Here is a 288358-nt window from a genome sequence, read left to right on the forward strand (position 1 = left end):
GTTCTCTTTCTGCCTCAATTTTACACATCTCCAACTGGAGAGTCTCTCACCTAATTTGGGCTCTCTCTTCCGCCTCCAGTTGGAACTGTGCTAAATGGACATCCGTCCTGGCATCACCGTTTGACAGTGGGGAGAGTGGATCAAAACGGGAGAATGTGGCTGGTGTTTTAGCCTCGCCCTCATTATCAGACACCAATGGGCTTACAGGAGCAGCAACATCCCCTACAGGGGTAGTAGACTCAGGCAGCGGTAACACAAGCACCTGCTCTTCCAACAATACATTTAACACTAGCTGTTTAACCTCCGCCTTAACTAAACTCTGCGGAATCGATACTGAATAATGGTCAGCCAAGGTCATTAAATCAACTCTACGACATTTGTCAACAACCTCCCACAAAGGGTTATCCAAAAAGGATTTCAAATCAAAAGTAGCCATCTTAACTACTTCACAAGAGCCAAAGAAAATAGCAAACACTAATGCTACTTCAGCTATAACGTTCAACACTGAACTATACCACTACAACAATCTACATGAGCGGTATGGGTGTCAGTAAAGACAGATCCCGGATGAGGCCCCACTTATGTTACGAATCCCTTATGGCCCGACAGTCTAGGTGGGATGGGAATGAGACCTGTAACATAACTCATGTAAATTATAATAGTGACAAAGTAAGAGTGTGAACGAAATAACCAGGACAACTGAAATCTACCGTCAAACTCAAGGTTTATTTATAAACACACGGTAATGGGGGGGAGCAGGAAAAGGGGCTGAGCTGGACCCAAGGAAAGAAACAATAAGTATACAAAAACACCCCTAAGCTAGACTAGCCTACTTTAACAACAGCTAACTAACTAACCAAAAATACAGTGGGTGGTCCGCCCAGTTCTAACTAGTGTATTTAACAAAGTTCACCTACGGGTAGTGTATGCCCATGGGCGACTTGTCTTGTTTTCCCCCTTTTCCCACCAGCAATCAAATACAAACACCACACAGTTGCTGTGCGTTTTGTTGCCAACCTGTTTTGCTACCTGACAAATTTACGGTTTTTACTTTTTAATTACCGTTTATATTTTTGTTTTTTCCTACTCAACTTTTTCACTCCGGACGCTTTATCTGGACACGGTTCGTCAGGACCTCCAACAGCCGAAGCTAAGTAGTAACATTAACATGATGCCTTCTAATTGCAGTCGCTGTACTCGCCTTACGGCGAGGATGGCTGTGCTACAAGCCCAGCTTCAGACGCAATCGCTAGGCAAGGGTAATTTCAGTGTAGGAAAGGATGAAACCGCGTCTGTGCTAGTGATAGTAGTATAAATCCCCTGGCACAGTCCCCGCAGCCGGACAACTTTCTCACGGTTTCTGGAAGGAAATGCTGTAGGAACGCTCAACCGGTGTCGCTCATTCAGCCGACAAACTTTCAACCGGTTTTCCCCATTAAGCAGCTGGTCGGAGTCAGAGGCCGAGTCTTCTCTGGTCTCTACTCCTCCCGTTACGGGGTCTGAGACGCCGAAGCTTCCCACCATTAGCTCTGACAAATTGAAAACTCTAGTCATTGGCGACTCCATTACCCGCAGTATTAGACTTAAAACGAATCATCCAGCGATCATACACTGTTTACCGGGGGGCAGGGCTACCGACGTTAAGGCTAATCTGAAGATGGTGCTGGCTAAAGCTAAAACTGGCGAGTGTAGAGAGTATAGAGATATTGTTATCCACGTCGGCACCAACGATGTTAGGATGAAACAGTCAGAGATCACCAAGCGCAACATAGCTTCTGCGTGTAAATCAGCTAGAGAGATGTGTTGGCATCGAGTAATTGTCTCTGGCCCCCTCCCAGTTAGGGGGAGTGATGAGCTCTACAGCAGAGTCTCACAACTCAATCGCTGGTTGAAAACTGTTTTCTGCCCCTCCCAAAAGATAGAATTTGTAGATAATTGGCCCTCTTTCTGGGACTCACCCACAAACAGGACCAAGCCTGACCTGCTGAGGAGTGACGGACTCCATCCTAGCTGGAGGGGTGCTCTCATTTTATCTACCAACATAGACAGGGCTCTAACTCCTCTAGCTCCACAATGAAATAGGGTGCAGGCCAGGCAGCAGGCTGTTAGCCAGCCTGCCAGCATAGTGGAGTCTGCCACTAGCACAGTCAGTGTAGTCAGCTCAATTATCACCATTGAGACCGTGTCTGTGCCTCGACCTAGGTTGGGCAAAACTAAACATGGCGGTGTTCGCCTTAGCAATCTCACTAGGATAAAGACCACCTCCATTCCTGTCATTATTGAAAGAGATCATGATACCTCACATCTCAAAATAGGGCTACTTAATGTTAGATCCCTTACTTCAAAGGCAATTATAGTCAATGAACTAATCACTGATCATAATCTTGATGTGATTGGCCTGACTGAAACATGGCTTAAGCCTGATGAATTTACTGTGTTAAATGAGGCCTCACCTCCTGGCTACACTAGTGACCATATCCCCCTTGCATCCCGCAAAGACGGGGGTGTTGCTAACATTTACGATAGCAAATTTCAATTTACAAAAAAAAAAATGACGTTTTCGTCTTTTGAGCTTCTAGTCATGAAATCTATGCAGCCAACTCAATCACTTTTTATAGCTACTGTTTACAGGCCTCCTGGGCCATATACAGCGTTCCTCACTGAGTTCCCTGAATTCCTATCGGACCTTGTAGTCATAGCGGATAATATTCTAATCTTTGGAGACTTTAATATTCACATGGAAAAGTCCACAGACCCACTCCAAAAGGCTTTCGGAGCCATCATCGACTCAGTGGGTTTTGTCCAACATGTCTCTGGACCCACTCACTGTCACAGTCATACGCTGGACCTAGTTTTGTCCCATGGAATAAATGTTGTGGATCTTAATGTTTTTCCTCATAATCCTGGACTATCGGACCACCATTTTATTACGTTTGCAATTGCAACAAATAATCTGCTCAGACCCCAACCAAGGATCATCAAAAGTCGTGCTATAAATTCACAGATAACACAAAGATTCCTTGATGTCCTTCCAGATTCCCTCTGTCTACCCAAGGACGCCAGAGGACAAAAATCAGTTAACCACCTAACTGAGGAACTCAACTTAACCTTGCGCAATACCCTAGATGCAGTTGCACCCCTAAAAACTAAAAACATTTCTCATAAGAAACTAGCTCCTTGGTACACAGAAAATACCCGAGCTCTGAAGCAAGCTTCCAGAAAATTGGAACGGAAATGGCGCCACACCAAACTGGAAGTCTTCTGACTAGCTTGGAAAGACAGTACTGTGCAGTACCGAAGAGCCCTTACTGCTGCTCGATCATCCTATTTTTCTAACTTAATTGAGGAAAATAAGAACAATCCGAAATTCCTTTTTGATACTGTCGCAAAGCTAACTAAAAAGCAGCATTCCCCAAGAGAGGATGACTTTCACTTTAGCAGTGATAAATTCATGAACTTCTTTGAGGAAAAGATTATGATTATTAGAAAGCAAATTACGGACTCCTCCTTAAATCTGCGTATTCCTTCAAAGCTCAGTTGTCCTGAGTCTGCACAACTCTGCCAGGACCTAGGATCAAGAGAGACGCTCAAGTGTTTTAGTACTATATCTCTTGACACAATGATGAAAATAATCATGGCCTCTAAACCTTCAAGCTGCGTACTGGACCCTATTCCAACTAAACTACTGAAATAGCTGCTTCCTGTGCTTGGCCCTCCTATGTTGAACATAATAAACGGCTCTCTATCCACCGGATGTGTACCAAACTCACTAAAAGTGGCAGTAATAAAGCCTCTCTTGAAAAAGACAAACCTTGACCCAGAAAATATAAAAAACTATCGGCCTATATCGAATCTTCCATTCCTCTCAAAAATTTTAGAAAAGGCTGTTGCGCAACAACTCACTGCCTTCCTGAAGACAAACAATGTATACGAAATGCTTCAGTCTGGTTTTAGACCCCATCATAGCACTGAGACGGCACTTGTGAAGGTGGTAAATTACATTTTAATGGCATCGGACCGAGGCTCTGCATCTGTCCTCGTGCTCCTAGACCTTAGTGCTGCTTTTGATACCATCGATCACCACATTCTTTTGGAGAGATTGGAAACCCAAATTGGTCTACACGGACAAGTTCTGGCCTGGTTTAGATCTTATCTGTCGGAAAGATATCAGTTTGTCTCTGTGAATGGTTTGTCCTCTGACAAATCAACTGTAAATTTCGGTGTTCCTCAAGGTTCCATTTTAGGACCACTATTGTTTTCACTATATATTTTACCTCTTGGGGATGTTATTCGAAAACATAATGTTAACTTTCACTGCTATGCGGATGACACACAGCTGTACATTTCAATTAAACATGGTGAAGCCCCAAAATTGCCCTTGCTAGAAGAATGTGTTTCAGACATAAGGAAGTGGATGGCTGCAAACTTTCTACTTTTAAACTCGGACAAAACAGAGATGCTTGTTCTAGGTCCCAAGAAACAAAGAGATCTTCTGTTGAATCTGACAATTAATCTTAATGGTTGTACAGTCGTCTCAAATAAAACTGTGAAGGACCTCGGCGTTACTCTGGACCCTGATCTCTCTTTTGAAGAACATATCAAGACCATTTCAAGGACAGCTTTTTTCCATCTACGTAACATTGCAAAAATCAGAAACTTTCTGTCCAAAAATGATGCAGTAAAATTAATCCATGCTTTTGTCACTTCTAGGTTAGACTACTGCAATGCTCTACTTTCCGGCTACCCGGATAAAGCACTAAATAAACTTCAGTTAGTGCTAAATATGGCTGCTAGAATCCTGACTAGAACCCAAAAATTTGATCATATTACTCCAGTGCTAGCCTCTCTACACTGGTTTCCTGTCAAAGCAAGGGCTGATTTCAAGGTTTTACTGCTAACCTACAAAGCATTACATGGGCTTGCTCCTACCTATCTCTCTGATTTGGTCCTGCCGTACATACCTACACGTACGCTACGGTCACAAGACGCAGGCCTCCTAATTGTCCCAAGAATTTTTAAGCAAACAGCTGGAGGCAGGGCTTTCTCCTATAGAGCTCCATTTTTATGGAACGGTCTGCCTACCCATGTCAGAGACGCAAACTCGGTCTCAACCTTTAAGTCTCTACTGAAGACTCATCTCTTCAGTGGGTCATATGATTGAGTGTAGTCTGGCCCAGGAGTGGGAGGGTGAACGTAAAGGCTCTGGAGCAACGAATCGCCCTTGCTGTCTCTGCCTGGCCGGTTCCCCTCTTTCCACTGGGATTCTCTGCCTCTAACCCTATTACAGGGGCTGGGTCACTGGCTTTACTGGGGCTCTCTCATGCCGTCCCTGGAGGGGGTGCGTCACCTGAGTGGGTTGAGTCACTGATGTGGTCATCCTGTCTGGGTTGCCCCCCCCCCCCCCCTTGGGTTGTGCCGTGGCGGAGGTCTTTGTGGGCTATACTCAGCCTTGTCTCAGGATGGTAAGTTGGTGGTTGAAGATATCTCTCTAGTGGTGTGGGGGCTGTGCTTTGGCAAAGTGGGTGGGGTTATATCCTTCCTGTTTGGCCCTGTCCGGGGGTGTCCTCGGAGTGGGCCACAGTGTCTCCTGACCCCTCCTGTCTCAGCCTCCAGTATTTATGCTGCAGTAGTTTGTGTCGGGGGGCTAGGGTCAGTTTGTTATATCTGGACTACTTCTCCTGTCCTATTCTATTCCTATTCCTGTGTGAATCTAAGTGTGCGTTCTCTAATTCTCTCCTTCTCTCTTTCTCTCTCTCGGAGGACCTGAGCCTTAGGACCATGCCCCAGGACTACCTGACATGATGACTCCTTGCTGTCCCCAGTCCACCTGGCTGTGCTGCTGCTCCAGTTTCAACTGTTCTGCCTTATTATTATTCGACCATGCTGGTCATTTATGAACATTTGAACATCTTGACCATGTTTTGTTATAATCTCCACCCGGCACAGCCAGAAGAGGACTGGCCACCCCACATAGCCTGGTTCCTCTCTAGGTTTCTTCCTAGGTTTTGGCCTTTCTAGGGAGTTTTTCCTAGCCACCGTGCTTCTACACCTGCATTGCTTGCTGTTTGGGGTTTTAGGCTGGGTTTCTGTACAGCACTTTGAGATATCAGCTGATGTACGAAGGGCTATATAAATAAATTTGATTTGATTTGATAACCAAAAACAATACTCACAGGTGATGACAAAGTGCTATGGAGGTGCTCAAACAAAAGGAGAGGTTAAGACACAAAGAGAGAGTGAAACAGAGAGATCTACATACATGGCATTTACAAAGAGATTGAGCTCCAGAGCAAACAAATGATGGGGTTTTTAAACCATGGGGAAGGAACTGTGATAGGGTAGGAAACAGGAGGAGGTGTGTCTTCTGATTGTTGATTGATTGGGGAGTGATGATTTTCACCTGTGAGGGGAGAAGGAGAGAAAAGAAAAGAAACACACACACACAGGATACACACACACACAGGATAACTGTATCCGTAACACCCACCCAGACCTCCCCTATAGGTTAAGGTTTTGCGGCCAGAGTCCGCACCTTTGGGGAGGTACTGTCACGTTCTGACCTTTTATTTCCTTGGTTTTGTATTTATTTAGTATGGTCAGGGCGTGAGTTGGGTGGGCAGTCTGTTTGATTTTCTATGATTTGGGATTTCTATGTTTCGGCCTAGTATGGTTCTCAATCAGAGGCAGGTGTCATTAGTTGTCTCTGATTGAGAATCATACTTAGGTAGCCTGGGTTGCACTGTTTGTTTGTGGGTGATTGTCTAGGTTAGTGGCTTGTGTCAGCACAGGTCTAATTTGTAGCTTCACGGTCGTTATTTGTTTATTGTTTTGTATGCAGTGTTCAGTACTTTCTTAATTAAATATTCACTATAAACACATTCCACGCCGCGTTTTGGTCCTCTGATCCTTCTCGCCTCTCCTCTTCAGATGAGGAGGACGACCGTGACAAGGTGCTTTTTCATAAGTACTACTTTACAACTGCCTTGTGTTCGACAACAGATGTCTATTCATGACTTGTCTACCGCAGGTATGAGGAGAGGACAGGATTCCCTAAAGACCAATTCTACTCCCCTGTATGTTCAGCTGTTCCATGAAGGAACCATAGAGGAAGAGAACCAAAGAACCCTACGGGAGAGGGAAATTATCATTGATTTTTGTCATCCTCTCTCCCTAATGAGGTATGATGTTCCAGCTGGAACCCAGTAGAGAGGGGTTGCCAGGGGAGAGGGTTTGCAGGGGTGAGGGGTTGCCAGGAAGATGTTGGGGACATCTGGGGGAAACTAACAACCACTCCTAGGGGAAACTGAGAGACAATTGCTATTAAAAGCTTTATGGACTAAGTCTACCTTTCATTTTTCTCACAACCTTTCATTTAAATGAAACACCTTATAATTATGTCTCTGATAATAACTTACTTGTGTGTCTAGGTGTTATTACATATGTGTGACTTACTGACGTACATTTCCATGTAAAGACTCTTGATAAGGTTACTTATCATTTAGCAACGTGCTTTGAGATCCTTGACATACAGCTATGCAGTTCACGTATAGCTATGCAGATGATTCATTATAAACATTATAGGCCCTAGCGGTGAACAAATTGGGCCTGTTATTTTGGAATTGACAGAATCCAGAATTTATTTATTTATTTATTTAATATTTTTTTATTTCACCTTTATTTAACCAGGTAGAGTAGGTAGGTTGAGAACAAGTTCTCATTTACAACTGCAACCTGGCCAAGATAAAGCAAAGCAGTGCGACAAAAACAACAACAGAGTTACACATAAACAAACGTACAGTCAATAACACATTACAAAATACAATTTGAAAAATCTATGTACAGTGTGTGCAAATGTAGAAGAGTAGTGAGGTAGGCCATAGAGGCGAAATAATTACAATTCAGCATTAATACTGGAGTGATTGATGTGCAAGTAGAGATACTTTGGTGCAAAAGAGCAATAGGGTAAGTAATAATATGGGGATGAGGTAGTTGGGTGTGCTATTTACAGATTGGCTGTGTACAGGTACAGTGATCGGTAAGCTGCTCTGACAGCTGATGCTTAAAGTTAGAGAGGGAGATGTAAGACTCCAGCTTCAGCGATTTTGTCACGACTTCTGCCGAAGTTGGCTCCCCTGCCTGTTCGGGCGGTGCTCGGCGGTCGTCTTCACCGTCCTACTAGCCACTACCGATCCCTTTTTCGTTTGTCTGTTGGTTTTGTCTTATTAGTTTCACCTGTGTGTATTTTAGTTTAATTAGCGTCCTTATATATAGTAGGTTGTCCCGCCCTTGTTTTGTGCGGGATTGTTTTTGTTACTCTGTTGTATGGTGGTTTTCGTGTATGTATTCTCCGGACTATTTTGGTCCTGTGTTTTGGGCTCGTCAATTGTATATGCGCCCTGTGTGTTGGCGTGACCGTTTTGTGCGCCGGATAATAAATTGACACTCTACTGAACCCTGCTCTCTGCGCCTGATTCCACCCACCACTCCTAGTATCTCGTGACAGATTTTTGCAATTCGTTCCAGTCATTGGCAGCAGAGAACTGGAAGGAAAGGTGGCCAAAGGAAGTGTTGGCTTTGGGGATGACCAGTGCAATATACCTGCTGGAGCGCTGCTACGGGTGGGTGTTGCTACTGTGATCAGTGAGCTGAGATAAGGAGGGGCTTTACCTAGCAACGACTTATAGGTGAGCTGGAGCCAGTGGGTTTGGCCACGGATATCTAGTGAGGGCCAGCCAACGAAAGCATTCAGGTCGCAGTGGTGGGTAGTATATGGGGCTTTGGTGACAAAGCGGATGGTACTGTGATAGACTACATCCAATTTGCTGAGTAGAGTGTTGGGGGCTATTTTGTAAATGACATCGCCGAAGTCAAGGATCGGTAGGATAGTCAGTTTTACGAGGGTTTGTTTGGCAGCATCAGTGAAGGAGGCTTTGTTGCGAAATAGTTAGCCGATTATAGATTTAATTTTGGATTGGAGATGCTTAATGTGAGTCTGGAAGGAGAGTTTACAGTCTAACCAGACACCTAGGTATTTGTAGTTGTCCACATATTCCAGGCCAGAACCGTCCAGAGTAGTGATGCTAGTCGGGCGGGAGGTTGCGGCAGCAATCGGTTGAAGAGCATGCACTTAGTTTTACTAGCATTTAAAAGCAGTTGAAGGCCACGGAAGGAGTGTTGTATGGCATTGAAGCTCGTTTGGAGGTTTATTAGCACAGTGTCCAAAGAAGGGCCAGATGCATCCAGAATGGTGTCGTCTGCGTAGAGGTAGATCAGAGAATCACCAGCAGTAAGAGCAACATCATTGATATATACAGAAAAAAGAGTAGGCCCTAGAATTGAGCCCTGTGGCACCCCCACGAGACTGTCCGGACAACAGGCCCTCCGATTTGACACACTGAACTCTATCTGAGAAGTAGTTGGTGAACCAGGTGAGGCAGTCATTTGAGAAGCCAAGGCTATTGAGTCTGCCGATAAGAATGCGGTGATTGGCAGAGTCGAAAGCCTTGGCCAGGTCGATGAAAACGGCTACACCACTGTCTTTTATCAATGGCGGTTATGATATCGTTTAGGACCTTGAGCGTGGTTGAGGTGCACCCATGACCAGCTCGGAAACCAGATTGCATAGCGGAGAAGGTACGGTGGGATTCGAAATGGTCAGTGATCTGTTTATTAACTTGGCTTTCAAAGATTTTGGAAAGGCAGGGCAGGATGTATATAGGTCTATAACAGTGTGGGTCTAGAGTGTCTCCCCTTTGAAGAGGGGGATGACCACGGCAGCTTTCAAATCTTTGGGGATCTTAGACGATACGAAAGCGAGGTTGAATAGGCTAGTAATAGGTATTGCAACAATTTTGGCAGATAATTTTAGAAAGAGAGGGTCCAGATTGTCTAGCCCAGCTGATTTGTAGGGATCCAGATTTTGCAGCTCTTTCAGAACCACAGCTGTCTGGTAGTGGGTGAAGGAGAAGTGGGAGGAGGGCTTGGGCAAGTTGCTGCAGGGGGTGCTGAGATGTTGGCCGTGGTAGGGTTAGCCAGGTGGAAAGCATGGCCAGCCGTAGAAAAATGTTTATTGAAATGATTGATTATCATAGATTTATCGGTGGTGACAGTGTTTCCTATCATCAGTGCAGTGGGCAGCTGAGAGGAGGTGCTCTTATTCTCCATGGACCTTACAGTGTCCCAAAACTTTTTGAAATTAGTGCTACAGTGTCACGTTCTGACCTCCCGCCTGTCCAGCGCTGCGAGAACCTTCCTCCTCTCCGGCACTGCCAGAGCCTCCCATCTGTCCTGAGCCGCCGGAGTCTCCCGTCTCTCCTGAGCCGCCGGAGCCGTCAGTCAGCCAGGAGCTGCCAGAGCCGTCAATCAGCCAGGAGCTGCCAGAGCTGCCTGTCACGCCGGCGATACCAGAATCGCCCTTCACTCCGGCGCCGCCGGAGTCTCCCGCCTGTCCCGCGCTGCCGGAGTCTCCCGCCTGTCCCGCGCTGCCAGAGTCTCCTGTCGATTCAGGACCCATGGCTAGGGTCCCCAGTCGGAGGTCGGCGGCGAGGGTCGCCGCTCGTAAGAGGCCACGGGGGCGGTTGAGGAGGCGGACAAAAACTGTGGTGAAGTGGGGTCCACGTCCCGCGCCAGAGCCGCCACCGCGGACAGACACTCACCAAGACCCTCCCCTATAGGTTTAGGTTTTGCGGCCTGAGTCAGTACCTTTTGCGTCGGGGGTACTGTCACGTTCTGACCTTAGTTCCTTTGTTTTGTCTTTTGTTTTAGTATGGTCAGGGTGTTAGTTGGGTGGGTTGTCTATGTTAGTTTTTCTATGATTTTCTATTTCTGTGTTTGGCCTGATATGGTTCTCAATCAGAGGCAGCTGTCAATCATTGTCCCTGATTGAAAACCATATTTAGGTAGCCTGTTTTCCTTTGTGTTTTGTGGGTGGTTATTTTCAGTCTTTGTGTGTCTGCACCCGATAGAACTGTTGTGGTTGTTTTATATTTTTGAAGTGTTCAATTGTTTATTAAAAAGATGAACACTAACCACGCTGCGCTTTGGTCCTCTCCTTCTTCCACCTCTGAATGTCGTTACATACAGGTAGGAAATTTCTGTTTGAAAAGCTAGCCTTAGCTTTCCTAACTGACTGAGTATATTGGTTCCTGACTTCCCTGAAAAGTGGCATATTGTGGGGGCTATTCGGTGCTAATGCAGAACGCCACAAGATGTTTTTGTGCTGGTCAAGGGCAGTCAAGTCTGGGGTGAACCAAGGGCTATATCTGTTCTTAGTTCTACATTTTTTAAATGGGGCATGCTTATTTAAAATGGTGAGGAAAGCACTTTTGAAGAGCAACCAGGCATCCTCTACTGATGGGATGAGGTCAAAATCCTTCCAGGACACCCGGGCCAGGTCGATTAGAAAGGCCTGCTCGCTGAAGTGTTTTGGGGTGCGTTTGATGAGGGGTGGTCATTTGACCGCGGATCCTTTACGCACGCAGGCAATAAGGCAACGATCACTGAGTTGAATGATCCTGGTTGAAGACAGCAGAGGTGTATTTAGAGGGCAAGTTGGTCAGGATAATATCTAAGAGAGTGCCCATGCTTACGGATTTAGGGTTGTACCTGGTAAATTCCTTGATAATTTGTGTGAGATTGAGGGCATCTATCTTAGATTGTAGGATGGCCGGGGTGTTACGCATGTCCCAGTTTAGGTCACCTAACAGTACGAAGTCTGAAGATGAGGCACAGCTGGGGGCTGAAGGGGGTCTATAACAAATGACAACGGTGAGAGACTTGTTTCTGGAAAGGTGGATTTTTAACATTAGAAGCTTGAATTGTTTGGGCACAGACCTGGATAGTATGACAGAACTCTGCAGGCTATTGCTGCAGTAGATTGCATCTCCGCCCCTTTGGCAGTTCTATCTTGTCAGAAAATGTTATAGTTATTTCAGGATTTTTGGTGTCCTTCCTAAGCCAGGATTCAGACATGGCTAGGACATTCGGGTTGGCGGAGTGTGCTAAAGCAGTGAATTAAACAAACTTAGGGAGGAGGCTTCTGATGTTAACATGCATGAAACCAAAGCTTTTACGGTTACAGAAGTCAACAAATGAGAGCGCCTGGAGAATGGGAGTGATGCTGGGGGCTGCAGGGCCTGGGCTAACCTCTACATCACCAGAGGAACAGAGGAGAAATAAGATAAGAGTACGGTAAAGGCTTAAAGAACTGGTCGTCTAGTGCGTTCGGAACAAAGAGTAAAAGGAGCAGATTTCTGGGCGCGGAATAATAGATTCAAGGCATAATGTACATGCAAGGGTATGGTAGGTGGAGGTAAGCCTTGGCATTGAGTGACGATGAGAGAGGTTTTGTCTCTAGAGGCACCATTTAAGCCAGGTGAGGTCACCGCATGTGTGGGGCGTGGAACAAAAGGGCTAGCTAAGTCATATTGAGCAGGGCTGGAGGCTCTACAGTGAAATAAGAGAAAAATCACTTACCAAAACAGCAATAGACAAGGCATATTGACATTAGGGAGAGGCATGTGTAGCTGAGTGATCATAGGGTTCAGTGAGTAGCTTGGCGAGCTGGAGGCACGGCGATTCAGACATTTAGCAGGCCGGGGCTAGCAGGCTAGCAGATCGGCCTCAGGGAGACGTCGCAACTGAAGAGTCTGTTGAAACCCCCTCGCACGGTTATGTCAGCAGACCAGACGTGATGGATCGGCGGGGCTCCGTGTCGGCAGCAAAGGGTCCAGGCCAATTGGCAAAAGAGGTACTGAAGCCCAGGAAATGTCTGATGGATCTCTTCGGCTAGCCAGTAGATGGGCCTAGGCTAACTGATTCTTGTTCGGGCCAGAGACGTTAGCCAGGAGTAGCCACTCAGATAGCAGCTAGCTAGCTGCGATGATCTGGAGTAAAGGTTCAGAGCTTGCGGTAGGAATCTGGAGATGTTGTAGAGAAAAAGCAGTCTGATATGCTCTGGGTTGATATCGCGTTGTGCAGACTGGTAGGAATTGACTGGGCTGAGGCTGGCTGGTGTCCGAGTTAACGGTGATGACCGCTAGCAGTGGCTAACTGACTGCTAGCTAGTAGCGTGTTAGCTGGCTAGCTTCTGAAAGGGTTTCCGGTTATAAAGTATAAAAAATAGCAGGTCCATACCACATTGGGTGAGGCGAGTTGCAGGAGAGTATGTTCAGTCGGTAGATGGAAATTGAGATTAAAAATATATACGAAATATATACGAAGAAAAACAATATATACACGGGACGGGAAAAGACAAACAAAACAGACATCCGACTGCTACACCATCTTGGAAGATGACAACGTCTTGGATACACTACAAAGTGCATCATGACTTTTTTGGACAAAAACCCATCAACTCAATATTTCCACTGGAGAGTAACATGTTTAGGGGGCATATCTCCCTCTCTCTCTCTCTCCCTTTTTTTCACTCTCTCCTACTCTCTCCTTCCTTCCCTCCCTCCCTGCCTATCTCTTCCTCCCTCTCCCTGTGTAATATTCTATTAAAATAAGTCAAATGGGGGCCTCAAGGACAGTTGGCCACAACAGACAACCTGCTGTGAGAGAAATTAATTGTATTTTCTCCAACGATCAATATCACACTGTGGGGCAGTGAGAGGAGCCATAAGGAGAGGGCCGTGGGGTGAAACACACACACAGTGGGATGAAGAGACACTTTGCCTCTTATCTGACATGAAACTGTCCTCACAGCCAGCCAAGGGTCACTTTTGTGTGTGTGTGTGTTTGACCATTTTTTTTGCTAACTTTGGCTAAATAAATGGAACTTTGCTAAATCAGCCCTTCTCACATCTGTCTCTGAGTGACCTACAACAAAGTCATCTGTCCACGAGAGAGGAAAATAAATGTATGTTTTCTTGCTCGATGTGCAAACTCATTAATTCACTAACGGCCATCAAGGATTTTCAAGGGCGTCCTTGTCAACAAACAATGACAAGTCCACAGGAGCAAACATTTTATAACTAATCATTATGTAATTTATACATTTAATGAATAATTAATTCATTAATGCTGGTGGCATGCTATCCTCAAATATTATTTCTGTGGTGTCACACTAACAAGTAATGGAAATTGCAACAATGTGTGTGTTGCATTCTTATAAACACAGCAGCTTAACTCCTTAACTAGAGCCCATTCAGAGCAGAGAAAAATGCAAATTTGACTAAATCATCACCATGCTACTCCAGGTGTGTGTAACGGCTGTTGTAAGGAGTGGAGGACCAAGGTGCAACGTGGTACTTGTTCATCTTTATTATTTGAACTGACCACTGATTAACAAAAATAACAACGTGAATGAACAAAAACCGAAACAGGTCTGTCTGGTGCAGAAAGACACAAAACAACTACCCACAAAAACCCTGTGGGGAAAAGCTACCTAAGTATGGTTCTCAATCAGAGACAACGATAGACAGCTGTCCCTGATTGAGAACCATACCCGGTCAAAACAAAGAAATACAAACACATAGAAAAAGAACATAGAATGCCCACCCAAATCACACCCTGACCAACTCAAAATGAAAGACATAAAAAGCTACAGTCAGTGCGTGACAGTGTGATTGGAAAACATTGAAATGTGTAGCTTATTAAAGCATGGTTTAGCACCTTGATTGAAGTGAGTGCTATTGGTATGTAAGCTTATGTGTATTGTCTGAAGTTTATATTATTATTTATATTTTCATTCAATGATGTTCTTGCTAATTTATGCCTAATGGTGCCTAATGGTGCCTAATGGTGAAATGCATTATGGGTCAAATGCATTACTGAGGCCTGGATTAAGTCCGTGCTATGACTTGTTGCTCTTCATCCTGTTTATCATTTTGTAAATATTGTAAGTAGTAGCCTATGTTTGGATGTTTGGTGCCTATTTATTTTTCCACTTTTGTTAATAACCGCCTCGACTAGAGCAGATTTTTTGTAAAATATGTCTGCCTCTTCACTGCTACATCCAATGTGACGGCCTACCAAACATTGTATTGATGCAGCCTTAAATAACAAATGGGTATTCTAATACTAAGGCTCATCCTCCTGAACATTCATGAGCCTTAGTATTAGAATACCCATTTGTTATTTAAGACTGCATCAATACAATGTTTGGTGGATCTCACAAACACAGTTCGGGAAAATATACCGAAGGGGTAAAGGTTTTTGGGGCGGTAGGAGACTTTGAGAAGTTTTAAATGGAGATACTAACAGTGGAACTCAAGAAACTGCTCGACCTGAATATGAAACATTCCTCATACTGTGCCTAAAGATAGAAAACTGCTCCCAACTCCCTAATCAGGCCCTCTTTTTCCCAAATGTCACCATATTCCCTATGGGCCCTGATCAAAAGTAGTGCGCTATATAAGGAATAGGTTACCATTTGGGACACATACTCACTACTGAGTTCCTGGGAACCAATCGGAATTTGTCGTCATTAAAGCTACAATCTGGGATTCGTATTTCAGCCAAATTGCAGCGCCGGCACTTATTTTGGTATTCATCTGAGAGAAGGGGTTTAGGTGGGAAATGTAACCCTTCTCAAATACAAAGACATCACTCTAGATCCAAGGACTGTGCTAATATCATGAGTCATGAGGCATATATTTTGTTATAGTATTCAAGAATCAATGGGTTTTGGCTAAGAACTGTAAAGATTCCCAGATCCCAGACTGTAGCTTTAAGATATTTTAAGCTGGTGTGTGAGATAGTGTCTGCCTCACAAATGTCACCCTATTCCCTACAAAGTGCACTACTTGACGAGAGGGCTAAGTAGTGCACTTTGTTGGGAATAGGGTGCCATTTAGGAGACAGAAGTGATTAATTACAGAGAAGAGAGAAAGTGACCGACTCCACTGAGAATCACTGTGATAGAAGCATGTTAAGGTTACTACAAGCTCCACTCTGTTGATCTACGTGCATGCTTGCACGTGGGAGGAGTGGGATTTTTGGAGTAGCGAACACCTTTTGGTAACATGATATCCTCGCCGGTCCCGTTCACAAAGGGGTGATAGCAATGTTTTTTTATTTTTTTATTTTCATTCTGTAAACAACAAGGAAGCGTTTCCTTCCTTTGCTAGTAGTATCCAGCCAGTGAGTCATTAATAAAGAGGGAGGAAGGAAGGAGGGAGGAAGGGGATAGAAGGAGAGAGGGGTTGTTCCCATAATCTCTATTTTCTCCTGAAGTATGCACTTGTTCGCTTACCTTCATGGATTTTAAAGTAAATGACTGGTATGACTGGAGATCTTTGTGGGCTATACTCGGCCTTGTCTCAGGATAGTAAGTTGGTGGTTGAAGTTATCCCTCTAGTGGTGTGGGGGCTGTGCTTTGGCAAAGTGGGTGGGGTTATATCCTTCCTGTTTGGCCCTGTCTGGGGGTATCATTTGATGGGGCCACAGTGTCTCCTGACCCCTCCTGTCTCAGCCTCCAGTATTTATGCTGCAGTAGTTTATGTGTCGGGGGGCTAGGGTCAGTTTGTCATATCTGGAGTACTTCTCCTGTCTTATCCGGTGTCCTGTGTGAATTTAAGTATGCTCTCTCTAATTCTCTCTTTCTCTCTTTTTTTCTCTCTCAGAGGACCTGAGCCCTAGGACCATGCCTCAGGACTACCTGGCATGATGACTCATTGCTGTCCCCAGTCCACCTGGCTGTGCTGCTGCTCCAGTTTCAACTGTTCTGCTTGCGGCTATGGAATCCTGACCTGTTCACCGGACGTGCTACCTGTCCCAGACCTATTATTTGACCATGCTGGTTATTTATGAACATTTGAACATCTTGGCCATGTTCTGTTATAATCTCCACCCGGCACAGCCAGAAGAGGACTAGCCACACCTCATAGCCTGCTTCCTCTCTAGGTTTTTTCCTAGGTTTTGGCCTTTCTAGGGAGTTTTTCCTAGCCAACATGCTTCAACACCTGCATTGCTTGCTGTTTGGGGTCTTAGGCTGGGTTTCTGTACAGCACTTTGAGATATCAGCTGATGTACGAAGGGCTATATAAATAAATTTGATTTGATTTGTATGGGAAGTCCCCCAAGTCTAGACCATGCCTACACCAATCAAATACTTCTAAATGTGTGCAGAGTAGTGAACAAGTGTTCACGTCACAAAGAAGGAGAGATTATTGGGATGCACCCAGAGAGAAAGACAAGCAGACAGACATTAAGAAATAGCTGAAAGAAACTAAATGAGACTAGAAGAATCAGTATTTTGAACATGAGGTGAAACTGCACCTGAGGAAGAGAGTGTGGTGAGAAGATGGAGTAAGAAAAACAGAGGAGATATGAGGAAAGGTGGGAAGAGAGGGAAGTGAGAAGAGCTGGAGGAGAGATAGAAAGAGAGAGGGGTGAAAAAGGGTGAGAAAAGAGAGGAAGGGGAGAGGTGAGGAGAGGGGAGGAGAGGGGAGCGGATGAGAAGAAAATAAGATATGTTTTATGTTTGCATATAGCACCATCTTGTGGCATTTGAAACAACTGCAGATACAAAATATGTATAGTATAAAAATCTAATCAAATCAAATGTATTTGTCACATACACATGGTTATCAGATGTTAAACGTGAGTCTAGCGAAATGCTTGTGTTTCTAGTTCCGACCATGCAGTAATATCTAACAAGTAATATAACCTAACAATTTCACAACAACTACCTTATACACACACAAGTGTAAAGGAATGAATACGAATATGTACATAAAAATATATGAATGAGTAATGCCCGAACGGCATAGGCAAGATGCAGTAGATGGTATAGAGTACAGTGTATACATATGAGATGAGTAATGTAGGGTATGAAAACATTACATAAAGTGGCATTGTTTAAAGTGGCTAGTGATACATTACATCAAGATGGCAAGATGCAGTAGATGGTATAGAGTACAGTATATACATATGAGATGAGTAATGTAGTATTCTTCTACTGTACCTTCAACAACCTAGAGTAAATGCATGGAACATAATAGACATTACATATTTCCATTTTTTTATGAATTATAAAAATCAAGGATTGACCATTACTTTCTATTAGGCTACTATTACTACTTTGAATTGCACTGAATGTATAATTGTATAATGTTTGACCCTGCAGCTTTGTTGGAATAAAAGTGGAGTCAATTTATCATACTATTATGATTATTTACTTTTTAACTTGAGGTGTTGTGATGTGCTTTTCACATTGAAGAAGGTGTAATTATTACAAAATATAATTAGCCACAATATTTCTTAAAATGTAAGTACATCGTGCACTCTTCCATGGGGCAGAAGTCAGCGTGTTGTTGTTGTGATTCTGCATGATAGCAGCAGGTAGCAACAATTACAAAAATCTGCAATGTGGGGAATCGTAGGTGGCTCGTTTCAGACCGTTTTATCTTGTTATTGATATCTACCATGTCTTGTTTTGAGGTGTTTTGACTGGTGTCAAGTCTATGCTAATATGGCAAAACATTTTTTAGCTAGCTAACCAACAACTTTAACGATCTATTTGAGAGTCAACAAGTGCTCATCGTGCCAATTTATTTATGTTTTCAATAAACATTGGGAGACAAAATATAGCATACACGTTGTCAACAACCCAAGCCAACGCCATACATTTTACACCATAAGTTGTGCATGCTAAACAGTCAACCCCTCTGTGGATATCATTTGTAAAATCATACTATAATTAAATTAGGCCTCCCTGTTTAATGTCTCATCTGTCCATATCAATTAAATCTGAATAAAAAATGGTTTGTAGTGTAATATCAGGAGGAGCTGTTACATAAGCTAACATAGTCCTTACAGTCATTGGTCAACTTTGAGAGTTAGGCTATGTTCTTTTACTGTTCCTTTAAAATAAAAAGCTGACGGAGGTGGAGAGGAAGGGGTGCTAGAGACCGTGCACTGTTTGCTTGTGTCAGTTCTGTGTGTGAATACTGCTGAAATCTATAGAATTAGCTAATAGCTACTAGGAAAACCAGCGAAACTGGTGGACATTTAAAGCGTACGAGCGATTCAACCATAACCAGGTAAGTTGATGTCCTGATATATCTTGTGCCGACAACGACAGTTCCGTGTGACTACAGAGGTTGTTGAGGAGCACAATACAAAGGTTTTCTTCGCAGAAAAATGCCGGTTGTTCAGAAGAGGCCCGCAAGTATCTTATTTCTCAAGACAACGAATAGGTTCAATGAGATTTCCCAATCCCGCCTGTTTTATACATTTTTAAATGAATATCGTTGTTAGTGAGAAAGCATATTGTCGAGTAACCCGTGTCCGTTGAGAAGATGACAACGTAAAGTGAATGTTTGGAAGATCAGTGGCCGGGTAGCGAAGGAACATTGGTTGGTCTGCGGTGTCTCCTAGTGATACACACCGGCCATAAGTGCAGCCTGGGCCGCTAGAGGGATACGGGGACTGCCGGGGGTGGCGTTGCGACAACCGATGTATTGAGGTACGGAGAGAATGCCCTCGACGTACGTGAATGATTTTGTTGGAAAGAAAACCGTCCTATTTATCAGGTATAGCCTTATGCAGACTAAGTTAATGTTGTCACAGGTAAAGTTCAATTTTAACAAATCATTTTTGGATCCAGTGTGAAGTCGTGTTAAATTATGTATGATGATATTGATGGCCATCATAATTTGGACAGATTGTCGTCTATTTTGACTTTCTACCGTCATACACTGGCTGTACATTGACTCATATCCCAGTTCTATTCGTGTATCCCATGATATTGGCGTTTTTGTGAAGTGTTATTTAATTAAACAGTAGCCTAGGCTTGGTCTTCTCCGAGCTTGCGGCCCTTCCTCGGCGGTTTACTGCAGCCTTGGAAGTCGGCAACGTTGTTTATCATTCATTGGTAGGCTTCAGACAGTGGGTGATACAGTATGGCGGGTTTGAGTATCGCGCTACACATTACCGCCCCTCCACCTGCTGCTAGTTTAATACAGTGTATTTGTGCATGCCATAGTCTGTAGAATAACCCTAATTGGTTGAGTTAAATTATAAGCAATTCATATTCTGGCAGATTTGGGTGTTTTTTTTTTGTTGCCAATTTAGGCCTATGCCCTTACTGCATTGCTGTAGCTCTAAAAAGCATTGTAATAATCATGATCTTCAATAAAGGAGCATTTCAGCATAAATGTGATGTAGTCCTTTTTATAGGTCCATAGTCAAAATACAATGATGATAGCCTATAGCTTACAGTGACTATCTGAACAATATACAGTTGAAGTCGGAAGGTTACATACATGTAGGTTAGAGTCATTAAAACTCGTTTTTTAACCACTCCACAAATGTCTTGTTAACAAACTATAGTTTGATCGGTTAGGACATCTACTTTGTACATGACACAAGTCATTTTTCCAACAATTGTTTACAGACCGGTTATTCCATTTATTATTCACTATCACAATTCCAGTGGGTCAGAAGTTTACATACACTAAGTTGACTGACTTTAAACCGCTTGGAAAATTCCAGAAAATGATGTCATGGCTTTAGAAGCTTCTGATAGGCTAATTCACATAATTTGAGTCAATTGGAGGTGTACCTGTGGATGTATGTCTAGGCCTACCTTCAAACTCCGTGCCTCTTTGCTTGACATCATGGGCATATCAAAAGAAATCAGCCAATACCTCAGGAAAAAAATTGTAGACCTCCACAAGTCTGGTTCATCCTTGGGAGCAATTTCCAAACGCCTGAAGGTACCACGTTCATCTGCACAAACAATAGTACGCAAGTATAAACACAATGGGACCACGCAGCCGTCATACCGCTCAAGAAGGAGACGCGTTCTGTCTCCTTGAGATGAATGTACTTTGGTGCGACAAGTGCAAATCAATCCCAGAAGAACAGCAAAGGACCTTGTGAAGATGCTGGAGGAAACGGGTAGAAAATATCTATATCCACAGTAAAACGAGTCCTATATCGACAACCTGAAAGGCCGCTCAGCAAGGAAGAAGCCACTGCTCCAAAACCGCCATAAAAAAGCCAGACTACGGTTTGCAACTGCACATCAAGACGAAGTTCATACTTTTTGGAGAAATGTCCTCTGGTCTGATGAAACAAAAATATAACTGTTTGGCCATAATGACCATTGTTATGTTTGGAGGAAAAAGGGGGAGGATTGCAAGTCGGAGAACACCATCTCAACTGTGAAGCACGGGGGTGGCAGCTTAATGTTGTGGTGGTGCTTTGCTACAGGAGGGACTGGTGCACTTCACAAAATAGATGGCATCAGGAGTCAGGAAAATTATGTGGATATATTGAAGCAACATCTCAAGATATCAGTCAGGAAGTTAAAGCTTGGTCGCAAATGGGTCTTCCAAATGGACAATAACCCTAAGCATACTTCCAAAGTTGTGGCAAAATTACTTAAGGACAACAAAGTCAAGGTATTGGAGTGGCCTTCACAAAGTCCTGACCTCAATCCCTTAGAACATTTGTGGGCAGATCTGAAAAAGCATGTGTGAGCAAGGAGGCCTACAATCCTGACTCAGTTACACCAGCTCTGTCAGGAGGAATGGGCCAAAATTCACCCACTTCCCACTTATTGTGGGAAGCTTGTGACAGGCTACCCAAAACGTTTGACCCAAGTTAAACAATGTAAAGGCAATGCTACCAAATACTAATTGAGTGTATGTAAACTTCTGACCCACTGGGACTGTGATGAAAGAAATAAAAGCTGAAATAAATCATTCTCTCTACTATTATTCTGACATTTCACATGCTTAAAATAAAGTGGTGATCCTAACTGACCTAAAGACAGGACCTTCTTACTAGGATTAAATGTAAGGAATTGTGAAACTGTGTTTTAAATGTATTTGGCTAAGGTGTATGTAAACTTCTGACCTCAACTGTATATAAAGAATGTTGTATGACATGCATACAAAAGCTGTATTTTGAGCCCCTCTCGTTTCTCTCTTTGTTTCAGATGTAAAAATGTGAGTATTGTCAGAGGCAGATGTGCTCCCATGCTCCCACCCACCCCAGCACCACACTAGAATGTACTTGATGAACGTGCCTCCAGTTGCGGCTATTCACACAGAATGGAAGTCATCATGCGGCGGTCCACCCGGAGGCTTTAGCGGTCTGCCCATCTGCTTCAATGACTCTGACAGCGACTTGTCCACCACTGGAACACCCATCCCAGAGAAGGTCCAGATGATCATAGAGAGCCTAAGGAGCACCCATTCCTCACTCGACATGGGCAATGAGACGGAGGGGAACCAGGTGCTGTCAGGACAACCAGGACAGGATGTCGGAGCCCGCGGCTCCCAGGGCCAGGGCTTCAAGGCCCGGAGGGGGCTTCCTGTGGTGGTGGGGCCCAAATTCAGAGGACTTCTTCCTGCCACTGACATTAATAACTTGCTGGCAGTGCCAGAAGTTTCCTCAAATGTTGATTCGGAGAGTCAGAGTTCTGACAGCGATGACTCTGTGGATAGAGGGATCGAGGAGGCCATACAGGAGTACCTGAAGGAAAAGGACGACCACAAACGCAAGGCCGAGCCAGAGCCATCCACTAATATTCTACAGCCACCCAAGATGCCGCGGAGGGAGCCTCCTCCAACCGTTCCAGAACCTCCCAAACCACAATCTGACAGCAATAAGGTTTTAACTGCCAGCAACCAGGTCCCAAAAAGTGTCAAAACAGAAACGCAGGACACCACACCCCCAGCCATGAAAAAACGTGTAAAAAGTAAGACACCCACCTGCAAAGAGAATCCCTTTAAGAAATTGGGCACAACAAGCAAAGCAGCGGTGGTCCAAAAACTGTCCTCTTTCGAACGGAAGAGAGGCCCCTCTATTTCGAACCCTCTTTCTGGCAAACTGAAGTGTCCCTTGGTGAAAGCAGTGGAGGAACACTTGTCTGACAGTGACAGCAGTAGTGATGACGGTATAGAGGAGGCTATTCAACGCTACCAGCAGGAGAAGAAAAGAGAGAGACATGAAGGAGGAGGCAGACAGTCCTCCAAGCCCCTTCTTCTCCTCAAAGAGGAGTCCGACTCCAGCAGCAGCGATGACGGAATTGAGGAGGCTATCCGCCACTACCAGCTGGAGAAGCAGAAAGAGAAAAAGAGTCTCCCCAAACTCTCTCTATCTCTACCCCCTAAACATAAGCAAGTCAGTAAAGCAGCCGCTTCCCTGTACTGTCCAGAGAGCATCAGCTCTCCAGCAGGGGCCATGAAAAAACACAAACTGTCTAAAAATAAAAAGAAGAAACCTGAGACTAGGGATGTAAAATCCTATCTACCCTCCCAAACTCCAGGTTCCTCACTATCTCTTATCAAGACAAGATTAGCAGCTAGCTGTCCCCAGGGGAACGGCCTCCTCCTGTTGACTCATGTGGAGCCCCTGCGAGAGAGGGAGCAGGAGCAGCACACCACCCCAGGCCCAGCCACCCTGAAGGTGAACACCATCACTACCACCACAGCTGAGCTGATGTGTGCTGAAGCCATTCTGGATATCTCTAAAGCTGTCATTAAAATTCCAGAGGCCTTTAACCCTAACGCAGCGGACCTTATCAATATCAACAGCAGTTCCACAGAGTCCACCACTTCCCTCCTCATCTCCACAAACTGTCCTGATGATGATAATAATAAAAGTGATGATGAGAGCTCCGTTGACAGTGAGGAGGGGATCGAACAGGAAATCCGGAAGTTTCTCGAGCAGAAGGCCCAAATGCACAAACTGTTGCCTGGTTCAGCTGTTGGTACTACAAGTCAGGGTGGAACTAACACTACGACTGAACCAGAGAAAAACACCAAACTGAGTCTGGCCCAGAAGAAAACACTGAGGCTGTCTTTGACGCAGAGAAGAAAGAGCAAAGAGGAAGGCGGCAGCAGGAACGGTTCCAAGGAGGAACGAGAGACTGATCTCGGAATGAAAGAAGAGGCCGTCACAAAACCCTTGACTGAGCATGACAGAGGGTCAGGCTCATCCTTGTCGTCCCTGAAGAAAGCCCCACTGAAATCAGTGAAGGGCTCAGAGAGGAGGAGGGAACAGAGTGGAGAGAAGAGTAGCTCACTGGACAGTGACGAAGACCTGGACACTGCAATAAAAGATTTGCTCAAGACCAAGAAGAAGTTGAAAAAGAAGACTAGAGATATGAAGTTGAAGTCAAGGAAGGGCCTCAAGGATGATGAGTATTTGTCTAGAAAAACAGCATCACCGCTAAAGAAGCTCAGAACGGAGTCTGAGCCCAAGACCAGCAGTCTTTTGAAAACGACCCTTAAAGTCACTACTACTACTACAGCCCAAAGTGGCAACGACAACAGAGAGAAGTGCAAAGTGAGTAAGAATGTGTCAAAGCATCCACAGAGCAATAAGAAGAAAGAGCCCCTTAACCAGGCATATGAGACAGACCGGTCTGAAGGGACAAAATGTGTAGAATGCTTGTCGGGAGTTAATGACTCAGGGGTGTTTCAGATAAAGGAAGATAGTAGTTCAGTGGACAGCGACGACAGCATTGAACAGGAGATCAGAAAGTTCCTGGCGGAAAAGGCTAAAGTTTCTACTACCGCAGGGACCACGGGAGATGGAAAGGAGATTGGGAACGGCAAGGGCAAAACTACAATCCCTCTCACAGAGAAAAGCATCAAAACGGAAAACCAGCTGGCTGATATTCCAAGAATGGATGTTACCCAATTCCCTGACCCGCCTCGTCAGAGCAGTTCTGAGCAGAGAGGAGTTCTGGACAGAGGAGTCTTTCCCAACACACCCCCAGGAAACCCCACCTCCGTCCTAGGAACAGCCAGGGGATCGTGCCTCCTTTCAGCCCTCACCCCCAGCTCCTATCCTACAGCCCTGGAGCCTGCTGATGGCGCTGGGGCTGCCAGAGCTGACAAGAGGAGTTTGGGTTCAGGAAGCGGTAATGCCCACCAGTATGCCAGCTCAGAGATGGCAAGGGGTCACAGCCACAGGTCATCTCCAAGCCCCAGCACCCACTTGCCCAGGACTGACTCAGAGCAGTGGCTTAAGAGCCAAGCGTTCCCCCCCACTGAGACAAAAGAGAAGATCCATAACCGGAACCCATTCCAGTACAGCTCACCTAGTTTTGGTGAGAAGACAGCCACCACGCATGCGTATCAGTGTGGAGTACCAGCCAGTATCTATCAACATAGAAGGAGAGCTGAGCCTGCACCTGCATTGGACACACCTGTCTCCACCTGTCCTGATGTTGTACGGATTGGGAGGATCATCAAATCACCACTGGTTCCTTTCCACTGCCCCTCATCCTCAGAGACAGCCGTCTTCAGCTCTCCATTCCCAAGCCTAACCAGGAGACCTGTGGAGACGGGGCCGTCTGGGAGGTACTTCCTCCAGGGTCATGGGTCAGGGCCGGGCAGCCGCTGGGGTCAACCTCCAACCCTGACCCCAGGGCCGTCGGAGAGCAGCGTGGTACACGTGGCCAAGAACCAGACCACGTTTGTCGAACTGTCTGAGAACGAGACCAATCATGTACAAGTCAGGAGCAGGGAGGTGACAGTGATTGAGGGAAAGAAGGAAAGGAGAAGTGACTTGCCAGCAGGAGAGAAGGAAAAAGAAAGGGAGGGCAGAAAGCCAGAGGAGAGAGGAGGAGAGCAGATAGAAAGACAAGGAGAGGAGGAGTGTGTAGATGAGACCGATGTCAGCGAGTCAGACGAGAGGACGAGCCCAGAGAAGAAGCAGGGCTTTCCTACTTTGTAAGTTCAGGCTTTTTCCTTAACTTCACATAGTAGCATCACATAGCCTTTTTTTGTCTTTTTTTTTAACCTATTGCGTGTGCCCTCCTTCCTAGTGGAAATCATGTGCATTCGTTCATTTGACGGTTCCAAGGGATAGTTTGTTTGTTGATACACAAAATGAGCATAGTGCAAAGCTTATTTTTATATGTTTGTACATTTTATACATCTATTTAAAATACTATAACACAATGTCATCAAGGATTTAAGACAAACCTACCTTTTTTTTTTTTCATTTGTTCTGTGAGATTCCATTTTCTGTTACGTTCTTATCATTCAAGCTCTTAAAAGCAATATCAATCACCACCCTGAAACAACGAGCCCCGTGCATGAAGGCTCATACCACCAATGCACAGCACTCCACTGGATGTCTGATTTCTGATTGTCACCACCCCTAATATGCTGAGCTTCTCAGTCCGTTTTTCTTCACCTCACACAGTAAGTCAACGAAGTCAGTTAAAAAAAAAATCCATTGTGAATGATATTGCCTCACAGTTGTGTGTGTCTGGTCATTTAATACAGGAACTGGTTATTTTTGTCTCCCTTGACATTTAAAAAAACTTTCAAACCCTATCAAATATATAGACCTAACCACTAAAATACTACACTAGTACTATAAAATGTTAGGTCAAATACAGAATTATAAAGACAACAGGGAGCAAGTGAGGTAGAAGTGTTTTGTAGCTCCATGGATGAATGGCTTACTTCATACTCTGCATTCAACTAGCCTAATATTCCCGTGTGTGTGTCTGTGTTCCCTTTCCCTCTTTGTAATGTTTTAATAGACTAAAATCTTCCCTGTGCATTCTAACAGTCTTCCCCATTTTAATGACACAAATGCACGGAAACAAAAAGTATCATTCTCATAACAAGCCCTTACCATAAGCTACGTTTCTGTTCTGAAGGATCCTGTCAGCAGCGGTTAAATTGGCAAAAGTGATATTTGCTCTGTTTTGTGTCTGAAAATATACAAATGCTTTCTGAATTTGTGGCCTATCATGAAGAGATTGTAAAGAGGACAATCATAGGCACATTGCCCATATCAATGGTTCATCTCCCGCTCACAAGCTGTCAACAGCACACACAAACTCATCGGGCTCTTCGGATTTCTCCACTTGCCATTTGGTGTGGTTTTTCTTTCTTTCTTTTCTTTCTTTGTTTGCTTGTTTTATGTTCCAGTAGTTTTCTTGAATTTTCATATGTGAAAAGAATGTTATTTATTTTTGTTTATGGGGAAAAAAGGAGGAAAAAATACTTACTGAACATGCTGTGCATCGCCAGTTTTCATAAATATTTTGCAAAAATTGAACTTTCACCGGTTTTCCCTGTCAGAAGGATACTTTGACTGTATCTTTAAAGTGCAACTGTATAATAAAGAGTGAATTTCAACAACAGTGGTGCCTCTATCTGATTTAACAATTCAAGATTGATATGGTCAATATGAGTGTGTGCGTGCGCATGTAATTGTGAACCAATGAGAAAATGTCAAAAGACAATCATATGGTATTTTTTTAATATATAGTTTAAAATGAAAATGTAGCCTCAACAATATAAGAATCATAATTTGATTATTGCTCAACCGAGATGGACCATGCATACGTCACAGAAGAGCTCTTCAAGATGTACCTACCTACCAGCTGTTACTCCTCAGGACACTTGCCCCTCAAGGAATGTGGATTGCTGTTAAACAGCCATGTCTACAGTGCCTTCAGAAAGTATTCATACCCTGTGACTTATTCCACATGTTGTGTTACAGCCTGAATTCAAACACAAAATACCCCATAATGGTTTTAGACATTTTTGCAAATTTATTGAAATATCACTTAAGTATTCACACCCCTGAGTCAATACTTTGTCGAAGCACCTTTGGCAGCGACTACAGCTGTGAGTCTTCCTGGGTAAAGGCATGCTTCCCAGCCAAAACAGTTCGAAAGAGTTCATGCATATATTATGATGACATTTTGTGACTTTTTTTGGGGGGGGGGCTGCTGTTCAAGCCCACAATTTTTTGGGTGGAGGCAAGACAAAGTTTGGGGCTGAAGTCTACGGTCCTGCACCAAACATTTTAGATGTACAATTGCGCAACTAAAATCTCCTGGGCAAAAACATTGAAAGTAATGACAGATTTCTTGAGTTATCTTAGATTAATACATACTATTTTGAGGAAGTGTGTACTGTTTACCGCTTCTCAAAATCGACAAACAGTACTATTGCCACTTTTTTCTCATTATACAAGCAAAGGTCTTTAAAGGGAGTATGCGAGCAGACTCGTTCCGTTCGGCTAGGCACAACCCGAACTGAAGCATGCTGACGTCTTAAGTCTAAGACCTTTCCACACCAGGATTGTGCAATATTTGCCCATTATTCTTTTCAAAATTCTTCAACCTCAGTCAAATTGGTGGTTGATCATTACTAGACAACCATTTGCAGGTCTTGCCATAGATTGTCAAGCAGATTAAAGTCAAAACTAACACGGTCACTCAGTAACACTGTCTTCTTGGTAAGCAACTTGAATGTAGATTTGGCCTTGTGTTTTAGGTTATTGTCCTGCTGAAAGGGGAATTAATCTCCCAGTGTCTGGTGGAAAGCAGACTCAAGCAGGTTTTCCTCTGGGATTTTGCCTGTTCTTAGCTCCATTCTGTTTTTTTTTGTATCCTGAAAAACATCACAGTCCTTAACAATTGCAAGTATACCCATAACATGATACAGCCACCATGGTTGAAAATATGGAGTGGTAATCAGTAATGTGTTGTATTGGATTTTATAACATTTTATATTCAGGACAAAAAGTTAATTGCTTTGCCACATTTGTTTCTGTATTAATTTAGTGCCTTGTTGCAAACAGGATGCATGTTTTGGAATATTTTTATTCGGTACAGGCTTCCTTCTTTTCAATCTATCAATTAGGTTAGTATTGTGGAGTAACTACAATGTTGTTGATCCGTCCTCAGTTTTTTCCGATCACAGCCATTAAACGCCATAACTTTTTTAAAGTCACCATTGACCTCATGGTGAAATCCTTGAGTAGTTTCCTTCCTCTCCGGCAACTGAGTTAGGAAGGATGCCTGTATCTTTGTAATGACTGGGTGTATTGATATACCATTCAAAGTGTAATTAATAACTTCACCATGCTCGAAGGGATATATTCAATGTGTGCTTTATTTACCCAGCTACCAATAGGTGCCCTTCTTTGCGAGGCATAGGAAAAGCTTGCTGGTGTTTGTGATCGAATCTGTGTTTGAAATTCACTGCTTGACTGAGGGACCTTACAGATCATTTTATGTGTGGGGTACAGAGATGAGGTAGTAATCATGTTAAACACTATTATTGCACACAGAGTCAGTCCATGCATCTTATTATGTGACTTGTTAAGCACATTTTTACTCCTGAACTTATTTAGGCTTGCGATATGAAAGGGGTTGAATACCTATTGACCCAAGACATTTCAGGTTTTTAATTTTAGTTACTGTGTAGACATTAAAACATAATTCCACTTTGACATTATGGGGCATTGTGTGTAGGCCAGTGCCAGACAATACAAAGTATTGCTAATACTTTCTGAAGGCACTGTATGTAACCCTTGCTATATTGTCCATGTACATGACTCGTTTAGCTAATGTTAAAGGCCTCAGTCTCCTCCTACATCTCCTTTCATTATCGTATCAAATCAAAGTTACTCAGCGGTGATTAGTACAGCAGTACCTTGGGCCCAGAAACATTTTCATCAGACAGACCGATTGGAAGACATGATTGAGAAACTCCAAGGTCTCTGCTTGATCTCTTATCATTTCCCTCTGGCAAACTGCATGCAATTCTGTTCTGCGGCCTGACTATTTCGATTTCTCTAATGTTGAGATTGAGAAGGATATGATCATACTTTTCATAATGTGTAGTGCATAAGCAGTCACTGTTTTAAAGAGTGTGGAAATTAGGCTGTGTTTGATTATTCTTGAGCAGATTGTCTGATCTCCAAATTCTAATGAGTAGTCATTGAAGATGTAGGGTGATGTGTAGGTCAGTCAGTCTGCTGTTGCCGGCTGCAATGTAGCCAGTCTTAAACATGCACTGATGCTACTTCCCCTACCTTGCCCCAGGTCTCTATACAGCGCCATTGACCCTGGTGTCGAGCTCAGCCCTTACATAGCACTGAACACAGAGGAGAGGAGCAAGAGGAGAGGATTGACGTATAAAGCAGTCGCTATAAAGCAGCCAAAGGTACAGTGACATACAGGAACAGTTAAGCCTGTTGCACACTGCCCATACAATGCCAAACAAACACCAACAGAAACTGAGTTGGCTAGGTGTGTCTATGTGTTGGGTATTGCATGGGCATTGTGCAAGGGGCTTTAGTGTGTGTTCTGATTTATCTGGAATAGGTTTGTGATGCATTGGGGTTTGTTGGCTTGGTTTGTTGACAATGGAATCTTTCGGTTGCTTTTTTTCATTAGACCAAGATTAAAAAACCCGTCAAGAGAGTGCTCCAATTTCTACCACTATCCAGGTACATTTTGTCAGTCTCATCTTGTCATATTTACCATAGTTGATAACACAATAGTACAATAAGGAGATAAATAAAGGAGTAGGAAATTACATGATTATAATCTAAGGGGTTCCTTGAGTCCAATCAAATTTTATTTGTCACCTGCTTCGTTAACAACAGGTAGACTAACAGTGAAATGATTACTTATGGGCATTTCCCAACAATGCAGAGAGAAAAAATGAGTGTAATGATAAAGGATTCTGCTTTGCAGGAACAATGAAACAACTTGAAAGTGAAGCACACTTCAAGAATTCTTATCAAATATTGAAATGTTGAACTTTTATTGTTGGTTGAATTGTTTGATTGGGAAGTATGTTAGTTGTGTTGAAATTGCACTTCAACTCTTTGTTGGTTTGTTCAACAATATTTGTATTATTCATATTTGTTTCATATTTGCATAGTAGGCTATTTTGATTAGGCCATTGATCTTCAATATTAACATTTTGAGAGTTGTTGAATGTTTTAAATGTCAATAAATGTTCTTCTACATCATGTTCATATTAATGTTGACATATAATTTCTTGGCACTTTTGGTAAAAACAAGGTTATGAAATCAACAGATCCAGAAAATCTGGCTAGAATTTGACAAGAAAGAGGAATGTACAGGTAACTGTCAAAGTAAAGGAAACACTTGAGTAAACGAGAGCCACCAAGTATATTGAATGCAGGTGCTTTGACACATGTGTGGTTCCTGAGTTAATTAAGTATATTAATATACATCATGCTTAGGGTCATGTATAAAAATGCAAGGCTAGAACAAGAGATCTCAATGACTTTGAACGAGAGGTCTCAAAGGAGCATAGGGGTTTTAAAGTACGTGTATTTTACTATACTGCTGAGTACCAGAAGTCCTCACAATTGTACACCAAGGAAGATCCTGACAAGTGAGGACATTTTGCAGGGCCTCACAAGGAAAACAGCTACTTTAGGCTCAGGGTTTGGGGTTAAGGTTAGGGGAAATCATTTTTAATGGGAATCAATTGTTGGTCCTCAAAGTATAGTAAAACAAATGTATGTCAGTCACCAGATCTCAACCCAATTGGACACTTATGGGAGGTTCTGGAGCAGCACCTGAGACAGCATTTTCCACCACCATCAACAAAATATCGAGTGGATGGGATTTCTTGTGGATGAATGGTGTCGCATCCCCAGTGGTGTGTATTCATGGATGTCAAGGAAAGCCAGGCTTCCTCAAATATTAGACCAATTAACAAAATATATACAGTACCAGTCAAAAGTTTGGGCACAACTCTTTATTTGTAATATTTTCTACATTGTAGAATAATAGTGTAGAGCAAAGGAAACTGCGCCCCTCTGTCTCAGTGTGTGTAGCCCATTTATCTGATGCTGTCTGGACTAAAAAGGTATGACATGTTGCCGCCGTAGCATTTCATTGATTGAACAAGCGTTTGACCTCCGATTGATAAAATTGGCTAATTATTTTATATAAACTATCAGCTTTCAGCTGAGCTCAACTGTGGGTTGTCCTGCTGCAGCATCCCCCCTCCCCCCAAGGGAGGCCAGTATGGATTTGGCTTCACAACAATCAAATCACATCCGTCAAAAACGTGTCTGTTTCTGGTCTGCTTGTGTTGATGTCCTGCAGTAGCTAGCTTGCTAAATCAACCCTTTTCTAAGCCATCGATGGAGATGTGGATTTGGACTTGTGGTTTTGAGGTTTTGACTTAATTATCTGTACAGGAAAATGATTATGATGGCGATTCTGATTTAACCATGGATTAATATTGGCTTGAGACGATTGAAGTTCTATATGTAGCATAGATGTAGACTCACATAACTAGCTAGTTAACATAGCTGAATAATAATTGCCCATGCGAAGAAGTTAGGCTAGCAAGAATTTTAGCTTCGTAGCCTATGACAACAAAAACTAAAAGTGTACTGTATGACAGAGCCATAGACCGTTTTGCCAACATGAAAGAGGAGGATGGCATTGGCGTTCAACTAGTCTAGAAGTAGAGTGAGTCGGCTTCCTATTTCGCAACATAGCATCCTTCATTCATGCTGCCAAACATACCCTCGTAAAACTGACCATCCTACTGATCCTTGACTTTGGCGATGTCATCTATAAAATAGCCTCCAACACTCTACTCAACAAATTGGATGTTTTGTCACCAAAGCCCCATATATCACCCATCACTGCGACCTGTACGCTATTGTTGGCTGGCCATCGCTTCATACTCGTATGTTTGTTTATTCCATGTGTAACTGTGTTGTTGTATGTGTCGAACTGCTGTGCTTTATCTTGGCCAGGTCGCAGTTGTAAATTAGAACTTGTTCTCAACTAGCCTACCTGGTTAAATAAAGGTGAAGTAAAAAATGTAATAAAAGTCAACTTGTTTTTGTTTTTTATTACTTGAGCACGAAACAATTCATTACCGTGGACAGCCACATGATATTTAGCAACAATAATTGGACTAAATTATTTTTGGTATCTTTAAGTTTGTTTTCACGTTATTAAGCTAATTATATATAGCCTAGTTGATTTGATGATGATGAAATGATGCTGGAATAGCGGAGGCAGTGCTCCTGTTGTCTTTGTGCTGACTTGCTGGTAACTCTGGTTCTATACTGAACAAAAATCTAAATGCAACATGCAACAATTTCAATGATTTTATACATTTAAATATATTATTATTTACAGTTCAAAAATATATTTACAGTTCATATTGACTGACTTTGTTGTCAGTCAATTGAAATAAATAAATTAGGCCCTAATCTATGGATTTCACATGACTGGGCAGGGGCACACCCATGGGTGGGCCTGGGAGGGCATAGGCCCCCACCCACTGGGGAAGCCAGGCCCAGCCAATCAGAATGAGTTTTTCTTCAAAAAAGGGCTTTATTACTGACAGAAATACTCATCAGTTTCATCAGCTGTCCGAGTGGCTGGTCTCAGACATCCCGTAGGTGAAGAAGTTGGATGTGGAGGTCCTGGGCTGGCGTGGTTACACGTGGTCTGCGGATGTAAGGCCGGTTGAAAGTATTACCACATTTTTGTAAACCACGTTGGAGGCAGCTTATGGTAGAGAAATTAACATTACATTTTCTGACAACAGCTCTGGTGGACATTTGTGCAGTCAGCATGCCAATAGCAAAACTTGAGACATCTGTGCTATTGTGTTGTGTGGCAAAACTGCACATTTTCAAGTGGCCTTTTATTGTCCCCAGCACAAGGTGCACCTGTGTAATGATCATGCTGTTTAATCAGCTTCTTGATATCCCACACCTGTCAGGTGGATGGATTATCTTGGCAAAGGGGAAATGCTCACCAACAGGGATGTAAACATATTTGTGCACAACATTTGAGAGAAATTTCTGGGATCTTTTATTTCAGCTCATGAAATCAACACTTTACATGTTGCGTTTATGTTTTTGTTCAGTATGGTTGTTTAGGAAACGGTTAAAACATTAACTTGTTTGATCACGCTGTAGGTCTAACTGTTTTTACATGCAATATTTGTTTTTTGGACTTCACCTGACAGATTGCTCTCCTGTTATGTGATTAAACAAAGGTTTGTGTCATTCAATGTATTCCGCCACTGTGTGACAGTTGTCTTTTTGTTGTCTCCCGTGGCTTAAGAAGGAATGCAAACAACACAATTATCACAAACTAACTTGTAATATGTATTTTTTACTAGCTTGACTTCCCCAGTGATTTTACACAGGCACCGCTACTGCACATCTCACAAATGGAGTTCAAAACACTTGTAGAATATACGCCAATGCGCATTGATTTTATTTATTTATTTTTTATTTCACCTTTATTTAACCATGTAGGCAAGTTGAGAACACGTTCTCATTTACAATTGCGACCTGGCCAAGATAAAGCAAAGCAGTTCGACACATACAACGACACAGAGTTACACATGGAGTAAAACAAACATACAGTCAATAATACATTATAAACAAGTCTATATATGATGTGAGCAAATGAGGTGAGATAAGGGAGGTAAAGGCAAAAAGGCCATGGTGGCAAAGTAAATACAATATAGCAAGTAAAACACTGGAATTGATGCTGTTCTGGCGGCTCGTGGTGGCCCTTCGCGCAATTTAAGATGCTTTATGTAGGTGTTTCCATTATTTTTGGAAGTGGTGGCGGCAAGGTAGCCTAGTGGTTAGAGCGTTGGAAGTTCAAATCCCTGAGCTGACAAGGTACAAATCTGTCGTTCTGCCCCTGAACAGGCAGTTAATCCACTGTTCCTAGGCCATTGAAAATAAGAATTTGTTCTTAACTGACCTGCCTAGTTAAGTAAAGGTAAAATAAGTTTAAACAATTGTGGAAGTTACCTGTACATTGATTTTGTAACACATTTCAATAAAGTGTTTATTCAAATGAATGAGTGTTCGTGGGAGTTGTGGTCCAATAGAAATGATTGTCGCTTGATCTAGCGCGCACGAAACATCCAATGGACTACAACTACTCAGTCACATTTTTATTTGACCTTCAGTGGGAGGGTACAGAGCCGAATCAAGCAGGGCAGCCGGAGTTTTTAACCAAAGGTACAGTTTATTTACATTATACAATACATGTATGTACGTTGGTTATGCTTCTAAAGAAAATAGGCGTGGGCCTGATTTCTTTGTCTCGCTTCCTCTCCTCTGGCTTTCTGTTCGACTCCCACCCACTACCGCAAGGATTGTCCAAAACCCGACCCAGTCCCAACAATTTTACACCCTACAGGCAGTAACAAATGCGCAAAAATAATTTAAGAAATTGGTTAAATTACCCGAGATTCTCAGGTGGCCCATTATTTTAGGCTATCTGTATTACTGGGCTACAGTATACTAGTATTTGACATGCACAAGTACGGTGAAATGACTTAATTGCAATCTCAAAACACAACAATCCAATAATCAATAACAATGTATTACTAGAAAAAAAGACGAGGAATAGAAAATATGAAATACACAAAGCAAGTAAGTAAGCAAGCATACAATATACAGGAAATATTTAAAAAGTCAGTTCCAATACCATATTTACATGTGTAGGGATACTGTGATGGAGTGATGGATATAAGAACAGTAGCAGCAGCTTGTATGTGAGTGGGTGTGTAGAGTCAGTATAAATGTACGTGCATATTATGTGTGAGTGAGCAAATTATGCAGTGAGTGTTGGAGTGACAGTGAGTGTGTAGGGCCCTGTGAGTGTGCATAGAGACAGCGCAAATATTGAAATAAAAGGCCAATAAAGATACATGGCAAAGAGTCCGTGCAGCTCTTTTCTTATAGCTATTTATCAGTTGTATTGCTTGGGGATAGAAGCTATTCAGTAGCATTTTGGTGTCAGACTTGATGCACCGGTACCTCTTGCCATGCTGCAGTAGAGAAAATAGTCTATGGCTTGGGGTCTTTGACAGTTTTCCAGGCGTACTTTTCACACCGCTTGATGTAGAGGTCCTGGATGGCAGGGAGCTCTGTCTGCACACAAACTCAAAAAAATAAATAAACGTCCCTTTTTCAGGACCCTTTCTTTCAAAGATAACTCATAAAAATCCAGATAACTCCTTCATTGTAAAGGGTTTAATCATTGTTTCCCATGCTTGTTTAATGAACCATAAACAATTAATGAGCATGCACCTGTGGAACTGTCGTTAAGACACTAAGAGCTTACAGACGATAGGCAATTAAGGTCACAGTTATGAAAACCTAGGACACTAAAGAGGCCTTTCTACTGACTCTGAAAACACCAAAAGAAAGATTCCCAGGGTCCCTGCTCATCTGCATGAACATGCCTTAGGCATGCTGCAAGGAGGCATGAGGACTAAAGATGTGGCCAGGGCAATAAATTGCAATGTCCGTACTGTGAGACGCCTAAGACAGAGCTACATGGAGACAGGATTGATCGTCCTCAAAGTGGCAGACCACGTGTAACAACACCTGCACAGGATCAGTACATCCGAACATCACACCTGCGGGACAGGTACAGGATGGCAACAACAACTGCCCGAGTTACACCAGGAATGCACAATCTCTCCATCAGTGCTCAGACTGTCCACAATAGCCTGAGAGAGGCTGGACTGTGGGCTTGTAAGCCTGTTGTAAAGGCAGGTCCTCACCAGACATCACCGGCAACAACGTCGCCTATGGGCACAAACCCACCGTCGCTGGACCAGACAGGACTGGCAAAAAGTGCTCTTCACTAACGAGTCACGGTTTTGTCTCACCAAGGGTGATGGTCAGATTCATGTTTATCGTCGAAGGAATGAGCGTTACACCGAGGCCTGTACTCTCCCTCCATCGATTTGGAGGTGGAGGGTCCGTCATGGTCTGGGACGGCGTGTCACAGCATCATCGGACTGAGCTTGTTGTCATTGCAGGCAATCTCAACACTGTGCGTTACAGGGAAGACATCCTCCTCCCTCATCTGGTACCCTTCCTGCAGGCTCAGCCATACTGCTCGTTCTGTACGTGATTTCCTGCAAGACCGGAATGTCAGTGTTCTGCCATGGCCAGCGAAGAACCCAGATCTCAATCCCATTGAGTGAGGGCTAGGGCCATTCCCAACAGAAATGTCCGGGAACTTGCAGGTGCCTTGGTGGAAGAGTGGGGTAACATCTCACAGCAAGAACTTGCAAATCTTGTGCAGTCCATGAGGAGGAGATGCACTGCAGTACTTAATGCAGCTGGTGGCCACACCAGACTGTTACCTTTGTTCAGGGACACATTCAATTTCTGTTAGTCCCATGTCTGTGGAACTTGTTCAGTTTATGTCTCAGTTGTTGAATCTTGTTATGTTCATACAAATATTTACACATGTTAAGTTTGCTGAAAATAAACGCAGTTGACAGTGAGAGAACGTTTATTTTTTTGCTGAGTTTATATCAGCCAATATGCAAGATGTAGTTTGAAGAGCAAAACATTTTCAGACGGAGTAAACTATAGCCTAATCGTATTTAGGAAGTACATTTCCTTGGAAAGATGACTGCCCCGTGCTTCTCCGCCCATGCATAGGCTATATCTTTCTCTATTTAATTGAGACCACACACGCACCTAAACTCTCACGTATGGCTACTGAACTTAAAGCAACAAGAATGATGACAGCAACACTTGCTACGTTTTGCAAATAAGATATAATTTAAATTTGGGAAAATATTCAGACTCCTTCCCCTTTTCCACATTTTATTACATGACAGCCTTATTGTACAATTGATTACATTCTCTTTTTTTCTCCTCAATCTATACACAATTTACCCCAAAATTACAGATACATTATTTACATAGGTATTCAGACCCTTTGCAATAAGACTCGAAATTGAGCTCTGGTACATCCTGTTTCCATTGATCATCCTTGATGTTTCTACAACTTGATTGGAGTCACCTGTGGTAAATTAAATTGATTGGACATGATTTGGAAATGCACACACCTGTCTATATAAGGTCCCACAGTTGACAGTGAATGCCAGAGCAAACCAAGCCATGAGGTCGAAGGAATTGTCCGTAGAGCGTAGAGACAGGATTGTGTTGATGCACAGATCTGCGGAAGGGTACCAAAATATTTCTGCAGCATTGAAGGTCCCCTAGAACACAGTGGCCTCCATCATTCTTAAATGGAAGAAGTTTAGAACCCCCCCCCCCCCCCCAAGACACTTCCTAGAGCTGGCCGCCCCGCTAAACTGACCATTCGGGGGAGAAGGGCCTTCCTGAAGGACAACCATCACTGCAGCACTCCACCAATCAGGCCTTTATGGTAGAGTGGCCAGATGGAAGCCACTCCTCAGTAGGACTGGGTAATATGGCCCAAATATATCACGGTATTTAAAAAAATTGGATTATATTTTTTGTTTTTGAATAATAAAAGTTCTACATTTGCTTTGAGTAGTGAGTGATCCTAGAGTGGCAACACATACAATTTAAGTGATTTCAGTGAGTCTTCTTTCTGAGTGTTTTACACTGTTCAATTCCACAAACAAATTATGTGAATTGGACAATTTTCCTGTCCTGCTGAGCATTCAAAATGTAACAAGTACTTTTAGGTGTCAGGGAAAATGTTTGGAGTAAAAAGTACACTTATCTTTAGGAATGTAGTTTAGTAAAAGTTGTCAAAAATAGGAAAGTGCAGATACAAAAAAAAAAACAGACTTAAGTAGTACTTGAAAGTATTTCTACTCAATTGAGAGAATTTCCACACTGCCACGTAGCGCTCCACGATATGGACAAATAATCAAGGACTTATTTTTAACCGACTGTTGCAATTGTGATTTGACTTACGAATTAGAGCAAAACTGTTGGAATCATGGAAATAGAATGACTATTCTAATTCTACTGTTATAATAGTGAACACTTTAAATACAGTGTTTGAGATGACAATTAATTAAAATGCCAGGGAGAAGTTATTGTGACATGGTAGGAACTAAAGTGTTGATAAGTGTTTCCTAGGGGACCATATAAGCTTTGGCTACATTGCATGTTTTCTCTTAGCTACTTAATGTAGCCAACATATTCTTGCTTTGCATATTACTCTTTGATTTAGAAGATACTGTTGCACAAACAACATGCAGATTTAGGTCTACACCATCACTGGTATTATCAGGCTGTATTAGCTAGCTAAGTTTGCGCTTACTCAGTACATTTTATTTGCTAGCTGTTAGCGGCTAACAATTAGCATCTCACAAGATTTAGGGCAACTTGCTAAGAACCTGTGTTTGCTTTGTCATTATGGGCCATTGTGTGTAGATTGAGGGGAGAAAACAATTTAATCAATTTTAGAACAAGGCTGTAACAAAATGTGGAAAAAATCAAGGGTTCTAATACTTCTGGATGCACTGTAGCCTAAATTTTTAGGAGGACGAGTGGCAGGCAGAGGTGTAATTAATACTTATTGAAAATGAAAACACTTGCTCACCATTGTAGCCTAATCAATGCGCGTGGTCTGCCTTTTTTTACTGCACCTTGACTGATGTTGGTTGAGCTCCCTACACTTTCTGTTATCAATATTTATTTACAGGCACTGTAGTAAACAAGTCTAATCATATGTAGTTAATTTCATATTTAACTGCCACTTGATTCTCCGCCCATGTAGGCAGCCTATTCTATTGAAATGAGACCAGACATACTAGGCACACTTGAACTGACCAACTATAGAGGAGAGGTAGGCTACTGAAGTTGAACCAGTAAATTCTGAGTGTTTGAATAATGCAATAACAAAAAAGTGCTTTTAATACAATAGGTAGGCTTAAAATAATGCATGCAAAGCAGCAAGACAAACATTTTCAAATAATCTGCGGGACAATAAATATTTTAATGTCAAAGTCATCTGACTGCCCGCTCCTGGCGCACCGCAATGATCTCTGTCAGGTCCATCGGAATGCAGCCCTCTACGTCACACATTCAAATCAAGTGGGATGGTCAGCGTTACAATGTAATCGCTTATATGTTGTAGTTTAGCTACTGTCGTAATTTTATGACTGCTAGCTAACTTTATGCCGGTGTGTTCCTTAGGTTTGTGCGGGCTCCATCACCCCTGGCTTGTTGCAGCCGGATATTCCTGTAGTGGACCGCTCTGTGCGACTGCTGTGGCCGTCAAAACACTCCCCTTGCAAACTGACAGCACAAGTAGGCAGTTGTCAGTGACATGTACATTTAGCTGTCTTACAGTAGTTATAGGTATAGATATTAAGTTTCACACTCATTCACAAACATTCTCTACTTCACCATCACAAGGAGATCTCTTCTCTCTTTTTTTTTTGTAGATGTCACTGACAAGATCCTGAACCTTCCCCTTGAAATGCCAGATTTCTTCCGCTTGTCAGAACTGTTCTCCTTGAAAGATCTATTCGATGCCAGAGTTCACCTCGGCCACAAGAAAGGCTGCAGACACAGGTGTGTTGAATATGATTTCCATATTTCATCTAACAGTTGCACTATGATTTTTTGTCAACTTGACATTGTGCTTCACATTAGACTTATGACTGATCTACCATCTTGGATCAGACAAGTAGAATAAAAAATCTCCATTGGACAAAATGTTTGTCAGCTTTCAGATATTAGAGACAACATGTAAGTATAAACAGACTGACGTTCTCACACAAACAATCTCTGGTTTCTCTCTCTCCTTTGCTCCCACTCTTTCTCCCTCCCTCTCTTGTAGGCTGATGGAGCCCTACCTATTCGGCAGTCGTCTGGACCAAGACATCATCGACCTAGACCAGACAGTGGAGCACCTCCAGAGCGCCCTAAACTTTACCGCCCACATCGCCTACCGTGGCAGTGTCATCCTCTTCGTCTCACGCCGCCGCCAGTTTGGTCACCTGGTGGAGAGCACGGCGCAAGACTGCGGAGAATATGCCCACACACGCTACTGGCAGGGCGGCCTGCTCACCAATGCACCCATCCAGTATGGCCCGGGGGTTCGGCTGCCTGACCTCATAGTCTTCTTCTCAACGCTCAACAACGTCTTCCAGCAGCACATGGGGGTCCGCGATGCGGCCAAGATGAATATACCCACAGTGGGGCTGGTGGACTCTAACTGCAACCCCAGCCTGGTGACTTACCCGGTGCCTGGGAATGACGACACACCAGCCGCTATGGAGTTGTACTGCCGCCTGTTCAAGATGACCATCAACCGAGCCAAGGACAAGAGGAGACAGATGGAGCTGCTGCAGGGTCGATCAGCAGCGGGCCTCACAACAAGCTCCTAGTGAGCGGCAACAAGTGGGAATGAAGGGCCCCTGTTTGAGTTCTTTGAAAATGCATTCTTCTTTACTCCCTTGAAGTAAAACCTGATCTGAAGTAACAGGATAGGTGAAATCTTTACCTTTTGGCTAAGAGAGTAGTATCTGGAGGCAAGTGTTCCACTTCTTAGTTTGCCCCAACATATGGATATCAGATTATGGATTTATGACAAAGAAGAGAAGATAGAGGATTCATTTTCAGTATTTGAACAAGGACATGGACATTACTGCTAAAATACTCTGAATACTCTGAAGCATCATGTTTCAGCAACAGATTTGGTGAATTTGTACAGAATTGTTGCTCTTTTTCTAGATGTATCTGGAGAAACTGGTGTACAAAATGTGTAATTCCAATGTTTGTTCCATCATCAACTGATCCAGGTTTGATCAGCATGTTTCCATAATATTGCTAAATCTCAGCTTGTTTTTCATTGTCTGGTCAAATTCAATGAAAAAAATAGCATTTCTGTATCAAATGACATGATTGCACTACACTCATTCTATATATCAAGCAAACTTTATTTTCACAAAATTTGTTTGGTCTCTTTTGTATGTATTTTTCTACACGCACACTTAGTGGATTTTAATACTGGGCTAAAATCTTAGTGTACAAGTCATGTCCAACTAGTGCAAAAAAAAACTATTACTTTGGCAATGACTAAATTCATCTAATTCTTGTGCCAATAAAATGTATAGCTATGGCATGTTTATTATTACATATGAAAACATGAAACTTACACCAAGCAGAGTGATCATGGTGACTCCAGTGGAAGGGTTATTGCACCCACTGTATAGCAATCAACATATCAGATGTCTTCATCGTAGCTTCTATTTTTGATCAACTTAAACCATGTTTCCATCCAGTTTTTATGTGAGTTAAGTCCTGTCGTATTTAAAAACCAGGACAGCTGTTTTGGAAACAGGAAATGTAAGTAGAATTTTATGAGGACAGATCATTTGTTTGTTGAACATGGTGGGATCTTTTTGCGTCTAAAGTTAATTATGTGTAATGGCAGTGGAAACACCTTTATGCGCAAATATTGAAATGATAACCCTCCTATCGTAGTAAATTTGGAGTGGTGATAATATGGTGTGTGTTTCTCCCACTACGACTCGCAAGACTATTAAGTTTTATTAGGCTACAGATTAAATATTGTAAATAATGATGAACTTCACCGGATGGTGAAGGTGCACTGTGATATTGATGCTCCTTTCCAATAAATATTGTGGGTCTTATTCTGGTGACATGATTGATGCTTGACTGCCGTTTGACAAACACAAATATTCTTTCTCTTATCCATAATCTCATGTAGATCAGGAATGTGAAACTTTAGTGGGGGTGGGGGCCACAAAAAAACTGAACTCATCATGGGGGCTGCAGTGGCTCTGCGTACCCCACCCCTGCCCTCCCCTCTGTGAGCAAAACATTTTATAGCCCCCCTCGTGCCAGCGAAGAGAAAATAATTCCTACAATTTTGCCATGGGAGGTAGAGAAAATGTTGCCATTTTAAAGCAAGTTTGCTGCAATTCTACTCATTTCGCCATGGAGAGGATAGAAAGAATTGCAGTTTTACCGGTAATTTCCTACAATTCTATAATTAAAAACAGTTTGCGATCAATGGGCCACACCCTGGTCGGTAATTCGACCACGCTTACTACAAGTTTAGATAGCTGGCCTCTAGACTAATTTACCAATCTAAATACATTTAGCGGCTGCTGATGCGCAACCAAATTTCGAAATTGCACCTTGTGTATTCTATTATGCTGACTCTCGAAAGTAGGTTGAGACCCAGACAGTTCCTAAAAAAATAAATACATTGGGGCCACAGCGTCAACAGCCTATCAGCACTGTGACCTGTTGGTTAGAGCAGGGTTTCCCAAAGTCGGTCCTGGGGCTCCCCTCCCCTGTGTGCACGTTTTGTTTTTTGCCCAAGCACTGCAAAGCGGATTCAAACAATCAAAGATTGATGCGTTGGTAAATTGAATCAGCTGTGTAGTGCTAGGGAAAAACACCAAACATTCACCTGGGGGCCCAGGACCGACTATGGGAAACGTTGGGCTAGAGTGCACATGACAAGGCCAGAGTAGGCATATTTGCTATTTAATTAATGCAACAGTTTTAGTGAAAAAACTATCGGTAGAGTTGAAAATGCGATGGAAACATATTGAACTATAAGCTTTTTTTTAGCTCACTGATTTTGATCCGCAAAAAGTACATTTGGTTGAAACCCCACTGGTGTGGAAAGGCGCATATTTACTTTTTGCTTATTCTGCTGTTTTCACTTAAATCTGCCGCCAATTGGACGGAAACCTAGCTAGTCGACCTGTATGCGATTGAATGAAACCACTCGAATGCATATTTTGCTTGCCTTAAATTGTCCTTCAAAGATTCCGTAGGTGATCCTTATAAATAGACACCACCCCGTTTTTCGTTCTCTTGTTCTCACTCAGAAGCATGGTGAGTAGCACATTTTGGTTTACGTGTTTTAGTTTCAGGCCAACCTACTGTAATACATGAGTATTTGAGTACTTGTTGTCTAGTGCAGCAGCGTGTGTGTGTATTTATTTTTATTTCCACTCTAAAATTGAGTTGTAACCATTCGCACGTGGTTCCGTACTACTGTACAGACCGTTTCTGATACGGTTGGCAACGATGTTTCGGGAACGTCCTGAGAAATATTCGAAGTAACATGTTGCTGATTCAATTAACGCATGTAACTTACTTAGCCGCAATTGCCAACAGCCAATGTCAGACTAACAAAAGTAGCTCACTGACTGCCAATCACTCACGTCCTATACGTTTAATGTCTAGCGGGATATGCATGCTTTTTATGCATTTTCTTTAAAATGTCCTCTTGTTAATTAGAGGCGTTGCAGGCTCTTCGATTGTGGCGTTTCCGTCTATTCGATTGCGGCGGCCACGTGGGCGCGCACATATTTTGTGTCTCTACATTTTATGTAGGTGTACATGTAAACTACTAAAGGGCAACTCCTCCACTTTTCAACCTCATTCATTATCTCCAGCACCAAACCAGTGTCTACATATGCGAAAACGTTACGTTTCTGTGGTTAAAAGATAAAGGTCCTAAATGCTTCTAACATCACGGTAGGCTTAGAAGTAAGAAGCTGTTTATTATATATGTGAGTAGATTTTAACCAGAGGGAGTGTATTTTCTTCCTCCCCATGATGACCTGCGAATATCAGTGTTTGAAAATCAGTCTAGACTTTTTTATTTTTTTTACCTTTGTCATCTGCTAAAACCTAGCTGCCGTTTTCACATGTCGACTGTTTTAGTGCTGGAGATCGTGAATTTATTTGTGGCAGTTGCTCTTTTTTAAGTGTTAAGAATCATTAATGTCCTGTTGTCTCTTTTATAGTCTCCGAGGTGAAGAGTACAATGAGGAACATTAGATGCCACCATGACCTATTGGTGTCACTGTCCAAGCAGATGGCACATGAACGTAGCAGTAAGGCCTGCCTTTTCTCCCTGAAAGAATATAGTGGTAAGCTACACCAGGTGGCATTTGGAACTCTGTCCAGTCTTTAAAAAGTTGTGTAATTGGTCTGTGATGAGAAATCATGCACCACGCTGAACTTGTGATGGATAACCTCTACCACATTATCTGAGACCTGCACAGACATGGTTACAAATAAATACTGGTTCATAAGGCTGGGTTGTGAATGCTTGGTTCTGGTTTCCCTGACATGGATTAAGCCTACTTCTGGGCTAAAGCTATTTTTATGGCAAATCCATATAGGCCCCTACTAACAGTTTAATGGGCTTGTTTCTCAGAAGACCAGTTTTACCAGTGGTCCTTCTTGGTGGTTCTTTCCCTTTGTGATGTAACGGTCTACAATGCCACTTACAATGAGCGGGCAGACAAACGAACCAATGATGGCACGGCTGCCCTCAGTGGGCATATAGAACCAGCCTGATATGCCCAGGTATCATATCCTGTCCTCTCGGTGAGGGGGATATGACCTATTAATCGAGCACATTTGATCTTGGTGTGACTGATGCTTTAGAACAGGTGTATTGAACACTTGCTATAGGACAGGGTTTCCCCAAAATGTCTGGTTGACCCCAAGGGGTGCACATTTTGGGTTTTGTCTAAGCACTACACAGCTGATTTTAAATAATCAACTAATCATCAAGCTTTAATAATTTCAATCAGTTGTTGGTGCAAAAACCAAAACGATACCCTTCAAGGTCTGGAGCCTGCTGGTGTTCTGCTCTACCTGATAATTGCACCCGCCTGGGGTCCCAGTGATTTAGAGGAAACCAACTCAGTGGAACTGGCTTTGAGGTCCAGACTAACTACCTACTTGGACTAACTACTTATTATATCTACACTTTGACTATTTGTTGGCTTTTTTTTAAATTTTTTTATTTTTTTTACTTTGCTCTGTTTCCTTAACTTTTACCATCCTGTTAATTTCAGATAAAGGGTGGTCTGGGGGTGCAGCACTGCTTGCTGACTTACTGGTTAGTGGGTCATGACGTGACGCCACAAGCCACGGTAAGTCCTTGCCTCAATTGGTTATGCACTGGCTAAATGTCTTGTTCTCCTAGCAATCTGCCCCTTGAGGTGTTGCAGTCCGACTGTACGTGTTGAGCCTGTGTCATGAGGGGCGGAGAGCGACAGGGCTATGTCTACGCCAAGGACCCAGAACAGTGGGTACTTGGAGTGATCATAGCGGCAACAGTGTATGAAATGTAATGCTGGTAAATGACGGGTTCATATCATACATTTAACGTTCCGTTTTCTCTGGTTGTCCTTAGGATGTGAAGCTGCCAATGCGAAACTGGTATACCGCTGGTTGGTGTCCTAGCGGCTGTGACCTGGAAGTAGCAGAATGATTGCCGCCTTTCCTCCCTGAAAGAATGCTGTGCAGTGTGCACATAACAGCGGTAAGCAGCATCCATGGCATTTAAACTTTAGGTCTTAAAATAAATGTGTTATAGGTCTGTGATGAGAAATCATGCACCACGCTGAACTTGTGATGGATAACCTCTACCACATAATCTGAGACCTGCAGAGACATGGTTACAAATAAATACTGGTTCATAAGGCTTGGTTCTGGTTTCCCCGACATGGATTAAGCCTACTTCTGGGCTAAAGCAATTTCATTGGAGAATCCATATTCCATACCCCTAACAGTTTAATTGGCTTGCTTTTCAGAAGACCAGTTACTAATGGTACTTCTTGGTGGTTCTTGCCCTTTGCAATGCCACTGTGAAAATGAGCGGGCAGACTGAAACTAACCAATGATGTTACGGCTGTCCTGTTCAGTGGGCATGGAACCGGGCCTAATTGGCCCAGGTATCCATCCCCCTCACCGGGAGGAAAGGGCATGTCTATGATCTATTAATCAAGCACATTTGCGCTTGATATGACTGATGCTTTAGAACAGGGGCATTCAACCCTTGCCCTACGACAGGGTTTCCCAAAATGTCCTCTTGACCCAGAGGGCTGCACGTTTTGCTTTTGTCGAAGCACTGCACAGCTGACTTAAATTAACTAATCAAGCTTTGATCACTTTAATCAGTTGTGTTGGTGCAAAATCCAAAACGCTACCCTTTGAGGTCTGGAGCCTGCTGGGGTTCTGTCCTACCTGATAATTGCATCCACCTTGGGTCCCAGTTTTAAATCAGTCCCCGGTTTAGAGTAAAACTCAGTGGAACTGGCTTTGAGGTCCAGACTTTGAGGGCTGTTGCACTAGCAGCGATCTACTTGGACTAACTTAATAGATCTACACTGACTATTTGTTGGTTTGTTTTGTAACCGTTACCATCTTGTTATTTTCAGATAAAGGATGGTCTGGGGGTGCAGCAGTGCTGACCTACTGGTTATAGTGGGTCATGAGGCGCCACAAGCCACGGTAAGTCCTTGCATAGTTTGGTTACGCACTGGCTAAATGTATTGTTCTCTTAGCAATCTGCCCCTTGAGGTGTTGCAGTCCGACTGTACGTGTTGAGCCTGTGTCATGAGGGGCGGAGAGTGACAGGGCTATGTCTACGCCAAGGACCCAGAACAGTGGGTACTTGGAGTGATCATAGCGCCAACATTGGCAGCAGTATATGAAATGTAATGCGGGTAAATGACCGGGGTTCATATCATACATGTAACGTTCAGTTTTCTCTGGTTGTCCTTCAGATGTGAAGCTGCCAATGAGAAATTGGTATATTGGTGTCCTAGCAGATGTAACCTGGAAGTAGCAGAATGATTGCCGCCTTTCCTCCCTGAAAGAATGCTGTGCACAGAACGGTAAGCAACATCCATAGCATTTTAACTTTTTAAGTCTTAAAAGAAAATGTTTAATAGGTCTGTGATGAGAAACCATGCACCACGCTGAACTTGTGATGGATAACCTCTATACCACATTATCTGAGACCTGCAGAGACATAGTTACAAATTCACACAAGCCCTGTTAATGCTACACTGAGCAAATGAACGGGTTGGTTTCATGAGCTGAAATAAAAGCTCGCAGAAATCTTCCATGCGCACAAGAACCTTATTTCTCAAATGTTTTGCACAAACTTGTTTATACCTGTTAGTGAGCATTTTCCTTTTCCAAGATGATCCATCCACCTGATATGTGACATAAGCTTCTTTATTAAACAGCATGATCATTACACAGGTAATAAAATAAGCCGTTTTGTCAACACAATGTCACAGATCTCTCATGTTGAAGGAGCGCAATTAGCATGCCGACTGCAGGAATGTCAACCAGAGCTGTTGCCAGATTTGGATATTAATTTCTCTACCATAAGCAGCCTCCCAACATTTTAGAATTTGTCAGGACTTCCATATTTTCACCTATAGGATCTGAGACCGCTACCCAGACAGCTGAAACTGGATTTGCTCAACATTCAGTTCTGCATGGACTGTCAAACAGTCTCAGGACACTTGGGTGTCTTGACCTGACTATGCTTACCTTTGCTGGGGGAGTTGGTGTGCGAGGAGTTGGCGTGTGCCCTTCACAGGTGTATCCCAGTTTCAACTGTACCGGTTAGATGGCAGGTTGTGTGGGTGCGCAGTTTGCTGATGTCAAAGTTACAAAGAGTGCCCTATGGTGGCAGTGGTGTTACGATATGGGCAACTACATACAAATTGCTGTCGATAACATGTAATTGTGTTCGAGGTTCCGTGATGAGATCCTGAAGCCTGTTGTGCCGCCATCTGTCTCACCTCGTGTTTCAGCGCTAATCCATGGCCCTATGTTGTAATCATCTGTACACAATTCCTGTGAGCTGAAATGTCCCGTTTCTTCCATGGCTTACATACACAGAGCATGTTTATGATGCTTTGTATGATTACGTGTTCCTGCAATATCATCAACTTCGAACAGGCCACACTCTATGCGAAGGAGATGTTGTGATGCCTGAGGTAAATGGTTGTTGCACAAGCCTTTATCTGTGACAAATTTATTCCCTGTCATGTGAAATCTACAGATTAGGGCCTACTGGATTTAGTACCATAGCCTGATTTCCTTGACTTAACTCTGAAAGTGAAATTGGTTCGGTATAGATTAAACCTACTAATGGACTAAAGCTCTTTCAATGGAGAATCCATGTAGGCACCAATGTTTTATTAGGTTTGTTTTTCAGCACATGTATTAATTGTGTTTCCGACCTCTTGATGTACTTGTGGCTCCAATTGCGTGACAAACTGACCCACAATGACTTGACTGCCTGCTTTAGTGGGAAGCAGGTACGGCACAGTCTCAGGTACCCAGACCCTCACCAGGAGGGCAGAGTGTCCTAACCTATTAATCACGCACGTTTGGTGCAATACTCAAGAACTAGCATCAATGTATTTGGACCCACTACTTAATGTGTATGCTGTTGCCTTGATATGTTGCTCTTAAAACTTACCTGTTACATCTTTATTTTCAGAGTCTGGCAGTGTGGGGTTGACATGGAGCCACAGGTCATTGTAAGTCTGCCTCATTTGGTTATACACTGGCTAAATGTATATTGGGCTCATTGAAATCTGCCCCTTGAGGTGTTGCAGTCCGACTATGTGTTGATCCTGTGTCATGAGGGGCGGAGAGTAACCGGGCTACGTCTACGCCAAGGACCCAGGACAGTGGGTACTTGGAGTGACTATGGCGCCGATATTGGGACCCATTTTAAAGGGTTGCCAGGTTTTTAAAAAAAAAATATTCTCACCAACTTCCTCTTTGTTGCTAGATGGGACAGGTGCTGAAGAACGACTGAAGATGAAAGGTGGCAGTACCTTAAAAAAAAGCAGATTGTTCAGTTGCTGGTCCAAGACTAGGGTGCCATCTGACTTTGTGTATGCAGCTGCCACTATTATAGCCATTAGATGCTGTTAATCACAGCGAGCTCAGTTTAAGTTTCTGGTTATCACACAGAAACCCTTCACTCGGTGACTTAGGTGAAATTGGCTCAACAAATAAATAAACGATGTACCTGCCCTGTTTGATTTGAATAAATGTATTGCTTTCAAGATAATTCAAATAAACTCAAACTGATCTGTGGCTTTTTTTTAAGCATTTCTTCAGATGCCCTTTACTATGACAACTACAGAACTGAATGTTGATGTGTGAAGTCACAGGTCTGCTGGAATGGATGGACAAACTACACAATGGTAACAGGATTAAAGGTCGGCAGATTAATCGGAATGGCAGACTTAAGTTTTCATAACAATCGGCATTTTTGGACACCGATCATGGCCGATGCGATTGCAGCAAAGAGCTAGCATTAAACGCGCCTGTTTTATAAATCTTAACCATGTAGTTAACTAGTGAATGTTATTTCCAGCGTGTCCTGCGTTGCCTTTTAAATTATTGAAATTTAGCCTACTTTACCAAATGGGTGATTTTAAAAGTATTTGTGAAAAGCACTTGTGTACCTAACCTTAAACCGATACAAGTATTTAACATCAATATTTGGTTACTATTGCCTGCAAACATGAATTTCTTAACTAGGGAAATTGTCACGTGTGTGTAACGCAGTCAAGGTATATGCAGCAGTTGCAAACTGAAGACTTTCTTCCTAACAAAGATAGCAAACTTCGCCAAACGGGATGATTTAATAAAAGCGCATTTGCGAAAATAAGCACAATCATACCTATAAACACACTTTTAAACCTGCATATCTAGTTAAAAGTTCATGTTAGCAGGCAATATTAAACTAGGGAAATTGTCACTTGCATTCAGGGTATTTGCAACAGTTCGAGCTAATAGTGATTCAATCGTTCACGTCACTCGCTTTGAAACCCTAGCGCTGCTTCGAGGGTGGCTGTGTTCCTGGTTCGAGCCCAGGAAGCTATGCTGTTACACTGACAAAGTGCCTATAAGAACATCCAATAGTATAAGAGTCCTATAACCTAAAACTTCTTACCTGGGAATATTGAAGACTCATGTTAAAAGAACCACCAGCTTTCTCATGTTCTGAGCAAGGAACTTAAACATTAGCTTTTTTTACATGGGACTACATTATTTAAAGTAAATTGAACATGTTTCATTAGAGGCTAAATGGATTGGTGTAATTGTCATTACAAAAACTCTTAAATTGGCAAATCTAAACAGGATGGCTTTCAAAGTTCCCCATAAGTGGCTGTATATTGGCCATTGTTTGGAGTGCAGTCTACTTGTTCCAGATTGGTTATGGGATCTTCCCATGAGAAATCTTTTATGCCCCTAGCTGTCTGAGTGGATCATTACGGACAGGAAATGTATTAAAAAAAAAAACTCACCATACAGTTACATCAGGTTTATTCAGTACGACTTCTCTTAAAAGTAGAGTAGTTTAAAATTACCATCGCAAGGCCCAGAGCATACATCAACCTTCCAATTTAAGTTTTCAGCATGGCTCTAAGTACAAGTACCTCTAGAGTATGGACATGCTTCCCTTATCGTCAGGTCCTGTAGTTTTGCCCTGGTTGAAGTTCTATTGGGGGAACTTGAGGGTTGTATTCATCAGAGCACACTATCAACATTAAGAATTTGACTTATGTACAATGACAGCTGACACGGGCCAATTGTGCACTGTCCTATGGGACTCCAACCAGGTTGCCTAGTGACCCTCCCCTCCAGCACAGATGCTGCGCCACTCAGGAGCACAGCGTACCTGACTAGATGTAACAGTAAACAAATCCAGGACATGCCAGGCAAAAACAAGGTGGCTGGCTGTGCGTATAATGCTAATGTCCAACTACTTAGCATAACTGCCACCTAGCTAACATTGGACTCAAATTGAAATTTGTAACATGAAATAGATGGACATCCACAAATTAATGTTAGGTCTACCCAAGTCAAGTTCTCTAATGAATATGACCCAGGTCTGAGCCAGGATCCTAGTATCTCTGTGGTCCTCAGGAGTACTGTGTGTTGGAGATGGTCTTCCACAGCAGGGTCTTGAGGTTGTTGAGGACCAGTGAGTGGTGCACCTCCATCTGGCTGGCCAGGCTGCTGAGCGTCACACAGGTGCTGAGCTGCTTCTCCAGGTCTGTACGGAGGTCCTGGGGCGCCCCGAACAGCAGGTAGTCTTGTAGCAGCACACACACCTTGGCCAGGTTGGGCTGGACCACTTCCGTGTTACACTGCTTCACCAACCGATCGCAGGTGGCCGTGCAGTCACTCCCGAAGGTGCAGTCAGCGTTGGTCTCGCAGTGACGCCCCCGCAGGAACTCCCGGACTGCCGTCTCAGACGCCACACTGCGCAGGTCGGCCATCTTGCAGTCGTACTTGAAGTTGTAGCCCACATGGCGCGGGCTGGCATCACACATCAGGAAGCTGCCATATGCCCCGTGGAACACCTGTTGATAATGTATATAATTAGTTAACTATGAATCACACATTAACTGACCTTTTTCTAATCCCAATGATTGTATTTGGTCCCTGTAATTGTCTGTCCTTTGTCTATGTTTTATGCATGCACACAGCTGCAAAACAAAATGTCATGGGGATAATAGAGTGGTCGCATCCGAATACCTATTCTAAATAGTAGACCGTTTGAGTATGTGAAAATCGAGTATACTTTAAAATGCCAGATGTCATACTGATTTCGGCTATGACAACGGTTGATCAATAAGATATGGGGATGCGCTACTGAAATCATCGAATAACGGGAAACAACGCAATTGCGCAATACCAGTATGCGAAAATAGAAAGCTTCATAGTATGTGAATTTTTGAAAATGGAGTATGGTTTAAATGCCCGGATGTATACTCATTTCGGCTCTTCATCTGGTAAAATAAACTCAGCAAAACAAGAAACGTCTCATTCAGGACCCTGTCTTTCAAAGATAATTTGTAAAAATCCAAATAACTTCACAGATCTTCATTGGAAAGGGTTTAAACACTTCCCTTGCTTGTTCGATGAACCATAAACAATGAACATGCACCTGTGGAAAAGTCGTTAAGACATTAACAGCTTATGGAAGGTAGGCAAATAAGGTCACAGTTATGACAATTTAGGACACTAAAGAGGCCTTTCTACTGACTGTCTGGGGTGGTGTGTCACAGCATCATCGTACTGAGCTTGTTGTCATTGCATGCAATCTCAACGCTGTGCGTTACAGGGAAGACATCCTCCTCCCTCATGTGGTACCCTTCCTGCAGGCTCATCCTGACATGACCCTCCGGCATGACAATGCCACCAGCCATACCGCTCGTTCTGTGCGTGATTCCCTGCAAGACCGGAATGTCAGTGTTCTGCCATGGCCACCGATGAGCCCAGATCTCAATCCCATTGAGCATGTCTGGGACCTGTTGGATCGGAGGGTGAGGGCTAGGGCCATTCCTCCCAGAAATGTCCGGGAACTTGCAGGTGCCTTGGTGGAAGAGTGGGGTAACATCTCACATCAAGAACTGGCAAATCTGGTGCAGTCCATGAGGAGGAGCACTGCAGTACTTAGTATCTGGTGTGGCCACCAGTTGCATTGACTGTTACCCCCCCTTGTTCAGGGACACATTATTCAATTTCTGTTAGTCACATGTCTGTGGAACTTGTTCAGTTTGTCTCAGTTGTTCAATCTTATGTTCCTACAAATATTTACACATGTTAAGTTTGCTGAAAATAAACGCAGTTGACAGTGAGAGAACGGCTCTTTTTTGCTGAGTTTATGATGCATTGGAAGAGGTGGACTGTGAATTATTGGCGCTGATTCTCTTCAAGTAGCCAAACAACAAAACTAGGCTACTTAATTGGGAAGCTTCTACGGTGGTGTTCAAATGTAAGTGAAGTCGTTTTTGTTCTGCTTTAAAAAATCATCATGAGTATTGCATCCTAGGCAACATCTTTGAAAAGTCTTTAAAAATGTTTCATCCATAGTGGATTCTGTCCTCTCATTTAAGTGTTTCTTGGCCTTTGTCATAGCTTTTAAACTAAACACTAAACCATCTTTTGATTTCTGAATGTGTTGGCACTGGGCACTCAGGATGTGGCTTCCTTATTGATGTCATGTTAATCAGGCCTTTTGATTTGAACATATGGATTGTTTTTGCTTTGTAGGCTACTTATACTGAACAAAAATATAAAAACGCAGCATGCAACAATTTCAAAGACTTTACTTACTTAGTCATATAAGGAAATGTCAATTTAAATAAGTTCATTAGGCCCTAATCTATGGATTTCACATGACTGGGATTACAGATATGTGACCCGTTTCAGGAAAGTAGAGGGTCACTTGTATGCCATCTGTAAATACAATTGTCAAATTAAGCCACAGAAAAAGTGAGCAACCTTCCCGCTAACCATGATTGGCTGAGATAATGAGTGGGCTGGACATGCTGAGAGAGGAGTTTGGATTGGTCTGCCATTATAGCACACTTCTTTTTGAGCTGGTCAGTATGTGTAGGTAATCATGTCTTAAAGAGTCTTTTTATGAAATGTATCGGGTAGTAAAACAAAAGACTCCATGCAAGTATCAATTTCAATAAAATGTCACTGCAACAACTATTTCAGAGCACTCTCGTCAGTGTGCCAGAGCGCAGAAAAAATGATGAATTTACGAAGACTATCGCTGGTGTCAGTAAATGTTGGCAAAAAAAAGCGTAATTCAATTGTTGCCAGGAGCACAGTTAGTCACCAACGCTTTGGATGACATGAAAATAGCCTAACCAGCTCTGCTAGGGCGAGTAAAATGGTCAGAGTTTGGATGGGGGCTAAAGCTTAATATGATTCTTATGGCATTGCACACGGTCAGTGTGAACCAGAGTGACTTGACACAACGGGCCATTGATCACAGATATCTTAAAAACAAAAAAAAGTAGGGGCGCGGATCAGAAAACCAGTCAGTATCTGGTGTGACCGCCATTTGCCTCATGCAGCGCGACATCTCCTTAGCATTGAGTTCATCAGGCTGTTGTTTGAGGCCTGTGGAATGTTGTCCCACTCCACTCCAATGGCTGTGCGAAGTTGCTGGATATTGTCAGGAACTGGAACACGCTGTCGTACACGTCGATCCAGAGCATCCCAAACGTGCTCAATGAGTGACATGTCTGGTGAGTATGCAGGCCATGGAAGAACTGCCATTTTCTATGCGACATGGGGCCATGATTTTATCAGGCTGAAACATGATGGCAGCGGATGAATGGCACGACAATAGGGCTCGTCACTTTATCTCTGTGCATTCAAATTGCCATTGATAAAATGCAATTGTGTTAGATGTCCGTAACTTATGCCTGCCCATACTGTAACCCCACCGTTACCAAGGGTCACTCTGTTCATAATGTTCACATCAGCAAATCGCTCGCCCACATGACACCATACACGTTGTCTGCGGTTGTGAGGCTGGTTGGACGTACTGCCACATTTTCTAAAACGACGGAGGCGGATTATGGTAGAGAAATGAACAATCAATTCTCTAGCAACAGCTCTGGTGGACATTCCTGCAGTCAGCATGCCAAGTGCACACTCCTTCAAAACTTGAGACATTTATGGCATTGTGTTGTGACACAACTTCACATTTTAGAGTGGCCTTTTAATTGTCCCTAGCACAAGGTGCACCTGTGTAATGATCATGCTCTTTATTCAGCCGTGGCATACCTTTTACTAAATGGTACGTGCTAAATAGTATGCAACGTTGAGTACATGGTATGTAATACAGTATATGGGCATTCAGACACGGTCAGTATCTTATCTTTACCTCTTCTATGAACTCCAGCAGGCCGATGGTGATGCGGGCCCTCCGGGGCCACGCCGGGGCCAGCCACTGGTTCATGCTGGAGCTTAGGGCCTCCGGGACTAACGCTTGCAGGTAGCTGGGGACCTCCAGCCTGTAGAGGGAGCTGTGAATTGAATGTTATTTTGGGTAAAAAAAAAAAATTATTGACACACACACACACACACACACACAGACACACTACCAGTCAAAAGTTTGGACACACCAACTCATTCAAGGGTTTTTCTTTATTTTTACCATTTTCATAATTGTAGAATACTGAAGACATCAAAACTATGAAATAACACATATGGAATCATGTGGTAACCCCCCCAAATAAGTGTTAAATCAAAATATATTTTATATTTGAGAAACTTCAAAGTAGCCACCCTTGGACTGACGGCCTTGCACACTTTTCGAATTATCTCAAACAGTTTCATGAGGTAGTCACCTGAAATGCACTTGAAATAAGATAACATATTTACAATGACAGCCTAGGAACAGGGGGTTAACTGCCTTGTTCAGGGGCACAACGGATTTTTACCTTGTCAGCTCGGGATTCGATCCAACAACCTTTCGGTTGCTGGCCCAACGCTCAAACTACTAGGCTACCTACCGGGTGGTATACAGAAGATAGCCCTATTTGGTAAAATACCAAGTCCATATTATGGCAAGAACAGCTCAAATAAGCAAAGATAAACAACAGTCCATTACTTTAAGACATGAAGGTCAGTCAATACGGAACATTTCAAGAACTTTGAAGGTTTCCTCAAGTGCAGTTGCAAAAACCATCAAGCGCTATGATGAAAGTGGCTCTCATGAGGACCGCTACAGGAAAGGAAGACCCAGTGTTACCTCTGCTGCTGAGGATAAGTTCATTAGAGTTACCAGCCTCAGAAATCAGCAATTAACTGCACCTCAGATTGCAGCCCAAATGCTTCATAGAGTTCAAGTAAAAGACACATCAACATCAACTCTTCAGGGGAGACTGCGTGAAATCAGGCCTTCACGGTCAAATTTCTGCAAAGAAACCACTACTAAAGGACACCAATAATAAGAAGAGACTTGCTTGGGCCAAGAAACACAAGCAATGGACATTAGACAGGTGGAAATCTGTCCTTTGGTCTGATGAGTCCAAATTTGAGATTTTTGGTTCCAACCGCCGTGTCTCTGTGAGACGCAGAGTTGGTGAACGGATGATCTCTGCTACACTCGCAATAACATCTGCTAACCATGTGTATGTGAACAATAACATCTGCTAACCATGTGTATGTGAACAATAACATCTGCTAACCATGTGTATGTGAGCAATAACATCTGCTAACCATGTGTATGTGACCAATAACATCTGCTAACCATGTGTATGTGACCAATAACATCTGCTAACCATGTGTATGTGACCAATAACATCTGCTATCCATGTGTATGTGACCAATAACATCTGCTAACCATGTGTATGTGAACAATAACATCTGCTAACCATGTGTATGTGACCAATAACATCTGCTAACCATGTGTATGTGACCAATAACATCTGCTAACCATGTGTATGTGAACAATAACATCTGCTAACCATGTGTATGTGAACAATAACATCTGATTTTATTTGTGTGGTTCCCACCGTGAAGCATTGGGGAGGTGGTGTGATGTTGTGGGGGTGCTTTGCTGGTGACACTTATTTAGAATTCAAAGCACACTTAACCAGCATGGCTACCACAGCATTCTGCAGCGATGCGGCATCCCATCTGGTTTGCACTTAGTGGGACTATCATTTGTTTTTCGTTTACAAGCAAATGTCAAGTTGGAGGGATGCATGCACATCCTTACACCAAAGCTCTAGCAAGGTAGCTAACTGATGTCGGGACCTTGATAAACTTAGCAGTGAGTTAGTGATGACCATGAAAACACGCAAGTCTGATGGCTATGTTCAACGGGTATATTATTCTTCAGGCTTTATCTAGCTCTATTTGTGATATTGCACCTTGCTAATTTGCTCAGTAATCCATCCTCCGATGACATCGGTGATGTATGTAGACAATAACCATCAGATGACCGTCTGATTACGTGTTTGTTAACTTGCGCGAGCTGCATTTGAAGTCAGAGGATTCTGTATCCACTCCCATGAATGTAAACTAAACCCTTTCTGATTCGAAACGGCGAGTGCAATTTTTTGATGATGCGGCCGGGAAATGGGTCTACATAAACAAGACATGCACTTGATCCCAGAGGATATCACTTGAAAGCATAAATTAAAACATAACATTGGACTGACTTGTTGGTCACAAAGCCAAGAGAAAACCGGAACAATATTTGTTGCATTGTAATAAAGCATTCTGATTCCAAAGTGGTCCTCACCTGTGGCTCACGCGCTCAGTAACATACAGGTCCCCGCAGAAGCCCAACAGTTTAGGGGTATGCTCCTTCTCCTGCAGAGCCACCATCAGCAAGAACTCGTTAATCTGGAGGAGAGCCCACACAGACTTGGCCTCGGCCAGGGACACCTTGCCGTCCTTGTTGACGTCAGCCAGGGTGATGACACGCCCTACCAAGGTGGTGAGAGAGGGCTGCTCCCCTAGGTTAGACTGCAGGGAGGATGGAGAGAAGAAAATATGAAGTGAGTAAATGTTTACAGGTGACAGTAAAATTTCAAACCTTGCATAGCTAATGTTATACTTTCCGTCAACTACGCAAGCGGGGTAAGTATCAGCCAGTTAAGACTAGAAAACAAGTTTAAATATACACTGAATGTACAAAAATTACAAACACCTTCCTAATATTGAGTTGTACCCCGTTTTGCCCTCAGAACAGCCTCAATTCATCGGGGCATGGACTCGACAAGGTGTCGAAAGCGTTCCACAAGGATGCTGGCCCATGTTGACTCCAATGCTTCCCACAGTTGTGTCAAGTTGGCTGGATATCTTTTGGGTGGTGAACCATTCTTGATACACACGGGAAACTTTTTAGTGTGAAAAACCCGGCAGCATTGCAGTTCTTAACACAAAACGGTAGCCTGGCACCTACTACCATACCCCGTTCTAAGGCACTTAAATATTTTGTCTTTCCCATTCACTCTCTGAATGACACATATACAATCCTTGTCTCAACTGTCTCAAGGCTTAAAAATCATTGAGCCTGTCTCCTCCCCTTCATCTACACTGACTGAAGTGGATTAAACAAGTGACATCAATAAAGGGATCAGAGCTTTCACCTGGCCAGTCTGTCATAGAAAGAGCAGGTGTTCCTAATGTTTATACACTCATTGTATATAATGCTATGTAAAGAGAGAAACTAAACATGTCACTTTTTAGTTCATTAAGTCATACACACTATAATAAAAACAAGACTGTGGCATGATTGAAATGTGCTGGATTTCTTTCATGTGACTTCCATTAGATAATTGGCAGGGGGTGACACAAATATGATTCGATCTCACTACAGTTGGGTGGAGCCATTGTGCTGAAAATGACTGCTATTTCAGCACCTTGTCTTGTGCTATATTTGACACAGGACTTTAACCCCTAGCTTCTTGCTCTCTCACGTCCCCCTACCACCTCCTTCCATCACGCACACTCCATGGGAGAATATCAATTGCATACTCCTCGTGTCCTCTTTCCTCGCCTCCTTCTCAAAACCCATTGGACGAGAAAGCCAGAGGTCCCTATCCTCTGACATTCTCCTCCAATGGGGTTTGAGAATGAGGTGAGAAGAGAGGACACGAGTATGCAATTGAGATTCTCCCTCTACGTCTACTGCCTCCTTCCATCGCACACTAACCCCTCCTCCATCTTTCTTTTCCCATCTCTCTCTCTGGGGAGCCAGCAGTATTCTGACAGCACACACACTAGTAACAAGGTCACTCTGCCTTGCCTTTGTTCATTTCCAGCACCAGCTACATGAAGCCTGTCTACAGAGGAACCGTCCCTCAGAGAGACTCAGCGTCACAGTGATTATCAGTTACCATGTTATGTTAGTTTCCGACTCAATATACTGTATCAACATGCCCTAATTTCCCTCCGCCACAAGGTCAAACTAATTTCCAATTATGGTCCTCACCTCACTTTTCTATTATAGCAATGCGTAAGTTACAGTACATTTTTAAAATCTGTAAAATGACTCATAATACTACAAGTAGCATTATTTTGTGTGATAGTATTGTATTGAAATGTGCCTGTCTGTAATACTTCCTGTACTGCCTGACCAAAAAACACCAGTTCTGTTGTGGAAAGTTATATCTAATCAAACTGTGAGGACTGAGATGAAGGGAAATGAAGGGAAATGAGCAGCCAGACCTTCAGAAAGCTGTGCAGCATCTCTCTGAACTCGTCCATGGAAGTCCCGCGGGTGGGCTTGTCAAACAGGGTCATTTCCTGTCTCAGTACAGAGTCAGGAGCACCGTCTCCCTTCAGAGGCTCCTCCAGACCACACTTAATGACCACAGGCCTCTCCTTCCACACACCACTGTACACCTACAAACACAGATTTTTTTCTTCATTTTTAAATGTAATCTTTATTTAACCAGGCAAGTCAGTTAATGAACAAATTCTTATTTTCAATTACAGCCTAGGGGTTAACTGCCTTGTTCAGGGGCAGAACGAGATTTTTACCCTGTCAGCTTGGGGATTCGATCGGTTACAAGTCCAATGCGCTAACCACTAGGCTACCTGCCGCCCCAGATAGACAGTCATTAGGTAGAGTAGGTAGTGTGTGTGGTTTTGTCAAGTGGTATGCGTGCATGTGTATGTTTACTGAAATATACTCCAGCTACCTTTACATCAGCTGTCAAGTCTGGCGAGCAAGATTAGCCGGTGTAAGGTGGTTGTACCTTGTGAGGTGTGGTTGGCAGCTGGTAGGGCTGTGTGTGCATATTACCTGATGTGTGTGTGTTACCTACCTGGTGTGTGGAGGAGGTGGACATACATCGCTGCAGGGTCAGAGTCCTTTCCTCACATAGGGCCTTGCAGGACGACCCTGAGACAATGCCGCTTCTGTAGTGGTCACACTGTCACAGACAGACATGAAACCAGAAATACATTTATCATCAGGAAGAGGACCCAAGGATCCTACAATCTCGTGCTCATATGTACTATGGCCCAAATCCCAACCGCATGCAAATCATGTATACTGTAGATGTCAATTGGGAATTTCAAGATTCCCACATGGATGTAAAGTTAGGATTTTTTTATTTTCACCCCGTGAGATTCTCTGTTCTAGTGAGTTATGGATGGGTTAGCTGTGCTTCCATGGGGCAGAAGCCAGTGTGCTTTTGTGATTCTGAATGGCCTGATTGCTAGCAAGAATGACAACTGGGGGAATCGTAAGTGGCTCGTTTCAGCTAATTTCTTCTTGTTCTTGATACCATGTCTATTTACTATTTACCAAGGCTGTTTATCTGTATTTTTTGCAGCTGTCCATTTACCACCACAAACCGATGCTGACACTAAGACCACACTCAATGAGCTGTATAGGGCCATAAGCAAACAAGAAAATGCTCATCCAGAGGCGGCGCGCCTAGCGCCCGGTGATTTTAATGAAGGGAAACTGAAATCTGTTTTACCTCATTTTACCAGCATGTCACCTGTGCAACTAAAAAGGGATAAAAACTGTAGATCACCTTTACTCCACAGACAGAGACCCATACAGAGGGCCATAACTCTATCCTCCAGTGACGCGCTCAATACGGAAGTGGTCCAATGAAGTGGACGCTGAGCTACAGGACTGGAATATGTTCAGGGATTAATCCGATGGCATTGAGGAGTTCACATCAGTTACCGGCTTCATTAATAAGTGCATTGACGATGTTGTCCCCACAGTGACCATGTACAGTGGCTTGCAAAAGTATCCACCACCCTTGGCATTTTTCCTATTTTGTTGCCTTACACCCTGGAATTAAAATTGATTTTGGGGGGGGGGTTGTATCATTTGATTTACCCAACATGCAACATATTTTTTAGAATAAATAAGACAAAAAAAGCTCAACTTCAAGTTGGTTGGGTTCCGCTGATGTACAGCAATCTTTAAGTCATACCACAGATGCTCAATTGGATTGAGGTCTGACCTTTGACTAGGCCATTCCAAGACATTTAAAATGTTTCCCCTTAAAGCACTCGAGGGTTGCTTCATCAGTATGCTTAGGGTCATTGTCCTGCTAGAAGGTGAACCTCCGTCCCAGTCTCAAATCTATGAAAGACAAACATATTTCCCTCAAGAATTTCCCTGTATTTAGCTTCATCCATCATTCCTTCAATTATGACCCGTTTCCATGTCCTTGCTGATGAAAAACATCCCCACAGCATGATGCTGCCACCACTATGCTTCACGGATGATCGTCTCAGGGTGATGAGAAGTGTTGGGTTTGCACCAGACATAGCGTTTTCCTTGATGGCCAAAAAGCTCAATTCGAGTCTCATCTGACCAGAGTACATTCTTCCATTTGTTTGAGGAGTCTCCCACAGGCGAACAACAAACAGGTTTGCTTCTTTTTTTTCTGGCCACTCTTCTGTAAAGCCCAGCTCTGTGGAGTGTACGGCTTAAAGTGGTCCTGTGGACAGATACTCCGATCTCCACTGTGGAGCTTTGCAGATCCTTCAGGGTTATCTTTGGTCTCTTTGTTGACTCTGAGTAATGCCCTCCTTGACTGGTCCGTGAGTTTTGGTGGGCAGCCCTCTTGGCAGGTTTGTTGTGGTGCCATATATTTTTTTTATAACCCAACCCAGATCTGTACTTCTCCACAACTTTGTCCCTGACCTGTTTGGAGAGCTCCTTGGTCTTCATAGTGCCATTTGCTTGGTGGTGGCTCTTGCTTAGTGATGTTGCAGACTCTGGTGCCTTTCAGAACAAGTGTATATAGACACAGATCATGTGACAGATCATGTGACACTTAAAGTCCACTTGTGTGCAATCTAATTAATTGTGACTTCTGAAGATAATTGGTTGCACCAGATCTTATTTAGGGGCTTCATAGCAAAGGGGGTGAATACATATGCACGCACCACTTTTCCATTTAATTTGTCTTTTACATTTTTAAACAAGCTATTTTTTTCCCACTTACTTGGGGTCCAACATGTACACTGCGGCATACATGGGCTTCAGGCAGAAGTCTTCATGCTTTTTGATGCATTTCAGAACTGCAGTTTCCTCTGCTTGGAGCAACAGTGAAGTGGGCAGGGCAGTACGGATTTCTTCTCTTTCATCTACAAACAGAGTCTGAACATCAGACAGGATGGCATTGTCTCCATCAATCCATGCAATGGCTACAGGTTTCAGGAGTTTCAGGCTGCTAACCACTCTCTCCCAAATTGCATCAGGAGGATCCTCTTGATGGGGCTGTCCATATCGGCAGACTGTGATCTAGCCATATCTTGGAGAGACTCCTTCCCTCCAGGATACTGTCAAACATGATGACAACACCACCCCAATGGGTGTTGCTGGGCAGCTTCAATGTGGTGCTCTTATTCTTCTCACTTTGCTTGGTGAGGTAGATTGCTGGTATAACTTGATGACCCTTCACATACCTAACCATATCCTTGGCTCTCTTGTAGAGTGTATCTATTGTTTTCAGTACCATGATGTCCTTGAGCAGCAGATTCAATGCATGTGATGTGAGGGTAGGACTCCTCCACTTTAGACCAAGCAGCCTTCATGTTCACAGCATTGTCTGTCACCAGTGCAAATACCTTCTGTGGTTCAAGGTCATTGATGACTGCCTTCAGCTCATCTGCAATGTAGACCAGTGTGTCTGTCCCTTGTGTCTGTGCTCTTGTAGAATACTGGTTGAGGGTGGAGATGATGTAGTTAATTATTCCTTGCCCACGAACATTTCGACCACCCATCAGAGATGATTGCAGTACAGTCTGCTTTCTCTATGATTTGCTTGACCTTACCTTGAACTCTGTTGAACTTTGCATCCAGCAAATGAGTAGATAAATGTCATGTCTGGTTGGAGGGGTGTATGCTGGGTGAAGAACATTCAGAAATCTCTTCCAATATACATTGCCTGTGAGCATCAGAGGTTAACCAGTTGCATACACAGCTCGAGCAAGACATTCATCAGCATTTCTGACTACGTTCCTCCATTGAGTCAAAACAAATTCTGATTCCAGGAGGACCATGAGCTGTTGCCATCGATAAGGTGTCTGATTAATCATTTTCACCTCATAATAGAGGTAGAAGGACTTATCAGACTGCTTGTTGTGAGCTGTGAGGGAATTTTATGCACATGGCCAGATGATTCTTCATCTTTGTTGCATTCTTCACATATGATTTGGCACAGTATTTGCAAATGTACACAGCTTTTCCTTCTACATTAGCTGCAGTAAAATATCTCCACACATCCGATAGTTCCTGTGACATTTTCCTGTAAAGATTAGAAGAAAAAAAAAGAAATACAATTCCATGTACAGATAAATAGTTAGATTAAAAACTCATTTGTAAGAAATGTTTTAAAATGAAACATGTATGGAAACAGGTGAACTAACACTCAGTTAGCAGGCTCAAGCAAGTTAAAACCCACATGGAAGCAAAAACTAACTTGCAGAAATTGTTAACATGTTAGAAATGATTTAAAACACACTTTGCTGTAGGCTACTATTTACTAGTTAACAAAAAACAAACAGTGTAGTAGTGTGGGTTCAATAGCATCTCATTAGTGTGCAAGATCTTGAGAATCAGCTGTACATATGATGGAAGAATGCACTGTGCATGCAGAGGGTTGCAATGCCATTGAATTGGGGATAGTTTAACCAAAATATGCCACAAGACCTAGAATTGCCTTGTGTATCTCACAAAAAAAGGTTCACAGTTATACGCTAACTTTTTGGATGATTTAAGAAAAATTCCCCAAATTCCCAGGCTTAAAACCCCATGGAAAATGTCCAGAAATTTACCGGAACCTTTCTGACCCTTTGCAACCCTAACCACAGCATAACATAGCTGTGGGGTGTGAGATATTCTTGTTTGGGAAACATCCAGGCACCCTGCCAGCCTGGAGCTAACTCCACTGTTCTAAGAGCTAGCTCCAGTAAAAGGAGATCCACCCAAACAGCATGAATCATACCAAACAAAAATAAAGACTAAAGACCATAGGCTGTGACCTCCTCCACTGTATGGTGGTTGCTATGGTAATATGACTTCATTTTGCACACTTTGGACTGCGAGCAAACCAATTAAACGAATACTTTAAAAAAAAGTCCTTTATCTTCCTTTTTTGGAGGGGGGGGGGGGGGGTATTTAGGCAGGCCCAGCTACTGTAGTTGTCCTTAATGTCGCAGTAATGTGCAGATTACACTGTGAGTACGCACAAGATTGCCAACACTCTTACACACACACACACTGAATCCCAAATTACCCCCTTATCCTCGGCCCTCGCCTCCGCCATATGCACAAGTGTCCACAAAGCTAGGGGAGTCAAAATTAGGGAGGGTGTAGGGGATAATTAGACCCTCCAATAACAACTCAGACCGAGCCAGCAAATCTGCCGGCTCCAGAACAAAATGGAATCCCAGCACTGTGTTATTTTTGAGTTTGCGCAATTTCACACAAAATAAAATGGGAGAAGCGTGCACTTGTTTGTCAGATTGAGACTTCCCATATGTAAAACATGAAACACCTCCCAAATTGTCATGTTATATTTTTTGAAAGTGGAATATGAATTGCATCATTCAAGTCAAGTAGCCCAACCTGCCGGACGATGGCGCTATTATTCCTTCTACGTCGTTTGTCATCTGCATCTAACCGGAATGTATGCAGCCAGCTATACATGTGTCCCCTGGTGACAGGCTCGTGCATAAAACATCTTGCATTCAGGCTGCAAGGGTGTCAATTTCCTCCTTAACTAGCTTTATTGGCAAGCCACCGAACAAAAAAACATGTGTACTGTCTTAATAAAAAAATAGAAATCCACCACCATGCTAAAGTGGCTAATGCTACTTCCCGATGTTGCACACGGGGTTGAGCCAGGGGTAAACAATAAGACTGCTGCAACCGGATTGGTTGAACATCCGGAAGTACCATTATCCACTCTAGCATTTTGGTGGAAAATTGTGCTTTTATGAAGACCGTATGCTTATTTTTCCTTATTTAAAAAAATGCCCGCTTGCCATATTCGCGGAGGATGTTTTATGTACAAGACAGTATTTGATAGCTGGAAAATTAAGCTTATTGATCACACCCAAACTGGCCCTTTTCATTTATAGGATTCACATAATATTCAACAAATATAGTACCCAGGTGAGAAAGGCACTTAAACCCTAATTGCTCCAGTAAGTCGCTCTACATAAGAGCATCTGCTTAATGATTCAAATGTAAATGTACTTACAACTGCTGTAGCCTAATGGTTTGCTTGTTCACCAGGGATGGTCTAACTAACTGATTTGCTTTCACGAGGACTGGCTTGAATGAGGATGACCCCAACTTATTTTCATCATGAGAAAAAGCTATTGGTTTTCTGCTCAATGTTGGGTAGAGGTGTCCATTTAATAAAACACAAGAGACCAGCAAAATGGAAAAGGACGTGGCAAAAGCAGAAACAGCGGCATATAGTGAGCAAAACCTAGTACTTCCACACTAATATATGGTAAATAATGCATGTGACTTCAATGGCTAATTTCTCTGAACAGTGAAAAAACTACATATTCACAGGGAATACATTACAAAGGATGAAGAAGAAATACTCCTTGCCACTGCACCACACTACTTTGTGTAATGTTCCCTTGTGTAAACTTCGATCTAATATCATTTGGGGTGGGATTAGAGTGGGGTATGGAGGGTCCGTGGTTGGCTTTTGAGCATTTTATTGGATTCCGCATGTCTTACTCATTGATAGGAAGAATTATGTTCCAAATCGGATGTCAGGTACTATATTTATTGAAGATTATATTAACCTTATAAATTAAAATGGCCAATTTGGGTGCAATTAGATTTATTTCGCAGAGATCAAATTACATTGTATTCTAACACTATTTTGTTGCAGTCAGAATACTAATGTCAATGTTTCTAACTACAGAAACAAACTCAGCACAATCTGAGATGGTGGGGGTCGAAATCTTTTTTGTGCTTTGAGGCAGAACAATCCTCCTTCCCTTCCTCTCATCTCTCCTTGTTTCTTCTCTCAGACGCGGTTTTCAATGTCTTGTATGTCCCGAGAGAGCCGGCCTTCCTCTCGCGGCACAAAGAAGAATTGGGCACAACAGTGCTGCTGTATTCATCACAATACAAAGATAGAGAAACCAAAACAGGACCACCCTCAGGCTGTCCATTAATCTTCACACTTAGTCTCTTTTTCTCTCATGATCCTTTACTACTTCAATATGTGTGCGCTGACAGCTGAGCAACAAACACAAGCACTCCCAACCACTTCTGAGAGCCTTCAGAAAGAATTCACACCCCTTGACTTTCCATAATTCGTTGTATTACAGAGTGATTTTTTGGGGGTCACTGGCCGACACAATACCCCATATAACAAGGTGGAATTATGTTAACCAAAGATTTTTTTTATATGAAAAATTAAATGCTGAAATGTCTTGAGTCAATAAGTATTCAACCCCTTTGTTATGGCCTAAATAAGTCATTATTTGCTTAAAAATGACATATGTTGCATGGACTCACTGTGTGCAATAAGTGTTTAACATGATTTTTGAACAACTCTCTCATCTCTGTACCCCACACATACAATTATCTGTAATTATCTGATTCAACCACAAAGACCAGGGAGGTTTTCCAATGCCTCATACAAAAAGGGCACCTATTGGTAGATAGGTAAAATAAAATAAAATAGCAGACATTGAATATCCATTTGAGCATAGTGAAGTAATTAATGGATGGCGTATCAATACACCCAGTCACTACCACAATACAGGCGTCCTTCCAAACTCAGTTGCCGGAGTGGAAGGAAACCACTTAGGGATTTCACGATGAGGCCCATGGTGACTTTAAAACAGTTCAAGTTTAATTAATGGCTGTGATAGGAGAAAACTGAGAATGGATCAACAACCTTGTTGGTACTCCACAATACTAACCTAATTGGCAGAATGAAAAGGAAGCATGTACAGAATAAAAATATTCCAAAACATGGATCATGTTTGCAACAAGGCACTAAAGTAATACAACAAAAAAATGTGGCAAAGCATTTTACTTTTTGTCCTGAATACAAAGTGTTATGTTTGGGGTAAATCCAATACATTACTGAGTACCACTCTTGATATTTTCAAGCATAGTGGTGGCTGCATCATGCTACGAGTATACTTGTAATCGTTAAAGACTGGGGAGTTTTTCCACAATAAATTTTTTTTAACACAGGCTAAGCACAGGCAAACCTGGTTCAGAATGAATTCCCCTTTCAGCAGGACAATAACCTAAAGCACAAGGCCAAAAATACACTGGAGTTGCTTACCAAGAAGACAGTGAATGTTCCCGAGTGGCCTAGTTACAGTTTTGACTTCAATTTTCTTGAAAAATCTATGGCGACCTGAAAATGGTTGTCTAGAAATTATCAACACACAATTTGACAGAGCTTGAAGAATTTTGAAAATAATAAACAGGCAAATGTTGCACAATCCAGGTGTGAAAAGCTCTTACCCAGAAAGACTCACAGCTGTAATCACTGTCAAAGGTGCTTCTACAAAGTATTGACTCAGGGGTGTGAATACTTATGTAAATATTTCTGTATTTCATTTCAAATACATTTTCAAACATATCTAAACATATCTAAACATGTTTTTACTTTGTCATTGTGGGGTATTGTGTGTAGATGTGTGATTTTTTGTTGTTGATTTAATCCAATTTGAATTCAGGCTGTAAAAACAAAATGTGGAATAAATCAAGGGGTATGAATACTTTCTGAAGGCACTGTAATATTTGGTTATTTCTCATCACTGATTATCAGAGGGAACAATGAAGCTAGAGGAGTCACACTTCTCTTGTGGCCGGGCTATCAGACGAGCCAGAGATACAGGCTACCTCTGAAATGGCATCCTAATCCCTATTTAGTGCACAACATTTGACCCGAGGGAATAGGATGCCATTTCAGACACAGTCACTCTGTTACATCACTGATTTCTCATCCAGTGTTAATTACTCGTCAGGCATTCTGTTAATTACTTTTAACTGGTCCCCATTTGCTACAATATTATAAAAGGAACCATCTTTACCTCAGCAGCTACTGACACATACAATACAGATTCCCTTTTCCTCTTTAATGCTTTCCATCTGACAGTTTCCGTCGCCATATAAAGGGTGGATGCACCTGTGAATAATCAAAGGGGTGTGTGTGTGTGGACAGTGTTGGGGAGTAACGGATTACAAGAAAACTAATCAGTTACCAGCTAAAATATTGTAATCAGATTACAATATTATATACTTAAAAAATGTGATGTTTACTTTTAAATTCAGAAAGGATGTTTGAGCAAAAATTATTTGACATCTTTCGGTTTTGTCAATGACATTGAAAAAAGGCACAAATTTAAGTTTGTTCTTCCTGAGCGAGTCTGACCACAAATCAGAGACCACTATGATGACACACCAAATGCGATTCATGGTTTGCGGGAAAATAACAGGAATATGCTTTTGTAGGCTACAGGTCCAAGCTATGTCTTTCAATGTTGCGACTGCTGTCGGCATCCAAAGTGAATAACTGCTTGGAAGTAAGGACAACAGCAATGGTACGTAGCCTACGGGCAATACTGATGTAAATGATTATTGATATCTAGGCTACATAGTGCCTTATGGACTGGGGTTGTTGTGGATGGCTGTTGACAAATGTATGTGTACTTTACAAATGACGATTGAATTGAAGAAGTTCAAGCTGCCTACCAAATCATTGTTTTGGCAACCAGGGGTGTATTAATTACGGAAACCGTTTATCATTTAAGTGTTCCCTTTATTTTTTGGAGCAGTGTATATACAGAAAAAAACGAGGAAAACAATATTTACAAAGGGAAAGGACGGCTAGACAAAACACACGTCCGACTGCTACGCCATCTTGGAACTCTGCACTATGTACAATCACTGTGGGGATGATGTCATCGATGCACTTCTTGATGAAGCCAGTGACAGATATGGTGTACTCCTCAATGCCATCGGAAGAATCCTAGAACATATTTCAGTTTGTGATAGCGAAACAGTCCTGTAACTTAGCATCTGCGTCATCTGACCACTTTATTGACTGAGTCACTGGTGCTTCCTGCTTCCTTTTTTGCTTGTAAGCAGGAATCAGGAGGATATAATAATGATCAGATTTGCCAAATGATTGGCGAGGGAGAGCTTTGTACGTGTATCTGTGTGGGGAGTAAAGGTGGATGCACATTTAACATGCTGGTAGAAATGAGGTAAAACGGATTTAAGATTCCCTGCATTAAAGTCCACGGCCACTAGGAGCACAGCCTTTGGATGAGCATTTTCCTGTTTGCTTATGGCCGTTTACAGCTCATTGAGTGCGGTGTTCGTGCCAGCATCGGTTTGTGGTGGTAAATAGATAGCTACGAAAAATATAAATGAACTACAAAAATATAAATTAACTATCTTGGTAACTGGTGTGGTCTACAGCTTATCATGAGATAGTCTACCTCAGGTGAGGAAAACCACGAGACTTCCTTACAATTAGATTTCGTGCAACAGCTGTTTCCAAATACAGTCCACCACCCCTTGTCTTCCCGGAGAACGCTGTTCTGTCTTTCCGATGCAGCATAAACCCCGCCAGCTGTATGTTACTCACGTCGTCGTTCAGCCACGACTTGGTGAAACATAAGATATTACAGTTTAATGTCCCGTTGGTAGGATATTCATGATCGTAGTTCGTCTATTTTGTTATCCAATGATTGTACGTTGGCTAATAGGACTGATGGTAGAGGCAGACTACACACTCGCTGTTGGGTCCTTACAAGGAAATTGCTCAATTGCACCGTCTCTCAAGGACAAGACTTGTCAACCTGCTTAAGATGCATTAGAAGTAGAGGTCGACCGATTATGATTTTTCAACGCCGATACCGATTTATTGGAAAACCATAAAGGCCGATACCGATTAATCGGCCGATTTTTATTTATTTGTAATAATGACAATTACAACAATACTGAATGAACACTTATTTTAATATAATACATCAATAAAATCAATTTAGCCTCAAGTAAATAATGAAACGTTCAATTTGGTTTAAATAATGCAAAAACAAAGTGTTGGAGAAGTAAAAGTGCAATATGTTCCATGTAAAGTATGTGCCATGTAAGAAAGCTAACGTTTCAGTGTCTTTAACCCATTGCTTTCTACTACAGATAGTAATACCGTTAGAAAATATTTTTACATTCAAATGTTTAAACTGTCAGATTTCCAGTCATTCCAATTAATTTAATACAACTTGATCTTTAAGAGCAGGGCTTGGAAATATAGATTAGCTAAATTGTTTTATCTGCGCATAACCCCAAAACCAATGCCTAATTAGCCTTATCTTTTGTAGTTATTTGTATTTGTCATTGAGGACTGATTGGGCTCATTGCTTGTAGTTGGAAAAATAAAATAATTTTTGCCTAAAATTACATACCCAAATCTAACTGCCTGTAGCTCAGGGCCTGAAGCAAGGATATGCATATTCTTCGTACCATTTGAAAGGAAACATGTTGAACCTTGTGGAAATGTGAAAGGAATGTAGGAGAATATAACAGAATAGATCTGGTAAAAGATGATACAAAGAAAAAACTATCGTTCTTTTGTACCATCATCTTTGAAATGCAAGAGAAAGGCCATAATGTATTATTCCAGCCCAGGTGCAATTTAGATGTTGTCCACTAGATGGCAGCAGTGTGTGCAAAGTTTTAGACTGATCCAATGAATCATTGCATTTCTGTTCAAAATGTTGCATCAGGACTGCCCAAATGTGCCTAATATATTTATTAATAATTTAATGTTCAAAATGATGCACTCTCCTCAAACAGTAGCATTTTATTATTTCATTGTAATATCTACTGTAGATTGGACAGTGCAGTTAGATTAACAAGAATTTAAGATTTCTGCCAACATCAGATATGTCCATTTCCTGGGAAATGTTCTTGTTACTCACAACCTCATGCTAATTGCATTAACGTTAGCTCAACTGTCCTGTGGAAGGGACACCGATCCCGAAGTTAAACCTGCTATGGCAAGGCGATCCCGTAGGGATCCCAGTCTGCACAGCGCGATATCAACCCAGAGTATATTGGACTCCTTTTTCTCTACCACATCTCCGGATTCCTATCGCAAGCTCTGAACCTACACCGGACCATCGCAGCTAGCTAGCTGCAATCCGAGTGGCTACTCCTCGCTAACATATTTGTCCTGAAGCACCAATTAGCCTTGAGCTAGCCTCGAGCTAGGCCTATCTCCAGCTTGCTGAAGAGGTCCACAAGCTAATTATTGGGCTACAATAACTCTTTTGCAAATTGGCCTGGACCCTTCACTGCCGAAACGGAGCCACACGATCCATCACGACTGGCCTGTCAACGTAATCGTCCGAGGTGGTTTCAACAGGCTCTTCCGTTGCGACGTCACCAAAGGCCGATCTGCTATCCCCGGCCCGCTAGCTGTCTGAATCGCTGTGTCTCCAGCTCGCCTAGCGTAGTAGCGACTACCGAATCGGCTCCCTGACTCACCCATTGCTACTCACTAGACCCTATGATCACTCGGCTACACATGCCTCTTCCTAATGTCAATATGCCTTGTCTATTGCTGTTTTGGTTAGTGATTGTCTTATTTGCCTGAGATAAATCTTTTGTCCCACCCCCCACACATGCAGTGACCTCACCTGGCTTAACTGGTGCCTCAAGAGACAAAACCTCTCATCGTCACTCAATGCCAAGGTTTACCTCCACTGTAGTCACATCCTACCATACCCTTGTCTGTACATTATGCCTTGAATCTATTCTTCCACTCCTAGAAATAGTCTCATTTTACTCTCTGTTCCGAACGCACAAGACGACCAGTTCTTATAGCCTTTAGCCGTACCCTTATCCTACTCCTCCTCAAGTGATGTAGAGGTTAACCCAGGCCCTGCAGCCCCCAGCACCATTTCCCAGGCGCTCTCATTTTTTTTTTACTTCTGTAACCGTAAAAGCCTTGGATTCATGCATGTTAACATCAGAAGACTCCTCCCTAAGTTTGTTTTTTTTCACTGCTTTAGCACACTCCGCCTACCCTGATGTCCTTGTGTCTGAATCCTGGCTTGGGAAGGCCACCAAAAATCCTGAAATTTCCATCCCCAACTACAACATTTTCTGACAAGATAGAACTGCTAAAGGGGGCGGAGTTGCAATCTACTGAAGAGATAGCCTGCAGAGTTCTGTCATACTGTCCCGGTCTGTGCCCAAACATTTTGAGCTTCTACTGTTAAAAATCCACCTTTCCAGAAACAAGTCTCTCACCGTTACCGCTTGTTATAGAACCCGCTCAGCCCCCGGCTGTGCCCTGGACAGCATATGTGAATTGATCACCCACCATCAATCTTCAGAGTTCGTACTGTTAGGTGACCTAAACTGGGACATGCTTAACACCCCAGCTGTCCTACAATCTAAGATAGAAGCCCCCAATCTCACAAATTATCAAGGAACCTACCAGGTACAACCCTAAATCCGTAACCATGGGCACCCTCTTAGATGTAATCCTAACCAACTTGACCTCTAAATACACCTCTGCTGTCTTCAACCAGGATCTCAACGATCACTGCCTGCCTGCGTCCGTAATGGGTCCATGGTCAAACGGCCACCCCCATCACTGTCAAACGCTCCCTAAAACACTTCAGCGAGCAGACATTTCTAATCGACCTGGCCCGGGTGTCCTGGAAGGACATTGACCTCATCCCGTCAGTAGAGGATGCCTGGTTGCTCTTAAAAGTGCTTTCCTCACCATCTTAAATAAGCATTCCCCATTCAAAAAAAAATATAGAACTAAGAACAGATATAGCCCTTGGTTCACCCCAGACGTGACTGCCCTTGACCAGCACAAAAAGATCCTGTGGCGTTCTGCATTAGCATCGAATAGCCACCACGATATGCAAGTTTTCAGGGAAGTCAGGAACCAATATACAAAGTCAGTTCAGAAAGCTAAGGCTAGCTTTCAAACAGAAATTTGCATCCTGTAGCACAAACTCCAAAAAGTTCTGGGACACTAAAGTCCATGGAGAATAAGAGCACCTCCTCCCAGCTGCCCACTGCACTGAGGCTAGGAAACACCGTCACCACCGATAAATCTACGATAATCAATCATTTCAATAAGCATTTTTCTACAGCTGCTCATGTTTTCCACCTGGCTACCCCTACCCGGCCAACAGCTCAACACCCCCTGCAGCAACTTGCCCAAGCCCCCCTCCCCACCACCCAAATCCAGACAGCTGATGTTAAGACAGCGCTGCAAAATCTGGATCCCTACAAATCAGCTGGGCTAGACAATCTGGACCCTTTCTAAAATGATCCGCCGAAATTGTTGCCATCCCTATTACTAGCCTGTTCAACCTCTTCCATATCGTCTGAGATACCCAAAGATTGGAAAGCTGCTGTGGTCATCCCTCTCTTCAAAGGGGGAGACACTCTAGACCTAAACTGTTATAGACCTATAACCATCCTGCCCTGCCTTTCTAAAATCTCTGAAAGCCAAGTTAACAAACAGATCACCGACCATTTCGAATCCCACCGTACCTTCTCTGCTATTCACTCTGGTTTCCGAGCGGGTCATGGGTGCACCTCAGCCACGCTCAAGGTCCTAAACAATATCATAACCGCCATCGATAAAAGACAGTACTGTGCAGCCGTCTTCATCGACGTGGCCAAGGCTTTCGACTCTGTCAATCACCGCATTCTTATCGGCAGAGGTCAGTGTGTCAAATTGGAGGGTCTGTTGTCCAGACCTCTGGCAGTCTCTATGGGGGATCCACAGGGTTAAATTCTTGGGCTGACTCTTTTCTCTATATATTAATGATGTCGTTCTTGCTGCTGGTGATTGTCTGATCCACCTCGATGCAGATGACACCATTCTGTATACTTCTGGCCCTTCTTTGGACACTTAACAAAACCTCCAAATTAGCTTAAATGCCATACAACACTCCTTCCGTGGCCTCCAACTGCTTTTACATTCGAGTAAATCTAAATGCATGCTCTTCAACCAATTGCTGCCCGCAACCACCCACCCAGCGACATGACTCTGGACGGTTCCAACTTAGAATATGTAGGTATTTGTAGTTGTCCACGTGTCTGATTAGACTGTAAACTCTCCTTCCAGACTCACATTAAGCATCTCCAATCCTCGTAAAACTGAGTATTCTATCGATCCTTAACTTTGGCGATGTCATTTACAAAATAGCCTCCAACACTCTCGTTGGCTGGCCCTCGCTACATATTTGTTGCTAAACCCACTGGCTCCAGGTCATGTATAAGTCGTTGCTAGGTAAAGCCCCGCATTATCTCAGCTCACTGGTCACCATAGCAACACCGATCCGTAGCACGCACTCCAGCAGGTATATTTCACTGGTCATCCCCAAAGCCAACACTTTCTTTGGCCAACCTTTCATTCCAGTTCTCTGCTGCCAATGAAGCTGGAGTCTTATATCTCCCTCTCTAACTGTAAGCATCAGCTGTCAGAGCAGCTTACCGATCACTGTACCTGTACACAGCCAATCTGTAAATAGCACACCCAACTACCTCATCCCCAGATTGTTAGTTATCTTCTTGCTTCTTTGCACCCCAGTATCTCTACTTGCACATTATCATCTGCATATCTTTCACCACAGTGTTAATGCTAAATTGTAATTATTTTGCCTCTATGGCTCATTTATTGCCTTACCTACCTAATGTTCTACATTTGCACACACTGTACATAGATTTTTTTATTGTGTTATTGACTGTACATTTGTTTATGTGTAACTCTGTGTTGTTTGTGTCGCGCTTTATCTTGGCCAGGTTGCAGTTGTAAATGAGAACTTGTTCTCAACTGGCCTACCTGGTTAAATAAAAAATAAATACAAATAAATAAATAAAAACATACCCCAAACAGAGGCCATGGATTACAGGCAACATTTGTACTAAAGAGTAGTGCTGCCGCTTTCAAGGAGCGGGACTCTAACCCAGACGCTTATAATAAATTCCGCTATGCCCTCTGATGAACCATCAAACATGAAAAGCATCAATACAGGACTATGATTGAATCGTACTACACCGGCTCCGATGCTCTTCGGGTGTGGCAGGGCTTGCTAAATATTATAGACTACAAAGGGAAGCATAGCCATGAGCTGCCCAGTTACACGAGCCTACCAGACGAGCTAAATGATTTTAGCTTGAGGCAAGCAACACACGCATGCATGAGAGCATCAGCTGTTCCGGACGACTTTGTGATCACGTTCTCCGTAGCCGATGGGAGTAAGACTACTTGCATTGGCAATATTGTAAAAATGTAAGGTTATGTTAGGCTTTAGGGTTAGCAGCGTGGTTAGGGTTAGGTTTCAAATCAGATTTTATAACTTTGTTGCTCTGTCAGATACTAACCTGCGCCTCTTTCGGGGAAAGTAGTCTAAAAGTAACAGAAGGTAATCCAAAAGTTACATTACTGATTCCAATTTTGGACAGGTAACTATTAACTGTAATGGATTACATTTAGAAAGTAAGCTATCCATTCTTGAGCACACTCATACTTACAATGACCATGTGGCAGACATGTCCTCGGCAGAGCTCGGAGTAGGAGGCATACTGCATGTAGAGGACCCAGCTGGCCACCAGGATACCCAACCAGGCCAGCAGCAGGTACTTCACCTTTAACACCGGGAGACGACTCTACATGGGAGAGAGGAAGAGACCATGGTCATTCAGCAGATGCTTTTATCCAAGGCAATTTACAGAAGTGTCAGCATTGTATGTGGCCCACGTGGGAATCAACTTATTGCCAGCAGCATGCTCTAACTTACAGAGCCATTGGCACCTGTATTTACTGTTATCTGTTGTGCCGTGCCAGAGTGGGATATTAACAAAGTACACATTATGTTTAACAGATTCCCTGTTGTTGAACCATCTCATGTGCAAAGAAATCTGCAGCCACCCAAGCCATAGACTGTTCTCTCTGCTTCCGCAAGGCAAGCTGTGTATCAAGTCTGCCACCGACAGGCTCCTTAACATTTTCTACCCCAAGGCATAAGACTGTTAAATAGCTAACAAAATGGCTACACAGACTGAGTTTACCCTATTTTTTTTTGCACACTGACACTCACTCCAACATAATATGCACATACATTAATAATGGCTCTACACACACGCACTCACATAGAATCATCCTCTACGCTGCTGCTACTCTGTTTATCATGTATCCCGATGGCTCGTCACCTTACACACATCCCCCCCCCCCCCCATACACACACACACACACACACTAAATAGGTTACTGAAACTGACTGCCCCTGTATATAGTATGCTTACTTACATTCTCATGTTCCTTATTTGATATTTTTATTTCTCGTGTTTTTGTTCTACCTTGTTATTTTTAGTATTACAGTGTTAAAGTTTAGAGCTGTCAAGAAAGGCATTACACTGTACTTAAAAACGTGAAACTAGCCATGCCATTCCTGGCACCATTCTTTTACTCCTCAAACAGCTTGATTGTCATATGAATATGACATATGAACAATAACTTTTGATACATAAGTGAAGTAGGCCTATGTGCAGCCATATGCTCTGGGGGTAGTAACTTGTCTCGATTTTCATGCAACTTGCCAAGCCACCATTCAGTTTCTGCGCCATGACCGCAGCCCAAAACGGAGGCTATATCACTCAAATCTTTCCACATTGATATTCAATAGCACCTCATTGTCCACAAGTCAAATAACCTGTTTTCACCTTTGTTCAGCCAAAATAAAATTCACACACTGGTTTATGATGTTATTGGGCCTACCTAATTATACAGAGAGAGCTCTTAAATTGGTGATTATCTGATGGCCTAAGGCACAAAAATGCAGCCAACGCAGCCAACTGGTCCCACCTGCAGCCCCTTCGACAGAGGGCAAAACAGCACAAGGTGCACGAGTCTCCGTAAACCTCTGTGCATCATGAGCGATTAGGACGCGCTCGGGCTGGAATGGCAAATCACTGAACCGTATTCCCGTCGAGTCACATCCTTGAGACCAGCATTTCCCGTCTGAGCACAATAAACTGACATCACTCGTTCAACCCCATAGCATTCAGTATTGTGCGCATTTGTCGTGCGATATTTGCATGAGGGGCAAAGATCTTTTGTCAAAATTAAAAACAAAATCATAAACAGTCCAGAGCGACGGCGATGAGTCAAGTCAGCAAGACAGAGGACATCGTTTCATAATCCTATTTAACAAGAACGCCATTATTTTTGCAGAAAATAAAAACCGATCCAAATCGTTCACCCGTCCTTGGGGAAAAATACGAAGTGCAGCGATATTTCGTTCAGATCATGCAGAATGACATTCTGGCCACACGTTTTCAGCTGCCGAGGCGCCATCGACTATGACAGCAAAAAAATCCTGTCCTGATCCTCTATTTCAACAAATAATGTATAACGTTAAATAACCTGTTTTCCAAATATAGTAGCTTTCTTATATGCTACACCTTCCGACTCCACCGACCAAACCTCGTTCGTTACAGCGCTGTTGTAGCGATTCATGTGAGCGCTATTTTAAAAGGGGAAGTTACAAATCTCATCTTGCTTCGCAGTTTTTAGACCGCCGGTATAAATAGACGCCCCCCCCCCCCCCCTTTTTTTTATATGAGGAGAAGAGAAAAATCATTTTAAATCACAACTGAATTCAATATGCCCAAAACTGATAGATGCATAAGCAACACTAAATGTATACGGAAATATCTGGGCTCTTGTCCAAAACCATACAATTATATTGTATTTAACTAGGCAAATCAGTTAAGAACAAATTCCTATTTACAATGCCGGCCTAGGAACAGTTGGTTAAGTGCCTTGTTCAGGGGCAGAACGACAGATGTTTACCTTGTCAGCTCAGGGATTCGATTTGGCAACCTTTCGGTTACTGGCACAATGCTCTAACCACTAGGCTACCTGCCGCCCCACTAGTAACCCTAAATATAAATCAGCCATTTACTTCCTGTGAGGTTTCTTCCAATCATATCACTGCAACTATTTACATCAGATTACTGCACCTAATGATTTTATAAAAACTATACAATGTTGACTGTGTAAATAATGACAGTGAAAGACAATCATAATGAATCAATGCTGTGTTTCAATGCTGTTGAAACTGCTGTTTTTTATTTAATTTTTCTAGTTTTTTTAACTAGGCAAGTCAGTTAAGAACAAAATCTTATTTACAATGACGGCCAAACCCGGACGACGCTGGGCCAATTGTGCAGCGCCCTATGGGACTCCCAATCACGGCCGCCGGTTGTGATACAGCCTGGATTCACACCAGGGTGTCTGTAGTGACACCTCAAGCACTGAGATGCAGTGCCTTAGACCGCAGCGCCACTCAATCTAAACCTTCAGTCAAAAACTACAGGTTTTGATTGAGTAGAACAGTAGTAGTGGTACAACACTGCAGTCACTCAGGGATTAATTATCTGGCATCGGTCCAAAGTTTCTAGTTAACAAACAGCAGATACACCGGTCTGAGACCTGAGGCGCCGGGCAGGGCTGGATTACACTCCTAGATTATCACATCTAATCCTGTTATATCTGTAGTCTAAATCTGGCATATTGACTCCTGAACAACTTGATTTATAAGAGGGATAAACGTGACATGTCTCTTCACGGTCAGAAATGATGAAATCGGGTTAAGCTTAGACCACAGTTGACAAGGATTTTATTGTACAAGCGAAACAAACTATACACATTTTTTTTGCTTACCTCTTTGCACTGAAGACGTCAAACCATCAGGTCCATTTAGCTGAATGTATTGAGTGCTGGTAGGGAGTCCACCAACATGCATTTCAGTGTCCTCAGCACAGTCCAAAATGTGAGTCAAACGTGATCAAAATCAAAGTAGATGTTTCTGTATGAGAGGAAATGCACAACATTGTATGAATGTCTAATGCATTGTTTACTTCAGATATTGTATGTACGGTGCATTTGGAAAGTATTCAGACCCCTTGACTCTTTCCACATTTTGTTAAATTACAGTCTTACTCTAAAATGGATTATTAGTATTTTTTTCCGTCATCAATCTACACACAATACCCCATAATGACAAAGCAAAAACTGATTTTTAGAAATGTTGGCAAATTTATAAAAAATGTAATATCACATAAGTATTCAGACCCTTTACTCAGTAGTTTGTTGAAGCACCTTTGGCAGAGATTACAGCCTTGAGTCTTCTACAAGCTTGGCACACCTGTATTTGGGGAGCTTCTCCCATTCTTCTCTACAGATCCTCTCAAGCTCTGTCAGGTTGGATGGGGAGTATCGCTGCACAGCGATTTTCAGGTCTCTCCAGAGATGTTCAATCGGGTTCAAGTCCGGGCTCTGGCTGGGCCAGTCAAGGACATTCAGAGACTTGTCCCAAAGCCAATCCTGAGTTGTCTTGGCTGTGTGCTTTGAGTCGTTGTCCTATTGGAATGTGATCCTTCGCCCCAGTCGGAGTTCCTGAGCGCTCTGGAGCAGGTTTTCATCAAGGAACTCTGTACTTTGCTCAGTTCATCTTTCCCTCGATCCTGACTAGTCTCCCAGTCCCTGCTTCTGAAAGAAATTCCCCACAGCATGATGCTGCCACCACTATGCTTCACCGTAGGGATGTTGCCAGGTTTCCTCCTGATGTGATTCTTGGCATTCAGGACAAATAGTTCAATCTTGGTTTCATCAGACCAGAGAATCTTGTTTCTCATGGTCTGAGAGTCCTTTAGGTGCCTTTTGGCAAACTCCAAGTGGGCTGTAATGTGCCTTTTACTGAGGAGTGGCTTCCATCTGCCCACTTTACCATAAAGGACTAATTGTTGGAGTGCTGCAGAGATAGTTGTCCTTCTGGAAGGTTCTCCCATCTCCATAGAGGAACTCTGGAGCTCTGTCAGTGTGACCATCGGGTTCTTGGTCACCTCCCTGGCCAAAGCCCTTCTTCCTCGATTGCTCAAATTGGCCAGGAGGCCAGCTCTAGGAAGAGTTTTGGTGATTCCAAACTTCTTCCATTTAAGAATGATGGAGGCCACGGTGTTCCTGGGGACCTTCAATGCTGCATAAATGTTTTGGTATCCTGTCTTGGAGCTCTACGGACAATTCCTTTGACCTCATGGCTTGGTTTTTGCTCTGACATGCACTGTCAACTATGGGACCTTATATAGACAGGTGTGTGCCTTTCCAAATCATGTCCAATCAATTGAATTTACCACAGGTGGACTCCAATCAAGTTGAAGAAACATCTCAAGGATGATCAATGGAAACAGGATGCACTTGAGCTCCATTTCGAGTCTCATAGCAAAGGGTCTGAAAACTTTTTTACTTGTAATAAATTAGCAAAAATGTATAAAAACCTGTTTTCACTTTGACATTATGGGGTATTAAGTGTGTAGATTGATGAGGGGGAAAAAGTATTTAATACATTTTAGAATAAGGCTGTAATGTAATAACATGTGGAAAGAATCAAGGGGTCTGAATACTTTCCGAATGCACTGTATATATCTCCTGGACAACAGAAGACAGCAGAGAGAGCACGCCCCCATCCATATCGACAGGGACTCGGTGGAGAGGGTCAAAAGCTTCACGTTCCTCGGCTTGCACATCACCGACAACCTAAAATGGTCCCTTCACACAGACAGCGTGGTGAAGAAGGTACAATAGTGCCTATTCAACCTCAGGAGGCTGAATAAATTTGGCTTTGTGAAGTTCTTGCCTAAGACTCTCATGAACTTCTACAGATGCGCCATTGAGAGCATCCTGTTAGGCTGTATCACCACCTGGTACGGCAATTACACCATCCGCAACCACAGGGCTCTTCAGGGGGTGGTGCAGTCAGCCCAACGCATCACCAGGGGCACACTGCCTGCCCTCCAGGACATCTACAGCACTGGTGTCACAGGAAGGCCAAGAAGATCATCAAGGACCTCAGCCACCCGAGCCACAGCCTGTTCACCCCGCTACCAACTAGGTGCATCAAAGCAGGAACCGAGAGACTGAGAAACAGCTTCTATCTCCAGGCCATCAGACTGTTAAACAGTCACCACTAGCCACGAGAGAGAGAGCAGGAAAGGGAGAGAGAATAATATGCTGCACAGCCCAACAAATATCTCATGAAGATGTTAAGAGGATCACAAATAACTTGAGTTTGAACCTTAGTTTGGCCCCAGGCATCAACAGCAATAATGCATTTTTCAATGTGCCGCTATGTTTTGCTTTGGAAATATATTTGTAATCAAATCAGAAAACGTGGTAGCTGCTTTGTTTTGGAAACACATGCCTAATAAACACAACATTAACCAAATCTTTATTCACCAAATCTTTAGAGACTGAGATCAGCAGCCTAAGTCATTAGCTGAATGCAATGACTGCAGGCTACCTCGAACCTGTAATGTTATTTTACATTTAATGATATTACATTAAAAAACATTTTTTTTTACCAGAAAGGATTAGTCACAGTACAAATCTTCCCTTACTTCAGGGAACCATTATTACAGTATTTGAGTACTTGAGTAAAAGTCTAAAAGTATTTGGTTTTAAATATACTTAACTATCAAAAGTAAATGGAATTGCTCAAATATATTTAAAATAATCAATGGTCACTAGCCTCCCAAGTGACCCAGCGCTAGCTGTGCCACTAGAGATCCTGGTCCGAGTCCAGGCTCTGTCGCAGCCATCCGCGACTGGGAGACCCATGGGGCGGCACTCAATTGGGGAGGGTTTGGCTGGCAGCAATGATCTTGTCCCATTATTGCATTCTAGCGACTCCTGTGGCGGGCTGGGCGTTATGCACGCTGACAGGGTGCCAGGTGTACGGTGTTTCCTCTGACACATTGGTGTGGCTGGCTTACGTATAAAGTGGGCATTGTGTCAAGAAGCAGTGCGGCTTGGCTGTGTTGTGTTTAGGAGGACACATGGCTCTCGACCTTCACCTATCCCGAGTCCGTACAGGTGTTGCAGCATTGAGACAAGAATGTAACTACCAATTGGATACCATGAAATTGGGGAGAAAAGGGGGTAAACGTAATAAGAATCAATGGTCGAAGTATAAATCGTTTCAAATTCCTTATATTAAGCAAAACAGATGACACAATTTTCTTGTTTTCTTTTATCTCCGGATAGCCAGGAGCACACTCCAACACTCAGACATAATTTACCAACAAAGCATTTGTGTTTAGTGAGTCCTCCAGATGAGAGGCAGTAGAGACGACTAGGGATTTTCTCTTGATAAGTGTGTCAATTGGAGTACATTTGGGTATCAGGGAAATGTATGGAGTAAAAAGTACATTATTTTCTTTAGGAATGTAGTGAAATGAAAGTAGGCAAAAATATAAATAGTAAAGTAAATTACAGATCCCCAAAAAACTACTTAAGTAGTACTTTAAAGTTGACACAATACATGTTATCAAAAGTGTCAGATAGAGATGATGTGCAGGAGCTTGCAGGGATTTGTAGTCTTGCATGATGTCTATTTTGATGCTAAGCATTTTTGAATCTGAGAGTAAATAGAGCTGAATAGATTGATAAAAGTCACATTGTCTGAGAGAGACTTACATGGTTATCAAAATGTCACGCCAGGATAAGTCTACACGAAACACAGCCCTTTATTTTAAGTGTTTCTAAAATTCCCAATGGGAGAAATTAATGGTGTAAAAACGATTGGAACCATTTCCCTAATTGCCCGCTAGGTTTTATGGGTATTATTACAACTACACTGTGGCGCTTTATACTGCCCATCTCTGCAGAGGAACTTAAATGCTTGTGCCACCGGAAACCATTGAATTTCATATCGGAACCACTACATGAGGCTGCCTGCACCATCGTCGACTGAAAAGTGTTGTCATATTTTGTCGTTCACGGTTGCGTTATTTTAACCCAGAGAACGAGTTGTGCACCACCGGTGTTGGCCTTGGAAGTTGAAATGTCAGCCGGTGCCACAGTGCCGCTCACGCTTTCTCACTAGCCACGGTAACGTCAGCTTTTGCTGCCAATATCCTCGCAGGAATCAGTATGGATGCGCTCTGGGTATTCCTAATGCTGCTGGTCCCACTTCTGCTATGGACTAGCAGCACCTTTGTTTTTTATTTCAAAAAGTGTTTCTACGTGGCTTATATGATGGTTTTGGGTGCGATTGCGATTCCGCTTAGTATTCTGAAATGCGGAGGCAGGGACGTTGAAAACATGAGGTAAGTTCCAGGTCGCACAACCGCGTGAGCGATGCTTTGCTAGCGAACGGTTCGTTTGCTCATTAGAATGGAAGATGGCTAGCTTGCCAAATCTTGAAATGTTACAAACACAACATCAATCTGTGGCTTTACCCTAATTTATCATAAGCCATTTTGCTGATATTTTTCAACGGTTGGTTGCAACATTTTTATAACGAAATGCAAGGTAGTTATCCAGCAGTGGAAATGAAGTACATTTACGCTAGCTAGCTTCAAATGCATTGCCAGATGTTTGGGACTTTCTGAACCAGGCGGCTAATACTAGCTAGCTTGCTAACGTTAGCTTCACCTCGCATCCGGACATGGCCTCTGGGTCCGACATTTTCTTCGCTGTAAACCAGTTCGGAACAACATATCCAACAGGCGTGTGTTTTTGCACAGATGTAAACTAACAATAGATTGCAGAAAATGCCACTTTAATCTATGCATTTTTTGTTGTTGCATAGATTGTCAATGTTTCAAGTCCTAACAGGGCCAAGAAAAGAGGATGTTGGGTTTCATCAGTTGGTTTAATGACCCATACTAGCCATAAGAATCCGACTTTCGTTATTTTCTTCTCGCTATTCGGAACATTGCCTAGTCTAATAAGACTTTTGTATTTGATACCAATTATTGGTATACAATCAAAGAAACCGCTGCACTTTTGTGGACATTTTCCTTACAAGCCAGCATGTTTGAATGTAATTTTATTAAACTTACTCTAACAGTTGTCATTCAGCTGCTCGAAATTTGAGACCAAATATTTGGTCTCAAAAGCTGACATTGGCAGAGTAAGTCAAAATGTAATTGTATTCAACCTTCATGACAGACGAGGGACGTTTAGGTTTTTCCGTTGTAAATATACACGGTGTTCCCTACACAATTGAAGACATCGACATGTTTCGGAATTTGTAGGAATGTTTCTATGCCAGAATGTGGACAGCGGAGCCCGGCGCGGTATATGGCTTGGAAAATGTACCTCAATCCAGGAATCGAATATGTCGCTGTACTCATTATTCCTGAGCAATGAAGAAAGAATATTGGAATAATACTCAGTAAAAAAAAAAAATTGCTGTGTTTGTCAACATGCTAGGCTAGCTGATGCTATAGCAGCCCATTGGATTCCATGACAACGTGATACCTAGCGTTTGGGTGGTTAACGACTGGAAGTCTAGTCGATTCCAATGGGTTTCTTTAGCTAGCCTAGTATACTGTTAAAGGCAGTTCTGATTTTTTAAAATTAAATCTTCTTGATGTATCATATGGGATAAGTAAGAGTAAAGCGCTATCTCCCATCCCTGGATTGAGATACGTTTTCTGAGCCATATCTCACACTGGCTCCGCGGTGTCCTGATCATGGCAGCCTGTCATTCTAACCTTACAGGGAAGATGTAGCCTACTTACAGTGACCGTAAGGTTAGATTCTTTAGGCTAGCCCCACATATTAGACATGTCTATGAAATTGCCATTTGGGTAATTTATGTGGAAGGCTAATGCAGGCAAATCAAAATGTCAATGATTTTAGTCTAAATGAAACCAATACCACTTCCATGTTGGAATCGATAATTAAATCATTTTACAGTGTTTAGGATGGTTGCCAAGTTCCAACTGCCTATTTAATGTAGGAAAATCCCACCTGGCATTCCCTACATAAGAAATGTACATTGTACACCTCTCTTCTTACTGGGTCAACTTCTGCCTAATACTCACCTTGGTGGAGTTAAACTACACCTGTGTCAATGTGCAACTCAGTCTACTTGTCAATAGGCCAGAGGGATTGGGTATTGTACTGTGGACAGAGACACGGCCTATTGGACACAAGTGACTATATAATCAGATAATTACTCAGAGAGGAGTGGGGGTCAGATAGAACTGAATTTCCCTCCTGGTTGGGGTCATGTTTACGAAAGGTCCCCTAGAAATCAATGGATGGCCTCCCCCAGCCTGCGCTGCCTGTTGTCCTTGTTAGTTTAGTGCCTTGCCCTGTGTTATCAGACTGACCTGGCTCAGACTCCGTGCTCTTGGAATAACTGAACTGTTTCACAGCCATGCTTGCAGATCAGTGGTGTCATGTTGCGCCAGGCAGCATTCTCTCGCAGTGAATAGGGCGCGGGACCCTATTCACTGTCGTTAACGTGTGTGTTGTGTCAGACAGACAGACAGACGGAGAGTGAGTGTGCAAGATGAAGAGAAAGCAATAGGGACCCAGACACAGTGACACAGAGGGGGACAGGCCATATTAGAAAGAGTTCACCGATTTTAACATTATTATTATTATTATTATTATTATTATTAAAAAAAAATTGACCCCAGGAGATCCTCACCGGGAATTTAGTTTGGGTAGTCTGTATGGGGTCAATTTTATGCCATATGTATTGAATTAAAAATAAATTGTGAATATGACAAAGTTGAGAATGTAAACATTTAATATTTTTGAGGACGGGTGAAATAATGGATGTTGAAATATTTTTTTTTATAAAATTGTAACAATAAGACATCAAAAGCAAAACTCCAGAACTTGTAAGCAAATCATTTTAAAGTGAGAGCAAAACTCGTATGACAAATGATTAATATATATATATATATATATATATATATATATATATATATATATATATATATGTATGTGTGTATATACACTGCTTCAAAAAATAAAGGGAACACTTAAACAACACAATGTAACTCCAAGTCAATCACACTTCTGTGAAATCAAACTGTCCACTTAGGAAGCAACACTGACAATAAATTTCACATGCTGTTGTGCAAATGGAATAGACAACAGGTGGAAATTATAGGCAATTAGCAAGACACCTGCAGGTGGTGACCACAGACCACTTCTCAGTTCCTATGCTTCCTGGCTGATGTTTTGGTCACTTTTGAATGCTGGCGGTGCTTTCATTCTAGTGGTAGCATGAGACGGAGTCTACAATCCACACAAGTGGCTCAGGTAGTGCAACTCATCCAGGATGGCACATCAATGCGAGCTGTGGCAAGAAGGTCTGCTGTGTCTGTCAGCGTAGTGTCCAGAGCATGGAGGCGCTACCAGGAGACAGGCCAGTACATCAGGAGACGTGGAGGAGGCCGTAGGAGGGCAACAACCCAGCAGCAGGACCGCTACCTCCGCCTTTGTGCAAGGAGGAGCACTGCTAGAGCCCTGCAAAATGACCTCCAGCAGGCCACAAATGTGCATGTGTCTGCTCAAACGGTCAGAAACAGACTCCATGAGGGTGGTATGAGGGCCCGACATCCAGATGGGGGTTGTGTCCAACACCGTGCAGGACATTTGACATTTGCCAGAGAACACCAAGATTGGCAAATTCGCCATTGGCGCTTCACAGATGAAAGCAGGTTCACACTGAGCACATGTGACAGACGTGACAGTCTGGAGATGCCGTGGAGAACGTTCTGCTGCCTGCAACATCCTCCAGCAGGACAGGTTTGGCGGTGGGTCAGTCATGGTGTGGGGTGGCATTTCTTTGGGGGGCCGTACAGCCCTCCATGTGCTCGCCAGAGGTAGCCTGACTGCCATTAGGTACCGAGATGAGATCCTCAGACCCCTTGTGAGACCATATGCTGGTGCGGTTGGCCCTGGGTTCCTCCTAATGCAAGACAATGCTAGACCTCATGTGGAGTGTGGAGTGTGTCAGCAGTTCCTGCAAGAGGAAGGCATTGATGCTATGGACTGGCCCGCCCATTCCCCAGACCTGAATCCAATTGAGCACATCTGGGACATCATGTCTCGCTCCATCCAACCACAGACTATCCAGGAGTTGGCGGATGCTTTAGTCCAGGTATGGGAGGAGATCCCGCAGGAGACCATCCGCCACCTCATCAGGAGCATGCCCTGGCGTTGTAGGGAGGTCATACAGGCACGTGGAGGCCACACACACTACTGAGCCTCATTTGGACTTGTTTTAAGGACATTACGTCAGTTGGATCAGCCTGTAGTGTGTTTTTCCACATTAATTTTGAGTGTGACTCCAAATCCAGACCTCCATGGGTTGATAAATTTGATTTCCATTGATCATTTTTGTCATTTTTGTCAGCACATTCAACTATGTAAAGAAAAAACTATTTAATAAGAATCATTCATGCCTTTCTAAGGTCTTCGAAAGCCAAGTCAACAAACAGATTACCGACCATTTCGAATCTCACCATACCTTCTCTGCTATGCAATCTGGTTTCAGAGCTGGTCATGGGTGCACCTCAGCCGCGCTCAAGGTCCTAAATGATATCTTAACCGCCATCGATAAGAAACATTACTGTGCAGCCGTATTCATTGATCTGGCCAAGGCTTTCGACTCTGTCAATCACCACATCCTCATCGGCAGACTCGACTGCCTTGGTTTCGCAAATGATTGCCTCGCCTGGTTCACCAACTACTTCTCTGATAGAGTTCAGTGTGTCAAATCGGAGGGTCTGCTGTCCGGACCTCTGGCAGTCTCTATGGGGGTGCCACAGGGTTCAATTCTTGGACCGACTCTCTTCTCTGTATACATCAATGAGGTCGCTCTTGCTGCTGGTGAGTCTCTGATCCACCTCTACGCAGACGACACCATTCTCTATACTTCCGGCCCTTCTTTGGACACTGTGTTAACAACCCTCCAGGCAAGCTTCAATGCCATACAACTCTCCTTCCGTGGCCTCCAATTGCTCTTAAATACAAGTAAAACTATATGCATGCTCTTCAACCGATCGCTACCTGCACCTACCCGCCTGTCCAACATTACTACTCTGGACGGCTCTGACTTAGAATACGTGGACAACTACAAATACTTAGGTGTCTGGTTAGACTGTAAACTCTCCTTCCAGACCCATATCAAACATCTCCAATCCAAAGTTAAATCTAGAATTGGCTTCCTATTTCGCAACAAAGCATCCTTCACTCATGCTGCCAAACATACCCTTGTAAAACTGACCATCCTACCAATCCTCGACTTTGGCGATGTCATTTACAAAATAGCCTCCAATACCCTACTCAACAAATTGGATGCAGTCTATCACAGTGCAATCTGTTTTGTCACCAAAGCCCCATATACTACCCACCATTGCGACCTGTACGCTCTCGTTGGCTGGCCCTCGCTTCATACTCGTCGCCAAACCCACTGGCTCCATGTCATCTACAAGACCCTGCTAGGTAAAGTCCCCCCTTATCTCAGCTCGCTGGTCACCATAGCATCTCCCACCTGTAGCACACGCTCCAGCAGGTATATCTCTCTAGTCACCCCCAAAACCAATTCTTTCTTTGGCCGCCTCTCCTTCCAGTTCTCTGCTGCCAATGACTGGAACGAACTACAAAAATCTCTGAAACTTGAAACACTTATCTCCCTCACTAGCTTTAAGCACCAACTGTCAGAGCAGCTCACAGATTACTGCACCTGTACATAGCCCACCTATAATTTAGCCCAAACAACTACCTCTTTCCCTACTGTATTTAATTAATTAATTAATTTATTTATTTTGCTCCTTTGCACCCCCATTATTTTTATTTCTATTTTGCACATTCTCCCATTGCAAATCTACCATTCCAGTGTTTTACTTGCTATATTGTATTTACTTTGCCACCATGGCCTTTTTGCCTTTACCTCCCTTATCTCACCTCATTTGCTCACATCGTATATAGACTTGTTTATACTGTATTATTGACTGTATGTTTGTTTTACTCCATGTGTAACTCTGTGTCGTTGTATGTGTCGAACTGCTTTGCTTTATCTTGGCCAGGTCGCAATTGTAAATGAGAACTTGTTCTCAACTTGCCTACCTGGTTAAATAAAGGTTAAATAAATAAATAAATAAATAAAAAATTCATTCAAATCTAGGATGTATTATTTTAGTGTTCCCTTTATTTTTTTGAGCAATATATATATATATATATATTTGAAAAAAGGAATGCAAAAATAATTTTCAGTTCAACTTTCCCAGCAACCAATCCTTTTTACTGCTAGTCTTTTTGAGGGTGAGTTTTGGCATTATTTTTTCTGTGAAGGGTGGGGTTTAGAGCGAGGTGTAGACAATGAGTGTCTATTGGTTTGCTAGTTTTGGAGTGGCGGTCCTGAAATGTTTACATTCTCAACTTATTCATGATTTCATTTTCAATTCAATACATATGGTGTGAAATAGACCCCATAAATCTGTTCTCAAGTATTTTCATTGCATAATTGAGAGACGTGATCATATATCAATGTAAACAAGGTTTGAAATTGTTTTAGTCAAATATTATATCTGTTTGGGTTTCATGCAGTCAATTTGCAGTCTACCAATTATTTGTAATTATGTTCCAGCCCCCCCACCACCCGCTCAAGAAAAAAAATCGACCCACGGCTGAATCTAGTTGATGATCCCTGCCATATGGTGTGCTGCGGAGTGTTGTGATTTCAGACGGTCACCCATATTGATCAGGATTTACCTTGCCACACCCACCAAACAGGTTTAAATGGAACTTAAAGGCTGTTGAAGAACATTGTGCACCGTTTTGTGGAAAACTGTCATTCAGTACGAACCGTCACGCAACGTCGCAAACATTGAAGCGAACTAAAGTGTTACTTCAGCCTCAGCCGGAACAGGGATGGAATTGTCAGATTTTTTCCCCCCTGTCTGACGTTCCAAATAAATGGAATCGTAATGCTGCTGTCAACACTCGCCAAGATTCCATCATGAATTTTCACTGAGTTTTGGGATGAAAACAAACAGGAGATTTAGACCCTAACTAACCTGTATCCTAGCTGCTCAAGGGGAGTGGCTTATGATGCGAAGTGCCAACAGTATTACAGACCTGTCGGTGTGTTCGTGAACCATGACGTGCTGCTGTGTAGTGTGTTCTTGTCAACCCTTCTCACTGGGTTATGTTAACTCTCTCTCCTGAATAGACTCAAATCCCCCTCCCCTGTCAGCCTGCTCCTGTTTCCATGCCTGCTACAGCCTTGTCCAAACAAACCCCTGATTGTTCAGTTAGATTTGGAACCTTTACACCTTTTGTCTGTTGTAACTCAAACAATGCTAAAAAAACAACTGGTTCGATCTGAGTGAGGGAAGTGGCAGAAAAACACATTTTTGTTAAACTGGAGCCATGGAGAAAGGGGGAGAGGCACAGAGCGATCAGCTGAAGGTTATTAGGGAGCGGAGGCCATGCGGTGCATGTGAGTAAGCTCAAAGCACCAGTGCAGGCACGGCGGGAGGGACCGCAACCACTTATTTCTTGCTAGACTTACTTCTTGATAGGTACTATGTAACCAGATGTGATGATAGTTATTTATCTTGACTGCATCAAACTGAGAGACGCTAGCAATAACGCTACTGTGCTTCTCACCGTCCTAGTTAGCCTACACAACTCCATTCAGGTTATAATGTAAATAGCAGCCAACCTTCTGGCTCTTCATTCTCATTACATTTTTAATTCCACCTGTCTTTCTGCCCCTGAACGAGGCAGTTAACCCACCGTTCCTAGGCCGTCATTGAAAATAAGAATGTGTTCTTAACCAACTTTCCTAGTTAAATAAAGGTGTAAAAAAAATCGGCGCCCAAAAATACTGATTTCCGATTGTTATGAAAACTTGAAATCGGCCCTAATTAATCGGTCAACCTCTAACATGCGCACACTATCACTATTTTTGAGTTGTATTGTTGGTATAATATTTTTGTATTTTAATGTGACTGTCCTTGTCTACCAGTGTTTTGTTACTTGTCATGTTTTGTGGACCCCAGGACGAATAGCTGCTGCTTCTGTAAAAGTTAATGGAGTACAAATAAATAAACACAAAAAAGCCTAATTCTGACACTCCATTACCTTTTTTTTACCATTAATTATAGGTCATATTTAATAAGAATCTTGAAACACTGGACACTTGTTTTTCAAAGCCAATTTCCTGCAATTCTACACATTTTGCCATGACGTACGCCATGTTCTTATTCTATCGGAAGGACTCAAACGTTAAAACAAAATCAATGAGGGCCCCATGTCATGACGTCTTTGGAAATGTCTATTCTGTCTAGTTTTTATTTGGGTGGTTCTCCAAAGATGAGCTCATTTAAACATGTATATAGCTCCAGTATATTTTCTACATTTTTTTTTATATCAGGTTTTAGTCACTTAAGTTTACACAAACGTTTTATCTTCCATAAATAAATAAAAATGACTGTTGCGATTGGCGGCCATGATTTTATTGCTTTCCTGACAGGGCACCGAGAGAGCCTAACCCAAAGAAAGCCATTTCCTTCCCCTTATTGTGGTTGGGTAAGAACAGCAGACAATGTTCTACATCTAGCCTAAACATGTTTTGAATGTCATGCCAACAGCAGACAACATTCTAGTCATGTTTTTGAATGTAATGGTACATGTGACGCCACCAGCAGACAATGTTCTAGCTACGTTATTGTAGAGATGAGCATGAGTAATAGGTTTGTCACCCGTTTTGAGTACTCAATCTTTGAACCAGAGATTTAAAAAAATATCTAGAAAAGAGTTCTGTAAAACTATTTTGGTGGAATGCGCTTTGGCTCGTTCTTGGAAGAAAATACATTGTCTTGAAAACACTCATTTGTTTTGACTCTAGTGTTCCATTTGTACATGTGCATTTGCGAGCCACACAAAAAAGAAGCCACGGCAAGCATCACGCAGTTCTTCTCCCTAAACTCCCTTTCCTCTCCATGTCTCACTCACTCGTGTTCTGACCGTTCCATCTACACACACAAGCCGAGTTTGAGCACAAGCTCCCATTAGGCCTACAGAAATGCATGCTTAAACTTTACAAGGGGGGGAAAAAAGTATGATAAGTGTTAATGAGTACATGTGACTGTTCCAACAACTAGCTGTAACTTTTGGAATAATTGCATCCTGTCTATTTTCCGCTAGTTCCATATTAGAATTGGTTAGCCTAGGCTATAACCCCCCCCCCCCCCCCCCCCCCCCCCCCAAACATTGACAGGTTCCACACTGAAAGTATGCAAAAACCGTAGTTTGGTAAAGACAGCGGTTTTTTCCCCATCAGAATCATTCGGTTTAGGCCTATAACTCATCCAACAGATGCTGTGGCTGTAATTAATCACTGTGCCGTGTTCAATGTGGAATTGTTAAACCACTTAGAAAATTCCACAGAACAGACAGAATAAACTACCTATCTGTTGGCCTATATCGAAAATAAGACATTTTGTTTTGTAGCCATGGAAAAAAATGTATTAACCTTAGATGAAGGTTGCTTATTGAGCACATTTTGTTGAGTCCAACGTACAAGATTTGTCTGTACGTAGCTGTATTTTCTCACCGCCTTCGTTAGAGACGGTCGCAGTGTTTGAGAGCATTCACTCCGCTCTGTTGCTGATCGCTGACAGAGCAGATTTGATGCTCTGAAACACTGTCATTGATGCATTGGTGCTTTGTTTGAACTCCGATCGTTTTAACACGCATGGTTTTCAGATCAAGATTGAATTGAACATTGCTGTGTTCTTTCCTGTCTCCAGGGTGGTCCGTGCTCTGGTTCGTCATGTTAAGTACTTCCTGGGTCTGCGGTTCGATGTGAGTGGCTTGGAACACCTGCAGACAGAGGGACCCTACGTCATCATCTCCAACCACCAGAGCTCCTTGGACGTTCTGGGTATGGGACGCGCGCGCGCACACACGCACGCACGCACACGGTCGGTCGGCTACACAAACAGACAGCAAGGACGGATGTGCTCACACACCACATACATACGCACACGGACGGACCTGCTGACAGACCCACACAGAGATGGATGTGCCTGCACACACAGAAGAACATATGCGCTGATACACACATTTACAATTCACATTTTAGTCATTTAGCAGACGCTCTTATCCCCAGACGATAAGATATGCATATTATTATTAGATTTGGATAGAAAACATTCTGGAGTTTCTAAAACTGTTTGAATCATGTCTGTGAGTATAACATAACTTATTTAGCAGGCGAAACCCAGAGGACAAACATTCCACATTTTTTTCGAGGTCACTCTCTTTTCAATGGGTTTTCATTAGGAATCCAGATTAAGGGACCTTGTTGCAGTTCCTATCGCTTCCACTGGATGTCAACAGTCTTTAGAAATTGGTTGAGGTTATTCCTTTGTGTAATGAAGAAGTATGGCCATCTTGAACAAGGGTCACTTGAAGTGTACTGTTAGAGGCGCGTGACCAGAAAGCATGCTACATTTTTTCCTCCTGTATTGAACACAAATCAAATCAAATTTTATTTGTCACATACACATGGTTAGCAGATGTTAATGCGAGTGTAGCGAAATGCTTGTGCTTCTAGTTCCGACAATGCAGTAATAACCAACAAGTAATCTAACTAACAATTCCAAAACTACTGTCTTGTACACAGTGTAAGGGGATAAAGAATATGTACATAAGGATATATGAATGAGTGATGGTACAGAGCAGCATAGGCAAGATACAGTAGATGGTATCGAGTACAGTATGTACAAATGAGATGAGTATGTAAACAAAGTGGCATAGTTTAGTGGCTAGTGATACATGTATTACATAAGGATACAGTCGATGATATAGAGTACAGTATATACGTATGCATATGAGATGAATAATGTAGGGTAAGTAACATTATATAAGGTAGCATTGTTTAAAGTGGCTAGTGATATATTTACATCATTTCCCATCAATTCCCATTATTAAAGTGGCTGGAGTTGAGTCAGTGTCAGTGTGTTGGCAGCAGCCACTCAATGTTAGTGGTGGCTGTTTAACAGTCTGATGGCCTTGAGATAGAAGCTGTTTTTCAGTCTCTCGGTCCCAGCTTTGATGCACCTGTACTGACCTCGCCTTCTGGATGATAGCGGGGTGAACAGGCAGTGGCTCGGGTGGTTGATGTCCTTGATGATCTTTATGGCCTTCCTGTGACATCGGGTGGTGTAGGTGTCCTGGAGGGCAGGTAGTTTGCCCCCGGTGATGCGTTGTGCAGACCTCACCACCCTCTGGAGAGCCTTACGGTTGAGGGCGGAGCAGTTGCCGTACCAGGCGGTGATACAGCCCGCCAGGATGCTCTCGATTGTGCATCTGTAGAAGTTTGTGAGTGCTTTTGGTGACAAGCCAAATTTCTTCAGCCTCCTGAGGTTGAAGAGGCGCTGCTGCGCCTTCTTCACGATGCTGTCTGTGTGAGTGGACCAATTCAGTTTGTCTGTGATGTGTATGCCGAGGAACTTAAAACTTGCTACCCTCTCCACTACTGTTCCATCGATGTGGATAGGGGGGTGTTCCCTCTGCTGTTTCCTGAAGTCCACAATCATCTCCTTAGTTTTGTTGACGTTGAGTGTGAGGTTATTTTCCTGACACCACACTCCGAGGGCCCTCACCTCCTCCCTGTAGGCCGTCTCGTCGTTGTTGGTAATCAAGCCTACCACTGTTGTGTCGTCCGCAAACTTGATGATTGAGTTGGAGGCGTGCGTGGCCACGCAGTCGTGGGTGAACAGGGAGTACAGGAGAGGGCTCAGAACGCACCCTTGTGGGGCCCCAGTGTTGAGGATCAGCGGGGAGGAGATGTTGTTGCCTACCCTCACCACCTGGGGGCGGCCCGTCAGGAAGTCCAGTACCCAGTTGCACAGGGCGGGGTCGAGACCCAGGGTCTCGAGCTTGATGACGAGCTTGGAGGGTACTATGGTGTTGAATGCCGAGCTGTAGTCAATGAACAGCATTCTCACATAGGTATTCCTCTTGTCCAGATGGGTTAGGGCGGTGTGCAGTGTGGTTGAGATTGCATCGTCTGTGGACCTATTTGGGCGGTAAGCAAATTGGAGTGGGTCTAGGGTGTCAGGTAGGGTGGAGGTGATATGGTCCTTGACTAGTCTCTCAAAGCACTTCATGATGACGGAAGTGAGTGCTACGGGGCGGTAGTCGTTTAGCTCAGTTACCTTAGCTTTCTTGGGAACAGGAACAATGGTGGCCCTCTTGAAGCATGTGGGAACAGCAGACTGGTATAGGGATTGATTGAATATGTCCGTAAACACACCGGCCAGCTGGTCTGCGCATGCTCTGAGGGCGCGGCTGGGGATGCCGTCTGGGCCTGCAGCCTTGCGAGGGTTAACACGTTTAAATGTCTTACTCACCTCGGCTGCAGTGAAGGAGAGACCGCATGTCTCTCCGTCACTGATCATCCCGTCTCCAATTTGATCGATTATTTACGTAAAAAAAATACCTAAAGTAGTTTGAAATGTTTTGGGAAAGTTTACAGGTAACTTTTGAGATATTTTGTAGTCACGTTGCGCAAGTTGGAACCAGTGTTTTTCTGGGTCAAATGCGCCAGATAAATGGACATTTTGGATATGTATCGATGGAATTAATCGAACAAAAGGACCATTTGTGATGTTTATGGAACATATTAGAGTGCCAACAAAAGAAGCTCGTCAAAGGTCAGGCATGAATTATATTTTTATTTCTGCGCTTTGTCGTGCCTGCAGTGTTGAAATATGGTTTCTCTCTTTGTTTACGGAGGTGCTATCCTCAGATAATAGAATCGTTTGCTTTCGCCGAAAAGCCTTTTTGAAATCTGACATGTTGGCTGGATTCACAAGTGTAGCTTTAATTTGCTATCTTGCATGTGTGATTTAATGGAAGTTTGATTTTTATAGTAATTTATTTGAATTTGGCGCTCTGCATTTTCCCTGGCTAGCGTCCCACATATCCCAGAGAGGTTAAGATAGCTAGGTGCGACAACCACACATCACAGAAGTGCAAGTGCTGGTTGTCTCCCCTCCCACTAACTTCACTTTACCCTCCATAGCTCACATCCTAAGGGAATCCTCTAATGGTTTGAGTGCAGTCACAGGGCACTCTATTCTGAGAGAACAGTATAATGGGGCTACACTCATGGTTTCAGTGGGTACAGACTGATAATTGTCAGTTGGTATAGCATCACACAAGATGTGATCACTGATCACTGTCTAAGGAAGTTAGGCTACAGTCCAAATCCAACGGAGACTAGTTCAAACCCCGAGCTGACAAGGTACAAATATGTCGTTCTGCCCCTGAACAGGCAGTTAACCCACTGTTCCTTGTTCTTAACTCACTTGCCTAGTTAAATAAAGGTAAAAATAAATCAAATAACTTGAGGACAGACTGGTGCATGTAATCAATCAACAGCACTATTTTAAGACTGTATTAATTTGTAGATAAGGTGTATTTGACTGTAGCGAAAAGCCAGGATCAGTATGAAATGCATTATGCTTTTTAATGTTTAATTTCACCTTTATTTAACCAGGTAGGCCAGTTGAGAACAAGTTCTCATTTACAACTCATTTACAACTGCAACCTGGCCAAGCAAAGCAGTGCGACACAAACAACACAGTTACACATGGGATAAACAAACGTATAGTCAATAACACTATTGAATAATCTATGTACATTTTCACACACTGTAGTAAGATTAGGGAGGTAATGCAATAAATAGGCCACAGTGGCAAAATAACTACAATTTAGCAATTTAAATACTGGAGTGATAGATGTGCAGACGATGACTGTGCAAGTAGAGATAATAGGGTGCAAAGGAGCAAAAAAACAATATGGGGATGAGTTAGTTGGGTGGACTATTTACAGATGCGCTGTGTACAGGTGCAATGATCGGTAAGCTGTTCTAAGTTAGAGAGGGAGATATGTTTCCAGCTTCAAAAATGTATTTAAAAAAATGTAATTGTATTTTTGTAATTTTATTTTTTACAATTCGTTCCAGTCATTGGCAGCAGAGAACTTGAAGGAAAGGCAGCCAAAGGAAGTGTTGGCTTTGGGGATGACCAGTGAAATATACCTGCTGGAGAGCGTGCTGCTATGGTGACCAGTGAGCTGAGACAAGGCGGGGCTTTACCTAGCATAGACTTATAGAGGACCTGGAGCAAGTGGGTTTGGCAACGGATATGTAGTGAGGGCCAGCCAACCAGAGCATACAGGTCGCAGTGGTGGGTAGTATATGGGGCGTTGGTGACAAAACGGATGGCACTGTGATTGACTACAACCAATTTGCTGAGTAGAGTGTTGGAGGCTATTTTGTAAATGACATCGAAGCAGTCAGGGATTGATAGGATAGTCAGTTTTACAATGGTATGTTTGGCAGCATGAATGAAGGATGCTTTTTTGTGAAATAGGAAGGTGATTCTAGATGTCATTTTGGATTGGAAATTCTCAATGTAAGTCTGGAAGGAGAGTTTACAGTCTAACCAGACACCTAGGTATTTGTAGTTGTTCACATATTCTAAGTCAGAACCGTCCAGAGTAGTGATGCTAGATGCTAGGGCGGGTGCAGGCAGCGATCGGTTGAAGAGCATGCATTTAGTTGTACTTGCATTTAAGAGCAGTTGGAGGCCACGGAAGAAGTGTTGTATGGCATTGAAGCTCGTCTGGAGGTTTGTTAACACCGTGTCCAAAGAAGGGCCAGAAGTATACCGAATGGTGTTGTCTGCGTAGAGGTGGATCAGAGAAGCACCAGCAGCAAGAGAGACATCATTGATGTTTTCAGAGAAAAGAGAATTGAACCTTGTGGCATTCCCATAGACTGCCGGAGGTCCGGACAACAGGCCCTCCGATTTGACACACTGAACTCTATCAGAGAAGTAGTTGGTGAACCAGGCGAGGCAGTCATTTGAGAAACCAAGGCTGTTGAGTCTGCCGATAAGAATGCGGTGATTGACACAGTCGAAGCCTTGGCCAGGTTGATGAAGACTTCTGCACAGTATTGTCATTTATCGGTTTCGGTTAAGATATAATTTAGGACCTTGCGCGTGACTGAGGTGCACCCAGTCAAACAAAGGCTCTTTGAGGGAAGGGGGCAGAGAATGAAGCTATGACAGAAGGCCGGGGCTGTTTATTACAGGATTGGGATCAGCAGATGGAGCAGTAGTTCATATCTATGATGGGAGGTTGGTAGGGATGTGCTTTCCCTTTCAAGACTATTTGATAACCATCTAGATACATATGCTGCTGATGGAGCTTGTGAGCTGGACCTCAGAGTGTGTGTGAGAGTGATTCAGGGTGTGTGTGTATATGTATGTATGTGTGTGTGTGTGTGTGTGTGTGTGTGTGTGTGTGTATATATGTATGTATGTATTCGGCCCCCTTGAACTTTGCGACCTTTTGCCACATTTCAGGCTTCAAACATAAAGATATAAAACTGTATTTTTTTGTGAAGAATCAACAACAAGTGGGACACAATCATGAAGTGGAACGACATTTATTGGATATTTCAAACTTTTTTAACAAATCAAAAACTGAAAAATTGGGCGTGCAAAATTATTCAGCCCCTTTACTTTCAGTGCAGCAAACTCTCTCCAGAAGTTCAGTGAGGATCTCTGAATGATCCAATGTTGACCTAAATGACTAATGACGATAAATACAATCCACCTGTGTGTAATCAAGTCTCCGTATAAATGCACCTGCACTGTGATAGTCTCAGAGGTCCGTTAAAAGCACAGAGAGCATCATGAAGAACAAGGAACACACCAGGCAGGTCCGAGATACTGTTGTGAAGAAGTTTAAAGCCAGATTTGGATACAAAAAGATTTCCCAAGCTTTAAACATCCCAAGGAGCACTGTGCAAGCGATAATATTGAAATGGAAGGAGTATCAGACCACTGCAAATCTACCAAGACCTGGCCGTCCCTCTAAACTTTCAGCTCATACAAGGAGAAGACTGATCAGAGATGCAGCCAAGAGGCCCATGATCACTCTGGATGAACTGCAGAGATCTACAGCTGAGGTGGGAGACTCTGTCCATAGGACAACAATCAGTCGTATATTGCACAAATCTGGCCTTTCTGGAAGAGTGGCAAGAAGAAAGCCATTTCTTAAAGATATCCATAAAAAGTGTCGTTTAAAGTTTGCCACAAGCCACCTGGGAGACACACCAAACATGTGGAAGAAGGTGCTCTGGTCAGATGAAACCAAAATTGAACTTTTTGGCAACAATGCCAAACGTTATGTTTGGCGTAAAAGCAACACAGCTGAACACACCATTCCCACTGTCAAACATGGTGGTGGCAGCATCATGGTTTGGGCCTGCTTTTCTTCAGCAGGGACAGGGAAGATAGTTAAAATTGATGGGAAGATGGATGGAGCCAAATACAGGACCATTCTGGAAGAAAACCTGATGGAGTCTGCAAAAGACCTGAGACTGGGACGGAGATTTGTCTTCCAACAAGACAATGATCCAAAACATAAAGCAAAATCTACAATGGAATGGTTCAAAAATAAACATATCCAGGTGTTAGAATGGCCAAGTCAAAGTCCAGACCTGAATCCAATAGAGAATCTGTGGAAAGAACTGAAAACTGCTGTTCACAAATGCTCTCCATCCAACCTCACTGAGCTCGAGCTGTTTTGCAAGGAGGAATGGGAAAAAATGTCAGTCTCTCGATGTGCAAAACTGATAGAGACATACCCCAAGCGACTTACAGCTGTAAACGCAGCAAAAGGTGCCGCTACAAAGTATTAACTTAAGGGGGCTGAATAATTTTGCACGCCCAACTTTTCAGTTTTTGATTTGTTAAAAAAGTTTGAAATATCCAATAAATGTCGTTCCACTTCATGATTGTGTCCCACTTGTTGTTGATTCTTCACAAACAAATACAGTTTCATATCTTTATGTTTGAAGCCTGAAATGTGGCAAAAGGTCGCAAAGTTCAAGGGGGCCGAATACTTTCGCAAGGCACTGTGTGTGTATATATGTATGTGTGTATATATATATATATATCTTAGAGTACAAAACATTAGGAACACCTTCCTAATATTGAGTTGCACCCCCCTTTTGCCCTCAGAACAGTCTCAATTCATCAGGGTGTAACCGATGTGAAATGACTAGCTAGTTAGCGGTGGTGCGCGCTAATAGCGTTTCAATCGGTGACGTCACTTGCTCCGAGAAGACTACAAGGTGTTAAAAGCGTTCCACAAGGATCCTGGACCATGTTGACTCCAATGCTTTCCACAGTTATGTCAAGGTGGCTGGATGTCTTTTGGGTGGTGGACCATTTTTGATACACAGTAAAACCATTGAACGTGAAAAACCCAGCAGCGTTGCAGTTCTTGACACACTCAAACCGGTGCGCCTGGAACCTACTACCATACCCCGTTAATGGCAATTTATTTTATTTATTTTTTATTTTACCTTTATTTAACCAGGTAGGCAAGTTGAGAACAAGTTCTCATTTACAATTGGGACCTGGCCAAGATAAAGCAAAGCAGTTCGACAGATACAACGACACAGAGTTACACATGGAGTAAAACAAACATACAGTCAATAATACAGTATAAACAAGTCTATATACAATGTGAGCAAATGAGGTGAGAAGGGAGAAAAAGGCCATGGTGGCAAGGTAAATACAATATAGCAAGTAAAACACTGGAATGGTAGTTTTGCAATGGAAGAATGTGCAAAGTAGAAATAAAAATAATGGGGTGCAAAGGAGCAAAATAAATAAATTAAATACAGTTGGGAAAGAGGTAGTTGTTTGGGCTAAATTATAGGTGGGCTATGTACAGGTGCAGTAATCTGTGAGCTGCTCTGACAGTTGGTGCTTAAAGCTAGTGAGGGAGATGTGTTTCCAGTTTCAGAGATTTTTGTAGTTCGTTCCAGTCATTGGCAGCAGAGAACTGGAAAGAGAGGCGGCCAAAGAAAGAATTGGTTTTGGGGGTGACTAGAGAGATATACCTGCTGGAGCGTGTGCTACAGGTGGGAGATGCTACAGGTGGGAGATGCTATGGTGACCAGCGAGCTGAGATAAGGGGGGACTTTACCTAGCAGGGTCTTGTAGATGACATGGAGCCAGTGGGTTTGGCGACGAGTATGAAGCGAGGGCCAGCCAATGAGAGCGTACAGGTCGCAATGGTGGGTAGTATATGGGGCTTTGGTGACAAAACGGATTGCACTGTGATAGACTGCATCCAATTTGTTGAGTAGGGTATTGGAGGCTATTTTGTAAATGACATCGCCAAAGTCGAGGATTGGTAGGATGGTCAGTTTTACAAGGGTATGTTTGGCAGCATGAGTGAAGGATGCTTTGTTGCGAAATAGGAAGCCAATTCTAGATTTAACTTTGGATTGGAGATGTTTGATATGGGTCTGGAAGGAGAGTTTACAGTCTAACCAGACACCTAAGTATTTGTAGTTGTCCACGTATTCTAAGTCAGAGCCGTCCAGAGTAGTAATGTTGGACAGGCGGGTAGGTGCAGGTAGCGATCGGTTGAAGAGCATGCATTTAGTTTTACTTGTATTTAAGAGCAATTGGAGGCCACGGAAGGAGAGTTGTATGGCATTGAAGCTTGCCTGGAGGGTTGTTAACACAGTGTCCAAAGAAGGGCCGGAAGTATACAGAATGGTGTCGTCTGCGTAGAGGTGGATCAGAGACTCACCAGCAGCAAGAGCGACCTCATTGATGTATACAGAGAAGAGAGTCGGTCCAAGAATTGAACCCTGTGGCACCCCCATAGAGACGACTGCCAGAGGTCCGGACAACAGACCCTCCGATTTGACACACTGAACTCTATCAGAGAAGTAGTTGGTGAACCAGGCGAGGCAATCATTTGAGAAACCAAGGCTGTTGAGTCTGCCGATGAGGATGTGGTGATTGACAGCGTCGAAAGCCTTGGCCAGATCAATGAATACGGCTGCACAGTAATGTTTCTTATCGATGGCGGTTAAGATATCGTTTAGGACCTTGAGCGTGGCTGAGGTGCACCCATGACCAGCTCTGAAACCAGATTGCATAGCAGAGAAGGTATGGTGAGATTCGAAATGGTCGGTAATCTGTTTGTTGACTTGGCTTTAAAAGACCTTAGAAAGGCATGGTAGGATAGATATAGGTCTGTAGCAGTTTGGGTCAAGAGTGTCCCCCCCTTTGAAGAGGGGGATGACCGCAGCTGCTTTCCAATCTTTGGGAATCTCAGACGACACGAAAGAGAGGTTGAACAGGCTAGTAATAGGGGTGGCAACAATTTCGGCAGATAATTTTAGAAGGAAAGGGTCCAGATTGTCTAGCCCGGCTGATTTGTAGGGGTCCAGATTTTGCAGCTCTTTCAGAACATCAGCTGAATGGATTTGGGAGAAGGAGAAATGGGGAAGGCTTGGGCGAGTTGCTGTTGGGGGTGCAGTGCTGTTGACAGGGGTAGGAGTAGCCAGGTGGAAAGCATGGTCAGCTGTAGAAAAATGCTTATTGAAATTCTCAATTATGGTGCATTTATCAGTGGTGACAGTGTTTCCTATCTTCAGTGCAGTGGGCAGCTGGGAGGAGGTGTTCTTATTCTCCATGGACTTTACAGTGTCCCAGAACTTTTTTGAGTTAGTGTTGCAAGAAGCAAATTTCTGCTTGAAAAAGCTAGCCTTGGCTTTTCTAACTGCCTGTGTGTAATGGTTTCTAGCTTCCCTGAACAGCTGCATATCACGGGGGCTGTTCGATGCTAATGCAGAACGCCATAGGATGTTTTTGTGTTGGTTAAGGGCAGTCAGGTCTGGGGAGAACCAAGGGCTATATCTGTTCCTGGTTCTAAATTTCTTGAATGGGGCGTGTTTATTTAAGATGGTTAGGAAGGCATTTTTTAAAAATATCCAGGCATCCTCTACTGATGGGATGAGGTCAATATCCTTCCAGGATACCCCGGCCAGGTCGATTAGAAAGGCCTGCTCGCTGAAGTGTTTCAGGGAGCGTTTTACAGTGATGAGAGGAGGTCGTTTGACCGCTGACCCATTACGGATGCAGGCAATGAGGCAGTGATCGCTGAGATCTTGGTTGAAGACAGCAGAGGTGTATTTAGAGGGGAAGTTGGTTAGGATGATATCTATGAGGGTGCCCGTGTTTAAGGCTTTGGGGAGGTACCTGGTAGGTTCGTTGATCATTTGTGTGAGATTGAGGGCATCAAGTTTAGATTGTAGGATGGCTGGGGTGTTAAGCATGTTCCAGTTTAGGTCGCCTAGCAGCACGAGCTCTGAAGATAGATGGGGGGCAATCAGTTCACATATGGTGTCCAGAGCACAGCTGGGGGCAGAGGGTGGTCTATAGCAGGCGGCAACGGTGAGAGACTTGTTTTTAGAGGTGAATTTTTAAAAGTAGAAGTTCAAATTGTTTGGGTACAGACCTGGATAGTAGGACAGAACTCTGCAGGCTATCTTTGCAGTAGATTGCAACACCGCCCCCTTTGGCAGTTCTATCTTATCTGAAAATGTTGTAGTTTGGAATTAAAATGTCTGAATTTTTGGTGGTCTTCCTAAGCCAGGATTCAGTCACAGCTAGAACATCCGGGTTGGCAGAGTGTGCTAAAGCAGTGAATAGAACAAACTTAGGGAGGAGGCTTCTAATGTTAACATGCATGAAACCAAGGCTATTACGGTTACAGAAGTCGTCAAAAGAGAGCGCCTGGGGAATAGGAGTGGAGCTAGGCACTGCAGGGCCTGGATTCACCTCTACATCGCCAGAGGAACATAGGAGGAGTAGAATAAGGGTGCGGCTAAAAGCAATAAGAATTGGTTGTCTAGAACGTCTGGAACAGAGAGTAAAAGGAGGTTTCTGGGGGTGATAAAATAGCATCAAGGTATAATGTACAGACAAAGGTATGGTAGGATGTGAATACAGTGGAGGTAAACCTAGGTATTGAGTGATGAAGAGAGAGATATTGTCTCTAGAAACATCATTGAAACCAGGAGATGTCATTGCATGTGTGGGTGGTGGAACTAATAGGTTGGATAAGGTATAGTGAGCAGGACTAGAGGCTCTACAGTGAAATAAGCCAATAAACACTAACCAGAACAGCAATGGACAAGACATATTGACATTAAGGAGAGGCATGCTTAGTCGAGTGATCAAAAGGGTCCAGTGAGTGGAGAGGTTGGTTGAGGGTCACGGCGATTTACAGTGATTACAGTGCCTTGCGAAAGTATTCGGCCCCCTTGAACTTTGCGACCTTTTGCCACATTTCAGGCTTCAAACATAAAGATATAAAACTGTATTTTTTTGTGAAGAATCAACAACAAGTGGGACACAATCATGAAGTGGAACGACATTTATTGGATATTTCAAACTTTTTTAACAAATCAAAAACTGAAAAATTGGCCGTGCAAAATTATTCAGCCCCCTTAAGTTAATACTTTGTAGCGCCACCTTTTGCTGCGATTACAGCTGTAAGTCGCTTGGGGTATGTCCCTATCAGTTTTGCACATCGAGAGACTGACATTTTTTCCCATTCCTCCTTGCAAAACAGCTCGAGCTCAGTGAGGTTGGATGGAGAGCATTTGTGAACAGCAGTTTTCAGTTCTTTCCACAGATTCTCGATTGGATTCAGGTCTGGACTTTGACTTGGCCATTCTAACACCTGGATATGTTTATTTTTGAACCATTCCATTGTAGATTTTGCTTTATGTTTTGCATCATTGTCTTGTTGGAAGACAAATCTCCGTCCCAGTCTCAGGTCTTTTGCAGACTCCATCAGGTTTTCTTCCAGAATGGTCCTGTATTTGGCTCCATCCATCTTTCCATCAATTTTAACCATCTTCCCTGTCCCTGCTGAAGAAAAGCAGGCCCAAACCATGATGCTGCCACCACCATCTTTGACAGTGGGGATGGTGTGTTCAGCTGTGTTGCTTTTACGCCAAACATAACGTTTTGCATTGTTGCCAAAAAGTTCAATTTTGGTTTCATCTGACCAGAGCACCTTCTTCCACATGTTTGGTGTGTCTCCCAGGTGGCTTGTGGCAAACTTTAAACGACACTTTTTATGGATATCTTTAAGAAATGGCTTTCTTCTTGCCGCTCTTCCATAAAGGCCAGATTTGTGCAATATACGACTGATTGTTGTCCTATGGACAGAGTCTCCCACCTCAGCTGTAGATCTCTGCAGTTCATCCAGAGTGATCATGGGCCTCTTGGCTGCATCTCTGATCAGTCTTCTCCTTGTATGAGCTGAAAGTTTAGAGGGACGGCCAGGTCTTGGTAGATTTGCAGTGGTCTGATACTCCTTCCATTTCAATATTATCGCTTACACAATGCTCCTTGGGATGTTTAAAGCTTGGGAAATCTTTTTGTATCCAAATCCGGCTTTAAACTTCTTCACAACAGTATCTCGGACCTGCCTGGTGTGTTCCTTGTTCTTCATGATGCTCTCTGCGCTTTTAAAGGACCTCTGAGACTATCACAGTGCAGGTGCATTTATACGGAGACTTGATTACACACAGGTGGATTGTATTTATCGTCATTAGTCATTTAGGTCAACATTGGATCATTCAGAGATCCTCACTGAACTTCTGGAGAGAGTTTGCTACACTGAAAGTAAAGGGGCTGAATAATTTTGCACGCCCAATTTTTCAGTTTTTGATTTGTTAAAAAAGTTTGAAATATCCAATAAATGTCGTTCCACTTCATGATTGTGTCCCATTTGTTGTTGATTCTTCACAAAAAAATACAGTTTTATATCTTTATGTTTGAAGCCTGAAATGTGGCAAAAGGTCGCAAATTTCAAGGGGGGCGAATACTTTCGCAAGGCACTGTAAATATTTTGTCTTGCCATTCACTCTAAATAGCACACATGATGATGGTGCCGGATGGTAGGGCTGCCATCTTATCGGCTCTTAACCAACCATGCTATTTTGTTTTGTTTTTTCGCATTGTTCGTAACTTGATAATGACGCTGCTACCGTCTCTTATGACCGAAAAGAGCTTCTGGACGTCAGAACTGAGATTACTCGCCTCAAATTGGAAGAGGAGTTCTTCTCCAAAGAGTCGAACGTGAGGGATATTCTACGGACACCCGACCAGGCCCAGATCCCCGTGATTGGCTGGAAAAGGAAACGTAGGTTTCGTGGAAAGAGATCAGGATGCCTTGTGAGGATCAGGAGACGAGTGGCTAATCTGCTCTTGCCTTCCATTCTGCTAGCTAACGTTCAATCGCTGGAAAATAAATGGGACGAACTGAAAGCACGTATATTCTACCAACGGAACATTAAAACTGTAATATCTCATGTTTCACCGAGTCGTGGCTGAACGAAGACATTAAGAACATACAGCTGGCGGGTTAAGCACTGTATCGGCAGGATAGAACAGCAGCCTCTGGTAAGACACGGGGCAGGGGCCTATTCATACTTGTAAACAGCAGGTGCATGATATCTAAAGAAGTCTCGGGATAAAATCTGTCATTGTTCTTTTCTTTTAGTTTTGACCGTGACCTAATTCCAATCGTTCCAAATTGGAAATAAAGGGCGTTATCACCTTTTTAAAAGGTGTATGATGGGTGTTTTTTTTTGGCCGAGTTATAATACAGTAGTACAGTATAGTACAGTTTTAGGAGGGCTTGATTTAAAACGAGTGCTCCAAGCGTTGTCTCACGTCAGATGGCGGAACACTCATCCCTCAACCGATCTCTTGTAGAATGAGCAACTTCTCTCTAAAAATAAAGATTTTGCTCATCCGCCTTACACTAGTTCCTAATTCTGAAAATCACTCAGCTCTCTGACGCACTGGCTACTACGGCAATCAATGCGCCGGCTAGCAACCTAGTGCAAGCTTGTTTTGAATGGCCATACTGTAGCTAGTTTGCCAGCTTGTTGATGATGTTCTGACAAGTTATGGGACTGTTCTCATAAATCAGCATATTTCTGACAGCTGGCACTGTGCCTTGTTTCTTTGTAACACCACAGTGCAATTAGCCGCGCTGTAGAACTCTGCGCACTAATCACGGCAGAACAGATATCGTAACTCAAAACTTCACTACACTTCGCTTGAGGGAGTGTTCAGCATTGAGTGAGTGAACAACTGGCATTGTTAGCATGCCTGCCTTTTCATATGGATTGATTTGATACGGGTTCAGCCAGCAAGCAGACACTTTTTTGTGCAAATTTCCAATTTCATAAGTACTGATTCTACCACCACAACACCTTAGCTAGATGTAGAATTAGGTGGTGAAAACTTGCTCATGAAAAAAAAACTTGAATATTAGCTACAGGTTCTTTTTGATGAAGAAAGAGTTGAGTGGACAATGTCATCATCTTGGTAACATTTTTTAAATGTTAGGACAGCATATTGTGGCCAAACTTCTCTTTAGCTAGCCCATGAGTGTTTGCAAGTTAACACGATGACGGCCATCTGCACTGATATCTGACAGGACAAATGTGCGCCAGGTTAAGAAATATCAATGTTTTTTTTCAGAGTGTGCGCAGATATTTAGTGAAATTTACACAATGTTTACAAATGAGGCCTCAGGAGAGAGACGCTGTGCACCATTCAAGGTCATAAAAATGTCCTAAAGTCTCATTCCAAATCATTCAGTGGTGTCAATGGAAAAAAATCCATTAGTGTGCAAAAAAATCCATTAGATTCAACCCCACATGACTGGGTTCATACAGAACATAAAATATCAGTTATCAGTTCTAAAAGATCCTCTAAAGGATCTAATGGGCTTGATATGCACTAACAGATCCCCTTGGATCCTTTTCAGCCCCCCGGTCTAATGGAGATCCTACCAGATCCTGTAACGGATCCTAACAGATCTTCTCCAATCCCCAGGTCTAATGGAGGTTCTCCCAGATCGTTGCACCATGATTGCCAAGAAGGAGCTGGTGTACGCGGGCACGGTGGGCATTGTGTCCTGGCTGGGCGGCATCGTCTTCATCAACCGCAACAAGACCAGCGATGCCAAGAGCGTCATGGCCGACGCTGCCAAGACCATGCTGGACGACCAGGTAATTCTACAGGACTAATCTATGGGACCGCATGATTATACATGTAGCCCTCTGCTGTACTCTGGGCTTTGCCAAAGTCATGATTAACTCCAACCTGATTGGCAATTATGCCAGATAGTGAGATGGAGCATAACACTGAGGCGACTGATTTTGAACATTCCCAAGCCAATATATACTGAAACTTAACCCATTCAAGTTTGAACACTTGATATTTGTGTTTTTCTATTCTAATTTCTTGCTGAGCATCTAGTAGAGGTCGACCGATTTAATCGGAATGGTCGATTTAATTAGGGCCGATATTTATTCTATTTATTTATTTTTTGTACCTTGTCAGCTCGGGATTCAATCTTGCAACCTTACAGTTAACTAGTCCAACGCTCTAACCACCTGATAACATTGCACTCCACGCCTGTTACATTGCACTCCACGCCTGTTACGCGAATGTAGTAAGAAGCCACGGTAAGTTGCTAGCTAGCATTAAACTTATCTTATAAAAACAATCATAATCACTAGTTAACTACACATGGTTGATGATATTACTAGTTTATCTAGCGTGTCCTGCGTTGCATATAATCGATGCGGTGCGTATTCGCGAAAAAGGACTGTCTTGCTCCAATGTGTACCAAACCATAAACATCAATGCCTTTCTTAAAATCAATACACCGAAGTATATATTTTTAAACCTGCATATTTTGCTTAAAGAAATCCAGGTTAGCAGGCAATCATTTCACCTGGTTAATGTCACTTCTCTTGCGTTCATTGCACGCAGAGTCAGTGTATATGAAACCGTTTGGGCCGCCTAATTTGCCAGAATTTTACGTAATTATTACATAACATTGACGGTTGTGCAATGTAACAGGAATATTTAGACTTAGGGATGCCACCCGTTAGATAAAATACGGAACGGTTCCGTATTTCACTGAAAGAATAAATGTCTTGTTTTCGAGATGATAGTTTCCGGATTCGACCATATTAAAGACCTAAGGCTCGTATTTCTGTGTGTTATTATGTTATAATTAAGTCTGATTTGATAGAGCAGTCTGACGGAGCGATGGTAGGCACCAGCAGGCTCATAAACATTAATTCAAACTGCACTTTCCTGCGTTTTGCCAGCAGCTCGTTGCTGTGCTTCAAGCATTGAGCTGTTTATGATTTCAAGCCTATCAACTCCCAAGATTAGGCAGGTATAACCGATGTGAAATGACTAGCTAGTTAGCGGGGTGCGCGCTAATAGCGTTTCAATAGTCACTCGCTCTGAGACTTGGAGTGGTTGTTCCCCTTGCTCTGCAAGGACTGCGGCTTTTGTGGAGCGATGGGTAACGCTGCTTCGAGGGTGGCTGTTGTCGATGTGTTCCTGGTTTGAGCCCAGGTAGGAGCGAGGAGAGGGACGGAAGCTATACTGTTAACACTGGCAATACTAAAGTGCCTATAAGAACATCCAATAGTCAAAGGTATATGAAATACAAATGGTATAGAGAGAAATTGTCCTATAATTCCTATAATAACTACAACCTAAAACTTATTACCTGGGAATATTGAAGACTCCTGTTAGAAGGAACCATCAGCTTTCATATGTTCTGAGCAAGGAACTTAAACGTTAGCTTTTTTTTTTTTTTACATGGCACACATTTTACTTTTACTTTCTTCTCCAACACTTTGTTTTTGCATTATTTAAACCAAATTGAACATGTTTCATTATTTATTTGAGGCTAAATTGATTTTATTGATGTATTATATTAAGTTTAAATAAGTGTTAATTCAGTATTGTAATTGTCATTATTACAAATCTATATATTTTTAAATCGTCCGATTAACCGGTAATGGCTTTTTTTGGTCCTCCAATAATCGGTATCGGTGTTAAATCATAATCGGTCGACCTCTAGTATCTAGGTCCATCTCCACCACTGATATTGACATACTGTGTCCATGCTTCCTCATGGGCCTCACCTTTGACCCCTGACCTTTGCACCCGGTAGATCCGGCTGTGGGTGTTCCCTGAGGGCACACGGAACCAGAGGGGCGACCTGCTGCCCTTCAAGAAGGGAGCCTTCCACCTGGCAGTGCAGGCACAGGTGAGCCACATGGCTGTGTCCGTTTATGTCCACGCCTATATTTCAGTGGTCACTCTATTTGGAGGCAGTTGGTGTGTGTGTGGTGATCTGGATTTAGATTTTGGTGTTTACTGGGTATTGGGACTCTGGTAGTATGGGGTTGTGGTCGTGGGTATTATACCTATTTAGGACACAAGGGGGAGCTAACATCCTAACGTGGTTACTGATATCAGATATTTTCACTACCTTTGTCAGAGAGAGAAAGATAGCCAGAGAGATGGAGGGATGGAGGGAGATGGAAATGGTTTGAGGTAACTGAGAGAGGGTGATAGGATGAGTGTTGGTGTGAGAAAGTCACGGGTAGGTTTTCTGAGGTGAGAAGAGTGGGGGATACACAAAGGATTAGTCTTTAGTGTTGCTACTTCAGGGCCAAGCTTTCAATCTCTCAGTTCAAAAGCTGCTGTCGGTACTGAAGGTCGGATATCTCTCTCTACACTATTGTTTATGCTCTTGTCTCTCAGCGCCAGTCAGTGAGGGAAGGACAGCGGGGTGGACAGAGGGGAGGTAGATGTGTGTACAGACAGTCTGTGCAGCTGGGTCAGCCATGCATGTTATTGTCTGTATCTGATTGTTCATGTTTGTATTTGTCTTGCCCGAGGAAAGGAAAAATCACTGAAAAGATTAAACTTATCTTGGAAAAAATAATAGTATTTAGGTACCCAGGGCGTGAATCGAATGTGGAACGAACTGTCATGGTAACTCTCGCTCTCTCCCTCAATTCGCTTTATCTCACTCTCTTCCTCTCGCTCCTAGGCTCCTATCATCCCCATTGTGTTCTCATCCTACAGTAACTTCTACCTACGTAAAGAAAAGCTGTTCAACTCGGGTACAGATCACACTTTGAAATTCATAGTGAAATTGCTCATACACAGCTACTCTTGAAATGAACTGCTCATGACATGCATAGAAAGATGTATTTTATTTGCATGCAATATTTTGGTTGCATGCTGATAATGATGGTTGGACTGATGATGATGATGCTATGCTCAAACCAGGGACCATCAAGTTGAAGATCCTTCCGAAGATCGAGACGAAGGGCATGACGTCAGACGACGTGGCCGGCCTCTCCGACAAGTCCTACGGCCTCATGCGCTCAGTCTTCCTGAGCATCTCTGGCTTCGCCCCCATAACCCAGAGCAACGGGCCCCCCTCACACCACTGAACATTTCCCATGTCCGAGACACCAAAACCTACCCTACCTATTTAAAATGTTTATTTCTCCCCCGTCCTCCGCATCGTCCCAGCTCCCTACCTACGTACCTAATGTTTAGGTCAAATATATTGGCACCCTTAAGGTGCAGAATGTTCCATTTTCTCTTTTCAAAACTGTTTGAATGGACCTGCAACTTACCACAGGTGTGAGATAAATTACACAACGAGATATTGCCTCTAATCAAGAGTCCAGGACATTTTTCTTTGAAATGTGCAGTTGTAAACACAGTTTTCAATTTCAACTTGTTTTTGAAGAAATAGAGAGTTGTGCAAGGGTGCCAATATATTTGACCACATCTGTACCAGGATACAACGCACACACCAGGCCTCTGTCATGAACTCATCTGTTGTTTTGGCCTGGTATAGTTTGGTTCTGGTTGGCTCCTGCTCTGAGCCAGCCTCCATACAGTGCAGTCCTGACTCCTCACGACAGAAGACCTGTTGGCTCTGCAGGTTATGAGTAGAGTGACGGACCGACGGCAAGCGAAACGGAACATTATTAATGTGCGTTCATCATGCATGCTTGGGGATACCTTTTTTTCTACCTCCACCTTTTTAAAAGAGGCTTTATTGTTATTGTATTTTATTTTTAAATGTTTACATTTCAGTGGTGGTACTTTCGCTTTTTTTCCCTTCCTTCTGGCTCAACTTTTTTGTTTTTTCATATGTTGACGGTGGATATTTTTATTTTCCTCTGGTGCTGCCTTAACTTTTTTTTCTTAATGTGCTATAAAAGACACGCACAGCACACAACCACCCTGCTTTAACACACGCAAACCACTCCCACCGCTAACACACACGCACAACACACCACGGTACCCCCTCCCACAACACCCCACCCAACCCCAGTATATCCTCCCCTGTTTTGTTGTGCATACCAGCCTCTTGCCTCTTTTGAAGGAGTAGGGAACCAGGGTCTGGACTATGGGTCTTGAGGGGAGATGGAGGGCAACAGAGCGAAAGGAGAGGTCAGTAGTTGACCAGTTGAACAAGTTGACTTGTTCTTCATCTGTGTCTCAACTCTATCGTTACATGCAGTGCATTCGGAGAGTATTCAGACCCCTTGACCTTTTCCACATTTTGTTACGTTACAGCCTTATTCTAAAATTGATTAAATCGTTTTCCCCCATCAATTGACACACACAATGACAAAGCAAAAAGAGGATTTTTAGAAATGTTTGCAAATTTTATTTAAAAAAAAAAAGCGCTGCAGAAATGTTTTGGTACCCTTGCCTTGATCTGTGCGTCGACACAGTCCTGTCTCACAGCTCTACGGACAATTGCTTCGACCTCATGGAATGATTATTGCTCTGACGTACTGTCAACTGTGGGACCTTTTAATATTGACAGGTGTGTGCTTTTCCAAATCATGTCCAATCAATTGAATTTACCACAGGTGGACTCCAAGTTGTAGAAACATCTCAATGATGATCCATGTTAACCTGAGCTCAATTTCAAGTCTCATATCAAAGGGTCTGAATACTTATGTAAATAAGCCATTTCTGTTTATTATTTTTAATGAAGTTGCAAAAATGTCAACTTGTTTTTCACTTTGTCACAATTAGGGAATTGTGTGTAGATGAGGATTCTTTTTTTAAACGTTTTTAGAATAGGCTGTAATGTAACAGTGAAAAAAGTCAAGGGGTCTGAATACTTTCTGAATGCACTGTACATACCACACTTGCTTCTCAATCCATGTGATCAAAATAGCTCAATAACATACTGTGACGACGCCAAACAACAAGCTATACAAAGTACAACGACGACGAGAACAATCATCAGTGAATTCATGGACTCTAGTAGACTCAACGATTTACAAACATTGTGCATTGTTGGTGTACTAGGCTGGCAGGTAGCCTAGTGGTTAGAGCATTGTGCCAGTAACCAGGTCACTAGTGTGAATTCCAGAGCCAACAAGGTGAAAAATCTGTCTGTGCCCTTGAGCAAGGCACTTAAACCTAATTGCGCCAGGGCCGCCGTTGATAATGGCAGACCCTGGCCGTGACCTCTCTCTGAGGGTGTCTCGGGGAGTTGGGATATGCAAAAATACACATTTCCACACATGTATTAATACACATTGTACATGTGTGAAATAGGACATAAATAAGCACCCACCAAATTATTATTAATTATTTTCCCCCAACAGCTTAGAAATAACATTGTACAAAAAGTGTATTTTCTTCAGCTGTGTTATATATTTTGCTTTATATATATTTCTACATATGATCGTTTATTTCGCTTGTAATAAAACAACGGGCTCATTTGGTAGAGGGTGGCGCTTATAACACCAGGGCTGTGGGTTTGATTCCTCACCCATACGTATGCAGCCATGACTAAATCGCTGTAGGGTAAAAGTGTCTGCTAAATGGCCTACACTTTTTTTTTGTCTTCTCAAATATCACTCTATTTAAAGAAGTGTCAGATGATTTCATGAAGTTCAAGATTCCGTTTTGTGCCATGTGCAAGTGCTTTAAACGTTACACAGTGGAGAGAGGTTTTACTGAGGGGGAGTGTTTTAAATGTTACACAGTCGAGAGAGGTTTTACTGAGGGGAAGTGTTTTAAACGTTACACAGTGGAGAGAGGTTTTACTGAGGGGGAGTGTTTTAAACGTTACACAGTGGAGAGAGGTTTTACTGAGGGGGAGTGTTTTAAACGTTACACAGTGGAGAGAGGTTTTACTGAGGGGAAGTGTTTTTAAACCTACCACTGGGGAGTGATCTAGATGTTACAGTACAACGTGTTTTAAATGTAACAAGTGATCTGTTAGTGATTGATCGTTTTTCATGGTTTCCAATGACAAATCTGTTACTCATCCTCGCTGCACTGCGGTGATGACGGTAGAAACAGTCGCCAGGTTTCACATTTCAAATCGATTGTTTGACACAAAGTTGTTTTTATGGTCCTCTTAAGTATAATTTGTTACTAATGGTGCATTTCCAATGAGGATTTACCGCAGTGATTTACCCAAAAGGCTCACACTTTTTGGTTTCTATCTACGTGATCTAGCTGTCTCACTGGGCCATGGCTCCGGCAGACCTGCTCTAACTTGGACGCAAGGCCCTGGGAACTTTTCCGCTGGCATTTACATAGCAATAGCTAACTGAAATGTAACGCCTTCCCACGAAACAACTGTCTTGAATGATGCAGATGTTGTTGATTCTGCACGTCCTAGTCACTCTTGATGTAAACACAATTACACTAGAGCTTCCATTTAACCAACACTGGCAACCCATTGGTGTGGGGGTTAAGTCTTAATGGAAAAGCACCATAACTAACTACTAATAAACTGCTCGTTTCAGCCTAGCCCAAAAAATACATATCTGAAGAGGTGAAATAGGAATCAAATGCTCCTCAAACTGAACACCACAAACCTGTATTTTGCTAACCCCTGTGATACCCGTAGTTAAGTAAAATATAGCCTAATAAATTGAGCAATTATCAATTGCTCTAAAACAATCTTGGCATCGTAACAGCACAGTAACGACTCTTGTAAGTCTTTTGCTTGGCCAAATGTTCCCTATTGGTACCTGGTAACTAGGAGGGCTGCTGTCCGAGTGGTTACCTTAGCTTTAAACTTGAGAAACGGATCCTGTTTCTACTATAGCTGAATGAGGAATAGGGATATGTGTTAAGGGAATGTCTCAACACCTACTGTAGTTTTCGGACCAATTTATGATGCGCAAAACCGAACTAAGAATACATTTATTTTATCGATGGATGGTGTATGATATGTAAAGTCTGACTGCAGTTTAGAAGGCTTGGGCTATTTAAAAAAAAAAAAAAAAGTAATTGGCTGAGATTTGTGACGTTTTAGCCTTCTGTCAAAAGGTGGTACAGTAATCATCAAATTTAGGATTGTGAAGTAATTAAACTTGAGGTTTATATTTTGTAATTAATAGACAGATGACGTCTTACAGTATTGATACTTTTTATTTATGGCAATGCAGTTTCTTATCAATTGCGTACAGATCTTAACCTTTTTGTATTTGCTGCTTTTACTTTACAGTTTGATCAATGTCGTCAAAAACGCCAGTGTGAATGTATTTCAGCATTCATGATTTATTTTGTGTGCTACTCTAAACGCAGCCCACTTCTTATATTATGCCCAATTATTGGCAAAAGCTGATCTGATTTGGTCGAAAGACCAATTGGTAAAAACGTATCAGAATTGTGCTACCTGTGTATATGCAGCCTTAATTGCATGTCATTTAGTCTTTTTTCTTTCAAGTATAACATATTCCAATAGAATGTTATCTTGCATAATGTTGGTTTTGACTCTGCAAAATGTGTCTGATGAAATGTATTTATTTGAAATTAAGTGTTAAATTAGTTAACCTCTAGAATGCATTTTTTTTTAAATTTCTTGTGCACCTAAACTTCCTGAGGAGCAGGGTTTGTGGTCAATCAATTCAGAAAATAAATGTAATTTACAAATCCAATTATCCTCAATTCTTCTGAGACAAATATGGAATTAGAATTTGTTTACTTCCTGAAATGGTATTGATAAATTGCTCACGTTTGTAGGAGTGAAAACATTGTGTTCCGTCTGGCAATAAACCTGTATACTACTACGCCTCTTCATAGTCAAGTGGCTGCAAGAGCTTTAGTGTCACCTGCTGGACTCTTGGCTTATTTGGCTCCTAGGGATAAATCAACTCGGCCCTCGGGCTTTACTCATCTTTGTTATTGAAGACCAATAACACCATTTAAGTAAAATACATACGCCAGTCGGTCCCGATACATAAAATTAATCTGTGACATCTGTTTTTGTTCACAGGAGAGTATATTTATGAGAGTATTTTAAAATGTTTTTGCTTATCCTCATGTGGGGGTGTTACATTTGTTTAATCCTGCAACAAAGATGTTTTGAATGTTTAAAGATGCTACCAATTTGGCACTAACCAAATGTAAACTGTCAATGATTTTAGGCCAACTCTTGACCATTGTCTATGATTATTTTCATGGGCGTTTTATAACTCAACTTCCTAGTGTGTCAGCTAAAAGCGCCAGACTCGACCGTGATAACTCGACAGGCTCTGCAACACAACCTTGTTGGTTGATCTGGTGCTTTTTTTGTGTTTTTTTTCACAATTAAATTGGAAAAATATTTAAAATATTCAAAATTATTAATTAAGCATGGTGAGTTTGGGTGGTGTATAAAAATGATCTTAAAATATTCTATGAGTTTCACCAAAGCTATTAAAGTGTAATCTGTTCGTAGCTTAAGATAACTATGTTCAACTGAGCTGGCCAAAGTGTCTTGTCTTATGACATCCTGGTGAGCCTTCTGTGTGTGATGTTTGATGAATGCCTTGGAAAATGATAAATAAATGTCATTTGTTTCTTAAAGAGCTGTTACTTTATTGCCGTGTGTGTTATTTCATTTTAAATGATCATTTTATCCTTGGACACTCAGGCTTTGCAGATGAGATTTAGGATGGCTCTGGCAATACAATTTTTTTTCTAACTCTCCATTGAATTGACATTGGAACTAATATTTTTGTTCAGAAAAATATAAATGCAACATTTTTATTGAGTTAGTTCATATAAGGAAATCAGTCAATTGAAATACATTCATGAGGCCCTAATCTATGGATTGGGTGCCAGGCCCACACACTAGGGAGCCAGGCCCAGCCAATCAAAATTAGTTTTTTTTTTTTTTTTTTTTTCACACAATGTTTTTTATTACAGGCAGAAATACTCCTCAGTTTCATCAACTGTCTGGGTGGCTGGTCTCAGACGATCCAGCAGGTGCAGAATCCAGATGAAGGTCCTGCAACATTTTCTAAAATGACATTGGAGGCGGCTTATGGTAGACAAATTAACATCAAATTCCCTTGCAACAGCTCTGGTGGACTTCCCTGCAGTCAGCATGCCAATTGCATGCTACCTCAACTTGACACATCTGTGGTGTTGTGTGATCAAACTGCACATTTTAGAGTGGTCTTTTATTGTTCCCAGCACAAGGTGCACCTGTGTAATGATCATCCTGTTTAATCAGCTTCTTGAGATGCAAAACTGTCAGGTGGATTGATTATCTTGGCAAAGGAGAACTGCTCACTAACAGGGATGTAAACAAATTTGTGCACAAAATGAGAAAAAAGCTTTTTCTGCATATGGACATTTCTGGGATCTTTTGTTTCAGCTCATGAAACATGGGACCAACACTTCCATGTTGTGTTTATATTTTTCAGTATAGGAATGTGTTTGAGTGGTCAAAATGAGATATTGATCTGTATAGTTACTTTTCTTCCAAGTGGCTTCACATAAAAAACAATCTAAATTCACACACAATAAATCCTCTACTAGACATTTTTAATTGATCCATTTTATTACAAAAAGGTACAAAGCTATGTAAAAAAAAATAAAAAGAATAAAAAAAGGCAACTGTCTATTGTAGCTCTGAGATAAGCAAGGAATTATAACTTAAATAGATAAATACAGATGTCCATGCGAGACCCACCATGGGGGCTCTGACAGTGAAACCAGCTGCACTGATGTGAACCTAAGACACGGAAACCAGATACATCAAAGTCAAAATGGCTGTTTGACCTTAGACTCTCAGATTGTCCAGTAATGTGGTAATGGGAGAACGAGGCGCTATTCTATGTCTTTTGGTAGAACAGCAATGTAAAGACATGAAATCATGCTGTTGGGAGAGAAAAGAGACTCAGCACATGACAGGTTTGCCCATCATAGAGCTAGTCTTTGGCTAGCTCATTTATTTTAAACTTTTATTTAACTAGGCAAGTCAGTTAAGAACAAATTCGTATTTACAATGACGGCCTACCCCGGCCAAACCCTCCCCTAACACAGACGACGCTGGGCCAATTGTGCGCCGCCCTATAGGACTCCTGATCACGGCCAGTTGTGATACAGCCCGGGATCGAACCCGGATCTGTAGTGATGCAGTGCCTTAGACTGCTGCGCCACTCAATGAACCCTGAAACATACACACAAACTACAGGGGAGCTTTGTTAGAGCCCCGTTCTTGTGCAGAGCCTCGTTCTGAATGTTAATGCACATCGCTTGTGGTACGGTTTTGGAAACATAAGGATCTTTCATATCAGTGAGAAATAATTGTAAAAAAAACAAAAGGTTAAATTACTACACACCTTTTATATGGTTAGGCTGAGTGTTCCCATGCACACACCCATATCTCCATGTTGCAGCGCTTGTTTGCGGAAGACAGATGGTGGACAGAGACGACCACCTGTGCTAATTAGCTATCTAGAGTGTGTTCGAACACCTGTGTGTATGTGTAACTGGGGAGGAAGTGTAGTTTGAAGGCTGGAGGCACACAGACGTAAGGATCTGGGCAAACCTGTTTCAGTAAGTGTCTTTTTTATTTGAAAGATTCATTCCCGCTGATATGAAAGATACGTTTTCTATGTTTAAGAAACCGTATCGGAAGGTGATGATTATGGACTGTTCTGAATGTTAAAACAGCGTTGGAATTGTAGTTCACATGGTGCTACCGGTAACTAGTGTTTATAGCTGAGAACCCTTGAGATAAGGCAGAATGCCTTGTTAATGCCTTGGGTTCTCGAGAGCAAGTCTTTGGGCTGGTACATGAACATGAATGCACAAACCGTTGAGTAGGCCTATGTTCTGCTAACTTTCTTCCTCCTACCATATCCCTGGGCTGGGGCAATCATTCCATTCCTATTATTATTGTGTTGTGGATTCCGACTGTGGAGATGTCTGGTTGGTTTTCACCCAGTCATGTTCTGTGTCTAATTTTCCTGGCAGGAACCTGTAGGGAGGACAGAAAAGTGGAAAAATCAGTCCCACTGGGCACATGCCAATTCAATGTCTATTCCACTTTGGTTCAACGTAATTTCATTGAAAAGACGTGGGAACAACATTGATTTAACCAGTGTGTGCCCAGTGGGGTGTTACTATCTATAGTCAAACAAATCATTTCACATCCACTTCAAGCCTCTATATGGCCAATTTGTCCTGTCCAACAAGAGAAGTACAACGAAAATACATTTTTAACTGTGTTTATCCACTCACAGGTACCGAGGCGTTCCTCGAGGAAGCCGATTTGTTCGCTGAGTGAGTCGATGCGGTCCAGCTGCTGGAAGGAGTGAGACAGGAAGCTGGTCTTCTCAGACACGCCCTCGTCCAGCGACATGGGGAACAGACTGGTGAAGGGGGCTAGGACCAACTGGAGCTTCTGGAGGGAAGGGGGGAGAGAGATTCAATTCTACTGTAATCCACGGAGCATTAGCAACATGTATTCTAATGAAAAACTCATAAAGGCTTTTAAAAGGTCAGTGTCTAGTGTTTCAAAGGATGCTGGGTTTTGTGAGTGTGTGTTCTCTGTCGTTTAACAAAGGTTCATGATTACATTGTGAGTGGTATTTGATATTACTAGGGCTGGGTCAAGGTGAGTGGTGGATGCTAGAGGGGCATTAGCAAGGGTTATAAGGGGGACTTTACACCCGAGTGTACACCCGTTCACGAGAGCGTGTGTGTGTTCATGTGACGGTAGAGGAGTGCAGTTGTACCTGCTCGAGCAGCTCTACTCTGTTCTTCAGGCTCTGTACCTCCTCTGTGACCCTTTCACCTGTAGACAACACACAAACACACACACACACATGAAAATAGAATGTGGATCACCACGATCTAAAACACCCTCTAACTGCACACCAAGGTTGCTTATAGAGAGAAAACGTTTTGAAGACGAGGGGTTACTGCCTGGACTTTTCCGATAAGAACACCGATTTTCCTTTTCTGTTGCCAAACGCTTTGATACGATGAAACCTACAGAATATGACCCGGGAGGGTTAGCTTACAGAGAGGTTCAACAGAGGGGGAAAGAGTGTAATGGTTCATCCTTCCTATTCTATCAAACGCTTGGACTTGTGACATGTCTTTGAGATAGATATTGCCTCTAGCATCTTGCACTGATCCTGCTACAGAGTGATTAATAAGCAGAGCTATAAAACAAACGGGAAGAGACCCGAAGAACCACATGCTGGCTGGGGAATTCAGTTCTTTGGGTGAAGCCGGTGACAAATCCATAAATTAGTCTGCATAAGGGTCTGAGAATATGGGAAAATGACAGACACACACCATATAACTGACAGAGAGGGCACTATGAACAGACACACAGTCCATCATGCCTTCTCTAAACATGTCGTCCTATCGGTTACAGGACAAGGAGGGGTGAGCTGGGCTGGAGTCCAACCAGTCACCAAGTGTCCCCCTGCTCCCCACGACAGGTCCCCAGAGCTAGGGGTTCAGAGCTGGGGTAGGAACCCGCGTCTTGGAGCTAGGGTCAAACTGAGAACAGTTTTATCTCTCCCAGATGTGGCCTATTATTGAGACAAGAGGACGGGGGGGAGCGATGACCCCCAGCAGACGAGGTTGATGGAGCTGGAATGAGAGCGCTAGTCCCAGCCAAGAAGAGGGAGAGAGAAGGAAGAAAAAAGGCTCCAGAAATGGGGGGAGGAGGAGGGGGTCAGACGAGAGCTGTTACGGTCTGAGCAGAGCATTTATTCCCATGTTTATCTCGGTGATCTTCATCAACATCAGACGTCAGCCTGGATATGAACAGTTAAAGGATATAATAGGGCCATTAACCACAACACTGATGTTGCTGCTGCGACTGCCTGCTGGCCTTGCACTCGGTTGGCCAAGGAGAACACTTCTGTACTGAGCCTGCACATATTCCCCCAACTAACTTCCCCTCACCCACGTCACTTTCACCAAGTACAGAGATCTGTCATATGTTTTTTTCCTGCTGTTTTTCTCACTTTGTGCTGATTAAGCAAAAGATCTCCTTAACCCCTATTCATCCATCCACAAACACACACACACACACCCTCCACCATACATCCATCCTCAGCCACAGCCACACTCAGGGGGGTGAACAGCCTGTCTAAGTTTAGCTGAGAAGAGCCATCTTGTGTGAATTTGGTCCTAACCACATTTTCCTGAAAGTGGTTAAGAGAAAGAGGTCATTGGTTTGGCAACGCTGCCACTTCTACTTTATGTACAGTACTACCAGTTTTTATGTCTTTACGTGTGTTTAACACATGAAAGACAATCTTTCCTGTATATCTCCCCTCTATCTAGACCAGTGTTTCCCAACTTCGGTCCTCGAGTACCCCCAACAGCACACATTTTTATTGTTGTAGCCCCGGACAAAAACATCTGATTCATCTTGTCAAGGGCTTTATGATTAGTTGAATCAGGTGTGCTTGTCGGGGCCACAACAAAAATATGTACTGTTGGTGGGGTCCTCAAGGACCGGAGTTGGGAAACACTGGTCTAGACAGAGGAAAAGGGGGGACATGATTAGTCTTTTGAGAGGTTATGAGTGTACGGTATGTTAACATACATATTATTGTCCAGACACTTCTAGACAAGAGGTTATTTTAGCTCGTTGCTATGTTACGCCAAACAAAGCACATCTATAGCTAGGTTTCCGTCCAATTGGCTACAGATTTTCATGCAAATGTTCTGCATAAAGAAAATATTCACATTTTCCCACCAGTGGTGTGTTTCCACCAAACTGATTTGTTGCGGATAGAAATCAGTGCGTGACGATGTAGTGTACACAAAATGGTTTTTCCACTCTACCAATAGTTTTGTCACAAAAACCGTAGTGTTAAATTGCAAATGTGCAACTCTGGTCTTGGTACATGTGCTCTAGTCAACAGCTCTCAGATACAGTGCTGGTAGGCTACTCTACATGATGAGATTCTAGATAATAGCGAGAATATTTTTTATTTGTCAAGCATCGATCATCATGTCACCAGAATAAGAGCCTCAATATTTATTGGAAAGGAGCAACAAGCTCATCACCTTATTTCATCTGTCGCCTAATAAACTGCATGCTTTCTCGAGTCGTAGTGGGAGGACCACACAGCATATCATCACGTTACTCCAAGTTTACTTCAATATGATGGTTATTATATCAATATTTGCGCCTTAAAGGCGTTTCGCCGCCATTTCTCGCATAATACAAAAAAGTCTCACCATGTCGAACGAAACAAATGATCTGTCGGTATTTATAAAATTGTACCGAAACCTGTTTCCATCACAGTTGTTGTGATTTATTTTTTTTAGGCGGTATGACTTTACTGTGGAAGGAAACGTGGTTTCCTTTTTGTCCGAGTGATATGCAGCAGTTTAGAGAAAAGCTTGAGTGTGTGAAAGTGCGGGAGAGAAGCATGCTTCACTCAATACTAAATGAAAGTTCTGTAAACGTGGGACGTTTTCCTAAGCAAAGGATAAGGAAGATAGAGATAAGTCTACATCAATCTATGTTGAAACAGCAGTTATCAGCATGGTTCATCTGGTCATACCATACTGTACATGAACACACTTGGTTGTTGAGCGCCTGTGGTCCACTTGCAGTTGGTACCAGTCGCAGTGCATTATTACTCACGGTACGAGTTGAGATTGGCATAGCGCGTACCAAAAGTAATAATGGACAGCGAGCCTGGCTATTGTCCTGTCTCCTCTTCACTCCCATTGGAGGCTCTGCCGGAACACACACACACACACACACATACACACATACACACATACATGATTGATTACTATGCCTGTGGATGAATAGTGAGAGGAGGTAGGTGTACCTGTATCACTGGAGGGGGGTCTGTAATCGTTTGCTGCTGCCTGGCTGGGGCAGGTGGGAGAGGCGGGAGGGGCAGGAGGTGGAGGAGGAGGAGGAAGGCTCTCACAGGAGTGTCTGTCTCTTGCCAGCCTGTGGCCCTCTCTACAAACACACCGGTAGCTGCCTGCCATGTTCACACACTTATGAGAACAGGGCTGCTGCTCACTGCACTCATCCACATCTGATTGAGAGAGGGAGGGAGAGTCACTGATGTTGTTTATTTAAGTGTGCTAGCATTAGTGTGTGAGTGTGTAGGTGTGTGTATGCGTGTACCTGTTTGGCAGTGTCGTCCTATCCAGCCCAGAGGACAGACACAGTGGTTGGGTCTTAAACACGTTCCTCCGTTCATACAGGACTGGACACACACCGCTGGTTAGGACAGAAATAGCATAAGAAACAAACACACACACACGACATATGGGATGCTAGGAGAGCGTCAGCTGCCGTTACCTTGGTTACAGTTGTGTGAGTGGAGTTGTCGCCAGCCCGGGCAGCATTCTGGATAAGAGTGTGAGAGTGGCGGTGCTCTGGTCACCTGACGGTAGGCCACCCTGTACACTGTCCTGAAGAAAACACGCAAAAGAGAGTGAAAGGTTAGACAGGGTCTGTGCTGCCGACATAGAGTCAGTTAGGTGTGAATAATGATCCTGAGAAATCGAGACTGGTCTGTTACACTAGAGTAGCATTTAGTCAGATTCCCCTATCTGTCAACGTTGTGTGTGATGAGCTCCTAGAGTTTTCTCCATGTAAGCAGAGAAGAATGTACACTACATGACCAAGAGTATGTGGACACCTGCTCGTCGAACATCTCATTCAAAAATTATGGGCATTAATATGGAGTTGGTCCCCCCTTTGCTGTTATAACAGCCTCCACTCTTCTGGGAAGGCTTTCCAGTAGATGTTGGAACATGCTTTCATTCAGCCACAAGAGTAATAATGAGGTCGGGCACTGATGTTGAGCGATTAGGCCTGGCTTGCAGTCGGCGTTCCAATTCATCCCAAAGGTGTTTGATGGGGTTCAGGTCAGGGCTCTGTGCAGGCCAGTCAAGTTCTTCCACATCGATCTCGTCAAACCATTTCTGTACGGACCTTGCTTTGTGCACAGGGACATTGTCATGTTGAAACAGGAAAGGGCTTTCCCCAAACTGTTGCCACAAAGTTGCAAACACAGAATTGTCTAGAACGTCATTGTACGCTGTAGCGTTAAGATTTCCCTTCACTGGAACTAAGGGGCCTAGCCAGAACCATGAAAAATAGCCCCAGATCATTATTCCTTCTCCACCAAACTTTACAATTGGCACTATGCATTTGGGCAGGTAGCGTTCTTATGGCATCTGCCAAACACAGATTTGTCCATCGCACTGCCAGATGGTGAAGCATGATTCATCACTCCAGAGAACGTGTTTCCACTGCTCCAGAGTCCAATGGCGGTGAGCTTTACACCACTCCAGCCAATGCTTGGCATTGCGCATGGTGATCTTAGGCTTGTGCTCGGCCATGGAAGCCCATTTCATGAATCTCCCAACGAAGAGTTTGTGTGCTGACGTTGCTTCCAGAAGCAATTTGGAACTCGGTAGTTAGTGTTGAAACCGAGGACAGACTATTTTTTACACTCTACTCGCTTCAGCTCTCGGCAGTCCCATTCTGTGAGCTCGTGTGGCCTACCACTTTGTGGCTGAGCTGTTGCTCCTAGACGTTTCCACTTCACAATAACAGCGCTTACAGTTGACTGGGGCAGTTCTAGCTGGGCAGCAATTTGACTTGTTCGAACGTTGAATGTCACTGAGCTCTTGTTTAAGGCCATTCTACTGCCAATGTTTGTCTATGGAGATTGCATGGCTGTGTGCTTGACTTTATACATCTGAAATAGCCGAATCCACTAAATTGAAGGGGTGTACACATACTTTTGTATATACAGTGGGGCAAAAAAGTATTTAGTCAGCCACCAATTGTGCAAGTTCTCCCACTTAAAAAGATGAGAGAGGCCTGTAATTTTCATCATAGGTACACTTCAACTATGACAGACATTGTAGGATTTTTTATGAATTTATTTGCAAATTATGGTGGAAAATACATATTTGGTCAATAACAAAAGTTTATCTCAATACTTTGTTATATACCCTTTGTTGGCAATGACAGAGGTCAAACGTTTTCTGTAAGTCTTCACAAGGTTTTCACACACTGTTGCTGGTATTTTGGCCCATTCCTCCATGCAGATCTCCTCTAGAGCAGTGATGTTTGGGGGCTGTTGCTGGGAAACACGGACTTTCAACTCCCTCCAAAGATTTTCTATGGGGTTGAGATCTGGAGACTGGCTAAGCCACTCCAGGACCTTGAAATGTTTCTTACGAAGCCACTCCTTCGTTGCCCGGGCAGTGTGTTTGGGATCATTGTCATGCTGAAAGACCCAGCCACGTTTCATCTTCAAAATCTCACGATACATGGCCCCATTCATTCTTTCCTTTACACGGATCAGTCATCCTGGTCCCTTTGCAGAAAAACAGCCCCAAAGCATGATGCTTCCACCCCCATGCTTCACAGTAGGTATGGTGTTCTTTGGATGCAACTCAGCATTCTTTGTCCTCCAAACACGACGAGTTGAGTTTACCAAAAAGTTATATTTTGGTTTTATCTGACCATATGACATTCTCCCAATCTTCTTCTGGATCATCCAAATGCTCTCTAGCAAACTTCAGACGGGCCTGGACATATACGGGCTTAAGCAGGGGGACACGTCTGGCACTGCAGGATTTGAGTCCCTGGCGGCGTAGTGTGTTACTGATGGTAGGCTTTGTTACTTTGGTCCCAGCTCTCTGCAGGTCATTCACTAGGTCCCCTCGTGTGGTTCTGGGATTTTTGCTCACCGTTCTTGTGATCATTTTGACCCCACAGGGTGAGATATTGCATGGAGAAGGGGTAACACCAAGCCAGTTCTGGGTTCAGCTGTTTCACTGAAATGTGCTGAAATGTTTCCTGGCATTGTTCTCAGTGTGCGGGCACAGACATCAGAGAGGGGAGGAGGAGGAAAGGAGAACAATTGCCTCACAAAAGATGACTCAAACACATTAATTCATAACAGCCTCATGGTGGGAAGGAAAGTTTATGATTATAGTTGTTGGCTATGAGAGGTCTGCTGCATTGCCCACCCACATCATGTGTAGTGCGTACTATAGAATGTTGTAGTATACTGTATAAGACTATACCACAGCAAATATTGCAGCATTGTCTGCAAAAAAACGTATAGTAAATTCTACAGTCCGCAAAAACACTATATTTTAAACTTGAGAAAATACTACAGTATTTATTTGCATATACCCTGCCTATTCCCCTCCCCCAAATCCCAATTTGTGCCCCCCATAAGTGAGAAACCTATATGCCAAGTATAGACTATATTGTATATCCTACAGTATATAGAAAAGAGCTGAACCTACCTATCTACCGTTAATGGAATAGTATTTCTCAAGTAGGTTTCTTGAAAGAGAAAGCCTCCACTTCTATGTCAAATATAATAAAACAAAAATGCTACAGTAAATACTACAGTAACGCCTGAATAAACACTTCAGTAAATACTACAATATACTACAGTCTGCAAAAACACTACAGTAAATACTACAGTATACTACAGTCCGCAAAAACACTATATTAGTTAATATAGTATATACTACATTCTGACTTTACTACAGTATTCATACTATATTTAACTGTAAATACTACAGTATAGTACTGTATACTACAGTAAATACGACATTATTCACCATAGTGTTTTTGCTGATTTTAGTACGCAAAAACACTACAGTGAATACTACAGTAAAGTACAACTCTACAGTGAATACTTCATTAAAGTCAGCAAAAACACTACAGTGAATACTTTAATATTTATATCACAGTATAGTATTTTTTAATGTGGGCACATTACTGTGCAGGAAGAGAGAAAGAGAGAGAGAGAACAAGGGAATGGGAGCGTGAGAAAGAGAGAGAGAAATGTAGGAGTGAAAGAAAGAACGAAAGAAAGAAAGAGTGCGTACGTACAGAGGGAGAGGTTGCCCAAGATAATCACAGCAGTGGGCTCTGTGGGCTGGCTGGTCATTTCACGTAGTTATACAAAGTGCTTGATATTTGGATTCCACCAAAATATGTGACGTGACCCACTTCTGTGTATGAGTATATGATATAAGAGAGTGATCACACATGAAACAATACTATATTGATATAATAATATAATAATATAATATATAATAATACTATAGTGTACTATGGTATATATACTATACTATTCATTGTAGTGTATTTGAGGACTTTACTGCATTATTCACTGTAGTATTTTTGTGGACATTACTGTAGTATTTACAGTTTACTATAATATAAATATTGTAGTTAAAAATACATACAAAAAGTATATAGAAGTATATACTATAGTAATTATATAACATAGTAATTTTTGCGAACTGTAGTATTTACTAGTGTTTTTGCGGATATTACTGTAGTATTTACTGCAGTGTTTTTGTGGTCTGTAGTAGGGTTGCAAAGGGTTCGGAAACTTTCCGGTAAAGTTATGGCCGTTTTCCGGAAATTTTCCATGGGAAGTTAAGCGCGGGAATTTTGCTTAAATTCAGAAAAAAAAGTCAGTTTATAACAGTGAACCTTTTTTGTGAGATACACAAGGCAATTCTAGGTCTTGTGGCATATTTTGGTTAAACTATCCCTAATTCAATGGAATTGCAACCCTCTGCATGCACTGTGCATTCTTCCATCACATGTGCACTGCACTCTTCCAACACATGTACAGCTGATTCTCAAGATCTTGCACACTAACAAGATGCTATTGAGCCCATACTACTACACTGTCTGAGCTAAGGACTTAATGCTTTGGATTACAATACTGGGTTGGGTGAATGTATTTTATATGACATACATTATCTTTTGTTAACTAGTAAATAGTAGCCTACAGCAAAGTGTGTTTAAATCATTTCTAACATGTTAACAATTTCTGCTAGTTAGTTTACGCTACCATGTGGGTTTTAGCTTTCTTGAGCCTGCTAACTGAGGAGTGTTAATTCACCAGTTTCCATACATGTTTCATTTCAAAACATTTATTTTATAAAGAAGTTGTTTAAATCTAACTGCTTAACCATTTATCTGTACATGGAAATGTATATATATATTTTTTTTTACTAATTTTGTCCCTAATCTCTACAGGAAAATGCCACGGCCACTATCTGGTGTGTGGAGACATTTCACTGCAGCTATTGTAGAAGGAAAAGCTGTGTACATTTGCAAATACTGTGCCAAATCATATGTGAAGAATGCAACAAAGATGCAGAATCATCTGGCCAGGTGCATAAAATTCCCTCAGCGTTCACCATAAGCAACCTCTGACAAAAGTCCCTCTACTTCTATTCGAGGTGAAAATGATGAATCAGACACCGTTTCGATAGCAACAGCTCATGGTCCTCCTGGAATCAGAAGTTTATTTGACTCAATGGAGGAACGTAGTCAGAGAAATGCTGATGAATGTCTCGAGCTGTGTATGCAACTGGTTCACCTCTGATGCTCACAGGCAATGTATATTGGAAGAGATATCTGAATGTTCTTCACCCAGCATACACCCCTCCAACCAGACATGACATTTATCTACTCATTTGCTGGATGCAAAGTTCAACAGAGTTCAAGGTAAGGTCAAGCAAATCATAGAGAAAGCAGACTGTACTGCAATCATCTCTGATGGGTGGTCGAAATGTTCGTGGGCAAGGAATAATTAACTACATCATCTCCACCCTCAACCAGTATTCTACAAGAGCACAGACACAACGGACAGACACACTGGTCTACATTGCAGATGAGCTGAAGGCATTGCAGATGAGCTACATTGCATAAACTCTACATTGCAGATGAGCTGAAGGCAGTCATCAATGACCTTGGACCACAGAAGGTATTTGCACTGTTGACAGACAATGCTGCGAACATGAAGGCTGCTTGGTCTAAAGTGGAGGAGTCCTACCCTCACATCACACCCATTGGCTGTACTGCTCATGCATTGAATCTACTCCTCAAGGACATCATGGCACTGAAAACAATGGATACACTCTACAAGAAAGCCTAGGAAATGTTTAGGTATGTGAAGGGTCATCAAGTTATAGCAGCAATCTACCTCACCAAGCGAGAAGTGAGAAGAATAAGAGCACCACATTGAAGCTGTCCAGCAACACCCATTGGGGTGGTGTTGTCATCATGTTTGACAGTCTCCTGGAGGGGAGTCTCTCCAAGAAATGGCCATATCACAGTCTGCCGATATGGACAGCCCCATCAAGAGGATCCTCCTGGATGATGTATTTTGGGAGAGAGTGGTAAGCAGCCTGAAACTCCTGAAACCTATAGCAGTTGCCATTGCACGGATTGAGGGAGACAATGCCATCCTGTCTGATGTTCAGATTCTGCTTACAGATGTAAGAGAAGAAATCCGTACTGAACTGCCCACTTCACTGTTGCTCCAAGCAGAGGAAACCGCAGTTCTGAAATACATCAAAAAGACTTCTGCCTGAAGCCAATACACGCCGCACCGTACATGTTGGAGCCCAAGTATGCAGGCAAAAGCATCCTGTCTGGTGCAGAGATCCACAAGGCCTATGGTGCCTTCACTACCGTGTCCCACCACCTTGGCCTGGATGAGGGCAAGGTTCTTGGCAGTCTGGCGAAGTACACTTCCAAGCGAGGGCTTTGGGATGGAGATGCAATATGGAAGTTGTGACAACATATCTCATCAGCCACCTGGTGGAAGGGACTTTGTGGATATGAGGCTCTTTCCCCTGTTGCCTCCATCATCCTCCAAATCCCACCAACATCAGCCGCCTCAGAGCACAACTGGTCCTTGTTTGGGAACACACACACCAAAGCATGCAACAGGCTGACCAATACAAGGGTTGAAAAATTGGTGATCATCCGGGCAAATTTGAGGCTTTTTGAGCCTGACAACGAGCCATCCTCAACAAGGTTGGAAAGTGACAGTGAAGATGGGGCCTCAGAGTCTGAAGTTCAAGAGGTGGACATTGAGGAGGTCCAGGGAGAAGACATGGAAGCCTGAGAGGAAGACAACCAAAGCTTTAGTTTCTAGACTATAATTTTACAGATGTATGTTGAAAATGTTTTTGGTAGATGCGATGGATCATTGGGGATCATTCTATATTCCCTTTCTTTTGTTGTTCAGTGAAATCATCCCATGTGAAGAGTCAACTCATTTATAAAGTAAAATTCATAACTAAATTGTTTTTTAAAATTTATTTTGGAAGGATATAATAATTTGTAAGTATGTCTACTTATGATGAGGTAAAAGGTTTATGTTTCTGTCTCCATATGATATGGTAAATATATCCAATGCAAAAAACATCTACATTTAAATGGTATTAATATACATTTGCATATATTTCCATTAATTCCCATATATTCCCGTTAATTCTCACAGACAGTTTCCACCTCTGAATATTCCCCAAAATGTGCAACCCTAGTCTGTAGTATACCGTAGTATTTACTATGGTATACTACATTATACTACACAATTATATAGTAAGTACTACACATGATCGAGGGATAATACAGTGTGTGGTATAGTATTCTACAGTATACTACAGTTAACTGTGGTATTATATAGTAGAATGTAGTATTTGTTCATGTGGGGAGAGAGAGAGCGAGAGAGAACAAGAGAGTGGGGAGAAAGAAAGAGCGTGATAGAGACAGGAGAGAGAGAGAGAGAGAGAGAGAGAGAGAGAATCAGAGAATCAGAGAATGAGAAAGGACAGTGCCTTGTCTTCTGCTGGATGGGTAAGGCTCCTCTACTCTGCTCATCAACTCTCAGTCAAAACACATTAGGAGCCCTTTACCGTCTTTAGAGTGTAGCCCAACTAACAAATAAACATTGAATAACATTGTATAAACTGTAGCATCTGTCTCAGAGATGAATGTGTTGGCTGAGGCAAGACTGTATAGACCCAATGCTAAATATGGTACAGCTGGGAGCAGACCAGACGTTGGCCCTTGCTCGTGCAGAGTTAACAGGTTATGTATTGGCAGTTTGGGCAGAGTTGAATGGGAAGTGATATGGACCTTGTGGTGGCATTAGCATGGTATTATGATAAGTTTAGGTATTGGTATTTTGTCATTTTATTAAGATCCCCATTAGCTGTTACAAAAGCAGCAGCTACTCTTCCTGGGGTCCACACAAAACATGAAACATAATACAGAACATTAATAAACAAGAACAGCTCAAGGACAGAACTACATGCATTTTTTTTAAAGGCACACGTAGCCTACACATCAATGCATACACACAAACTGTCTAGGTCAAATATGGAAGAAAGCGTTGTGTCGTGAGGTGTTGCTTTATCTGTTTTGAAACAAAGTTTCGTGTTTATTTGAGCAATATGAGATGGAACGGAGTTCTATGCAATATCGGCTCTATATGATACTGTACACTTTCTTGAATTTGTTCTGGAATTGGGGACTATGAAAAAAACCCTGGTGGCATGTCTGGTGTGGTAAGTCTGTGTGTCAGAGCTGTGTGTAAACTGACTATGCAAACAATTTGGGATTTTCAACACATTAATGTTTCTTATAAAAATAAGTGATGCAGCCAGTCTCTCCTCAACTCTTAGCCAAGAGAGACTGGCAGCATAGTATTTATATCAGCCCTCTGATTACAATGAAGAGCAAGACGTACCACTCTGTTCTGGGCCAGCTGCAGCTTAACTAGGTCTTTCCTTGCAGCTCTCAACCACACAGCTGGACAATAATCAAGAGAAGACTAGAGCCTGCAGGTCTTTCTTCATGGAGTGTGGTGTCAAAAAAGCAGAGCATCTCTTCATTACGGACAGACCTCTCCCCATCTTTACTACCATTGGTATCTATATGTTTTGACCATGACAGTTTACAATCTAAGGAAACACCAAGTAATTTAGTCTCCTCAACTTATTCAACAGCCACACCAGTCATTACCAGATTCAGCTGAAGTCTAGAACTTACGGAAGGATTTGTACCAAATGCAATGCTCTTAGTTTTAGAGATGTTCAGGACCAGTTTATTACTGGCCACCCATTTCAAAACAACTATAACTCTTTGTTAAGGGTTTCAGTGACTTCATTAGCTGTGGTTGGCGATGTGTATATGGTTGAATCATCAGCATACACGGACACACATGCTTTGTTTAATGACAATGGCAGGTCATTGGTAAAAATAGAGTGCGTAGAGAGCTGCCCTGTGGTACACCAAACTTTACATGTTTGACATTAGAGAAGCTTCCATTACCCTTTGAGTTCTCTTCTTTATTGCTCTGAATCCACAATATGGCAGAGATTGAAAAGCCACAACGCAAACATTTTTTCAACAACAGGTTATAGTCAATAATACCAAAGGCTGCACTGAAATCTAAAAGTACAGCTCCCACAATCTTCTTATTATCAACCAACCATATTGTCAACCAACCACACTTTCAACCAACCATCAGTCATTTGTGTCAGTGCAGTATGTGTTGAGTGCCCTTCTCTATGAGCAAGCTTAAAGTCGGTTGTTAATTCATTTATAGAGAAATAGCATTGTATTTGGTCAAACACCATTTTTTCCAACAGTTTGCTAAGAGCTGGCTACAAGCTTATAGGTCTGCTGTTAGAGCCAGTAAAGGCCACTCTTTACCACTCTTGGGTAGCGGAATTACTTTGGCTTCCCTGCAGGCCTGAGGACAAAGACTTTCCTCTAGGCTCAGATTAAAGATATGACAGATAGGAGTGGCTATAGAGTCAGCTACCATGTTTGCAGTGACAGCGATAGTAATAGTGATCGTGATCATGACAGTCATGGCTATGTCTCTTACTTGTAGGTGCTGCAGAAGCGGTGCCCCTGACACAGGGTGATGTAGGGCTTGTGAACGGGCTGGACGAACGACTCTGTCATCGTGACTACACTGCTGTGACGGACATCTCTGCCACACACCCTCCTCCTTCAATCGCACACACACGTAGGAACACATAGGTGAGACCACACACACTGGAGAGGTATTCTTTGGGACATATGACGACTGTCTCTGTTGTTAAATCAGTCTGTCACTGTATCAGTTTAACAGCTAGCTACACACCAAGTCATGAAATTCATCAAAATCATAATTATTTGACATCAAATTAACCATTTACATCATGTTGGTAGTTAAATTACTGACAGGAATCTTCATGGTTTAAATGGGAAATTACACCACTTATACCATTACCTCTGAAGCATTCACCTATAGATTGTGCTGCACCAGGGGACAGTTTAATTAAGACTGGGTTTCAACCTTACTATATGATATCTGAACCAGTCTGTGGTCTCTTAACCAGTCTGGAAACTAAACAGTCCATCAAGCATTTTAACTCTCAATTGAGGACGTGACCTTGAGGTCTCTATTAGTCAGTGGAGGTTAGCTGACATGTGATTGATGCTGATTGGCCGATGTAATCGCCACTGAAGGTGTCAGAGTTGAGAGTCACCTCTAACCTTTCATCGCCCTTTGACCTCTCGCGAGGGCTCTATTTTGTTTTGGTCTCTATAAAAATCAACTGAGACCTCAAAAATAGAACCTGCATCTCCTCAGAGTTGACCTAAGTCTAATAATCTAAGAACTGTTATCTGGCCAACCAGTACACATTTACTCAGGGTGAGAATGCCAAGAGAAGCAAATAACCTTTTAAAATAAATAGCTCCCAATTAAGTAAGTGGCTAGTCTGTAACTGAAGCTAGCCACCCATGTAGCCGAGCCGTCCCAAGGACCAAGGCTGACCGACCAATGAGTGACAGCCAATAACAAGCACAAGAAGTGGAATGAGGGAGCGGTTACCCGTGATGACCGTGGAACTGTGGAGTGGCCGCGACATGGAGGAGGAAGAGAGAGGAAGAGAGGAGGAGTGTTTGGTACATGTCTCCCCTTTTTTCCCACGTTCCCTCACTCTTTTCCTCACTCTCTCGCTCTCTCTCTCTCAGTCTGATGGGAGAAGAAGGGAGGATGAGGGGGAGGAGGAGGGGAGAATGGCTGTGTTAGGGCTTCCTCTCTCTCTGATGTTACGGCTCCTTGTGTTGATCTACAGGAGGATGATGCCAGCTACCTGTAGCGACACAGAGAGAGAGACAAACACAGAGGTTAGGTGTTAGAAAGAGAAGAGTAACTGCTCACTTTTTTTCATGCATTTCCACTTCATGTTTCCACTCCACTTGTGATGCACAGAAGACTAGTTTCAACCCCAGTTGGTCATAGTAACATTTTGCACATTTGAAAGAAACCATGTTAGAAATACGTTCAGAGACACGACCAGCTTACTTCTCCACTCTCATATCTCATGTGGAAGACTTCCGTGTTACCCCCACAGACATACGCAAACACACACTTACGGAAAAACCACATGATTTCACATGTGGGAAAATCACAATATTTCATGTGAAATGAGCACGATTTCACGTGATCACGTTTTCACGTGTAGTTCCACGTTTTCACGTGTAGTTCCACGCTACCACGTTTCTTCACACGTCACGTTATCACATTAACTTCACATAAGATCGCGTGATCACATGAAAGCGTGTTTTTGGAACACTCCGCGTGTGATCACATGTGAAATTCATGGCAATCCATCTCCTAAAAACACTCCTAATATCAGTTCCCACACCATTCCAAGCAACACATACTGTGCCTCTATGGCAGCATATGGGCCACTTGAGATAGACTCACTCTGACCAATGAACGCTGTCATGCTGTTTAGCTGTGTCGTGTCAGCGAGAACACTAAAGCCACCCTCCTCCTCCTCCCCTCTCACTCCTCCAAAATCTCAAGAGCTTTACCCCGAGCTACCCTGTGTTAGAAAGCATTAGAGACCATTAGATGAAGTGCTGCAGTCAAACATCCGGATAGAGGACATTAAACAGTCTCAAAGTCCAGATTTCAAACCTCCTACACAGCTTAGTCATAAACAATTAGCTTTAAAGGGCAGGTAGGGTTGAGCACGTTGAGAAGTTACAGACTTACTGCAAATAAAGTTCTGGAGTGACAGAACGTGGACAATGTAAAACTTTACGTTAAAACAGCTGATACACATACTGTTGTAATACTGTGCAAAGTTGAAATCTGCAGTGAAGGGTATGGCTCTGTTACTACATTATAACGTTGTAATGGAATGGGGTTGTACAAGCACACACACAAACACACACGCACGCACACGCAGAGAAAGAAAGAGCGAGAGAAAGAGGTAAAGTCAGAGACTCAGAAGAACAGTAAGACTCTCTCCACTGTACTATAAAAATTGTGGCAGTGATTAACATAGCAGCACTGAAATTCATTTCACTTGACTTCAAATGACTCGTTCAACATTCACTACACTCACAACAGGTCATATTTTCACTATATTCATAGCATGTAGCTATGCATGTTCTCTTCTGTTTGTTACGTGACTCTCGTCTCCCTACCGCAGCTATTTGTATGAACGACAGAGCCCCTCATCTTGAAAAGCTTAACGTAATCAACCCAGTTATTGACGTATAACGACCTCCCCCCGAGCTTTGTTTAAAATAGATTTGAGTGTACTTCCTTGGTGGTTTGTTTTTAAACATGGCGGTCGTAAAAGTGAAGGAGTTCAGACGATAGGTATGGGGTACAGTAACCAGATTTAGCACTTTGGTTGCTATACCTCTTCCACTCAGAATACAGTTCACGACTAACTGTAAAGATGCTATGAGCCATGTTTGTGCTTTATGCACTGCGTCTGAGCTAGTTTGAGTTGTTTGTCGGATGCTCAAGGCGGTAGGTTGTGAGTGTATGTGTGTGTGTGCGAGTGCGTCTTTGTCTGTGTATGTGTATAAACATTGACCTTTCTCTCTGCTGGGTTAATGTTAACGTTCCCTGCTAACCCCCATTATGTAGACTGGCGCTGGACCCCTACGGTCGCAGAATGATGAGGACCGTTAATTAGAGGACAGTTTATCAGTCACGCCACACCACAGCCAGGGCCACAGGGCCACAGGGAGAGAGGTGGCATCATGGATAGTGGCATCATGGGTGCCATGGGTGCATTAACCCCCCCATTACTCAGTACATTTTTATAGCTCTGTTATATTGTCTATTGACCCACACCCTCACCAAGGCAACATGCACACACATACAAACATAAGCACGAACCAACGCACACAAACACATACATCCTGTGTGAGGCAGTGCTGAACTCACACTGAGTCGTCTCTCAGAACATAAAGTGAAGATAGATCTCCCTCCAGCTCTGGCCCATACTCTCTTCCTTGCTCCCTTACTCCGTTAGATGTATGGAGAGCAAAAGCAGGAGTTTGGTTAACCTTCAGAAGAGAAGGGGGTACTCTGACTCTGAAAGTTGATTTAGCCTCTAAGAGAGTAGTACGATGGCACTACAGTTAACCTGGAGTTGATCCTATAGGCAGGGGCCTTGGGTTTTCTAGCCTATAGCATTATACTAATGTTACCCTGAAGGGTTGCTCTTAGCCTTGGGCTTGGGCTAGCAGCTAGCCTGACAGGTAACAATGAGGTAGCCTGCGTCCCAAATATTCTCTATACAGTGCACCGTGCACCACTTTTTACTACAAACCTATGAGCCATGGGCAAAAGTAGTGCACTATATAGGAAACAGGGAGCCATTTGGGATGTAGAGTAAGGCTGGAAGTGCCCGCTAAGCCCTGGCTGACAGTGTGCATGTCTCTTTGATCCTCTACAGGCTCCACGCCCAGAGAGCCGACAGGCAAACCTTACTCAGCCTGTGTTCATTCACAAATCGTCACAGCTATGGCAGAGTATCAAATCAAATCAGTCACATACACATGATTAGCAGATGTTGTTGCGGTTGTAGCGAAATGCTTGTGTTTGTAGCTCCAACAGTGCAGTACTGTCTAACAATTCACAACAAAACACACAATAAACACAACCCTAAAAGTAAAAGAATGGAATTAAGAAATACATAAATTAGGATGAACAATGTCGGACACGGTGACTGTTGTCTCAGGGCTTAGCGGCACTTCCAGCCTTACACTGCATCCCAAATGGCTCCCTGTTTCCTATATAGTGCACTACTTTTGCTCAATGTCGGAGACATTGCTCATCCTAATATTTATGTATTCTGTAATTCCATTCTTTTACTTTTAGGGTTGTGTTTATTGTGTGTTTTGTTGTGAATTGTTAGATGCAGTATAATAGAGTACAGTATATACATATGAGATGAGTAAAGCAAAGATATGTAAACATTATTAAAGTGACTAGTGTCCCATTATTAAAGTGCCCATTGATTTAAAGTTTACAGTTGAAGTCAGAAGTTTATATACACCTCAGCCAAATACATTTAAACTCAGTTTTTCACAATTCCAGATATTTAATCGTAGTAAAAATACCCTGTCTTAGATCACTTAGGATCACCACTTTATTTTAAGAATGTGAAATGTCAGAATAATAGTAGAGAGAATTATTTATTTCAGCTTTTATTTCTTTCATCACATTCACAGTGGGTCAGACGTTTACATACACTCAATTAGTATTTGGTAGCATTGCCTTTAAATGGTTTAACTTGGGTCAAACGTTTCGGGTAGCCTTCCACAAGCTTCCCACAATAAGTTGCGTGAATTTTGGCCCATTCCTCCTGACAGAGCTGGTGTAACAGAGTCAGGTTCCTAGGCCTCCTTGCTCGCACACGCTTTTTCAGTTCTGCCCACAAATGTTCTATAGGACTGAGGTCAGGGATTTGTGATGGCCACTCCAATACCTTGACTTTGTTGTCCTTAAGCCATTTTACCACAACTTTGGAAGTATGCTTGGGGTCATTGTCCATTTGGAAGACCCATCTGCGACCAAGCTTTAACTTCCTGACTGATGTTTTGAGATGTTGCTTCAATATATCCACATCATTTTCCATCCTCATGATGCCATCTATTTTGTGAAGCGCACCAGTCCCTCCTGCAGCAAAGCAACATGATGCTGCCACCCCCGTGCTTCACGGTTGGGATGGTGTTCGTCGGCTTGCAAGCCTCCCCCTTTTTCCTCCAAACATAACGATGGTCATTATGGCCAAACGGTTCTATTTTTATTTCATCAGACCAGAGGACATTTCTCCAAAAAGTAGAATCTTTGTCCCCATGTGCATTTGCAAACCGTAATCTGGCTTTTTATGGTGGTTTTGGAGCAGTGGCTTCTTCCTTGCTGAGCGGCCTTGTTGATATAGGACGATATAGGATTCTTTTTACTGTCGATATATGTCGATATAGGACTCGTTTTACTGTGGATATAGATACTTTTGTACGTGTTTCCTCCAGCATCTTCACAAGGTCCTTTGCTGTTGTTCTGGGATTGAATTGCACTTTTCGCACCAAAGTACGTTCATCTCTAGGAGACAGAACGCCTCTCCTTCCTGAGCGGTATGACAGCTGCGTGGTCCCATGGTATTTATACTTGCGTACTATTGTTTGTACAGATGAACATGGTACCTTCAGGCATTTGGAAATTGCTCCCAAGGATGAACCAGACTTGTGGAGGTCTACAATTATTTTCCTGAGGTCTTGGCTGATTTCTTTTGATTTTCTCATGATGTCAAGCAAAGAGGCACTGAGTTTGAAGGTAGGCCTTGAAATACATCCACAGGTACACCTCCAATTGACTGAAATTATGTCAATTAGCCTATCAGAAGCTTCTAAAGACATGACATAATTTACTATAATTTTCCTAGCTGTTTCTAGGCACAGTCAACTTAGTGTATGTAATCTTCTGACCCACTGGAATTGTGATACAGTGAATTCTAATTGAAATAATCTGTCTGTAAACAATTGTTGGAAAAATGTATTGTGTCATGCACAAAGTAGTCATCTAAACCGACTTGCCAAAACGATGGTTTGTTAATAAGAAATTTGTGGAGTGGTTGAAAAATGAGTTTCAATGACTCCAACCTAAGTGTAAGTAAACTTCCGACTTCAACTGTATGTATATAGGGCAGCAGACTTTACGGTGCAGGGTTACGTAACCGGGTGGAAGCCTCCTAGTGATGGCTATTTAACAGTCTGATGGCCTTGAGATAGAAGCTGTCAGTCTCTCGGCCCCAGCTTTGATGCACCTGTACTGACCTTGCCTTCTAGATGATAGTGGGGTGAACATGCAGTGGCTCGGGTGGTTGTTGTCCTTGATGATCATTTTGGCTTTCCTGTGACATCGGGTGCTGTAGATGTCCTGGAGGGCAGGTAGTTTTCCCCTGGTGACGCGTGGGCAGACCCCCCACCCTCTGGAGAGCCCTGCGGTTGCGGGCGGTGCCAGGCAGTGATACAGATCTACATGATGCTGTCAGTTGTGCTTCTGTAAAGGTTTGTGAGGGTTTTAGGTGCCAAGCCAAATTTCTTCAGCCTCCTGAAGTTGAAGAGGCGCTGTAGCGCCTTCTTCACCACACTGTCCTGTCCGTGTGGGTGAACTACTTCAGATCGTTAGTGATGTGTACGCTGAGGAACTTGAAACTTTCCACCTGCTCCACTGTGGTCCTGTCGTTATGGATAGGGGCGATCAGCTCCTTTGTTTTGTCGACATTGAGTGAGCGGTTATTTTCCTAGCACCACACCCCTTCACCTTCCCCCTGTCTTGTCATTGTTGGCAATCAGGCCTACTACTGTTGTGTCGTCTGCAAACTTGATGATTGAGTTGGAGGCGTGCGTGGTCACGCAGTCATGGGTGAACATGGAGTACAGGAGGGGGCTGTGCACGCAGCGTTGTGGGGCCCCTGTGTTGAGGATCAGCGAAGTGGATGTGTTGTTTCCTACCTTCACCACCTGGGGGCGGCACGTCAGGAAGTACAGGACACAGTTGCATAGGGCGGGGTTCAGACCCAGGGCCCCGAGTTTAATGATAGGCTTGGAGGGTACTATGGTGTTGAAGGCTGAGCTATAGTAAATGAACTGCATTCTTACATAGGTATTTCTCTTGTCCAAATGGGATAGGAAAGTGTGCAGTGCAATGGCGATTGCATCGTCTATGGATCTAGTGGGGCGGTAAGCAAATTGAAGTGGGTCTAGGTTGTCAGGTAAGGTAGAGGTGATATGTTCCTTAACTAGCCTCTCAGAGCACTTCATGATGACAGAAGTCAGTGATACGGGGTGATAGTAATTTCATTCAGTTACCTTTGCTTTCTTGGGTACAGGAACAATGGTGAACATCTTGAAGCAAGTGGGGACAGCAGACTGGGACAGGGAGAGATTGAATATGTCCGTAAACACTCCGGCCAGCTGGTCCGAAGCATGCTCTGAGGACGCGGCTAGGGATGCCGTGGGTTAACACGCTTAAATATCTTACTCACGTCGGCCACGGAGCAGGAGAGCCCACAGTCCTTGTCCGCGATGTGGCAGGTATTCACTTTGTAGTCCGTGATTGCCTGTAGACACTGCAACATACGTCCCGTGTCTGAGCCGTTGAATTGCGACTACACTCTGTCTCTATACTGACGGTTTGCCCGGTTGATTGCCTTACGGAGGGAATAACTACACTGTTTGTATTCTGCCATATTCCCGGTCACCTTGACATGTTTAAATGCGGTGGTTCACGCTTTCAGTTTTGCGCGAATGCTGCCATTTATCCACAGTTTTTGATTATGGTAGGTTTTAAAAGTCACAGTGGGTACAACATCTCCTATACACTTCCTGATGAACTCAGTCACCGTATCCGTGTATTCGTTGATGCTCAGAGGCTACCCAGATCATATCCCAGTCCGCATGATCAAAACCATCTTCAAGCATGGACTCCAATTGGTCAGACCAGCGTTGAATAGTCCTTAGCACGAGTACTTCCTGTTTGAGTTTCTGCCTATAGGAAGGGAGGAGAAAAATTGAGTCGTGATCAGATTTGCCAAAGAGAGGGCTGGGGAGGGCCTTGTACGCATTTCGAAAAGCTGAGTAGCAGTGGTCTGTTTTCTCAGAGCGAGGGCTACAGCCAATGTGTTGGTAGAACTTCGGTAGCATTTTCCTCAAATTTGCTTTGTTAAAATCCCCAGCTACAATATATGTGTTTTCCAGTTTGCATAAAGTCCAGTGATGTTCTTTGAGGGCAAGTTGTGGTATCGGCTTGAGGGGGAATATACACGGCTGTGACTATAACCGAAGATAATTATCTTGGGAGGTAATACGGTTGGAATTTGATTGTGAGGTATTCTAGGTCGGGAGAACAAAAGGACTTGAGTTTCTGTTTGTTATCACAATCACACCATGAGTAGTTAACCATGAAACATACACCTCCGCCTTTCTTCTTCCCTGAGAGTTAATTATTCCTGTCCAGCTAGCTGGATGGTCAAAGCCAATATATCCCGAGAGAGCCATGTATCCGTGAAACAGAGTATGTTACAATCCCTGTATAGCCAATAACTCCAGTCTGCTCTGCAGGGGGGCACTTTGGGAGACAGGGGCTTGCGTGTGTGCGTGTGTGTGTGTGTGTGTCTTATCTTTAGAGTAGATCAATGAAATTCTGAAGTATCAAAGAAGACCTTAGGGTGTGCAGCTATCACAGCTTTGCCTTGTTGCTGGCAGGCCGTAACACTGATGATTAGATTGTAGGTCATGTAAGGCTTTGAGAATGGTTACTGCTTCCAATAGTCTGAGTCACACTCCCTAAAGGGAATACAGTACAGGACATATACAGTAACAACCTCTTTGGGCGAGATACAGTACCAGTCAAAAGTTTGGATACACCTACTCATTCAAGGGTTTTTCATTATTTTTACTATTTTCTACATTGAAGAATAATAGTGAAGACATCAAAACTATAACATAACACATATGGAATAATGTAGTAACCAAAAAAGTGTTAACCAAATCAAAATATATTTTATATTTGAGATTATTCAAAGTAGCCACCCTTTGCCTTGATGACAGCTTGCACACTCTTGGCATTCTCTCAACCAGCTTCATTAGGTAGTCACCTGGAATGCATTTCAATTAACAGGTGTGCCTTGTTAAAAGGTAATTTGTGAAATTTCTTTCCTTCTTAATGCGTTTGAGCCAATCAGTTGTCTTGTGACAAGGTAGGGTTGGTATGAGAAGATAGTTAAGTTGTGGAAGAGAGAATGCCAAGAGTGTACAAAGCTGTCATCAAGGCAAAGGGTGGCTATTTTTAAGAATCTCAAATATCAAATATATTTTTTGATTTGTTTAACACTTCTTTGGTTACTACATGATTCCATATGTGTTATTTCATAGTTTTGATGTCTTCACTATTATTCTACAATGTAGAACATTTAAAAAAATAAAGACAAATGAGTAGGTGTGAGTAGGTGTGTCCAAAGTTGACTGGTACTGTACATCTGCGTATATGTTTGCTGACTTTAAATTGGTAGAATGGATGTCACACTGGTTGAAGAAATAGTTGTTTGCTTGGAAGCCAAAGAGTGATTTTGGGGATTCATTAATTGAATCCACAACTCTGGCACTTCCATACAATATTTTTGACAAACATAATCTCCTCTAGAAATATACTGAGCCAAGCAGCTAATGCCTGGGTTCACTCTACCTGTACAACAGACTCAACATGACACTCCACTCCACAGGTGATAAAGAACTAAATGGGAAAGTCATCCAGGCAATGAATACCAATTAAAAAACACTTTCCCTTCCCCCATATATAGCCCAATATCTCAGTGCCCCCTTCCACCTCTCTCGTCCTGGTTGTGTCCCAGCCCCAGGTGACCACACCCAGCTAGAGAGGGTGCAATGAGGTCTATGCTGACAGACAGACAGATGATGATAGTGTTTGAGAGTGGAGTGTAGAGGAGACCTGGAGGCTGTGTCTGTCTGTCTGTCTATCTGTCTAAGTGTGTGTCTGAAAAGGGGCGAGGCTCTATGGAGCCCTGTGTAGAGGGGAGGATATCTCTCTAATGGCTACAGACCAGACAGTAGGGTCAGCTTACACAATGTGCCTGTCAGGGGGTTACCAAGGCTGGGCCAAAGGAGGGGCTATGGAGGTGGGGTGGGTGGGAAGACAGACTATCACCACTGTGTCTGAGGGTCTCTCCTCGAGGGGAGAGAGGGGATGGTAGTGGAACGGTGGGGAGGACAAGGGCAGCACAAACATTTACTGCCGTTTCCAGGTACAGTGAAAAAAAGTGAGTGAGTTGTAGGGTGAAGAGCACACACCTCTACCTTCCTGAATGGATTATTTAAGAGGTTGATGTCACTAACCCTGGGGATGTGTGTGTGAGTGCATGAGGTGGGGATTTGAAACTGGCAGAATCCTACAGCAATTCAAAGCCCTTGACTCTGACTGATAACTTCTGTGTATCTCCCTGCCCTGAATGGAGCCCTAAAATACACATGTAGGTTGAATCTCAGTTCACACAAAGCACCATCTAACCAAAATTCTCCCTAGCCGAGAACACACTACTCTGAGTTAAATCAGACATGGCCAAGCAAAACAAAACTGAACAGCTACACCTGGACTGATGAATGGGATAATCAAGTGCCCTGAGCCCAGTTAAATATTGATCTAGCTGAGAAATAAAAATAGTGTTATTGCTGCAAATGAGATTGGTAGTCAAATTCAAGACCAGCTATGCCAACACAGTAAATGGATAGAGCATGCGCCCTCATTGCCCTGGTCTAGTCAAGGCATCATGGTAATAAAGCAGTTGGCACAAGTGACACATTTCGTACAGTGGCCAAAAGACGGCAGTGTTTTACAATACTTTAATCATTAGATCACACACCGCAAACTTGCCTCAGCCAGAGATGCTCTTGCGCTCTTTCTTTCTTTCTTTCTCACTCTGGCATACATGCACGCACGCACTTACACGTGGGCACAGACGCACACACAGTGCGAGAGAGAGAATGACATCCTATCCTCCTCTCAATACAACAATACGCTAAAGTTATCGATATTGATTAATAGTCACAGTGCAACTCAATTATTGCCCCGGAAAATCTGTAGCAGGCTGGCTATGTCCATATCAAAACGAAACGGAGGTGAGTGCATGCATACTGGTTTTGAATGTGCGTAATGGACTGAAAATAAATAAAAACGTGCAACTCACAAGCAAGTTCTCTGAATACTTATTCCACTGGGCTTTTTTTGTAAAATGTTGTCAAATCCAATCACAAAACTCACAACTGTTCCATGTGCAGCCAAGTAGCCACACACTGTTCTCTTTACCAAAATGTGATATTCCCAGCAAAACAGAAAACCCTTTCTGTATAAGACGAAATCCTCAACAGAAAGTTATATTCCACTCGCTTGAGTAGTAAGCAACCCATATGACTCGTCCTGTGTTTATAGCCAAGTAGTAATATCTCACTCATGTGAGCTCACATGCAGGTTAGGTCTCTATGAGTAAGTAGCCTAACGTCAAAGCGCGCATTTGGGGGTAGGTAGCCTATCCAAAACAGCACCTCCTCTAGCTCGAGTCAGCAGGGTGTCAGGGGGAGGGGGGGCACCCTTCGTGACGTCAGCATACGGAGATCTCAATATCAAATAATTTCTGGGTAACAATTAAGTACCGTAGTGTGATTTCGGTTTTAAAAAATCATAATAAAAAATGTTGCTTAGCAACGGGCAATTTCTCAAGCAAGGATTGTGCTAGGACTGTCTGGGAGTGGTCTGAGTGGGGAGGAGAAATCTGAAAATCGGGTGTTATTGGCAGAGAGGATTGGAACTCCCTTTTTTATTGGTCTATTAACTAATTAACCGCAAAGTTAGGTCACCACGGAAGGCCAAAACTCAATCCCACCAAAACAGGCTGAAATGTCAGGCAGTCGTTTCAAACAGCTCTTACACCAAACGGGCATTATCATCATTTTCACCCATTTCACAGTATTATTCCAGCCTCATAGCGTGGAAATATATATAAAACTGATGAAAAGCACGTTTCTGACTACAACAGGCATTTAACAAAAGCATGTATATATTTTTGCAATCAGCTGATAATCAATAATATGACAAATAGAATTGTTATGCATGCAAAGAAAGTAGCCTAGTCTAATATGGTTCATGTGAATGGATAGTTTAGAATTCTATCATAGTTGGCTGTGGCTTGATCTGAATGGATTCCATTGCTATGGGAGTCAGGGCCGGTTCCAGTCATAAGCGGTTTTAGGCATAAAACTCAGTTGGGGGCTCAATTTACTGGTGAGAGTAAGAATAGTAGAATACACCAGGTGCAATTTGGAAATTTGGTTGTGCACCAGCAGTTTTTCACTTGTTATGTCAGTAACTGACCGTCACTCAATTAGCCATGCCAGTTAAACATTTCTAGATGGGTAGTTCAAGTGAAATTTCCCACTAGGAACTAGGAGCTTCCTATAATTTATAGCACGTGAATGCAGCATTATTCTAGCTAGCCAGCTATCTAAAATTGTAGTAATAATGGAAGTCAGGGCCCTTGGTAGGGCCCTGACTTCCAGGGGGCCCACATTGATTGTATTTGTCATTCTCACTCAGACATCATATCAACATGACATAAGTCATTACAAAATGTGTAGAATGGCAGGAAATTAGCTTAGAAACTGCATCACGTTATCTCCACCCGATGGGAAAATGTGTAGAATTGCAAGAAATTAGCTGTTAAACTGCTAAAATGTTCTCTGCCCCATGGCAAAATGAGTAGAATTGCATGAAAGTTGAAGTGAAAGAGAGCGCAGGACATTGTAAAATTGCAAAGTTCTCTTCACCCCATGGCAAGATTTGTCGAATTGCAGAAAAATTGCGATAAAGCTGCAATATGTTACTTTCTGGCGACCCTACCAAATTCACATAGAAATGTGAGTTATAGATCTGTCATTCTCATTGAAAGCAAGTCTAAGAAGCAGTAAATATGTTCTATGTGCACTATTTCTACGTTTCCATTTCTTAAGTTTCGTTTTTGCATCTTTTACTTTCAATTTTTTACACCAGCTTCAAACAGCTGAAAATACAATATTTTTGGTTGTTGAAAATATATTTCACAGCAGTTTAGATGGTACAATGATTCTCTACACTATACATTGCTTGTTTAGTCACATAAACGGGAATTAGGCAAACTATTAGAATTTCTGCATATTGCACCTTTAAAACTGTAACATTTTCTTTCCACTCCATGGCAAAATGTGTAGAATTGCAGAAATTGTTTTCCTCCACCATCATGAGGGGGGCCACTGAAATGTTTTGTAGTGAGGTGTGGGGGCACCCCAACCAACTCTCGCTTAGGGCCCCCAAAGGGCTAGAGCCGGCCCTGATGGGAGATATGTGGCATCTTTGAACCAGGGTAAGGTTAGGTTAGGTTAGGTTAGGTTATGTATATCTAATATCAGGCTACATCCAAATAGGCCTGAATGTCATTTTACTGCTGGCACTAAGGATGACTCAATTAAACCAAATCACACTCAAACAAGTTAAAATATGTATATATTTTTTCTTCAAAAGTGAATGAAATTATCATAAATTCAGCTTTTTTTTAGATCAACGAAAAAAATTAACTTTCCTTACCCCCTCAGTATGAGGTCATGTGGTTGTGCGTCTCTGCGCGCGCGATGAATGGAGGCTGCCATAGGAACCAACCTCGACCACTTGGCAGGCAGTTTAGAATAATCTTCCATCGTTACACAATTTATTTTAAACTCGTACCCACGGTTTTTTATTAGAACAAAACTTCGGCTAATTTCTAGATGCTCCCCGTGAACCGACTGACGAAAAATGGAATGCCTTTGGGCGTTTTTCAGTTGCTTTTTATGCAGAGCTTCCTGTGGAACGCAGGAATTGGATGGACAATCCCAAACCGGAATTCCTGTGAGTGTTTCGCGCTGATAAAACCCTTCTACTGCACAAACACTCTCCATCCTGCTCAAACCGCTATGTGAATCACCTTTTCAAGCATTCTCTGCCTACGGACAGTTTGAAGGGACAAGAAAAAGCGTCCAATGAAGTGATTTGAATTTACAGCTTAAACTTTTGTTTAATAATTAATAAATCATTGCACATATATTAATTACATCGTTTCAATTATTGAATTTCAGTTTACTTCCTGAATTGACTCCCTTCAATTCGAATTGACCCCAACCCTGGACTGTAGCCATCAGATTTTAACCCACAGAATGTTTTATTACATTACAACAGAGGCTAATTCAGCATAGCAACATTATTACTGAAAATACAGATAATTCGTGTTCAGAGTTGCAGAGAACACGGAATGACAACCAATGAATAGTCCCAATGCAACCATAATCCATCACAATGAGTTTATCGTTGAAATGTACATTTTAGGCCCTCTTATGAGAACTTTTGCTCCAAGTCGAGTCAAAGCAAAAGCATTGAGGGTGTCATTTTAGGATTTTTTTTATTGTGCTTTTGTTTGGAGTTGGATCGGTCTTTATAAGTTATGATTGTAGTCGTTCTCAACACCTCCAAAACATACTGTACAGTCACTCCAAAAGCCTCCGGAACATATAGTCACATCAGCACAGCGATACATAAAATAGAGGACAGTATAACACAGAAATATGGAAACAACGACACATTGATCCCGGGTAAGAGCTGAGTGCTGTATTCACTGACATTCTTATTAGGTGTCAGGAGCACATGAGGATTCTCCATTGCTGCTTTCTATTTTGTATTGGCTTAAACGTGTCATAACGTAGTCTATTAATCATATTTTAGATTTCGTGGTGAATTTGCTGATTTTCATCATGTTTGACTTTGACTCCAACTGGGTGGATGAGGACGTGTGAGAGAGTTATGGGATCTGAGAGGTGTTTTTCAGATAAATGTGTGCCTGAGAGGGAGAGGAAACACGGTATTTAAAGTTAATTTGATGTGGTCCAGAACTTTTTGGAGGTAAATGGGAAGTGTGTGTCAGTAGCATGTTAAAGATAGAGCACTCTCATCTATTTCCTTTGAAGCTGAGGTTATGATTAGTCAGTTTGACATCCAGTCTTCATTTGTCATGCTAAGTGTACAAAATGACAGACGCACGCACACACGCTGCACATAAATACTCTAAACAATTACTCATAATGTGTACTCACAACATGTGGCTAAAGCTATTGAGTGGCTGCAATGAACCAGAAAAGAAAGAGAGTGTGTGTTTCATCTGTCACCGTGTCATACACACTGGCTGGGTATAAAATCAGTAGAGACCATATGCTACTCACTGGCTGCAAAAACCCATGAATTTGAATTACTCAGTCTTTATCTTTTTTTCTTTTTGAATTTTACCCCCTTTTCTCCCCAATTTCGTGGTATCCAATTGTTGTAGTAGCTACTATCTTGTCTCATTGCTACAACTCCCGTACGGGCTCGGGAGAGACGAAGGCTGAATGTCATGCGTCCTCCGATACACAACCCAACCAGCCGTACTGCTTCTTAACACAGCACGCATCCAACCCGGAAGCCAGCCGCACCGTGCACCTGGCAACCTTGGCTAGCGCGCACTGCGCCCGGCCCGCCACAGGAGTCGCTGGTGCTCGATGAGACAAGGAGATCCCTACCGACCAGTCCCTCCCTAACCCGGACGACGCTAGGCCAATTGTGCGTCGCCCCATGGACCTCCCGGTCGCGGCCGGTTACGACAGAGCCTGGGCGCGAACCCAGGGACTCTGCGCCACCCGGGAGGCCCTTACTCAGTCTTGATCTATGCTGAATAGATTATTTGTACTTTTTTTTTTTTTTTTTTTACATCAAAGGTACATTTAAAAGTTGTTCAGAGGCTAACATTTGGTTCACATTTTCTCTGGTAATAATTTTATATTGGTTAACAGATATGTTACAAAACCACCAGAGTAATATATTAGTTAAATGAAAAGACCAAACTTGCCAGGGTTAGCCATGTTTTTATTCCTGAGGTAAGTTTAAAGGCCCAGTGATTTGGGGGTTTAGCCTAGCGATGTGACCCTTTACTGAGATAACAGAGAAGCCTACGTGCTGTAGCACCATGGCTGGGGGTCGCAGGTGACCACACACACCAACACACACTCAGGACATTCTGTCAAGGGTGAGCAGTAGGAAAGGTTAAAGGAACTGGAGACGCAAAAAGTACAAGTGTTTGAGTGTGTGTCTGTTTCTCTCAGACAGGAATTATTTTCTTTCTTTGAAATCAAGGCTTGGTCCGACGCAAGCAAAGTTTTGTAGTCTGTGGCATATTGCAGATTTGGCCCAGGAAAAGATGCCGATTGCTGAGACCAAAAGAAAACTGAAGCAAAGCAGCACTTCCTGCCAGAGAGGAAGCAGGAAATTGCTGTGGAAGTGAGATTCTGGAGTCGTGTCCCTTGAAACAATTAAAATCTCACTTGTTCAGGAAGCGGACTTGCGTCAAAATGGAACCTGACAGATTTGGCTTAAGGGCAGAAGCACTGACCCTGGAGAGGGTATGAGAGAAGGGTCGCTGTGCCCATGCTATGGTCTGAAGAATGTCATGAAACGTGAACTAACTTTCGTGATGAGCCCTGAGAGGTGCGAGTATAGGAGAGAGGATAGGGTGAGAGATAGTTATAGAGAAAGTGTCATAAGAGAGAGGGAAAGCAAGGAGACAGGTGGTAGAGATGGAAAGAATGGGAATGCTGAGAGAGAGAGAGGTTAGGGGGTGGAGGTAGGGTAGAGTAGAGGAGGGCATACCATACAGTAAATATTATTGTGGCTGACAAACAAATAGGTCTGGAGCGTTCCCACCGCGTACCGCCTCGTGTTTATTGTCTGTCTACACAAAAGCATAGGAGTGTGTTGATGTAGAAAGCATTGGTTGTGCCAGTGTGTGCGTACGTTTTACGGGCGGGCAGTCATGTGTGTGTGTCGCCATGTGTGTGTGTTTCTCTGGCTACTCATATAGTGAACGCCTCCCTCCATGTCACTAAGTATTGATGACATCACAAGTGTGTTTACAGATTTTGTGTCTGCAGGCTGTCTTTGTGCCTGCAGGCTCTTAGATGCACCACTGATATCAGCTTATCTTTAAAACCATGAATATTTAAATGGAGCATTGATTAAAAATAAAATCTCAATCTCTCTTCCATCGCTCTCTCTCTCTCTCTTTCTTTGTCCCTCACTCTCAATTTCTTCCTTATCTTTATACTAAACAAAAATATAAACGAGCTGAAATAAAAGATCCCAGAAATGTTCCATATGCACAAAAAGCTTATTTCTCTCCAATGTTGTGTACAAGTTTGTTTGCATCTCTGTTAGTGAACATTTCACCTTTGCCACGACAATCCATCCACCTGACAGGTGTGGCATATCAACAAGCTGATTAAACAGCATGATCATTGTATAGGTGCACCTTGTGCTGGGGACAAAGGCCACTCTAAAATGTGCAGTTTTGTCATACAACACAATGCCACAAATGTCTCAAGTTTTGAGGGAGTGTGCAATTGGCATGCTGACTGCAGGAATGTCCACCAGAGCTGTTGGCAGAGAATTGAATGTTAATTTCTCTTCCATTAACCGCAGCCAACGTCATTTTAGAGAATTTGGCAATACGTCCAACCGACCTCACAACCGCAGACCATGTGTATCCACGCCAGCCGAGGATCTCCACATCCGGCTTCTTCACCTGTGGGATCGTCTGAGACCAGCCACCCGGACAGCTGATGAAACTGAAGCCCTTTTGTGGGGAAAAACTCATTCTGATTGGCTAGGCCTGGCTCACCAGTGTATGAGCCTGGCTCACAAGTGGGTGGGCCCATGCCTTCCCAAGCCCACCCATGGCAGCGCCCCTGCCCAGTCGTGAAATCCATAAATTAGGGCCTAATGAAGATATTTCAACTTGATTTCCTTATATGAACTATACCTCAGTAAAGTCTTTGAAATTGTGGCATGTTGCATTTATATTTCTGTTCAGTATAGTTGTGGATCTGTGCTGTGTTTAGAATCTCTGGCCAATACTAAGACTGTCCACACCAGTAATGGAGGAATGTGAGGATACAAGCAAAGTCAGCAGAATGTGTCTCTCTGTATGTACAGTGCATTCAGAAAGTATTCAGACCCCTTGACTTTTTCCACATTTTGCTATGTTACAGCCTTATTCTAAAATTGATTAAATAGTTCCCCCCTCATTAATCTACACACAATAGCCCATAATGACAGAGCAAAACCATGTTTTAAGGTTTTGTTGGCAAATTTCTTTAAAAAAAAATGGAAATATTATATTTACATAAGTATTCAGACCCTTTGCACAGTACTTTGTTGAAGCACCTCTGTCAGCGATTACGGCCTGGAGTCTTCTTGGGTATGATGCTACAAGCTTGGCACACCTGTATGTGGAGAGTTTATCTTATTCTTCTCTGCAAATCCTCTCAAGCTCTGTCAGTTTGAATGGGGAGCATTGCTGCACAGCTATATACAGGTCTCTCCATACATGTTCGATCGGGTTCAAGTCCGGGTTCTGGCTGGGCCACTCAAGGACATTCAGAAACTTGTCCTGAAGCCACTCCTGCGTTGTCTTGGCTGTGTGCTTAGGGTCGTTTTCCTGTTGGAAGGTGAACCTTCGCCCCAGTCTGAGGTCCTGAGTGCTCTGGAGCAGGTTTTCATTAAGTGTCTCTCTGTACTTTGCTCATTTAATCTTTCCCTTCATCCTGACTAGTCTCCCAGTCTCTGTTTCTGAAAAATATCCCCACAACATGATGCTGCCACCACCATGCTTCACCACCGTAGGGATGGGGCCAGGTTTCCTACAGATGTGGCGCTTGGTATTCAGGCCAAAGAGTTAAATGTTGGTTTCAACAGACCAGAGAATCTTGTTCTTCATGGTTTGAGAGTCCTTTAGGTGCCTTTTGGCAAATTGCAAGTGGGAAGTCATGTGTCTTGTAATTATAGCATTTACATACATATATCGTTCAAAAGTTTGGTGCCACTTAGAAATGTCCTTGTTTTTTAAAAGAAAATAAAAAAAATTGTCCATTAAAATAACATCAAATTGATCATAAATACAGTGTAGACATTGTTAATGTTGTAAATGACTATTGTAGCTGGAAATGGCAGATTTAAAAAAAATGGAATATCTACATAGGCGTACAGAGGCCATTTTTCAGCAACCATCACTCCTGTGTTCCAATGGCACGTTGTGTTAGCTAATCCAAGTTAATTTTTTTAAAAGGCTAATTGATCATTAACCTGTTAGATCTCTAGGGGCGCTATTTCATTTTTGGATAAAAAACGTTCCCGTTTTAAGCGCGATATTTTGTCACAAAAAGATGCTCGACTATGCATATTCTTGACAGTTTTTGGAAACAAAGAAAACACTCTGAAGTTTCAGAATCTGCAAAGATATTGTCTGTAAGTGCCCCAGAACTCATTCTACAGGCGAAACCAAGATGATGCATCAACCAGGAAATTAGCAGAATTTCTGAAGCTCTGTTTTCCATTGTCTCCTTATATGGCTGTGATTGCGCAAGGAATGAGCCTACACTTTCTGTCGTTCCCCCAAGGTCTTAGCAGCATTGTGACGTATTTGTAGGCATATCATTGGAAGATTGACCATAAGAGACTACATTTTCCAAGTGTCCGCCTGGTGTCCTGCGTGGAATTCGGTGCGCAATTGCCAGCTGCTTGTACTTTTCCATTTGATATAGGGGAGAAACCATGCGTCCAAGAACGATATATCAATGAAGAGATATGTGAAAAACACCTTGATGATTGATTCTAAACAACGTTTGCCATGTTTTCAGTCGATATTATGGAGTTAATTTGGAAAAAAGTTCGCGTTTTGAGGACTGAATTTTCTGTTTTTTTTGGTAGCCAAATTGGATGTATAAAACGGAGCTATTTCTAATACACAAATAATCTTTTTGGAAAAACTGAGCATCTGCTATCTAACTGAGAGTATCCTCATTGAAAACATCAGAAGTTCTTCAAAGGTAAATGATTTTATTTGAAGGCTTTTATGTTTTTGTTGAAATGTTGCGTGCTGGATGCTAACGCTAATGCTAACGCTAAATGCTACGCTAGCTAGCTACTTTTACACAAATTATTGTTTTCCTATGGTTGAGAAGCATATTTTGAAAATCTGAGATGACAGTGTTGTTTACAAAAGGCTAAGCTTGAGAGATGGCATATTTATTTCATTTCATTTGCGATTTTCATGAATAGTTAACGTTGCGTTATGGTAATGAGCTTGAGGCTGTAGTCACGATACCGGATCCGGGTTTGGGAGATCAGAGAGGTTAAAAACCCTTTTGCAATTATGTTAGCACTGAAAACTGTTGTCCTGATTAAAGAAGCAATAAAACATACCTTTTTTTGACTAGTTGAGTATCTGGAACATCAGCATTTGTGGGTTCGATTACAAGCTCAAAATGGACAGAAACAAAGAACTTTCTTCTGAACCTCATTAGTTCTTGTTTGTAGAAATGAAGGCTTTTCCTTGCGAGAAATTGCCAAGAAACTGAAGATCTCGTACAACGCTGTGTACTACTCCCTTCACAGAACAATGCAAACTGGCTCTAACCAGAATAGAAAGAGAAGTGGGAGGCCCCGGTGCACAGCTGAGCAAGAGGACAAGTACATTAGAGTGTCTAGTTTGAGAAACAGACGCCTCACAAGTCCTCAACTGGCAGCTTCATTCAATATTACCCGCAAAACAGTCTCAATGTCAACAATGCAGAGGCGACTCCGGGATGCTGGCCTCCTAGGCAGAGTTGCAAAGAAAAAGCCATATCTCAGACTGACCAATAAAAATAAAACATTAAGATGGGCAAAAGAACACAGACACTGGACAGAGGAAGATTGGAAAAAAGTGTTATGGACAGACAAATCTAAGTTTGAGGTGTTCAGGTCACAAAGAAGAACATTAGTGAGATGCAGAAAAAATGAAAAGATTAGTGCTTGACGCCATCTGTCAAGGATGGTGGAGGCAATATGAAGGTCTTTGGGTGCTTTGGTGGTTGTAAAGTGGGAGATTTGTACAGGGTAAAAGGGATCTTGAAGAAGGAAGGCTATCACTCCATTTTGCAACGCCATGCCATACCCTGTGGACGGCGCTTAATTGGAGCCAATTTCCTCCTACAACAGGACAATGACCCAAAGCACAACTCCAAACTATGCAACAACTATTTAGGGAAGAAGCAGTCAGCTGGCATTCCGTCTATAATGGAGTGGCCAGCACAGTCACTGGATGGATCTCAACCCTTTTGAGCTGTTGTGGGAGCAGTTTGACCGTATGGTACGTATTAAGTGCCCATCAAGCCAATCCAACTTGTGTGAGGTGCTTCAGGAAGCATCGGGTGAAATCTCTTCAGATTACCTCAACAAATTGACAACTAGAATGCCAAAGGTCTGCAAGGCTGTAATTGCTGCAAATTGAGGATTCTTTCACGAAAGCAAAGTTTGAAGGACACAATTATTAATTCAATTAAAAATCATTATTTATAACCTTGTTAACGTCTTGACTATATTTCCTATTAATTTTGCAACTAATTTCATGTATGTTTTCATGGAAAACAAGGAAATTAATAAGTGACCCCAATTTTTTTTACGGTAGTGTACATAGGGCAATGGGGTTTCAAAATGTATGTACAGTACACTACATGGCCAAAAGTGTGTAAACACCCCTTTAAATTAGTAGATTTGGCTATTTCAGCCAGACCTGTTACTGACAGGTTTATAAAATCGAGCACAGAGTCATGCAATCTCCACAGACAAACATTGGCAGTAGAATGGCCTTATTGAAGAGCTCAGTGATTTTCAACGTGGCACCGTCATAGGATGCCAAATCTCTGGAAGCAACGCCAGCACAATAACTATTCGTCTGGCGCTTCATGAAATGGGTTTCCATGGCCGAGGATCCATGCACAAGCCTAAGATCACCATGCACAATGCCAAGCGTCGGCTGGAGTGGTGTAAAGCTTGTCGCCATTGGACTCTGGAGCATTGGAAACACGTTCTCTGGAGTGATGAATCACGCTAAATCATCTGGCAGTCCGACAGACGAATCTGTGTTCGGCAGGTGCCAGGAGAACGCTACCTGCCCCAATGCATAGTGCCAACTGTAAAGTTTGGTGGTGGAGTATTAATGGTCTGGGGCTGTTTTTCAAGGTTCGGGCTAGGCCACTTAGTTCCAGTGAAGGGAAATCTTAACGCTACAGCATACAATGACATTGTAGATGATTCTGTGCTTCCAACTTTGTGGCAACAGTTTGGGGAAGGCACTTTCCTGTTTCAACATGACAATGCCCCCGTGCACAAAGCGAGGTTCATACAGAAATGGTTTGTCGAGATCGGTGTGGAAGAACTTGACTGGCCTACGCAGAGCCCTGACCTCAACCCCATTGAACACCTTTGGGATTAATTGGAATCCTGACTGCGAGCCAGGCCTAATCGCCCAACATCAGTGCCCAACCTCAATAATGCTCTTGTGGCTGAATGGAAGCAAGTCACCGCAGCAATGTTCCAACATCTAGTGGAAAGCCTTCCCAGAAGAGTGGAGGCTGTTATAGCAGCAAAGAGGGGACCAACTCCATATTAATGCCCATGATTTTTGAATGAGATTTTCAACGAGCAGGTGTCCACATACTTTTTGCCATGTAGTGTATGTCTGTCTGTCTGGCTACATGCTGGACACTAGAATGATGAGGCTAGACTGGATGCGGTGGAGATTTGTACTGTAAGGCTTACGAGCATGTGTGGAGAAGACAGATATGTGCAACGTTGCAAACGCACACCTATTATCCCTATTCAATCATATAACACATTGTTATAAAACCACACATCCTGCACACGAATTCTTGCAAACGCACACGTCATGACAATGTGTTGCTTAGATAAGACAGAAGAGAGGATGAGTAAGAAGAAAGGAAGATAGGAGGAAGAGTCTCTGGGAACCTCATATAGCCCCACAACATGCACACACACACACACACACACACACACACACACACACACACACACACACACACACACACACTTAAACCCCCTCTCCCTGTGCTCCATACATCTCTCCACCACTACCACAGTGATGACATGTTTTCCATTCAGTCAAGCCAAACAGGAAGTCCTGCATCCAAGGCCTTAAACCCCTCTAAAAAAATGCTGGGTTAAAAACAACCCAATTTGGGTAAATATTGGACAGAGCAAACATTGGGTTGTTTTGACCTAGCCAGTTGGGTCAGAAACAACCCATTGTTTTCTTTAAGATTGGTTGTTGATGCTGGGTTATTGAGCTATTATCCACCGGGTCAGATCAGAAGACTGGAGGTGTGGCATACTATTTTTTAAATATATTTTTTATTTCACCTTTATTTAACCTTTATTTAACCAGGTAGGCCAGTTGAGAACAGTTCTCATTTGCAAATGCGACCGGGCCAAGATAAAGCGAAGCAGTTCGACACATACAACAACACAGAGTTACACATGGAGTAAACAAACATACAATCAATAATACAGTAGAAAAATCTATGTACAGCATGTGCAAATGAGGTAGGATAAGAGAGGTAAGGCAATAAATAGGCCATGGTGGTGAAGTAATTACAATATTGCAATTAAACACTGGAATGGTAGAATGTGCAAGTAGAGACACTGGGGTGCAAAGGAGCAAGATAAATAAATAAATACAGTATGGGGATGAGGTAGATTGGATGGGCTATTTACAGATGAGCTAGGTACAGGTGCAGTGATCTGTGAGCTGCTTTGACAGCTGGTGCTTAAAGCTAATGGGGTACTAGTGGTGTGACAGTAAATGTCATTCCAGTTAATCTGTTCTGTCATATTGTAAATGCATGTTAATGTTGAACCCTCACACTTTTTGTTGCTTTAATAAGTCAAGAATATGAGTTCCTTAAGTGCCTATGTTGAAATATTTACAGCTTTGTTACAATATTTAAATAAGAATGTTTCTAAATGTACAGTTGAAGTCGGAAGTGTATATACACTTAGGTTGGAGTCATTAAAACTCGTCTGTCAACCTCCCCACAAATTTCTTGTTAACAAGCTATAGTTTTGGCAAGTCGGTTCGGACATCTACAAGTCATTTTTCCAACAATTGTTTACAGAGTATTTAATTTATAATTCTCTGTATCACAATTCCAGTGGGTCAGAAGTTTACATACACTAAGTTGACAGTGCCTTTAAACAGCTTGGAATATTACAGAAAATGATGTCATGGCTTTAGAAGCTTCTGATAGGCTAATTGATATCATATGAGTCAGTTGGAGGTGTACCTGTGGATGTATTTCAAGGCCTACCTTCAAACTCAGTGCCTCTTTGCTTGACATCATGGGAAAATCAAAAGAAATCAGCCAAGACCTCAGAAAAAAATTGTAGACTTCCACAAGTTTGGTTCATTCTTGGGAGCAATTTTGAAGGTACCACGTTCATCTGTACAAAGAATAGTACGCAAGTATAAACACCATGGGACCACGCAGCTGTCATACCGCTCAGGAAGGAGACGCGTTCTGTCAATCCCATAGAGAATTTGTGGGCAGAACTGAAAAAGCGTGTACGAGCAAGGAGGCCTACAAATCTGACTAAGTTACACCAGCTCTGTCAGGAGGAATGGGCCAAAATTCACCCAACTTATTGTGGGAAGCTTGTGGAAGGCTACCCAAAACGTTTGGCCCAAGTTAAACAATTTCAAGGCAATGCTACCAAATACTAATTGAGTGTATGTAAACTTCTGACCCACTGGGAATGTGATGAAAGAAATAAAAGCTGAAAGAAATAATTCTCTCTACTATTATTCGGACATTTCACATTCTTAAAATAAAGTGGTGATCCCAACTGACCTAAAACTGGAAATCTTTACTAGGATTAAATGTCAAGAATTGTGAACAACTGAGTTTAAATGTATTTGGCTAAGGTGTATGTAAACTTCCGACTTCAACTGTATATTAAAATATGTAATGTGCAAAAACATTGAAGGACATTTGAAGTTTGCAGTATACATACTTAAAATAATGAACATGAATCATATTTATTCTCACGGATATATAGGTGAAAGCCACGCCCCCAATAGGCCACACCTTTGGATTACCCAAACATGGGTTAATTTAACCATCAGTTGGGGTTGGGGGTTTATTGGGGTTTTATTGGGGTTGACCCAGGGATGGGTCTTTTTAATGTAATCCTTCGTTTATTTTTAGGAGGCTTGGCCTATTAGGGTTGTGGCTTTCAGATAGGTATATTTTGCCACCGGTGAGAGTAAATGTAATTCATGTTCATCATTTTGTGGCATGTTAAATATTTTAATAAACAATTAATTAGTGATGGGAAACCAAGGCTTTCTGAACTCTTTGGAGCTTACACCAAATTGTGCTGAAAAGTGGTTAATTACTCTGCGCTTCATTATCGGTTCACAATGCACATTAGTGACGTCTGAGTGCGATTATCAGATAGACGTTTTTTTCTCTCCACTGTTTTCATTTGAACTCCGTGGCTCAATGGTAAGTTGTTGGCTTTAATAGCCTATATACAGTTGGAATACCATAGTGTGACTTCGACAGGATTTGACCTCATATCCTCACGTCCCTGAGTTCCTTCCCTCCTGTACCTGCTAAGCTACCTGTCAGGTGAAAGTACATATACAAAATCCTAACTATATTTGTAAGTACGTTGTCCAGTAGAGGTTGGTGTTTGAAACCAGCTTAGGAATTAAAGAAACCAATGGAACCACGTTGAAATCAGTGTGATCTCGCATTTTGCAACACACGGTTATAAAAAGCATGCAATCAAACAAAGCTTCGGACGTCATTGACGACGTACTTCTGATAAAGTGATACATGCATTGGCACACTGCTTCGAAGTTAGCTGCTTAGAGATTTCGACACATGCCTTGGAGCTCCGGTATCAATCGTAACATCACTACAATTAATTACATCATTATTCAATTATATAACTGTAAAATACATATTTGTATGTTTAGTGTTAGAGAAAATGTGCATATTTTCTAAATGTCTCTCTTGATCAAAACATAGCTCTAGCTTGGCTTCCTGAACTCGGTAGGAACTCACCTTTCATATTAATCTAGTCCATCTATGACAAACAGAAAGTGTTTTTTGTTTATAGATTGATCTCTGAATGAGGTGAAACCACTCTCTCCTGCTGCGCTACGATGTAAGGATTGTCAGTGGCTGTGACGTAGGGTTCAGCCAGGAGTTGATGGACAGTCGGAAGAGCGAATGAAATGGTAGGAGGGACATCCCAGCATCAAGTGGTTTCAGATTTCACATCCTACGGACGCAGGCTCTGTGTCCGTGGGAACCAGGGCTATTGCTCAACGCAAGCCATTTGGATCTACGGATTTCCACAGATTGATTTACAAGCAAAAATGTCAGTCAGAAACAGAACCAAGTAGATCTCCTAAACAGGAGACTTTACAGCCCAGCGTTAAACTACAAAAGTGTCGGTGCTCAACCTTAACAGGTGTAGACAATACAAAAGAACAGAAGAACCAGAATGACATTTACTCTCACAGGTGGCCAAAAGGAACCATCTGAAAGCCACACCTTTACTAAGCCACGCCTCCAGTCTTCTGATCTGACTCGATGAGCTCAATAACCCAACTGTGACTCAACTGGCTCAAAAATAATCCAATGTGTGTTCTGTCCACTATTTACCCAGTACTGTGTTGTTTTAACCCAGCAGTTTTTTGAGTGTAGAAGTACCCTCATTAATCCATCTTACTTCCTCTCTGTCGTCTTTAGGATAGGGTGAGGGAAACTAGTAAACCGGTGAAGTAGTACTATGGAGAAGTTTGTCAGTAGTGTATCAATGTTCAGTTGCAATGTTGGTTTTACCATTCATGCCTAGGACCCCTACAGTAAAAATGCTTAGACCTCATACAAATACATGAAAATAGCCTTGACTAATTTAGTCCCTAGCTCTGTGCATAGCTAGAATGTGAGCACATATTTTAAACATGCCTTTTTATGGCCTCCCTCCCGTCCCGTTCACATTACTTCCCCTTGTTGCCGTTGCCAACGGTCCTCGTCAGAAACTGTCATCGACGGCCAGGGAGAGATGGAATTTTATACACATTCCTCCCAAACTGCTCCCTCAGAAACACATGTGACAGTGATAGGCTTATTTACCATAGTAATCCATTCTCTCTCCATGAGGCTAGCATTTGGAACAGTGGCAGCCATCTTGAATTTGAGCCAAAACATTCCCCAAAGTTGTTTCAGGAGGCTGTGTGAGTGTGAAGTGTGGACACATAAAACAAAAGATAAAACAGTACATCATATATATTACACCAATACACTACAATACAAAATGTATAATACCACCATACAACAATATGACGGTGTACGTGTGTGTAGAGTGCGTGTGCTAGCGTGTGTGTGCATAAGCGTGTGTCTGTACCTGTGTGGGTTTCTCTTCACATTCCCTGCTGTTCCATAAGGTGTATTTTTATCTGTTTTTTAGATCGGATTCTACTTCTTGCATCAGTTGCCTGATGTGGAATAGAGTTCCATGTAGTCATGGCTCTATGTAGTACTGTGCGCCTCCCATAGTCTGTTCTGGACTTACTGTAGAAGTCTATAATGAGTACCAACTAAAAGATCAGGGCTAAAAGATCAGGACCTGGTGCCTTGCTACACCTGGGTGAGCTCTGACAACCAGTCATACTCCAGTATTTACCTTCTCCTCCTGGACAGCCCACAGCATCAGGTACCACATCAGCCACTTTCTTCTCAGACCACCGACAACTCAGTACGACTGTACACCTCCCAGCGACACAGAAACTGAACACCACTTTACTGACCACCAGACTCAACAACCTATGCATCACGCATTTGAAGAACTGGACCTCTCTCCTTGACCTTTTGAACTCCGCCATCGAGTGGTGGGAAATGGTCAAGAGGAGAACTAAACACCTTTACATCAAGGCAGGCAAATCAATAGCAAACGGTAAAAAGAGAATAACTGAACAAACTCAACCAACGACTACAAGCCAATCCGACCTACAGCAAGCAGGCTTCGATCTGGCACCCGAAATAGCAGACACCAAACACAGACTCGCACTCTTACACAGGCAGAAACAGCAGAAAATCAAACACAAGCAAAATCCAACACCTACAAGAGGAAGAGAAATGCACCAAATACTTTTTCAAACAAATCAGATGAAAGAAACAGACAATAGATGCATTGAAAGATGACCAACAGACACTACTGACGATCAGGCCATCAATAACATCATTACAGTCTTCTACAGTAAATTGTACTCCCCTAAGACGACAGATGACACACTGATCGACAAACTCCTCAGCCACATAGCGCCAATCCCACAACACGACTTTGTAGGAGGAAATGGGCCTGTCGCTGGATGAGCTCATCCAGGCCGTGCACTCCTTAAACAAAGGTAAGACACCAGGTCCAGTTGGGCTCCCTACTGAGTTTTACGTAGCAGTTTGGAAACACCTCTAAGTCAGTCTGGGGACAGTTTACAGTAGCATGTACAGGGATAGCTAGCTTGCACTCACCCACACTGAAGGTTAGCTCCTTCAGTGCGGGAGAGTGCAATCACTCTCCTGTACAAGGGAAAGGGAGAAGCTACTGAGCTCAAGAACTGGCGCCGAATCAGTCTCTTGGGCTCAGACCAGGGTTTCCATTAGCCGGGAATAGCTGGCTTTTGGCAGATGAAAAAATAGAAAAGCTGATAAATAAAATTGCAAGAAAAAATCCATTGCCAAATAATGCTATTCATTGATGAAAATAGCAGTCGGTGGAAATAGTGTACAGTTGACGAGTCATGCTTACCGGTCTAGGTTCATTTGTATAGTTTACTGGAAATAAATTGCTGCATGTGTGCAGTATATTCGTTATGTAGGCCTATCCTATGTATCACACATGTAGCTCATAGCATACAGATACAATGCCTTTGAGCTGCTGCTACAGCATCTCAAACAGCAAATGCACAGGCAACGGAAGGCAGGCTTTATCAGTGCGTCACAAACAACTTTGCAATGAGCTGGAGGCAGTATGCATTATACTGTACTTAATTGTTTGAAACCTGAAAGTTTTGCTACATATTATGAGACATGTCTTACCTTGCTTCAAAGTAGCCTAGCCAAAACCAGACCATATCAGTGGTGGCAACTTTCTTTCACTTTCCAGTAGCCACAAGGCACAATCCTAGTCAAATGGCTACCCAGACTATTTGCACCTTCTACATTTCTAATGGATATTTTCATCTCTGTCACATGAAACCGCTCGCATGTGTGGTGAACTTTTGACAACAGTGTTTTCCCACTAATTGCATTATGGAACGAACAGTCGCACCTAGCCTACTGCCTTGTCTGCATTTCTGAGCTTATAATGTGAAGAAATAATAGTTTAGCAACATTTTAAACTAAATGTTCTGATCTGTCGCATCAGACTCATTGTTTTTTAACTTTTTTTTTTTAGATAGCCTAGGCCTACTGGTTGTATGAATTTGGGATCTGTAGTCCCACAACTGTCACAGAGTCTGTTTGGAATAGGCTATTTCTTTCTCAACAAGCTGACCAATAGAATAGGTCAACGTTTCTACTATGGGGGATAGTAGATTGACATAGGCTAGTGATCTTGCTGTTCGTTGCTGGTCTCGTTGGCTGAGGAAAAGTAAATGTGGACAGTTATTTTAACATCTTCAAAGTGCACATCAGAATTTGGTAAGAAGGACCACATCCTCAACTTGCATGTTCTGTTAATATAAATGACCGTAATCTAAATGTGATTTCTGAGCACCATGGGTGGACATCCTAATCAGGTTACACACCCATTGCATATGGGTCCTATACATTTCTCAAATGTCTGGTAAATTAAAATGCTGCCGGTCAAATGTCCGGTGCCACATTTTCCAAACGGAAACTCTGGCTCAGACTACAAGACACTAGCGAAAGCAGTCATGACTAGGATACAAAGGTCGCTCCCGCAGGCAGCTGGATCCAACCAGACATGTGGTGTTCCGGGGAGTCGGTTTTTGACAACCTCTCCACCACCAGGGACGTGTTTGCTCACTCTGTCGAATGGTGACATCCACATTCTGTTTATTCAATATTGACATGGAAAAGGCCTTCAACAGAGTGTGCCACCCATACATGCTTAGGGTAATGGCCAGAAATAACCACACTCTCGGTCTCCGAAACTGGGAATACATAGAGTAGAGTCTTGATCAACAGCACCCCCTCCCATCCCATACCCATTCATGCTGGAGTAAGACAGGGCTGCCCACTATCGGCCCTATTCTACACCATCACAATAGAACCACTCCCTGCAAGCATCCACAACCCTAAAAAAACAGTTATACATGGATGATGTCACGATAGTCACAACAGACCCACAGTCTATCCCCAATGTCATCCAGTCCATCAACTCCTTCTGTAAAACCACAGGCACAATAGTGAATAATACCAAGTGCGAGGTTTGCGTACACCAAACTGGCGAGTCGACCAGATCCTGCACATCTTTTTTCCAATCAAGAGCACTGTTAACTTTCTGAGCATCTGTTTTAGCAGGACTCACCCCAGAGACCAAAGCTGGAAGATCACTCTCAATGACTGGGAAGGGATTACTGATCAAAGCCATCCTATACCTGGTCCTGGCCTACATAGGTTAGGTTTTGTCATCATTGTAAACATACAGCCAGATGCATCAATCTGGTCATCTTCCACTTCCTCTGGAGCAGCAGCCAGCAACAGGTAAAAATATGACTATGTGGAAGACACTAGACAAGGGGGGTAAGGGGATCCCTAAAATCCCACTCATGGTAGCAGTGCAGGGCCTTGGCTACATTATCTCCAAAATACAGAAAAAACACAGTAAGGCCAGCATCTTCAACACTTTCTACTTCTCCACCATGAGCAGACCACTAGGGCTCTGTACCCTTGACCATAGGAACCCTTACTCATGGGACTCCCCGAAACACTACAAAGACCTTAAAAAAGTAATCACCTCCCTACAGCACCAGACACTAACACAAGCCAGTACTGGTCATTCAAATACCCTCAGAAAGCACATCACAGACAGGGACACAGCCCCTTCTCTTCCCCCAATAGATCATTGCTTGACTACTGCCCCTGCAATTTGACATACCAACATAATGCCACCCCATTTATAAACCACAGTTAATATCGTATATGTAGTGTTGTATTATGTTGTGTTGTCTTTCCTTAGAACCTGCACCCCCCTTAAGAAGCCATCTGAAACTCATACCCTCCCTGCCCTTTGTTTCTTTGTTTCTAGATTTCTTAGTGTTTCCACATATGTCTACGTCTGAATGATAGACAGAATGATAACTGCCCCCAAGTCAATGAGTGTTAGTTCATGTACGTATTGCCTTGTTGCATGACTCCCTGTATGTATGTTAATGATTCTCCCATGAAAAGAAAAATGTAATTAAAGTTCTGGTAAACAACAGTTTCACAGACCCATTCCCCATCAGATCCGGCGTATGCCAAGGTTGCCCCTAGCCCTTGTACGTCATCTACCTAGAGCCTCTAAATCTGTGGCTACCAGATGCCAGGCAAGTGTCTGCAGGTTTTTTTTTTTAATGAATTAAGGTCACTAATTAGCAAGGAACTCCCCTCACCTGGTTGTCTAGGTCTTAAAAACAAAATCCCACAGACACTCGGCCCTCCATGAAATTAGTTTGACACCCCTGGCATAGATATTCGCTCCATCACCACAGCAACAAAGGTGGTAGACGACTACTGTGCAGCCACTGACACTCTTGTCAACAGGGGTAGAAAACTGTTCCTGTCACAGGACTGGCATGAGACTCTCACGACCTCTTTCCCTTTCTGCGAATGGAATGCACGGTCCCTCACAATGATGGGTACGATCCTGGTCCTGAAGGCAATTGTTCAATTGTTCTCCCCATTCTCTTGTACCTAGGCAGGGCAGAGCCCCACCTGTTTTGGGCCCCACATTTTTAGCAAAAAAATAAATACAAGAAAAATAATAACAATACTTTTTGGGGGGGCTTGCCTGTTTTGCTTTTTTTTGGCAGTAATACGTGTCACATATCAGTTTGCAAATAATGTAAAAAATAATATATATCATACAATCATGGTCTCTTTTTTGTTTTCTTGAGTAAGGCAGCTCCAAAATGCAGGTATTTCAGCCTAGCTCAGTGCTTTCTGTGGTGGTAGGGAAAGCCAGAAGAAAATACGGAGCATTGTGTCGTGATTGGCTCAGTGTTCTGTCACTCATTGGGAATTTACGTCACTTTACGCGAAGTGTAAGAGGAGACATTGAAGATTTTAGCCCATCGGCTGCTGCCATAGCAGTGCCCATCAAAGAAAGCTGAAGGTCATTGACCTCAGATAAAATGTTGTCAAATCACGTCATATGTACAGTAGCTTTGATTGGACTGATCATGTCAACATCATACTATCACAATTTTAGCTAGCGCTCAAAACAACTGTTAACTCGGAGGACCACCATGCCACCTTCATGTTCAAGTGAGCACAGCAAGAACAATGTATTTTATGCTCTTGATAAATTATGTAATATGCCAGAGAGATATGTATACTGTAGCTAAGAAAGTAATACTAAGTGTATGTTGTTTAGTAAGATGTTAGTAGCCCATGTGCCTCACCCTAATAATTTGGTATATTTACCCCTCTTCATTTTGCTTACTGTTCTGACTGCTCTAATGTAACCTATAACCTGTTTTAGAGAAATGTAATCATCAAATATTATAAGAGCTTTCATTGTCTGCTTATATGCCCCCTTTATTTATCCAACAGTTCTGACTTGGTGTAAAGGGAGAACACTGTAAGAACGGCCCATGTTCTGAATTCTGTCTCTGTACATTTCAAAAGTGCTAAACAAATAGTTATTTTGACTAACGTTACGTCCATCCTGGCTCGCTCATTAATGTCTTAATCGAAATGACGGATTGCCTCTTATCCACTTGTTGTCCCTTTATGCCATAGTTTGTACATCTCAATTGGCATTAGAAACCACATTTGTTTCTATATCAATATGTTTTTTTTTAAAGGCAGTATATGAGGCTGAATTAACTGTTTCGCTGCCAGACAAGGCTCCGCTGATAGCCAGGTGTAGCAGTGGTAAGATGTTGGGACAGCTTTATGTAGGCCCTAACAGTTTGTGGTCACCGTTATAGTCCAATTAATGTATTGTTTAGTGTTGTGTTGTGTAGTGGCTTTGCTGGCATGCATTCCACTTGTTGTTTTTTTGCCCCACCAAGAGTTACATGCTAAAATTTTATAACAATGCAGAGGGGCTCCGCATAGCTCCCTATAGCTCTATATTGACATGATTGGTAGGTGGGGGTGGTACATCCTGTATGAACACAAACTCACTTCCTTGACAGCAAACATGGAGAACTTTGATGAAAGGCTTTCAGAGTAAGTTCACAAATAAAACACATCTTTATGATACCTCTTGTTGGGATTTCAAAGACACAAAAAACTATCCCCATCTGGGAGGTGATGGGGATAGATGCGGTAAAGAGGTCAATGGAATGCAGACCGTGGGGGATAGAAGGACGCTGGATTGGTGCACATTCAACAAATTTGATCTAACAAAGTGGATATATGTCAAATCCGTAATGATTGATGAATTGTAACAGGCCCACAACGTGGTTACCAAAATCGAATTTGGATATATTTCGCTGCATAACATTTAGAAGTTGTCAGCTTACTCCCGTTCGTATAGGCTGGTAGCATAGCTAGCATACAGAAATCAGGGGTGGTAGTCAAAGTTGTTTTTAACTGTAATGCAGTTGATTGATGGCGATGACATGAACATTTATTGCTGTTGACATCCAATAAACCAATAGCCTAAATTGAGGCTGATATTGCTGGGGGGCAATGGGGAGATTCAGCGTGGAGATGCAGCCTTTTTACTTCATGCTATCTTGGCGGAGCTCCTATGTCAGGTACCGGGAAACAAACTCCAACATCTCAGAAGAGATAAGGTCTTGTCTTTTCGTTTAGCCCGTTGCTCATAATTAGCTGAATGGCTGTAGAAATTAGCCCTGAATCACTACGAGTGGTGCGGTGCAGACCAATTTATTGGCTGTGTATGACAGCTCACCGAAGCTCAAGAAGTATGAATGAACTTCTGCGGAGGCCTCATCGTTGTAAATGCAGTACGGCCACTGCAGAATTCGGATTGACCATGAATTGGACTGCGGTCGGGCATCGACTCAGACTGCGCGGCCGGTAAGTTAGCTAGCTAACTTGTAACAACATTAACGTTAGCTAATTAGCCAATTAGCCAACATAGCTAACGACGTTAACGTCGTTAAGTCAGACAAGTTCTTCTTTGCAAATTAACGAGCTAACTCTAGCTATATAACACTTCTAGAATATTGTAATGTATTGTTAATTTGTAGATAGCTAGATAATTCACGTCTAATTTGTTTTCTTGCTGTATTGAAATGTCTGGTAGCCATCTGTGGCAGTGGCCCAAGAAAACATTCATGGTTTCAAAAGTATCCAGTCGTGCAGCTAACGTTACACTGGTTTACTTCTCTCATCATATTGAGCCTACAGCTCTTGAAACGTTGTTGTCACGGTGTTTGACCTTCCATAATATAACACTGGACTTGATCCATATGCCCCTGTGCCCGGATGTGGGAGCCATGGAAAATCATGATCATTTGACATAAGAACAAGCAGAGGTAGGTGTTTGTTTTGATTTCTCATTTAATAAGTTTATTATTATTCTATAATATGCCTACAACACATATCATTCCCATAACAGATTAATTGTATTATCACAACAGATCATCACTGAAGACACAGGGGAGATGTGCCTGTCTCAGATCCTTATCCATCATGACACCCCAATGTACGAGCCAGTGCCACCACGGGCATGCTGGCGTGCTGGTGTGGAGGAGATGGTGGCTGTCTAGAGGACGCTCCTGGGGGAGATCACGGCCCTGCGCAGGGTGCAGGAGGAGCTTCTGAAGGCGGAAGGCCCTGGAGAAGGAGAAGTTTGCCATGGAGAAGCGAAGACTTGAAGATTACTGTTCTAAAATAAATCTGTTTCGATATACAAACCTTTTTTTTTCATGTGAATCTCGTCCTTATGAGGTAATTTCTTTGCTTGTAGGCCAGCATTGCATCTACCAGCAGCATTGTGATCAGCGGCAACATCCTGGTCAGGTACAGCTGGCGGAATGTCAGGTATATTGGGAAGTGGCATCCTGTTTTGTATGCAGATGTTGTGCAAGATACATGCTGAGGTTATGATCTTGCATGTTTTTTCTGGGCTGTATAAAATAACTCCCCCAGAGTGGTCAATGCATCTGAATCTGGATTTTAGGACTCCGATAGATCTCTCTACTAAACTCCTTGTTTTCATCTGAGCATGGTTGTAGTTCTCTTCTGCATCATTGTTAGTGTGTAGGATTGGTGTCATGAGCAATGTTTTTTTGTCCATAGCCACTATACCTAAAACCCCAAACACACAAAGTAGTAAATTGATATCATAAGAAGCAACACTATTTTAAGTGTGCTGTGGACCATAAAACAATTCCACAGGTGTCAGGTAAAGAAAGGGTTAGTGATTTCTGATTTCTTTACCTAATAGCCATCCATCAGGAATGTGACCTTCCTCAAACTTGATTCCCAGGGCTGAATTTGATACAATGAAGGAGTCATGTCTGCTCCCGGGCTATTTGGCAACAACATTTGTGAAGGCTAGTGTGGCATTGCAGACTACTTGCACATTGATAGAGTGGGAGTTATTTCGTTTAACATACATTTCCTCCTCACCACGTGGACCCTATCAGGATAAATGGTAAGACTACATCAGATACTTATAAAACCTACTGAAATAATACATTTTGGTGGGGTGCAAACTCTACTTATGTAGACATGTTTTGACAGAAGCTAGTCATTGTCACTGACGTTTATTGTCACATGGGTCCCATCCAAAGCACCAAGGACATTGGGGAAGTTATCCAACTCAAAAAATGTTTGTTTGGTGCTTATTTGTTCAGCTACAGTTTATGGGAACTTGAGGAATCTTTGCACATGATGACACAGTGCATCAGACACTGCACAAACCACCCGACTCACAGAGAGAGGACTGACTAACTCGCACTGTCCCTGCAAGCAAGGCTTGAAATGATCCCAATGCTAGGAATCTCAGGGCAATCATGATTTGCAGGATGATTGAAAGAGGGCTAGATCTCATGGACTTTCTTTTTAAGTTTTCATTTAAAGTTCAGCCAAGTACATGATAGAGTGTTGTGGTAGTCAATATTGCCTCAGTAGAACATGGTCAGGGACATGTAGAGGATCCATCCGGTCTCTGAGAGGCCTCTGTGGGTTCTCCCTCTCTCTAGCAGCTACCCAAAGAATTGACATCCTTTAATGTACAGCTTTGAATCACTAAATATTCCTGTTTGATTATTCTGTTTTTTTACTATTGTTATTTAAATAACTTTTCTAATCAATACATTTAGCTTTGTCATCATTTGATTTTATGACCATTTAAAAAAATAATATTATTATATTCATTATTGTCAAATATGTAATTAAAAGCTTTTCAAATTAAGGTTTACATTGATGTTTTTAGTTATAATGTATTTTTAAAATGCTCTCCCCCTGGGCCCAGTCTGCACAAGAGAAGGGTTTAGCTGTCTTAAAGTTAAGTACATTTCCAAGAAGAAATCCTAAAGCATTATTTTCAAGAATCCCATTTCTTCTTAACTTTCTTCTTAGGAAGAAACAGGAAAAAAACGTAAGAACATTTCCAATAACTTTAATGAGGAATAGCAACTTTGCTTAAATTTCTTCTTAAGTCTATAGTTCAGGAAAGAATGGCAGTTAAGAATACATTTTTTCTTAAGAAGGTTTTGTGAATCCGGCCCCTGATCTCCAGTCCCTGTCCCAGCACGACTTGAAGTCTCATCCCCAGCATCAGTACCAACCCAGGTTTTCCCAGTTCCAGCCACAACACCAGTCCCAAACCTGGACACAGCACCGACAAACCACAACTGCCACCTCATTTCAGCAACTGCCAGCCCCAAGCCCCTCCCCCAACAGAAAGACACATACACCATCAACCACTCTCCTCTAGATGTGCAAGTGATATAAAACACCTAGTATTGATTAATATGGAAATGCACAGAGCCAACCTGCTTGCTCTATTCCCCTGTACTTACAGTAAAATACTGTAGAAATAATTAGTCACTTTTACTGTGTTGTACTGTGTTTGTAGTATTGTATTGGCACTATCCAGATAGTCAGAGATATATCATAAAATTATTGTAATTACAATTATTTTGAAGACCAATGTATCCTTAACTAGAACAACATTTTCAGTATCGGTAACATGAACCGTTTTACTTGTTATGACTGTGATGTTTTTTTTATTTTTATCAAACTTGGTTGAATGCACTGACTGTAAATTGCTAAAGACTAGAGCGCCCACTAAATGACCAAAATGTAAAAGTGAAAAGAACACTGGGTAATTCCAGTAATATACTGTACATTAGATTACATTATAAATGTGCGTTACAGGAAATGTTTTTGTGTGTGTGTGTTGAGGGTGGGGGTGGGGGTGGGGGGGGGGGGGGCAGTAAGAATAGAAAAGCTGTTGTGAATCAATGGCAGGTGTTGCAAAGAGGGGTTCTGTATATGTACAGGCTAGAGATCAAATCCAGTTAGGTAGTTGATAAGTTAAGTTATGGTTTATAGATACAGGTTTGGTGGCAGTTTTCTGTAGAGGCTGGGCAGCAGTTGAAGAACGACTTTTGGAACATGTTTGGAGTAAGGAGATAAGGTGTCCAGAGATGCACATCAGTGGTTTCCACTAGACATGAGGAACTCTACACTCCACTCAGACTGCAATGATAGTAGCTGGCGCTGAAGCCAGAGTCTATACTAAATGGATCCTCCAGGAGAGTATGTTGTAGACCCAGGATTGACTGTCAGAGGAGTAGTGGGGTTGCTGCTGGTGATGAGAGGTTTATTATACTGCTGCTACGTGCCGTAGAGTGCTGCATCTCTTCTGCCTGAGCTGACCATGGGACTGACGACTGTTACAGAGAGAGTATAGAGCGACAGCTAGGGGCATTCCTCAGGTCTGCTTCTGATTGGCCCTTAACAATTAGGCACATATCTAGGATTAGTTTATTTTCCCTTAATCGTAACCTTAACCATTAGGGGAGTAAACACAAGACTGATCTTAGTGCAGCTGTATCCTAGTCTGTGACAGTGGAATGAATGCTTGCTGTCTGGCATAATATTGTGCTAACTCCTCCACCTTATCTATAGAAGCTATAAGAGTCAAGAAGAGAATTGTGTCTTAGTTTCGTGGTCACATTGACAGATAGCAGTCTTTGCTGTGATGGGCGTAACCAATGATATATGTCCATATCCTGAACCAGTAGGTCTATTGGAGGGAGCAGTCTGGCAGCGTAGAATCCTAATTGTATACAGCTGCGCCAGTGATTACATAGACCCGGCATACTCCCAAAAATATTTACTGTACAGCCTGATTTCAGTTGGGATCAGTGTATTTAGATGAGGCGCTGTGTTAGTTTAGCAGCGTCAGTGTGTAGATGAGAGAATACCAACCAGCCTGATGCTGTTACTGTCTGTCAATGTCTTAATTATTCCCTCGTTAGTGGACTGTCAAGCCTGGATCTCTAACTAAGGACAGATGGGTTAGGACACACACACATCCACACACAAATCCACAGCAGACAGTTGGAGACACTCAGAAAGAGATTTACGCCAAACCACAGTTAGAAACCAAGCATCTTGTCTCCCGAGCGACAGTTACGCTATAGTCTCCAGGCCCCCATCCGCCATTGCCTCTAAATTAGATTATGCAACTGTACTTATTATTGAAAGAAAAACTTGTGCCAGATTTCAATTAACCTGATGATTGATCCGACATGGGACGTCTCAGATAACTCAGATACCTCTGGAATCTGGAGCCATTTACAGAAAAGTGGTTCAGAAAAAAAATGTCTCCCTGTCCAATGTCAGTCATTCACCAAATGATCATTTGAAAGAGGAAGCAAGGTACTTTAAGCATATGTTTTCATTTAAGTCTCCTCCATCTCCACTAACTGAAGTTAATTGTAAAGATTTTTTTAAATTAATAGTGTAAAATGAACAGCTGTACAGAAAGAGTAATGTAAAGGCCTAATTACAGAGGAGGAACTTCTAGATACAATTAAAGTCTTCAAGTCTGGGAAAACTCCAGGGCTTGATGGCATACCAGTTGAGGTTTATCAAATATTTTCGATGTACTCAAAAGGTCCGTTATTAACATGTTTTAAATAATCCTATAAAAATGGTATACTATCAGATACTCAGCATAAAGGTCTGATTTCACTATTACTGAAACAGAACCCAGCTGGTAAATATAAAGATCCAGTCCACCTAAAAAACTGGAAACCCTTTACACTTCAGTGTTGTGAATTGTTTTGGCAAAATGCATAGTGCATAGAATTAAAATGGTATTGTCGGATATTATTCATCCTAATCAGACAGGTTTTTTACATGGACGATACATATAAGACAAGTACTGGAAACAATAGAACACTATGAAAAATCTGGGAAATCAGGTCTGGTATTCATAGCTGACTTTAAAAAAAGGCCTTAATTTACGACTGGAATTGATATATCAATTCCTGGACTCTTTTAATTTTGGAGAATCTTATACAATGGGTTAAAGTTATGTATAGATACCCCAGGTGTGAAATGTAAATAATGGCTACTTCTCTGAAAGTATTAAACTGGTAAGGGGAGTAAAACAAGCTTGTCCACTATTGACATAAATGTATCTTTAATTTACAATCCGTTGAAACTATGAGGAAAGAAAGGTTCAGGGTAGCCTAGTGGTTAGAGCATTGGACTAGTAACCGGAAGGTTGCAAGCTGACAAGGTACAAATCTGTCGTTCTGCCCCTGAACAGGCAGTTAACCCACTGTTCCTAGGCCATTCTTAACTGACTTGCCTAGTTAAATAAAGGTACAAATAAAATAAAAAAATGTTTGTGAAACAGCACAATGGAAATATATATGGCAATTAGAAATAAAAACTGGATGGTCTTCATAGATAGATGGAAGGGGTTGAGGGTAGCTGAAGGGCTGGACTATAAACAAACAAAAAGATAATTAATGGAAAATTTTACTGTGGATCTTTTATTTCAGCACATGAAACATGGGACCAACACTTTACATGTTGAGTTTATATTTTTGTTCAGTATATAATAATAATATACAATCGTAGCCAAAAATTGAGAATGACACAAATGTGAATTTCCACAAAGTTTGCTGCTTTATTGTCTTTAGATATTTTTTTCAGATGTTACTATGGAATACTGAATTATAATTACAAGCATTTCATAAGTGTCCAAAGGCTTTTATTGACAATTACATGAAGTTGATGCAGAGTCAATATTTGCAGTATTGACCCTTCTTTTTCAAGAGCTTTGCAATCCACCCTGGCATGCTGTCATTTAATTTAACTTCTGGGCCACATCCTGACTGATTGCAGCCCATTCTTGCATAATCAATGCTTGGAGTTTGTCAGAATTTTGGGGTTTTTGTTTGTCCACCCGCCTCTTGAGGATTGACCACAAGTTCTCAATGGGATTAAGGTCTGGGGAGTTTCCTGGCCATGGCCCCAAAATATCGATGTTTTGTTCCCCATGCCACTTAGTTATCACTTTTGCCTTATGGCAAGGTGCTCCATCATGCTGGAAAAGGCATTGTTCGTTACCAAACTGTTCCTGGATGGTTGGAAGAAGTTGCTCTCGGAGGATGTGTTGGTACCATTCTTTATTCATGGCTGTGTTCTTAGGCAAAATTGTGAGTGAGCCCACTCCCTTGGCTGAGAAGCAACCCCACACGTGAATGGTCTTAGGTTACTTTACTGTTGGCATGACACAGGACTGATGGTAGCGCTCACCTTGTCTTCTCCGGACAAGCTTTTTTCTGGATGCCCCAAACAATCGGAAAGGGGATTCATCAGAGAACATGACTTTACCCCAGTCCTCAGCAGTCCAATCCCTGTACCTTTTCAGAATATCAGTCTGTCCCTGATGTTTTTCCTTGCTGCCCTTCTTGACACCAGGCCATCCTCCAAAAGTCTTCGCCTCACTGTGCGTGCAGATGCACTCACACCTACCTGCTGCCATTCCCGAGCAAGCTCTGTACTGGTGATGCCCCGATCCCACAGCTGAATCAACTTTAGGAGATGGTCCTGGCGCTTGCTGGACTTTCTTGGGCTCCCTGAAGCCTTCTTCACAACAATTGAACCGTTCTTGATGATCCGATAAATGGTTGATTGAGGTGCAATCTTACTGGCAGCAATATCCTTGCCTGTGAAGCCCTTTTTGTGCAACGCAATGATGACGGCACATGTTTCCTTGAAGGTAACCATGATTGACAGAGGAAGAACAATGATTCCAAGCACCACCCTCCTTTTGAAGCTTCCAGTCTGTTATTTGAACTCAATCAGCATGACAGAGTGATCTCCAGCATAGTCCTCATCAACACTCACACCTGTGTTAACGAGAGAATCACTGACATGATGTCAGCTGATCTTTTTGTGGCAGGGCTGAAATGCAGTGGAAATGTTTTTTGGGGGATTCAGTTCATTTGCATGGCAAAGAGGGACTTTGCAATTAATTACAATTCATCTGATCACTCTTCATGACATTCTGGAGTATATGCAAATTGCCATCATGCAAACTGAGGTAGCAGACTTTGTGAAATTAATATTGGTGTCATTCTCAAAACCTTTGGCCACGACTGTACACTACTGTTCAAAAGTTTGGGGTCACTTAGAAATGTCCTTGTTTTTTAAAGAAAAGCACATTTTTGTCCATTAAAATAACATCAAATTGATCAGAAATATAGTGTAGACATTGTTAATGTTGTAGCTGGAAATGGCTGATTTTCTACATAGGCGGACAGAGGCCCATTATTAGCAACCATCACTCCTGTGTTCCAATGGCATGTTGTGTTAGCTAATCCAAGTTGATCATTTTAAAAGGCTAATTGATCATTACATAACCCTTTTGCAATTATGTTAGCACTGAAAACTGTTGTCCTGATTAAAGAAGCAATAAAACCACCCTTCTTTAGACTAGTTGAGTATCTGGAGCATCAGCATTTTTTGTATGCCTAGAAGGCCAGCATCCCGGAGTCGCCCCTTCACTGCTGACGTTGAGACTGGGGTTTTGCAGGTACTATTTAATGAAGCTGCCAGTTGAGAACTTGTGAGGCATCTGTTTCTCAAACGAGACACTCTACTGCTTAGTTGTGCACCGGGGCCTCCCACTCCTCTTTCTATTCTGGTTAGAGCCATTTTGCGCTGTTCTGTGAAGGGAATAGTACACAGCGTTGTACGAGGTCTTCAGTTTCTTGGCAATTTCTTGCATGGTATAGCCTTCATTTCTCAGAACAAGAATAGACTGAAGAGGTCAGTTTTATTGCTTCTTTAACAGTTTTCAGCTGTGATAACATAATTGCAAAAGGGTTTTCTAATGATCAATTAGCCTTTTAAAATGATCAACTTGGATTAGCTAACACAACGTGCCATTGGAACACATGCGTGATGGTTGCTGATAATGGGCCTCTGAATGCCTATGTAGGTATTCCATTAAAAAAACAGCCGTTTCCAGCTACAATAGTCATTTACAACATTAACAATGTCTACATTTCTAATCAATTTGATGTTATTATAATGGACAATTTTTTTTAGCTTTTCTTTCAAAAACAAGGAAATTTCTAAGTGACCCCAAACTTTTAAACTGTAGTGTTAATATATATTTACAAAAAAACATATGGGGGATTGGAAATGATGCAGTTAATTACATTGATAGAAGCCACAATCTATCTGCAATATTAAAGCTGATCTACCCCCCCCCCCCCCCAAAAAAAAAGAAAGTAAAGTAAAGTGAGCAGAGGGTACTGCTGATGCAGATCACATCTGAAATGGCACCATGTTCCCTATATAGTGCACTACTTTTGAGCCCTATGCAGGCTCAGGTCAATAGTACACTATAAATGATAAATAGTGCAATTTCAGGCATACCCCCCATGGCTTCTCTGGTGGAGAAGAAAAGGCCTCTGACACACAGAGCCTAAAGACCTTGAGTCAGTCAGTGGGTAGGACTGTTAAAGTAGATGACCTGGCTGTGTACACAGTAGCAAAACACCTTGGAAAACAAGCCTGACAAATGGCCTTCTTTGTCATGGCCGTGGTCCTGACCAGAGCTGCCTACTACTCAGTCTGTTTATGGGGCGAGGCGCTCTCTTAAACATGTCAAAGACATTAGCAGCCTGGGCCTAATGCGCCCACAGTGTGTGAGTGACAGGCTGTCAACAAATACACCTCAAATACCAAGCGCTGGCTGTTAGCGAGCACACTGTGGAGGGCAGGGAGAGTGAGAGGAAACAGGGGAGGAAAAGGGAGAGGGCTGGTAAGCGAGGGCAGGAGGGAGCGTAGATAATGGAGGGAAGGAGGTAAAAACAAGGGAAGGCTGATTGACCCCCACAGGTAAGAACAACAAGCCATCAGCCAAGCGATTGTTAAATCCACAGGGTTTTTCCATGTGGGGTTGTTCACCCGAGGGACTATTAATCCTACAGAAATCATGGGTCATAACACGTGCTATGCTATATCAGTCACACACACAGTCAGGGCTCTTATGGTAGAGAAATTAATTCAATTAAAACCTTTCATTGGTAGCACTGGTGGCTCCAAACCTAAAAAAAGTTTGGAGCACCACATAAAATTTAGGAGCACCATCAAATAAGATTTTTTTTCATGATTGAGATACAGACTTTATTGGGCCTATATGAATTCTAGCTACTATGTTGTGCCCTAGAAACTAATATATAACTCTGTCAAGACATATGTTTATTATAAAAGCTCAAATGTTTATACAAATGCCTGTCACTGAAATTATAAAGTAATTTGTGGAATATTAGGTTTCTACATTGAGTAAAAAGCAAGTGTTGAAAATTGTCCACGGTCCCTTTAAGAGTGTTACATTTGTGTGTGTTGACATGACATGCAAATCTGTCATTCATTAATCACTGTGATCACTGATCTCCTGAAGAAGGTATACCTTTACCATTCTTTATGTGCCCCCAAATGTTTGGACATACTGGTAAAGGAACCACTTTAAAGCTTAGCGGTGGTAATATGGTAACAACTTTTAAACGGTTTGGGCCACAGACAAGCGGTTTTCTCAGTAGTAATGGTGCAACCACCACGGTAACGAATCTGTGCTAAAAATGTATCTAGGGCACTCGGAAACAGAGGTACAGCGAAGCCTAATCATTACAACAATTATAATTTGGCAGATTTTTTTGTAGTCGCACTCGGTTCCCAATTTAAAATGTCAGGCCGCACAGCAAAATATTGAAGACTATACTCGACCACAATTGTCGCACTTTTAGAGCCCTGCACACAGTCAAACAAACACACACACACAGTCAAACACATACTCACATAGAAAATAAGCACTGTCAAAAATGCTCATATAGTACAATGCACTTAAAATAGAAGAACATGACTACAACTCACACACACTGGATGCATACACAATATGCTGAGCAAATTCACATGGTACACAGGCACACACACAGGCACACACATTCTCCCACAATGTGAACTGAACTTGGAAAAAGTATATCCATGTATCCTGCCTCAAGTCACAAATCCCTCTGCTGCTGAAAGACAGCAGTTTCCTAGAGAGTCTTTAGGGTGATCGAGGTCTTTCTGGAGAGGAGTGGAGGATTACCGGAAATCTGTCCTCCGTCGAGCGCTGAGCCTCATCCCCGAGACAGGTCCCTGTCAGACGTCCCCGAGGAGACAAACCCACTTTAAAAAAAAATAATCATACAGTAGGAGAGCAGTCCTACCTTGGAGTACAACAAGTGTATATTTTGGGTTCTGATGGGTTCTGATGGGGTACAACAGTTGAACTAAGGTCATGAGGTATTTATAGGTTATTTTCTTCAAGAATCAATGGGTACTTATCATACATTTATAAGTCAAAAAATGGATGTAGCAACTAAGGATTGCCTCTTTAATAACAGGCAGTGACCTTCATATAGCAGAAATATGTTGTCATTTGAATGTGTTCCATTAGCCTACCCCCTAAAAATGTATTCTATCCACTGTTCTGCAAAAGTCCCGCAAAATCATTCCCTTGTCCCACATTTGGCCATTTTAGATGTGGTCACTCTAATTCCACTGGTGGAAACATTGCTCGTTGGACCTGCGTTTACAATGTATCCACATGTGAATCTGCAAAACCACATGTGAAAGTTGGAGTTTTCTTACATGTCATACTGCAAATGAGATTTTCACATGTAAATGTTTTTCACAAGTGAAACTGCATATCTGATTTTCACGTGAAAGTTTTTAACATGTGAAAACATTTTATTCTTCTCACATGTGAAAAAGTGGTGTTAACATGAGAGATTTAAGCTCAACATGTGAAAATTGTTATTTTACATGTTTTAAGGGACACTTTTTTTAAGGGTGTTTATATTAGGCATGTGCCCTGGCCTGAGACACAAGGACTGAAGGGGTAGTACAGGATACAGAAAGGGTGTGGTACCAGACCATTCCCATTCCCTCCCACTCACTCACTCACTCACACACACACACACACACACACACACACACACTCAGAAGCCTGTTCCACCCCCACCTCTGACTCCCGACATAGGAGATAATGAACTTGTTTTAAATTCCTTCACCTTTTGACAGGATTTACATTCCAAGCCTTGAAAATAGAGCGGTTGGAACAAAGACAGGAAGTGATGTGAGAGGACTTATATCCGCCGCCCTCCCCCTCCTCTCTCTGCATTTATATTGACCCTGCAAACTGGACTCCCTGAACAACCGGCCACCACAACCTAACACCCACCCACCCGGCAACCAAACACACACATACAGGGATGCACGCACGCACACACACACCTTGTCAAACACCAGACTCTGCACCCCATTAAAACAGCCTTCACCAACCCATGTACACCCCCTGCAGAAACCACCAGTCAACAGCCAGACTTTATTCCCTCACCTAATCCTTGGCCAATAACACCAGACAGACTGAATGTAATTATCTGCACAATAAATATTTGGCAAGTTGGTTAGGACATCTACTTTGTGCATGACACAAGTAATTTTTCCAACAATTGTTTTACAGACAGATTTTTTAACTTATAATCCACTTTATCACAATTCCAGTGGGTCAGAAGTTTACATACACGAAGTTGACTGTGCCTTTAAACAGCTTGGAAAATTCCAGAAAATTATGTCATGGCTTTAGAAGCTTCTGTTAGGCTAATTGACATCATTTGAGTCAATTGGAGGTGTACCTGTGGAGGTATTTCAAGGCCTAACTTCAAACTCAGAGCCTCTTTGCTTGACATCATGGGAAAATCTAAATAAATTAGCCAAGTCCTTAGAATGTTTTTTTCCAAATGCCTGAATGTACCACATTTATCTGTACAAACAATAATACGCAAGTGTAAACACCATGGGACCACGCAGCCATCATAACGCTCAGGAAGGAGACGCGTTCTGTCTCCTAGAAATGAATGTTCTTTGGTGCGAAAAGTGCAAATCAATCAAAGAAAAAGAACAAAGGACCTTGTGAAGATGCTGCAGGAAACAGGTACAAAAGTATCTATATCCACAGTAAAACGAGTCCTATATCGACATAACTTGAAAGGCCGCTCAGCAAGGAAGAAGTCACTGCTCCAAAACCACCATAAAAAAACCAGACTATGGTTTGCAACTGCACGTGGGGACAAAGATCGTACTTTTTTGAGAAATGTCCTCTGATGAAAAAAAAATAGAACTATTTGGCCATAATGACCATCTTCATGTTTGGAGGAAAAAGGAAGGAGGCTTGCAAGCCGAAGAACACCATCCCAACTGTGAAGCACGGGGGTGGCAGCATCATGTTGTGGGGGTTCTTTGCTGCAGGAGGGACTGGTGCACTTCACAAAATAGATGGCATCACGAGGAGGACAATTATGTGGATATATTGAAGCAACATCTCACGACATCAGTCAGGAGGTTAAAGCTTTGTCACAAATGGGTCTTCCAAATGGTCAATGACCCCTAGCATACTTCCAAAGTTGTGTCAAAATGGCTTAAGGACAGCAAAGTCAAGGTATTGAAAAGCCCTGACCTCAAACCTATAGAAAATTTGTGCGCAGAACGGAAAAAGCTTGTGCGAGCAAGGAGACCTACAACCTGACTCGGTTACACCAGCTCTGCCAAGAGGAATGGGCCAAAATTCACCCAACTTATTGTGGGAAGCTTGTGGAAGTCTACTCGAAACGTTTGACCCAAGTTAAACAATTTCAAGGCAATGCTACCAAATACTAATTGAGTGTATGTAAACTTCTGAGCCACTGGGAATATGAAGAAAATAAATAAAAGCTGAAATAAATCATTCTCTTTACTGTTATTCTGACATTTCACATTCTTCAACTAACGTGGTGATCCTAACTGACCTAGGACAGGGCATTTTTTACTGGGATTAAATGTCAGCATTTGTGAAAAACTGAGTTTAAATGTATTTGGCTAAGGTGTATGTAAACTTCCGACTTCAACTGTATGTTTCCTGTTGCAGTTGATTGAAGTATTCCTGGTAAGAAGTATGAGGATGCATGGATAAAGGAAAGGGAAAGGGGGATACCTAGTCAGTTATACAAATGAATGCATTCAACTGAAATGTGTCTTCTGCATTTAACCCAACCACTCTGAATCACATGTCCTGGTCCAGTTTGGGTTTGATCCAACCTAAACCTGCTGTGAACTCAGGCAGGAAGAGCGGAGGCAGCAGCGGGTAAAGGATGTCATGTCTGTAATATGTTAATGTAGCTTCAGCTACTTACTAATATTACGTAGGCCTTAAATAAGACCGGCTGTTCCATTTGACTGTTGATTTTGTCACACTCACTTAAATGCAAAGAATGTTCAAACTCATTCAACATCATCTTCAAACAACCCAATAAAATATGCACATCATTGACATTTTCCTGAGGAGCAGTTACTTCAATTTCCTCATCCCAACCACCCGAGAATTAAGGTTCTTGGACAGAAGGAGCTGTCGTTCAGCACCATGAAAGCTATATCAGGGGGGCTGTCCTTAAAGATAATATTCTCCTCTTAAGGATCCGCCCCTTTTCTTAAATTTTTGCCTAAAATGACATACTCAAATCTAACTGCCTGTAAGGCCCTGAAGCAAGGATATGCATATTCTTGGTACCATTTGAAAGGAAACACTTAGAAGTTTGTGGAAATGTGAAAGGAATGTTGGAGAATATAACACAATAGATCTGGTAAAAGATAAAACAAAGAAAAAAACAACCGTTCTAATGTATTTTTTTGAACCATCATCTTTGAAATGCAAGAGAAAGGCCATAATGTATTATTCCAGCCCAGCTGTGATTTAGATTTTGGCCACTAGATGGGAGCAGTGTATGTGCAATGTTTTTTACTGATCCAATGAACCATTGCATTTCTGTTCAAACTTTTGTAAGACTGCCCAAATATGCCTATTTTGTTTATTAATAACTTTTTATTTTTCAAAACTGTGCATTCTCCTCAACAATAGCATGGTATTATTTCACTGTAATAGCTACTGTAAATTGGACAGTGCAGTTAGATTAACAATAATTTAAGCTTTCTGCCAATATCAGATATGTCTATGTCCTGGGAAATGTTCTTGTTACTTACAACCTCATGCTAATCGCATTAGCCTATGTTTGCTCAACCGTCCCGTGGAATGGACACAGATTCCAAAGAAGTTTGTTTTGGTTGACCACCTGCATTGTACCCAGTTCATGGAAACTATCCAATATTATACCTGTACCAAAGAAGCCTGGAGCTACTCTTGAATGATTTTAGACCAGTGGCACTCACCTCCATCCTGAACAAACGCATGGAGAACTAATCACCTTACAGCGTCTGTGGATAATCCAGTTTGCTTATAAAAGTTACTGATGCAACTCTAACATTATGCAATACAAGAGTTGCGTTCATACATTTTAGATCTGCTTTTAACGCCATGAAAACACACATTCTCCTGCAAAGGCTCATTGAACGGTGGTCTCATTCTCTAGATCAGAGACTTCCTCTCTAACCACAGCTCTCCAACCCTGTTCCTGGAAAGCTACCCTCCTGTAACTAACCTGACTCAGTTTATCAACTAGCTAATTATTAGAATCTGGTGCGCTAGATTAGGGTTGGAGGGAAAACCTACAGGATGGTAGCTCTCCAGTAACAGGGTTGGAAAGCCCTGTTCTACCCGGCCACAAAGGGTCTCCACTAAGGGTGCCATGTCAGAGCAGCTGGTTTTAAACACCAGGGCACCTCAAGGATGTGTTTTATCACCTGTATTATTTTCTACCTATGCTAACAAAATCAAATCAAATTATATTGGTCGCGTACAAGCAGATGTAATCGCGGTTGTAGTGAAATGCTTATATTCCTAGCTCCAACAGTGCAGTAATACCTAACCATATACACAGATCCCAAAAAGTCCCATTTCTGACTTAAGAAATATAGAAATATTAGAACGAGCAGAGTCAGAGTCTGGAATATAAATATATATGTATATGATGGTGTAAATAGGCATTATGGACAGTACATGAATAGAAAAGGCATGTACAGCAGTAGTTATATAGGATGACCCTTGACAAGAATACAGTATATACATGCAGTGGGGCAAAAAAGTATTTAGTCAGCCACCTATTGTGCAAGTTCTCCCACTTAAAAAGATGAGAGAGGCCTGTAATTTTCATCATAGGTACACTTCAACTATGACAGACAAAATGAGAAAAGAAAATCCAGAAAATCACATTGTAGGATTTTTAATGAATTTATTTGCAAATTGTGGTGGAAAATAAGTATTTGGTCACCTCCAAACAAGCAAGATTTCTGGCTCTCACAGACCTGTAACTTTTTCTTTAAGAGGCTCCTCTGTCCTCCACTCGTTACCTGTATTAATGGCACCTATATGAACTTGTTATCAGTCTCTAAGGTGCAGGGTTGAGTACTTGGTGGTAGCCGACTAGTAACAGCGACTAAAGTTCAGGTCAGGGTACTCGGCGGAGGCCAGCTAGTGGTGACTATTTAACAGTCTGATGGCCTGGAGATAGAACCTGTTTTTCAGTCTCTCGGTCCCAACTTTAATGCACCTGTACTGTCTCCGCCTTCTAGGTGGTAGCGTAGTTAACGGGCCATGGCTCGGTTGGCTGAGGTCCTTGATGATCTTCTTTGCCTTCCTGTGATGCTGTAGATGTCCTGGAGGGCAGGCAGTGCTCCCCAAGTGATGCATTGGACTGACCGCACCACCCTCTGGAGAGGCCTGCAGTTGCGTACGGTGCAGTTGCCGTACCAGGTGGTGATACAGCCCGACAGGATGCTCTCAGTGGTGCATCTGTAGAGGTTTGTGTGGGTCAAGCAGAATTTATATAGCCTCCTGAGGCTGAAGAGGCACTCTTGCACCTTCTTCACCACACGATCTGTATGGATGGACAATTTCAGGTTGTCAGTGATGTGTACGTCGACGGAACTTTAAACTTTACACCCTCTCCAATGAGGCCCTGACGATGTGGATAGGGGCGTGATCCGTCTGCTGTCTCCTGAAGTCCACAATCAGCTTAATTTTTTGGGGGACAATGAGGGAGAGGTTATTTTCCTGGCACCACTCCGCCAGGGCTCTCAACTCCTCCCTGTATGTTGTTTCGTCGTTGTTGGTAATTGGGCCTACCACTGTTGTGCCGTCTGCAAACATGATGATTGAGTTGGAGATGTGCATGGCCACACAGTCATGTATGAACAGGGAGTACAGGAGTGGGCTGAGCATGTGGATCTGTTGGGGCTTATGCACATTTTAGTGGGTGTAGGGTTTCGGGTAAGGTGGAGGTGGAGGTGATATGATCCTTAACTAGTCTCTCAAAGCACTTCATGATGACAGAAGTGAGTGCTACGAGGCGATCGTCATTTAGTTCAGTTACCTTTGCATTATTGGGTACAGGAACAATCGTGGACATTTTGAAGCATGTGGGGACAGCAGACTGGGATAGGGAGAGATGGAATATGTCCGTAAACTCGCCAGCCAGCTGGTCTGCACTGAGGACGTGTCTAGGGATGCCGTCTGGACCGGTAGACTTTTTGAGGGTTAACACGTCCTCGTGTTCGGCGCTGGCCCAGGTAGGCGGCACTTTATTTTCCTCAAAGCGGGCAAAGAAGGTGTTTAGCTTGTCCGGAAGCAAGGTGTCGGTATCCACGACATGGCTGGTTTTCTTTATAATCCATGATTGTCGGGAGTCCAGGCCACATACACCTTGTGTCTGAGCCGTTGAATTGCAACTCCACTTGGTCTCTGTACTGACGTTTTTCCTGTTTGATTGCCATACGGATGGCCTAGCTGGTCTGTTTTTACTCGTCCATGTTCCCAGTCACCTTGTCATGATTAAATGCGGTGGTTCCCGCTTTCAGTTTTGCGCAAATGCTGCCATCTATCCACGGTTTTTGGTTTGGGTAAATTCTAATCTTCAGAGTGAGAACAACATCCTCTATGCACTTCCTGATGATCTGAGTCAGTGTATACATCAATGTTATTCTAAGAGGCAACCTGTAATATCTCCCAGTCTGCATGATCAAAACACTCTTGAAGCATAGATTCTGATTGGTCAGACCAACATTGAACAGTCCTTACCACAGGTACTTCCTGTTTGAGTTTCTGCATTATAGTAAGGAAGGAGCAGAATAGAGGCGTAATTGTAATAGGGCCTTGTAGCCAGGGAGAGTAGTAAAGGTCAATATTTCTTGATGAGCGAGTAGCGCAGGCAATGTGTTGATAAAACTTTGGTAGCATTTTTCTCAGAGTTGCTTTCATAAAGTCCCCAGTTACAATAAAAGCAGCCTCAGGATATGCGGTTTCCAGTTTGCACAAAGTCCATTGTAGTTACTTGAATGCCGTCGATGACCAAAGAGAATTCTCTCGGGAGGTAATGCGGTCGGTATTTTATAGTGAAGTAATCTAGATGGGGTGAACAAAAGGACTTCTGCCGATTTGCCTTTGAGCAAGGCACTTAACCATAATTGCTCCTGTAAGTTGATCTGGAGAAGAGCATCTGGTAAAATGTCAACCTGTCGACCGTTTAAATATACTTGTTTTGTGACAACTCTTTGAATTTTACTGTGAACACTGACTATATTTTTATCTGTTCAGGAAGTTAAACATCTTTGGTGTGAGCCATCATATTCTTGAAATAGTGTACTAAAGTCTGGTAGGAAGTCTTTCTTACTTCAACATGACTATATGTTAAGGCAACCTGAGTGCCAAGAACAGGACACAACTGTCCAGAGTAATATATATGGGCAGCAAGATAGTTGGTAAATCTCAAAGGCTGCTCAGTAACATGTACTGTATGTGCCGAGCACTCAGCGGAATGCACTAACTATTGCTAATGACCCCTCTCATCCCCTATTCCCAGAGTTTGAAATGCTCCCATTTGGGAGGTGGTTCAGGATGCCGAGGACCTCTAAGAGTATCTATAAAAAGTAATTTGTCCCAAGTTTTATTAGCATAGATGCTTATAATGTTCATGGATCATGATGTACTGCATGTACATAGGAATTATTGAATCATGTAGATGACCAGGTGCCCTTCAATCTTTTAGACCAATGATGAAATGTATACTAACTTGAAACTGAACTTGCACTGTAGCACTTTTGTGCTTTGTATACTTTATTTTAATTTATGGTGATATTATTTTATTTTTATCTATTTGCTAAATTTCCTACTTTTTCACTGCATTGTTGGGAAAGGGCTCGTTAAGTAAGCATTTCAAGGTAAAGTTCATATTCGACGCATGTGACAAATAAAATGTGATTTGTTTTGATTTGATTTAATGATCTTGAGGATGTTGTGCTCCTGATGGTGTTTAATGTCTGCTTTAAGACAACTTTCCACATTGCTTGGACAATAACGTTTTTCTAATTCTAATTAAAACACAACGTCAGGAGAGCTGTATATGTGTATAGCTAATATAAATGTGATTAACCAGCTTTAATCTTAAATGTATGAGTTGATCTTTTAGAAATTTGGGGGGACTATGAAGTATATCTGTCTTGAGAAAGGTCCCCAACCAGAATGTTGACACATTAAACAATGTGCAGAGGTAATAATTGTTTTGTGGGAATTTTCTTTATAATGAACTGTTCTATAAGCCTCGGCGTTGATGTGATGAGTTACAGGGCTATATTAAATTGGGAGATATAGGATGGTAGAAGGAAAGGCTTTTAGCCTGCACTGACTCAATCTCCAGAAGCAGACTTTCCGGCCCATGGCATGGTTGCTTCCATCTGTTTAACATTATACCACAGCATTGTTGAATACTCGTTTCTGAAGGACATTCTAAAATTGACATTAAAACCAACAAATGGGACATTTGTATTTGTATTTATTGTGGAATCCCACAAGGCAGCAGCTACTCTTCCTGGGGTCATGCAAAATTAAGGTAGTTATACAATTTTAGAAACATGTGCCCTCAGGGCCCTACTCCACTACCACATACAGTGCCTTCGGAAAGTATTCAGACCCCTTGACTTTTTCCACATTTTGTTACGATAAAGCCGTATTCTAAAATGGATTAAATACAAAAACTAAAACCTCAGAAATCTACACACAATACCTCATAATGACAAAGCGTGATAAGGTATTTGGAAATGTTTGGAAATTTCTACAAAATTAAAATCAGAAATACTTTATTTACATAAATATTCAGACCCTTTTCTATGAGACTCGTAATTGAGCTCAGCTGCATCCTGTTTCCATTGATCATCCTTGAGATGTTTCTACAACTTGATTGGACTCCACCTGTGGTAAATTCAATTGATTGGAAAGGCGCACATATAAAGTCCCACAACTGACAGTGCATGTCAGAGCAAAAACCAAGCCATGAGGTCGAAGGAATTGTCCGTAAAGCTCAGAGACAGAATTGTGTCGAGGCACAGATCTAGGGAAGGGAACCCCAAAAATTATGCCGCTTTGAAGGTCCCCAAGAACACAGTGGCCTCCATAATTCTTAAAATGAAGAAGTTTGGAAACACCAAGACTTCCTAGAGCTGGCCGCCTGGCCAAACTGAGCAATCAGGGGAGAAGGGCCATGTACAGAGAATGACCAAGAATCCGATGGTCACTCTGACAGAGCTCTAAACTTCCTCTGTGCAGATGGGAGAACCTTCCAGAAGGACAACCATCTCTGCAGCACTCCACCAATCAGGCCTTTATGATAGAGTGGCCAGACGGAAGCCACTCCTCAGTTAAAGGCATATGCCAGCCCACTTGGAGTTTGCCAAAAGGCACCTAAAGACTCTTAGACGATGAGATACAAGATTCTCTGGTCTGATGGAACCAAGATTGAAGTCTTTGGCCTGAATGCCAAGCGTCACATCTGGAGGAAATTTGGCACCATCCCTACGGTGAAGCATGTTGGTGGCAGCATCATGCTGTGGGGATGTTTTCAGCGACAGGGACAGGGAGACTAGTCAGGATCGAGGGAAAAAGATGAACAGAGCAAAGTGCAGAGAGATCCTTGATGAAAACCTGCTCCAGAAAGCTCAGATCCTCAGACTGGGTTGAAGGTTCACCTTCCAACAGAACAACGACCCTAAGCACACAGCCAAGATGACTTAGGAGTCTCTGAATGTCCTTGAGTGGCCCAGCCAGAGTCCCCAATTGATCCCGATCGAACATCTCTGGAGAAACCTGAAAATAGTTGTGCAGTAACGCTCCACATCCAACCTGACAGAGCTTGAGAGGATCTGCAGTGAAGAATAGGAGAAACTTCCCAAATACAGGTTTGCCAAGCTTGTAGCGTCTTACCCAAGAAGACTCAAGGCTGTAATCGCTGCCAAAAGTGTTACAAAAAGTACAGAGTAAAGGGTCTGAATACTTATGTAAATGTCATATTCAAATTTGTATTATTTTGAATAAATTAGCAAAAATGTCTAAAACCTGTTTTAGATTCATCATTATGGGGTATTGTGTGTAGATTGGAGGGGAAAAAACATTTGAATCACTTTGAATAATGCTGTAACCTGACAAAATGTGGAAAAATTCAAGGGTTCTGAATACTTTCCGAAGGCACTGTATCTACAACACAAAATCCATGCCTACGTGTGTGTAAAGTGCATATGTTATCATGTGTGTGTTTGCATCTGTCTGTGCCTATGCTTGTGTTGCTTCATAGTCCCCGCTGTTCCATAAGGTGTATTTTTATATATATTTATCTGATTATATTGCATGCATCAGTTACCCGATGTGGAATAGAGTTCCATGTAGTCATGGCTCTATGTAGTACTGTGTGCTTCCTATAGTCTGTTCTGGACTTGGGGACTGAAGAGATCTTTAGTGACATGTCTTGTGGGGTATTCATTGGTGTGTGAGCTGTGTGCCAGTCATTTAAACAGACAGCTCTGTGTTTTCAATATGTCAATACCTCTCACAAATGTAAGTAGTGATTGTCAATATCACTTTCACTTTGAGCCAGGAGAGATTGACATGTATATTTTTTATGTTTGCTCTCTGTGTACATCCAAGGGTCAGCTGTGCTGCCCTGTTCTTAGCCAATTGTAGCACTTTGTTAAATGTTGCAGTCATTTCAGCCAATGTAGTAGCTGACGTGTATAGTGTTGAGTCATCCACATACATAGACACACTGGGTTTACTCAAAGCCAGTGGCATGTGGTTAGTAAAGATTGAAAAAAGTAAGGGGCATAGACAGCTGCCCTGGGGAATTCCTGATTCTACCTGGATTATGTTGGAGGGGCTTCCATTAAAACACCCTCTGTGTTCTGTTAGACAGGTAACTCTTTATCCATAATATAGCAGGTGGGGTAAAGCCATAACACATACATTTTTCCAGCAACAGACTATGATCGATTAATGTCTAACAAAACAACCCCCACAATCTTTTTATCATCAATTTCTCTCAGCCAATCATCAGTCAAGCGTGCTGAAAGTCTGTTGTCAATTTGTTTACTGTAAAATAGCATCTGGTCAAACACCATTTTTTTCCAAACTTTACTAAGGGTTGGTAACAGACTGAATGGGTGGCTATTTAAGCCACTTGGAAAAGTTATCGGACACTTTGCAATTATGATGCAATATGCGCCAAAACATGCAGACCATACTTGCTACAAAGTTACAGAAAGCTAAACTAACAACCACATAAACTGAAATTGGATACATTGTAAACGCAGGTCCAACGAGGAAAAACTTAGCTAGCATTTATTTGTTTTTGCAGAGACATGTTTTTTTGGAGCATCTGATGACCTAACGTGGTGAGTAATGAACATGAATTTCTCTTGTCCCTTCTGTTGCAGTCATGAAGCAAGTGGCGCTATGCTGTCAAATCCTCCCACATGTTTCTAGTTTGACTAGCTGTTTTGAGCAACTGCTATTTTTGAATTTGTTTGTCATATTGGCAGGCTTGCTAGAAGCAAACTCTTTAGCTAGATTCTAGCCTAGTGTTTAATATGCAATGCGATCTCCTCCGCCAATCACATCTACAGGCCGTTTATTTTCTAAAAGGACTCAAGAAAAACAAAAGCCATTCTTCATTCTCGACCACCCAGGACCTGGATTGGGTTGCACTCCACAGATTCAGCCACGCACTGCAGGCTACATGTTGTTTATCAACCATGTTTCTGTCTCTCTCCACCATGCCTCCACCAGCTCCCCCTCTCCTCCTCTATACTTGGGGCCATCTGTAGCCAAGAAGTTAGACCAGATAGCCTAGCGGTTAGAGCTTTAGAGAAATTGAAAGGTCACTGGTTTGAATACCTGAGCTGACAAGGTGAAAAATCTGTTAATGTGTTCTTGAGCAAGGCATTTAACCTGTATTGGCTCCAGAGGTGCTTTACTACTATGGCGGACCCTGTAAAACAACACATTTCACTACACCTATCTAGTGTATGTAAAAATAAAAAATAAATTGTGAGGGAAGGGGGGGGGGGGGGGGGGGTGTAATGTATATCCACTAAGCATTTGATGTTAGGCGACGTCTTTTGGACGTCTTTTTTGTCGTACTCCATATTTTTTGAGGTCCTTAGTCTTATTTTTGTATTTTTTGGTGTGATCCGGACTGGCCTTGATTTCAACGTCCATGGGCGATTATTTTTGGTCCGGTCCGGCAAAACACATTATAGATCATAATCTGCTGATGGAAAAACATGTGTTATGGCTTTACCCCACCTGCTATATTGTGGATAAAGAGTTACCTGTCTAACAGAACACAGAGGGTGTTCTTTAATGGAAGCCTCTCCGACATAATCAGGAATTCCCCAGGGTAGCTGTCTAGGCCCCTTACTTTTTTCAATCTTTACTAACGACATGCAACTGACTTTGAGTAAAGCCATTATGTCTATGTTTGCAGATGACTCAACACTGTGCACATCAACTACTACAGTGACTGAAATGACTGCAACACTTAATAAAGAGCTGCAGTTAGTTTCAGAATGGGTGGCAAGGAATAAGTTAGTTATAAATATTTCTAAAACTAAAAGCATGGTATTTGGGACAAATAATTCACTAAACCCTAAACCTCAACTAAACCTTGGAATGAATAAGGTGTAAATTGAGCAAGTTGAGGTGACTGAACTGCTTGGAGTAACCCTGGATTGTAAACTGTCATGATCAAAACATATTAATGCAACAGTAGCTATGATGGGTAGAAGTCTGCCCATAATAAAGCACTGCTCTGCTTCCTTAACAACACTATCAACAAGGCAGGTCCCACAGGGTCTAGTTTTGTCGCACCTGGACTACTGTTCAGTCGTGTGTTCAGGTGCCACAAATTGGGACTTAGGAAAATTACAATTGGCTCAGAACAGGGCAGCAGAAAGTACTTGGGAAGCTAACATTAATGATATGCATGTCAATCTCTCATTGCTGAAAGTGGAAGAGAGATTTACTTTATCATTACTTGTTTTGGTAAGAAGTGTTGACAAGCTGAATATACCAAGCTGTCTGTTTAAACTATGACTACATGGAACTCTATTCCGCATCAGGTAACTGATGCAAGCAGTAGAATCAAATAAAAAAAACTGGTCAAAATACGTATTATGGAACAGCGGGGACTGTGACACACAAGGGTACAGAGAAATGCATATGCACATAAGCACTAGCACACGCACTCTACACACACATACATTGTAATATTGTTGTATGGTGGTATTATACATTTTGTATTGGAGGTATGTAGTGGTGTAATAATATTATATGATGTACTGTTTTATATTTAGTTTTATATGTAATGTAAGTGCCTTAATGTGTTCAGACCCCAGGAAGAGTAGCTCCTGCCTTGACAGCGGCTAATGGGGATCCCTAATAAATACAAATACTTTCCTGAATTAAACAATACTGTACTCTACTCTACTGAATTAAACTATACTGTACTCTACTGTACTCTACTGAATTGAACTGTACTGCACTCTACTGGATTGTACTATACTGTACTCTACTGTACTTTACTGTACTCTAATGAATGAAACTCTACTGTACTTTAAAGTACTGTACTCTACTGAATAAAACTCTACTGTCATGTACCATACCATATTGTATTGTACTCTACTCTTCTGTGTTCTACTGTACTAAACTGTGCCATACTGCACTGTGAAGTTCAAACTAGACGTCTATGATTTGTTCAGATTTGGATCTGGTTCGCACCAACTAAATTTGTACTTGTTTGGGGGCGGATAATAATACCAAGCATGCTTTGCAAGTGTTTGGTTTTAAATTGACATTTTGGTCATTCAGCAGACACCCTTAAACAGAGTAATTTACAGAAAGTACATTCAACTAAGGTAGATAAACAAGAACATAGCAAGAAAAATGTATTCTGTAACTGTTACTCAGAATGTTATCGTAGTTGAAGTGATATGTTGGTTTATTCACTATGTTTGATTGCTTTTAACATAATTGCTGACCGTTTTAAAACATTTGAAAAAGAGATATGTAAGTCCATGTGATTGATGAAGGCTTTTTTTTTGTTGAAATCTTTAGTTGGCTCCTCTTTGCTATTAAGAGGTGTGAAAAATTATTATTGTGATATAATGCTTACTTAATTGAGAATGTGTAGCAGTTGAACATTGAATCAATGCCTGAAAAATGTTCTATGTCTGGGAATATGTATTTTCAACATCTGGAAAATATTTAATTCAGCACCTAAAATGCACCTGATTTCAACGTCTGGAATTTTACATCTGAAAATGTATTTTAAATGTTCGCAAAATACATCATTTTGACATCCGGAAAATATTTATTTGTACCTTTTATTAAGCACTTAAAAAGCACGTGATGTCAACGTCTGGGAAATACTTCTAAAAGATGTCTTTTCAACTTCATTTTCATTACTGGGTATGGCCAAAACACTTCTCCCATATTGAACTGAGAGTGCTGAAATGCTGATACCCAATTTAAAGAAACCTCTCTATCTTTCCACATACGTGCCCTGGAGCAGTGTGCCTCACCTCAGACCTCTGCTCAGACTCCCCAGTCAGCAGAGTCTATGTAAAGGCATGTTCCACTCTTTCACTGACAGAGGGGGTAAGATTTAAAGACTGTTAATGCAGGGAGGTAGGACTCGGTAGGCTCAAAGCCCTTGCTTTAGATTAGTGCACCACCAGGCTGGTACAAAGCCATTCTCTGGCTCTGTGTGTGTGTGTGTGTGTGTGTGTGTGTGTGTGTGTGTGTGTGTGTGTGTGTGTGTGTGTGTGTGTGTGTGTGTGTGTGTCAGGTCTTTCCCCCTCTGGCTCTGTGTTGTCAACTGGGTGGCTCAGATAGAGAGAGAGTGGGAACCCTAGGATATCCTGGTGTCCCAGTAAACATATGGTAAGTATACTGAACAAAAATATAATTGCAACATGCAACAATTTCAAAGATGTTGCTGAGTTACAGTTCATATAAGGAAATCAGTCAATTGAAATGAATGAATTAGGCCCTAATCTATGGATTTCCCATGACTGGGCAGGAGTGCAGCCATGGGTGGGCCTGGGAGGGCATAGGCCAACCCACTGGGGAGTCAGGCTCAGCCAATCAGAATTTGTTTTTTGTTTTCCCCAGCACAAGGTGTACCTGTGTAATGATCATGCTGTTTAATCAGCTTCTTGATATGCCACACCTGTCAGGTGGGTGGATTATCTTGGCAAGGGAGAAAATGCTCATTAACAGTGGTGTAATAAAGTTTGTGCACACATCTGAGAGAAGTAACTCTTTGTGTATAGAACATTTCTGGGATCTTTTATGTCAGCTCATGAAACATGGGACCAGCACTTTACATATTATGTTTATATATTTGTTCAGTGTAGATTCAGAGAGGGTAGGGGAGAGGTTGAAGGAAGGGTATGGGGTGCTTTAACATTTTTGAGTCTGGGCTGATGCTGTCGATGAGTGGGAGCGTAAACAAAGAAGCAAGTGCTGCATTGGGTCTCTTTCACAGCTAAATCAATGGAATGTTTGTGTTATCCCTATTCACTTTGTAGTCTAGTGTTCTGATAACAGCCTAATCAATGACTTTTGTGAATGTGTATGTGTGCCCCGGTCAACGCACACTCAGAAGAGACTCCTAATGTTCTCTTTGTAGCAGCATAGTGCCCTAATAACCGATGGTGTCAGCAACCTCTCCCTGTGTCTTCATGAAGAACGTTTTAGTACTTAACTCTTATCTCAGAGTTTTTGTATCAGAAAGACACACATACACCATCAACTACTCCACTCTATTCCTTGTTTTCATTGATTGCATTTGTTTTTTTGTTCTATGTCTTCTTTTGATTGAATTACCATTTGATTAGCCTAAGTTGGATTGATTACTTATTGTTTGAATTGTTTATTATTTCAAATTTTACCTTAATGATGTATTGAATAATGTACATTTCCTTTTAAACTGATTGAACATTTGAAACTGTAATGCATTTTGGAAAAAACAAATAAATTGGCCTTTATAAAGAAAGTTTTAGTAATGAACTATTATCTTAGAGTTACTGTCTCAGTGTGTGTGATGTGAAGACTCAAAGCCCTGAAGTTCTGATAACTCTTTTCGCAGTCTGCTCAGCTTCCAGAAGAATACAAATGTTAGTGTAGTTGATATACAAAGTAGTTTAAATGCACGAGTGTCTTTGGCAAGAAGCAAACTCTTTCTTATTGAAACAATGAATCCTTGAGTCAAACATATTTACGGTGTATTTTAACAGTTTAGATCTGGTTTGGTGATTGAGGTGAGTGCGCATGCAGTTACAGCTAGTAGCTCTAGGTTTACTGGGGTTGTGTCAGGTTTACGGTTTAGGATGTAGGGTCAGTGGCCTGTGGGCAGGTGGACGTAAGGCTAGCCCTGTGTTTGTTTGTTTCTCTGCCCCTCTTGTTGTTTCTGCTCATTCATCTATTTGTGGTGTCCTCTCCTCAACCTTCCTTTCTCCAACCCAGGAAGGTTGTTTCCAAGACCCCTGTCACAGTGGGGTTCCCAGAAGGTACTTAACAGACCCCCCTCTACTCAGAGGTGATCTCACTTCCTCACTTACACTTAGTGGATCTTATTCGCTCCCGCTTACCAACGTAGTCTCAAGCTAGCTGTTTCAGTTCAATGATCCTTTAAGCATCTGTACTGTACTGTCTGCATAATAATTTACTTTACAAACTTCACAGTATACTTCATTCAAAGTGTACTTCATACTTTTACTTCATTCTCTGCCGCGTAATACAACGTTGGCAGGGATGGGATATTTAATGTTCTGTACCTGGTTGTTACTTTTGTTTTTACTTATCTGTGAATGACATACTCTTTGAAGGGAAAGTGACCTTGTGAGTGTTCAAACAGGTGTGTGTGTTTAACCTCAGAAAATATATTTATTTTGCCTCAACTATCCCTTGTAACAGTAAATATGGTGCTTCTTTGTTAGTTCACTAGGTCATTGTTATGTAAAAATGTCTCCATACAGACAACAGTCATGTATGGAAATCCACCACATTTAAACCACTATTCCATTACTAGCATACCAACATAAAACTATTCATTTAACCCATGTGTTTTACATCCTTCCTTTTACTTTCCTTTACATTACGGACAAAAACTGTAATACATACATTTTTGGGCGACCCGACAAAATTCACATAGAAATGTTAGTTATAGATTTGTCACTCTCATTGAAAGCATGTCTAAGAAGCGGTAGATCTGTTCTATGCCCGCTAATTCTATACTTCCCGTTCATAAAGGGTTAACTTCACAATTTTCAATTTCTTATTCATCATCCCCATCACCACCCCAACATCAACATATGTGAAGATGGTACTCTTATATATGTTTTGTAGTAAAAAAAAAAGATAGAGGAAGATAAGTACTTCCAATGACATCAACGGTGTGCATCGTGTGATTTTGACCAATTGTGAGTATGCATTGTCTACTAATTGGTTGATCATGTCATTAGAAAAACTTACCTTTCTCTATTTTTTTTACTACAAAACATAGAAATGCACCATTTTCACATATGTTGATGTTGGAGTGGTGTGGCGATGATGAATATGAAGTAGAACATTTTTGAATTTGCCCTTTCAGTTTTGTTTTTGGTCTTTTATTTTCAGTTTCGTACACCAGCTTCTAACAGCTGAAAATACAATATTGAAAAGATATTTCACAGATGTTTAGATGGTATGCTTGTTTTAGAATTAGAATTGTATTAGAATTTAAGCAACCAGGAAATGGCGTTTCTGCACAGTGTACCTTTACATGATATTTGCTTATGGCTCTTTACACTCAAATTTTGTAGGATATATGTGGTTTCAGTTTGTCCCATTTATTTTCCAGCGATTGAACGTTGGCTAACAGTACGGATGGCAAAGGCAGGTTAGCCACTCGTTGCCTGATCCTCACACCCCGATCTCTTTCCACAAAATCTCAGTTTCTTTCTCCAGCAAATGACGAGGATGAGGGACAGTTTGGGTGTTTGGAGTATATCCTTATCGTCCGACTCATGAAAGAAAAAATATTCGTCCAATTCGAGGTGAGTCATCGCTGTTCTGATGTCCAGAAGCTCTTTAAGACACGGTAGAAGCAACGTTATGTACAAAATAAGATACAAACAATGCACTTTTTTTTTTAAATAGCACGGTTGGTTAAGAGCCAATAAAACGGCAGCCATCCTCTCCGGCACCATCTTAAAACCCTGACCTCTGTGTTTAAAGAGTGATTTATTGTCTTCCAGAAACACAGTAACATGGTTTTATGGACATTACTGTAATCATAAAAATAAGTAATTACTACAAGCAAATGGACCCTGAAACTGGTCTGGTGTTGGCATCCTTCCTGAGTTATGGAAAGGGGCTTTGGCTGCCACCCAACCTGAACATTATAGTGTAGCTCCCTAACGGTGCTTTATAGCAGTCAGACCAGTCATATCGATCCCTCTCACCATGTACTCTCTCTGTTCCCTGTGGTTGGGTCTCTTGGAAAACAGAGTGCTTTTAATGACATCACCAGTGCTTTTAATGATATCACCAGAGTCCAATTTATGTAAAGGGAGGAGTATAGCAGCTCCCAAACCACAACTATATAGTACTGTAGGACAATAATATCATAGTGGTTTCAAAACTTGTTTTCTTTGTGACCAACCTAAAGCATTTTTAAAAGTCCTTGTGAAACGCCATATAGATCAAATCAAAACACCCTCACTACTCCTCTTTAACCCCTACCCCCTAGACCTTCCTGTCCCTGGTCTGAATTCTCTTCATGGGCAGCTCTCACCCCAAGAGAGAAAGACTGAAAAAGAGGAGAAAGAGGAAAAGTTGTTTTTTTGCCCTAGCGCTACACAGCTGATTCAATAATCAACTAATCATCAAGCTTTTATCATTTGAATCAGCTGTGTAGTGTTAGGGCAAAAAACTAAACGTGCACCCCTTGGGGTCCCGAGGACCGAGTTTGGGAAACGCTGCCCTATATATAGTCATGTGTTGTCGTGATGAGTATTGTCTATTCTCTCTCTCTCTCTGTCCTAAGAGGATCCCTGTGAGTAGGCCGAGGTCAATAGGAATAACATGTGTTCCAGTAAAGTTAACTTCTTAGTGTTCATAGCCAAGGTTGTCAACTGTACCGCAAAAATGGAACGTAAATCACAGAAAATAGTTGTTGTGGTGGCAGCTGGAGAGAAGTATTTGGGTGTACGAGATTTTATTGCCGAAGATTTACAAGGTGTGCTGAACGATATCGTCCCATTCCTCCCAGAATGACAGCCTGGTGTAGGATCAGATAGGGCCAAGTAGTGGAATAGTGGTGAGGTTTTAATGGTCAGCCAACTCTTTATGTTTATGAGTAGGGCCTGGAGTTTTTCCTTGTCAGGTCATGTGGGCAGGAAAACGTCCTGGCCCCATAAGTATTCAGTAAGTCATAACCATTGGTCATAAGCCTGATAGACATTACATTAGATAACTATACTTGCATGTGTATGCATGCGTCACAAACACACACGCACAATGGAATTTGGTAGGCTCCAGCCCTTACTGTGCTGTGGACAGTGTATGTTGGTCTATTACAGTACACATATCATAGATAACAGAACAGGTGTTCCAGGTTATCTGTGTCGAATCGACACTTCCTTCCTCTCTGAGCCGTGTCTCTCAGCCAGCTGTGTCGTAGCCCCTATGATTAGGTCAGTAGTTCTCTTGATTGTTGAATTGGTATATAGTAGTCCCATATGTTTCACAGTATTGTAACGGTGGCTACTCACAAAAAAATTGTTCTTTGGAAAGGGTGATGGTTCTATGTGGAACCATTATGACTCAAAGAAACCTTTGAGCTCTTCAATGGTTCTTTAAAGTTCTCAAAAGGGTTATTTGCTCTTTTGTGACAATTCAAATGTAGGGGAGCGGCTCATTAGAATATTTTTGGCCGTGGTTTGCACAGAGCTCTTTTTGTGCAACCATTTGTGGGGTGTCATTCCAGTTTATGTAATGTGTTGTGTTATGCCATTTCATACAACAGGTGTGTCTAATCCTGAATACTGATTGGATAAAACCTCATTCTAGCCGGTGTCTATTATACAAGTTATCACCGGCGAAATGTATGATGTTAAAATGCCTATTTATCCTATTCCATCTGACTGTGCAATCCACTGTCTCATCAGCCCAGCCAACCAATTTTTAAACTTGATCTCCACTATAAAAAATATCTAGACATTATCTTACATTTTGTTTAGAATAACATGTAGTTTCAACAGTGGAAATATGTGTATAAACCTTGAAATTTGCAACATTGTTTCAATATTAAAATTCAATCTCCTGGCCCTGACCTTAGAGCTTTTTATGTCTCTATTTTGGTTTGGTCAGGGTGTGATTTTGGTGGGCATTCTATGTCCCTTTTTCTATGTTTTTGTATTTATTTGTTTTGGCTGGGTATGGTTCTCAATCAGCGACAGCGACAGGCAGCCTTTCTCAGCCAGTCATGAATCAGCTGGCATCATTTTTATCGATATATTCAAAGAAATGTCAGCTAAAAAAAGGTAAAACGAAGCGAAGTGCAGCTAGTTTTTTGCAGTCTTTCCAGCTTCAGTTTGAAGTGAATGTGTTAGCTGTGTTGTTGGCTGGCTCCTCTGAACAACAGTGTCCTGACGAGTGTGCAAATGTTCTATGCCAGGCAAAATCGTGCCTCATTTGCTCATTGTTATGCCGATGTTTTATTTATTTAACTAGGCAAGTCAGTTAAGAACAAATTCTTATCTTCAATGACAGCCTAGGAACAGTGGGTTAACTGCCTGTTCAGGGGCAGAATGACAGATTTGTACCTTGTCAGCTCGGGGGTTTGAACTTGCAACCTTCCGGTTACTAGTCCAACGCTCTAACCACCCTGCCGCCCCAAAATGAAGGCCACTATAAAACAGCTTAAGCAAATGCAAATGCAGCTACTTTGCTGTTATTCTGACGTGACTATAAGTTAGCAGTAGTTGGCTAGCTAGCAAGCAAGGGATAATAATGTTGCCAGCCAGTATGGCAATGGAACATTTAGATGACTGGGTCGCATTTACTTTGTCTCGGGCCTAACAGCTCCCATGCCAAGATATCCTTTGATGAGCTCACCGCTCTGACAATGATATGGAATGTGTGTGTGTGTGTGTGTGTGTGTGTGTGAGAGCGCATGCATGTGGCATATTTAATCTGTGGACATGCCTGTAGAAAATCACTAAATTCCCTCTGCTGGTGTTGAAGTGTAAGGACTTGAGGTACTGTACAGTCTGTAAACTATTACTACTGTAAACTCGCAATACGGTGCACCCTTGCAATTCCCAAGCACTTTGGTAAAAGGGGGTAAAGTGCATTGAAGGGGTAGGATGAGTAATCCCTGTAGCTAAGTAGTCTTGGGAGGGGGTAGGGATACAGCGAGACTTAGTATCACCTGTTGTCTCCTTTCCTCTCTTTGATCCATTGTAGTTCCCCAGCTGAGGTATGCTCTCAGACCTGAGTCTAAGGGTGGATCACGTTTCTAAGACAGAATGTGTAAGATACCCTGTGTGGGAAGGAGCCTCTGCCTGTCGTGCTGTTGGTGACAGCTTGGGTTTCACCGTTGAGAGTGGTGGCCTTTGTTAGTATGGCATGATGAATAATTGTAACGTACAGTCATACTGTAGGAGAGAGAGAGGGAGAGAATGAGAAAGACAGGGAGAGAAAGAGTATGGATACATAGTTATGTTATGGAGAGCAGAAGTGGGGAAGACAGCTGTACACCAGCTGTACACTCCTTCTGGGAGTTGCCATTACAGTTAGAGGGGACCACTGTTACGAAGCAGATCCACAGCCAAACACCAACCCCTCTTAAACATGTTTACATTTAACCAAGAGGGGAGGCAGTACGGTATATGAACAGGGAGGGGGAGAGGATCTACAAGTACAACAAGTGATGACGTGATGGAGAGAGTGAAACAACCATTTATTCTCGGTCGATTTACTCCTCTTCACTCTCACTCCATCTTCTTTTGCCTTCTTTTGGCAGATTCCCTAATTATTGACTGCACAGGAATGTGCTTTAGCCCTGGGTTTACTCTCAAAGGAGCGGGGTGCTGGGCTGATAGGGGGTGGTGGGGGTAAAGGAGTGGGAGGCTAGGGCTAACCCAGGAGAAAAGAGGGGGAGTTGGGGTCAGCCCCTGCTTTGTAGTGGCAGTGGCCTCTGTTTAAACTGAGATTAGTAGCTGACCTGTCCTTCTAAGAACATGAAGCCTTCAGAGATGCCATCTTCCATTCCACAGCACCGAGCGCCATTGACCATTGACCATTGACCATTGACCATTGAACATTTGGGACACACTGATTCAGAACACTGGCTCAAATAACGTTATTATTATTATTATTATTATTGAAAGGATGCCCTGACCTGTCGGACTAGGCAGATTTTGTTACTACACTCTGTAGCCTAGCCAAAGAAAGAAGCCTCTCTCGTAAAACGACACAAATAATTCACCGATTACAGGCTTGCTGTATAGCAGCGTTTATATCTGACGCTGAGTAAGACTATATGCTGTAGAATTATGTCATTCGAGATGAGAGATGGATGCTGATGTTTTATTCCAAAGCAAAAGTCACATCACAGAGATGCATTATCACCAGATGAGTTTTTATTGGGTGATTAGCTGTAAAGCCAGTTGATATTGTGGGATTATCTCTAGGGTTCCTCCCTAATACGTATACACTCTAACATCTGACCCTGTGTAATCCCTGTGAAGTGTCAGATTACCAAACATCTGAAAATGAGCTGATTGAGCAGAAGGCACTGCCACCCTGTCTCTACACAAACGCAATACACACACACACACACACACACACACACACACACACACACACACACACACACACACACACACACACACACACACACACACACACACACACACACACACACACACACACACACACACACACACACACACACACACATTTATCAAAAAGAGAGAGCTAAGGACTGGGGATTTGAAAAGTTGAGGAGGATGAGAGACCCACGGTATAGGCGCGGACCGCACAGAGACGTCAAAGAGTGTTTCAAATATCGTCAAATACAAATGATTTTAACCTAAAATTTTTAATAACATTTATAGTAAAATATTATGGGGAATGGAAATGAGGGATATCTTACATTGTGTTGGGAAAGTATCACAGCAGTGATTGAATGAGGGTACAAGGTATTAGTTGAGGTGGTTAGAGGCTTCAGTGCAGGACAGGCTCATCATGGCTGGAGGGTTTTGGAGAAGAGCTCTACTCATTCACTGAGGGCAGTGAAATCCATAACTCAACCAGGGATTGGAACCGGTTCAGAGAACAGAACCAAAAACCAAATAAAATTGAGGAACGTAAACAGAAACCGGAACAAAAGTGATCAAATCTTGAGAACCGGTTAATAATGTATTTTTTTGTTCAGAAATATTCAAAATTTCTACTAAATTATTCTGTAATTCAGTGCAGTTATAATGCTAGTTATAGCATAAACATATTCCATTTCAAGTCGTGATGTTCAGCGCTTCAAGCCAAGCCCCCTCCATGCATAACCCTTTCTCTCACTCGCTCCCTACCTGGGCGCCTGCACTTACATGCCTGCACAAACATGTAAACAACTATTTTACCCGTTCCACAGCAAGCTGTACTATTGGCGCAAATTGGTGGAGTAAATTAATTAGTTGAATGTAAAAACAATGTTGATTTCACAGGTTAAGAAATGAACTTAATGAAGGTATATGAACCGTAACTTTTAGGGGGTTTGAACTGGTTCAGAACTTAATCTCTGGTCAGAACATCGGAAAGTTCTGCTCAGAACGGAAAGATTGTGAATGTTTTTTTGTTTTTTTACCCCTGAACACAGGACATTTAGACAGATGAGCTAAGAATGAGTTAGTCCAAGCAAAGAGTAAAATCATTGATGTGTATATGTAATAACTAGATTGTGTTAGCTGCTGGTCTGCTATGGTATTTATCCAAACGTGAGGGGGCTACTTACACAGTGCTGGGAAGGGATTACAGCAGTGATTGAAGGAGGGTATGAGGTATGAGTTGAGGTATTCAGAGGCTTGATTTCAGTGCAGGAAAGGGGTTGAGGTGTTCAGAGGCTTCAGTGCAGGACAGTTTTATTATAGATGGATGGTGTTGGAGAAGAGCACAACTATTCCACTAAGGGCAGGACAGGATTTGACTGGGAAGACCAAAAAACAATAACACAACAGAGTTAGACAAAATAGCTATGAATGCGTTAGTTCAAACAAGGAGTAAAATCACATTAATGTGTAATAATGTGATTGACTCTACATACAGAAGAACTTTTCCTCTCACCGTGCCCCCTAAAAGCCAACTCTTACATGCCCAAAATTGCAGTAGTGTCGACAAGCTGCTTGAGAAAATCTTTTACTTCTTACCTTGTCGTTGTGTTGCACAGTTTGAATGCGCAGACCTTTGTCTATTACATTATCGAAGCGACTTTTTCCCAGAAGATTGAACCTGATGTGGGCAATGAAAGGGTTTTTCAACAAAAAAAATCCACTACATTGTCGTTAGAGTAAAAACTGCACTCTGCACTCTAGCTACTTGCTACTGAAGTTAGCAAGGAAAATTGAAATAAATGATCACTTTCACTATTCACTATCTCAACTTCAATCAATCCAACATTGTCACCAACTCACCAAGCTTTTAAATCACAAATACGAAGAACTAGGTTCATTCTCTGATCCTTTGATTGGATTGACAAGATGTTAGTTCATACTGCAAAAGCTTTGATTGGTTGGAGGATGTCCTCCGGAAGGTGTCATAGTTACCATGTAGGTGTATAGAAGGGGTGAGGAGCATAAGCCTCCTAGGTTTTGTATTGAAGTCAATGTAGCCAGAGGACGGAAAATAGCTGCCCTGCGGCTACACCATGGTGCTACCCTAGAGGGTGCTGCTGAGACAACTGTAGGCCAATATTGCAAAAACGTTTTTTTTAAATCAGTATTTGTTGACATATGAATATATTTAGTTATTTTAAAGGGAATTTTTTCAGAAATTCACTGAGTAGGATGGTCCTCCCCTTCCTCTGAGGAGACTTACTACTGTCCAGGAGGTTGTGATTGGACTGGCACACACACATTCAAAAGCACACACACATTCCAGGTTCCGAGTTTGTGTTCTCATGTAATGACTCCCAGATGTTATTGATATCTATTTTGTTACAAACTTATTTTATTTGCTGTTGTTGTGGCACATGTTTTGGTGACACAAATGGAGTTCTCCATTGCCAATAACAAAACCTGAAGTGAACTAAGACTGAAATGGAAGTGGGAACTAGGATTAAAATACATAGAAAGACCGTATAAGGCATTAATGTAAAACATGTTGTTGTGTTCAGACCAAGTCAAAATGCTGAACATGAGTTACTGAGTTGCCATGTCGATGCCTTTGGTTATGATAATTGTGGCTATTAAAAAAATAGCAATAATACCTCTTGGGCTGCTCTGACAAGAAAATAACACAAACAAAACACTGAAAAACACAACAGAAACATTCCCTGATGATGGCAAATCTTATTTTTCCTCCTGAAAATCTGTCGCTCAATGACCTCCTTGAGAGAGAGAGAAAAGAGAAGTGCGGGTGTTTATTTTACAAATCTGGCAGAAATGTTTGTACAGATCCCTTTGGGTGCCAATAGTCGATGGGTCTGGGACAGGGGAATGAAGGTAGCGCGGAGAGGAGTGTGTACTGGGATGTGCCCTCTCAGCTTTCAGGCCTTCCTTGTTTTCTCACAGCTCCCCACTCTATCAATGGAAACCCAAATCCCTCTCTTTCTCTCGTCTTATCTCTGCCTGCAAGAAGGCCTGTGCTTTGTCAAGGGCCACAGCCCTCATTACCCCCCCCCCCCCCCCCCCCCCCCCCCCGCCCCAGGGGCCACACCCAGGGCCCTCGAAGGAAGGGTGCTGATCCTGAAACATAACGAACACACACACACGCATGTGGGGAGGAAGAGAAAACACCCGAAACAGCAGAAAACTCCAGGCCCCTTTGTTTGGCTTCTTCCCTCACCAGGCAGAGATGGCCTCTGTTGTTGACAGATTTTCAGCCAGGCCAGAGACCAGAGACCCTGCCAAGGAGGCAGGGAGGAGGCAGAAGAGAGGCAGGTAGCTGGGCGAAAAGGGTCAATATCAGGGGATATCTTTATCTATCTATATATTTCCGGATATCTTACATGTTATTAGATATAAGGAATAGATGCAGGAATGCCCACATGCAGGAACACTTCGAATAGCGGGCTGCAGTTACACACTATTGGCAGATTGGGTTGTCAGTGGGGGTCCCTCGCAGTCCAGAACCAACGTGGTGGTAGTGTCAGTCTGCGATTTACTACAAACTGTCAATGCATATCATGAATCAAAATTGTGTCGATACTCCAAGAAAATATTGTCATTTCACATAACCATACCACAAGGTAGCTACTCTAACGTAAACTCACCCTATTCCGTACAAATGTGCGCAAACGCAACATTCAAACGAGGCAACAAAGAAAACTAATGGGACTGTGGCAACTGTGTTGACTTCAAAATCGGGGGTGTGAACTAGGTTTCCATTCAAGCGTTGATCGACATGGTAATGGCTCTATAGTATTGGAGAAAAGTTGAAAAAACGGACCCCCGTTACATCGTGACGTGTCATGACGTGACGTGTCATGTCGTAACGTACAGCACACATAAAGCAACTATTTCTGTCTTACAATCTCTCTCCACCAGGTGATGTGATTGACTCTACTTCTCTCATCCTTTAAAAACAGAAAATGGACAGTGACGGGGGTAAGGGGGGATACCTAGTCATTTTTTGCATCGTCATTGCATGCGATCATCATTCTCAAAGCCGCTGTTAACTTCTAAGATCACTTTAGCAACGCCCCTAAAAACCCGATTCAACTGCGACACAAACATTCAAATAGGTATATAATGTAATGACACATTATATAAACTCTTTATAGTGTTTTATTTACATTTTAGAGGCGATAAGGTGATAAGTTGGACAGATCGAGTGAAAAAAAGCAATTTTCTCACACAACATCTCTCCTTCTCACTATCACGCATTAGTTTCGCTTCCCCACCTGCCCTTTTTAAAAAGACCCGACGAGGCTCATTGTCTTCTTGAATTATGCAGAAACGGGCAGCGTTTAGGTCATGTAATTGATTCTGTTTGAAAGGGGAGAAATTGTGCTTTACAATGGTATTGACATTACAGTTGATCTGGAATTATTACGTGGGGCGCTAAAATAAGGGCAATTGTACGGACCAAGGCGATGTACGAGTTTACGTTACCTGCTTCATTCATGACGATAAAACTAAGTGGAACAAGCTAGCTAGCTAGCCGAGTTGCTAGCTTATATTAACCAGTAATTCAAAATACGCCTAAACGTTTTAAAACATAAGCTGTTACCTCGAGGCTTGTTAGGGGGTAAAAACATTTTGCTGAAGGAAAGGCAATTTTGTTATTTGTTAGCTAGCTAACTTAGGCTACCAGTTAGCTTTCACCCCCCTATCAAGTCTAGCTAGCCCTACTGGCTGCTGGCTAAATTAGCTAGCTAACATTCTTGATTCTAGTTACTAAGTTAAATAAAACCTCTCAAATTAGCTTCTCACTTTAGTGTTAACTTCTTTTAGGTATTTTCCGAACAGCTTCTCACTTCTTTGTGTCTCCAGTTGTCAGTTCGACCACACACTGTTTACACACTCATTTGTGGTGCTCAAATTCTAAAATACGTGATTCTTGTTGCAAGGCGATCACCTTTATGCAGAGGGAATACAAAAATTATAGCTAGTGTCTGAAAGAATGATATGGGTTGGATATTTGTCATATTATTGAGTATGTCCTTAAATAAGCATCAGAAATTGTCCTTATTTAGCATATCAAAAAGTGTATCAAGATATGGACATCAGTCAAGAGCATATGCATTGTATGTGCGGAGAAAATATACTGTGTATGCTTACTGTCAGTATTTGTCATCATATAGACAAAATAAGATGTCCACATACATAGTCCTACCTAAGGATATCTATTGAGTCAATATCCGGCCATATATCCAGAGGGAATCCAAAAAAGATTTGTGCATGAAAGGAAAATATGGATTTCATATTTGTCAAATTATTGAGCATGTGCTGAAAGTCTCAAGAAATGCATCAGAAACCGTCCTTATTTTCAGCATATCAAAAGGCATATCTAGATCTGGATATGGACCTCAGCCAAGAGAAGCATATCTGGAATGTGCTGAGAAATGTGCTGAGAAAACACAGATCTGCTGATGCACACAGTATTTGGCAACATGAAGAGAGAGAAAAACATGTCACATATCTCAGGATATTAAATGAGTCCATATCCGACCATAGGAAATGTCCATGTGTGATATTCAGAGTAATCCCAGTATCATAAAAGACAAATCTGGATTCAGAATTTGTCAGGATATGGTGCATATTCACAAAACTCAAAATATGCATTGCAAATGGTCTATTTTCTCTAGAATATCAAAAAGGTGTCGTGATATGGACCCTTTTCGCCCAGTGGGTGGGAGTCAGGGTGTCCCAGGGCTGCCGAAGGGTAACCTGGCTGATCCTGATTCATCTCTCTGGCTCTGTTGTTCACCTGTCATACATCAGCTGATTAAAGAGCACACTGATCTATGAACAGACAGATTGTGTAACAAACAGCCAGTTCACCTGCCATAGCAGGCAGGCGGTCAGTCAGTCAGAGACCCCAAGGGTCTGATTCAACTACATACCAAACCTTTTTAGTACATTATTGTCACAATTGTGCTGCTTTGCTGCATGTTCTGACCATATTGTAAGATTTATTGGATGTCAGTCCAGTAACATTGGCCATCTTGCCTGCATCTGTTCCACCCCCCACCCCCCCCCCCCATCTCTTTTTACCACTTAAACTTTTTATTGTTATGTCTATATTTATTCCACACATCCCACTTCACATTCCTTAGTAAAAATAAGTATGAGTATCAGCATCCTCACCTCAGGCCCAGCTAATGTGGGCCAAGTGCTGGTTGAGGTGCGGGGTTGGAGAGGGCAGACAGAGAGGGAGGAGGGTGGATAGAATGGGAGGGGATGGAACATTTGGTTTCTATAAACCAAACCATTATCTTTCTCTCTCCTCTCTCTCTAAAAATATACGGGCTTGATCCGAATGGCCAGAGGGGGAAATTAAGTCAAAGATGAAGGGGTCACGAGCAGGGCAATGTTATTGGTACAGAATAAAACAAGACAAGAACATTACCTTTTAATATTAAAGTAACAAAACAGAAATGTGACCCAATCTTTCTCCAAAACATGAACAGGAGGATAAACCCTAAGATATCAAAGTGAAGAGTCAAAAACATCAAACGCGATTCCCCTTGCCCACAATAGTCTTGTTATGTCTGACTCAATAGCACATCTTTGTTAATGTTCCTCAGTCATAATGGTCTCAGGTAGGACTTGAATGGGTCTCAAATACACACACACACACACACACACACACACACACACACACACTCTAGTGCCGTCATCTATCATTGAGTTTCAACAAACCTAAAGTTTGAAGAGGGCCAACATAGTAAACATCTGGTCATTTGGAGTCAGACTAAGGTCAGTGTGGTTTCAGTTTTGTAAAGGGCTGCTCTACTCTGTCTGGTTTGAATGATTCCCCTGGTTTCCTTCTTCCTGTGTTCTGTGCTGTGGTGTGACAGACAACCAGAACAACCCTCATTTTACGCACGCACGCACGCACGCACGCACGCACACGCACACGCACACGCACACGCACACACACACACACACACACACACACACACACACACACACACACACACACACACACACACACACACACACACACACACACACACATTCTCTCCCTCCCTCTCTCTCTCTCTCTCTGCGGTGGTGTGACCGACAACCAGGGGCACGAGACTGTGGTAGACCACCACTAGACCATCCCAGGAGGCGCTAGAGTGGGAGAGGATCGTCACTGTTGTGGTTGGTGCAGTGACAGAAGGGAGGGAGGTGGACGTCGTTGGTGGCATGGCCCTGAAGAGGAAGGGACACTGGACACTCTGGCATCAGGTTCCAGTCTTGTCTCTGCATCTGCTCTCATTCTGTTGATTGATGACGGGCCACCCCACCTCTCAACAGCAGTGACAAAGATGAGATGAGTGTCACACAGATGTATACACATGCTGAAACACACACATGCATATCTACTCACACATACTGTACACATGCATATACAATTTGTATAGAGGCATATACATGTTTTGCACAGGTAGTTGGATGTACGTCCCCAACATACACAAATACAGGATTTTGTGTTACATACACTGAGTACAAAACATTAGTCAAATCAAATTCAACTTTATTTGCCACATGCGCCGAATACAACAAGTGTAGACTTTACAGTGAAATGGTCAATGGGGGGGGTCAATGTAAATTGTTCGGTGACGATTTTCATGAATTGTTCAGCAGTCTAATGGCTTGGGGGTAGAAGCTGTTGAGACTTTTGGTCCTAGACTTCGCGCTCCGCTACCGCTTGCTGTGCGGTAGCAGAGTAAACAGTCTATATGGTCAGACCATATACCACTGAGTGCCACAGGGCGGTAATCAGTTAGGCAGGTTACCTTCGCTTCCTTGGGCACAGGGACTATGGTGGTCTGCTTGAAACATGTAGGTATTACAGACTCGGTCAGGGAGAGGTTGAAAATGTCAGTGAAGACACTTGACAGTTGGTCCGCGCATGCTTTGAGTACACATCCTGGTAATCCGTCTGGACCAGCGGCTTTGTGAATGTTGACCTGTTTAAGGGAAAATGCAGCGCGGCAAATTCAAATAAATTGATATACTGTATCCACTGGTCGGGGGCCAAACTTGGAAGAATATTCTCTGATTTTGATCCTACCTGTGTCAGATGTAAGGTGGAACCAGCCACATTGTTGCATATGTTTTGGGGCTGTCATAAACTGTCAGGTTTCTGGGAATTCATATTTAAATGTTTCTCTGTCATAAACTGTCAGGTTTCTGGGAATTCATATTTAAATGTTTCTCTGATATATATGACACTGTTATAGATCCGTCTCCCCTTACAGCCCTTACAGCCTGGACTCTCTGGGCTTTCCTCTGACACCACCTATTATATAGGTCCTGGATGGCAGGAAGCTTGGCCCCAGTGATGTACTGGGCCATTCGCACTACCCTCTGTAGCACTTTACGGTCAGATGCCGAGCAGTTGCCATACCAGACGGTGATGCAACCGGTCAGGATGCTCTCGATGGTGCAGCTGTAGAACCTTTTGAGGATCTGGGGGTCTATGCCAAATCTTCAGTCTCCTGAGGGGGAAAGGTTTTGTCGTGCCCTCTTCACAACTGTCTTGATATGTTTGGACCATGATAGTTTGTTGGTGATGTGGACAGCAAGGAACTTGAAACTCTCGATCCGCTCCACTACAGCCCCGTAGATGTTAATGAGGGCCTGTTCGGCCCGCCTTTTCCTGTAGTCCACGATCAGCTCCTTTGTCTTGCTCACATTGAGGGAGAGGTTGTTGACCTGGCACGACACTGCCAGTTCTCTGTCCTCCTCCCTTTAGGCCGTCTCATCGTTCTCTGTGATCAGGCTATGTCGTCAGCAAACCTAATGATGGTGTTGGAGTTGTGTTGGGCCACGCAGTTGTGGGTGAACAGGGAATACAGGAGGGGACTAAGTACACACCCCTGAGGGGCCCCAGTGTTAAGCATCAACGTGACAACGTGTTGTTGCCTACTCTTACCACATGGGAGCGGCCCATCAGGAAGTCCAGGATCCAGTTGCAGAGGGAGGTGTTTAGTCCCAGAGTCCATAGCTGAATGATGAGCTTCGTGGGCACTATGGTGTTGAACGCTGAGCTGTAGCTGATGAACAGCATTCTCATATAGGTGTTCCTTTTGTCCAGGTGGGAAAGGGCAGTGTTGATGTGAGCCATGACCAGCCTTTCAAAGCATGGCTACCGACGTGAGTGCCACAGGGCGGTAATCAGTTAGGCAGGTTACGTTCGCTTCCTTGGGCACAGGGATTATGGTGGTCTGCTTGAAACATGTAGGTATTACAGACTCGGTCAGGGAGAGGTAGAAAATGTCAGTGAAGACACTTGACAGTTGGTCCGCGCATACTTTGAGTACACATCCTGGTAATCCGTCTGGACCAGCGGCTTTGTGAATGTTGACCTGTTTAACTTCTTATGGTATAGTGGACGCTTGCGTCCCACTTGGCCAAAAAAGAGGGAAAATGCAGCGCCGCAAATTCAAATAAATTGATATAAAAATCTAACTTTCATTAAATCACACATACTCAATTACAGCTACACTCGTTAGGAATCCAGCCAACATGTCCGATTTTAAAAAGGCTTTTCGGCGAAAGCAGAAGAAGCTATTATCTGATCATAGCACAACAGTAAACAAAGAGGGTAGCATATTTCAACCCTGCAGGCGCAACACAAAACGCAGAAATAAAATGTAAAACATGCCTTACCTTTGATGAGCTTCTTTTGTTGGCACTCCAATATGTCCCATAAACATCACAATGGGTCCTTTTGTTTGATTAATTCCGTCCATACATATCCAAAATGTCAATTTATTTGACGCGTTTGATCCAGAAAAAAACAGCTTCCAAAATATTTCAAAAGTTGCCTATAAACTTTGCCAAAATATTTCAAACTACTTTTGTAATACAACTCTAGGCATGTTTAATCGTTAATAATCGATCAAATTGAAGACGGGTCTATATGTTTTCAATAGAGGAAACTAACACTACTTTTCAAGTCTTGGCCAATTCTCAACAGCGTTACCCTTTTCCAGGATGGCCCTACTTCTTCATTGCACAAATGAATAACCTCAACCAAATTCCAAAGACTGGTGACATCCAGTGGAAGCGGTAGGAACTGAAAACAAGTTCCTAAGAAATATCGTTTGCCAATGAGATCTCAGTCAACAGACAGAGACCTCAAAAAAAAAAAGAAATCTGAACGGTTATTCCTCAAGGTTTTGCATGCTCCATTAAGTTCTGTTATACTCACAGACATGATTCAAACAGTTCTAGAAACTTCAGAGTGTTTTCTATCCAAATCTATTAATAATATGCATATCTTATATTATTGGCATGAGTAGCAGGAAGTTGAAATTGGGCACGCTATTTATTCAAAAGTGAAAATGCTGCCCCGTATAGGTTTTGTTCACATTGGCTACCAAGAGCGTTATCACACAGTCATCCAGAACAGCTGGTGCTCTCCTACATGCTTCAGTGTTGTTTGCCTCGAAGCAAGCATAAAAGGCTCATCTCATCTCAAATGATGAACTTTATCGAAAAAAACACATTTATTTAATGCTATTTCTGACTAATGTTGACTACACAATATGGCGGATATCTTTTTGGCTGCTTTGTTGTCTGAACGCTGTACTCAGATTATTGCATGGTTTGCTTTGTCCGTAACGTTGTTTTAAAAATCTGACACAGCGGTTGCATTAAGGAGAAGTACATCTCTAATTGCATGTATAACACTTGTATTTTCAGCAACATTTCTGAATAGTATTTCTGTAAATTTATGTCACTCTCTGCACAATCGCCACATGTTTTAGAACTACTGAACGTAACGCACCAATGTAAAATGAGATTTTTGATATAAATATGCACTTTAGCGAACAAAACATACATGTATTGTGTAACATGAAGTCCTATGAGTGTCATCTGATGAAGATCATCAAAGGTTAGTGATTCATTATATCTCTATTTGTGCTTTTTTATGACTCCTCTCTTTGGCTGGAAAAATGGCTGTGTATTTCTGTGAATTGGTGGTGACCTAACATAATCGTTTGTGGTGCTTTCGCTGTAAAGCCTATATGAAATCAGACACTGTGGCTGGATTAACGATAATTTTATCTTTAAAATGGTGTAAAATACTTGAGGAATTTTAATTGTGAGATTTTTGTTGTTTTTAATTTGGCGCCCTGCACTTTCTTTCTTTTTTTTTTACTCTGTTTATTAAGTTTTGAACATACACACACACACACACAGACAAGACAAAGCAATATAAATAATATACTCAACTAGAAAAAAAATACAAATAAAAATACAAATAAAAAAATTGTTTTAAAGATACCATACTTTAGACAAGTTAAACACACCAGGCAGAAGGCTACAGAGGTTAAAGGGCAATCTATAGTACAGGGACAGAGCAAACACCTCACTATTGTTCCTGTAAACAGTCATGGGATAAGGGTGGAGAAATGCAACCACTCACAGAGAGTCATGGCCACAGACCGACCATCCACTGGACAAAAAAAAAGTTTACAATGCTTTAAAATAAAAAAATAAAATGATTATTCATGTAGGCGTGAACTAAATGTAAAAATAACTGGGAAAAACAAGCTCACACTTCAGTCTCTGCCTGGGCAAGATGAACAAGGCATCTGCGGACCACAATCAATAAGCACATGGACCTTAATGCCCCCCCCCAGCAAAAACACAGAGAGAAGCCTCCAACCCTTAAGTCACAGACTTATTTTAGTATTAATTGGAATGCCATCAGAGGATGGACTGTTTAAAGTAAGACCGGAATGGAGCCCAAGCCTCATCAAACAATTTGGGGTTCCCACGTGAATTTAATTTAAAAAAATTCTAGTTTCAGAGAGCACAACACATCCCTCACCCAATATTTATAAGATGGGGGAGCTGCCATCTTCCAGCTCTGTAGTATTAGCCGTCTAGCTAAAAGAGTTGTATAAGCAACAGTGTCCGACTGGATTCTTGATAGGGGGGTACCCATGGGCAGTACTCCAAAAAGGGCTGTAAGGGGAGACGGATCTATAACAGTGTCATATATATCAGAGAAACATTTAAATATTAATTCCCAGAAACCTGACAGTTTATGACAGCCCCAAAACATATGCAACAGTGTGGCTGGTTCCACCTTACATCTGACACAGGTAGGATCAAAATCAGAGAATATTCTTCCAAGTTTGGCCCCCGACCAGTGGATACAGTGAACCACCTTGAATTGAATGAGGCTGTGTCTAGTGCTAAAAGAGGACGAGTGCACCCTGTGCAGCACAGATTCCCAGGCGTCTTCCTCAAGTTCCTCCCCCAAATCCTTTTCCCATCGAGTCTTTAAAGGCACCGAAGAAGGGTTCTGTAAGTCATGAATGATTGCATATACATCTGAAATTGCGCCCCTAGGAAGCTTGTTCAGCTCCAAGATTCTCTCTATAGCTGTATTCGCAGGCCTATTGGGAAATCCAGGTGTGTTAGCCCTGACAAAGTTTCTAGTCTGGAGATAGCGGAAAAAGTGGGATTGGGGGAGATTGAACTTTTCCTGCAGCTGAGAAAAAGAGGCAAATGTATCATCAAAGAATAATTGGGCTAGCGAGGAAAGGCCTAGTGAGTGCCAAATGCCAAAAGCCCCATCATTCAAAGATGGAGGAAATAAAATGTTCTGATTGATTGGGCCTGATAGAGAAAAGCCTCGGAGGCTAAAGGCTAAACGGAACTGATTCCAAATTTTAAGAGAGTGCTTTACAATTGGGTTGGCACACCTTTTGCCTAGGGACACTGGGAGAGACGAGCACAGCACAGAGGAAAGTGCTGCAGGTTTACACGGTTCAGACTCCATCTGGACCCAGAGTGGTCTAGGGCCAGTAGGATCAGTCTGCAGCCAGTACAGAACAGCTCTGAAATTTGCAGCCCAGTAGTATGTCTGAAAATTTGGTAGAGCTAAACCCCCCAATGACCTAGGCTTCTGTAAATGTTTTCTACCAATCCGTGGTACCTTGCCATCCCAAATAAAATGCATGAATGTTTGATCCAGTGAAATAAAAAAAGATTTTGGAATAAAAATGGGTAAACATTTAAATAAATATAACAATTTGGGCAACACATTCATTTTAATGACATTAATCCTTCCGACAAGAGAAAGGGGTAGCAAATTCCAAAAAGTAAAAGATTGTTTCAATCTGTCTGCTAGAGCAACACAGTTTTCCTGAAACAAATTTGAATATTTCCTTGTCACTTTTACTCCCAAGTAAGTGAATTGATCCCGGACAATCCTAAACTGATAACTTGTGAAAGAGCACTTTAAAGCAGCCTTGTTTACCGGAAAAAGCTCACTCTTGCCTAGATTCAGCTTGTACCCTGAGATTGATCCAAACTTTTTAAGAACAGATAGCGCACGTGGCAATGAGGTATCGGGGTTGGAGATAAACAAAAGGAGGTCGTCAGCATATAGCGAGACTTTCTGATCCCAGCCCGCCCTGATTATGCCTTGAATGGCATCATTAGAGCGTAGTGCAATGGCGAGAGGCTCGATTGCCAAAACAAACAACAAGGGGGAGAGTGGGCAACCCTGTCTGGATCCGCGGTGCAAGGGAAAATAGTCAGAGGACAAGTTATTAGTCCGTACCGAAGCCATGGGGGAAAAATAAAGAATCTTTATCCACGCAATGAATTTGGGGCCAAAGCCAAATCTATAAAGGGCAGCTGTTAGGTAATCCCACTCAACGCGGTCAAACGCTTTTTCGGCATCAAGTGAGACCACCACCTCCGGGTCCTCCGACGCTGGGGAGTACAGTATATTCATAAGGCACCTGATATTGAAAAATAAATGTCTATTTCTCACAAAGCCAGTCTGGTCAGAGTGTATTACTTGGTGCAGCAAGCCTTCCATACAGATGGCTAAAAGCTTAGCTAGGATTTTGTAATCACAGTTTAAAAGCGAGATTGGGCGATAGGATCCACATTCCAGGGGGTCTTTGTTTTTCTTTAGTAGTAATGAAATTGAAGCCTGATAAAGACTAGGCGGTAGCTTTGAAGTATTGAGGCACTCTGCAAATAGTCGAGACAAGAATGGGCAAAGCAGACCAGAAAACGTCCTGTAAAATTTGGTTGGAAAGCCGTCCGGACCCGGTGATTTACCACTTTTCATTGCGGACACTGCTGTTGCAATCTCCTCAAGCGTAAATTCTTCTTCTAGACAGTCATGGGAGTCTGTATCAATTGAAGGCATATTCAAGCCATTAAAGAAGGAGTCAATCAACAAGGGTTCTTGAGGGGATTCAGAGGTGTATAGCGCAGAGTAAAATTGTTTAAATTAATCATTGATCTCATTATGTATAACTGTGGTGGCACCAGACGGGGTCCTTATTTGTGGGATTAAACGTGAGGCCTCAGATTTACGGATCTGATGCGCAAGGAGTTTACTGGCCTTGTCGCCTTGTTCATAGACTTTGTATCGAGCTCGCAAGAGTAACTGTTCAGCTTGCCTGGTAGAAAGCTCATCAAATTCAGATTGGAGTAGTTGGCGCTCTTTATGCAGATCAGAGGAAGGATCCGTAGCATACTTCTCATCCAATGTGGCTATGGACTCGCTCAGGTCCCGAAGTCGCTGGGAGCGAACTCTGTTTTGGTTGGCTGTATAAGAAATAATTTGGCCACGTAGGTATGCTTTGAGAGACTCCCATATTGTAGAGCAGGACATACCTGGTGTTGAATTAGTTTCTAGGAATAAGGTAATTTCAGAAGAAATGAAATTGACAAACTCCTTATCTGAGAGTAAAATGGGGTTGAGACGCCATTGATAACACCTAGGAGGTCGCTGGGGAGACTCTAGTTCAAGCACTAATGGTGAATGGTCAGAGATAACAATACTCTCGTAAGTACACTGCCGAAGGTTAGGCAGATTTTTTTGTCCAAAAAGAAGTAATCAATCCGGGAGCATGTTTGATGAACATGAGAATAAAAGGAATACTGTCTATCTGTAGGATGTATGAAACGCCAGGCCTCAAACATAGCATATTTCTGAAGAAAGGATTGAATAAGTAGGGCACATTTAGATGGGCCTGTATTTGTTTGTGAGGACTTGTCAAGAACTGGGGACATTTTACAGTTGAAATCCCCCCCTAAAATCAACAAATGAGAATCTAAATTGGGAATAGCAGACAGAAAGGAAGAAATGAAACTTGTGTCATCCCAATTGGGAGCATAAACACTAGCCAAAACAAGAGGGGTAGAAAACAGTTCACTGGTTACTATGACGTATCGTCCCTTAGGATCAGCAATAACCTCAGAAGCTACAAAGGGAGTAGCTTTATCAACCAGAATAGCAGCACCTCTTGATTTACTATGAAAGTTCGAGTGGAACACTTGACCAACCCAGTCCTTACACATCCTAAAATGCTCACCAGTCCTCAAGTGAGTCTCTTGTAGAAATGCAATATTTGCATTCAAACCCTTTAAGTGTGTCAACACCTTCTTACGCTTCACCGGGTTGTTAACCCCTTTGGTATTCCAAGAAACTTGATCGTATTATTTCAGCCCCTCTGGGCATTCCCGTTATTCAACCCTGTCATCAGAGCATAGAATGGAAAAGCAATGAGCGCCCAAAACCCCCAGAGTAACTTGTCTCAGAGTAATAATGTACGGTGGTAAATGTTTGGAAAAAGTACAGAAAAAAATAAAAATAAAAAAAAGACAGAATGACAACATTTGAACTGAACAATTCAACCTTCCCCATCCCCATCCCCATCCCCATCCCCCCATCCCAGACAATACCTCCCCAAACGAGGTACAAGCCTAAATAGAACATGTTCTCTTCGCACAGTATGTCTGTGAGAGTGCGGTCTTAAACCTAAACCCACAGTCCCGCTCTTTAAAGTTGCGTTTTGTTAGTGGATCAAGCAGCAAAAATAAAGATTTGTATGTATTTTTTCAAATAAAAAAAAGGCGAATCCCTTGTGCAAACGGAATGACAAAAGCACCACTTGTAGATATATATAATTGTATTCACCCGTCTTATAACAGGCATTGAGAGAGAAAATAAATAAAATGTATAAAGGCTCTCAGCCAAAAATCTAATTTGAAGTAAGGAAATCGTAGTAAGACAATCAAAAAAAATAGTAATTATAATAGTAGTCTAGTTGAAACTGAGACAGCTTACAACCAATACCAAAAAACTATGTGTGCGCAACGTTGAACGTTTGCTGGGCATAAATGACGCTCAAAACTTTTAAAATTAAAGTGAGGCCCCAGAAACCGTGTAGCCCCGGGAGACATTTACTGTTTACTGGGTCAATGCAAACGGATGCAGTAAACAAATAACCAAAAATATTTTGAGTCACTGAGACAATGTGTAAACAAACTAAATAGGTGAGCAAGATAAGGCACGCACACTAGATGATCAAAACATTAGATCACATGAAATAAGCCTGAATAGTTTCACCAACTATACAAGACTAGCCTGTTATATCTAAACATAATTGTACCACAAGTGGGGTACTTACTATCCACAGTTCGCAAGCAACAGTTGCTGAACTGTAAGCATATTCAAGACTTCTTGATGTGACGTTGAATGTGAGCCATAGCCTCATCCGCAGATTCAAATGTGTAGTCTTTACCCTCATGAGATATCCATAAATGGGCCGGGAATCGCAGAACATACTTCACACTTGGATGGTCCCGAAGTACTCTTTTGGCCTGTCCGAAAGCTGCGCGCTGCCTGGAAACAGTGGGGGAGTAGTCCTGGTAGATGGAAAAGCTCTGTCCTTGAAAGCTCAGAGTGGTATTACGGGCTCGTCGGAGGATCTCCATCTTCTCATGAAAAAAGTGCAATTGAAGAATTATGTCAAGGGGCCTCTCCCCATCCCGGGGCTTTGGGCGCAGTATAGTCAAACAACAGGTTTTCTTTTTCAATAAGGAAAATACTGTTTTTAACATTTGAAAAAATATATGAAATGTGTGCTCACAATTCAGTGTGACTGTGATCATATTTTCTCTCTCTCTCTCTCTCTCTCTCTCTCTCACACACACACATTAAAAAATACGATAGTATACTTTGTTATAAATACTTTAGATGTATTATCTTTGACATAGCAGTGGGGGAGTTTTCCTTGAGAAATCCTACTGGACAAAATTTGAGTAATGGGACGTATGATACTAGAGCTCCGATGCTCTGATGCAGTGGACTGATGCTTGTTTCAACATAACATTATCATGTGATCAATGACGTCCAAAGCTTTGTTAGATCAAGTGGTTTTTCACTGATTTTGCAGTGGTTCCGGGGCTTTCCTCGATTCCAAGTTGCTTTCAAACACCGACCTCTACTTGACACCGTACTTACAATGTTGAATCCCGGTGGAAGCATATTCAATTGAAAATATTTGTGACACCACACTTTCTGCACATTGTTGTTCAAACAATTTGTTTTATTTAGTAAAGTATAAGCTTCTATCCTAAATAATGCCATAGATTCATAGTTTTTGACAGCAAAAAAAAGGGATTCACAGCAAAAAATGAGGCACGGTGGAAGGTTCGAACCTGTAACAGTAACTGATAAGATGCTCAGACCCGCAGTTAACCACTGCGCCACGGATATTTGATATACAGTGCATTCGGAAAGTATTCAGACCACTTCCCTTTTTCCACATTTTGTTACGTTACAGTCTTATTCTAAAATTGATTAAATAGTTTTTTTTGCCTCATCAATCTACACACAATACCCTATAATGACAAAGTGAAAACAGGTATTTAGAAATGTTTGCAAATGTATTCAAAAAAAAAAAAACTGAAATACCTTAACTACATAAGTTTTCAGACCCTTTGCTATGAGACTCAAAGTCGAGCTCAGGTGCATCCTGTTTCCATTGATCATCCGTGAGATGCTTCTACAACTTGACTGGAGTCCACCTGTGGTAAATTCAATTGATTGGACATGGTTTGGAAAGGCACACACCTGTCTATATAAGGTCCGACAGTCGACAGTGCACGTCAGAGCAAAAACCAAGTCATGAGGTTGAAGGAATTGTCCGTAGAGCTCGAGACAGGATTGTGTCGAGGCACAGATCTGGGGAAGGATACCAAAACATATCTGCAGCATTGAAGGTCCCCAAGAACACCTCCATCATTGTTAAATGGGAGAAGTTTGGAATCAACCAAGACATGGAACCAATTAGACCAAAACTCATGTTTGAGTGATACTTTACAGCTTTTTTTAGTTGTTGGTGTAACTTGACCCACCACTTTCAATGTTCTCTGACTTTATGTTAAAACATGTCATAACCACTGTAAAGGTAATCCCAAAACTTCAGAGTGCATTGTTAGCATGTAAACAAGGGGACATTTCACAAGGGCCAGTGGATGCTATTTAATCCTCTTTAAAGCCCACAAGAACAGAAATATAAATGTTTTCAACTGAAAGACAACATCCAGAGTAAATCATTTATAGCTGGACTTGAAGTGGGAAATCCAAATTGGGGACTTCTGATTTTTTTATGCAGCTCTGCTGTGTTTCCCCTACGATATGACATGCTAATACATTTCAGTCTACTTTTATTTTCAGTGCTGGGTTTTATTTTAATGTTACCTCCCACAAGCATGATTTTAAAAAAGAACAAAAAGAAACACCTGCAAAGTTCTTCTTCTTCGCCAGTCACGACTGAGCTAAACAGCTTTTCGGCATAGCCTGTACTTGTACGCCTGAGCCTTGGAGCAAATTAAAATACGGGGTGCAAAGTTGCAGCTCCACTTTTTTACCAGAAAATGTGATAATTTTAGTACATTTTTTAGCTTGTCTGTATTAAAAAATATATATGACCATTTTATAAATTGTATAATTGCGTGATATGATTGCATTTTGCAATCCTGCTCCCCCCGTTGCCCCAAGATGAATGGTTTTGACCACTAAAGTCTTGCTTCACTACTTTGATTGGTGCAGCTAAACCATAAGTGTCTATCCTATAATGAACAGGCACCCGCAAAAGAAAATTCAAGGAACTTGTTGATCTATTTTGTTGTGCTGTTGTTACATTTGTATTGGGGTTTCGTGTTTGGTGCACTGAGGGTGTTGTTACATATCATTTTCGGTGTGGACCATGAGCAAAGTCATTGTAGCCTATCATTTCACTTACCCTGTGAGAAGTGAACCATGAGCAAGGGACTGACTTGGCTTTGCTGTAATGCTGCCAAAGCCTACCAGCAGCCAACCTACCAAAGGTCACACTGTGTACATGATGATGTAGAAAAACACATGTCTCTTTATGGAAAAGTGGTGAAAAACTACTATGCAGCCACTGGTGCCCTCATCAACAGGGTTAAGAGTGAACTGTACCTGTCACAGGACTGGCATGAGACTCTCTTACCAACTCTTTCCCTGTCAAAACAGAGACTATAAAGCTGCTTGGGGTCAGAGGGATGAAGATGGCTCCGTCAGCTGGGACGAGACCATCCACCATGTCCAACAGAAGATCTGCGAATGGAATGCACGGTCCCTCACAATGACGGGTAAGATCCAGGTCCTGAATGCAATCGTTCTCCCCATTCTACTGTACCTAGGCAGGTTGTTTCCCCCGGAGAGAGCGACCAGCAAGAAAATCGAACGTATGATGCTCACCTTTGTCTGGGGGAGCCAGATGGAGCAATTCAAGCACAGCACCCTGCACAAAGCAGTTGAGACTGGGTGGACATCCTTAACATCATTAAGGCACAAGGACTATCCAACTTGGTCACCAACATCCACAAGACAGACAGGAAAGCCAAGTAATTTGAACTGTACTTTGCAACTCCTATCCTCAGAACCCTGGGACTCAGCACCCTCGACCACACTGTACCCTATTGCTGGGACCCCCCACCAGTGTACAAGATGTGGAAAGATTTTGCCTTCAGGTCAGATCTGCCCACGGTTGAGGCTGGCATCCTGGATGTACAAGGACATCATGGCCCACCTGAGAGTCAGCTCAGCCATAGACACGCAACAGGTATGGTTAAAGTTCAATCACCACGACATGACAAGCATGTCGTTCTGTTTGTTTGTGATGTCGTGGTGATTGAACTTTAACCATACCTGTTGCGTGTCTATGGCTGAGCTGACTCTCAGGTGGGCCATGATGTCCTTGTAGTGGCTTCCGTCTGGCCACTACCATAAAGGCCTGATTGGTGGAGTGCTACAGAGATGGATGTCTTTCTGGAAGGTTCTCCCATCTCCACAGAGGAACTCATGAGCTGTCAGAGTGGCCATCGGGCTCTTGGTCACCTCCATGACCAAGGCCTTTCTCCCCCAATTGCTCAGTTTGGCCAGGCAGCCAGCTCTAGGAAGAGTCTTGGTGGTTCCAAACTTCTTCCATTTAAGAATGATGGAGGCCACTGTGTTCTTGGGGACCTTCACCGCTGCAGAAATGATTTGGTATCCTTCCCCAGATTTGTGCCTCGACACAATCCTGTCTCGGAGCCCTACGGACAATTTCTTCGACCTCATGGCTTGGATTTTGCTCTGACATGCACTGTCAACTGTGGAACCTTATATAGACTGGTAGTGTGTGCCTTTCATAGGGTCATTGTCCTGTTGGAAGGTGAACCTTCGCCCCTGTCTGAGGTCCTGAGCGCTGTGGAGCAGCTTTTCATCAAGGATCTCTCTGTAGTTTGCAGAGTTCATCTTTCCCTCCATCCGGACTAGTCTCCCAGTCCCTGCCGCTGAAAGACATCCCCCGAGCATGATGCTGCCACCACCATGCTTCACCGTAGGGATGGTATTGGCCAGCTGATGAGTGGTGCCTGGTTTCCTCCAGATGTGACGCTTGGCATTCAGGCCAAAGAGTTAAATCTTGGTTTCATCAGACAAGAAAATCTTGTTTCTCATGGTCTGAGAGTCCTTTAGGTGCCTTTTGGCAAACACCAAGTGGGCTGTCATGTGCCTTTTACTGAGGAGTGATTTCCATCAGGATACTATACCATAAAGGCCTGATTGGTGGAGTGCTGCAGAGTTGGCTGTCCTTCTGGAAGGTTCTCCCATCTCCAAAGAGGAACTCTAGAGATCTGTCAGAGTGACCATCGGGTTCTTGGTTACTTCTGTGACCAAGGCCCTTCTCCCCCGATTGCTCAGTTTGGCGTGGTTCCAAACTGGTTCCAGACTTCTTCCATTTAAACTGGTTCCAAACTTCTTCCATTTAAGAATGATGGAGGCCACTCTGTTCTTGGGGACCTTCAATGCTGCAGAAATGTTTTGGTACCCTTCCCCTGATCTGTGCCTCAACACAATCCTGTCTCGGAACTGTAAAAACTAATTTTCGACCTAATGACTCAGTTTTTGCTCTGACATGCACTGTCAAATGGGGGACCTTATATAGACAGGTGTGTGACTTTCCAAATCATGTCCAATCAATTGGAGTTACCACAGGTGGACTCCAATCAAGTTCTAGAAACATTTCAAGGATGATCAATTGAAACAGGATGCACCTGAGCTCAACTTCGAGTCTCATAGCAAAGGCTCTGAATACTTAAGGTATTTATATTTTATATTTTTAATATATTTGCAAACATTTCTAACAACCTATTTTTGCCCTTTCATTATGGGGTATTGTGTGTAGATTGCTAAGGACTCCCCCCCCCCCCATCCATTTTAGAATACGGCTGTAACGTAACAAAATACTTTATGAAGGCACTGTATGGTGAATGTAAAGAGTGTAGTATAGGTGATTTTGTAGACTTTAAAAAGGTGGCTGTAGTGCAGCAGGATAATTCCCATTGAGAAGGTAAGGCAAGCCATTTACTCTCTACAATACAATAATGCCCTCTTCTGGTAGGTCTATCGATTAAAAAGTGGCATCAACCATAGCTTTTATTCTATATTCTTTCTAAAGACTTAAATAGTTCTGTCTCTTTTTTAAATCTTTTTTTTTTTATCAAACAAACATAAAGTAAACCAATCATAGTAACCTATACCAGGAAATAGCCTAATATTCTGGATAGGAGTGGCACATTTGTTTGTGATAAAACATTCTGTCATATTGGTCCCTTTAAACCTTGATAACTGAGTTTACTGTTTTTACATATAGAAAATCAATATTATGCAACCTTGTTGAAAATGTACTTTCACCATCTCTTAGGCTTATATTGCACTCATCTTCAACTCAACCTTACCTATTCTAATTTCTCCTAGCTGACCAATGTTGTTAACAAATGTAATAAATGTAATATATCTATGCAGGGGGAGACATAATTATTATATATATATTTTAATATATAAAAAAAAAAAATCAGATATATATACATAAAAAAAAATCTAGTCAGATAAACACCGGCAGGTAGCCTAGTGGTTAAGAGTGTTGGGCCAGTGACTGAAAGGTTGCTGGATCAAATCCCCAAGGTAAAATCTCTTGTTCTGCCCCTGAGCAAGAGCCTCTTGGCGCACCGATCCCTTTAGCGGGATAATTTTCGTCAACATCCGGTGAATTGCAGAGCGCCAAATTCAAATTAAATGACTAAAAATATTTAATTTTCTTGAAATCACAACTGCAATATACCAAAACACAGCTTAGCTTGTTGTTAATCCACCTGGCGTGTCAGATTTCAAAAAAGCTTTACGGTGAAAGCAAACCATGCGATTATGTGAGGACAGCTCTCAGCAGACAAAACATTACAAACAGCTAGCAGCAAAGTAGATTGGTCACGAAAGTCAGAAAAACAATACAATTAATCGCTTACCTTTGATGATCTTCATATGTTTACACTCACGAGACTCCCAGTTACACAATAAATGTTTGTTTTGTTCGATGAAGATTATTTTTATATACAAAAACCTCCATTTGGTTGGCGCGTTTTGTTTAGTAAAGTTCGTAGAAACATGTCAATATTTTTTTAATCAATCCTCAGGTTGTTTTTACAATAAATTATCAATAATATTTCAACCGGACGGTAGCCTTTTCAATAGGAGAGAGAGAGAGAAAAGTTCTCGCTACAGGCGCTCGCGCATGCACAAATCTGGGGACACCTAGCTATCCACTGATGCGATGTGATCATTCTTGCTCATTTTTCAGAATAAAAGTCTGAAACTATGTCTAAAGACTGTTCACACCCTGTGGAAGCTATAGGGAAAGGAATCTGGTTGATATCCCTTTAAATGGAGGATAGGCTTGCAATGGAAAAGAGAGGTTTCAGAAAAACAGCACTTCCTGGTTGGATTTTCCTCAGGTTTTCGCCTGCAATATCGGTTCTGTTATACTCACAGACAATATTTTGACAGTTTTGGAAACTTTAGAGTGTTTTGTATCCTAATCTGCTAATTATATGCATATTCTAGCTTCTGGGCCTGAGAAATAGGCAGTTTACTTTGGGCACGTTTTTCATCCAAACATCAAAATACTGCCCGACTGTTCCCTGGACCTGGATGTTAATTAAGGCAGCCCCCTGCACCTTTCTGATTCAGAGGGGTCGGGTTAAATGCGGAATACACATTTCAGTTGTACAACTGACTAGTATCCCCCTTCTTTAAAAAAAAACGAAATTAGTGACAGGTGCCTTGTGACCAAAAACTGGACGGAAATGTAATTAATTTAAAAAAAAAATATTTACTTAAGTCTGCAAAAATAAATAACTTTACATTTTCACAGGAGAGGAACATTGAACATCAGCTCACACCACATGCCACACCTGTACAAAATGTGGAAAACAACACTGGACACTGGACCATCATTAATCTGGTGTCTCAAGCAAGTCTATGATGAATTGTGCCCTCACCCAGCCTGGGGGCATGTCAGCTTAAATGCCTACATACAAAGGGGCATCCAGAGGAACAGTGGATATGCAAAGAAGGAGGTCGGGCAGTCCACTGCTGGCCGCCAGTTCACACTGGACCAACGTTGGTCTGGTGTCTCTCAAGCAAGTCAGTGATGAATTGTGAACTTCCAATCCACCCCTGCTGATGAGCGTCCAGCCAATCCACCCCTGCTGATGCTTGTTGAGAGAGGGAGAGAGTGTTAAACTACTTATAGTCAACCCAATATTAGCAAATATTCAATTACAATTTCTAAGCTTAAAGTTTATTATAGAAAAACTCACCCTAGCACTTTCTGAGGCAAGAAGGACATCGCCCTCTTCTGCTAGTCTTCACCCCACCGGGGGAAAGACAGAAGCCTGGGGTAGATCACCCAGGGCAGGCCTGCCGTGAGGCAGGAGCGAGCACTGGAGGTACTTGTACGTCCAAGGGTTCATACATAATACATACAGAGAATACATAAGTGACAGCTACAGTATTAATCATTCTCAACACCATGAGAGCATATCTACAGCCAAGCAGCAGCATGGATGGTAAGTGACAGCTACTAGATTTAGTTAGCTAGCTATAGGACAAAGAATGCATAGGTCTATATGACAGATACAGGACGGGAGTGTCATCATGGAAGGGTTTTCATCTTTGCAAAGTACACACTGCATTTATGGAAAGCATGTGGTAAAGTTGTTTAGCATTCAATGCATGTGAGATTTAACGGGCAAATAGTAAGACTAACGCAATGCAGATCATTCCTTACTGTAAAGTATTCATGTTTGCAGAATGTCAAGGGAATTGAATGCCTGCCTACCAAACACCATTAAACTAGCTAACATAATACATGCATTAGCTAATACATGACTGATACTGCCACATACACTGGAACAGAAAAGAAACTACTGTAGCATGATAACATTACTGTACTGTAGCCTGCGTCACGTGCACACGATCTCACAACTATAACAACTTCACAGATGTCTTATACCATAAAACAAAGCACGAATTTAAGCAATACTGTGCATTAAAATAGATACGATTCTGTAAGGGGTTGCGTCAATTCGAATCTGGTTTCAGGTTAGAGAGTGAATTTCAGAAACATCGATTTTATTCTATTAACACTTTTTATTAACTTAAGCAATAAATGGTAAATGCAATTTTCATATATACGGGTTCGCTGTAATACCACGCAGGGCAGAACAGAGAACTGGCCAACACCCTAACGGTATCTTCTTTAATACTCTGACAGAAGTAGTTCCTGCTTCCGAGCTGGCCTGTCAGAGTAAAGACTGGGCGTGATTTAAACTCACTCAGCCTATCGTTGGGGCACAGGCTGGTCCCAGCCCCCCAGGCACTCCAGTTGATAGATGTAACTGTTGCTGTGTAGAATATCTATGCGCTCATACCCTAGATACCGTTATCACACATCTGGTTCTTGTTAATGTCTAACAAAATACCGTTTGTTTTCGCAACACTATGCTCTGTATGTGTCCCCCACAACTCATGATAACTGCCTACACCCAAGGTTAGCCATAGCCTTTCTGCTAGTCACACCATATGTCGCAAAATGTTACTTCTAACACACACAGACACCCTCATGTTAGGCCAAGCATATTTTCAAAACCCCACAATTGTAAAAATATGATTGAAAATGCAGACAAGTGGTGGCTGTTTCAACTGGTAAAGTTAGCTACCGATGCCGAAACCAATGGTACTGTACGTGCATCATAGGTATTTGACACCAGAGATCACACTGTATAATAATGTTTACAATTAGCTTTTCCATTCTTACGACACAGATGTAGCAATAACATTACAATCGATTTCATGCCAGCTTACACAATATACTTACTCTGTAACTATCTCTCCGTGTGATGTAAACAATGATAGGATGCGGGGAAAGTGTCATGGCCGCCGTATGTTTTCTGAAAATTCGAGTTGGGGCGGTGGCTAAAGTCAAAGGGCGAATACGATTGCACCACACGTCAAACGGGCGATGGTGGTTGGATACAGTCATTTCTGGGGTTCTACAGTCTGTCTATAGATTATATAAATGCAGAGGGGGGGGGGGGGGGCATAGTGGTTGAAGCTAAAAGATTTTTCAGTAAGAAAGAGGGGCAGAGAAGTTAAAGTGTCAGTATTATTCATGTTTGAGAAGGCTGTACCTAAGAAAGCACAGATGGGCTTTCTGCCTTTCACTGTTAGAGAGTGTCCCACCTCTATTAAGGTGTTTTAAATGCCAAAGAATGGGACATGTAGCTGATCTGTGCAAAGGAAAGAAAAGATGTGCCAAGTGTGGAGGGGAACATGATTATGGTGAACGTGGGAACCATGTCAAAGTTAAATGTAGTAATTGTGGGGGGGGAACACAGTGCAGCATTTGGTGGATGCCAGTTGCAGAAAGAGTCAAAAACATATAAAATCACTCATAATGTCTCTTATGCAGAGACTGCAAGGCAGAATGATGGAGATATCAGGGTTACTCCTGGAATAAGCGGACCTACTGTAGGAAATGTTGCTCATGTTGGTCCAGACACGGATACAAGACCTGTTCAGAAATCTTGCTCTCACAAATGTGTTGTTTCAAAGGACACCTTAATAGTTCATCAGATTGACTTTATAGCCTTCATTGGAAAGATTATCAACCTGACTGTGTTTGTGGAAAAAATAACTGCCAAGTTGAAGATCATTGTGGAAGCAGCAACAGAGTTTTTAAGAGTAACAGATGTTACTATCGCCATGATTGTTGATATGTTGACTCCTAATAATACTAATGAGGGAATGTCTCAGTATGATGATCATTAGATTTTTGATATCCTTCAGTGGAATTCCAGACTCCTTATTGCTAACTGTCAGGAGTTTAAGAAATATGTAATAGATTTAGAGATCAAACTTGATGTGATATGTGTTCAAGAAACATCTAGATTTTTTTATTCCAGGTTATTGTTCAATCAGATCTGATAGATCAGCTAAACAGGGTGGTGGGTGTGCTACGTTCATAAGGGAAAGTCTTGTATATCGTAATATAACTGTCCCATCTGAATATGAATGCTCAATGGTGGAAATCTACAGTGCAGGTAGTAATATTAAGTTACACCATTTTTTACCACCCTTGTCGTCAACTATCATTAGAGGTGTTTGATGAAATATCAGGAGAGTTGGGCTCTAGAGAGGTATGTGCAGCGACTTTAATGCACATAGTAGTTTATGGGGAAGCACACATACAGATGCTAATAGTACTATTGCGGAAGATATGATGGAAACAAGAGCATTTGTATGTCTTAACGGTGGATGTGGTACAAGAGTTGATGTTGTTAGAGGGGTTGCATCCTGCCTGGACCTCATAATGGCTTCTAACTCTATTGCATCTTTGTGTGAATGTAATGTAATGAATTATTCTACTGTTGGAAGTGATCATTTCCAGATTTGGTTTTACCATGAACTTAGATGTTACTATTCCAGATACGGTACCATTCAGATGGGGCTTTCATGAAGCAGACTGGGAGAGGTTTGGAGATCATTGCTTAAAGTCTATTGGACAGTTGTCTTTAGAGAGACTGGTTGATGTATGTGCTGCCTCTGTGACCTCCGATTTTGAGTGCTGCGAATGTATATGTACCAATGAGTGAAGTGGGTGAGAAAAGGAAGGTGATTCCTTGGTGGACTGAAGAGTCGAGAAAGAAATAGGGCTTAAAGAGTGTTGCGTAGGACTCCTGAGAATCTAGTCGATTTCTTCTAGTATGTAGGGTCATTAAGTCTGTCAAGAGAAATGCACAAAGACAGTTCTGCTTTACAATAGGCAGGGGTACTGAGCTGATATATTTATGGTCTATGTTGAATAAAATGATTGGAAGAAGCAAGTCCACCCGAATTCCATTTATGGTTGTGGGTCAAAAAATGTCCGTAACTGATAAAGAAAAAGCTGACTTGTTAGGCATTTGCTAGGGTACATACTGTAGTTGGGTTACTTTGGATGAAGTATTTAAGCAACGCAGGTGTGAGATTTTAAATGATCATGTTAATGTGTAGAAGAAAAGAGATACTGTTGACTTTGGATGCTGTTTTTACCATACATGAGGTGCGTTCAGCCTTAAAAGGCTGTGGATATATAGTGAGGCTAACAAGCATTTGATGCACTGCCGATTTTGCAGGTTTTCCTACTTACAAAGCATGTAGAGGTCTGTAATTTTTATCATAGGTAGTACACTTCAACTGTGAGAGACGAAATCTAAAACCAAAATCCAGAAAATCACATTGTATGATTTTTAAGTAATTAATTTGCATTTTATTCCATGACATAAGTATTTGATACATCAGAAAAGCAGAACTTAATATTTGGTACAGAAACCTTAGTTTGCAATTACAGAGATCATATGTTTCCTGTAGTTCTTGACCAGGTTTGCACACATTGCAGCAGGGATTTTGGCCCACTCCTCCATACAGACCTTCTCCAGATCCTTCAGGTTTCGGGGCTGTCCCTGGGCAATACGGACTTTCAGCTCCCTCCAAAGATTTTCTATTGGGTTCAGGTCTAGGCCACTCCAGGACCTTGAGATGCTTCTTACGGAGCAACTCCTTAGTTGCCCTGTCTGTGTGTTTCGGGTCATTGTCATGCTGGAAGACACTGCCACGACCCATCTTCAATGCTCTTACTGAGGAAAGGAGGTTGTTGGCCAAGATCTCGCGATACATGGCCCCATCCATCCTCCCCTCAATACGATGCAGTCGTCCTGTCTCCTTTGCAGAAAAGCATCCCCAAAGAATGATGTTTCCACCTCCATGCTTCACGGTTGAGATGGTGTTCTTGGGGTTGTACTCATCCTTCTTCTTCCTCCAAACACGGCGAGTGGAGTTTAGACCAAAAAGCTCTATTTTTGTCTCCTCAGACCACATGACCTTCTCCCATTCCTCCCCTGGATCATCCAGATGGTCATTGGCAAACTACAGACGGGCCTGGACATGCGCTGGCTTGAGCAGGGGGACCTTGCATGCGCTGCAGGATTTTAATCCAAGACGGCGTAATGTGTTACTAATTGTTTTCTTTGAGACTGTGGTCCCAACTCTCTTCAGGTCATTGACCAGGTCCTGCCATGTAGTTCTGGGCTGATCCCTCACCTTCCTAATGATCATTGATCCCCCACGAGGTGAGATCTTGCATGGAGCCCCAGACCAAGGGTGATTGACCGTCATCTTGAACTTCTTCCATTTTCTAATAATTGAGCCATCAGTTGTTGTCTTCTCACCAAGCTGCTTGCCTATTGTCCTGTAGCCCATCCCAGCCTTGTGCAGGTCTACAATTTTATCACTGATGTCCTTACACAGCTCTATGGTCTTGGCCACTGCGGAGAGGTTGGAGTCTGTTTGATTGAGTGTGTGGACAGGTGTATTTTATACAGGTAACGAGTTCAAACAGGTGCAGTTAATACAGGTAATGAGTGGAGAACAGGAGGGCTTCTTAAAGAAAAACTAACAGGTCTGTGAGAGACAGAATTTTTACTGGTTGGTAGGTGATCAAATACTTATGTCATGCAATAAAATGCAAATGAATTACTTAAAAATCATACAATGTGATTTTCTGGATTTTTGTTTTAGATTCCGTCTCTCACAGTTGAAGTGTACCTATGATAAAAATGACAGACCTCTACATGCTTTGTAAGTAGGAAAACCTGGGATTATTCTCCTGGTATTATTTAATACAATTTGGAGTGAGGGTGTTATACCTTCTGATTGGAAACGTGCAGAAATATTACCTTTTGTAAAGCCTGGTAAGGACCCTTCATGTGCTGATATTTATAGAACAATAACACTGACCTCTAACTTGTGTAAACTGATGGAAAAGATGATAGTCAGTAGATTGTCATATTTCCTGGAACATAGAGGTTTATTGAGTCAATGTCAAAGTGGATTCCGTAAAGGTAGATCTACTTTGGATGCATTAGTAAAGGTGAGCAATGAATTTGAAAAAACTCTGGTCATGAAAGAAGTAATGGCTACTGTCTTTTTTTTACATTGAAAAGGTTTATGACACTATGTGGAGAAAAGGCCTACTGAATAAGATGGAAAGAATTGGTATTGGTGATATAACTGGGCTATGGCCTGTAACCGCTCTTTTCAAGTAAAAATAGGAGCATTTTTTTATGCCTATGGAGTTGACAATGGTATTCCTCAAGGCAGTGCTATCAGTCCTATTTTCTTCAACATTATGATTAACAATGTGTTTTCGAATGTAGGTAGAGGTATTGGGGCTTCCCTATATACTGATGTGGCTATTTGGAGGGGAAGGAATGTTTCTCATGTGATCAAATCTATTCAACAAGCTATAGTGGATGTTGAAAGATGGTTGATTGACTGGGGTTTTAAATTGTCAGTGGCGAAGTCTTTTATGTTCTTCTTGAATATGAAAGTTTCAGATAATATACAGTTGTTTCTGTATGGACAGCCTATAAGGATGGTTTCTAAGTACAAATATTTGGATCTATTGTTCAATGAGTGATATAAATGGAAAGATAATGTCAATGTTGAAACAAAGTGTAAGAAGGTGATGAATCTTATGCGCTCGGTCTCTGGTTATGAATGGGGTGCTGACAGACAATCGTTGATTGATATTTATAGAGCTCTGATCAGGACGACAATTGATTACTGGTGTATAGTTTATGGAACAGCGCTAAAGATTTTGCTTCAGAAGCTGGACAAAATCCAGTGTATAGCTTTAAGGATATTTATTGGTGCATTTAAATCAACATCTGTATGTGCCTTACTAGTGTAGGCAGGTGAGATGGCTTTGGATATACAGCATCAAAAATGGTCATTAGCTTATTGGCTTATATTGAGTGGCTGAGGTTGTGCATCCCATTGCTACTGTCCAAGATGATGGTTGGGAACATACTAGTAGACAAGGTAGTGGTTTTGGTTGGACAGTTGAAAAGCTTTTTTATTTAACTAGACAAGTCAGTTAAGAACAAATCTTATTTACAATGACGGCCTACCCCGGCCAAACCCTAACCCGGACGACACTGGGCCAATTATGCACCGCCCTTTGGGACTCCCAATCACGGCTGGGATGTGATACAGCTTGCTCATGAGAGTGGTTTGAGGGACTTAGAGGTTGGCCCTCCTGTTGTGATAGGGGATGTTCTTCCATAGTTACCGTAATTGCTGGACAATTAAGCGCACCTGAATATAAACCGCACCCACTGAATTATTAAAAAATATGTATTTTGTACATAAATAATCCGCACATGTCTATAAGCCGCAGGTGCCTACCGGTACATTGAAACAAATGAACTTTACACAGCCTTTAAACGAAACACGGCCTCTAACAAAAATAAATATGCTTTAACGAAACACGGCTTGTAACAAAAATTAAAACAGTAGCCTACCAAGAAAGTCATTTGTCACTATCTTCCTCCTCCTGTGCACTGAAACCACTGAAGTCATCTCCTTCGGTGTCGGAGTTGAATAGCCTCAGAATTGCTTCATCCGATGTTGGATCGTTTTCATTGTAGCTCTCGTCACTTTCATCCGGAGGCAAATACCCCGCTGAGCTCATGCTGCCCCTTCAACAAGCAGCAGTCCAGCCTTTCGAAACCCGTTGATGATAGTGGATTTTTTGACAATGCTCCACGCTGTCAGGATCCACTGGCAGACTTGACCATAAGTTGCTCTTCGCATGCGGCCCGTTTTAGTGAAGGATTTCTCCCCACTTGTCATCCAAGCCTCCCACTGAACACGGAGCGCCACCTTAAATGCACGATTTACACTGATGTCGAGTGGCTGCAAATACTTTGGGCCATCTGCTTTTCTTCCCTCTGAAAGGTTTGTTGTCTTTTTGCACTGAGTCAGTTCCTCACGCTGCTGTTTACAAAGTCTTATAATCGACTCATTAAGGCCAAGCTCCCATGCAGCAGCTCTATTTCTTTTTCCAACAGCCAGATCGATCGCCTTCAACTTGAAAGCTGCATCATATGCATTTCTCCGTGTCTTTGCCATGATGAGGGTGACAAAATTACTACCGTAATCAGAATGATGGGAAGTTTGAGCGCGCTCGATTTACGTCACATTATGTGACGGTGCTCAGTTTTTTGGCTGCATGAATCTTGTGAAAGCGGGAAAAATCCATAAATTAGCTGCGTCATTGTATAAACCGCGAGGTTCAAAATGTGGGAATAAAGTAGCGGTTTATAGTCCAGCAATTACGGTACTCCCAGATCCTGTTGTTGATCTAACCTTGGTAGAGAAGAGGAAAGATTGGTCAGAAGTCAGTGATATAGGGAAACTGGTTGACAATTACATTGGTAGAAGTTTCTAGACTTTTTTTAACCTCTTTTCACAGATGGATCCAAGGACCCAGATAGTGGGCGCACAGGAGCAGGCGTTTACATTCCTGAATTTGATGTGCAGATATGTAGAAGATTAAGAGATTAACTTTCGGTATACTCAGTTGAACTGTTGGCGATAATAGTTGCCCTCCAGTGTGTGGAGGATATAGGGGAGGGTATGCTAGTAGGGCTCTTTTGTATTTTCTCAAAAGTACTGATTTAGGAAGGAGGATTTAAAAATGTTGTATACACACTACAGCAGGTGGCGGCATACACGGACCGCCATTATATCATAGAAGAAGCTCAAACCACAGAGTTGTGGCTCGCTCAGGTGGTGTTGTCTGTATTCTTTGATACCATTTTGTGTCTAATTTTACTTAACCTAGTCTGCAATCAAGTTTGTTTAGGTAAATATACACAGCCAGCTAGCTCGTAAACACTGTCAAAGATGCGACAGTTTTCTGCCGGGGTTTCTGTTGTTGAACATCACTGCGACGATTGAACCCATCAGTACCAGCATAGCGGTTGGTATGTGTTTTACTATTTTCACGAATGTTGTATACCAGAGTGGATCTCCTAAAAACAGCAGGTAATATGAACATTTAGTATCGGTGTGGTAAGGTTTATTTTGGGGGGTATTTCCTAGATGTATTAATGGCGTTGCAGCTTTAGTTTCTTTTAACATATCCTCGTTTGTAGTAAGTAAATGTATTGTGGTCCTTCCTTAGCTACTTGCATCTCTCTGGCTCAGCAGGAACACCTCTGGCCCTTAACATTGTGTGCTTTTGAATATAATTAGCTGTTTTAACTTTGAAATGACGAATGACATCCATGTGACAAACCATGGTCTAACGTAGCCGATGTTGAATGCGATCCCTTTTCTGGCTGTGGGGTGATGAGTGACAACCAGCAAAATGGGCTATATCGTAAAAATTCATAAATAAAATGTCTTCATTTCAGGTTAATTATAGGGTTATCGGTGTGGAAATGGTATAAATAGGTGGGATTTAGCCATTTGTGGCTGTTTATTTATTATGCCATGCTCAAATGCTAGTAGGAACTAGTGAACTCGGAAATGCCCGACTTGTCTCATTGAAGCTGCACGCATATAACTAAACAAGTTAGCAATTCAAATAATCAGAATTTCTTAGTTACGACTAGTATTTATTTTATTTTATTTTATTTATTATTTATTTATTATTATTTTATTATTCATAATACAAAAATCAACATTGCTACATCAAACATGTCTAGCAAACCAAATACAAGTATTAACAATGCTCAAACATACAAAAAATATAAATAAAATACAAAAAAAGAAACAATTTAAGTGCAATTATATTCACTCTGAAAATATCTTATTATAATGATTCATGAAGATGTTATTCTTTTTGTTATTCACTAGGGTTAGTGTTTTAATAAGATAATTCAATTCAATCAGAAAAATTTGTAATTTTGGTATAGAATTTTGGAATTTTTGTTTGTGTATAAAGTATTTGGCAACAAGAATAAAAAAAATTAACAATAATTTCAGTGGTTTTGTTATCATTGCAATAGTAACATATTATATATTTTATGTTAAAATTATAGGCAGTGTTCATAATGGTAAATAAGTACTTTGCAAGGTTTTCCCAAAATTCGGACACAAATTTACGTTCAAAGAACAAGTGAGTCAGATTCTCACCTTTTTTTCCACAGAAAACGCAGATATCATCAATAGCCACAAATGTGGACATCATAGAATTACATGGATATATCTTCTGCAAAATGTTGAAGTGCACTTCCTTAACTTTGTTATACAGTATTTGTAAGTTCTTAACCATGCATTTTTCCAGACAATGTCAGGAATAAGCATGTTCCAGAAAAACGTTCCTCTCGGTGTAAGTTGGTTTTGTGAATGAAGAATTTGTCTTATATATTTATTACAAAAAGATTTCTCAAGTAAGCCCACGCCTTCCAATCTGAGTTCTGGATAAACTTTGTGATCATTCCCAAAATGAAGATGACTTTTCATAAGTGTAGTTAGACCACTGGGAACGGCTTTGATCACAGAAATAAACACTCTGAAAGGTATTGGAAACTCTTTCAATGTTATAAATTGTTCATATGTGAGAATATTACCCTTGTTGTCGAAAATATCAAGGACAAAGTCAATATTCCTCTCATGCCAGCTGGGGTAGAACAATGACTTATTCCTTAGAGTTATGTCTGAATTATTCCACAAAAGAGCTTTATGAGGGGAAAAATTGTGCAGGAAACATATTTTCCAGGCCAGTAAAGCTTGTTGGTGAAACCTAGCCAATTTAGCAGGTAATTTTTCAGGAATATAATGACATTTCAGTAAAAATGTAAGACCTCCCAATTTATTAAACACATTATTTGGAATGAAATGCCATATTGAATCAGTATCGAGCAACATTTTTTCAACCAGTTTATCTTGAAAGTGTTATTTATGTCAACAAAGTCCAACACTTCTAGACCGCCTTCAGCTCTTCGGTTAGAAAGGACATATTTTTTTTGTTTGTGAGACTTATTTTTCCAGATGAAGTCAAGAAAGGTCTTATTGATCTCTTTACAAGTAGCTGGATTTACACATAACGATAATGGGGGGTACACAAAACGAGACAGTCCCTCTGCCTTGGACAGAAGTACTCTCCCAAGTATAGAAAGATCTCTTTGTAGCAAATTATTAAATATATTTTTAGTTCTCTTAATTTTAGGAGAGAAATTCAAATGTTGTCTGACTAAGTGGTTTTTTGACAGATGTATTCCTAAATATTTAACACAGTCCTTTTCATGAATATTTTCAATTTCTTTATCATCAGAGTCAAATAAACATACGATTTCACATTTAGAAACATTCAGTTTTAATCCTGATGCAATAGAAAATGCAGTTATAGCATTAAGGGCATGGGTGACCTGGGCTTTGTCTCTTAAGAAAAGAGTAGTATCATCAGCCAGTTGGGAAATGTTAATTTCTTTGTTAAAAATGGTTAAGCCATACAAATTTGCATCATTCAGAATATCTAGAGATAGAAGTTCCACAACCAAAACTAATAAAAATGGCGAAATTGGGCATCCCTGTCGTACACTTCTGTTGATACTAAATCTTTTGGAAGTATTAAGGTTTAGTAGCACAGAACTATTTATATCTTTGTAAAACATGTGAATTACTTTAATAAAATGTTCACCAAATCCAAAAAGTTTAAGAGACCTAAAGAGAAATTCATGTTCAATTGTGTCAAAGGCTTTACAGAAGTCCAGAAATAGGTCAACCGCATCTGAGTCAATTGCATCTGAATAATCTATAAGGTCCAAGACTAAACGAATGTTAGAGCTTATGTGACGGCCCTTCATAAATCCTGTTTGAGTCTCATTTATAATGGTATCTATTCCTTTCTTTAATATTTTGGCATAAAGCAGAGCAATCAATTTGTAATCAGTATTTAATAAAGTAATTGGTCTCCAATTGTCAATGAGAGAAGGGTCTTTATCAGGCTTCAGAATCAGTGAAATAAGGCCCTGTTTCATAGTGGAGACCATTTCCCCTTTTTTAATGCAATCTTGAAACATTGAAAATCGGGTCTTCTAGTAACTCCCAAAACTGTCTATAGAATTCAACTGACAGGCCATCAGGGCCAGGTGATTTCCCTTTTTTCATTGAATTCAGAGCCTCTCTAATTTCTCCAATTGACAGGGGTGAATCGGAAACTGAGTGGAAATCATCCTCAATTACAGGGACACAATTCTGAATGTGGCAAATGTAACTTTCACAACCATCTTCCTGAGATTGAGAGTTGTAAAGGTTTTCATAAAATGAATTGACAAATGATGATATTGTAATGGGATCTTTGCATAAAACATTGTTAATTTTGAGTGCAGTTATAGATTTTCTTTTGTAGTTTCTCTTTTCAAGTGCAAAAAAGTAACTCGTGTTTTTTTCCCGCTCTTCAATCCATTTGGCTCTTGACCTTGTAAGTCTGTTCTAATTCTAGTTGTAAAGACCTGAACACAGACTCCTCTTCTTCAGATAGAATATATTTCTTTAGAAAACTGTCAAGCTTGCTCATCATCTCCTTTTCTCTATTGTTCTTTAATTGCATCAGCTCTTTGGCGCGTTTAAGTATTTTCTAGCAAAAATATCTTTAGCTAATGATTTGATGTTTTCAATGAGATCAGTATCTTTAAGAAGTGTATTGTTTAATTTCCATTATCCCTGAGTTGCTTTTGATTTTTTAGTAGCTTGTAAATTCAGGGAAATCAAGTGATGATCAGGAAAGGGAGCCAACTGATAATCTACATCTATAACAAATTGTAACAAAAAAGGGGAAATTAGGAATAAATCTATTCTAGATTTACGTGACATAGTTTTGTTGGTCCAGGTATAACCCTTAGCATCCGGATTGAAATAACGGCAGGCATCCTCAACACACAGATCCTTGCATAATGTTATGATAATGTTACTATTTTGAAAGTTTTGACTCGTTCTAGGAGGAAACAATCAGCAGATGCATCAGGTGTTTCATTAAAATCCCCTGAAATAATTAGAAAAGCCTCAGAGTATTTGTTGTTTAAATCCTGTACTTTCCTGGTAAATTGGGTAAAAAGTGTCTTATTAGGAGCATGTGAGTTATGTCCGTATACATTACAGATGATGAAAATAGCATTGTCAAGTTTAACAGTTACTATGACCCATTTGCCCTCTTGTGAAGATGTGGATTCTAGAATGTCACCTTTAAACTTGTGAATAAGTGTCAAAACACCAGCAGAATTATTTGATCCATGACTAGTATGCAAACGAAGGATTATACCTGGTGACGACAATTTTGCTACAGATTCGTTTTTGCTGTGTTGGTGTCACATAATGAATACGTAGGAGGAAATAGCTGTTTTGCATTCTTTCTAACGTCTTTGCACTCCTAAATTACAAACTTGGTAGCTAACTACATGTTTATTTGAAGTGAAAATGAGAGCAACATACAAAACCTTTTTCGTATTTTATGTCTTGATATCGAATGTTTTTGTGAACGCGTTCGAACCAATCTCAACCACATTTGTCGGTTTGGGATTTACAGCAGTGGGGCGGAAAACCATAGCCATAGAGGGGTCCTCTCTCAGAATGGTTTTGGGCATCTATAGCTCATTTACTGCATTTCTACTAGGACCGGTCCCGATAAACCAAGAGTAGTATTTTCTTTTGAGCAATCTATTAATCATTTTTTTAAATGTGTATTTTTCCATATATAGACACACCCTATGTGTTTTAATAAAATCAGCTGTAAGTACTGAACTAGTCAGCTGCTTTTAGCACACTGTTTGATTAAACAAAAGAAGACACACAAATGACTCAAAGGGAGCCGGAGACCAAGATAGCCTAACCAGAAGAAAAAAAACCTGTTCCTGACCCGCCTTCTCCTGCTGACTTTCACAGATTCTGCTGTTATGCTCCTGAAGTTGCCGGTAATAGACTACACCAGCGGTCGGCAACCGTCTCCATTTGGAGTGCCAATTTATCTTACAATTTCTACCAATTTCCGTGCCAGTTATGATTTTCATATGCAATTTTGTGGAACAGGTTCATTTAATTTATTATAGTCTTTGTATCTCAAAATCATTGTCTGTGGTTAATTTACATTCTATCTAAATATAAATGGAAATTATACAAATCTAAAAGTTACTTTTATTGCCATTTGCCAACTATGTAATAATAACATACATAAAGCCAACACATACAAACATTACAGCCGGCAGGTAGAAAATAAAAATAAATATCCTATAAATCACATTGGCTACACATGGCCTGTCTGCAACGATTTTGAAACGTTGTATCAACTGTCAACTGTGTCGCCCCAAAACTCGTGCTAGTGTAGCCGATGTGAAATGGCTAGCTAGTTAGCGCTAGTGGCGCTTCAATCGGTGACGTCACTTGCTCTGAGACCTTGAAGTAGTGGTTCCGGCTTTTGTGGAGCGATGGGTAACGATGCTTCGAGGGTGACTGTTGACATGTGCAGAGCGTCCCTGGTTCGTGCCCCGGTCGGGGCGAGGGGACGGGTGTAAAGTCTATACTGTTACACTAGCAAACTTGACACATTGTATAAAATAGTCTAGGCCCTCGGTTTCCAGTGCCAGTGATCTCGGGACAGACACAGCTGTAGGCTTTTTGTGCAAAGGATAAGAAGTAATCAGATATTTTATGACATTTCCACCGGATCAGAACATTACATTTTTCGCTTTGGTTATCGAAAGGGAGAGCTGAAAATATTGTTCAAATACAGTGCCTTGCGAAAGTATTCGGCCCCCTTGAACTTTGCGACCTTTTGCCACATTTCAGGCTTCAAACATAAAGATATAAAACTGTATTTTTTTGTGAAGAATCAACAACAAGTGGGACACAATCATGAAGTGGAACGACATTTATTGGATATTTCAAACTTTTTTAACAAATCAAAAACTGAAAAATTGGGCATGCAAAATTATTCAGCCCCCTTAAGTTAATCCTTTGTAGCGCCACCTTTTGCTGCGATTACAGCTGTAAGTCGCTTGGGGTATGTCTCTATCAGTTTTGCACATCGAGAGACTGACATTTTTTCCCATTCCTCCTTGCAAAACAGCTCGAGCTCAGTGAGGTTGGATGGAGAGCATTTGTGAACAGCAGTTTTCAGTTCTTTCCACAGATTCTCGATTGGATTCAGGTCTGGACTTTGACTTGGCCATTCTAACACCTGGATATGTTTATTTTTGAACCATTCCATTGTAGATTTTGCTTTATGTTTTGGATCATTGTCTTGTAGGAAGACAAATCTCCGTCCCAGTCTCAGGTCTTTTGCAGACTCCATCAGGTTTTCTTCCAGAATGGTCCTGTATTTGGCTCCATCCATCTTCCCATCAATTTTAACCATCTTCCCTGTCCCTGCTGAAGAAAAGCAGGCCCAAACAATGATGCTGCCACCACCATGTTTGACAGTGGGGATGGTGTGTTCAGCTGTGTTGCTTTTACGCCAAACATAACGTTTTGCATTGTTGCCAAAAAGTTCAATTTTGGTTTCATCTGACCAGAGCACCTTCTTCCACATGTTTGGTGTGTCTCCCAGGTGGCTTGTGGCAAACTTTAAACTACACTTTTTATGGATATCTTTAAGAAATGGCTTTCTTCTTGCCACTCTTCCATAAAGGCCAGATTTGTGCAATATACGACTGATTGTTGTCCTATGGACAGAGTCTCCCACCTCAGCTGTAGATCTCTGCAGTTCATCCAGAGTGATCATGGGCCTCTTGGCTGCATCTCTGATCAGTCTTCTCCTTGTATGAGCTGAAAGTTTAGAGGGACGGCCAGGTCTTGGTAGATTTGCAGTGATCTGATACTCCTTCCATTTCAATATTATCGCTTGCACAGTGCTCCTTGGGATGTTTAAAGCTTGGGAAATCTTTTTGTATCCAAATCCAGCTTTAAACTTCTTCACAACAGTATCTCGGACCTGCCTGGTGTGTTCCTTGTTCTTCATGATGCTCTCTGCACTTTTAACGGACCTCTGAGACTATCACAGTGCAGGTGCATTTATACGGAGACTTGATTACACACAGGTGGATTGTATTTATCATCATTAGTCATTTAGGTCAACATTGGATCATTCAGAGATCCTCACTGAACTTCTGGAGAGAGTTTGCTGCACTGAAAGTAAAGGGGCTGAATAATTTTGCACGCCCAATTTTTCAGTTTTTGATTTGTTAAAAAAGTTTGAAATATCCAATAAATGTCGTTCCACTTCATGATTGTGTCCCACTTGTTGTTGATTCTTCACAAAAAAATACAGTTTTATATCTTTATGTTTGAAGCCTGAAATGTGGCAAAAGGTCGCAAAGTTCAAGGGGGCCGAATACTTTCGCAAGGCACTGTACTTTGAGAAGCTATTGTCATTCACTATTGATTGTAAAAACAGACTTGGTTTACTTGCTGTTTTGAGGTGAAAAAAAAATACTTTGAGAAGCTCCAAAGCTCATTTGTTGGGCTGAGTTAAGACATCAGAAATACTATCAGACATCCCCAAATGGGCACATTTATAGCCCTACATTTGCGTGCAGGCCAGGTAGACTAGTCCTACTTCTATATGTGTAATTAGGTGCTTGTCCTTATTCAACATTGACAGGAGCGTTTCAAACAAAAAACAATTAATAAATTGACAACTCGTAAGTGTAATGAAATAAAACAAACTTGTTTCTCACATGAGTTCTGCAAAACACATGTCCACTCCGACAATAAGAACTAATGATAAATGACTAATACAAATATATTGAATGCATTAACAGAAATGACCATAAACAAACAAACATTGCAGATTAGAGTTGATGGGAATTAACTTTAAATGTTGGCTACTACTGGTAATGTAAACTCAGCAAGAAAAGAAATGTCCCTTTTTCAGGACCCTGTATTTCAAAGATAATTCGTAAAAATCCAAATAACTTCACAGATCTTCATTGTAAAGGGTTTAAACACTGTTTCACATGCTTGTTCAATGAACCATAAACAATTAATGAACATGCACCAGAGGAACGGTCGTTAAGACCCTAACAGCTTACAGACAGTAGGCAATTAAGGTCACAGTTATGACAACTTAGGACACTAAAGAGGTCTTTCTACTGACTCTGAAAAACACCAAAAGAAAGATGCCAGGGTCCCTGTTCATCTGCGTGTACGTGCCTTAGGCAGGCTGCAAGGAGGCATGAAGACTGCAGATGTGGCCAGGGCAATAAATTGCAATTTACGTACTGTGAGACGCCTAAGACAGCGCTACAGGGAGACATGTTTTGACAGCTGATCGTCCTCGCAGTGGCAGACCACTTGTAACAACACCTGCACCAGATCGGTACATCTGAACATCACACCTGCGGGACAGGTACAGGATGGCAACAACTGCCCGAGTTGCACCAGGAACGCACAATCCCTCCATCAGTGCTCAGACTGTCCGCGATAGGCTGAGAGAGGCTGGACTGAGGGCTTGTAGGCCTGTGGTAAGGCAGGTCCTCACCAGACATCACCGGCAACAATGTCGCCTATGGGCACAACAAACCTACCGTCGCTGGACCAGACAGGACTGGCAAAAAAGTGCTCTTTGACGAGTCACGTTTTTTTCTCAACAGGGGTGATGGTCGGATTCGCGTTTATTGTCGAAGGAATGAGTGTTACGCTGAGGCCTGCACTCTGGAGCGGGATCATTTTGGAGGTGGAGGGGGTGTCATAGCATCATTGGACTGAGCTTGTTGTCATTGCAGGCAATCTCAACGCTGTGCTTTACAGGGAAGACATCGTCCTCCCTCATGTGGTACCCTTCCTGCAGGCTCATCCTGACATGACCCTCCAGCATGACATTGCCACCCCAGCATGACAACATTTCTCGTTCTGCGCGTGACTTCCTGCAAGACAGGAATGTCCGTGTTCTGCCATGGCCAGCGAAGAGGCCGGATCTTAATCCTATTGAGCACGCCTGGGAACTCTTGGATCGGAGGGTGAGGGATATCTTTATCCATTCATCATCAATATTGTATTGAATACTGACCGTTCACAATGACGGTGTAGTCTGTTTAGTTGTTCATACCTTGTCTGTTTGAAAAGTAGGGAATTAGCTAGGGAAACTGACAGATCAATAACGTTACATTGCTAAACTGAAAATAGTCTAAAATCGTTTGGCCGCTGGTTTCATCGTTTAATTCAGGTCTAGTGTGATTGAGACGAAAATAAAATCAAAAGTTTGTGAGCTAGCCAGGTAAAGTTAGCCAACTTTTGGCTAGCTCTAATGGTACATCAACTGGTCGAAAACTAGCCAAGTTAGTTTGAAACGGGACAAAAAGGCCACAAAACATTTCCATTCACACAACAGACTCTGTACCCAGAGGCTCGATATGAGCTGGCTGTGGTAGCTAGCTAACTACACTACCGTTCAAAAGTTTGGGGTCACTTAGAAATGTCCTTGTTTTTGAAAGAAAAGCACATTTTTGCCGTCCATTAAAATAACATCAAATTGATCAGAAATACAGTGTAGACATTGTTAATGTTGTAAATGACTATTGTAGCTGGAAATGGCTGATTTTTAATGGAAGGCGTACAGAGGCCCATTATCAGCATCCATCACTCATGTGTTCCAATGGCACGTTGTGTTAGCTAATCCAGGTTTATAATTTTTAAAAGTCTAACACAATGTGCCATTGGAACACAGGAGTGATGGTTGCTGATAATGGGCCTCTGTACCCCTATACCAAAAGTTCCCGGATGTCGTATTACATTGGCCAAAATAGGAAGTATACACGCATAGGATACTATTTCCATACTTTAGGGCTCATAATGCAATTCTTCAGGAAATGGGCATGGCTTTGTTTTCAGATTTGAAGATAATGGTGGAAAATATGCAGCTGAAGTTCAACAAGAGCAGATACAAATTTGTCGCTTTAACCAATTATGACAAATGTTAAGAAAATGTTAAACAATGTAATAAAGTAATGACTTTTCAAATAAGTTACCTTACATGTTATATTGGCTGACGATTTGTTAGCTACTCTGTCCTTACAAACCACATAGCATATCATTACAGCAATATGTACCGGTATGTTAGCTAGGTACCTAACATTAGTTGGCTACTTATACATCAAACTTGCCAGTATATTAACTACAGGCTATCTAACTAACTACCAAACGTTTATTGACTTTGTTCCCGTCATTCTTAGCTAAATGGTATAGTCGTTTTGCGTTCTCAATGGACATTCAGGTGTTTTCATGAATTCGCTCTAGCTATCTACAGTCGTGGCCAAAAGTGTAAAAATGTATATTTGTGTCATTCTCAAAAGTCTGCTGCCTCAGTTTGTTTGATGGCAATTTACAAATACTCCAGAATGTTATCAAGAGTGGTCAGATGAATTGCAATTAATTGCAAAGTCCCTCTTTGTCATGCAAATGAACTGAATCCCCAACAAACATTTCCACCGCATTTCAGCCTTGCCAAAAAAGGACCAGATGACATCATGTCAGTGATTCTCTCATTAACACGGGTGTGAGTGTTGACGAGGACAAGGCTGGAGATCACTCTGTTATGCTGATTGAGCTCGAATAACAGACTGGAAGCTTCAAAAGGAGGGTGGTGCTTGGAATCATTTGTCTTCCTCTGGCAATCATGTTTAACTGCAAGGAAACACATGCCGTCATCATTGCTTTGCACAAAAAGGGCTTCACAGGCAAGGATATTGCTGCCAGTAAGATTGCACCTAAATCAACCATTTATTGGATCATCAAGACCTTCAAGGAGAGCGGTTCAATTGTTGTGAAGAAGGCTTCAGCGCGCCCAAGAAAGTCCAGCAAGCGCCAGGACCGTCTCCTAAAGTTGATTCAGCTGCAGGATCGGGGCACCACCAGTACAGAGCTTGCTCAGGAATGGCAGCAGGCAGGTGTGAGTGCATCTGCACGCACAGTGAGGCAAAGACTTTTGGAGGATGGCCTGGTGTCAAGAAGGGCAGCAGAGAAGCCACTTCTCTCCAGGAAAAACATCATATGATATTCTGCAAAAAATGACAGGGATTGGACTGCTGAGGACTGGGGTAAAGTCATTTTCTCTGATGAATCCCCTTTCTGATTGTTTGGGGCATCCGGAAAAAAGCTTGTCCGGAGAAGACAAGGTGAGCACTACCATCCGTCCTGTGTGATACCAACAGTAAAGCATCCTGAGACCATGTGTGGGGTTGCTTCTCAGCCAAGGGAGTGGGCTCACTCACAATTTTGCTTAAGAACACAACCACGAATAAAGAATGGTACCAACACATCCTCCGAGAGCAACTTCTCCCAACCATCCTGGAACAGTTTGGTGATGAACAATGCCTTTTCCAGCATGATGGAGCACCTTGCCATAAGGCAAAAGTGATAACTAAGTGGCTCGGGGAACAAAACATCGATATTTTGGGTCCATGGCCAGGAAACTCCCCAGACCTTAATCCCATTGAGAACTTGTGGCCAATCCTCAAGAAGCGGGTGGACAAACAAAACCCCACAAATTCTGACAAACGCCAAGCATTGATTATGCAAGAATGGGCTGCCATCAGTCAGGATGTGGCCCAGAAGTTAATTGACAGCATGCCAGGGCAGATTGCAGAGGTTTTGAAAAAGGGTCAACACTGCAAATATTGACTCTTTGCATCAACTTCATGTAATTGTCAATAAAAGCCTTTGACACTTATGAAATGCTTGTAATTATACTTCAGTATTCCATAGTAACATCTGACAAAAATATCTAAAGACACTGAAGCAGCAAACTTTGTGGAAATTAATATTTGTGCCATTCTCAAATCTTTTGGCCATGACTATACTCCGATTTCAGAGCACTCTGTACCAGAGCGCAGAATAATGAATTTGCGGTCAGAATTTACAAACGGACAATTTGACAACGCTCTGAATTTATGGGCACACTCTGGAACTCTAAATTGAATTGAAGAACACACCCAAAGTTGTAAAATTTCTAACTAGTAATTTATGCCAACTAGCTAGCAAAAGGTATTATAGCAACAACTTCCAGTAGACAAGCAAAGAGCTATTACACTCAACTGAAAGGATACCGTTCGTTTACAGTATACTAAAATGAACTAATAGTCTAGTGTGTATAATCATTGTAGTATACAGTATGCTAATATGGATATTCGAACACGGCTATAGCTATCTAAATCAGTCAAAAAAATATCCTGCACCCCCTGACAAAAATCGTTCCACCATCTGACTGTAGCCTACAGCGCAGTTTCTATATTAGCGGGTTAGGGTTGGATGCGGGCCTCAGATTTTTACGTTATCACGTGTCGTGACTATCATTGTGATGACATGCTGTTTTATCAAATCGATTACCTAACGTTTAATTATTACTTGATTTATATTAATCATGCAACAATTAACTCATTAGTAACCTGGGGCACCACGGGAAAAGTTTGTTTAATGAGTTACAATTTCCCGAATTAACTCAACAATATCAGAATGTCGATATCATATTAGTCATCAATTTAATCTCAAAATAAAATAAAATAAATAAAATCAATCATTAATTCTAATTTTTACCTCGGTCTCATTTTGAACACAGTGGACTTCAAATCTGCACGAACCCTAACTTAAATGATAAATCAGCGATATCCAAATTGGCTTATTTATTTACTAACTAAATAATCACACAAATTCATAAACATACACACACAGCATAGTTATTGGTTACTAACACAATGCAATGATAGGTTCCTAGTGGACTAAACCGATATGACGGCTTGTTACACAATATGGAGGATTCAAAAGAGAGGGAAAGGGAGAGGCAAAGGAATTCAACTATCGGGACGTTTGTAAGCTATGCTCATGGGAATATGAATACTTTGCACCTGAACGACCGCTCATTCGACAAGAATTGCAGTGTATATATTTACGCCTATGTCTTTCTCTGTCATCCCTCTGTAGAACTCGGATGTTCTGTGGGAGGTTTTTGAAGGGATGTAAGACTCTGGTCGTGTATGTCTCTGGTTGTCCACCAGAGTTCGCAACGTCCTTTGTAGTTGTAGTAGGCTTTTGTTCTGGAAGTGTTAGTTAGAATGTACACTACAAAACTGTACCACGAGGTGTTCTCGTCTACGATTGAGTTACCTAGACTATTTTACCTATACAGTTGAAGTCGGAAGTTTACATACACCTTAGCCAAATACATTTAAACTCAGTTTTTCACAATTACTGACATTTAATCCTAGTACAAATGCCCTGTCTTAGGTCAGTTAGGATCACTACTTTATTTTAAGAATGTGAAATGTCAGAATAATAGTAGAGAATGATTTCAGCTTTTATTTCTTTCATCACATTCCCAGTGGGTCAGAAATGTATATACACTCAATTAGTATTTGGAAGCATTACCTTTAAATTGTTTAACTTCCCACAATAAGTTGGGTGAATTTTGGCCCATTCCTCCTGACAGAGCTGGTGTCACTAAATCAGGTTTGTAGGCCTCCTTCCTCACACACGCTTTTTCAGTTCTGCCCACACATTTTCTATAGGATTTAGGTCAGGGCTTTGTGATGGCCACTCCAATACCTTGACTTTGTTGTTCTTAAGCTATGTTGCCATAACTTTTGAAGTATGCTTGGGGTCATTGTCCATTTGGAAGACCCATTTGCGACCAAGCTTTAACTTCCTGACTGATGTCTTGAGATGTTGCACATAATTTTCCTACCTCATGATGCCATCTATTTTGTGAAGTGCAGCAGTCCCTCCTGCAGCAAAGCACCCCCACAACATGATGCTGTCACACCCGTGCTTCACGGTTGGGATGGTGTTCTTCGGCTTGCAAGCCTCCCCCTTTTTCCTCCAAACATAACGTGGTAATTATTGCCAAACAGTTCTATTTTTGTTTCATCCGACCAGGTGACATTTCTCCAAAAATTACAATCTTTGTGCAGTTGCAAACTATAGTCTGGCTTTTTTATGATGATTTAGGAGCAGTGGTTAATTCTTTGCTGAATGGCCTTTCAGGTTATGTTGTTATAGGACTAATTTTACTGTGGATATACAGTGGGGCAAAAAAGTATTTAGTCAGCCACCAATTGTGCAAGTTCTCCCACTTAAAAAGACGAGAGAGGCCTGTAATTTTCATCATAGGTACACTTCAACTATGACAGACAAAATGAGAAAAAAAATCCAGAAAATCACATTGTAGGATTTTTTTATGAATTTATTTGCAAATAATGGTGGAAAATAAGTATTTGGTCAATAACAAAAGTGTATCTCAATACTTTGTTATATACCCTGACAGAGGTCAAACGTTTTCTGCAAGTCTTCACAAGGTTTTCACATACTGTTGCTGGTATTTTGGCCCATTCCTCCATGCAGATCTCCTCTAGAGCAGTGATGTTTTGGGGCTGTTGCTGGGCAACACGGACTTTCAACTCCCTCCACATATTTTCTATGGGGTTGAGATCTGGAGACTGGCTAGGCCACTCCAGGACCTTGAAATGCTTCTTACGAACCCACTCCTTCGTTGTCCGGGCGGGGTGTTTGGGATCATTGTCACGCTGAAAGACCCAGCCACGTTTCATCTTCAATGCCCTTGCTGATGGAAGGAGGTTTTCACTCAAAATCTCACGATACATGGCCCCATTCATTCTTTCCTTTACATGGAACAATCGTCCTGGTCCCTTTGCAGAAAAACAGCCCCAAAGCATGATGTTTCCACCCCCATGCTTCACAGTAGGTATGGTGTTCTTTGGATGCAACTCAGCATTCTTTGTCCTCCAAACACGACGAGTTGAGTTTTTACCAAAAAGTTAGATTTTGGTTTCATCTGACCATATGACATTCTCCCAATCTTCTTCTGGATCATCCAAATGCTCTCTAGCAAACTTCAGACGGGCCTGGACATGTACTGGCTTAAGCAGGGGGACACGTCTGGCACTGCAGGATTTGAGTCCCTGGCGGCGTAGTGTGTTACTGATGGTAAGCTTTGTTACTTTGGTCCCAGCTCTCTGCAGGTCATTCACTAGGTCCCCCGTGTGGTTCTGGGATTTTTGCTCACCGTTCTTGTAATCATTTTGACCCCACGGGGTGAGATCTTGCTTGGAGCCCCAGATCGAGGGAGATTATCAGTGGTCTTGTATGTCTTCCATTTCCTAATAATTGCTCCCACAGTTGATTTCTTCAAACCAAGCTGCTTACCTATTGCATATTCAGTCTTCCCAGCCTGGTGCAGGTCTACAATTTTGTTTCTGGTGTCCTTTGACAGCTCTTTGGTCTTGTCAATAGTGGAGTTTGGAGTGTGACTGTTTGAGGTTGTGGACAGGTGTCTTTTATACTGATAACAAGTTCAAACAGGTGCCATTAATACAGGTAATGAGTGGAGGACAGAGGAGCCTCTTAAAGAAGAAGTTACAGGTCTGTGAGAGCCAGAAATCTTGCTTGTTTGTAGGTGACCAAATACTTATTTTTTACTTATTTTGTCTGTCATAGTTGAAGTGTACCTATGATGAAAATTACAGGCCTCTCATCTTTTTAAGTGGGAAAACTTGCACAATTGGTGGCTGACTAAATATTTTTTTGCCCCACTGTAGATACGTTGGTACATTTTTCCTCCCGCATCTTCACAAGTTCCTTTTCTGTTTTTCTGTAATTGAATTGCACTTTTCGTACCAAAGTAGGTTCATCTCTAGGAGACAGAACACGTCTCCTTCCTGAGCAGTATGACTGCGTTGTGGTCCCATGGTGTTTATACTTGTTCATCTGTACAAACAATAGTACACGTGGTACCTTCAGGCATTTGGAAATTGCTCCCAAGGATGAACCAGACTTGTGGAGGTCTACAAATTTCTTCCTGAAGTCTTGGCTCATTTATTTTGATGTTCCCATGATATCAAGCAAAAAGGCACTGAGTCTGAAGGTAGGCCTTGAAATACATCCACAGGTACTCCTCCAATTGACTCAAATGATGTCAATTAGCCTATCAGAAGCTTCTAAAGCCATTAACTAATTTTCTGGAATTTTCCAAGCTGTTTAAAGGCACAGTCTACTTAGTGTTTGTAAACTTCTGACCCCCTGGAATTGTGATATAGTAAATTATAAGTTAAATAATCTGTCTGTCTTAACAATTGTTGGAAAAATTACTTGTCATGCACAAAGTAAAGTCCTAACCGACTCCAACCTAAGTGTATGTAAACTTCCGACATCAACTGTACAGCTGCAGACTGTGAATGTGTAGTCCCGTCTTTACCTTCGTATACTGGTCTTGTAGTTTTAACCATTACATGATGTCCGGTTTACACTGTCCGGCTGCTTGGTCTAATGTAAATTTTGTTAGGAGTACTTTATAAGCACTCTGGCAAAAAGGGCATTCCATCGTTTTGGCATAATGTCTGTGCTCATGTGGGCGTGGTTACTGACTTGGCAAAGTATATATGAAAAATAATGATCTAATTGGGAAGGCTAAAATCACATTTTATCTTCTCAGAAATTGTTTCATATTTAGTCATATACGTTTTACAACAGATGTAAATCTAACTGGAATGTGTACACCCTTAGAGATACCGTTACTTAGTTATACCCTCCTTAATGATATTGCAAAACAACAAAGGATATGACAGAATTATTGTTTGGGTCCCACCAACCATTCCAGACGTTTGGATATTAAAGCTAATGTTCCGATGTCCAATCTTTTGATGTTTGAAGTTTTGGTCTCCCAAAGTCAAAAATCCTTTGTACGTAGGGAGACTCCCTTTGGAGTCTCCCTACATACAAAGGATTTTTGACTTCTTGGCTCTACTGCAGTGCAAGAGGGAGAGAGTTTACGACCGGTTGTTAAAGTCATACAACCGGCCCCACTTCTTCCTCTCTGGTGGGGGGGGGTCTGCCATCTTTAATCCTCACCCATGAGGGAAAGTCAGGTGGTTGTGGATGGGTTATTAGCAATTGCGGATGCGAAATAACAAACAGCTAACTCGTGCACCGCTAGCCTACATAGCAGCTGTGCCCTACATGTGTAACTAATCACGTTATTAAGATCACCACCATGATTTCTATACTAATTACAGGTGGTTTATTTGTAGCACATGTCCCATTTATTGACACTAATAATCGACTTCTGCCCTGTTATCAGGTTTGGAAGTGGCCCTAGATCAGAAGCTGTTTGGTCAATATGTTGCTTCCAGAGTCATCCAGAAAGCTGTAACGGGTTTCATGAACAATAAAAACCCTAAAAAGCCCCTGGTGCTCTCCCTTCACGGCTGTTCTGGCACAGGGAAGAACTTCATCAGCCAGTTGATAGCTGAAAACATCTACAAGGAGGGCATGGCCAGCAGTTTCGTCCATCAGTTTGAGTCTAAAGTGCACTTCACTTATCATAGTCAGATTGAGAACTACAAGGTGAAACAAGTATTTTGTTTAATTGAAATATAATCCCCAGTAACCATGGCAGGGAAATTCTCAATGGATAATTGGACTGTATGCATATTCTACAGTATATCAGTGGAATTCAAATCTTACCCTACAAGGTCTGGAGTGCTGTTGGTTTTCTGATCTACCTGGTAATTAATTGCACCCACATGGTGTCCCAGGTCTAAATCAGTCCCTGGTTAGATGGGAAGAAAGAAAAAAGCAGTTGAACTGGCTTCAAGGTCCATATTTGGATTTGAGGGTTCTATATGATAGGGGATGTACAGTATCAGTTAAAAGTTTGGACACACCTACTCATTCCTTGTTTTTTATTTCTACTATTTTCTACATTGTAGAATAACAGTGAAGACATCAAAACTATGAAATAACATATGGAATGATGTAGTAACCAAAAAGGTGTTAAACAAATCAAATAAACTTTGTTAAAAAGAACAGCTCAAACAAGCAAAGAGAAATGACAGTCCGTCATTACTTTAAGACATGAAGGTCAGTCAATACGGAACATTTCCAGAACTTTGAACGTTTCTTCAAGTGCAGTCGCAAAATACATCAAGTGCGATGACGAAACTGGCTGTTATGAGGACCGCCACAGGAAAGGAAGTTCCAGAGTTACTTCTTCTGCAAAGGATAATCATTAGAGTTACCAGCTTCATAAATTGCAGCCCAAATAAATGCTTCACAGAGTTCAAATAACAGACACATCTCATCATCAACTGTTCAGAGGAGACTGCGTGAATCAGGCCTTCATGGTCAAATTGCTGCAAAGAAACCACTACCAAAGGACAGCAATGAGAAGAAGAGACTTGCTTGAGCCAAGAAACACAAGCAGTGCGCGATGTCTTTGAGACGCAGAGTAGGTGAATGGATGATATCTGTATGTGTAGTTCCCACTGTGAAGCATGGAAGAGGAGGTGTGATGGTCTGGGAGTGCTTTGCTGGTGACACTGTTGTGATTTATTTTGAATTCAAGGCACACAACCAGCATGGCTACCACAGCATTCTGCAGTGATACGCCATCCCATCTGGTTTGTGCTTAGTTGGACAACCATTTTCTTTTTCAACAGGACAGTGACCCAACACACCTCCAGGCTGTGTTAGGGCTATTTGACCAAGAAGGAAAGTGATGGAGTGCGGCATCAGATGACCTGGCCTCCACAATTACCTGACCTTAACCCAATTGAGATGGTTTGGGATGAGTTGGACCGCAGAGTGCAGATACAGCAATCAACAAGTGCTCAGCATATGTAGGAAGCTGGTTGAGAGAATGCCTAGTGTGCAAAGCTGTCAGGGCAAATGGTAGCTACTTTCATAGAATCTCAAATATAAGATATACACTGCTCAAAAAAATAAAGGGAACACTTAAACAACACAATGTAATTCCAAGTCAATCACACTTCTGTGAAATCAAACTTTCCACTTAGGAAGCAACACTGATTGACAATACATTTCACATGCTGTTGTGCAAATGGAATAGACAACAGGTGGAAATTATAGGCAATTAGCAAGACACCTGCAGGTAACAGGTATTCATGTGGTGCGTATTCCTACACCACCCGGAGCAGCTCCTACATTTGTGAGACAATACAAAATTCTACTTGTGGCGGTACAAGAGATTATCGATTCCCTATTAGCTAAACAGATCATCAGGGAATGTAACACTATGTACAGTGCCCCCGTGTGGTCTGTTCTGAAACCAACAGGTAAGTGGCGTCTTACCGTCGACTATAAACAACTCAACAAGCTGGTTCCGTTGTCTCGTTGGCCAATGACACAGTTTGACCAAGATTTGCCTAAAGTGGCTAATGCAAAGTACTTCTCTAATGTCAATGTGGCGAATGGTTTCTGGAACATGACAGTTGACCCTCTGGAACAGAAGTTGGCCTTCTCTTTCTCGAACAAGCTCTTCACATTCAATCGTTCGGGTATGTGAACTCCCCCACAGAGTTCAACATCTTCCTACACAAGGTAAAGCCAGATGCAGACTACAGGGGCATGATAATCTATGTGGACAATGTTCTCATGAGGAGCGAGACTTGGTCACATCACCTCAATGAGATGGACCATGTTTATACCCAACTCAGGGTGACAGGGGCTAAGTTTGTTAATATGAAAAGACAATGATGCAGGACCAAGGTAAACTTCGTGGGACTTCTGGTGGGTGCTGAAGGCATCCTGCCACAATCTAGCAGAATCCAAGCGTTCCGCAACATCAAAATGTCAACAAACATTCATGAACTGCGTAGCTTCTTGGGAGTTTGTAATTACTCCCGTCAGTTCATCGAACATTATGCAAACTGGTCAAAGCCTTTGACCCACCTTCTTCAGAAAAACCTGCTTTGTGAGGCACCCTGCCTGGTATACCCCAACAAACAAAGACAAGCCGTTCTGTTTGGAAGTCGGTTTCTCAGAGCACTGTCTTAGTGCTAGGTTGTGCCAAAAATACAACCAAGACAGACGTGGTTGCTTAGGTGAGCAAAACACTCAACCCTGCTGAACACAAGTACTCAGACTGCGAAAAAGCGCTGCTGTCGACAGTCTGGCGTTCAAACACTTCACCAGTTATGTCGGCGGACAAAATGTGATAATTGAAACTTGTCACCAGCCAGTGACTTTTCTGAAAAGCCAACGAATCCGTGAGGGAACTCGACACAACAGCAGGATAGCGGCTTGGCTCATGACACTGCAGGGCCATGAAGTGGTAGTTAACTGCTTTGGGCTCATTGGGACGCTAGCGTCCCACCTCGACAACATCGCGCCAAATTCAAATGACAAAAATAGTAATAATAAACATTCATGAAAATACAAGTGTTATACAACGGTTAAAAGATTAACTTCTTGTTAATCAGGCCGCTTTGTCAGATTTCAAAAAGGCTTTATGGCGAAAGCATACCATGCGATTATCTGAGAACAGCACCATGCATACAAAAGCATACAAACATTTTCCAACCAATCAAAGGCATCACGAAAGTCAGAAATAGTGATAAAATAAATCACTTACCTTTGAAGATCTTTCTCTGTTGGCAATCCGAAGTGTCCCAGCTATACAATAAATTGTCATTTTGTTCGATAAAGTCCCTCTTTATATCCCAAAAACTCAGTTTTGTTGGCACGTTTTGTTCAGTAATCCACTGGCTCAAAGGCAGTCAAAACATGCAGACGAATACATCCTTATAGTACCGGTAAACTTCGTCGAAACGTGTCAAATGATGTTTACAATTAATCCTCAGGTTGTCAATTATCTAAATAATTTATCAAATCTAAACCGGACAATGGCGTATTCGATAGAAAGGAAAAAGAACGAAGAGCACGCACGCAAACCAGTACTGCATGATTTCATAGACCACTTACCAAAAGGTCTTATTCTTTGTCATTTTTGAAACCATGTCTAAAGACTGTTGACATCTAGTGGAAGCCATAGGAACTGCAATCTGGGCCGTAAACCCTTATAGAGTCAATAGGCTTTCAATGGAAAAATAAAAAAAATCCCATTTCCTGGATGGATTTTAATCGGGTTTTCGCCTGCCATATCAGTTCTGTTATACTCACAGACAATGTTTTAACAGTTTTAGAACTGTTTTCAGAGTGCTTTCCAATCAATGCTTCCAATTACAGTGCCTTGAGAAAGTATTCGGCCCCCTTGAACTTTTCGACCTTTTGCCACATTTCAGGCTTCAAACATAAAGATATAAAACTGTATTTTTTTGTGAAGAATCAACAACAAGTGGGACACAATCATGAAGTGGAACGACATTTATTGGATATTTCAAACTTTTTTAACAAATCAAAAACTGAAAAATTGGGCGTGCAAAATTATTCAGCCCCTTTACTTTCAGTGCAGCAAACTCTCTCCAGAAGTTCAGTGAGGATCTCTGAATGATCCAATGTTGACCTAAATGACTAATGATGATAAATACAATCCACCTGTGTGTAATCAAGTCTCCGTATAAATGCACCTGCACTGTGATAGTCTCAGAGGTCCGTTAAAAGCGCAGAGAGCATCATGAAGAACAAGGAACACACCAGGCAGGTCCGAGATACTGTTGTGAAGAAGTTTAAAGCCGGATTTGGATACAAAAAGATTTCCCAAGCTTTAAACATCCCAAGGAGCACTGTGCAAGCGATAATATTGAAATGGAAGGAGTATCAGACCACTGCAAATGACCAAGACCTGGCCGTCCCTCTAAACTTTCAGCTCATACAAGGAGAAGACTGATCAGAGATGCAGCCAAGAGGCCCATGATCACTCTGGATGAACTGCAGAGATCTACAGCTGAGGTGGGAGACTCTGTCCATAGGACAACAATCAGTCGTATATTGCACAAATCTGGCCTTTATGGAAGAGTGGCAAGAAGAAAGCCATTTCCTAAAGATATCCATAAAAAGTGTTGTTTAAAGTTTTCCACAAGCCACCTGGGAGACACACCAAACATGTGGAAGAAGGTGTTCTGGTCAGATGAAACCAAAATTGAACTTTTTGGCAACAATGCAAAACGTTATGTTTGGCGTAAAAGCAACACACCATCCCCACTGTCAAACATGGTGGTGGCAGCATCATGGTTTGGGCCTGCTTTTCTTCAGCAGGGACAGGGAAGATGGTTAAAATTGATGGGAAAATGGATGGAGCCAAATACAGGACCATTCTGAAAGAAAACCTGATGGAGTCTGCAAAAGACCTGAGACTTGGACGGAGATTTGTCTTCCAACAAGACAATGATCCAAAACATAAAGCAAAATCTACAATGGAATGGTTCAAAAATAAACATATCCAGGTGTTAGAATGGCCAAGTCAAAGTCCAGACCTGAATCCAATCGAGAATCTGTGGAAAGAACTGAAAACTGCTGTTCACAAATGCTCTCCATCCAACCTCACTGAGCTCGAGCTGTTTTGCAAGGAGGAATGGGAAAAAATGTCAGTCTCTCGATGTGCAAAACTGATAGAGACATACCCCAAGCGACTTACAGCTGTAATCGCAGCAAAAGGTGGCGCTACAAAGTATTAACTTAAGGGGGCTGAATAATTTTGCACGCCCAATTTTTCAGTTTTTGATTTGTTAAAAAAGTTTGAAATATCCAATAAATGTCGTTCCACTTCATGATTGTGTCCCACTTGTTGTTGATTCTTCACAAAAAAATACAGTTTTATATCTTTATGTTTGAAGCCTGAAATGTGGCAAAAGGTCGCAAAGTTCAAGGGGGCCGAATACTTTCGCAAGGCACTGTATATGCATATCCTAGCTTCTGGGCCTGAGTAACAGGCAGTTTACTTTGGGCACATCAGTCATCCGAAATTCTGAATACTGCCCCCTAGCCCAAAAAGGTTAACTACTCAAACACGAAAAACCTGCCTTTTGGTAGTGCTTTGGCGGTGTGTCAACGCTGTGGTGAGGACGACACTGACTGTGCACCAACCCCGTCTGCCATGGCTTCGCAGATTGCCTTCGAACCATTACTACTTTGAGGAGAACGTGTGTCTTAGCATCCCGCAGTATTTGTGATTATACCCTGATGAAGATAGCTTGGCTGTCGAAACATTGGTAATTACATTTTTACATTTTGCATCTGAGCTCCTAGAGTGTGCGGCTCTCCTTTATTATCAAGTTTTCTACTCCGCTAGCCATCACCTCGCCTAAATAGGTGTGCGTTTCTTTTTCTTCTAGATTGTTCTGTTACCTAGTAAACAGCACCCTACCGACCAAAAAAAGCTCTAAAACAATGCCGAATTATAATTATTTTCCTGACACTGGTCATCGACTCATACAAGATTACTTTGAGTATAGCCAAAGGGATCATGATAATATCATTGTTTCGCAGTCCCTTTTTGACATGCCAGGAGGTAATTCTGACCTCTCGAAAGAACTGTTACATTTATCTAAGCGCCAGACGAGAAGACATCTACATATAGTCACTCTTAGTGATTATGTGCCTCAAGGCATTATTCCACAGGGACTCAGGTGGCAAAAATAACCATCATTGGGACAGCGCACAGATGATTTCTGGGAGCGCTGGTGTGCCATCTTGAACAAATGCTCTATTGATTTAATGACATTAATTGTTGACCAGTTGAAAAAGGATTTTATTGAAATGGATAACACGATTAAAGACAAACGCACAGCTCTACAAATAGCTGTTAATGATGATGGCATATTCAATGAACTGATGAAAACTAATCAAGTGCTCCAGGACAAGTTGTCTACAGAAATAAAGGAACTTAAAATCAAGAAATTCAACCAAGACAAAAAAGACAAGGAGACAAAGGAGGTCCTGCTCCTCCTCTCCATGGCAGACGCAGGAGGGATGCCGCTTACTTTGATCCACCCCTGTCTGACCAACACTCTACAACCAGCACCTCATCGGCTTCCAGTGGCAGTTTTTTATTCAACGAGAGACTGGGCCAATGGAAAGGCGTAGGTGGCTGCAGGCTCGCGCATGACAATCAGAGGCAGAGGGGACCGCTCACACGGTCCCAGAACCCACGGGACTGAGTGTATTTAATTTACCAAGCAAGATATTGATCCCTGCCCATGTCTCCTTGCTTAATAAAGGGTTATATTTTGTGCATACAACCCAGTGCAACGATTTTGATGTTAAGGTAGACATGTTTACGTTTTTTAGAAACATCCGTTTAAGGGAATACTTTAGCTCCCCTAATCCTGATATTTCTATTGAACCAGTAGGTTACTCACCTGCACATACTCCGACTCCTTTTAGAAGCAAGAGTTATTTTGTACCTCCAGCCAATCGCAATCATCGAGATATATTGCAGGCTTGTTGAAACAGATGTTGCTCATCTCCTTAAGAACAAACAGGAGTCCAAATCTTTCCATAATTTACCTTAGGATGAAAAACAAGCTTTGCTTGATTTACAATCCGATACGTCAGTCATTACTCGCCCTGCTGATAAGGGTGGGTCGGTTGTACTCATGGATAGGACAGCTTTTGTAAATGAGTGTCATAGACAACACCTTTTACAAGAAACTCAGAAGTGACCCCACTTCCCAATTTCATAATACTATCTTTACTGTCCTAGACGGGTATTTAAGTTCTGGTCAGATAACTGAAAAAGAACAGAACGTTTTGGCTATTCAACACCCTAAAATTGCCACTTTCTATACTTTGCTGAAATTACACAAGAATGTTACAAAACCTCCAGGGTGCCCTATTGTAGCGGGCATTGATGCAGTAATAGCCCCTCTATCGACTTTTGTTGACTTTTTAATTAGACCACTCGCAGAACAGCTCCCCTCCTTTGTAAAGGACACCAGCAGTATGATCTCTATCATTGAATCTCTTCATCCTCTCCCTGAGAATACTTTGTTAGTTACTTTTGATGTTGAGTCGTTATACACAAATATTCCACGCGAGGGCGGTATGGAAGCTATGGAACATTTTCTTCTGCAACATGACCCTAATGAACTACCTTCCAGTGCCTGCATTATAACATTGGCTGAAATAGTACTCCCACATAACTATTTCATGTTTCTAAAGGATTTCTTAATTCAGACGAAGGGTACTGCTATGGGATCCCCCATGGCTCCTCACTATGCTAATTTGTATGTGGGTTACATGGAGAAACATTCTATTTTTAATCCTCTCAAAAATGTTTTCTTGCCTAACATCATTATTTGGAAACGGAATATTAATGATATTTTTGTTCTATGGAGGGGTGATGCAAAACAGCTCCAGGCATTCCATGCTTTTCTTAACTCCTGTTCTGAACAATAGAGATTTACTATGCAATCTGATACACGTCAAATCAGTTTTCTTGATCTTCTGATCTTGTGTGAAAACAATATTCTATACACTGATCTTTACAGGAAACCTACTGATCGTAACAGTTTGTTGAGGGCTGACAGTTGTCACCCACTTCCCTTGAAAAATAGTTTTCCTTACAGCCAATTCTGTCGAATAAAAAGAATTTGCAAAAAACAATCAGATTTAGACAGAAATATGGCTGAGACGCAAAGAAAATTCAAGGAGAGGGGGTACAAAAATTATCAGATTAAAATTGCCATTGAGAAAATTCAAAACAAAACGAGACATGATCTTTTTCAAGGTCAGTCTCACAAAAAGACGGATTCTTGCGTTCTAACTACCCTCTATTCAAAGTGTTCTGAACAAATTAAGGGAATCGTTCACAAACATTGGCACATTCTAAGATCCGATGACAGTCTCGGTAATGTGTTTTCGGACCTTCCCTTGCTCGTATTCTCGCGGGGCAGAAATCTCAGAGACAAATTGGTACACTCTGATTTACCACCCCAAGATATCCCTGCACAATGTCTATTTGCGCCCCTACTGGATGGAAATTACGTGTAATTAAGTGTAATGGTTGTGCTCAATGCAATGACACTTGTAGATCCTTCAAACACCCACAAACAGGGAAATTGATCCCTAATCAAAGGTGTTATTACGTGCTCTAATAATGCGTTTTTGAAGGATGGAGTTCCTTTGGCTGATCCTAATACTCTGCACCCTGGTCAAAACCAACCCAGCCGATGTAATCACGAGCGGACCCCTGACGAGAATCGTTCTCCGTGATGATCCAGAACTCCTTATAACCAACTGCAGAGTACACACGCAGGGGGTGTATATCCGCCTAGATGCAGAGAACGTCTACCGCCAACACATTCCACCAGCGGCACATTTGAGTTGGGCCGGGGCTGACTGGACCACCCAGGCAGTTAAGTACGCTCAGCTAGACACTGCTCATATGTTGGCCCAACTCCAAAAGTTCAGTCACCCAGTCAGAATTATCAGAGGACAGGCGAGAAAAACGATTCGTCGGGGTGCTACTCTTGATAGGTGCAGCCGTACGGTCCCTATTTGCTCTAGGTACCACTGCTGTCAATGCAGTCAGTCTAGCCACAGTCAAGAGAAATGTTAGGGAGATTACTGAAGAGATGCCACTAATCCAGCAACAGAAGAAAAGCACAGGCACTCAGGTTGCAGCATGTGGGAAAGTCTCTCCGGGATACTATTCTGCTGGTAAACACACGCTACTCTCTTGAACAAAACCCTCCTGTCTGTAGGAAAGCTAGTAGAGGTCATGAACCATGACTATTCCCATGTTCAATTGGTTCCATTGTTATTGGATAATTGTCTCTGTGAAGTTAGCTCTTCTATGGACCTCTTGGCTATGAATAGTATCTCCTCATATCTAGTGCCCCTTTCAGTGGTGCACGACATACCACAACCACGATAAGGCCATTACAGTCACATTTGGCCTATAGTCTGGGTTCGGCAATCCCAATACACATTGATGTTGATTGTAATGAAGTGAGATTTTTACTGTCGCTGCCGGTTGTTGAACTGGAGAACATCTGTAGATTGAAAATGGTTCTAAATGTAGGATTTTGGCGCGACAGTACCCATGTAAAAATTGCCACACCCCCAGTCATAGCTTATCAGGAACACAATCCGGATTTCTATCTCACCCATAACCTGTTAATGTGTACTCTAACCAAAGACGTCCACTAGCTCTGTCCTAGCAAACCATTCGTCAGGGATAACACTGAGCGTCTTTGTGGTCTCAAGCCTATCACCAGCGAAGAACGCTGTAGAGCCAAATTAACAGCAAGGGATGGTGTCACCATCACACAAGTTGAGGTGGTAGGGAATCGATGGCTGGTAAACACCCCGTTCACGTCCGCCACTATGACTTACAAACGCCATGACTCAACCACCCAACTGAACCTCCCCAACCAGACTGTTTTTGTTAAGGTCCCACAGGGGGCGATTATCCACATAGACGACCTAGCTTTATACCAACTTCCTGACGACAGGATAGACACAGATAATGAAATGCCTGATGCTTTCGCTAATCGTTCCCTTGAATTACCAATAACCATTCAAAACCAAATTCAGTACGAGGGACCGATGAGTGTAGATCTTAGCGTACTGGATGAGGCACTTTTATGGATGAGGCACCCAACTGAATATAAACCAAAATACTGGTCGGTCACCCGCTCTTGGACGGTGCCGGACAGTATCCTGATGGTGACCATGATCCTTGGTCTTTTTTGTCATTAGTGTGTGCACCTACTATGTACACAGGCACACACGTGCAATGGAAGGCCTAATGAGGTCTTATACTAAGTGGGACGGAAGCGATCACGATTTTCGGAAAGTTGGCAATAGATCCTGAAACCCCATCAGGGGGTCCAGCCACAGCAGCCCCAGCCTCCTGTCCCGAATTCACTAGGTCAGCACCGTAGGTCCCCAATATAAACTTTGTCAGTCAGGGTGCCATTTTTCCAAGTGCCTTTATTAACCCACCTTCGAGTAGGATCGTCTAAGACATGACGTTAGAGACAATAGCATGATAGAGTCATTTATTATATAGAACATAGTCCAAATTAGATGATAAAGGTGTGGTAGCTATCTTTTGTTTGTTTTTAATTTTTGTTTCATTTTCTTTGACACTTAGGAAGTGATAGAGCCATAAACAAGTTCCCCATACAACCACCAGTTAGTGCCACAACGCCGCTCATTTGGGGAAGAAATGTAATGATATATTGCCAGAGTGTTGTGCGTTATTAACGTCTACCCAAGTCACTGCCTAGACCCACTAGCCAGGACAACCGGACGACGGGACGGAACACAGAAACCACAGCCGGTCCTCCCCTGTCAATTCTGGTGGTGGTCTGCAGCTTGCAGAAATCCTATGGAATGTGTTGGAAGAAAGTGGGGAGTCGGTGAGAGTCACAAGAAGTGGTCTTATTTTTTTGTGTGTCTGAGGAGCCGAAGAAGCATGTTTTAAGACTCAAAAATATATCGGAGTGGAATGTTTCCCGCATGAATATTCGCAACAGGGCAGCTATCAAGGGGGTTATTTCTGGGGAGGCAAAAGAAATAAAGACAGAACTGAAGACATCGATGGAGTGGTTGGTATATGTCGATTGGCCTGTATGGTGGACAGAGAAAAGATGTTCACTTCACCCATGCAACTGTTCTTTGAAGAGTCTCTCTCTTCTCATATAAAGTTAGGATTCATGAGGTGCCCTGTAAGAGCTGTTGTGCACAAGCCCCTTCAGTGTCACTGTGGGGACGATGTCATCAATGCACTTTTTGATCAAGCCAGTGACTGATGTGAAGTACTCCTCAATGCCATCGGAAGAATCCCAGAACATATTCCAGTCTGTGCTAGCAAAACAGTCCTGTAGCTTAGCATCGTTCTTTAAAAGTAATTTAAATAAGCATTCCCCTTTCAAAAAATGTGGAACTAAGAACAGATATAGCCCTGACTCCCTTCGACCAGCACAAAAACATCCTGTGGCGGACTGCACTAGCATCGAATAGTCCCCGCGACATGCAACTTTTCAGGGAAGTCAGGAACCAATACACGCAGTCAGTCAGGAAAGCTAAGACTAATTTTTTCAAACAGAAATTTGCATCCTGTAGCTCCAAAAAGTTTTGGAACACTGTAAAGTCCATGGAGAATAAGAGCACCTCCTCCCAGCTGTCCACAGCACTTAGGCTAGGTAACACTGTCACCACCGATAAATCCACGATAAGCATTTATCTGTGACTGGCCATGCCTTCCTCTTGGCTACCCCAACCCCGGCCAACAGCTCCGCTCCCCCCCACAGCTACTTGCCCAAGTCTCCCCAGCTTCTCCTTCACCCAAATCCAGATAGCAGATGTTCTGAAAGAGCTGGACCCGTACAAATCAGCTGTGCTAGACAATCCGGACCCTCTCTTTCTAAAATTGTCCGCCGCCATTGTTGCAACCCCTATTACCAGTCTGTTCAACCTCTCTATCGTATCTTCAAAATCCACAAAGATTGGAAAGCTGCCACGGTCATCCCCCTCTTCAAAGCGGGTGACACTCTAGACCCAAACTGTTATAGACCTATATCCGTTCTACCCTGCCTTTCTAACGTCTTCGAAAGCCAAGTTAATAAACAGATCACTGACCATTTCGATTCCCACTGTACCTTCTCCGCTGTGCAATCCGGTTTCCGAGCTGGTCATGGGTGCACCTCAGCCACGCTCAAGGTACTAAACAATATCATAACCGCCATCGATAAAAGACAGTACTGTGCAGCTGTCTTCATCGACCTGGCCAAGGCTTTCGACTCTGTCAATCACCGTATTCTTATCGGCAGACTCAACAGCCTTAGTTTCTCAAATGACTGCCTCGCCTGGTTCACCAACTACTTCTCAGATAGAGCTCAGTGTGTCAAATCGGAGTGCCTGTTGTCCGGACCTCTGACAGTCTCTATGGGGGTACAACAGGGTTCAATTCTCGGGCCGACTCTTTTCTCTGTATACATTAACGATGTCGCTCTTGCTGCAGGTGATTCCCTGATCAACCTCTACGCAGACGACACCATTCTGTATACATCTGGCCCTTCTTTGGACACTGTGTTAACTAACCTCCAAACAAGCTTCAATGCCATACAACACTCCTTCTGTGGCCTCCAACTGCTCTTAAACGCTAGTAAAACCAAATGCATGCTTTTCAACCATTCGCTGCCCACACCCGCCCGCCCGACTAGCATCACTACTCTGGACGGTTCTGGATAACTAAAAATACTTAGGTGTCTGGCTAGACCGTAAACTTTCCTTCCAGACTCATATTAAACATCTCCAATCTTAAATTAAATCTAGAATCGGCTTCCTATTTCGCAACAAAGCCTCCTTCACTCACGCCGCTAAACTTACCCTAGAAAAACTGACTATCCTACTGATCCTCGACTTCGGCGATAGCTTCCAATACTCTACTCAGCAAACTGGATGCAGTCTATCATAGTGCCATCCGTTTTGTCACCAAAGCCCCTTACACCACCCACCACTGCAACCTGTATGCTCTAGTTGGCTGGCCTTCGCTACATATTCGTCGCCAGACCCACTGGCTCCAGGTCATCTATAAGTCTATGCTAGGTAAAGCTCCGCCTTATCTCAGCTCACTGGTCACGATAACAACACCCACCCGTAGCAAGTGCTCCAGCAGGTATACAGTGGGGCAAAAAAGTATTTAGTCAGCCACCAATTGTGCAAGTTCTCCCACTTAAAAAGATGAGAGAGGCCTGTAATTTTCATCATAGGTACACACCTGCTTTTTCTTTCTTTTTACTATTTTCTACATTGTAGAATAATAGTAAAGACATCAAAAATATGAAATAACACATAAGGAATCAAGTAGTAACTAAAAAAGTGTTAAGCAAGTCAACATTTATTTTTGATTTTAGATTCTTCGAAGTAGTCACCCTTTACCTTGATGACGGCTTTGCACACTTGGTATTATCTCAAACATCTTCACCTGGAAAACTTTTCCTACAGTCTCAAGGAATTCCCACATAATTCCCACATAAGTGGGAAGCCTGGTGCAGGTCTACAATTTTGTTTCTGGTGTCCTTTGACAGCTCTTTGGCCATAGTGGAGTTTGGAGTGTGACTGTTTGAGGTTGTGGACAGGTGTCTTTTACACTGATAACAAGTTCAAACAGGTGCCATTAATACAGGTAACGAGTGGAGGACAGAGGAGCCTCTTAAAGAAGAAGTTACAGGTCTGTGAGAGCCAGAAATCTTGCTTGTTTGTAGGTGACCAAATACTTATTTTCCACCATAATTTGCAAATAAATTCATTAAAAATCCTACAATGTGATTTTCTGGATTTTTTTTCTTCTCATTTTGTCTGTCATAGTTGAAGTGTACCTATGATGAAAATTACAGGCCTCTCATCTTTTTAAGTGGGAAAACTTGCACAATTGGTGGCTGACTAAATATTTTTTTGCCCCACTGTATCTCACTGGTCATTCCCAAAGCCAACACCTCCTTTGGCCGGCTTATTTGTGTGAATGTAATGAATTATTCTACTGTTGGAAGCGATCATTTCCAGATTTGGTGTACCATAAACTTTGATGTTACTATTCCAGATAGGGTACCATTCAGAAGATGGGGCTTTCATGAAGCAGACTGGGAAAAGTTTGGAGATCATTGCTTAAAGTTTATTGGACCATTGTCTTTAGAGAGGCCGGTTGATGTATGTGCTCCCTCTGTGACTTCTGATGTTGAGTGCTGTGAATCAATATGTACCAATAAGTGAAGTGGGTGAGAAAAGGAAGGTGGTTCCTTGGTGGACTGAAGAGTGCACTGCGGCTATTCAAGACGTGTTGCGTAGGAATATGACTCCTGAGAATCTAGTTGATTTCCAGAGGAAGACAGCTTTTACGTAGGGTCATTAAGTCTGTCAAGAGAAATGCATTTAGACAGTTCTGCTCTATAATTGGCAGGGGTACTGAGCTGTCAGATGTATGGTCTATATTGAATAAGATGACTGGAAGAAGCAAGTGATCTCGAATTCCAGTTTTGGTTGTGGATCAAAAAATGTCTGTAACTGATAAAGAAAAGGCTGACTTGTTGGGGAACACATTTGCTAGGGTACATAGTGGGGTTGCTTTGGATGAAGTATATAAGCAACGCAGGTGTGAGATTTTAAATGATCATGTTAATGTTAATGTTAATGTTAACAGAGATACTGTTGACTCTTCTTTAGATGCTGTCTTTACCATACATGTGATGGGTTTAAGGCTGTGGTTTGGAGTGAGGGGTTATACCTTCTGGTTGGAAACATGCCTGGTAAGGACCTTTCATGTGCTGATAGTTATAGACCAATATCACTGACCTCTAACTTGTGTAAACTGATGGAAAAGATGATAGTCCTATTTCCAGGAACATAGAGGTTTATTGAGTCAATATCAAAGTGGATTCCGTAAAGTAGATCTACTTTGGATGCATTAGTAAAGGTGAACAATGAAGTTGAAAAAACTGGTAATGAATTTTTATTTTATTTTATTTATTTTTATTTCACCTTTATTTAACCAGGTAGGCAAGTTGAGAACAAGTTCTCATTTACAATTGCGACCTGGCCAAGATAAAGCAAAGCAGTTCAACACATACAACAACACAGAGTTACACATGGAGTAAAACAAACATACAGTCAATAATGCAGTAGAAACAAGTCTATATACAATGTGAGCAAATGAGGTGAGATAAGGGAGGTAAAGGCAACAACAACAAAAAAGGCCATGGTGGCAGAGTAAATACAATATAGCAAGTAAAACACTGGAATGGTAGATTTGCAGTGGAAGAATGTGCAAAGTAGAAATAAAAATAAAAGAAGTAATGGCTGTCTTTTTTCTTCTTTTTTTTTTACATTGAAAAGGCTTATGACACTATGTGGAGAGAAGGCATACTGATTAAGATGGAAAGACTTGGTATTGGTGGGAGATTATATAACTGGGTGCCTTGATGCCTATGGAGTTGTCAATGAGCGACTGTTGTTCAATGAGCGATTTAAATGAAAAGATCATGTCATAAACAAAGTGTAAGAAGGTGGTGAATCTTATGCGCTCGGTCTCTGGTTATGGGGGTTCTGACAAACAATTGTTGATGGATATTTATAGAGCTCTGATCAGGACGACAAGTGATTACAGGTGTATAGTTTATAGTATAGCGCCGAAGATTTGACTTCAGGAGTTGGACAGAATCCAGTATATAGCTTTAAGGATCTGTATTGGTGCATTTAAATCAACACCTGTATGTGCCTTACTAGTGGAAGCAGGTGAGATACCTTTGGATATATGGCGTACACAATTGTCATTAGCTTATTGGGTTAAGTGAGGTTGAGCATCCCACTGCTACTGTTTTAGATGATTGTTGGGAATATACTAGTAGACAAGGTAGTGGTTTTGGTTGGAAAGCTTGCTCATGAGTGGTTTGAGGGAGTTGGAGGTTGGCCCTTCTGTGGTGATAGGGGATGTTCCTCCATGGTTACTCCCAGATCCTGTTGTTGATCTAACCGTGGTAGAGAAAAGGAAAGATTGGTCAGAAGTCAGTGATACAAGGAAACTGGTTGACAATTACATTGGCAGAAGTTCTTGTGCTTTTTTACCGCTTTTCACAGATGGATCCAAAGACCCAGATAGTGGGCAGGTGTTTCCTGAATTTGATGTGCAGATACGTAGAAGACTAACAGATTAACTTTCAGTGTACTCATTTGAACTGTAGCCAATAATATTTGCCCTCCAGTGGGTGTAGAACGTAGTATGCTCAGATTCTGTCTGTGTTGAATAGTTTATCATCAGGTAAATCTAATAGGTTTTGTAGATATTAATATTATTATGGAGAATTGAGAGAATGGGTGTATTAGTGAGATTCACTGGGTCCCAGCACATTCGGGTTTGGAAGGGAATAAAATGGAAGACCAATTAGCCAGTAGAGCTTTGAAACAAGATATAATTGGTATTAATTTCCCACTGGGTAGAGGTGAGGCCAAATGTAAAATCAGAGCCATTTTGACAGATGTGTGGCAGAAGAGATGGAACTCTGAGCCCAAGGGCTGTCATTTATATGCTGAGTTAGAAAGGGGGATTAGAAAGGGGGATTTAGAAATGTTGTAAACCGTGATTGACCACACACTAAAGCACAGTAGGTGGCAGCATGCACCTTTAATGTTGGGTTGCGGACCGCCATTCTGTAATAGAAGAGGAAGAAGCTCAACTCAGAGTTGAGGCTCGCGCAGGCTATACTCTATAATACCATTTTGTATCTCATGTTATTTAACAGTCTGCTATCAAGTTTGTTTAGGTAAATATACACTGCTAGCTAGCTAGTAAACACTGTCAAAGATGCGACCGTTTTTTCTGTTGGGGTTTCTGTTGTCGAACGTCACTGCGACGGCGGCGATTGAGCCTATCAGTACCAGCATAGCGGTTGGTATGGCTGCGGCTCTCACCGGCTTCCTCGCAACCTACCAGAACGTGTTTTACTATTTTCACGAATGTTGTAGACCAGAGTGGATCTCCTTTAACAGAACAGGTACGTTGAACATTTAGTACCGGCGTGTTAACATTTATTTTGGGGGGCCTTTCCAATTAATGGCGTTGCAACTAGGTTTTTTGAACATACCCTCATTTGTAGTAAGTAAAGGTATTATGGTCCTAACTTGGCTACTTGCATTTCTTTGGCTCACTCAGAACACCTCTGTCCCTTAACATTGTAGGCTTTCTGAATATAATTTGCAGTTTTAACTTTAAAATTCTGAAATGCTGAATGACATCCATGTGGAAAACCATGGGAACGTAGCCGATGTTGAATGCGATCCCTTTTGTGGCTGTGGTAACGAGTGACAACCAGCAAAGTCAAAATGGGCTATATTGTAAAAATGTATGAACATAAAACGTAGGGTTGTGTTTAATATCCGATTGTAAGAACATAAATTGTATAAATATGCGGGGTTTAGTCATTTATTATGCTGCGTTCATTTGCTAGTCGGAACTAGGAAACTCGGAAATGCCCGATTTGTTGTTTTGTTGAACACTGCTCGTGAAAACGAATAGCAGTTAGTAAATCGGAAATATCCGAGTTTCATAGTTGCGACTAGTATTCCTGGTGACGACCATTTTGTTTCTGATGTGTTGGTGTCGCATAATGATTACGTAGGAGGAAATGGCTGACTTGGACTCAACGTCTTTTCGTTCCTAAATTATAAACTTGGTCGCTAAACGTTTATTTGAAGTTAAAATGAAAGCAACATACAAAGCCTATTTCGTATATTATGTATTGATATCGAGTGTTTTTGTCAATGCGTTCGAACCAATCTCAACCACATTTGTGGTCGGTTTGGGAGTTGCAGCAGTGGGGCGGAAAATTTACAATTATGTATATGAAAGTTGCGATTCAAAATGGATTGCTTTTAATTCAACAGGTATGTGTACAGCTAAATATTAAATGGTTGGTGTGTTAACGCTGTTTACTTAGGCCATTTGATCATGTAGACACAGTCAGTCCTTTTGCGTTTTAATCTTGCAATTGCTTATCTATCTCCACCAGTATACCGTTGGCCTACTTTAGAAAACGAGGGTTGACTTAAGGGTCGTTACATATTGGGTGGATGAAGTGCGGGTGGCTTGAGAAAACGATACCTTAAATCCATGAATGTAGCAGTCTTGTGCTGTTTATATTTACAGGCTACATAGAAGTTTGTCATTTATTTGAGGCCATTTGGCGTTGGTGCATAAACAGCGTTAAGGCCTAATTGTACCCGCGCCAAATTGCCTACATCCTAATCGCCAAATGGGAACGGGCAAAAAAATGGATCAACGTAGCCAATAAGAACTAGTAGGCTAGGCAGTAATCAGATTATGCAATAGTCATGTAAACACCTTACTCTGCTTTTCTTAATAGTCGTAAAATCGAAATAAACACCTAGTTTTCTGAGCAATCTTTAGAATTATAAGGACATCTAAACGCCTTAACTGGCGTTCCAAATGTGTTTGATCTGCGCATGTATCCGCACCGTTAGCACAAGCCTACCAGTTTGGCACGAGTGAAGTGAGTAATTGTATATATATGTTTTCCTTTATTTAACTAGGCAAGTCAGTTAAGAACTAATTCTTATTTACAATGACGGCCAATCCCGGACAACGCTGGGCCAATTGTGCGCCGCCCTTATGGGACTCCCGATCGCGGCAGGCTTGTGTAACAGCCTGGCCAGTTATCTATATGCCTTTTAGAAGTAGTTCACATCAGGGGCGCAGAAGTGAGGGGGACATAACCTGGCAGGGGGACCTCCCTCATTTTTTGGGGGGCATCTAAAGGTAATTCTACTATGGCTGTCCCTGACCAAGAGTTGTATTTTTTCCCCCCGACCAATCGATTAATCAACATTTCTACAACTTTTTTCATGATCAACTATATTTTCTGAACTAGTCAGATGCTTTAAGCACGCCATTTGATTAAAAAAAAACACACAAATGACTCAAAGGGAGCCGGAGATCAATGTGCCAGTTTCTTACCATTTCTACCAATTTGCGTGCCAGTTGTGATTTCTAATGCACATTTTTGTGGAACAGTTGCATGTATAATAGTCTTTGTCTGAATCATTGTCTGTGGTTAATCTACATTCGATCTAATAAAAATTATACAAATCTAAAAGTTACTTTTATTGCCATTTGCCAACTATGTAATAATAACCTACATAAAGCCAACAACATTTCAGCCTTGCAGGTAGAAAATAAAAATAAATATCATATAAATTACATTGGCTAGGCATGGCCTGTCTGCAAGGATCTTGAAACATTGAATCAACTATCAACTGGGTCGCTCCAAAACTCCTGCTAGCAAATTTGAGACATTGTATAAAATATTCTGGGCCCTCAGTTTCCAGTGCCAGTGATCTCGGGACAGACACAGCTGTAGGCTTCTTGTGCAAGGGATAAGAAGTAATCAGGTGTTTTATAACGATTCCACCGGATCAGAGCATTCCATTTTTTGTTTTGGTTATCGAAAGGGAGAGAGCTGGAAATATTGTAAAAATTCTTTGAGGGCCTATTGTCATTCAAAATTGATATTCAAACTTCTTTGTTTACTTGCTGTTTTAAGGTGAAGAAAAATTACTTTGAGAAGCTCCACAGCTCATTAGTGGGGTTAAGACAATCTGAGATACTATCAGATATCCCCAAATGGGCGCGTTACAAACAGACGGACCCGTTACAAAAGACGATTAATAAATTGACAAAATTGATTTCTGATTTTTCTGTATTTATCATGTACCCCAATTTCAGATGTCCATGTAAACAGGATTATTAGGGAAATCCTTCTTGCAAATCATGTAAACTTTTCAATCAAACTATTATATTAATCTAACTATCCACAATAATCACATTATTGTATGTATGTGTATGTACAATTGTCTGAGTTTAATTCAATAAGAGAAAAGTTGTTAAATAACAAGGGAGGGTCTGAAAAGTAGTGTTTGCTAAAGATTTGAATTGGTAAAAGAGGATGATAGATTGCTATTTTATGTGTTATGATTGTGAGGCACTATACACATTTGACAGTCACAAGACAGGGACTTCAAATAGGCCTATGCACGTCAAGGGAACTGTAGTCTAGGCTACTGTTCATATGGGTAGAATGGAAACTGAAATATGGACACTTAAATGTGTAACCTCTCACATAGCCTTAAAAGTAACTCCTGCAGAATTTAAGCATTTATTGCAGTAAAATGATACACCAAATGTAGGCACAATTTTGACTCGGGAACAGGAGTGGAAAAATATGATTTCTTTCATTCAGCATCTTGAGAGAATGCGTTAGCACCTTCACAGACGGTATCTATATTTATCAGCATCAGAAAGCTAAAAGTATTTCAACCACATAAAAGATGCATCCAAGCCAAACTGAAATCTTATCAGAAACATATTGGGTCATTTTCACAGCTTTCTATTTCCTGAAATTTTAGACATAGTCTTCCACGTTTAATTTTTTTGTTATTGCATTTTCTTCCCGATCCCTAAACATATTTGCTCCAAGAAAGAAGCAGAGATGACCGAGAACTTTACTGCTGTCAACTAAATTAATGCATTAATTCTGTCGATTTATGACCTCACTGGTGAGCAAGGGTTTGTTTAGTCTTTCAGGGCAACATATAATGACAGAAGAGAAGAAGCTGCAAGTATCTAATTATAGGCCCAGAAGTTGACTAACAAATCACCTACCAAAATGTTGGAAATCATAAGCAGAAACAGCCTATCTAAATCAGGCAAAAACATATCCTTCAACCCCTGACAAAAACCGTTCCACCATCTGACTAGCCTATTTTCTATATTACCAGGTTAGGGTCAAGTGCGGGCCTCAGATTTTCAATTTCACATATAGTCGGGTGGTGGTGGAAGGGTAATTTGCAATTGCGGGTGGGTGCGAGTGGACAAGCAGCTGACCCTTGCACCACTAGCCTACTTAGCAGTTGTGTCCTACATGCGTAACTAATCACGTTAAGATAACCACCTATGATTAGTATAGAAATAATGGTGGCGTATTCGTAGCACATCCCATTCATTGACACTTGATAATCAACTCCTGCCCTGTCATCAGGTTTGGAAGTGGCCCTAGATCGGAAGCTGTTTGGTCAACATGTTGCCTCCAGAGTCATCCAGAAAGCTGTAACGGGATTCATGAACAATAAAAATCCTAAAAAGCCCCTGGTGCTCTCTCTACATGGCTGGACTGGCACAGGGAAGAACTTCGTCAGCCAGTTGATAGCTGAAAACCTCTACAAGGAGGGCATGGCCAGCAGTTTCATCCATCAGTTTGTTTCTACAGCTCACTTCCCTCATCTGAGTCAGATTGAGAACTATAAGGTAAAGCAAGTATTTTGTTATATTGAAATGTAATCCCCAGTAACCGTGGCAGGGAAATTCTCAATGGAGAATTAGGCTGTAAAAAAAAAAAAAAAAAACACTCTTATGCATATTCTATATCAGTGGTATTCAAATCTTACCCTACGAGGTCTGGAATACTACTGTTTTTCTGTTCTACCTGATAATGAATTGCACCCACCTGGTGTCCCAGGTCTAAATCGGTGCCTGGTTAGATGGGAAGAATGAAGGAGGGTTCTTAGATGGGAAGAATGAAGGAGGGTTCTATATGATACAGGATGTACAGTATTCAAAAGTTTGGCTACCTACTCATTCAAGGGTTTACTTTATTTTTTACTATTTTCTACGTTGTAAAATAATAGTGAAGACATAACTATGAAATAACACATGGAATCATGTAGTAACCAAGAAAGTGTTAAGAAAATCCAAATATATTTTAGGTTCTTCAAAGTAGCCACCATTTTCATTTGACAGCTTTGCACACTTGGCATTCTCTCAACCAGCTTCACCTGAAATGATTTTCCAATAGTCTTGAAGGAGTTCCCACAAATCCTGAGCACTTGTTAGCTGTTTTTTCTTCACTCTGCGGTCCAACTCATCCCAAACCATCTCATTTGGGTTGAGGTCGGATTATTGTGGAGGCCAGGTCATCTAATGCATAATTTCATCACTCTCCTTGGTCAAATAGCCCTCACTGACAGTGTCACCAGAAAAGCACCACCACACCACCACCTCCATGCTTCACGGTGGGATACGCACATGCGGAGATCATCCGTTCACCTACTGTCTCACACAAAGACACGGCGGTTGGACTCAGCAGAGCAAAGGACAGATTTCCACCGGCCTAATGTCTATTGCTCGTGTTTCTTGGACCAAGCAAGTCTCTTCTTATTATTGGTGTTCTTTAGTAGTGGTTTCTTTGCAGCAAATCGACCATGAAGGCCTGATTCACGCAGTCTCCTCTGAACATTTATTTGGGCTGCAATTTCTGAGGCTGTTAACTATAATGAAATTATCCTCTGCAGCAGAGGTAACTCTGGGTTTTCCTGTCCTGTGGCAGTCTTAATGAAAGCCAGTTTCATCATAGCGCTTGATGGTTTTTGCAACCGCACTTGAAGAAACTTTCAAAGTTCTTGACGTTTTCCGGATTTACTGACCTTCATGTCTTAAAGTAATGATGGACTGTTTCTCTTTTCTTATTTCACCTGTTCTTGCCATAATATGGACTTAGCCCAATTTGGTAAAATACCATCTTCTGTATGCCACCCCTACCATGTCACAACACAACTGATTGGATCAAACATATTAAGAAGGAAAGACTTGTAACTAAGACTACTTGTAACAAGGCACACCTGTTAATTGAAATGCATTCCAAGTGACTGCTGGGGCGGCAGGGTAGCCTAGTGGTTAGAGCTAGTAACCGAAAGGTTGCAAGTTCAAATCCCCGAGCTGACAAGGTACAAATCTGTTGTTCTGCCCCTGAACAAGGCAGTTAACCCACTGTTCCTAGGCCGTCATTGAAAATAAGAATTTGTTCTTAACTGACTTGCCTAGTTAAATAAAGGTAAAATAAAAATAAATTAAAAAAGGCTGGTTGTGAGAATTCCAAGAGTGTGCAAAGCTGTCATCAAGGCTACTTTGAAGAATCTCAAATATATTTAGACACTTTTTTTGGTTACTGCATGATTCCATATGTGTTCATTCATAGTTTTGATATCTTCACTAGTATTCTACAATGTAGGAAATAGTAAAAATAAAGAAGAGCCTTGAATGAGTAGGTGTGAACAAACTTTTGACTGGTACTGCATATCTGCGTTTAAAAAAATATATATCTTACAGCATATCCGCAAAATATATCTTCACTGCTGTAGATAAGTCTGTGTTTTTACTGCTGTGACCATCCCTCAGTCCCAGCTGCAGCAGTGGGTCAAAGGCAACGTCACCAACTGCCCACGTTCCATGTTCATCTTTGACGAGATGGACAAGATGCACCCTGGCCTGATCGACTGTATAAAGCCCTACTTGGATTACTACGAAAATCTGGACGGGGTCTCCTACCGGCAAGCCATCTTCATCTTCCTCAGGTAGGGCAGACAGAATAGCAGTGTGTGATTTTTAAGAATTCATGTAGTGTTTTTGGATACTTTTGTATTTTTTTAAACTGGATTTACAGTCCAAATATATTAGACATCCATGATCCTATCTTTCACTCAACTTAACAACTCGTTGTAGCAACCATGCTTTTACTTACCTAAGCGTCAGCTGTGAATCAGATACGGCTCCCAAAACTAAAGTTCAGTTACTTCAGCTTTTTCTATTTAGCAAATAAAATCACCACACATGAACCTAATGCATTTATAAACTACCCCATGTCTGGACCAGTGAGGAAGAAAAAGATCGTTGGACCCAGCTTAAAGTGGCAATATGCAACTTTTATGGGCGACCTGACCAAATTCACATAGAAATGTGAGTTATAGACCTATAATTCTACTTGAAAGCATGTCTAAGAAGCGGTAGATCTGTTAAGTGATTACTTTCTATGCTTCCAATTCACAAGTTTTGTTTTTGTTTCTTACTTTCAGTTTTGTACACCAGCTTCGAACAGCTGAAACGACAATATTATTAGTTGTAGAAAATATATTTCACAGTGGTTTAGATGGTACAATGATTGTGACAATATAAGCTAGTATAGTGTAAACCAACTGAAATTAGGCAAACTATTAGTTTTAGCAACCAGGAAATGGTAACTTTAATATCTACTAGTTTGTTTTGCTCATCTCCATAGCAACGCTGGAGGAGAGCACATCACGCAGGTGGCCCTGGACTTCTGGAAAGAAGGTCGAGACCGAGAGGAGATACAATTGCAACACTTAGAACCAGCTCTCTCCCTGTCCGTGTTCAACAACAAGAAGAGTAAGCCACCTCTTTGCTGTCCTTCTTTAGGGCTGAAGCCTAACTTATGCACTTTGGTAACTCTATTCATACTGTTCTTTTACATTGAAAGCAGAGACACAGAGCTACAAAATTGTATATCATACACTGCATTTGAGGAACAATGGGAAAGTAACTATGCTTTGAAATTTGATAAACTTGTAACCTCACTTTTGAGAAAATGGCCTTGGAATGTTTTGGTACATACTGGAGAGTTCTTTGTCTACAACCATTCAGCATTGTTTACACCCTCTTAAGCTTTAGCTTCACCAATCTCTTTAAGGTTTGATCTGAGCATTCAGTCCTAACAGTGGTCAAACATCCAAGCTAACTGGCTAACAGTTGTGGCAGTGACATTTTATTAAAATGGGCACTTGCATAGTGGAGTATTTTGTTTGGACATGTAGCTAGCTAGCTAAACAATTAACTATAATCCCAACTCATGACGTTACTACCCTGAATGAATCTGCAGGCAGCTAACCAACCAGGTTCAATGTTAGCTATCTAACATTGGGCAATAACTAACCAAGCAAATGGCTCTGAAATACAAAATAATGAGATCATACATGTTAGCTAGCGAGCCAGCCAGCTAGCTAACAGTACACTTTAACTTGAAATGAAAACGACTTTGTCAAAATTAGAAACGTGCAATGTCTGAATATGTAGCTAGCTGGTCTATCTTACCTTTATACATCATGGTTGGACACTTCTCCCTGTCACGGATGCCATGGTTGCCCTTAGTTCGAAGATGTAATCCGGAGACCGGTGTTTTCTGCATCTCCTTAGCTATCATAATCTAATGATTTCAAAACTCTGTCCTCCAGAGTGGAGAGCAACACAATCATGGCTAGCGGGAAGGTTGCTGCTTTTTCTGTGGCTAAACCAACTAGACTCGTAATTTAACAATTGTATTCATATTTACAGATGGCATAACATTTTTATTAAGGCACATGAAAGTTCACATGTTCCAGAAGGCATTTCTGCCAAAAAATAAATAAATAAATATATTACTTTCAAATGGCTCTCATGTGAAGTAGTGACCCGCGACATACGCCTAGTTTCCTGAAACAGATCACATGTTTCTCTAAGGTCAGGATTTTCTACTTTGTTACTACAGCTGGGGTTTGAAGACTGGGGATGTTATTGGTGACTTTTCCTACCTTCAATACAAAGATGACCTGTGATGTCTATATTCTGTCCATCTGCCTTTCTTGCCCCTGCCCATTTTGACTTTCCTTGCCCCCTAGGCACTTGTGTACATCTGAGAGGATTGGGTAAGCAATTGGTGGTAGCTTCTTCTTGCCCATCTTATGACTGTGTCCCCCCCCTTCCCTCCCTTTCCCTGTGTAGGTGGGTTGTGGCACACCAGTCTCATAGACAAGAACCTAGTTGACTTCTTTGTCCCCTTCCTGCCTCTGGAGTACAGACACGTGCTGCTGTGTGGCATGGCAGAGATGTCCGCCAAGGGCCTGAAGCCTGACCAGGACGTGGTTGACCAGATGGCCAGAGACTTGGTCTATTTCCCCAAGAGTGAGAAGATCTTCTCCGGCAAGGGCTGCAAGACCATCGGTGGCAAGCTAGATTACTACACGTAGTGCGTGTTTGAGATCGCCTACGTTGCTGCCGGCGGCTGCGGACTGACTGATCTAATCATAATGAGTAGTAATTAGGATGGTTTGTAGGTCTGATCAGTTTGTCTGCAGTTGTTGACCGCAATGTAGACGATCTCAGAGGGAACAGCTACTTCGTCTGTCTACCATCTACTCTACTGTGTGCACTTTCTTAATGAGAACATCTCCGCCAGTCGGAGTGAGGAAGTCAGTGACTGAACTCAGAGGATGATGACCTGCCCATCAGGTCTCCCAACTTCAACACAACCATGTGGAGGACATAATTGGTCTCTTTCTGATGTCATTTCTCCCTGAAGATGGACTACTGAGAGAGAGGAGGGCAAATTTTAAAAGGAGAGAGAAAAAACACTGAGGGGAAACGCAATTTTTAACCAATCAAGGTGCTTGATCCTGACATATTCTGTGAATGAATATCTCCAAATAATGATTTCCTTTTTCATGGAATTCTGCTGCACATGAACTATGGCAAGTGAAAATGAGTTGTGTATTAGAAACAAATGTGGTTTTAAAGTTACAATCTCTAAATCCATTTTTTCAGCCAAATGGCAGCCCTGACACATGGTTTGTTTTCAATCTGAGGGGTGCTGGGGCCGGACAAATGTCACCACTCTCCAAACGACAGATGGATTCAAGGACTCGCAGTCTGAGATCAATGTGATGATTATATTCTTCAAGAAACAATGGGTACATATTGTTACTCAAAATAAGAATTGGACGGCTGTAACTATTTCCGCTTGCCCCTTTAATTGTCATTGAAAATGTAGCAACTAAAACATTGTGTATTTGTGGTTCACTGGATACCCATTAATTGTTTATTTTATTTCTGTTGTTAGTACCCAGTTTACCAATACCTAAACATAGAACAATCTGCCTTAAAACTTGCAGAAATTTTGCCTACTCATTCACCAGAAGCATTGTGTACATTTCAAAATCTGCTGTAAGTTTATCTTTGTGGGTATACAAGTATTTCGTTCAGTTCACCAATTTTATGACACATTTTTCAAGGTTGATCCAGATTTGTCCTAAATCATTTAATTGAGTAGTCCAACATTCCATCTTGATTAAATGTCTGCAATGAAGTAAATCCAATTGTAATTTGTTTTAATTTAACTTAACCACAATGAAACAATTGTAGATTTATGTATAACTGTATACCATGCCTTAGTTGGCATACTGTTTGTTCCCTGTCTAAACGATGCACAAAATAATTACAGGAAAGAATGTTCACAATTTTTCATTAAAATGTTTTTACATGGGAAAAATAGGTTTCGTTTGAGTAAATTAAATATCAAACTGTTTTGAAGGTAATGTAAGAACTACTACGTTTAAGTCAGGACATCAAAGGAGGCATATTTGTACATTTTACACTCAAAGCATTCTAGCTTGCTCATTTAAGCCTTTTTGGGTGTTATATTCATGCTAGACCATAATTTAGCTGTGATTTTAGTCAATAGACAGGTTGTAGGCTTATCTGATCTTGTCCAGAAGTGAAATATCTTTAATCTCTTCTCACCTCTCCGGATCCTGGCCTGCTGGGAGGTCAGCTCCACACTCTTTACCCCTTCTCTCTTCTGCCTCCTGGTGGTATTGAACAGATTGAGGGCCTTCATGACGTTGGTCATCACAAACAGCAGTAGCACTACGACCAGTCTGATGGTGAAAGCTGTCAAGGTTGGTGCAATAGAAACACAAAATGGGGGGATTGATCATCAGCAAATGTGATCTAGGATCAGTTTAGCTTTTTTGACCATGTTGAATAAGATTACATGGACAGTGGGGATCTAATCTTAGATTAGCAGTCTCCTACTTTTAGACACTAAGAAAACAGCCCCAAATCTAAGCATCTGTGGAAATCTGTCAATATTGACAAAGTCAAAAAGTTAGTTCCATGTTCAGTTTACCTGTGACAATGAGGGAGTGGAACTCAGAAGTTATGACAGAAAAATTAATTTTTATGAACACGGGTGTAGTTCCTTTGGTGGAAGTAATCTGTAGCAGGGAAGAGGAAGGCAGCAGAGTGATTGACAGCTGGCTGAGTCTAGGGTCTTGTGGAGCCAGTGAAAGTGAGAAGGAAGGAGCCTCCTGGGTACTGTGGTGAAGTAGAGCAGGTGAAGCTGTCGCCCCATAACACCTCTGTCTCCTGGAGACCCCTCCCATTGGGGCAGTCAGAGATATTAGGCTGGAGAAGGAGATCTGAGCAGATCACCTCAACAGGATGGTATTTAACCAAAATCAATTCAAATAAACTATCCTTTCTATTGAAAAAATACATTGAGCGATCACATTTAAAAGGTATCATCAGTATCTCTTCTGGAACAGAGTGGTTTAGCATTGAAACAGGAAAGCCACAGCCCAGTTGTCTACATACTACTTCTGCAACACCCATTTCTTGAAAGAAGCCTCTAGCCTTTAGCTCAGAGCGGATGTATTGCCTGTAATGCATGATTTATGGTTGGGATATGTACAGTGCATTTGGAAAGTATTCAGACCCCTTGACTTTTTCAACATTTTGTTACATTACAGCCTTATTCTAAAATTTATTAAATTAAAGATTGATGAGTACAATCTACACAATACCCCACAATGACAAAGCGCAAACAGGTTTTTAGAAATTTGAACAAATCTATTAATATTAAAAAACAGATACCTTATTTACCTAAGTATTTAGACCCTTTGCTGTGAGACACGCAATTGAACTCGGGTGCATTCTGTTTCCATTGCTCATCCTTGAGATGTTTCTGTAACTTGATTGGAGTCCACCTGATGTAAATTCAATTGACTGGACATGATTTGGAAAGGCACACATCTGTCTGTATAAGGTCCCACAGTTGACAATTCATGTCAGAGCAAAAACCAAGCCAGGAGGTCGAAGGAATTGTCCGTAGAGCTCCAAGACTGTGTCGGATTGTGTCGGGCACAGATCTGGGGAAGGGTACCAGAAAATGTCTGCAGCATTAAAGGCCCCATCATTCTTAAATGGAAGACATTTGGAACCACCAAGACTCTTCCTAGAGCTGGCAGTCTGGTAAAACTGAGCAATTGGGGGAGAAGGGCCTTGGTCAGGGAAGTGACCAAGAACCCAATGAGCTCCTGAGTTCATCTGAGGAGATGGGAGAACCTTCCAGAAGGACAACCATCTCTGCAGCACTCCACCAATCAGGCATTTATGGTAGAGTGGCCAGACGGAAGCCACTCCTCAGTAAAAGGCACAAGAAAGCCTGTTTGGAATTTAACAAAAGGCACCTAAAGGACTCAGACCATGAGAAACTATTTTCTCTGATCTGATGAAACCAAGATTGAATTTTCTTGGACCTAAATACCAAGCGTCTGGAAGAAACCTGGCACCAATACGGTTAAGCATTGTGGTGGCAGCATCATGCTGTGGGAATGTTTTTCAGCAGCAGGGACTAGGAGACTAGTCAGGATTGAGGGAAAGATGAACGGAGCAAATTACAGAGAGATCTTGGATGAAAATCTGCTTCAGAACACTCAGGACCTCGGACTGTGGCGAAGGTTCACCTTTCAACAGGACAACGACCCTAAGCACACAGCCAAGACAACACAGGAGTGGCTTCGGGACAAGTCTCTGTATGTCATTGAGTGGCCCAGCCAGGACCCAGACTTGAATCTGATCGAACATCTCTGGAGAGACCTGAAAATAGCTGTGCTGCGATGCTCCCCATCCAACCTGACAGAGCTTGAGAGGATCTGCAGAGAAGAATGGGAGAAACTCCCCAAGTACAGGTGTGCCAAGCTTTTAGCGTCATACCCAAGTAGACTCGAGGCTGCAATTGCCGCCAAAGGTGCTTCAGCAAAGTACTGAGTAAAGGGTCTGAGTACTTATGTAAATGACATATTTCAGTTTTTAATTTAATATTTGCAAAAATGTCAAGAACACAACTTGTTTTTGCTTTGTCATTATGGAAATTATGAAAAAAAGAATTCAATACATTCTATATTAAGACTAATCTAACAAAATGTGGAAAAGGTCAAGGGGTCTGAATACTTTCCGAATGCACTGTATGTACGGTCACAATAAAGAAGTGGTCAGATGAGGTGGGTGCTAACCTACAGGACTGTTTTGCTAGCACATACTGGACTATGTTCCGGGACCCATCCTATGTCACTGAAGAGTCACCGGCTTCATCAATAAGTGCATCGACAACGTCGTCCCCACAGTGACCAACCAGAAGCCATGGATTACAGGCAACATCTGCACTGAGCTAAAGGCTAGAGCTGCCTCTTTCAAAGTGTGAGACACTTACCGGGACACTTACAACAAATCCCACTACGCCCTCCAACAAACCATCAAATAGGCAAAGTGACAATACAGGACTATCACAGATTCAAATCAAATCAAATCAGATTACAAAGGGAAACCCAGTTACACGACAGAGTTTACCAGATGAGCGAAATGACTTCTATGCTCGCTTTGAGGCAAGCAACACTAAACCATGCTTGAGAGCAGCAGCTGTTGATCACGCTCTCTGTAGCCGATGTGAGTAAGACCTTTAAACAGATAATGCATGTCATTACAACAAGATGCCCAGCGCTTCATGCCCACTCTCTCCTCACCCGCATCCTACACCACACTTGTCTGTCACTTGTATGTAGCTTGCCCGCTCCATCGCAAGCTGTTCTATCCATTGTTAATTTAATGTTGAGCTAAATAAAAACAATTTTAAAGTAGATTTAAAAAGGAACAAAATAAACCATTACTTATTTTGGGTTCAAACCAGTACAGAACTTTATTTTGCTGGTCAAACAGCGGAAAGGAATGAAAAAAAGGGCAGGTACAGGTAACCGCGTACTTGGAGTGTATCTGAAAGTGGGCGTTGCAAAAGAACTGGGTGGATCAACAGGGATGGGTGAAACATCAGTGCTTCATTATTAAACAGCCATAGCCGGGTGCACCGCGGTCAGCTTAATGTTTACATAGCAGGTTAAGAGAACTAACATAGGAGAGAATTAACTTGGCAGGTTAAGAGAACTAATGTAGCAGGAGATTAGGAGAATGAGTTTAAGATTAGGAAAGGGGTTATAGGTTAGGTTTAGCTAAAATGCTATGGTTGTCAACAATGGCCTCATCGTGCAGCCCAATCATCCACGCAAAACGATCATGAGTGGAAAAAAATCTGCCCAATTAGCTGATTTGCGTTCCATACACCCACTTCTGTTGACACAACCACTTTCAGACACACTCCATGTATGCAGTTACCTCAGAGTTTCTAAACCCAGAAGCGCAACATCGCAAATATTCCCAGGAACGCTTGCGAAACAGACCAAACAGACTAAGCCAGGGTTTGAGAGGTCATTGAGAGAAGTGAAGAATTCTTCCTTAGTTAATTTTCTCAAAATCTGAAGGCTCAACCTAGATTCGAGCCAATGTCTTCAGTAGTTCAACATGTTATTACTCCAACCTTGTGAAAGTGACAAGCTAACATGTTTTCATTTTTGTCAAAAACAACTTTATAACGAAGAGGTGCCTTTGATTTGATGGCCTGCAAATGTGCAGTTCGGTGCAAGACCCGATTTATGTGTTTATATACATGAGCTTAGCTAGCCAATGTCTCCATGACATCGCCTACAAGTGTGATCTGGGATTTCTATTGGAGAAGCATTCTTTTTATTTTTAAAAACTTTTTACCCCCTTTTCTCCACCATTTCGTGATATCCAATTGGTATACTGACTCGGGAGAGGCGAAGGTTGAGAGCCATGTGTCCTCCGAAACACGACCCTGCTTGGCAGAGTGATGAATCACACTTCACGATCTGGCGGTCCAACAGACGAATCTGAGTTTACAGAAATGGTTTGTCGAGATCGGTGTGGAAAAAGTTGACTTGCCTACACAGAGCCTTGACCTCAACCCCATCGAGCACCTTTGGGATGAAATGGAACGCCGACTGTGAGCCAGGCCTAATCGCTCAACATCAGTGCCGACCTCACTAATGCTCTTGTGGCTGGGGGGAAGCAAGTCCCAGAAGAGTGGAGGCTGTTATAGCAGCAAAGGGGGGGGACCAACTCCATTTTAATGCCCATGATTTTGGAATTAAATGTTCGACGAGCAGGTGTCCACATACCTTTGGTCATGTAGTGTAATTTGTGCCTTTAGATTTCGAGAGAATGAACAATTAAGGAAGAATTTTTCACTTCTTTCATTGACTTCTCAAACCCTGGCCTGGTCTGTTTGGTCTCTTTCGCAAGTGTTCCTTAAAATCTTGTGATGTTGCGCCTTTGGGTTTAGAAACTCTGTGGTTTTAGCCTAGTCTTGCTAACACCAGCCTCTCTAGTTTGCTGTGTAGTCACATGAGTCATGAGTCAGCCATGCTAGTTTTAGCCCATCTTGTGGTGCTTTCAAAACAACAGGGAACTCTGGGAAAGGAGAAAATGGCAGTAGAAGATGTGAAGTTTGAATCAGATGGCGTGTCAAGTGGAGATGAGAGTGTGAAGAATTGGATTACATTGTCGAATACAAAAGGAAATAAGAGAAGTAAAGTGGTAGTGGAATGTAGTAAATTCAAACCTAGTTCTGATAATTTTTTGGTCAGAGTAAGGGTTTTGGATAGATGTTAACTGGGAGATCCGATTGAAGTCTCTGTAAAAATTGAGGATTAGGTGGCGTCGATGAAAATAACGACAAAAGGGCTTATTTTGTTGTGTATCTGTGGAACGGAAAGAGCGCGCTATGTGCCAAAATAATATATCGGAATGGAATGTGTTGTGTGTGGATCTCGAAGCAGGGCACCTATCAAGGGTGTTATCTTTTGGGGTGTCGCTAGAAGTTAAAGCAAATTATTATTTTGACTATAACAAATGTTCAGATTAAACATACTGTGCTATTTATCACAGACTACTTTCTCCTCTAATGCATCTTCACTGTCAGTTTCCTGGCCTCTCTCCTCCTCACCAGTGTCATAATCAAAGGTATGATCAAGAGCCTCACATACACTATATCGTTTGGTCATTGTGCTGCCACAGAATGAAAAGGCCTCAAAAAAGCTTTATATACCAGAGCTGCGAGAAAAGTTATATATTTTATTGAAACAACATTGTGATTGTTTGTGAGAATGCCAACAGGTGTGGTTCCTGTGGGGGAAAGATTCTATAGGGTTCTAAGATTCTAAGTTTCCTGTAGGGTTTGCCATGATGGGGAGTGAGGTGTGTGTGTGTGTGCGCACACTCAAACACATGCATGTGGGGGTCTGGGAGAGGAAGTGTGTCCATCTGATGAATGTGCATGTGCATGTGCCTGAACTCAATGTTATACACTAATTGTAGTCTCACCCATTCATTTATTTTGACTGGGAACACCACTGTTGTACAAAAGTTAAATAAAACACCCAAAATGTAAAGAAAATCATCAAAATGTATTTTTTGTGTGTTCAGATGCCCTGTGTGGACAAAGTTATGGAACCTTATGACAATCAGATTAAATGAACTACATTTTTCAGCGAGAAAACTTGTAAATCAGTCCAATTCGACCGGAACACAGCAGGAGTGTTAAAATGTACTCAAGTAGTGGTGGAAAAAGCCTTCGTGCAGTGTGATAAATGCTAAATATTTGGTAATGTGTCAAGTGTATGACGGGAGGGGTATATATGCCAGCTGAGCCTAAATTCTGCAATTGTGGTGCACCCGAACTTCTGAAGTGTCCTGTTTGGGCGAAGGAGACTAACGTAGTAAGAATAAGGGCTGTCCAGCACGTCTCCTATGCAGAGGCAATGAGAAGAGTGGAATAAAGGAGTGAAGTTGAAGAAATAATGGTAGTAGGAATAGAGACACATAGAGAAACCAGATAATATTCCTTGTCAACAGAGGGATCCTGACATGTTGCATGTCAAGAAGGGGAACTTTGTAGCGTTTATCAACTGCACTGCGCAAACAGAGGGGAACTCATAGAAAATTGGCATCATTGTGAGTGCGGCTGAGCGTTATTTGGGACTCAAGGATTTGAGTGCCCTGTCCTTACAGGCACCTGAGCCTGTTTAGGGATCGCACAATGGAACGTTCTCGCAATGGAATATTTTTTGTTTCAATGCCCCATGCAGTAGGTGGCGTCAATACACCCATAGCTGTAGTTTGCCATAAAACTTTAAAGAAGAAGAAGGGGGGAAACGACGTCAAATCATGACGTCATTGAGCTTCAGGTCGGGAAGTCGGTGCTTCAGAAAGGTGCTTGTTCAAAACAACTGGGAACTAGGGAAAATACGAGGTCAAATCATGACGGCATTGATCTTCAGGTCGCAGCTCAAGAAAGAGTCCCGAATTCTAAGTTGGATGACCGTCCTCGACTAACCTGTACCCCCTGTATATAGCCTCGTTATTGTTATTTCATTGTGTTGCTTTTTATTTAGTTTTTTTCTACTTTAATTAATTTAGTAAATGTTTTCTTAACTCTATTTTTTTAACTGAATTGTTGGTTAAGTGCTTGTAAGTAAGCATTTCACGGTTAAGTCTACACCTGTTGTATTCGGCGCATGTGACAAATATAATTTGATTTGATTCAAATAGATTTTTCTCAGCCTGAGTTTTTTTCCCCACGAGTTTCCAGTTATCTTGAACGTAAATGAAGTCTCAAGTCGGAGATGTCCGAGTGTTTCTTGTGTTTTGCATGTTACCGTTTAATAAAAAAGAATCATCAAAAAAGGAAGTTGTTTGAACGCGACATTTGCTTTTACTGTCGCATAATGATTACGTAGGAGGAAAGATCGTAGCTGATTTGCACTCAGTCTTTCCACTCCTAAATGATAAGCTAGGTAGCTACATTTTCATTTTAAGAGAAAATGAGAGTAACATACATCTTGTATGTTTTGATATCGAGTGTACTTGTGAATGCGTTCGAACCAATCTCAACCACAATTGTCGGTGCGGGAGTAACATTAGGCCTAGCAGCAGTGGGGAAGAAAATGTACAATCATTTACATGAAAGTTGCGAGTCAAAATGGGTTGCTTTTAATTCAACAGGTATGTGTACAGCTAAACTATTAGATGGTTGAAGTGTTTGTTTACGTGGTTTACTTAGGCTATTTGATAATGTAGACACAGTCAACACAGTCAATCCCTTTGCGTTTTAGTCATCCAATTGCATATTGATCTCCACCAATATACCATTGGCCTACTTTAGTGGGTCATGAAATATTGTGTGGTTGACGGGCAGCTTAAAAAAAGAGAAAACAATACCTAAAATCTATAAATGTATAATTCTTGTGAAATGTACAGTACCAGTCAAAGGTTTGGACACCTACTGATTCAAGGGTTTTTCTTTATTTTACTATTTTCTCAATTGTAGAATAATAGTGAAGACGTCAAAACTATGAAATAACGCATATGGAATCATGTAGTAACTGAAAAAAGTGTTAAACAAATAAAAATGTATTTTATATTTGAGATTCTTCAAATAGCCACCCTTTGCCTTGATGACAGCTTTGCACCCTCTTGGCATTGTCTCAACCAGCTTCTTGAGGTAATCACCTAGAATGCATTTCATTTAACAGATATGCCTTGTTAAAAGTTCATTTGTAGAATTTCTTTCCTTGTGTTGTGTTGTGACAAGGTAGTGGTGGTATACAGAAGATAGCCCTATTTGGTAAAAGACCAAGTCCATATTATGGCAAGAACAGCTCAAATAAGCAAAGAGAAACGACAGTCCATCATTACTTTGACATTAAGTTCAGTCAATCCTTAAAATTTCAGTGCAGTCTAAAAAACCATCACTCACTATGATGAAACTGTCTCTCATAAGGACTGCCACAGGAAAGGAAGACCTAGTGTTACCTCTAATTCAGGTAATAGGTACATGTAGGTAGAGTTATTAAAGTGACTATGCATAGATAATAAAAGAGTAGCAGCAGTGTAAAAGAGGGGGAGCAATGTAAATAGTCTGGGTAGCCATTTGATTAGATGTTCAGGAGTCTTATGGCTTGGTGGTAGAAGCTGTTTAGAAGCCTCTTGGACCTAGATTTGGCGCGCCGGTACCGCTTGCTGTGCGGTAGCAGAGAGAACAGTATGACAAGGGTGGCTGGAGTCTTTGACATTTTTTAGGGCCTTCCTCTGACACCGCCTGATATAGCTTGGCCCCAGTGGAAGCTTGGCCCCAGTGATGTACTGGGCCGTACGTACTACCTTCTAGTGCCTTGCGGGCAGAGGCCGTGCAGTTGCCATACCAGGCAGTGATGCAACCATGCTCTCGATGGTGCAGCTGTAGAACCTTTTGAGGATCTGAGGACACATGCCAAATCTTTTCAGTCTCCTGAGGGGGAATAGGTTTGGTCCTGCCCTCTTTACGTCTGTCTTGGTGTACTTGGACCATGTTAGTTTGTTGGTAATGTGGACACCAAGGAACTTGAAGCTCTCAACCTGCTCCACAGCCCCGTTGATGAGAATGGGGGTGTGCTCGGTCCTCCTTTTCCTGTAGTTCACTATCATCTTTGTCTTGATCATGTTGAGGGAGAGGTTGTTGTCCTGGCACCACACTGCCAAGTCTCTGACCTCCTCCCTATAGGCTGTTACATCATTGTCGGTGATCAGGCCTACCACTGTTGTGTCATCGGTAAACTTAATTATGGTGTTTGTTTTTTTTAAATTAGAGGGTGGATCAGCTTAATATTGCGGAAAGAATGTTGCTTCCAATGTAATTGTCTGCATCATTTTCAATCCCCCATATTTTTTGGGTAAATATATATATCCATACACACATGCACATATATACATACACATACCTATATAGACATACATACTTTTTTAAAGAATATACCTTTATTATTATTCCCCGCAAACCCTTCCGCCGATCCCCCAATTGAAGTAAACTAATAAACACTTCTGCTTCTACCTTCAATCCATACATCTTATACACATTCTACAGACACAGTCTACTTTACAATAGTTCTCTCTTGTTTGTTCTTAGTCCTTCCTCTATTTCTGATGTCCATCCAGTTTGATGATTTCTATTTGTAACTGTGCTATTTCACAAAAGTTCCGAACCTATATACATTTTACAGATCTCGTATGTTTTACATTGTTTATCTTGCTATTAGTCCCACCCTTCAGCTCCATTCAACCCCTCCCATCTGTCTCTCAACATCATCCATTTCGGATTTCTACTTGCCATATATTTTTCAACTGTGCTGTGATGCTTCACAAAATAATTGAACCTTCCTATTCTCATAGCTTCTACAGATTGTAAATTAAAAATATATTTTTTTGCTAAAATAATTATTATATTATTGATCGATTGACTATCGCTTTTCAAATCACCCAGTATTGCTATCTGTAGTGTTAGTTCTAGGCAAATGTTGCAATTCTTCAGCCATTCCTGGACCTGTGACCAAAAATGAGCTACATATGGACAATACCAAAATAAATGATCTAATGACTCTGCCTCCTCACAGTAGAATCTGCAGAGCTGGGAAGATTGTATGTATAACATTCTATTAGTTGCAAGAATTTTGTATAGTAATTTATATTGAAAAATGTGAAGTTTTGAATCCGGCGTTGTTTTGCGTATCAATTCATAAACCATGTGCCATGGAATGGGTACATCCAAAATCTCTTCCCAACTATTTTGCAATTTATATGGCACAGCTGTCAGTTTTTTGGTCCTTAAATGAAATTGGTATATGTTTTTATTTATCACACTTTTCTTTAACCATTTATGTTCTTTAATACAGGGCCGACATACAAGTTCCATACTTTTCCCCTTCTACTTGCCTCTTCCATTTTCGTGGTAATGCTGCAATTAATTGGTTGTAATTTTGGGTAGAGCAGACATTTCCATATGTCTGTGTTAGCTGCATGTGTGACATAACTCCACCAGTCCTATTTATGATATCATTCACTAAAATTATACCTTTTTTAAAAATTTCTTCGATAAATACATTTTTTTTTAAATCAATTAGTATATTTGAATTTAACCACAATATTTGTTGTACTATTTGTTCCGTCCTTTCAGGT

At 42.0% G+C, this 288358-nt stretch overlaps 7 protein-coding genes, 2 long non-coding RNA genes and 3 other non-coding genes across 24 annotated transcripts in view; 9 read left to right on the forward strand and 3 right to left on the reverse strand.

The window, feature by feature from the left end:
• The first annotated feature begins 18813 nt into the window (after positions 1–18813).
• On the forward strand, positions 18814–29924 carry LOC110509590 (uncharacterized). The gene is made up of 3 exons (XM_021590572.3): positions 18814–18989; positions 21896–25646; positions 29780–29924. Exons 2-3 carry the CDS (start codon positions 21967–21969, stop codon positions 29907–29909), a joined length of 3810 nt encoding a protein of 1269 aa, XP_021446247.3. The 5' UTR covers positions 18814–18989; positions 21896–21966; the 3' UTR covers positions 29910–29924.
• An 8704-nt stretch (positions 29925–38628) lies between these two features.
• LOC110509589 (small ribosomal subunit protein uS2m) lies at positions 38629–42152 on the forward strand. Of its 2 annotated transcripts, none has more exons than XM_090227179.1 (4): positions 38629–39604; positions 39685–39798; positions 39936–40065; positions 40334–42152. In XM_090227179.1, exons 1-4 carry the CDS (start codon positions 39427–39429, stop codon positions 40881–40883), a joined length of 972 nt encoding a protein of 323 aa, XP_090083305.1. In that variant the 5' UTR covers positions 38629–39426; the 3' UTR covers positions 40884–42152. The 2 variants fall into 2 exon arrangements, with proteins under 2 accessions (XP_090083305.1, XP_090083306.1); XM_090227180.1 differs by having other exon boundaries at positions 38629–39590.
• A 601-nt stretch (positions 42153–42753) lies between these two features.
• On the forward strand, positions 42754–49425 carry LOC110509588 (uncharacterized). Of its 4 annotated transcripts, none has more exons than XR_016493382.1 (8): positions 42754–43374; positions 44295–44384; positions 45360–45437; positions 45701–45829; positions 46728–46800; positions 47076–47186; positions 48818–48857; positions 49115–49425. It is a non-coding gene; the product is annotated as an uncharacterized LOC110509588 (long non-coding RNA). The 4 variants fall into 4 exon arrangements; XR_016493381.1 differs by having other exon boundaries at positions 42756–43374; positions 44295–44420; XR_016493384.1 differs by having other exon boundaries at positions 42778–43374; positions 47055–47186.
• Positions 45494–45625, forward strand: LOC118945698 (small nucleolar RNA SNORA17). The gene has a single exon (XR_005040813.1). It is a non-coding gene; the product is annotated as a small nucleolar RNA SNORA17 (small nucleolar RNA).
• On the forward strand, positions 46857–46988 carry LOC118945695 (small nucleolar RNA SNORA17). The gene has a single exon (XR_005040810.1). It is a non-coding gene; the product is annotated as a small nucleolar RNA SNORA17 (small nucleolar RNA).
• On the forward strand, positions 48914–49043 carry LOC118945696 (small nucleolar RNA SNORA17). The gene has a single exon (XR_005040811.1). It is a non-coding gene; the product is annotated as a small nucleolar RNA SNORA17 (small nucleolar RNA).
• Positions 49426–50647: 1222 nt separating the features above from the next.
• On the reverse strand, positions 50648–78118 carry LOC110509587 (divergent protein kinase domain 1B). Of its 4 annotated transcripts, none has more exons than XM_021590567.3 (7): positions 78009–78118; positions 75689–75823; positions 59946–60053; positions 59344–59520; positions 57410–57636; positions 55040–55181; positions 50648–51707 (listed from the first exon to the last, which is right to left on the reverse strand). In XM_021590567.3, the coding sequence occupies exons 2-7, from the start codon at positions 75743–75745 to the stop codon at positions 51264–51266; spliced, it is 1155 nt and encodes a 384-aa protein (XP_021446242.1). In that variant the 5' UTR covers positions 75746–75823; positions 78009–78118; the 3' UTR covers positions 50648–51263. The 4 variants fall into 4 exon arrangements, with proteins under 4 accessions (XP_021446242.1, XP_021446240.1, XP_021446244.1 ...); XM_021590565.3 differs by lacking the exon at positions 78009–78118 and adding an exon at positions 77019–77764; XM_021590569.3 differs by lacking the exon at positions 78009–78118 and adding an exon at positions 76464–77738.
• A 4705-nt stretch (positions 78119–82823) lies between these two features.
• LOC110509586 (1-acyl-sn-glycerol-3-phosphate acyltransferase alpha) lies at positions 82824–116668 on the forward strand. The gene is made up of 6 exons (XM_021590563.3): positions 82824–83323; positions 92795–92928; positions 107819–107994; positions 109971–110066; positions 110859–110931; positions 111101–116668. The coding sequence occupies exons 1-6, from the start codon at positions 83148–83150 to the stop codon at positions 111265–111267; spliced, it is 822 nt and encodes a 273-aa protein (XP_021446238.3). The 5' UTR covers positions 82824–83147; the 3' UTR covers positions 111268–116668.
• A 963-nt stretch (positions 116669–117631) lies between these two features.
• On the reverse strand, positions 117632–146813 carry LOC110509309 (epidermal growth factor-like protein 7). 3 transcript variants are annotated; one of them, XM_036968102.2, is made up of 9 exons: positions 146428–146813; positions 133807–134071; positions 132811–132936; positions 123408–123520; positions 123231–123326; positions 122920–123138; positions 119836–119894; positions 119339–119501; positions 117632–119075 (listed from the first exon to the last, which is right to left on the reverse strand). In XM_036968102.2, exons 2-9 carry the CDS (start codon positions 133884–133886, stop codon positions 119056–119058), a joined length of 876 nt encoding a protein of 291 aa, XP_036823997.2. In that variant the 5' UTR covers positions 133887–134071; positions 146428–146813; the 3' UTR covers positions 117632–119055. The 3 variants fall into 3 exon arrangements, with proteins under 3 accessions (XP_036823997.2, XP_090083309.1, XP_090083310.1); XM_090227183.1 differs by lacking the exon at positions 146428–146813 and adding an exon at positions 144002–144323; XM_090227184.1 differs by lacking the exon at positions 146428–146813 and adding an exon at positions 139074–140790.
• Positions 146814–224225: 77412 nt separating this feature from the next.
• On the reverse strand, positions 224226–224876 carry LOC118945360 (uncharacterized). The gene is made up of 2 exons (XR_005040527.2): positions 224736–224876; positions 224226–224630 (listed from the first exon to the last, which is right to left on the reverse strand). It is a non-coding gene; the product is annotated as an uncharacterized LOC118945360 (long non-coding RNA).
• A 42222-nt stretch (positions 224877–267098) lies between these two features.
• On the forward strand, positions 267099–277670 carry LOC110509584 (torsin-1A). 4 transcript variants are annotated; one of them, XM_021590559.3, is made up of 5 exons: positions 267099–267503; positions 271563–271828; positions 273755–273930; positions 274632–274759; positions 276128–277670. In XM_021590559.3, exons 1-5 carry the CDS (start codon positions 267314–267316, stop codon positions 276370–276372), a joined length of 1005 nt encoding a protein of 334 aa, XP_021446234.2. In that variant the 5' UTR covers positions 267099–267313; the 3' UTR covers positions 276373–277670. The 4 variants fall into 4 exon arrangements, 2 of the variants coding, with proteins under 2 accessions (XP_021446234.2, XP_021446235.1); XR_005040395.2 differs by having other exon boundaries at positions 267157–267503; positions 274610–274759; XM_021590560.3 differs by lacking the exon at positions 267099–267503 and adding an exon at positions 268055–268392.
• Positions 277671–284529: 6859 nt separating this feature from the next.
• The window catches only part of LOC110509585 (torsin-1B), an 11330-nt gene continuing 7501 nt past the window's right edge, over positions 284530–288358 (forward strand). Inside the window, exon 1 of the mRNA XM_090227185.1 lies at positions 284530–284581. The gene's annotated coding sequence lies outside the window, so the exon portion shown is untranslated. The remainder of the gene's footprint in view (positions 284582–288358) is intronic.

Source organism: Oncorhynchus mykiss, chromosome 29 (assembly GCF_057628025.1).
Source record: "Oncorhynchus mykiss isolate SJ-2025 chromosome 29, ASM5762802v1, whole genome shotgun sequence".
NCBI lineage: Eukaryota > Metazoa > Chordata > Actinopteri > Salmoniformes > Salmonidae > Oncorhynchus > Oncorhynchus mykiss.

Excerpts from the sequence above, each read along its gene's own strand:
- LOC110509586 (XM_021590563.3), top strand. The coding sequence starts at position 83,148 with ATGGATGCGCTCTGGGTATTCCTAATGCTGCTGGTCCCACTTCTGCTA. Across the intron at positions 83,324-92,794 it reads AGGGACGTTGAAAACATGAG|GGTGGTCCGTGCTCTGGTTC; the intron begins GTAAGTTCCAGG and ends TCCTGTCTCCAG. Across the intron at positions 107,995-109,970 it reads AGACCATGCTGGACGACCAG|ATCCGGCTGTGGGTGTTCCC; the intron begins GTAATTCTACAG and ends TGCACCCGGTAG.
- LOC110509309 (XM_036968102.2), bottom strand. The coding sequence starts at position 133,886 with ATGTACCAAACACTCCTCCTCTCTTCCTCTCTCTTCCTCCTCCATGTC. Across the intron at positions 123,521-132,810 it reads CGCTTCTGCAGCACCTACAA|GACAGTGTACAGGGTGGCCT; the intron begins GTAAGAGACATA and ends TGTTTTCTTCAG. Across the intron at positions 119,076-119,338 it reads CGAGGAACGCCTCGGTACCT|GTTCCTGCCAGGAAAATTAG; the intron begins GTGAGTGGATAA and ends TCCTCCCTACAG.
- LOC110509590 (XM_021590572.3), top strand. The coding sequence starts at position 21,967 with ATGTACTTGATGAACGTGCCTCCAGTTGCGGCTATTCACACAGAATGG. Across the intron at positions 25,647-29,779 it reads AAGCAGGGCTTTCCTACTTT|GTCTCTATACAGCGCCATTG; the intron begins GTAAGTTCAGGC and ends ACCTTGCCCCAG.
- LOC110509584 (XM_021590559.3), top strand. The coding sequence starts at position 267,314 with ATGCGACCGTTTTTTCTGTTGGGGTTTCTGTTGTCGAACGTCACTGCG. Across the intron at positions 267,504-271,562 it reads GATCTCCTTTAACAGAACAG|GTTTGGAAGTGGCCCTAGAT; the intron begins GTACGTTGAACA and ends CCCTGTCATCAG. Across the intron at positions 274,760-276,127 it reads CGTGTTCAACAACAAGAAGA|GTGGGTTGTGGCACACCAGT; the intron begins GTAAGCCACCTC and ends TTCCCTGTGTAG.
- LOC110509589 (XM_090227179.1), top strand. The coding sequence starts at position 39,427 with ATGCATGCAAAGCAGCAAGACAAACATTTTCAAATAATCTGCGGGACA. Across the intron at positions 39,605-39,684 it reads GGGATGGTCAGCGTTACAAT|GTTTGTGCGGGCTCCATCAC; the intron begins GTAATCGCTTAT and ends TGTGTTCCTTAG. Across the intron at positions 40,066-40,333 it reads AAGAAAGGCTGCAGACACAG|GCTGATGGAGCCCTACCTAT; the intron begins GTGTGTTGAATA and ends CCTCTCTTGTAG.
- LOC110509587 (XM_021590564.3), bottom strand. The coding sequence starts at position 77,672 with ATGAATCGCTACAACAGCGCTGTAACGAACGAGGTTTGGTCGGTGGAG. Across the intron at positions 75,824-77,579 it reads CTACTATATTTGGAAAACAG|AGTCGTCTCCCGGTGTTAAA; the intron begins GTTATTTAACGT and ends TCTCCCATGTAG. Across the intron at positions 57,637-59,343 it reads TGCTGCACAGCTTTCTGAAG|TCTAACCTAGGGGAGCAGCC; the intron begins GTCTGGCTGCTC and ends TCCTCCCTGCAG.